At 43.1% G+C, this 242,433-nt stretch overlaps 1 protein-coding gene across 1 annotated transcript; it reads left to right on the forward strand.

The window, feature by feature from the left end:
- The first annotated feature begins 20,437 nt into the window (after positions 1-20,437).
- prdm16 (PR domain containing 16) lies at positions 20,438-241,671 on the forward strand. Its single transcript, XM_030055959.1, has 17 exons — positions 20,438-20,567; positions 96,181-96,659; positions 137,462-137,509; positions 213,411-213,551; positions 219,814-219,916; positions 223,727-223,928; positions 224,095-224,260; positions 224,519-224,672; positions 225,329-226,976; positions 227,122-227,209; positions 230,106-230,278; positions 230,497-230,574; positions 231,645-231,814; positions 233,715-233,886; positions 236,366-236,629; positions 237,558-237,738; positions 238,216-241,671. Exons 1-17 carry the CDS (start codon positions 20,531-20,533, stop codon positions 238,348-238,350), a joined length of 4,239 nt encoding a protein of 1,412 aa, XP_029911819.1. The 5' UTR covers positions 20,438-20,530; the 3' UTR covers positions 238,351-241,671.
- The last annotated feature ends 762 nt before the right edge of the window (positions 241,672-242,433 follow it).

Genomic DNA, 242,433 nt, shown 5'->3' on the forward strand with positions numbered 1-242,433 from the left:
AAAAAAGAAATATATTCTTTTGATGTGCTTTAATTTTGTTGACGTCAGCCACAGTTTATAAAGAGATGCACAGGAACTGAATAAAGTTCCATCTACATAGAAAAGTAATGAGGCCAAAACGCTAAACACGTCACCCCAAAATCCTCCTGATTGTACCTTTAATGGAGAGCAAGGCTGTGCACAACCTCCTGCCTCAAAACAGAATGTTTTCAACGAACAAGTCATGCTTTCAACAAATTTGACATGGTAACAAGTAGATGTTTGATTCTTGGACACAAGAACACGATATATTAAAAGAGAGAGAGCGTTTTTGCTTTTCCAGGAGTCTTACATCCACGTGTGGTAATTGAGTAAACATTTGTTCCAGATTCGGCACCACGGGTCACAGTGTGATGTATGGCCGCTGTCTCCTAATCAGCCCTGGGAAATGAGCACACATGCACGGGCGCGGATACACACACTGAACACACACACAGATACACACTCACTCAACTGTAGTTGCTGCAGGTTTTGCAGTAGATATGAGTAATATTTTTTGTGGTGCTGCCCATTTTTAAACCATATATTTTAAGTTGTCAGCAAATGTTTCTAACTGTAATAGTTTATTAAAAAATAACAAAGCAGATGAGTGACAATGAAGATAAAGCTGTAAACATTCGTCTTTTCTTGCACTGCAGAAGTTTTCTGTTCAAGTCAGACAGCAGTTCCTGCCTCAGCTTCACGTTGCCTTGCCTTCTTTCTCTCTCTCTCACACACACACACACACACACACACACACACACACACACACACACACACACACACACACACACACACACACACACACTGTTTCCAAATAAATACTAGCTTGCACACACGTACACACTCGGTCTCAGGCACATACACAGGCTCACACACCCCACAAGCTCCAGCCTAGGTAGCTAATTATAGAGGAAATGGCCCTCTACTCATTTGAAAAGTATCCAGGCAAGCTCTTACAACACCTACTCAATTAACTGGCATTTGTCCCCTCAAATGAATGACTCTCTCTCTCCTCCGTCACCCACAACATGAGCAGTTTGGCCTTTGATCTGCTCTACTTGAGTTAGATCAGATCTTCCACGAGTGAAGCCCTGAAACACGCTTCGACTCGGACGCATGTACACTGGTGTGTGGGCACTCACCTAAATGTGTATGTGTTGTACATGAGTGCCAGCATTTTAGCTCCATGCTCTGAAGTGTGTAAGAGAAATACATTTTCTGTGTGTGCGTGTGTGTGTACATGTACGTCTGACCGCCGAGAGGACCCTAGCAGGCATTTTATGGCTCCCTTTACCAATCGCTCCTTTCAGCTAATGAAAGGTAATGCAGTACTTAATAGTTTATAGGAAAAACTATATTGACTTTTTTTTTTTTTTTTTTTTTTTTTTACCAACAGGGTTATTGAAATATTAAACCAGTTTTATGTTTAGATAATTAAAAACATTTTTAATCGTTTACCCGCTTTCAACTGCTCCTTTAGTAGTGCATGTATTATTATCATTATATGCATTATATTCATTTTATTATAATAATTACAGTACTAGTGTATCTGTCATTATTGTCATTAATTTTGTCACATTATTGTTCAGTTTGTTTTATTCATATTAATTAGAACTGATTTATCCTGAAACATTCTTAAGTTACTAGTGTTTGTTCTCTTATGCTTCACTTTGTATTCACAAATTTACTTACATGGACACACACACACACACACACACACACACACACGTTTTCAAGTGCACAATCATCTGTTAACTTAGTATTGCAGACCACTAATGGGATCAAGCTGTTTGTTCTTTCCAGGACCCCCGAGCCCTCCTCAGCCCTCCGCTTAACAATTTACAGGATGTACGCACCGTTTTACTGTGGCTTTTGAATTAGTTTTTGTTTGTTTGTTTATTCATATTCATTTTTAAAAAATATATCAATGTAAATATATAACATATGTATACATTTACATTTATGCTATTGGCACATTTATGCTATCAGTAAATGCCTTCCTTTTCTAGGCCATTTTTGTATAAAATCATGTTTTCTAAAATACTGTGTTACAGCGTTGTTTGACACATGCCATATAAGTAAAGCTTGATTTGATCTGTGATTTTTAAACATAAACAGCAACAACAGTTCTTTCTTGTAAATGGATTTATTTAGTTATTTCAATTAACCTTTAAAATACTGTGAGGCAATAATTTCATCACAAATTATTAAGGAATTGGATGTATTAAAAAAAAAAAAGATAAGCTTCAAATAGGCAACCTTTCACAGAGCCCTTGTTAAAATGTGTATTAACTTCAAAAATACACAACAGTGCTGTGGTATTACTGAATTAATATGGCACGTTGTTGCTACAACCTCCAATTCACATTATGTGTAAGACGGGTTTTCATACGGTGTGTGCGGTGAATTGCTTTGTGCTTCCAAATTTTTTTCAGCTGGTTAACATGCAGGTTAATACACCTGACTTAGGTCACTGTGTGCAGAACAGTACTAGCTACCACAAACTGTCATTCCCGATGACATTTAGTTGACTGCAAAAATAAACTGTATGCTGAAAACGATGTTTATTTTGGTCTCTGCCCATGTTCTTTATGAGATCTGCTTGCAGCATCTTATCTGAGAGGACGTCAGGACCGGAGAGGACAGGTGACTGGCACTGACCTCCCTTCCTTCTTCTGGGGAAAAAAAACCCTATAAAAAACATACTTAACTAAAGTCCAAGTGAATGGAGAAAGGGAGAGAGGGAAGAGTGCATTGAGCGAGAGAGTCCATTAAAAAGAATGACGGCCACAAAAAAAAAAAGAGGCAAAAATCCCCACGGCAGCACACAATGCCATAGCTGGGGTTAAGTGCTAGGATTTCAGTCGATGGGGGATTTGGGGGTCCCTGCGTTTTTAAGCCTCTGTCCCCAAACCTCGCCTTCATCCTACCTCCCTCCCCAGTACACTCTCTCCCTTTCTCTCTCTCTCTTACTCACACACGCGCACGCACACACACACAGATATACGTCCCTCCCAGAGCTGCCCTCCAGCCCCCCACCCTCCAAGTCCCAGTCATCTGCCATAATCAGAACGATGATATACGGGCCCCATTAAAAGAGAGGGGCTGCTGACATGCGGGACAATAGTCCCTCACAGCGTGTCCAGGAAGCCTGCCCATCCAGGTGCACTCTCCCTTACAGCCAGAGGCCTGCCGCTCTCCCTCTCTCTCTCCTCTTTCTGTCTCTCTTCCTACCTCTCTCCCTCTCTCTTTCTCTTCCTCGCTCGCTCTCTCCCTCCTCCCCCGCCCTCCAAACTCAGTGTGAGCCCATTGAGAGGGAAGGTAGAGGAGGAGGTAGAAACAGGAGAGGAGTGAGCAGGGTGCGGAGGAGTTATGTGGGGGCAAGGGCAAGGAGGGAGGAGGAGGAGGACAGGGATTTGCAGCGCTGAGATTCAAGAGAGCGAGAGAGAGGAGGCGAAGGTGGCGGCGGTGCGGTGTCTGTGTGTGTTTTTGGGGGGTTAGGGAGAAAGAGGGAGAGCTCAGGTATGTTGAAAAGACAGGACATTTGAGCAGGCTGTGATGCGAGGGGGGGTTCGAGGAATCAGTGAGCTTGAAACAATGGTGATAATAAAAGTCTCCCCTTTCACCCCCTGTGCCTCTCTGCCTTTCTCCCTCTCTCTCCTCTGCTCGCTGTCTATACCTACCTGACCTACCGCAGCGCATCACGGGGCACAAAGTAGGGCCAGAGTGAGGGGGCGAGGAGGAGAAAGAGGAGGAAGGAGCGATGAAATTGGTGGATGCAGGGGGGGAAGGAGCGTCACCGGCTGCCCCATCAGCACATCCTCACTGACAGCCGTTGGCCTGTCTGTCAGCAGGTGATTTAGGCTTTAGGGGGTCTGGGGAGGTCTACACACACACACACACACACACACACACACACACACACCCCAGAGTGAACAGACACGGGCACCTGTCTATGTTGGTCAGAATATGTATTTGTGTCTGTCTGTTTCCCTGAGCACTAACATTATTAACATATTTGTTAAGATTTAAAATAGATAGAAATGAATGAATACAAGTAAATAACATGAGGTATTTCTTGTAGATAATATTTTACTTGAAATGAAATGAAAAAAAAAAAAAAAACTAAGCTTGGTACAAATGAGGTTGGCCTACTGTTCTAAAAACAGAGCAGCAGTTGCACATTGTATTGTACAGCCAAAAAAAAAAAAAAAAAAATGTTTTGATTAATTGTGTGCTGAACAATTAGTCAAAATATTATTGAAACTGCAATATGGCCAAGTGCAATATCCAAACTGACAGAGATGCAGTTTTTTGATAAAGGTAAAATGTGTGACAAAATACCATTATAAATGAAATATTGTGGTTCTGCACAGCTGCCCTGGCCTACAAATTGTATTCTCGAGACACAAGAAAAACCCAGCAAAACATTACATTGTCATCATTTTCATGCATTTTGTCAAAGAAAATGAAAATTAGTATTTAAAAAATGATCAGTCATACTAAATTTATGAAACACATAGCAAGCACAAGATCTGTCAAAACAACTGCAATACAATTTTTTTTGCCATATTATTGAGTCCTAGTAACTATAATGCACTCTGAGGTACTTTGAATAAACAGTTAAATAATAAAATAATAGTTTCTTTTTATGGTAAGTAACAAAGAAAAGTAAATATTACTTATACTATATGTTTTTTTGTTTTTTTTTTGTTTTTTTAATTTCTATACACTTTCAAAAGTATTTTTTTCCCAACACTCTTATTCATGTAAGTGAGTAGGTTAACAAACACGGTCTTAAATAACTACTAGATTTTAGTTTAGCATAATCCATTTTTATACAGTAGCTACAGGGTATTATATAATAAAAATGTGCTATATAATATAAATGGATTAATATCTACTACATATTTTGTAGTAATTCTCCAATGGTGCAGTGATTTATCTACTTACTGATTTTGATCTTCTACAAAAGCCAGTACTTTAGAACTAGCATGACACTGCACGGGGCTCTCACCCTTTTCATTCTGTTATCCGTTTCTGTGTGTGTGCATATCCCACCAGTCCTCAGTGGCCCGTGGAGGGACACGGGCCTTCCCTTTCCCCCAAGGAGCCGGTGGCCCCAGACAAAGTCACCAATACTTAGGGCCACCACCAAACCCCAAGAGCCTGCAAGGTCCACTGCACAAATCCCCCTCAGCGCCGACCAGTCCGTTAATACACACCGACTATCTGCCCCAGCTCCCTGTGTGGTCCTCCTCCACAGCCACTGCGAAGAGAAAGAGGAAACGGTAAAGAGAGACGACATCTCTGGAGCCGCTCTGCCTGCTGCCTGCAGTCTCCTCTCCTGTATCTTTGGGGGAGATCCAAAGAGACTGGCTTCTTCCTCGTGGCTGTTGTATCAGGAGAAGGGGTTGAAAGAAGGGTGTAATATGCACATCTGCCCAAAAGTCAAAGCTCTGTCCTCCTACTTGGACCAAGACATCAGCTTCTTTTTTGAACTTTAGGCTTGCTTCTTGTGATAGAAAAAAATGCCAGTAGTGTCTCAGAGTGTAGCAGAGCTGATCTAGCATCTCTGAGCAGGTTTTGCCATCCCCTTACTCAAGCTGATTCACAAAGTCAAACTGATCCGAGGTCAAGACTTCTCTACTGTCAGCATGCTTTCTCACCTAGTACTCCATTTGCCTGCTCTGAGTCATAGTGACATTGATACTTTTGGATCGTTTTCTGTTTGGCCAGATTTGGTCTCACACTGCATGAAATTAAGTGGACCAGAAAATAGAGAACAGGGCTCAAAATGTATTAGCAAAAGTCTTTTATTCGTTGGTCAGAAATATATACTGGCAGGAAATGTAAACAAACCTTTTGCAAGTGTCTGTAGAATTTACAGAAATCAACTGAGCACAGAGAATATGGGGCTGGTGTCGCAGTTATGTCTGATGATATTTGCTGTAATTCTGCTTTTGTGTTCCTACTGTTTGGATGAATACTTGTTAAGGCTTCAGGCTGGATGATCCACCCTCTCCAAAGAAGAAATGCTGCAATCTGATGTCAGTATCACTGGAGAATGCCAACAAGTGTGTTCTGCCATGACCTGTAGTAATAAAATGCAGTACATTCAGTTCACTTCCTGTAATTGGGTTGAGCCAGGGTTGGATTGAGTTCTCACTGCAATAGGACTGCACCAGGGCTCACTTAGAAGCGGCCTGATATCACTTCTTGCAAGCAGTCTCAGCCCAGGTGTTTTGGTGTGCACCTAAATGCAATGGCTGTTTTCTGCACAAATGCACAATACCACAGGGATAAACACATTGAAGTTTAATTCAAAGAGACTAAACAAGGCATATGTGAAAGCGCACTCGGATACATTTTGGTGTCTGGGGCTGTTTTCCATGGCTTTGCTTCCATGTCCAATGCTAGATTTGTCTTCCCTGCTTTGAGTTTGACTTTGGGGTCTCCACCATCCCACCATTCAAGCTCTGTTTACCCACCACTTGGCCAGGCTGCAATCCCCCACCATTCCATGCGTCCAAGCCCCGAGTGGGAAATGAAAGCTGGTCGGGGAGGTGCAGTCAACAAGGTGGTAGGAATTTTAATGACTGGCTTTCTGCTGCTTTTTCTTCTCCCGTCGTTTTGGCAGTCAAATAATGATCCGGCGGGCCTTGCCGTTTGGCACCCACTGGTTTTCCTCACTGGAAAAAAAAGGGGGTTGGACAGAATAAAGGGCAAGTCCACCACACCCCCCTGCCCACTTTCTGATAAAAGACAAAGTACATTTTAATTAAAGCCAAGGCGTGGCATGTCCAGGAAAAGAGCGTGAATAAATAGATGGGGCTTATTTTCTGAACAATTTGTTCTTTTGACTTGCATCCCTGCATCCCAGTCCTTTCTTGGATTCTTTGCATTCATTTTTTTTCCCCCAAAGTCTACATGCCTCAGATGAACATAACTTCCCTCAGTGTGCATGCTTATGCATATTCACTTATGTGTGTGCAGGTATGCGTGCATAAATACCACTAATGTGCTCACACACACATCCATAAATAAGGTCGATAAGCCATCAAACTCTTTGTGGCAGATGTTACCCACCAGGTCCATTGAGCAAAATGCATTAGTCACCAGAACCAATCAGAAGAGCCACTAGAGTTTGTTGTTGGAGCTCTGATTTTGGACCAGGTTTGCTCATATACTCAGCGGTAGGTATAGTTGATGAAGGCCTTGTGTGTGTGTGTGTGTGTGTGTGTGTGTGAGTGCGAGTGCAAGTGTGTGCCACACTCTGTTCCTATCAGACTTCTCTCTGCCTCTTATGAAGCAGAACAGATCCTCTGGATAAGCTCACCCAGTGGCAGAACACCACACACTCGCTCTCTCTCTTTGTCACACACACACACATACACACACAAATTGATGCCTATATTGCGTGCCTCGCTTCCTCCTTCCCACCATTTTGCCTGTCTTGATCTAGTGCTCGGTGCATAATGGAACAAAGACAAGTGTGACTTTACTCTTTTTCTCTGATTGCGCTTTTTCAGTTTGTATATATGAAGGTCCTGAGTTTCCCGGCGTAGGCAGCCAGCCAGGCAGGGCAGAGCTGAGCCGGGCTGTTGTGAATGTACGGAAACAGCTCGGTGTGCCTGGCTACAGCCGCCAAGTTATTTTGCTGTGTGGAAGATGACTGATGGTGCAGCATCGACACCCGTCTCTCAGGATTTGTACACGTGCACATAATCGTATGCACTTGCACACACACATTAGTGGGAATATCATAGGAATAGTCAAACAAAACATGCATACGCACTTTGGTACTTTTGAAGACATAGACATAGACAACTCTTTGAAACACTGCAAGCACATGTACAAACACCCACATGTGAACACGTGGGAAATCACAAAATGATGATGTAATTAGAGACTGGGTCATCTATATTTCAGATGTACTGAATGGTAAACTTCAAGTATTTTGTTTTGCAAATGGATTTGCAGCATTTTGGAATCAGCTCTTGAGTTCTTCTATCCCACTGACAATGCATCAGGATCTCAAACAGCATAAACAGATTGCTTTTTTTCTTTTTTCTTTCTTTTATTTTTAAGTTTGGCAGCAGATAGAATATGCTCTTTGACATTTGACATAGTTTGTTTTCTATGGTGCGTGCATCATGGAATAGTGAAGTGGATGAGTAACTGCATTGTTACTGAACTGATTTTGCTCCTTTGATTTTAAGATTAGTATGCACCATTAGGAAAGCAGCCAGATTCCAAGACAATCAGTATTTTGCATTTTCATAGCTTGCTGTGTCTGTTGGCCAAATCCTGTGCTCTCACTACTAGCAGCTCCAGACACCAGAAGTCCATTCATTTTTAACTACCAGAAAGACATCAGCCAGTGTTAACCATGGTCACCTCATTTCCTCTTTTGTTGGCACTGGAAAGCTGACTGCAGTTTAACTGTTGGATGACATCACCCAGCAGGACTAGCATTGCTTTATGTCCCACTAATCACTGCATGGTTGGCTAGCTCAAATTCACCATGGAAAACATAGCACAAAGGTTTGTGGTTGCTTGATGAAATTGTTCAGTTATACAGTGGGCAGAACCTTATGACAAGAATCCCATCCTTGCCATCCCAAATTGTAACAATAATCATCAAGTCTTGAGTCTGATCATGTCATTTTCAGCGGGTTGTGACATTCATAAGAGTCCCCCCTCAAAATAGTTTTGTTCTAATTCAGGTTTACATTCACACACGCACATACATACACACAAACAGAAGCAAGACCAGGCAAGGCCGTCCCACAGGACTGGGAAAGTTGAGAGGTGCCACCCTGACCCCCGGCCTGCAGAGGTGTCTATGAGCCTAGTCTTCCACACACACCAAAGTCCCAGCAGCTGACAGGCTATAAGTGTCCCACAGTAGTCCTGTTCCAACTGACAGCTTCAAAAGGTTACATCACATGGGTCACGACAAAACATTATTTTCAGCATATGTGTGGCGTGGAGGTGGGGGGAATAAAATCACGGAAATAGAGTGGCAAGTCATCCGATTTCACCACATGGCAAATGTCACTGGGTGACATATATTGGCTTATGAAAGTGGCAAGCGAGGACAGGGCGTATCGCGGATCCAATTGACTGTCACACTTTATTAGTCCAACCAGAGGAGACTGAATCTTACTGTATGACACATTTGGTGCACAGATGAGCCCCATTGTAAAACAAGCCTAAGGATGTTAACAAAAACCACACTGCTGAATAAAATCCTCCCAATGATGAGCAATCAACATTAGTGTGCTGGTTAGCATTTGCATGCCGGCCTCACACTGAGCAACTGTCACAAGGCACACTTCCCGAAACTCGTCTCAACAAACATCATTTAAATGTTTCCTTGGCGCTACACGCACCACACTTTGACATGCAGGTTTATTGTTATTCTGAGCAAAAAAAGGAGAGGAGAGGGCCCAAGTGGTAACAATTTGAAGTCAATAAACTCTTCTCCTCTAAAATGCTCTGGCTTCAAAAGAGTAGTGTGGGTGTTCTGCACGGCGGTAATGGAATTGTTAAGCATGCTCGGGGATTTGGCAGCCGACTCCCCTCGGAAAAGAGCAGGAGGGGAAGATGACAACCTGTTAAAATACAGTGTTCTCCCGCTCTCTTTCTTGCTCTCTCTAGCTCTCTTTCATCAAGGCTGCCTTCCATTAGGCAGAACAAGACACACAAACATGGAGAAACATATGAAACAGCAGTCATGATATTGGCATTTAAATAAAAGGAAGAGACAGATTTTCATGAACGTGTGCATAAACATAACAAGCATGCACATACGTAGACAAACACAATAAATTCACATGGTGAATGCACAGAGTCTCAGCTAATCAATGCGTATTTCCACACAGACAAAAACACACATGCAGGCACAAACAAAGACCCTCAAAAACAGGATCACAAACAGGACTTCATATACTGATCTTTAACCAAATGATACATGCTCTGCTCTGTCTGGCCTGTGTCTCCCAGCCCAGAAGCCATGTGTCCTGACGGAGGTAATGTGAAAATCAGAACAATGTCAATAACTGGAGATGGGGGGGAAAGAGAGAGAGAGAGAGAGAGAGAGCAAGAGAAAGAGAGAAAGAGAAAGGGGCCAAGCGCAGGCCTGTTGTGCAACATGTGTTTGTGCGACTGACACAGGAGGGCAGTCTTTCAACGCTCCCTTCCATCTGTAGTGGAGGACCAGCACAGGCGTTGGTTGCACTGCACTCTCCATCTCAAAACACAGGCTTTGGTTGTGATTTTGCTATTGTAAATGTACGCAAGTAATGATGGCAAGTGACCCGAGTGGTTAGTTTTCCTGTGCAGTAGAAATCACTGACTTGTTGAGGGACAAATGTCTCTCTCAGGTCTCATTTTTCTCACTTTGTCTTCCAAATGTAAAGAAAATGTGTCAGGAAAGAAACCTCATGTCAGATTTCCCGGTAGAGTCAGACTCTGCCTCGTGGTCTTGCCATACGCTTAGCTCAAGTTGCTATGTGGCGTCACTCCCATCCTCGGCCTCCTCCTTTCAGCACCACCTCATCACCTGTCCCTCCGTCACAGTTTTTTTTTTTTTTTTTTTTTGGCCAGGAACGCTTATAACCACTAATTGAGCCGTTGTAACTGAAACAGGTCCAGAGTCAATATTTATCCAGGTCGTGTGTAAAGCTATGTGCCATTTCAGCACTTGCTATGCTGCCTCACCAAACAACTTGCGGGTCAGATGCACATTGAAAACCCACTGCAGTGGTTTCTCATGTATTCGTCTTCCTCCTCCCCACCTTATTGCTTCTCTCCTCCTTTACTGTTCTTTTCTACAATGCCAGTAAGTAGGCTAATTATGCCGTTCATCTAGCCTGTCTCAGTGTGTATTTGCATGTATGTACGTGTGTGTAACTCAGAGAAATTTGTAGAACTTCATTAACTCGTTGACGTACCAGTTTCATTTGTGGAGGTGGGGTGGAGGGGTTTTGGGGAGCCTGGGCAGAGGGGGGGTCTTACAGAGGAAGCGGCGGTAAACCCCGGGAAGTGCTGTTGTTTTTGATGTGCTGCCGAGCCCCCCCACACCCCCCACACCCCACCCACCATCTCCATCGCCCCCGTGCACCCCCCCCCTCGGCCGGGAACCCCTATTAATCATCCTGTCAGTCCGGCAGCACACACACTCACACACTTGCTTTCTCTCCGCAGACACAGCACCAGCACCACCACGTATACACAGCGCAACAAAACAAACAGATAAATAATGTGGCTGGTCACTGCCAGGCTGCAGGAGTTTGAGGGCCGCCAAGAGAGAATGAGAAAATAATCTCTATGGAAATGGAAACGCTTCAGGAGAGCTGCCGGGATTGTTTGCCACTCGCAGTGTTTGCGCTTTAGTCACTGAAACCTTTATTGGTCTTTGTTGGGTTGTAGAGTATTTGATGTTTTATGGTTTGTTGCCTATATGATGTCAGGCTTATAGTTTAAGTGTGCAGTTTGGCCTAATTCTTTTTTTTGTATTTCATGTTGGGAAGTCATCCACTCCTATGGGGCAAGGAGGTTAATTTCAGTATGTTTGCCTAGGAGTACAATACACCACAGCAGTCTGTAGCACAGAATGGGTTTGGTGGTTGTCAGTACACGAGAATGTGTGTGTTGGAGTATGTGTGTGTGTGTTTTCAGACTGGGTTTCAGTAAGTCGAAGTGAGTTCCTGAAATCCTTAACAGTGCCCCTTTGGACTCCGGGTCTGCTTAACTTGGCAGCGGAAACATATTACTAAAATGCAAAACCATTTAGGCTGAGAATGTCAACAAGGGTTGAGGATATGGGTGAGAGATGATAACTCTGCTACATTGAGCAGCCTCTTTACATACCTACACATCCAGATGGAAATACTGGAGAGTGATACTCCGTGTAAATATAATCTCTCACAAAATGTTCCCTGTAACAAATCGTAGAAGAGTCTCACTGTAACCGACTAAACCTTTATTCAAACAAACAAAATTGTCTAAGTAAAATTAACCGGTTATAATCCTTGACAGGTACAGTATGTCTGAATTACACGTGATTTAGCACTGATTTTGCTTCAAGACTGGGCGGGGCGAAACCTTCAGCATCGAGCCCTTCCCTTCGCCCAGGCATTTCCACCACTGTATGTGTGTATGTAGGAGTGTGTGTTGTGTTGTGGGGCCCCACTATGGCTGCTCACAGTGACATCACTACCTACATATTAGAATACATCTCTGTGTGGAGCAGTGATCCACTGGTAAGAGGGAAACCAGAGGCAGTTTTGCAGTTAATCTGCTGCACTCCATAATGTAAGACAAGGGAATTTTAAATACATTGATAAATACTTTCAGAATATTATTTAAGAATTGACACCCAAAAAAAAGAGGAAAAGTTTAGGTTTAAAGTGAGTAACCGGTCAGGCTCCATCATGTCTTTCACTTTGTGCTCGTGTGTTAGGGTTTATGTGTGCCTTTTCCCCCTGTGTTCTTGAGACATGTTTAATAAGCTCTAAAGTCTAAGTTAGTATGACAAACTCTGAAAGTGCATAGCAGTCATTGGGACATTGAATCAATGATTGACACGGTTTATTACTGTAGTGCAGCTGTTTAGCTGATCATAATAAATAAACCACGCTCTGCTTCTTCAGTAACAGCGCATGAATGTATATTATCCTTGATACAGTAATTGATACCGCAGCATTCATCCATATAACCATAATATTAATATGCATTTCCCTGAACCCCACCACCCCCCTCTGTTACTTTTGCCCAGTGGCAGCGGAGTAAGGTAGCTTAAGCTTGTACGGTGAGAACAAAATCCCAGATCAGACCTTTAAGGGAGGTGAGAACACAAATCTTAGGTTGGACGTTCAAGGGAGTGTGTTTCAAAGATGAGAACCAGAAATCCCAGAAGCCGGTGTGGTGTGCTTCAAAGGCTCGGTGAGGGCTGGCAGACGGCTCTCTGGAGTCCTAACCCGCTGCTGTGCCAGCCTGGTGTGAAATGGACACTTGTGGGTTTGCCCCGTTCTATCTGTCCACAGTTGTTAATGATAACATGCATTGGCCTCAGCACTTGATGCTGCCCACATGAGCCAGCTGGAGCCTGCCAAGTTGTGTGTATGTTCTTGTCGCTAATACTTCCGCACTCATGTTTGATACCTGCTGGACTAATGCTGCTTAATAACTCTCATCAGGTGAATGTAGCAGGGGAAAGGCTGTGTTCACGTTAGCCTACTCCTACAAGGTAATTACAGCTTTATCCAGAGAGATATTAGGCTACATTCACTGACCAATTCATCTGTCATACATTTAATGTAAAAACTGGACACAAGACCTGCACAAAAAAATGTCTTTTATTTACATCAGATTTATCCAAACTTCCAAATGTACTTTATACTCTAGTGAAGCAGGGAAACAAATATTTTCTAAAAATATTTATCCTTTTGTTCATGTATTTACTTTTATGGATCTGAAGTAAATTGCGGTAGTTTTTTTCTATAAGCTTTCAATAAAAATGTGCAGGTATTTTGACAGTGTTAATCAATAAAAGGTTTCCATTGTCTCATTTGTTTAGGTGAGAAAATATTTTCCAATTTCTAGAATTAGTTTAGCAATTCCATTTTTTAACTGATATTAAAATAACCTGCTCAGCTTAATACAAAGTCCTAAAAAGCTACTTTGTATTCACGAATTAGTGTCTAGTAAGCCAGGCTGAGGTTTCAATGAGAAATATTTTCAAACGAATTGTAAAAATGTAGGCCTTTATTGGGCCTTTTAAAAATATACGAGTTAATTTGGACCTACCTGTAAATATCTCTGGTAAATACATTGTTGTCAGTGCTATGAAGTTAATTCCCCCGTTATTACAGTATCTATGTCATTGAACTAAAAAGAGCTTGCATAAACTGTGTGCTCTTTCACTGAGTTGTAAAATATGACAGGCTGTTTCCCCCCGCCGCTCCAAACTAAAAGATTAACATTGTGATTCCCAGTGTCCCAGCAGACAGCGTGATTGATTACATCATATTAAGGTCATTTCTACATTGGGGTAATTTTCACTCCAGCCTCCCGGCAATATTTTAATGTGCATTTGTTTGGCGGGGTTGTCGGCTCCTCGCTCCTCTGATCTGCGGGGAAATGGATGGCGACATTAACAAGCGATTAATTAAAAACAACAACATTAATGATGATGCCACTGGAGGCTGTCGGGATGCTTTGCGTAATTTAGAGGTAGGCCTAATTCCCAGTCAGTGACTTAGTATGCACCTTCTTTGTTTACATTTTGCAGATTGATCGTCAATTGTGATTATATTTTTGCTCAGGCGGAATAATTGTTTATTTTCATTATTTCATCAGTCGAAGCTGAAAGAAAGTTAACAACGGGTGTTTATTTAAAAACAAATACATATTCGCCTGTTTGGCAGTGGATAAGCCAGTGACGGACAGCCTGTGCGATTTGAATTGAGGCAATTAAAAACGATTTCTCATTATTTAACAAAACTGCTATCGCTGAATATTAATATCGTTCAAAATCTGAAAAAAACGCTGAAAGGGAATTCGTGCAGACTACAGGGCGAAACGAAAATGATTAGATACATTTATAGGCCTGTTGGTTTGGGTTTGGCTGCGGCCTGATCAATACCATACAGTCAACGTGAGCTGTGTGAGTGTGTGTGTGTGTGTGTGTGTGTGTGTGGGCGCACTGAATAAATGGGACAGCTGAGTGGAAACAATTATAAGAAACATCATTTCAGAGGATAAGCCTATAATGTAAGAATTTAGAGAAATAATTTTAATGAAGTTGTGAAACCGGTTTGTTGTGCAGATTTATAAATGTCAGTGTATGCGCACATCTTCAAAAAATCACATAAAGTGGTGCCAAAACGAAAATGTAAACTTCAATAAAACAACATAACAGTAGCACTTTGGCCTTGTCTGCTTTTTCTGTGCTTTCCCTGAAACGTTGTTTTAAGATATCATAAAGCATGTAGAACAGGCGTATACATATTGTAGGCTGACATGTTATTTCTTAATCCAGCCTGGCTGCCATAAACCTGATCTACAACCTGCCCACCCTACAAGACACACACACACACACACACACACACACACACACACACATACACACACACACCACAGTCTATGGGCGTGTTTCCTTGCCAAATCGTGTGACTCGTCCCTGATTGAAACTTCTAACACTATAGTGTTAGTACAGTGCAGCGGATCTGCCTCTATCTCCACCGGCCCTGCCCTCTAACCTCGTCCTATTCCTGTTATCAGTGTGGCGCAGCGCCCGTCTGTCTCTGACAGCATGTTAACAACACAGAAAAGGCCCCAAAGAAATGTCTTGGATTAGCGGTCAGATTTCCCATTTCCCATAGACGCCCAAGGTCCTGAACCCAATTAATGGCTAATAATTACCAAGGCAGCTTCACTATGACCGCTTCTGGGGACTTCATTAGAGAGACAGAGGGAGCGGTGTGCTTTGGAGTGGCACTTCAAACTAATAGGCTACTCTAGAAAATAAAATGGGAGAATTTTCTAATTGATTAGCTGTTCGGATTTTGGTGAATACTGCGTATTTATCGACCTCTTGTGAGAGAAATATACTGCCGCTTGGGGCGATTGTCACTTATCATTTCTTCGATTTGATTTTGTGTGCGCGTTGTGGTTTTTTTTTTTTGTTTGTTTGTTTTTTACCCTGAGTAAACTCAACTAAAGCCGTGCGTCGGTCATCTTTTCTTCCGTGTGCGGGCAGCCTAGGCAGTCAGGTAGGCCACTGTGCCAAAACGCACACAGGTGTGTGTGTGTGTGTGTGTGTGTGTGTGTCTACGTGTGTGTCTGTGTGTGGGAGTGAGAGCAAGTCCAGCCCAGCCTCCATGCACGCAGTCCCACCACCCTGCCGAAAGTTACCATGTTTACTCTCCCATTACATCGACTGTGGCAGAATTACAGTTAGCAAATTTACAATGCTCACCGCTCTCACAAAGGGCCCGCTGCGGCTTTTTGATGTTCCCCGGCCCGCCTCATCCGCAGGCCGGACCGCGCGGTGCTCCATTTCACATATCTAATGTGCGCTGATGTTATCTGTGCGTAACGTATAATCCAGGGACCAGGAGCCTTTCCACCGTGGATAAAGCTTGGGTTTCAGCAGCCTACGTGTGTGTGTATGCGCGCGTGTGTGTGTGTATGGGGAGTGGTGGGCAACTTTGTGACCACACCATTCCAGAGTAAACGTCCGTAGGCCGCCGTGCCACGCTACTACCCCCCCCCCCCCCCCCCCCCCCCCCCATCCCCCAATCCCCCTGCACACACACACACACACACACACACGCCATCCAACTGCACAGTGATGATGATGGTCGTGATGAGGTGAAGGGCAACCGTGACACCATGATCATGATGCAAGGATCGTCATGATGAATCTCGTCATATCATCATTATCGTCATCATCATCTTCATCATCATCATCACTTTAATCATATTGGTAGCCTATATGTGGCTTACACCGTTACTTATAAGAATGGTATTCCATGTAAAGCCTAAAGGTGGGTGTGACTGGAACACTTTCCCCCCCTACAAGAACCGATTTTTTCTAGCGCTCATGTTTTTGCGACTGGATACTGTGGCTCCTTTTCCGTTCGCAGGATGTTTATTATTATTTCATGATATAAAGCCAGTGAAACAGCCTAAATATCCTGCATGGATAAAATACTGGCGTGACGCGAAACATGACGGCGGCCTTGCCTGTGCAAGCATCAGGTTAATCCAAACCTATAGTGAGACAAATCTGCTGAGTCCAACTGATGTGAACTTCTACAGCGTCGGTTTATTAATTTAGGATGAGAATAAAGCCTGCCTAATTTAAGCACACAAACAACCAAACGATTTAAATAGATAGACAGATACCTAATTGAATTAATGAATGAATTAAGGATGAATCTATCCCCGACAAAAGGATCCAACTGTATCATTTAGGGTTTGTTTGCCCGGTTAACAAATGAAAATAAAAATAAAAATAATATAATTAGCCTAAATCATATAGGTGAATTTGTTTACATCGCTGCCATTATATCTCTAGTCAGTTTTGGTGTATTTGTTTGTTTTTTCCGTTGTCGCATTCAATTAAGTAGACTAATTATGATCATTCATCTGCCTCTGCTCTGTTTTGTCTAAGTTTAATTAGACATGAAAAAGCTCCTGACTGTGTTTTGAACCGATGTTGCAGCGACCGGCGCTGCGGCAGCACACCTCTCTTCCGGGGACAGAGCCAGCACTCCTGCCTTCCTGCCCTCCCTCTAGCCGCAGGAAAAAAAGCCGCATTTCTGGAAAGAAAACGCTCAAAAACTCCAGGTTTGCTGCGCAGCCGCTCCGTTTCCACAAACCCGTTTAAGGTCGACGTTTAAATGACGCAGAAAAGTATTCCCCAATGGGCAAGTGTCGGAGAGCAACACTTTTCTTTACAAGCGTAATCACAGTTAATTGCTCCTTTAAAAGGTGTTGCACCATGTGAAATCATTTGTCCAGCCCGATGTGCAAGAAATATTCAGAGGCCTGGCCTATATTGTGTCGGGCGGATGATGGAAATAATTTCGACAACCGGGAGAAAGTTCTGCTGAATGCCTTTTCTGTGACTGAACCTGGATGGAGGAAACGTTATCGATAGAGCTAATCGATTAAGACAATGGACTATTGATACTTGTCGCCACGCTCCCACGCCTCCTTCAGACACCAAGGAATAAACAAAACCTTTGCACACCACCGTTCTTCTCATAATTTGTGTTTATCGACCTGTTCTTTCATTTCCTCCCACTTACTTTTGCGCTGCCTGCTCCCCAGTAGAGCTCACTGCGGTCTGCTCTCCGGGCCATTTTCGTTTGCTGGTGCTCCTTTTGAATTACAGAGCTTTTTTATGCATAACTTTAAAGAGTCACAAAGGAAATGTTGTTTACAAGGCCTGTAATGTGGTTGCCTCCTGACACTTCCCACTCCCTACAGGTGTACCATATGGGCCTACTTCACAGTCTTTGCTGACTTCAGGAAAATGAACCTCTTCGCCTCATGATGCCAAGACAAACCCGCTAAAACATAATGTATGCAAATTACGACTGATTATTATTGATTCATAATCATACTATTCATTTCAACGGCACTCGTGGGAAAAACATCCCACGGCAATTTCTGTCCAATAGGCTAGAGACATGGTTAATGAAGTCAAGTTGCAGCCTTTATTCAAATCAATTGTTGCAGGTTTCATGTGCATTATAATGAGCAATAAGCTGCAGTCTCCAGAATGGACACCGTGTCATGTAGACCCCGACATCTCCTCTGTGCCAACGTAATGCCCAGCGAGCAGCATCTCAGAATAATAATAATAATAATAATGATACTACTACTACTACTACTACTACTACTAATAACAATATTAATAACAATAATTTTTTAGGCCTAATGCATGGATTTGATAGTATTCCAATAAAAGTGTAAACTGATTAGTGTGCAGAGAATTTCTCCTTGTCGCTGTCCCAGCAGGCTGCAGTCGCTCCATCACCACCGATCTTTAACAGGCTCCAAACACAGAGGCGCCTTTATGCAGCCCAACGAGACGGAAACCGTTCCCATATGACATGTGGGCTATAGGCCCAGGCTCCACGCAAATATGACGGGAAGCCTACATACATGGTCAGGCTAATTGGGGCTTGTTACTTTAAAATACAATAAAAAGGAAGGAAAATAACAACAACAACAACAACAACAATAGTGGTAATAATAACAATAACAACAACAATAATAACAATAGGCTAATAATAAAAACATATAAAAACCTTCTTTAAAGCTGCTGATTTTTGGTTCGTTTTCTAAATAGTTTCTCATGTCAGTCAATAATAACAAAAATCGTGTTAATATGCAACATCAATTTAATAAATACTTAAATAATATCAATTTAATAAATGATACAAAACAACAACAGCATAATAATAATAATAGCCTAATAATAATAATAGTCTAATAATAATAATAATACATTGTTTTTGGTTAAAATATGTAACTGACACTGAAACATAGCGCCATGTAAAATAGGTGCGATTCAAATAATGCATTTTATAGCCTAGTTAAAATTGTTTTGGCCTCATGAAGATAAATGGCCTGAATTGCATCCTCAAAATCAACATGCTGACTGAACACTGACGAATAATGCACAAAAATATTTTGGCTTTTTGGAAAAAATAAAATAAATAAAAAAAAAATTAAAACAATATCATTTAAAATTATCTATATTAATAACAATATCCTCACTAAAACTGCATCACAATGCTGGGTAGCCTACAAGCGACCCTCTTTTGCATGCAACAAGCAAACAAACAGGTGCAGGGCAAAAGTCATACTTACATGAGAAAGTCACAATCTTTCCATCCTCTTTCAGGTTACCTGCATGCGCCTAACTCAGCGCGGCACATGGGCGCTGACAGTGGCTGCAAGCACTGCTCCGAGAAATAAGTGAAATATGATTGTTAGAAATGGGAACATGCTACTGATGCAGCGGGAGAAGCCATGGACGTGTCCCTCGTACGGACTGTGGAGGCTCCATGCATGCGTCAACAGCTGCTGGCCGCTGCTTGTCCTGAGGGCAACAAGGTTCACACACACACACACACACACACACACACGTACCAGCCATATCATAAGTGCAACTCCAATTGAGCGGGCACGTATTTACGCCTGTGAATTAATGACGTTAAAATGACCTCTGCAATTCGAGTACATTCTGGCACAATACACGATGACACATCAGTTGCGTTAACAGTCTAAATACAAAGTTGCTCTTTCTGTGAAAGGACCTGCAAAGGGAAGAATCAGTGAGTTCAGAGAAAATAAACAATGTAAATATTTCATGCCAAAAATAAAGGAAAAATAGAGAAATACATTGCACAAAACAAGACCGAGCAGCAGTAGCAATAATAATAATAATAATAATAATAATGATAATAACAACAACAACACAGCTAATTTATCATAATGAATCAAATGCACTGTCTATGCATTGTCTAATAGCTGTAATACGACCTTGACCCCTACTATACCTCGCTGTGTCCACCGCAGGTTGCAGAAAACTAAGTTGTCGCTCTTAAAGGGGTAAAATCCAAAAAGAAGGTGCTGGCAGGGGCTGAATGGGGGAGGCAGTGGTGGTGGTGGTGGTGGTGGAGGGGGGGTTAAGGGGACGGGGGGAGAGATGGTGAGGAGAGAGCAGGAGGAGGAGGAGGAGGAGGAGGAGGAGGGGAAGAGATAAGTGATCTAAAGGGGAGACGATAGGACAAAAAAAGTGATGATGATGAATACATTGGAAAGTTTTTTGGCCCCGGCGAGGGTGTCAGATTGAATGGCCTGTGCGCATGTGCGAAGGTGTCCAAACTGACAATGCTGGTGAGATGAAGATAGTGTTGTTGCTGCTTCTGGGCTCACGGAGGACGACGAGAGGAATCTACAAGCCGACAAGATGAGATCCAAGGCGAGGGCGAGAAAACTGGCCAAAAGTAGGTCTTCTTTTTTCCCCTTGTTACGCTTTCAGCCGCCGGCTCAAACTCCCGGGTCTATAGATCACCAATGTGTCCTTGTCATTTGTCATATCCTTATAAGAGGGGAGGGGGTGCGATTCTTTGTCCTGAGAGATAACTTTTCTGCTAAAATGTGTCCCGGTCCGGCGGCTCAGTCTCTTTACTCTGCATGCTGCAAGTCTTGGCTTCGCTGGTTCCCAGTGTCAGAAAGTTTCATGTGTGATGAGAAACGCCGCTGGTGCTTTAGTTGAATAAGCTCCTATACTGAGGCACAGAGACACACTGAAATCCAAAACTCGACTCGATCTTGTAATTTGCTGTTTTCAGTTGTCGGAGTTTTTGTAGAGGCGCAGATTCGTTTCCCTAAAGTTACCCAAAAAAGTTGTCGAAAGGGATAGTAACTTTTTTTATAGAGCCGTTCCAAGTCTTGTGAAATAATATTCCTGGCTTTTGAAATAGTGGGCGCTGTGGCACTGCTCATGCTGAGGCAGGCGAGCTGCTGCAGAGCTCACACCGAGCTGAGCGCACTCGCTCATTCGCCCTCAAATGGAGACGACAAGATGTGAAATTTGAAAGAAATGGCAATATTTTCGTGCAGATTTTTTTTCCCCAATCCGATGCAGCTTTACCTGAGAAGAAATTGCACTCCGGCAAGTTTGTTTGTCCCTGGGCCCTCGGACTGTTGCGGGCTGGTTCCTCCTCCAGGGAATGCCAATCAATAATGCGTCTTGTGCAAGAAAGCGTCCATACTACTCAGTGCACTGCTGCTCGCGTCACACGGAAAATTCATGTATTCAGTTTTGTGAACATGAGCACTTTGTTGTTGGAAATGGACCGTGTTTATTGTTTGACATTTGTTTATTGTTGGTGGGTTGATTTATGATTTGCGTATATTTATAACGTCTGTTGTTTATGCCTGCTTGAATGCATTTAGTTTTCTTCGGCCAGTCATAGCCTGTATGGCTTAGTCTGCTTTTATACGCTCTTCACAAGTAGCCGGATTGTATAACAACATAATTATTTATGGAGCTACAAATAATTGCTTTTTGTTTGGCTGTATGTTAAATATGCTTTCTTCCTTCTTTTGTTTTGTTTCAAGGTGAGTTTCGATTTGCAGTTGCCCTAGGAAAACGCAGAGCTAAAACATTAGATACATTTTTAGCCCCAAATTTATATTTTAAGACAAGCTAATTTTAAAAATGAATATTTGAGAGATGCTTTTATTATTGTGTTTACGCTGAGCATGCTCGACTGCATGTTTTTTTTCCAGGCGTTTGAAAACTTTGTAACTTTGCCAAAACCTCTGACCTTGTTAATTCAACGTGAACCTCGATCCCCACTTCAGAAACAATGTTATGCATCTTTGTAAAAAAAAAAAAAAAAAAAGTTTTAATATTTAGATTATATGCATTAAGTGAAATAAATAGTTTGCATTTTTTTTTTAAATTTGAAAGGTTCTTTTAAACAGTGCACTATTTCAAAAGTAATAAACTATGTCACTGAAAATTATCATTAAACTGGCTATGAGCATTTATGCACACATGCACTGTTTTTGTATAATAATAATAATAATGATTATAATAATAATAACAACAATAACAATAACAGTAATAATAATAATAGTAAATGCAGACATTGTTTATAGCAGTCATATTGCATGTTTTTGTTAAGGTTGTCTTTTTATACTTGCATGCTCTTTATAATTGGTGCACAGGAATCAAATCCCCGTAAAAGGAAAAAAGAAAAAAGGAGAAGGGGAAAAAAAGTCCTAATTGGGCTACTTTGTGAAAATGCTTAAACATGTTGAGGATCCTGCTTCTTGCCAGTAATTGTACTTGGTCTTGATCTCTAAACAGCCTTGATAGCCTGTTGATCCCAGTGCTAATGAACACAAATACCTGGCTTTGTAGCCCTCTCACACCGGAATACTTGAAGCCTCTGAAACCCAAAGGCCACAAGATCTGCAGCGTAGCAGCGGCAGGAGGAGGACAGAGCAGACAGCAGGAATGAACAAAAACTCTTGTTCATCTTGATATTAAAAACATGCAGGCCCACTACTTTATAATGCAAATCGTAGGAGCATTTCTCGTTCCCCTTTTTAGTAGTATTATTATTATTGTTTTTGCCTTAGGTAAAATATGCCTTGCTGCAGAACCGAGCACTGTAGGCCCACAACAATATTCCCCGTCAGGATTTTTATTTCATTTTCAGCCCTCTTGCCTGTTTTCTTCTTCCCGGCAGACTACACATACAGACCCGGTTAGGCTTCATGCAGAGGGCCACGGCTCAGTTTATACACTCCACATTCCCACAGGAGTACACCCAGGGCCTCCGCGTGTTTTTTAATAGACAGGCTCGCATTGATCAGTAAATACAGTAGTGACCGCTTCGGTTTGTTGACATGTTGCATTTGGGTCAGGAGTTAGTGAGTGTTAGTGTGTTTGGGTTATGGTGGGATATCGCCCTCACAGGTAGGGCCAGTAGCCTACATAGGTGGGCTAGAACATGATATGTCATTACCGTCAGCAGCTTTTTTTCTCTTTTCTCTTAGAAAAAATGACAATCTGTTGGATACAAATTAATATTTCGCCTATTATCGACGTTAATACCATTTTATTTTTCATTTTCGATATGTTTGGAGTCATTAAAGGCTAGACAAACACATGGATATTTCAGTTTTACTTTTCCTGTCATAGCCTGTTGGTAATTATAACCTCAAATGGTTTTTATTGCAATTTTATGATCGTTGTTTTTTATTATTATTATTCATCTAAATCAAGATATCGTCCGAAACACACAGTCCTTATCTCTCTCATTTTGTTGAGGGCAACGCGTGACATTGTTTAATACTGAGACTTGGCCTTTTGTGATTTTACTAAACTAAAAATCAATACAGATGGTTGGGAGTGTTGCAGGAAATCCAGCCTCAAATTGACAATGTAATCGCGTTTATGCACTTATAATTTCAGTTTAGCTGGCCACATTGTGGCTGTACTCCCAAGGCCAGAGAATGCATGCTTAACGTGTGTATGCGCTCTGCAGAGGGCTGCCTTTGTGTTTGAACTTGAACACCTTGCGGCTGTTTTATTCTGTCCAGCTCCTTGTAAAAATTGTTGGCCAATGGCTTTGAATGATTTGGATTTGGATCAGTCGAATCTGTTCCGGTTTAGTGACTGTGGGGTTATTTTATTTTATTTTTTATTTTATTTTTCCGAGATTTTAGGCTACGTGTACAGGTGAGAGGTACAGGCCTACGGACGCACGCAAGCACGCACGTCCACACACACACACACACACACACACACACACACACACACACACACTGCACACACTGCTCTCGTGTGCAAGCTTAACGATCAATACCGTCTCCGCGACAATTCTGGGCCTATAGCTTAAATAAATATTGCAGACATGATGATAAACTGCACCGCCTATGTAAGTCGCTGTCAGTGCACGCATATGCAGATAGCGCCAGGGCCTTCAGTGCACACCATAGCTAATTGAAAACAACTTTCACACGTTATTGATTTTCAAACCCATGTTTTTTCGTCACCGTCAGCATTATCAAAAGTCAATAAAATAAAAGGGAGAGTCGCCCGATGTCTTCTGCCCTCTCTCTCTCTCTCTCTCTCTCTCTCTGTTTTTCTATGTTCGTGTGTCTGTCTCTTTCTCTTTACCTACCACTCATTTTCACCCCCCCCCCCTTTTTTTTTTTTTTTTTCTTTTTCTTTCTCCTCTGGCCTACTATACCAGATATAGTATTTAGCTTCAGTATAGATCTTTGTGTGGAGGCCCTGAGTAGATGGACTTCCAGTCATGAACTCGGCCTGGCTGCACAGCCTCTGATGTTTTGACAGAAGTAATAAAACCCAACCCATAACACTTTAAAACCAACAATGGTAGCTATGTTGAACTTCTGCTAAACGCTCTGGGTCCCATGCAAGCTCCCATGCACTGGTACTGTACAGCTGTGCTGTGTGTCAGCTAGCGCTCCTCTGTGTTCACAGATTAGAGCCTGAACCTAAAAAATGCTTGGGCCATCAAATGAAACATGCATGTAATGTAAATATAGTATGTTGTAGTGATTGCAACTGATGTTTTTGACTTTTTTGTGTACCTTTATGAATCTGTTCTTTCCACTCTGCAGTCACTTGAATGCAACATCCTTAATGTTGAAATTAAAGCATCAGTGAGCCATTATAGTCAAAGTTTTCTGGAAACTGGGTAAACATGACTCTTGATTTGTTAATATTAGTAGATCTCTTAACTGTACTACTCAGTACTAACATGCACATTTTAAATATGTTTTTTCTATGTTTTTCTCAAGCATCGGCTTATAGTGGCTATAATTAAAGTTATTTTTAAAATTTTGAATTTTAACAGTCAGTAATCAAATATCTGTTATATCTATTTTTTTTAATTATTTCAATATCTATCACAGATAGGATACAGCTGAAAACTTGAAACTCTTGTGTTTCCAAAGAGCTAATTTGCATTCATATGTGGTGATGATGATGACAGTCTTAGCCACACTTTGAATAGGACAGCACCAGTTTTACGGTTTTACTGTTCATCACTGCCTAAAATAACTATGACAGCTGGCATAATCAATCTCATGAAACTTTGCTTCCAGAAACTACAGACCTTGTGAATTCATAAGATGTAAAGTTTGTCAATATATGTTCAATCAGAAAGTCCTTTTTTGTGATTTACAGAAAACATGACAAATTTTTGCAGTTATTTCATCTCTCTCATGGTGATGGGGCTTTTGATTAAATCTTTTGATTTTTTTAACCATGTATCTCTTGAAAGATCAAAACATGATCAAAATTGTGTAAGTGATGTGTAAGCAGCTACTTATGCTGCACAAGCACTTGAATATGGACATTCATTGTATATGAATACATTATAGAGGATACACTTTAATGTGTTGAAAGCTGTTCTCAACACACTAAACTCTTCATTGCATATTGATTTTCACATGTTGTGGCTGACATACGTATGCATATAAGACTACATTAGGAAAACCTTCCTTCCATTAATATATTTTTATTACCCTGAATTGTGGAGGACCAGTATACACATGAGGTCTCAGGAGATTTAATTTCTGCTGACTGTTCCTAAATCTCTTGAGTTGGTAAAAGAAGCTTTTATGATCACTTCCTCGTCTGCTGGGAATGAGCTGCAGAACAAATTCAAACTTAAGGAAATGGTAGCTCCTAATGAATGAACTAGTTGTTGGATAGCAGATTCATCTATTGGAAACTGGCAATTTTTTGAGGTTGGCTGTTTTTTGAGATGTGACATTGCTTTTCCTTGTTTCTCTCTACTCATTCTTCTACTCTTCTCTCTCACTCTATATGAAACTGTCTTTTACTTTTGAGGAAATGTTTTTTATTGTGGCTCTGTCAGTCACTGCTGTAAATTTGCTGCTGCTGTCTTGGCCATGTTTCCCCTGGAAAACTGATCTGAATGGGACAGATCCAGTCAAATAAAGGTTACCAAAAATTTTGTGCCTACACCTCCTCATCCTCTATCATTCATTATCTGAACAAACAACAGTCATTTCACTATGATTACTAGGTTGTTTATGAATACAGGTAGATTTTATACATGGCCAAGCCATGTGTCACAGGAATCTTAAGTGTCCTGTCTTTCTGGTGAACTTCTGTTCATGGTATCTAGCTGACCTTGTGCTTCCCCCAAGAAATCTGACATCACCTTCCATCATAACACTGTTATAAATTCCGCCATAAATACAGAGCATATTCAATCTAACAATTTTATCGACTCAGAGAAACCTCAAATGACAAAACAGGGGAAACTTGGATGTTCATGAATGTGAGATTTATGCATGCACTTTAACAAGTCCTCATGCATGTGTATCATTTGGTTATGAAAGCATTATTTCTTTCACCCGTAAATCTTCCAAGAACATTATCTCATTGTGCATGTAAGCGCTGTGTCACACAGAAATAAAAATAGAGCATTAGCATGAGCTGTGGATGTAACAGTTTGGTTTTGGGTCTTTTGGAGTAAGCAGAACTCGCTCCAGTAGTAAATAGCAGAGCGCTACTTGTGACTCTTATTGTCAGCTCAACTCAAACCCAGTTGCCCCTCAATGCATTTGACTCATTTTCATACAGTTTGTGTTCTGCCCCACTGTCTTTATGTCAGCACATGGTTATTGTTCATTATTAGGATCCCCATTTGCTCGTGACCAGCTAGTTTTCTGTGGTCCATGTCAACATTACATGATACATGTATCCATTCAAATTGACAAAAAACATATTCAACAAAAACAAAAAAAGACAAAATGATTTGGGGTACAAAGTCAGTGGGATAAGACATGGTGGTTAAGGTACTGGCATGTCATATCATGCTGATTTTGTGTGCACAAATACATATCATGCATGCACAGAAATAGATTGTATATGGATGCACACACATACACACCCAGAGGCACACACACTTTAGTGGTGACAGATTTTTGGGCAATGGTTGGATTTAACCCCAATCAATCACAAACGAGAAAGGTTGAGTGTAAATGTCATCTAACCAGCAGGAGTTGGCACTGTTGGCTGGGCGAGCGTGTGTGTGAGTGTGTGTCAGAGAATGATTGTGTACACCATTTTGTACAGTTGTTGGAGGTCCTGTCAATGTTCCGAGCTTTGACCTTGGCCAAGTCTGGCACAGCAATGGGTGGGCACCTATTACACCTGGACACACACACACATATACACACACTCGCATTTCAGCCTCAGACCTTCTTGCCAGGTCTCATGCTGGCTAAGTCAAATTTTGACTTGACATACAAATGCCACTGCATTAAGCTCTTGCACATGGCTGTAAATCCCATTCATTCCATTGATACATTGACCTCACATCATCCAGTTGGCAAATATGCCTCTTTCCCGCCTTGCACCATGACCTCATCCGCCATATTTGTAAAAACACGGCAATCTCCCAGCCGTTTGGCAGTGGAGACTGGCATGCCTGAGAGACTTCAAGATATATCCCTGATGTTTTCTTTTCAGGCAACCCCCCCAACCCACCCATTTTTCGTCTCTCTTCATACTCGTCGTTTTCAGCCTGCAGATGGGGGCAGGGTCGTGTTTAAAAATAGGCAGGCAGCGTATGAAGAGCGGTATGCGTCGGTGAAAACAGGGCTCAAAAAAATCAAAATCCATTACGCTGCAGTTTAATGCATTTTGTCCTGACCTGTGGCTGCTTATCAAGTTACGTCCTGCCACTCCTGGACCGTGTCTGGAAGATTCCAGGGCTAAGAATACACCACGGCTGTTGTGGAGATGTCTTGCAGCAGATCCCTCTCCTTTATTTGTGTGGACACTGATTAACGCTAAATGATCATCTCTCTGTGCGCCTGGTGTGACTGCGCACCACCCGCTGTTAGACAGTGTGCGTTGTTTGCAAAACAAGGGGCAAATGTGTCGAGTCACTAATTAGTGTGTTTTAGCACCCCTCATGATTCCCCCTTGCATTGTAATATCCCAGGGATTGCTCTGCATTGTGACTAGTCTTATCTGGGTCTAATCCCGCTTTGTTTGGTATTAGCCTGCTCACTTTGCTCTCTCTTTCGTGCTCTTTCTCCCTCTTTTCTCTCCTTCCCCTGCTCTATCCATTTTTATCCCTTTCTGAACTTCCTGTCTTTCATGTTTTCCTTTCTCTCATTAACACCACGTTCTCTGACGAGAGGCCTATGTGCAGGGTGACTGCGTGTGTCTATGCACGGCATGTGAGAAGACAAGTTCCAATTACCTTGTATAAATTAACTAATAGAGTAATCTTCTTGCATTAGCTTGTTAGCTTATCGTCCTTTATGAAACTTAGAACAGCCCACTGTTGGTGTGATATACTTGTTTACCTACAACAGTACTAATAAGTGCCACCAATTAGCCTTACCAGCCCTGTTTATCCATCATTACAAACGCCTTTTTCAAGACTAAGCTTTGTTTCAAACCACTGAACTTTATTTTAAATAGTAATCAAAATCCAAGTGTTTCCAAAGATACCAAATATGTCACATTGAGTTACATGGAAATGTATAGAGAATGATTTATGAGACATCTAGATGTTTTTCGTTTTATGCAGCCACAGCCATTAAACATTACATTGTGGGTTTGCATATCATGTATCAGTGTGATATATCTTCATTTAAGTGTTGGAACCTGTAGATACAAAATATATTAACTATTTGTTCGAACTTAGTTTTTGCCTTACTTTTTAAAGATGGTTAATGTAAAGATGAAAAAAAGCCACCTGAAAGTACCTGAAACAAAAAGCCACCTGAAAGTAAAATCCATTTTTTCCAATAGAGAATGAACTTAAAAACAGAGAAGAGTTTTGTCTCTTGGCCTCAAGAGAGTTGCAAAAGCAGTTTGATTCTTGCCATATAGCATTCAGTTTCACAAACTTGTACCTCCCCCCCCTCCAGTCTCAGTCTCATTCTCTATCTGGCGCTGCTGATGATGGCTCATCCTGTCCAGATATGATAAGCAGACAAACTGCAGTGTCCCCAGGGCTGTTTGTCTGTCTGTCTGAGAAAGAGAAGAGAGAGATGTGGTGTGTAGAGGCGGCGTGGCTCTAAACTCCCTCTGTCTGCCTCCCTTTCATCTGACCGCCTGTTCAAAGCCTTGGCTCCATCCTCACTTCTATCTCTCCCACTCTGCCCCCCGCCTCCCTCGCTCCCCCACACCATCTCTCTCACTGTGTTTCGTCATTACCACAAAGATGGGCACGCAGTGTCTCATTAAAGCGGATTAGAGCCATCTCCACGTCTCGCAGGGGCCAAGCGGGACATTTCTCTTTTCTAGTCCCCTTCCCCTCCCCTTTTCTCTCAGAGATCAGGTTCTTTGATTTGGCCAGATAAAGACCTCTTTCATGTCGGTGGGGACGGTTAGCGATTACACTGTCAGACCCATCGTTTTGGTGAGTTTGACAAATTTGCTGTGCTGGGTGGGGTGGGTGGGGGGTTGTACTGGGAGGGCGGTGTACAAGGAGATTCACAGTAATTGAGCTGTCATTATCCAGTGACCCTGCCAGGCGCTAGTGCATAGGGCTCACCAGTTCTCTATTTGTTAAATACTTGGCTAACTTTCTTTGAGAGTATGATGGATAGAAAGAGAGGGAGGGAGAGGGAGAGAGAGGAAGTGGGGTACTGGTCCCCAGATGAATGCCCCTGCTTATTCGAGCGTCTCTCTCGAGCGTTGCTGTCCATGAAAATTGGCTCCATTATATCAGTGCTGTAAGTTTCTTTTCTCACCCTGCTCCTCCCTTGTGCAGTACAATTAAGCCCATATCACTGGCTGCCATTTATTTTCATAGAAAATGAAAACTGGTGGCATGTTGATTACTGACCTCCCCAGAGACAGAAGGCCACTATTGGTGTGGTTTAATTTCATTAAGTAGAGTGTGGTGCACTGGATAAATATATTAAAAGCTCTCTCTCAATCCAAGACCCCCATTTACCTCAGCCACTCTGTATGCTAAACAAATCCTTAGGTGTTACCGTTGTGGAATTGGAAATAATCTTCTGAAACAGTTTGGGTAAAATTAGACTTTTTTTCCCAGTGAAGTTCATTCTGATGCTTCTTGTTTCTTATCGTTCCCTGTGTGCACTAACAAACAGATTAACAACTTAACACAAGTATTTTCTTCTTGAGACTTGTTTTTTTTTTTTTTTTTTTTTTTTTTTTTTTAGTACTGGCCAAAACAAGCTTTCAAGAGTAACATCAGTCTGAAAAGTATTTTTTACTGCCAATATTTGGCAGATTGTGAAATTTGGTATTATGTCATTGTGATTGTGAAGTCTGGCATTATTTTATTCTAGAAGTGTGTTACTTACTACTGTCAAAGTAGCAGCAGAGACTAACATGATCTTTTTCTTTACTAAACAGCTTTTAGTCTGGAAAGCTGAGCCTGGCCTGCACCATTTGTGTTCAGAGTCTTGCAAAAACTAATATCAGCATTGGTATTGGTCATTAAGGGTGAGAAGATACCAGTATTGCCTTCAAAAAAAAAAAAAAAAAAAAATCAGTTCATCCTTATGTTTTTTTACTCACTGTTCAAATTACATCTAATTCTTCTTAATCAGCCTTAGAGGTTCTTATATATGCTGAAATTTGTTTCAGTTTAAATTGAGATAGATTTGTGGATGCCTTTTGTGGGTAAGATCCTGCTAATGCAGTTTTAAAAGCCAAAATGCATATTCTCATTCTCTGCTAGCTAACTGTGTCATGCATTTGGGCCATGGCCTAGACTGATGCTGTCTGGTGTGAGCAAGAGAGACAGACAGACAGACAGACAGACAGAGAAAGAGAGAGAGGCCTTTTCCTGGCAGGATAGTGTGACTGCATTAGCCCAGAGATTTTGATGAAGGAAATAAGAGCCCTCCTCGTTAACCTGGAGTCAGATTGGTTGTGAAACGATGAGTAGGGCGGAATGTGTGTGTGTGTGTGTGTGTGCAAGTGTGCATGAGTGTGCATGAGTGTGTGTAAGCGTGTTGTGTGTCCGTGCGTATGTGTGTGTAGGTGTTGGAGGGGTCTTGGCTAAAACATTTCAAGATGGCCCATTAGCCGGCGTGGGCCCGTCCCCTCCCGACACCATAGGATTCCTCTGCGCTGACCCCCTCTCTTCCACCCGCCGCCCCTCCACCTCTCAACCCCTCCGTCCCAGAGGCCCCCAGCCTCATCCTGCCAAGTGTACGGTTCCAAAGTAACGATGAGGCTGCCTGCGTGTGAAAATATTGAATTGCAAAAACATCCCTGGGTGAGAGGGTGTGTGAATGGAGCTTTCAGCGCCGGGCCCGACCCGGGCCCTCTGCTACTGACTGACGGACAACAAATGGCATTTTGTGCCCAGAGAGAGAAAGGGGACAGAGGAGGGGAAAAGGGGAAAAGAAAGGAAGAGGAGAGAGGCAGAGAGAGGGAGAGATATTGAGGGTTTTTCAGGCCTCTTCAGGCTGGGGCCCTATATGCAGGTCTGAAGTGCCTTATCACATGACCTGTCTGACCTTTGGCCCTCACCCAGCTCAGGCCGCCGGGCTGCTCTCCAGCGGGGTGCACAAAGAGACTCAAAGGCCACCATTCACCCCCCTCTGTTGCTGTGCTCCAAAGGTAATAGGTAAAAGTAATGTCAATGACCTCCACTTTCCCTTGCTCTACGGGAGGGCAAACCTCTTAAGATTGCCCGATTATGTCAAAGGTACACAGCCATTTTGGCTCCTTATCCACTAGTTCTGCTCAGGCCGCATAAGATGAAGTGAAGGGCAAAACGAACTACGTCCTGTACGGGAATAATTGTGCTACGGATTAAAAAGACATTTCAGTTTTCCATGTCACAAATCTGAAATGGAAAAAGTGGTGGAAATAAAAAAACAAAACAAAACATAGCACAGCATCATTGACAGTTGCCATTCCCTGGGAATATAGTTGTGTAATTCAGGTCTATGTATCATCAAAGTCACTGATGGGAGTGATAAAAGTCCTCTGTGTGTGTGGGAGGAGGAGACATAAGTGGATTCCTGATGTCTCAGTGGACTGAGTGGGTCACAGTATGACCGTAACCTCCTGTCTTGCTTTGCTACCCACACATTGGCATCTCTCTCTCTCTCTCTCTCTCTCTCTCTCTCTCTCTCTCTCTCTCTCTCTTCATCCAGTCCTCGGATTCTTTCTTCTTTCCTCTTTTTCTCCTTTTCCCCCTCCTTCTCTGGAACACTGGACTTTCTCTCTCTCTCTCTCCGGTCTCCTTTGAAAAGATGCGGCGTCTTTGTCCGGCCTGATAAAGGATGCCATAGTTCCCCTTTTCCCCTTCTTTGTGGCCCGGGGCTGGCGGCTCCTGTAGAAGTGCAAATGGTATCCTCTCAGAGGGGCTATCCCCGCGGGCCCTGGAGGGCCCTCTCTCTCCTCCAGGCTTGGCTAATTACCACCCTGCCCCCACACACACTCGCAGCGCCCCCCCCTCCCTGCCCCTCAGCAGCTCCCTGGTCCCTGGAACCATGGACGGCACATTCCCACAACCAGCACCTGGCCTTCTTTTCTCCTGGCCTGCTTTGATGGCTGACACCCCAGCCTACCCCTCCCTCCTTCCTCGTCCTCTTCTTCTCTCCACCCCTCAACCTCATATCTTTCTCTCTTTCTCTCTTCAACTTCTCTCTCTCTGACTCTCATTAATAGGGGTTTTAAATTGCTTTCTGACCCTGACAAACTGCTCTTGTTGAAAAGGGAGATGTTGAAGAGGGAGGGCGGTGGGATAGGAGCAAAGGATGGAAGAAGTAGGGAGACGTAGGGGAATGCTGGTCAGTGGAGAGTTGCTATAGTGTGTATGTATCTGAAGTCCATTATTATTTAGCTCTGTTAGTTCTCCCAAGGACCCCCCTCACCCCTCCATCCAGCTCCTCCCCATTGTGAGGAAAGAGTACACATGATGGTACTCCTCCGCCAGCTGCCATTTACTGTAAGTTAGACCCTTTCCCCCCTCTGGTCTTTGTCCATGTCCCCCTCTATTACTAGACGTAAGGTACACATCCAATCCAAAATCTCCACTCATATTTACTATTGATTTAACTATTTTTCCGACGTGCACGCGTGATGTGGGTTGGAATCCTGTTCAGACAAAAACTGAACAACAACTTGTGAAAGCCTTGTGAAACATCTGGGTTCAGCATACATTACACGTCATTGTCCGTTCTTCATCAGAATGTAGAGTTACCTTTCTTTCTTTCTTTCTTTTTTCTTTTTTAATCTTGCCACAGAGCTGTTCCTTTTTCCAAAGATCATCTATCATTTCTACTGCCTCTGGAACAAAGCTGCGTTTGTTTTCTTTTACGTTTTTAAAAATATTCTTACTACGTGACATGCTTTGTTCAAATGATAAGAATTTAATAAATAAAAATATATCATGTGCCATGGGCCCATGATCCTTGATCACTTTGTGGTTTCAAGTTTGACCACGTGGTTGATGTGGTTTCAATTGATTTTGCTGAAACAGTAGCCTCATGCTTAGTTGTCCTGCTGTTTTTATTATGGCATTTCCTCTGTGTATATGTAAACCTATGGCAGGTGGGTGTTACACATCCATGCTTAAATCAATGTGTGTTGAATTCCTTAAATTAGCTTACACACACAACACGTGCACACACACACACACACACACACACACACACACACACACACATACACACACACACACACAAATATCTAATTTAGTTGCATATTTGCGTTCTACTGCCCATAGGCCTAATCAATAGCTTCCCCCAGTGGATTTGACCAATTCATAGCTGGCCTTTGTGCAGCCTAGCGATCCCAGCGAGGGCATTTGGACAGCTTTCTGAGGAAAACAAATAGCTCTATTACAACCTGGCTTCTCCATGATGCTCAGTGTCCCAAAGGCAAAGCGCCAGGCCCGTATTAATTGTATGTTCTCCACACAGGAGGGGACAGTTTGTAGCATAACACAGGTTCACATGCCGAACAGTATAGTGCACACGGACAAAGTTTTCCTGAAAGCATACCTCTTACTTATGAATAAGTAACATCAAGATACATGTGCAGCTAATTCTACCCTACACCATGCTGCTTTGCAGGTTCTGAAGACGGGCAAATCTCTGGATCACTTACAAGCTGTGCAAAAACGCTGAAATTTGCATATTATGGTAGCAGCAGAACTGGTATAAGGCCGCTGTGGACACAAATTCAAAGTCAAGTGCAGCACATTTTTGTCAGCATGTTATTTTGCTAGCTTAATGGCCATGCAGTATGAATCTAGTTTCACATGTGCGTCTCACAAATATATTGTATGAGCGACAGAAGACAGTTTCTGTTTCATTTTGTATTCATCCAGGTTTTCAGAAAACCTTGCTATGCTTATTTTTTTATTTTTTATTTTTTGTAATAATTTATCAAATATAGATGCTAAGATAGGATCTGTAAAATTAAAGACATGTTGTCAGGTTAGGTGTGATTTTCCAATTGACTTGTGTTAAGATAGAGATTCATACTGATCACATTTTTTACTGAAACATTCTTGTTGATCTGTGTGCACTGAAGAGTGCCTGTGCATGGTGAACAATAAAAGTTATTTACAGTACTGTTTTTATTTTTATTCCCTGCAGCACCAAAAAAAAAAAAAAAAAAAAAAATCCCTGTTCAGCAAAGCAGTGGTTGCTTGTATTTTATTGACTCCACACCAGGCAGGCAGCAGCACGTTCTGGTTCTGGGTGCTGCACGTACCCAGACCTGTTACACTGGTGTCGCAGAGGGTGACTTTGGTTAGTAAGCACAGACTGAGCCTTACTAGTGTGTACGGACAATACTAATGCTTCCAGGACCTGCATGGGATTAAACAGACAATCCCAGTGATGTTATGGCTTTCTCAGCTGTTCAGGAAATAGTGGTGTGTAAGAAGGAGGGCTCTTTTAACCAGCTTCTTGAACTTGTTTAACAGTTCCTCGATCTGTAAAAGTTATTGCTGGAACATTTACGTGGCTCCTATCAAAACTATTAAAGATATATTTACTAGTTTTAGAACTCAATCGATTGAATTATTCTCTCTTGTCATGTAATTACATGCCTTGAACCAGTGACTGTCATCTGGTCCGGACATCTTTGTTACAAATCGGTTGCAGGGCTCGCCATTCCTTCAGCAGCCTGTAAATACAGTATCGTCCTTTCACTGCCATTTCCCAGCCACAGCTGCCCTTCCCTATGCAGTTCACACATCATCACTTATAGTACTTGGATGATGTCATGAACTGGGCTCCGTCTTTCTTGCCGGTCATTACCATAGCGACTATCGACTGGATGTTGCGTCTATGTTGGATCATTGGGACATTAAAGGAGAAATCCACCCTCGGCTCTTCTTACACTGTTAGATATCATCAAATTGTGATTTCAAATGCATTCCAGCATTTTGTTTTTTAACGTGGTGTCGGCTACTTTACTTTGTGCCCAATTAGTCTCAAGCTGATTTTTCTACTTCTTAATTTATTGCTTTTCTACATTTCCCATAATGTCTTTTAACAACCAAAAGAGAGTATGCATTAACTGTATGACTGTTTAATATTTGTGCTAAACAGTAATACTTGAAATAAGGCACTTGACAAAAATGTGTCACTGATCTTTTAAATATTTTTTTGTTTGTTTGTTTGTTTTGTTTTTTGCTGCTTTTGGGCTCATTTACCAATGAAAAAATAATCTTGTCACAATTTGATACTGTCAGCAGCAAGCCAGTTATCACAGGAATGAGACAAACACCATGAACGGCAAATAAATGTAAGGTACATCATCTGTAGCTGCTTTTAGGTTGTATTTTGGGATTTTATTGGGTGGATGTTCCCTGTAAACACGAGTCACAAAGTGTTTAGTGGGTATGCAGCGCATATCTGCAGTCAGAATATCCAAAAGGTATAGCACTGATTATTACCAGTAGGAAGAAGATTGTGGTTAACAGTTCAAGGAAAACTCACTTTACCCTGTGAAACAAGAGCTCATAGTCATTTGGACTTTGCAGCGTTGGAAGTGGAGATGTTACATTTAGAATTTCTTTAGTTTGTTATGAGGAGAGGCTTCCCAGGGTTCATGTCTGCTTTGCTATCCGCCTCTCTCCTCATCAAGTCTAGCCACATCCTCTCTTTCGAGTACAAAAAAGGAAAGAGGAAGATCCGGTTTCTGAATTGTGTTTTATGAGTGGTTGAAACGGCCACTTCTGTGGTTTTCTCCCAGTCCTGGTCCACGCTGACCGTTCAACTCAGAGTTCCTGAGGTTTTCGAGAGATGTCAATTAAGCAGTTTTAATTGGGAAGATGTTATTCGAAACAAATGTTTGCACTTGGGTGCCTGCAGGCCAGTGAAACGAGGGAAGGGAGTTCAAGACAAGTGGCTTGGCGTGAATTTTCTTACTTCAATTTTTGCTGAAGCGCCACGTTGTCCTTGCAATTCTGGTTCTCCTCATCCTCCAAGTTGAAGTAAAAACTCTCTTGGATGACCACACACACACGCACACACACACACTCTGACAGAGATGTCTTGTTTTTCACCAGCATATTGCAGAGCAATAAGTGTTTGAGAATTGCATGGTGAAGCAATGACAAAGAAAACAAAAGAGACAGGTGGGTGAGGCTGCCGCTGGCCTTGGCTCAGTTTTTAACCTCTTATTTTCTTTCTTTTTTTTTTTTGTCCTTTGTCTTTGTTATACCATTAAAAGCACGTTTATAACAGGTTGGTCTGAGAAATATCAACATTGTCGCAATAACTTTAATATATATTTTGGGTCATTAATCATCTTGACACATAAAAAGAAGCTTGTGACAGGAGGTGTGGGTGTTTTTTTATTTTGTTACATTTTTCACTGGCTATTTTATATCCTTCCTGCAGAATAATCTTTAATGCCGAGTCCAAAAAAAATGCTTTCTAAATTTTCCTTCAAAAGTGTATGTAGATGGAAATTAAAATGAAATGACATGCAATTGTTAGTGTCAGTAGGTGAACCCAGGTGAACCCTTTGCTTTTACCCTTCAGCTATTAAGAGCATCTCAGAAAACACCGCGCGTTCCCTCATACAAGACACTGATTCATAAAACTCCCTGACTCGGGCTCTCTTTCGCCATCTTTCCATTCATCACCATTGCTCTCACCCATTTTAATTAAAACTAGGTGTGAGGATTGCTGTCCTCTCTTTTGACACCTCACTATTTATCTACCGGACACGAGCTCAGGGCAGGACCCGCGGAAAAGAAGGGCAGATTTTTGTTTTCAGAGAACTGCGGGGAACTTTGATGCCAAGTTCCTCCGCGGCAAAAGGCGAGGCCCAGACCCAGCACATCTGAGAGTGCTTTGGTGAAATAACAGCAAATGTTTGTCTTGTATTGTATGGCACGCTGCTGGAGGAGCGCTAAAGCCCCTTCTTCCAGCGCCTAAAGCACCTCTTAATAAAATAGTCAAGAATAACTCCTTTACCTTAATCTTCCCCTCAGATTACTGCACTCAGGGCGGGAAATTAGCAGCAGGCCCACGCGCTTCCCTCTTCCCTTCTCTTCTTTCTCAGACGCCGTTATGTCTTTATTTGCAAGTGTCTTTTCTCTCTCTCCTGCTGTTTTTTCTCTGTCCATCATTGTATCCCTCCCTTTCCTCTTTTTTTTTTTTTTTTTTTTTTTGCATTTTTCTTCTCTCTTACTCCCCATCCCTTCCTCTGTGTGGTAGATGAACTCTCCATGGCTGCTTTACGCCTTGCGGGGGGAAATGGCATTTTATTGGGTCAATATTAGAAGCAACATGTGGCTAATGGGCGGCTGAATTTTCCATGGTCTGGTCCTCATCAGTGTAGAGAAGGGGCCTAAACAACTAAACATGGTCGTTGACAATTGATACGAGCCCTTTTAAGTGGATCTGCTTGGTTGAAGAGGGGATGGAGGTGGGGTGAGAGTGTATGTGTGTGTGCGTGCATGTGTATGTGCACTTACGCCTTTTGCCTGTGCATGTTAATTAGGATACTACCAGACACACACGCGCACACACTCACACAATACCCCTTGGGGAACATATATACAAGAATGCCTGTGTGTGTGTGTATGTGTGTGTGTGTATCCCATGTGTCCAAAGTGTAACCCACACCTTGAGTACGGTAGCGGCGGTAGCTTTGAGCGTGGCGCGTCCCGCCGTCTGATCCTCGTAACCAGAACTCTCCCTTTACTGCTTCCTGTCCGTTTGGCCAACCTTCCCGCTCGCCTGCCCGCCTGCCATCTGGGTCTGCCAAGACACACACACACACACACACACACACACACACACAGCATAGTTGGGACAGGGGTCCTCATGCTCTAACCTGTCTCATCCACTTACAACTACACCTTTGAAACCAATATCACTCAGAGGAGAAGCGAAAAATAGACGACTTCATCTATGTTCTCAGCCTTTCAGTCTTTCTTTCTCTCTTTGGTCTGACTTAAAGGATAAGAATCTGATTTTTTCTCTCAAATGTGCTCTTGCACATGTGTGTTTGTGTGTGCATGATTCCACTTTGCCAACTGTAATGCCCTCTTACCGTGTCTCAGTTGATCCTGCAGCATATCCTGCTGCCAGGTTATGGATGAAGACTAAATGCATATTCAGGGCTTTGTTTCTTTAACTCATTTTAATGTTGCTCAGCGAAGTGCAAACAGCAACATGTGGGTGGCCAAGTTGAACATCAATACCCCAAAAAGACAAAAATTTCATCATTCATTATTACAGCATTGAAAAAAAATAGTGAAACAGCTTTGGAAACTTTTTTAAAGTGATATCAGTTAGATTTTTAGCTCCTGATCACAGAATGATGCAGTTAGCAGCTACTGATGACGATGTCATCTCAGCTTTCAGTTTGGTGCAACATTCACAGAGGATTTCAGCGTGGGTTGCAGGGTTTCTTATCAACCTCTATTCACTGTCAAAGTCATCCTGTATATGTTTCAGGCTCAGGTGTATCAGTCTCTTAACTACATCTCAGTGCTCCTCAGGAGCCAGAGTGCAGCCCGAGATCCTGCAGCAGGGCTCCTTTTCCCTTGAAAAGTCCAGGTACCGTAAAAGAGATGACTAGACCAGAGATGACTCAATCTTTTTTCTTTAATCCTTAAGCTGTGCAGTTCACTGTTACACAGTTCAGACATCTTTTAAAATCATCTCTTAAACAGCTTTTTCAGAATCTAGCTTTCAATCGTGCTAACTGCATGTTGCTGGTATTATTATGATTAGTTGCTGAAGCTGTAGTTGCTCTAGTTGTATGGCTAAACCTTTTAGCCCCTGGAATATCAACATCAAAGCCTTGTTACACTCCTAGCGGGTATCTAAATTACGTACTGTGTTCTGTGTGTAGTTAGCGTTTCTGAGGGCATTGTGGGTTTTCGGTATCAGTGGTCTTGGTTGGCACTTTGATCACTTCCTCTTCGCTCCTCATACATTCATTGTGTTCAAGATCAGATCACGCACGGACACACACACATGCACATGCGCATGCACACAGACACACACACACAGACACACGCACACAGGTGATAGCAGCAGTGTCAGGTGTAGCGGGGACAGTGTAGGGATGCCTGGCGGGAGGCCAGCAGGGTGTCTGTGACAGTGACAGTGGCTGTGCGCTCCTCAAAGCCACTTTTTCTCCTCTTTCATCACCTGTAGTCATAGAGTGTGTAAGAGCCACTTCTGGCCAAAACCAAGACAACAAAGGGAAAAGTGACTTATTGACAGTAACCATTGTGAATAAGTTTGGCACTTTCCCGAGCGATTATTTGCTTGAGCTGAATTTATGAGGAAAGAAATGTTTTCACTGGAAGAGGCAAAGAGGCAATTTCAGTTTTGTCACTCAAATTAAATTAATGAATAAAAAAACAAAACAAAACAAACAACAAAAAAACAGTTTTTATAAATGCCTCATTTCAAGTCTAATGACCTGTTCATGTTCCATAAGATGAGGCAAAAGCAACGTGACTGTATATTGAACAACATAAATTACTTGAATTAGCAAAAATTCATAGAAATTGAGATGAAACATTAAACACACATTAAAAATATAGGTGCAATGGAAGTCACATCTATGTATCGTCTAACTCGCTGTTAGACGATACATAGACTGATTAAAAACTATGATCTCTCTCTCTCTCTCCTCTCTCTCTCTCTCTGTGTGTGTGTGTGTGTGTGTGTGTGTGTGTGTGTGTGTGTGTGTGTGTGTGTGTGTGTGTGTGTGTGTGTGTGTGTGTGTGTGTGTGTGTGTGGACATGGTTGTCCCTGTGTGAGGACAGGGGTCAAATGTGTCTCTCGGTTATGCAGCTGGCACAGCGAGCCAAGTTTGAAGCAAAAGCTTGTTGAGGGAATACCTGATGAAAGTGAATAAATAGAATTGTTTTCACAGGTTGCCTATGAGGCGTTGAGGGTATAAGTAGAGTGGGAAGGAAAAAAAGACAAATACAACTTATTTATTTTTCAGCGCCGCAGGTGCCCCGCTCACAGCTTATTGGTTTTTTGGATGACTCTTTCACTCTAAAGAGGGCGATTTACGTCCCTCTCTCCTTCAGAGGCGAAGGGTGAAGTGGCTGGCTTATTTTAGCGGGGTCCCGCGGTCATGACTTGCGGTGACATATTAATTGAGGAGTTCCTCTAAAGAAAAGAAAGGCCAGTGTCGTGATTCGTCGAGCCATGTTTGCGGAGCTTTGAAAATTGGTTTTGTTTGGCTGGGAAAGTCTTAGGTGTTTATTTACCCATCAGAGTGTTTCAAATGGCAGCTTGGACTCTCGCTCTCTCTTCGTGTGTGTGTGTGTGTGTGTGTGTGTGTATGTTTCTGCATGTCTGTATGCTTGTGTGTATATACGCGTACATGGTTTAATGAACTGGAGTGAAAGTTTTGAATTGAATTACTATGACTCATTTTGTCACCTGATTTATCTTATATTTTGTTCGATCTTATAATATTTTGTTAGTCTACCCAGATGTTATGCAGTAGGTCGTATTTGAAGCTTTATTGATACATTTTCAGTCAGTTCTGTAGAACTTTGCAGGGTTTTGTCTTTGAAATCATATTTTGACACAAGCATTGTGATACATCTTTGCCAGTCTGCATATGTGCTTGTGTACTCATGTGCATACTCTGCAGTTGACTTGTGATGTGCAGGGTGCAACCGTAACCTTACCCCTGACAGATTATGTGTGTGTGTGTGTGTGTGTGTGCGAGCGTGTGTGTGTGTAAGAGAGAATGGATCGAGATAGAGAGAGACAAAACTGACAGAGATAGGCCGTTTCTCCAGCTCGGATGCCTCTTGAGTTTCGCCATAGCCAGTCGTCCTTGCTGTCTTCTTCATCCATTATTGACCACATTCATTCACACCAGTCTCTTGAACTCATTAGCGGCCCATCAGAAACAGTCCCGGGGTGATGGGCTGCTCAAAATGGCTACTAGTTCTACTCTGCACTCAAAACTTAGAAAAAAAAAAAAGGCCCAGCACATTAAAGTCCCCCTCCCACCATTGATTAAACCACTACAAATGATCTCATCAATATTGCATATTTAGAGATGTTGTCCATGAAGAAACATCCATTCATACCTTAAAATGGTTCTATCAATATGCAAATAGTCCCCACCCACCCTGATATTTGATAATGATGATGATCTGCCCATGTAAAAAGTTATTCATTTTTTTCAGTAAATCTGTTAGTTACACTGCTATTTTTCATTAGACGCAGCCATTTCGAGTTAGTCTTGTTGTTTGGAGAATAAAACACTTAAGCGACCGACGGAGCTGGTACTTATGATATGCAAAGCACCAACCCGTCAGGTGATGGGATTGGCTGTCGGATTTGTGAGGTAGCAAATCCAGCTCCAATCCAACGGGGTACGTCTGATCTCAGATTTTAGGGAAGTGCACAGTCACCTCCACCTTCACCAGAGGGATGTGAAAACATTTCTCTAGTGACAGATTTGCACAGATACAAGTCAGCGTAGTCGAGGACATTTTAGGGCACATAAACAGAAGAAAAACACAATTTTGAGTGGACGGGGCGTTTAAAGAGACACATTGTCCTCCCTGGTTTTCCTCTGTTGGGTCTAAGGCTTAAGACTTGCCAATATTTTATTACGTCCTCCTTTGAAATACATGCATAAGGGTAGTTTGTGTCTTTAATCAAGCAATGGGGTGGTGAAGAAAAACAAGATGCACTGGCCAGCTAAGTCATGGACAGAGTTAGTCTCTCTAATGTGCATAGGAGTGCACATAAATCATCCAGTCCAATATTATTGTAGCCAGCACCTGCATGGTCTTTGACACTTCATACCTTTGACACTTCATGTGTGGTTTTCTAAGGAGAAGAAGAACATATTTCTTTTCCCAACTTTCCTCCAAGGGGTGATATAATTGAACCACTGCTGTGTGTGTGTGCGTGTGTGCGCGTGTCTTTGTGTGTGTGTGTGTGTGTGTGTGTGTGGTGTGTGGGTATGAGCTCATCACTGTGGCAGAGATGACCACTGGAGAGTATAAACTGTCATCAGCATAATTTACGGATTTGCAAGTTGTTTCCTTAGCACTGCTGTGAGGTTGAATTCCGGGTGCTCAACTCTGACACACACGCACACACACACACACACACACACTTTTATGTACACGTGCACACACACACACACACACACAACTTCAAATGCATCTACTATTTGTAGTTCATTCCCTAAAGCTAAGGCTGGAGAGCTCAGCAGCTCAGCCAAACTAAATGTTCTGCCTCCTATCTTAATACCGTTACCAAGACAACAATTGTTTTAGCTGGCATTTGACGTGCAGAGGAACATTGAGCTTACAACATGACACGTCAAAACAGCCATTTGGAGAGCGGGAAAAATGACACATTCATGCTATATGGATGTCTTGGAGAAAATGTCTTGTTTCCAGAAAAATAAAAAGGGAGTTTTGCCTTTCACTTTTGATTTCTATCTCTTATTTCTGTACACACACACACACACACACACACACACACACGCACACACACACACATATAGGAGTAAAAAGATGGCAACAACAAACACAACAGTATACAGTAAATAAGGATTGCTAAAAAAAAATCTCGTATGCATAAATTTAAGGAGATGCACAAGTATGCATGCATACCCATACCCGAACCACACACACACACACACACACACATGCACATGCACACCATGACCACACTGTTGCCACACTTCAGCAGGCATCAGCCTCCTGCAGCTAAATAATCTCAATATATTAGCTGTCTTTTAATGGAGTGAGCCAGATCTCTCTCTTTTGTTCTGCCTCTCTCCATCCCTCTGCTCAACTGAAGTATCAATAATAAGATTTATCTGTCCTCCCCCACAGCCTTGATTCAATTATCTCCACCTCTCCCTCTCTCTCTCTCTTTCTCTTCCTCTCTCTCCCTCCCTCTTTGCCCCTCCATTGTGGATCCGTTTCCAATTGAAGGCAGGTCATGCTTTGTGTTTCTCTTTGTCATGACAGGGTTCCTTAACGAGTGGAGACTCCCTTCCACTGCGACTTAATCAGATCTGGAAAAGGAGGGATGGAGGGGAGGGGAGGGGATGCAGGCATGAGAGGAGAGATGGGGGTAACCAGGTAAAAGTGGGGTCAGGAGTTTAGCTCCAACTCTTCATTGTCTGCATTTCCCCTTTTTAGGAAAATTAGATTTGTGTGTGGCCCCTCCTCCTCTCCCCTGCCTCATAACGTGTGTTTCGTGACCAATCTCAAGCCTTTGAAGTTTGAAGGGTCTCCCGCCCCCCGCATATGTCCACCACAACCACCCCTCCACCCCCCTGTACCTCCACTTTATCTTGCCCCCCCCCCCTCACCTCCAGACATTGCTCATTACCTGAGGCTGTGATGGAAGAAAGAGTGGCGGCTAATCGAATTGACTTCCCTGGTTTTCTGCCATCGGAGGAAGTGCCGGCCATGGAGGGGTCACCGGTTCAGTGCTAGGCTTCAGCAAAATGTCATGCAGCGGAAAAATCCTCCAAAACAACGTCAAGTGATTCCAAAAGTGAGGGGAACCCCTGTGATTTAGAGCAGCACCGAGATACAGTGCTGACAGGAAGACAAGCATGTTAAGAAGATGGATGAGTGCATTAGGAGGGATCCCATTTAAAAAAAAAAAAAAAAAAAAAAAAAAAAAAAAACATAAAGAGAGAGTTATAGCTTTTTTAAATCCTAATACCAGATGGAACATGTGCAACATTCCCAGGTAATTATCGGCTTTGGATCCAGTGGGCAGAGATGTAAATAGGTTGCTCGCTCTTTTTTTGACCTGCTAAGGCACAATGACACAGGAGATGTTGTACGTTTTTAGGTCAGTGTAACTTAAACATATGTAATACAGTAAAATACCAATAAATCGTCATCTCTTGGATTTGATTCCAACTTATGTTCGTAGAGTCGGTTCAGTGAGAGCCCATCGGCGTGAAAACGTCGGAGAGAACACTGAATTTCAGTTTGGTTGGGAGATTGTGACTAGCGAGTTCGTTGGTGAATCAAGTGGACAAAGCTTGTTCTGCAACGAGAGTAAATCTGGGCTTGGCTTTCACCTGTTAGCGAGCACCGAAGGAGGGAAGAGCAACACGGTGCTGGCCTGTTTTCTGTTGGACAGGTAGGTGTTGCCGGGCCAAATTTTTTTTCCTAAGACGGCGACCTCGCATTTTGCTGACGTTTCGTTGTATTGCCATCCTAGTAAATGAAAACACACTGCCTGCGTTTAGCTTAGCCAGGGAGGAGGAGCCAAATTTGAATGTTGCATTTACAAATCAACAAGGCCTACTACGATCAACCTGGAAGTGAAATATGCAGGCCAGAGCTTCTGCAAATGTACAGGGTGTCAATTGCTCCTCTTTTTGTGGGTAGTCCCCGGTTTAAAAAAAAAAAAAAAAAAGACCAAATGGGAAACCCACTTGTTTGGTGTAAACGTGGTAAAAGAGAGTGAGAGGAGGAAGAGCGCAGCGAACTCGTGCAGACAGAACACAGTCTGTTTGCAATTGGCAGGTCGGGAGTGTGAACATCTTGAGGTGAGCCCCTGGCTAACTTAACAGGAGCTGTGAATGAAGCCTTTCTCATGGCCTGGGCAATGCAAATGTATGCATAAACACACACAGGGACGCACACAAGTACACACAAAGCACCTCCTCCACCCACCCATACAAACACACACACACACACACACACACACACACATCACTTGTTAGTGCACATCAGGCCAGGCAGGGCAATGCAGCTGTTGAAGTGGCCAAAGACATTAGCTGGTCTGGTTCAGCAGCTTTCATTGGCCCAGTGTGTGTGTGTGTGTGTGTGTGTGTGTGTGTGTGTGTGTGTGTGTGGTGGAGCGGCTGGCCTTGTCTTTATGGTTTCTAGCTGTTTGCGCTGCCCTCGGACACCCACAGGGAATAAGGGTATGTGATAGATACCAAGCATCTGTCCTTCTGCTCAGCACTGGGTGTGAATCACATTGTTTTACACCACTTTGAAGGAGACTGGCTGTGCATTTTTGTCGGGTAGATTACTTCTCAGCAAAAAATTCCTCACTCTTCCAAGAATTTAAAAGGAAATGAATTGGGAAACCATATAATGCAAAACGGGAGGGGAAAAAAATGCTATCACTAGCACCACACGTAACTTCAAAGTAGCTACAAGCTAATTTGCATCGTGGTTATATACAGTTTCCTACCTGTTCTCTTTCATTTTCTTGTTTTCATGCACAGCTCTCTAAGATATCGTTTGACATTTGCATTTTTAGCATGCCACGCTAAATGAAAATACACACCAAGAGGCAACATATCTAATATAAGAATCTTAGGGTCTTGCCACTGCATCATGAAAAAATGCAGCCTTCAAAAACACCTCTTTTGCATCATTTATATGCTTTCCAGATACAATTATCACTATTGTTGATGCTTAAGGAAGAGTTCATACACAAAACACACTGCATGTGTTCTAGATAGATAGATAGATAGATAGATAGATAGATATACTTTATTGATCCCAACCAGGGAAATTCTGGTGTTCCAACAGTAGAAACATATAATAAAGTTAAATAAAATAGAATAAAGGCTAAATATTTACAATAAAGACTATAAAGACTGAAAACTAAAAATATACAATAAGGGCTAACCTAAGAAAAAGAGATATGAGATGTGTTCTATATGAGTATTTGCCGTTTGATATCTGTGTCTGCAAAGCCTATAGATATAGCCATTTCCTCAGTGAGCTGCTGACAGCGAGGAGGCATATATAGAGTGCAGTGTCTTGCTCAAGGACACTAAAACAAGACACTTGGCTGTTGATGGACATCCTGTGGCTGTTGCAGGAATGAAACATGCGGCTTCTCAGTGATTGGATGTTGTCTTTCACCACAAGGCCACCACTGATGGCACTTTTTTTTACCGTGTATTGCCTGCTGTAACATATTTGCATGCTCTGATAATATGCCCTCTGTCAGAGATGGACACAGTCTGGAGTCTTTGTGTGGCAGCCATCAACAGCCTGATTTACAAATGGCCTTGTCTCATACACAACCGCTGGCATATTTATGATCTGTGTTGGGATGGCTATAAATTCATGAATTGTTCCCTTCCACAGCTCAGTTGTAAAGTCAGGCAGCTTGGAGAGCTCCAAAAAGCAACATTCACAGGCCGGAGGAGTAATAATTTTTATGGTGTATTGTTTAACTGGCTATTCTCATCTTGCAAATCACCGGTCAGTGTTTTGATTTATTATTTATTTTTTCCTTTTTATTTTTGAGTTGCTGTGTCTGTTGAGAAGAAAGTGTGACTTAATTTTTTTTTTTTTTTTTTCCCCATGAATCGACTTTTTTTTTTTTGCAACATGTGAATGATTCAGTACTGACATTTTTCCTCCCTGTGTTTGCGCGATGATGGTGTGTGTGACAGGAAAGCAGCTCTCTTGACCTTTCCACAAGCATACAAACTGGCCTGCCTTTCTCTGGCTCCTCCCTTGGGGCTGCAAACTCACAGGAGAGGGACACAAAGCAATGATGGAGACCCGCAAGGTGTGCGTGCGCCTCTGTGTGTGTGCGCGTGTCTTCATTCAAAGGAGAGATAGGCAGCATTAATGTGTTTTATGCATGTGTGTTTTAGAGAAGGGCAACAGAAAGACATGTCATCTTTGGTGAGCCGCCTCTGGCTTGGTGCTGACCTCTCACCCAAATTAAACTTCCACAGCTCTCTCTCTCTCTCTCTCTCTCTCTCTCTTACCCTCTCTCTCTCCCTCTTTCTCTCCCTCTCTCTCTCTTTTACTCTCTCTCTCTCCTGCCCACTGCCAGGCACTTTTGTTTTCACATGGCCGACTTCTCAGGGAACACGCTCATATTTGTGGCTTTCGGGGTTGGCAGCTGAGTGTGCTGCGCCTGTCAAGTTTTTTCACTCAGACTTACCCCAGCACCCAAATTGAACTGTTCAGTCATTTCCTGCCACCCCCTCACCACCCCCCCCAGCCCCCCCCAACCGCCTCCCCTCCCTGTATTTGCCAATAATGTCAATTTTCAGTGTTGAGTCTGCCTGTGCAAAACATCATGTCCTGTATCGGGTCTTTGCCTCTCTGTAGTGGTCACCCACTGCTGTGACTCTGGAAGCGTACGGAAAGCAGCTTTCCACAAACACGATTGCTCCATGCAGACAACCGATCAAATCCAGATAAGAAATTGATGGATGGCTAAAGGAGGAGGGAGTTTAGGGCTATTCGGGGCCTCTAAGAAATACATAAGTTTGTGTACAACATCCAAACAAACACTTTGGTCTTTTTGAGTGCCCACAAAACCGTTGGCACAAGCGCACGGTCGAAGGAATCCTCCACGAATAGGCCAGGCTTGTCCCAAAGTATAACCCAGAATGTGAGAGAGTGAGACAGAAAGATAGAAAGACAGAGAGAGAGAGAGACATGCACATAGAGAAAAAGAGAGAGAGAGAGAGCAAGATGGTTATCTGAAGTGAGGTCAGAAATGAAACATGTCATAGCAAATTAGAACCATGTTGTTTGAATTACACCGGCCTGCTCCTTAAAGAACGGTCTACCCATGGAAAAAAAAAAAAAAATGGGCAGAGAGTGTGTATTGAGTAAGAAAGCAGAAAGACAGAAGGGAGAGAGTGAAATGGAAGAGGGAGAGACACGAGAGGCAATTTGCGGTGGGAGCAGAAGAGATAAAGACATGGGAAGATATGAAAAGAAAGAATAACAGTACAAGAGCAAGTTAGCAAGAGAGAAAATAGAGAGACAGAGTGGGACGAGAGAGAGGGCCTGACAGAAAAAAAAGAGTGTTTTCTCTGGAACAAATAATGTGACTAGGGCTGAGTCATGGGCCTGCCGAGGAATGATGATGATGATGATGATGATGATGATGATGATGATGAGAAGAAACCTTGGAGTCATTCCTGCTTCGAGCTAAGTTTGGGGCATCATTTACCCAACTACTGGCATGGGGCCCCCATGAGTGTGTGTGTGTGTGTGTGTGTGTGTGTGTGTGCAATAATAACCACATTCTCCAAGCATCTTCGGCCACCGGGGCCTGTTTTTATAGCTGGGAACAGGGATGGGCCAGCGCTCGTTAAGGCAGAAAAAGACTATTTCAGAAGACAGGGAGAAAAAAGACGGAGGGCTAGAGGGGAGAAGGATGACCAGAAAGGGTGCATGTGCACGCGGAGGGACCGGCAGCCCACAGGCTCACACTGATCGACCCGTCCAAATGCAACGTGTTGCAGCAGAGGCGAGCCAAATATCTGGCCTTCCCGGGAAAAAAACAGCCTCCCGGGTGCTGGGATCCACGCAGACTTCCCGAATGGGATTTCACAATTTTTCAGGGAGCGAGAAAACACTGAGAAAGCATTTTGAACAATGGCAGGAATAAAAAAAGACTTGATGGGTTGTTGTTCTGGAGGATGAAAATCACCAGATACGTATCGAGTAGGAATTATTCTCTCATCATTCTCCCCTTGCACCGTGACCCGGTCACTCTCAAAGTTGTTCTGTTCTATTCTTTTCTATTCTACTCTATGTTGTCCTTTTATTTTGTTTTATCTGTTTTGTTTTACAGTGTCAGGTTTCATCACAATGCATTTTCATTTTCATATTTCATTTTTCGTATTTTGAATTTTTCCCTCTCCTGCCAAACTCCTAGTCAAGACACAGAAATCACACATTGGCTTTGGTTGTATGCTGATTAATGAAAACAAGACAATGTAATATGAACACTGGCAGCTAAACAAGGGCTCAGAGGTCCTCATGACTGAATGAGCCAGAGCGAATTAATATTAGAAAGAAAGAAAGAAAGAAAGGAGGAAAGAAAGAAAAGATAAAGGTCTATTTCGACATTAATTTGGATGGAGTGAGAAGAATAGGGAGACAAAGGAGGTTATAGGGCAGAGTGTGTGTTTGAGAGAGAGAGAGAGAGAACTCAGTCAGTATATGAAGGTGCAAAAGCAGGTAGCAGTGGATGCCCAGGATACACACACACACACACACACACACACACACACACACACACACACACACACAAACACAGAGAAAGGGAAAGAGAGCAAGGTTGCAAAACAAGCAGGGATAAGCTGAGCTGGTAATCTTCCCTTCAACAAAGGAACACATTTACCAGACACGTGTGCATTTGTCTGTGTGTGTGTGTGTGTGTGTGTGTGTGTGTGTGTGTGTGTGTGTGTGTCTGTGTGTGTGTGTGTGTCTGTGTTTGTGTGTGTCTCTGTGTGTGTGTGTGGCTGTGATTGCATATGCCCACACTCCACAGTCTAAGTGTCTCTTCTTTGGGTTTGTATTGTGTAGCAGTCTGCTGCAGTGCAGGCCATGCCATCACAAACAGCAGAGGGACAGCAGTCTCTGAATAGCAGCAGTGTGTGTTTGGAAGACATCAGGCGGAGAATCCATCACTTTACCACTGACAGGCCCAGCGATGGGAAATAAATATTTACTCTACGCTTCCCCAAATCACAACCAGAGACGTCTCCCTGCTCTTTTTCTCTTGTTCTCTGCTTCTGTCTTCCTTCTTCTCGGTCATTCTATCCCTCCTTCCCACTTTCTTCTTTCTTCCCACTGTCTCTTCTTCTTTCTCTCTTCTCTCTTGTTCCTTTTTTCTTTACCTCTTTACCTATGTATTCTCTCTCTCTCTCTCTCTCTCTCTCTCTTTCTTTCTATCTCACTCTGTCTCTCCATCAGCGTCCCCTACAAAACACACACAGCAGAGCAGGGGCCTGTGTAGACGTGGAACACAGGTCATGTTTCCACTCAAACACACACACACGTAGACACGCAAAAAAGAGGCACAAACATATACACAAACATGCCCACCACACACACACACACACACACACACACACACACACACACACACACACACACACACACACACACACACACACACACACACACACACAGGGGCAGTCTGAGATATCCATCTGGGGTTTGTCATGTTAGACATGGCCCATGTCTCTCTCTTCTGTAATTATGGCAGTATTTATTTTTTCAGAGCGTCCCGCTGGGTTAGGAGCGTCCCGTGGTGTGGTTTGGATGTGGAAATGCACTCCGTTCAAGACATCCAGCTTAGCAGAAAAAAGGCGCACAGTACATTGACTAGAAATTCATAACCCATAATTCGGAGATTTAAAGTAATGCGAGTGCGGCCTGTATTTTCGAGGAAGTGAGTGCATGTACGTTTGCGCTGGTGTGTGTGTGTCGCTGGCGGCATGTATAGGAGAAAGAGAAAGACGCTGAAGCTTGGAAAGAAGCAAGTGCACGACGGACTCAGTCTTGCCCAGCGTGGGTTTGATATCATGACCTCCCCGTCACACCATGTGACACTGGACATGTGCTGTGTACTTTCTAAACAGTCTGACACTTGCTTTGTAACTACTGCACAGGAAGCATTCATAACTACTGACTCAAACCTGTTGGCATCTTTCATCCTACTTACATCATTTGTGGCTCAGAGAGTGGGAGAGAGGCATCGTGTTTCAAAATTAAAGCCCTCCTTGCCTTTCATAAATGGAAAACATGCATTAATGTTTAGCAAAGTGAATTTGAGGTAGTTTACTGTTTTCCAGACACTGTAACTTGTTTATAACTTTGCAGTAGATCTCATCACTTTTTTTATTATTATTATCAACCAAGAGCATTGAATATGTAGAAGTGTAATGCATTCACTTAAGAAAACAAATTCTGGATTAATGAGATAATTATCGAGAGTTCTGCGATAATTATCTCATTAAGTCATGAAAATGAGGCTGCTTTTTTTTCTCTCAGGTGAATGCATTGCACTTCTGTAGATATCAGTTGTTTTTTTTCTGGTCATTACTTTAGAGGCAATTTTGTTTTCCCATTCTGAAGGTAACAGAGGATGAGTAATGGAAAAGTAATATAGGTCTACTGTATATATAATAGTGTAACCGGAATAATAAGTAGACTAATTGCTTTCACTTGAGATGAGTAATGCATTTATAAAGTAATGAATATTACATTTTATTTAGTCATGAACCCACTACTGCCCACTCCTGACTGGTGTGTGACTAAATGTAGTGGCTACAACAAACCTACAGAAATTCTGGCTTGCACCTCGAGGAAGATCGTAGCGCAGGGTCAGCTGTGATCTGCAAGGGCTAGAAGGGATTCCACTGCCTTGCTCAAGGAATCTTGTGTAGAGTGGATGCCAACATGGGTGCTTAGAGATTGTCTGGCTCGCTAACATGTGTACATGAAAGCTTGAAAGCTTGTCTGAACTGGATCAGTGTTCAGAGTATGAATGTGTATGTACAGCAGCACTACACTGGTGTTGCACGTTTAATCCCTCATGGTATTTTTTTCTGTATTGAGGCTGTAGAAAGGTGAAGAAAGAAAGGTGAAGCGAGAACCGGGCAGGAATGGGCACTACACACCGAAAGTGCTCTTCTCTCTTTTCCTCTTGTGATTGTTGCCCTTTCAAATCAGGCATTGTACATCATTTATACCTGCCACCCTTCACGTCCATCCATCCTTCATCCACCCGTCCATCCATCTCCCCGTTCCCCCTTCTTCCCTAATTAATACAACTCAATATCTGACATCATTTTTAATATTCTCTCCATCATCAAATTGACTCACGCTTACTGCCATGTAGCTGTGGGTTCTTGCCTCAGCTGATGATGATCGATGTGTGCAGGGGCTAGACGAACAGGATAAATCACCAATTTCATTAGTAGGGAATGAAATATATTGGACTTCCTCTGTTTGGCAAAGTATGGTGTATGGCTGCGGGTGATTCACGAGCATGGGGTGTGTTTGTGTATCTTTTCATATCATCTGTACACAAATCATACACACAAAGGTATGACTACACTTATTTTATACTCAGTGTTGTGAATGGCTTCTACCTTGCTTGATATATGTTTACCAAAATCCAACCCCCCTGCTTTTCCCTTCAACCCAAACTCTGTTTTCCCCCCGTGCAACCTCAGCTCACTGTCTCTCTCTTACCCCTCCCTCTCTCCCTCCGGGTTGCTGGTCTCATTATGACAAGTGTGTGTGTGTATATGTGTGTGTGTCTGCCGAGCAGAGAGGCATTGCCCTCTGCCTCGGGCACACTCAGTGAACTTGGCACTCGGTCCACCTTTTTCACTGCTCCTCTCCGTCTCCTTGTGCTCTCTCTGTCTCACTGTCTGTCTATTTCTTCTCGCTCGTTTCTCTTCGTCGCCCCACAAAACCTTTACCCCCCTTTACTGTCTTTCTGGCCCTTTCGATTCCCCAACACCAACAAGATAGAGATAATGGCCTATGTCCAATCGGCCCGTGGTGCTAATCAGCGACCATCGTGGGAAAAGCGCGGGGGATGGAGGGGGCGGTGATGGGGTTGGTGGTAGGAGGAAAACCAGGCCCATTGTCCCGGGGAGATTAAAGTCCCCGAAAAGGCGGCATTGTCCACCGACGGGGATAAATCTTCCTCCTCCCGTCACTCAGAGCCTGAATTCAATTCTCCTCAACCCCTCCTAAAAGAGAGGCTTATCTCCTGCTCAATAGCTTGTTGCGCTACAAGCCAAGCAGGAATGCACCAAGTTGTATCCCTGACACCCGCTCACTGAGTTAAAAAGGAATTAGGAGGGGAGAAAGAGAGAGTGAGAGAGAGAGAGCGTCTGAATCGCGACCTCTATTTTGCCAGAGGATGTGCGTTGGGAGGCAGATTGAGGTGCCGATAGAGGCTGACAGAAGGAGCAGGGACGAGAGTTGGGGATTGATTGACTGCTGCCGGGGGATTGAGGCCAGGGGAGAAGAATAGTGGCCCACTCAGTCTGCTCTCTCCGGGGCTGCGAGCAGCATGGTAAACTGCCGTCCCATTGGAGGACAGACAGAGGAGCACAGCGGAAGAAACAGCCCGGGAGCTCCTGGCTTGCGCTCTGGATGCCACCTAACAAACTCACCCCTTTTCTTCCCTCGCTATTGCTCCAGCAGCATCTCTCTAGCTCCTGTCCAGGGGGCATCACCAGTTGCTAAGACCCACTACTTCACAACACTTGGATGCCCCCCGTCCCCCCCTTGTCCCCTCCAAACACATTCAATTCAGACCCCCCTGGTCCCACGAAAAGAGACAGAGAAACAGAGACAGAGAAAGGAGGGTTGGCAAATAAAAGGAACTTGTGCAGACTCAGACCCATAGTCCCACTCTGTTTGGCTGCGGACAAAAACAAGCCCCGCGTCCCCATTTTTCACCCCTTTCTCCCCTTCTCTTTCACTCTTTCACTCTACGCCCATTGGAGCTATCTCCGGGAAGAGGCACAAAACGAGAGAAGGGAGAAATAGAGAGAGTGAGCCAGAGAGAGAGAGAGAGATATCGATATAACATTCATTGAATGTCCCCCCCTTCACTTCACCACTCCTCTTCTTAGAAACAGTGAAAACAAGATTTTCTCACCCCCCCCCTCCACACTCTCCTCGCGTTGCCCCACATATAAAAAAAAAAAACAGGATTTTTCCGCTTTGCCCCTGATTTCCCCATTTGTTGTTTATGCCCACTCTTTCCTCTCTTTCACAATGCACCCCTCCTTCCATTCACTACAGCCCCCCTCCCCTATCTACTGTGACTTGGCTCCACTTAACGACGAGGCTTACACCTGCTTACAGGATTAAATTAATTAGCACGAAACAGGGATCAGTGGAGGAAGGGAGGAGGACGAAGAGTGTGGGGGGGTGACGGAGGGTGGACGATGACGGGGGTCAGGAGGAAAGTACAGCAGGAAGAGGGCACAATAAAGAACGGGCCGCTCGGTGGCTGGTGCAGGGCCTCATGCTCTGCCGGATGCTGGGGGGGGGGGAGGTGTTGGGTGGGATGGGGGTGATGGCTCGTTTTCAGCAGAGGAAGCAAGGCTGGCCAAAGGGAAGGGGAGAGTTTTGGGGTGGGGGTGTGTGGGCAAACGGTCTCCTCGACGATGTTTGGGTGTGCGGGGTCAGAGGTGACAGCCGCCATTGTGGCAACTCGTCTGAGCCACAGCGGCTGTGTTGCTACTTCCTGGTTGTTTATCCAGTCTGCTGCCGCTGTGGCTGGAGAAGGAAGAGCAGAGATGAACTGCGCAGGACAAAATGCCTTTCACTACAAGCAGACACAACACTCATAATGATATCAAGTCTCAGCACCAGTGGACGTAACTTACTGCATGTACATGTACACATCTCTGTAACTGAAAAGTTTTTTTGTGTAGTGGTACTTTTTTTACTTTTTTGTACTTTTATATCAGAATCTCATTATTCCCACTTAATGAAAAACAGGGTATCTTCAAAGGTGACTTCATAAGGAGCTAGTAGGCTAGGCTAGGTATGGACAAAAGTTTCAACCCAAAAACAAAAAAAAAAATCATAAAACTGTGACATAGCCTCTATGGGTGTGTGTGTCACTTGATATCTTGTTCCTAAAGAAACCTGGAGTTTTACAAAGATTAGTTTGATCAGGGAATATGGGCAGACTTTGTTGCTTTTCAATTATCCCATCACTCCAAATGAAGGCAGAAACATGAAACCATGGTGTGGATGCATTGGAGACAAGTGAAGACATTTTGGAAGAATCAAAGACATGACCATTAAGATATGAATAAAAGTATGTGGCTGGGTCAGATATGAGCTGAGTTGGTCAAAAAGGCTCTCAAAATATCATTTCATTGTGACTTTAACTCAGCAATTTTAGTTAAGAATGTTTTTTTTTTTTTTTTTTTTTATGTTAAGTATTGTACTTCATTGCATTTTAAATCACATTACAGAGTATAAATATTTCATGTTCTCCAGAGAGTGGAACTTCAGAAATTGGTCAATCATGGAAGGCTTCACAGTGAACTGTGAGTCAGCAGAGACGGGCAGAGTAATTTGGTTTTGTTGTGGTTCTGCGCTCTGTTTTGTAATGTTCAAATTTTCCACTTACAAGAGTTGAGTTGGAACTTTCTCTGCCCTCTCATCCTGTGGCACGGGAAACATCACATCTAATGATCTTGTCTTTCCAAAAAAGAGACTCAGAAACTTTTACTTTGAGCCAATTTTAAAATGAGTTACTTTTTTTTTACTTCAAGTAAAATTCAAAAGTGGATTTTTACACCAGTACTTCTACTCTTACCTAAGTAAAACATCAAAATAACAGTACTTCTACTTCAGTATTTCCACCACTGTAAATTGATAACAGTTTACCCACTATGAAGCTTATACAGTGTTAAGTGTGATTTAAATATAGTGAATTCACAATTTTGGAGAGTATGCCATACCATCATCTCTGAAAATTAGGAATTCACTGTTCATAATTACAAAAGTTATAGTGAGTTTGAAAGCATGTAACTGTTTACTCTGAACCCTGAGGTGAAGTGTTCCTTTAGGCCTCTGCAGTACATATATGAGTAGGCATCAAAATCGAGGAATGGAATAGGGTTTAACAGAGGAAACCAGAAGAGAAAACACGGGGAGATTCAGCTGTCACATCAGCATCGGGAGTCTTTATTGCTATTTTCTTTGCATCTCCACACATCTGAAACCAATATCTGGACAGTGATATATTTCAGTCAATCAACTGTGCATTTTCACTTTGGGTGGATTGTAAATGTTGTTGTTTTAGAAGGGCTTTATAAAAAAATGTACAAGCCATGGCTCTGCCCAACTTCTCCTCCTTGGGCTGGGCTGTCCTCTGTCATCTGTCTCTTTTCTCATGACCTCAGCCTTCTCTCTGTCCCTCTATCTGTGTCCCTCTCTAGCAGCTCGATGTGCGGTTAGAGGGTTGGATCCATCATGTTAAGCACTTACAGATGGGCCTCTAGCCCTGCCATGCTAGCACACTCGTTGACCCGTTGTCTTTCAGTCGTGCAGATGCTCCACTGTTCCGCTAGTGTGTCGGTAGATGGAGAGACAAAGTTAAATTTGCAGGCGTACGTATACACGCGTACATACATACATACACACACGTGCAAACTGACCTGTGTTATCAGGAACAAAGGTGGCCACATGATTGACAGGACCCCTTTGGTGTCTCTGGGGGTGGGGTTGGGGTTTGCTTTGTGTGTGTGTGTATGTGTGTGTGTGAGGAAATAGTCCTGGTATCTGTCATCAAGGTGGTTTAGGTACTGAGCTGTGAGCAACATTTTATGATAAAAATAGGAGGCATTAACCCCTCAAACACACACACACACACACACACGCAAATGCAAAAAACACATACTGCCCTCTCTCTATCTCTCTCTCTCTCACACACACACACATACACACACACACAGTTGCCCTTACATCTAGGTTAGAGAGACTGTCACATGTTTGGAAGGTTACAGATTTGACACTCATGCCCATTAGCAGCCACGTGTCCCGTCAGCGACCTTGACACCGAACCCCTACCTGCTCTCTCATCCTTCATCGATCTGGTTAGAGTGTTAGCTAAATGCCTAAAATGTAATTCAAATGTTTCTCTGGCTCCCTGTCTCTCTCTCTCTCTCTCTTACACACACACACACACACACACACACACACACACACAGGACCTAGCTGGTGACAGATGTGGTGTGGTGTGGTGCGACCCATTGCGTGGCAGCAGTCACTCCAATCCCTTCCATATGACAGTGATTAGGCAGGACGCACACAATGCCTGTAGATCCCTGCTCTCAGATCTAATACACGCACGTACACACACACACACACACACACACACATTCACACACACACGCACACTTCCCACCGCCCCAACCCACTAGACCCCCAGCTTAGCACATTCCGTACTTGCATTAGCAAACAGCTAAGCTAAGCTAATTGCTTTCTTTTATTAGTGTGCAGTACAGTACACTTACTTAATGTTTCAGCTGTACAGTAGGAGCAACACTCAGCCTGCTGGGTGTGCAGCTAAGGCACGAGAATGTTTTTAGCATGACTGTGCTCCTGCTTTGATGTGTAGATATTTGATAATGAAGTGTCTCTCTTTTGGACCAGGGAGAGTGTGTCTGTGTCCACCCTGTGAAAATGGTATTTTTTATGTTTTTGTTCTTCACACGTTTTTCAAAACTTTTTATTTTTTCGGTGAAGAACTTTGGAACTGTGGGTTTTTGAGAGTGCTATATAATAAAGCTTTTATTTATTTATTTATTTATTTATGCATTGTTTGCTTTCACTCAGCCATTTTTGAGAGGTTTCTTGTCCACACTGATACACTCAACAAGACACAAAACCAGTGAAATCCACTCTACTGGCATGCGTACCACCCTGACCCATGTTGACCTGTATGTTTCTGCTGTTTATGAAGTGTGGTCATTGGTGTGTTAGCCCATGAGTATGAAGCTCCCGTGGGATATCGAAATCAAGAAACAAATTTGACAAGAGCAAGCTACACAAATGGAGCTGAACTGCTTTTAAAAATGACTAACAAGCACAAGTCATTTTGCATGCTGGCTATGATCCTAATACTATCACCTGACAGTCATACATGCATAAGCACTACAGTCTAGACTGACATTTAAGATTAATTCACTTTGGTGGGCATTTTCAAAAATACCAGTGTTCAGTGGTTGAATACGTTATGTTAGTCTGAACAGAAGGTCAAAATGAAGGAAAAAGATCAAATTTACCTGGCATATTGTGGACATATCCTGTGATTGTGATGGGATGTGAGGGTGGAGGGCTCGTGTTTGCACACAGGAGAGCGTGCATGTGTGTGTGTGTGCATGAGACAGTGTGTGTGAGAATGTGCAGCTGTGACAGCCGATGGCCTTGCTCTGTGGTGATAAGGCACTGAAAGACAAGATACTGGCAGACAGTGCTGTTGGATGGACAGAGCAGCTTTACACCACCAACATGTGGAGGAGACCGGTGGGGGAACAAAGTGAAGCACGGTGACCAAACACACCGTTTATCGATGTAGATGCAGTGGATATAGATACTGTGGATGCATTTAAGATCATATAATTTGTAGTGGGACCAAAAGATAACTGAAACAAGTCAAGTCAAATGTATTTGTACAGCCTGTATTGCTTCATAATGTGGGCTTCACAAAGCCCGCAATATGAGGCAACACATGAAAACAACACTGCCTTAACCCAAGACACTTAACGAGAGCAAAGAAAAAGTGAGAGTGAGCATCAGTGTGTTGAAAAAGACAGGCTTTGGTGCTTGTTGTTGTGTGTCTTTAACATAAGGCACTAAATTTGAGAGTGAGGCATCAAGATTTGCAAGAAAAGTAGTCGTATTGTTTAGCCACTGACAGGATTTTGGTCAGAATCCGTCAGTAAGGAAGATGATCGTCCAGGTCGATAAAATATTTGCAGAGAGGTCAGCAGAGGTACTGGCTTGGTGTGATTTTATCAGCTGTTTATGGAGTTGGGAGGTGGGCAGTGGCCAGGGTGGTAAAATCTCATTCTTTTTTCAAATTCTGCTGCCCACGTCGGTAACACTCGTGACCTTTGCAGCTTTTAGCAGACTTTATACATGCATTCTTCAGTAGCTATGGCACAGTGATGTTCTTGATTGCAACAATTGCATTCTATCGCTGTCTTTCTTCATACTTGGTGTAACAGATGAAGAAGCTTTCAGTTTCTCAGCTCTAGTTGGCATCTCAACAACAATCGATGAGGCTCATGGGCAGTGTAGTGTTTAGTGCCGCATCAAACTGAGAGAACAGACTGAACGTGATTTCCCAGAAATGAAGTTTAAACATTTATAACCAACGACCATAACATAGCCTTGTACTGGTGTGTATTTATCCAGAAGATTCCTGTGATTGCGTTGAGTAATATAGCCATTTTTGTTAAAAGTGCAGTTCCAAATACGGGAAAAAAATGGGGAAAATACTCCAGAACCTGTGACTCTGTCCACTTCAAAAGTGATTTCTTGCTGTTGCCAGGCCTGTAGATGACGTATTGGCCTCGCTATGGTCTTCATCTTTGCCCCTGACTAAACTGTGTTTCTTAACCCAGTTATCCATCTGTCTGATTCTCACAGACACCCCCTCTCCCCTTCTCTCTCTGTCTTCCTCTCTCTCTCTCAAATCTTTTTCTCTCCATCAGTGGGATCTCATAGCACAGAGTTTAGATGGCTCGTTGGCTGCCCATTCCCTGTCCCCTGCCGAATGCAATCAGCAGACACCCCTGGTAATAACTTTCTCTCCTTCACTCTTTCCTTCTCTATCTTGCTGTCCCCCTTTTTTTGCCTCTCTCTGTTCCACCTCCCCTCCCTCCCTCTCTTTCCTCTCATTATATCCTACCTACTCCGTTGAACAAAGGTGGTCGGCTGAATGGCTGTTCGCCCTGGCGAGATAAATCACACGCTCAAAATTAACTTTCATTCAGCGAACGGATGGAACAAGCAGAGAAAGGGGAGGAGGAGGAGGAGAGGGAGAAGGAGAGGGAGGCCCCTGCGTCTTCAAGCTTTGCTGGAAGCCTTGATGACAGATGCAGAATACCGAGGTGGATCATTGGAGGAATTGTGATTAAGATCTAGTGGAGGTGCGACACATACGGAGAAGATTTAAGCAGACATGAATTTGAGTGCCTCCCAACATCTTCTTCTTCTCCTCCCCTTTTTCTCTTTAAACATCCATAATTGCAAAGTCTTCAGTTTGTCTGTTGTCTCCCTTTCCTTTTCCATCTCCCACAGTGACATCTGTCTTTTCTCTTTTTCTGTCTACACTTGACTGCCCGTCTCTCTCTTGCATGGTCTGACCCATGATTATCCTTAAAACAACAAAAAGTAAAGGTGGCTGCCTCCACAACAGCCATTTGCCCCGGCCACAGGGATAAATCGCATGCTCAAATTTAGCAGCCATACAGGGGGCAAATAAGACAAAAGTCTCCCAGTGCCCAATGGCATCAAAGTGATTAGGGGCTTCCCAGGTGACACCCTCCCCCCCCTCCCTGCCCTGCCTTCCTCCTCTCTGCTCTTATCAGGCTAATTGAAGACAAGCTCTTTGAGATGAATGCACAATAGCACCAACGGGAGAGTGGCGTTTGGGACTCAACGGGTGGACTCGAGAAAGGGAGATGCTGGGGATTTCTATAAGCGCTCCCACCCACCTCCTCGTCTAAATCCCTTTCTCTCTCCCGCTTTTATCCCATGAACACTATGGCGTCTCATTCAGCAGCCTACTTGACATAGCGCGACCTCTGAACCCAGAGTTTATGAACTGAAGCGGCTGTTATTTATTTGGTGTGGAATTGATGTGCGGACACGCCATTGTGTGGAGATTTGAGGCGATGTTTGCATTGTGTTTGAGTTGGTGTGTGTGCTTGGATAAGCTGGTGGTCAGCAGAACTGAATGGTAATACCATTTGAAAACCATTAAAAACACATCTGGGCTTGACTCAACTGTCATCCACCAGAAAACCAATAAAGTTATGGCAACCTACCCAAAGGTCCAGGCAGGCCAAGCCACCACTGAAAATAAAATTACACCTTTCAATTGTGGCAAACATGGTCGGTTGTGTTTTTATCCTGGACTTAAGACTTTTTTTTTTTTTTTTTGCTTCCTCATTTTCTTTATCTCCTTTTGTCATATTTCAAATCAGAACAAGAGTAGGTCTGTTTCTATTTTGAGGTAGATGTCAGCAGAGTGTATGTGAGGACAAACCTTTTTAACCAGCATTGCACCATTCTGTCATGCCTGAAGAGAAATGCAAGCCACCGCCCCGTGAGTAAACAGTGGTAATCTTCATAAAAAGAGCATTCATAGTTCATAGGTGAGACTGTCACATCGTCTTTGTTGTTACTATTCATCAAATCCTCCTACGCTGTGCTTGAATGCATGGAGTATAGTTTATTTTTTCCTCCTGACATTTTCATTTTCAAGAAAATTCTTAAAAACTCCTGATCACAGTGAAATACTTCAACAACTTGTGTGGGATTTTCTCTGCATCTATCTATCTATCTTCTCACAGCTAACTTGAGCTTACAAATGATGAAAAAAAAAAAAAAATCAGCACACACTATAATTAATTTTCCACAGCCCACTCAGCTATTTAACCTGTATATGTAAGGCTTGAGCATTTAAGCCTCTCTTATTGAGGTCTTTGAGGGTCTCTCGTGCCATTGTGGTATTAGGAAATTGGCAGCAGCATCTTGTTAGCATTTGTTAGCAACTCCAGTGCGAGTTCAAAATCAAACCCTGTCGTTCCAAAAATAAAAACCACTACCAATCTTTAGTGGTTTATACTTATCGCCGACACTAACACGTGGCTCTGTTTCCATTCGACTTGAATTCAGAGGCTAACAGGACGCTGTTGCCAATATTTTGGAACCTAAATCACCTCTTGCTGTTTGGGATATGATGAGAAAAACTCTGACTGTCAGTAAGATGGGTGCCTTAAAATGGCAAAGTCACCATTTTAACAAGCCATGGCCTGTCCCAGTGCTACCTGTGTGTGTGTGTGGGTGTGTGTGTGCGCGCGCACGTGTGAGTGTGACTGTGAAGGGAACAGGGTAGGAGGCTAGGTTAGGTTTTGAAGTGGTTGTGTTGTAGCAGTCTCTTTGGAGGACATGCAGCTCCAAGCAAACACAGAGCTCTGCTTAAACAAACAGGGGAGGACAGGGGAGCAAGACTGATGATGGGATCCACACAGCTTACACACACATGTATAGACACACACAGTCTCTCACACACACACACACACACACATACACTCACACACTCATTAGAGCATGAGGGAGAGGAATTTGTCCCCGGAAGAGGAGAGGTTCGTAGAGAGATAGATGGGTGATTTGTACAAACCAGATGAAAAGGAGGAAGTTGTTGTCTCTCTCTCTTTGTTGACTACATGTCCCACCTCTCTGTTTTCAGCGTTTGATTAATTGGTCAAGAGTCAAAAGGGTAATACCTTCTCCATCCCTTTTTGTGGATACATGCAAGAAAAATGCATGTATTACCCTGCAATACTTCCCTATTTACCCAGGGATTCTTCCAATCATCAAATCTTACTGAACATTATTATCAGTGGTTTCTCTGTGCAAGTTTGATGCTATGTGGTTGATGTCAAGTGGTCAATGTAGCCTGTGTGTGTGTGTGTGTGTGTGTATGCATGTGTGCGTGTGTGAGTGAGTGTGTGTGTGTGAGTGCGTGTGTGTGCATGTGCATGAGTGCACTCCTGCCTGAGCGCCCTGATGGCATTGTGCAGCGGAGTCCTTGACAGAAGTGAATTAATCAGACCCCTCTGGCCCATTTGTCTCTATTTGGGGGGCTAATTGGAAAAGAAGCAGGTGTTAATAGAGAGAGGAGAGAGCCACGGTAAGAGTGTGTATGTGTGTGTGTGTGTGTGTCTGTGTATATGTGTGTGTGCACGCGTGTAATAGAAGTCTCAGAGCTAAGTTAACCAGACTTAATTAGGCTTGTTCAGGCTCCAGCCAACCTTATGTCTCTCTCTCTCTCTCTTTCTTTCTTTGCTCTCCTCTGAGGTGGAGGGAACAGAAAGAGAGAGAGAGAGTCAGAGAGGAAATGAAGGTTGCAGTCAGGCCTTTTGTGCGTTGGCTTGTCGTGCACTCAAACAAAGGCATAAAACACACAGACTACAGGATGAACCTATGTGCACAGATGCCTGCAATAAACCTACGCAACCAAGATGAATCTGGCGTGCCCGGCTCTGTTTAGAGTGGGCAGAATGTGATCGAGTGTGTTTGCATGTGTCGAGCATGGGAAGCGTCACTCCCCTCCTCTCGGACGTTTACCTCCAGCGCTCAAAGCCGCGTGCGTCTCCCGTTGTTTGTTTGAGATGCTCAATTGCGAGTGTGTGACAGGCCTGTGTCCTGTCCCGCAAGCAGCTGGCGATAAAGTTTGAACCTGTTTGGAAGGCGAATCAAAGGCCCGGCTCGTTAGCTCCCTGCATACTTAGCCGTCTAAGTGATGTCAGCAAGTTTTAATGGACAGCAGCTTTTCTCAATTATGCGGGAGGGGAGGCAAACTGTACTTGTGTGTGTGTGTATATGTGTATGTGTGTGTGTGTGTATTTGATGTGGTGTTTACTCAGTTGAAAGCTGTCTCCTGTGTGGTCTCACCACAGAGTTATCCCCCTCTAGATCACACACACGCTCACCTGAGGCTCTGTGTGTGTGTGTGGGTGTGTGTGTGTGTTGATGGGAGTAGGTGTGGGTTCAACATGTAACTTCTTCTTCTGTGTTATTGGGATGCATCGCTCTTCCCACCTATGTCCGGTATATACATACACAGTTGTATGCTCACACATGGACTAACAGATCTGAACGAGTCACATAAACAAACATACAACACAATCCTCCATAATATTTATGTCTTTCCATATGCACAAAACTACACACATGTGCATGCCTGCGTGCGCGCACACACACACACACACACACACACACACACACACACCCACACACACGTTTTTCTTGCTTTTGGCTTCCTATCTTTTTGTTCCTCTTACACACACTCCAGCAGTAGCACATTGTCAGCAGTCAGTTGTTTTCTTTTGTTTTTTTGTTTTTTTTGGGTGTGGGGGGCAGGGTTATTTAAAAAACAATATTAGCCAAATTTTGCCGCTATATATTAAAGAAAGAAAAAAATGTAGGTAATATTCATCCACTGTCCCTGGACTGAGTGTTAAAACATAGTCGCTGCAAAAGTGTTTGTTAAAATGTCAAAGAATTGTAAGAGCCACTGTGAGTCAGTGATGAAGACATGACATCAAAATCATCATAAAAGGCTATCAAATGGCTATATGTTACATTCATTCATTCATTCATTCATTCATTCATTCATCTGTTCATTGCTTTCACGTTTACTTGTTTCTTTCAGTCAGTCACTCCAGTCCATCATCCCAAACTCCGTGTCCATGTCCCTCTGTCCATCCCTTCCTTCCATCTTGAACAATGAACACAGAGTTCAACATCTGTGACTCGGGCAGAGACATTAAATGGCTGCCTCTCTTGCAAAAGCTTTGAAAGAGCAATTTTATGTGTCTTTGTGCATGTTATTACATAGTTATTACATGTTTATTTGTTTGAGGGGTGTTTTATCTGAAAGTGATCTGTTTGAGAGCTCACGTTTGTGTGTGTGTGTGTGTGTGTGTGTGTGTTTTAAAGGGTGTGTTAATGTGCCAAAATATGCGTCTATGTGAACAGGCTGCCCTCCTGAACCTGGAATACCCCCTGACATACACACACACACACACACATATGTACACACACCAGTCAGAGGTGGGATGGCTGCAGGCGAGGAGGCAGGTCGGCAACGATTAGAGGGGCTGTGTGTGTAATGGTTGCCATGTGCAGACCCATCTCATCCACCATTGCACACACACACTGCGCCCGCCTCCCGAATCCCTCCAAGATACCGTATGCTTTTAAAAACATTAGCCCCTAATGCTTTAATGCTCCTTGTGTCGGCGTGGGGTTTGACTGGAGCTAAAATGGCAGACAGAGAGGAATGCTGGCTTGTGTTTGCTTAGTGTATAAGGAAGGGTCGGGCTTACCTTTGATTCAAACATGATGGAGCTCTAGCCCAGCTGCATGTTTCTATGGATGGGCAAAACACATAGCAACACACAGATACACACAAAAATAGATACCCTCTTTTTTTCCCCCCTCAACTTGTTGAAGAAACATTATAAGTTCCAAAGCTTCAGTTTCTTTGGATTAGATCATTAATCACTGACTTCCATGCAAAACGCCAACCGGTGTGGATATTTACATGATAATGGCGGGTCCGAGCTGCAGGGCCAGTAATGACTAACGAACACTGGGCACGGCTAGTGGCCTCTCTCTGGAGCGTGCCAGGTGTTTGTTCCAAGCCAGGCTGCATGAAAAGCAGCATCTGACCTTGGAACGGGTGGCTGAAACCCGAGTTGCCTCCACCACATCTAAATGTTCGGCACCTGAAAACGTCTGAGGCTCCTCCCTTCCACTCTCTCCTGTTTGTTCGCTCTCTCTCTCTCTCTCTCTTTCTCTCTCTCTCTCTCTCCTCTGTACCTGTCCTTGTCCTTCCACCTTCCATGATGTCAGCGACTTGGAAAGCTCCAGGGCCCTCCTCCTGCTTCTCTTGCATCTACTCCTTTTCCTCCTCCCGCCTCCTGCACATACGCACAGGCAGAACTTTTGGCTCATTGGACAAGAGAACAGCTTCGTTGTCCGCGAGCTTAGTGAGTGTAAACACGACCAGAGAGGGCACAAAAACAAAAGTGTTATTGCGAGGGATTCATTGTGTCAACATCTTAGCCGGTGATCCCGAGAAGCGGAAAAGGGGCACAGTGTAGACCATTTACTGACAAAGGGAGCGGCGTACAAGGCAGTTATTAAATGTACAGTTCACCTTTAAATGCACCCGTTAAACTAATCAGTAAGAGCAACAGTTTTGTCACGGAAGGGCGCTGAGATCCTCCTCTTGGGTTTCTTACAGCCTTGTCGCTGTGCAGGCGGATCGTATTCGGGGGACATCTATGAAAAAACACATTGTTCCCTTTGAGTTTAGGAGGGCAGGAAATTGATGTCGAAAACAAGGTCTTAATGTTGGCCCCTGTGAATATTGGCATTGATGAGTTAAAGACCGAGCCTTTCAGGTATGACAGACTTAGGTTGCTAAATTGGCAGAAAATTAACGTCTCTGTTTGGCCGAAACCAGTATTCCTTTGAAAAGTGAAGGCTGTTCTTGAGCTTGGGTGGCAGGGCAGTGAGACCCCATCTCAACACATACACCCACACCCACACACACACACACTTGAATGAGCAAAGTGAGGACATTCAAGATTCAAGACCTTTATTGTCACATGCACTGACTGCTAGTTGTCATGTACAGTGAAGTTCTTGGTTTACATTTTTCTCAGATGCTGCACATAAAAAAACAAAAAAACAAAAAAACAATTAAAATACTAAAACAAACCAAAACAAACAGAAAAACTTCAGTACTCCTAGAACCATAATATCTGAAAATGTAAAATAAAGATAACAGATAAATGTACAGGTGACTAAATAAGCTAAATAAAAGCACAAGTGAAATGAAAAATAAAATAAGCAGACACTAGGTTGATTTCTGTATGGAAATGTTCAACAAGAAAACAGTCTATGAACTTGGCTTCTGTTTTTATAAAAGAAGAAGAAGAAAAAAAAACATTTCTTTTGCCATATTATTGCTCCCATTGTGGCTGCAGCTGTCTGAGCTCACTGCAGCTTAACTAAGAATTGTTTCTCGAGCCTGGTAATTTGGGGAAAAGGCCGATAATGAGACTGCAGGTAACTTAGCACTTAAACACAATTAGCGAAATCAGATGAGGGTCGATATAGATGTAGCATGTTGTTAATGGCTTCGTCAGTTCATCAATAGAATAGACCTTGTCCACCTATAGCTTCTGTAGCTGACCACAGCAGTGTGTTTACATGTAAGACTAACCAGCTAGTCCCCAGTTGCTTAGGAAACCTGCCTGTTAGAATTAACATTACTTCTAACACAGATTGCTCCTGTGGAAAACAAACAAGGGGAGAAAGAAAGAGAGGGGGGATTTTCCAAATTATTGGATGAACATAAAATAATGAAACAGTTGCTGGTATTTTTCTGTAATTTCACTTACTGTGAAATTGCAGCATCAAGTGTAAGAGTTGCATTTGTGTATCATTTCTTATTTGATCCAAGTGGCAGTAGTTTAGTTTTAGCAAATGGCCGGGCCACCTCAACCTATTTCTCTCCTTAGTTTCCTCTAATCTATCACTGTGGACTTGATCGCTCAACAGTTGCCAAATAGGAATCAAACCTGATCAATATAGAAAGAGCTCTCTCTCTCTCTCTCTCTCTCTCCCTCTATCTCTCTCTCCCTCTCTCTCTCAAATCTCCTTCACACTTGACTTGTCTCCTGGGCAGAGCGGATCATTAATGCTAGTGCTTTCTTCGTTCAGTGGAATGAGGAAGGAGAAATGTATAGAGGTCCTTAATGAACTGGGTGGCCAGTGTTGGGTTCAACACCAATTAACACAGCTTTTAATTACGGCTCTAATCAGAACAGCTGATGGCTACAGACTCTGCTGCCCTGAACACAGGCCAAGTGCCCTGCTGATACATGCAGATGCATATGCGCAAACACAACACACACTACATACTGCAGGCACACACACACACACACACACGCACACACACACACACAAACTGCAAAACTCCTAAATGCCATGGCTTTAGGAGGAAGCACGTGTTAATTTTAATTTCTAGAGAAACTCATTCCTTAGTTAACTATGCTAGAAGCACAAAGTGCATCACAATTTTTTTTACCTCCTTTTTTGTTTGGGAGGAGTTTTTTTTTTTTTTTTTTAACAATTTTTAAGACAGCTGACAATGTAGAGAGAAATAAGTTTCATTTATGGGTGCAAATCTTAATTTCACTTCCCTCTGTTTTATTTACAGTGATATATTTGAAGGGAAGCAGTGGTGCTTTGGTTCTATTTGACCTCCAGCCTTGAGACTTGGACTTTGTGAATTTGCTTCTATGGACAGCACCTTGGGTTGTGGTGTGCCACAAGAACTGTGTATATCATAATGCAGAGAGACATGAAAGATTGCAAGAAAGATGGAAATGACATGCAACAAACATGCTAAGCTGGATTTAAAAGGTTGTGGTTATATGGTTACATGGTGTATGTGGTAGCCAACTGAGCCAATTACACAATGACCCCCCTGGGGCGTTGTGTTAAATCCCAATTGCAAATTACAGGTCTTGAAGAAGTACTCACTGTGAGCAGGAAATTCATTGTGCCTTTTGCCCATTCACTAAATCAACCTTGATATAACAGCTGTGGAGTCTGTCTTGGGTTTTGTAATAAGACTAGTGACTAGTCTAGTGACTAGACTAGTAATAAGTGCTAATGAGTGCTTCACACTCAGCAGAGTTAGCTTCATATTTGTGATGCCTTCTGCCGGAATGGAAGCGCAACAAAAGTCAGAAGCCACAGAGGAGCAATGCTTCAGTGCTGTTGTTAACTCTGCTCTTTTCAACCCAGCTAAACAGGGTTAAAGACATATCTGGACCCAAAATAGCCCAAATGCTCCACATTTAGCATCTCCAAGGCAGCGTGTCGAGGGTACATGCTGCCCTCATCCAAAAACATGAAGCAACAGGAAGAGAATGTCTGCTTGTGTAGTCTGCCAACTTCCCAAGCTGAGGGAAAAATTGGTATTTTTATTATGAGGAGAGGACTCTGGATGTTTCAGAGCTCAAAAGAAAGTTAATTTCTGTTACTGGGGGAAAACTAAAGAGACAGATGGGACAGACAGAGGTAATATAGAGGTCAGTTGGTGGTATGAATCCCCAAATATGAAGTACTATTTTCTGCTTAATTTGTGTTTTCATCTTTTGGTAGACTCAACAGCTGTCTAACAAACAGAATATATAGGGGCTTGGCTGCCAGCTACTGAAGTCAGTTCTGGTAATAGTGAAGGGCTGATCTGGACTCAGTTTGACTTTTGGGGTTAGAGTCTGATCCACAGACACTAGGGGGCCTGGAAAGGGACTCCAGATGAACGCTTCTTCTGACATGCAAAGTCTCCTAGTTTTCCATTTCTTCTCTTAGCCCCCCTGAACTTTATAATAAAGAATGTATCTATAGAAGACCAACAGGGGGAAAAGTGTCTTGCAAGATACTTGTCACCACAGTTAATTTTTTACCTCTTAACATGGTATAAAAACACATGCTGAAGCGGCACTTTTGCCCATCATTGTGACTTCAAGCACTTCAGTCAGTGATGTCAATGAAGTTTTTCAGCCATCCAGTCAGTACCAAGACAAAAGCAGCTACTCATGCAAGAAACTTGAGGAAGCTACACAGGAAGTCCAGTTGCTTTTGACTACTTACAGACATTCAGACAGAAATATTCCTTCGATTGTCATTTCTTTACATACAGTTGGCTACATGGCATGCATGCATACTTTGCATATTTTGGAGCCTGTTAAAATGCTATGTTATATGAATGAACAAGTGATATAGTCAGTGATGACAAGCTTATGTCATCATTTATCATGCTTGCATATTATACGATCAACTTCTCGGACAAAAGTGCTGTTTCAGTTGTTGTTTTAAGAGATAATAAATGGCTGTGTTGACAAGTAAGTTTGTCTCAACAGCCTTACATATGGAAATATGTATCCTTCTGAACTGGAATATTATGGGAAAATAGTTAACATTTGGCAAAAACAAGACCAGTTTCAGTTTCACCACTTTCCTGTATTTATTTAGTTCACTATTTACACAATAGCTGTTGCAGAATTTATGAAATCTATTTTGATATGAATTTGTGAACATATTATTAGACAATAATTACAAATGCAGTAACTAAGAGACAGCTGATTTTGTGACTCCTGATGCACCAAAGAACAAGGCAAATGTATACCTGGGCAGAGGGGCTTGTTCTGCACAGCAGGCCGTTGATGTGGATTGACCCACAAAACTTTTACTGAAAGTTGATGTCAGTGTGCTCCCTTTCAGGTGTGATGTGAAAACAACATGATCAGCCCCCTGTTACTACCCACGATGCCTCAGGGCACCATGGGGTGAGGGTCAGGATCAATAGCCAAGGTCATGTGGCTGAGAGGCAAAGGGCTCTACCACTGCCAAATGTCAGGCCTAAAATATGGGCATTGCCATGGCAACCTAGTCCTCTATTGCGTATGGGTGTTTGCGTATTCACACATATGTTGTGTTTCCATCTGATATGTGGTTTGTGTCTCTGTGTGTCTTTTGTTAGATAACGCCAGATAAGGACTTGTGAACTTGCTGTTGTGAAATTTCAGGATGACGGCATCAGAGGAAGCAAAGTGTTTTGTTCAGAGCTGTGCAGAAGGGAAACCGAGCTGAACGATTTTCCTTACCTTTCTATCTCTCCTCATGATGTCTGTCTTGCTCTTTACCATCTGGCTGAGATCTCTTTTATCTATCCCAGCTACTTTTTTTTTTTTTTTTTTTCCAATTTTCCCCCTACGCCGTGTCTGTTCTCACTGTTTTTGTCTCTCTCGGTCATTTTCTATTTTCTCTCCTTCTTTTTTGTCCGTCTCTTTTTGCATATTTGCGGGGACTTGTTAAGGGTGCTCACCTACTGTTTCCAATCAGTTGCCTTTGTAGAGCGCTGTTCAGTGCCCCCAATACCAGAACATGTCTCACTCTGACACACACTCACACACACACACACACACACACACACACATACACCGAAAACTTTTGTAACATTTGTATGCATGCCTTCTCTCTCTATCTCACTCAAGTCAACACAAGACAGAGATATAGGCCTATGTGCGTATAAAACACACACCAACACGCAGTCTTGTGCACATGCAGACACAGAGATAGCGCAGCAGACAGAATGGTATTAAGAGTGACAAATAGAGATAAATAGCGAGAAAGGTAGACAGACATGGAAGCAGAGCCCTGCAGTAAAGCAGCCTCTTTTAAAGCCTGGTAGAAATCACAGCCGTCAGCACACTTAAAGCTGGCATTGCAAACTGCAGGAGGAAAACAGGCTGTCTGTTTTCTCAAAAGGAGCCCGGCTCTTTCTCCCGCTTTCTCTCTTCCATTCTCTGTCTCTTTGTCACTCTCTGACTTAGCCTTACTTCCTGTAACCCTGGTAGCTTTTATTCCTTTCACCGAGAGAATTAGTTTGTACTTGCACCCTAGCTCCCAGTGCAATGTCTGGCCTTCGCGTCTGGTGTCTATGGTCCCTTTCATAGGTGGGGAAGGAGACTAAACTGCTGTTCTTGGCTCTGATGCATCTCTACCCTTCATCCTCTTCCTCTTCTTCTCCTTCGGAGTTACGTTTTACAATGCGCATAGTGTGCTAGGGGTGTCACAGTTCATTCAGTGCATCAATGCATCAATTAGAAATTCTGCTGATTCAGCTAAATCGATCTGCTAAAAGAAATAAATAGAATGAATTGCCCTGTTTGACCTCAATATACACGAAGTACTTTGAATCCTTTCTTTCATAATTCTTAAAAAAGGCGATGTTGTGATGATGTGACAATAACATGAACTGCAACTTTGTTTCACCAATAAAGCTTTTATTAGAATAAATCATCATTTAAGTATTTACAGTCTTCCGTTACAGCACATGTTCACTGAATGGATGTAAAATTTTGGCTAAAACTATTGAATTGAATCATGGACCCAAGTTGAGATTTACAAATTGAATCGAATCGGCCCTTTTCCAAAAAGAAAAAAAAAAAAAAATCCTAGATCAAATAGTCAACTAGTGAACTGTGAATCAAATCTGTGATCATATATTCAGCTTTGTGAGGATATTGTGTGTGTGTGTGTGTGTGTGTGTGTGTGTGTGTGTGTGGTGTGTTGTCATCATCAGTATCCATCAGTATGTCTGTGATAACAAGATGGACGACAAATAAAACTTAAAAAGATGGGTTTTGACAAAGTTTCTACACAAGTTTACTTCAAAGTGGCCCTCATCTTTTGACCTCCTGCTGTGTTTCATTATATCAGCTTGTCTGTCCACGGTGCCCCAGTGCTGACACAACATGCACACACACACACACACACACACACACACACACTTCTAACCTAATTAAAATGGCCTGGTTAAGCACCATGCGTCAGGGCCTAGCAGGGGTAGGTGTTAGGCATGTGGGGGGGTGGAAGGGGGGCTGAAGCCACTCACATAAATCTCAACTTAAACGCAAAGAGATTAGACAACTTTTGCAAGACATTAGCTGTTCAAAAATGAGAAAAATGTCCCTAAGCCTCTTGTACAAGCGCAGGACCTGGTCAAACAAGGCCTGCTTTTGTTTCATAGGCAGAGAGACACTGTGTGATTAGTGTGGATGTGTGTTTACGTGTGTGTGTGTGTGCGTGTGTGTGTGTGCGTGTGTGTGAGATGGTGGAGAGTCATTGGACTCGGTGTGCTGGACGAGGGGACACCACTGATCTGGGGCAATGTGTGTGTGTGTGTGTGTTTCAGTGTACGTGTGTGTGTGTGTGTGAGAGAGAGAGAGAGACTTTGTGTGTGGGTGGTGGGGCAACATAGCGATCAGGCCGTTGGTATTAGCAGTCAGATTATTGTCTTCCCCACCTTTTATTGTCACCACCACTCTGTACTATGACAGACAGACAGACAGACAGACAGAGAGAGAGAGAGAGAGAGAGAGTGAGAGAGAGAGAGAGAGAGAGAGAGAGAGAGAGAGAGATGATGTGACAGAGTGAAACAGAGGAAGACGTGGGAGGAGCAAAGAGAGCAATAGAGATTGAGAGAGAGATAAACAGAGAGATCATGACAGTGAAGAAAGAAAGGAAAGGAAGAGACAGAAGAAAATGGACGCAAGGAAAGACAGTAAAGGGAAGATGGAGTGAGCAGACGTTACATTTTAATAATATGACAATTACCCAGGGCTGGGTGATGTATCAATATTAATTTGATATCTTGATATGAGATAAGATATCTGGTGTAAGTATCGTGTTTCCTGGTTTTAAAGGCTGCATTACAGTAAAAGGGATGGAGTTTTCTGAACTTATTAGAGTTAATAGCATTTTTGTTATTTGCCTTTGCCTTCTTGCTCATCATATCCCAATGGGTAATGATTACTGAGCCAAAAACCTCTTGTTTGTAAATATCTTATGAGAGCGCCATCTCTATTATAATATTATCACAATATCATGAGACTGAGGTATTCAAGTTATTTCCAATTACCAATAGTCCACATAAAGTAATTGTGCATATAAGCTGTTCACATGATTATGTGACAGCTCCACTGTATCTGGTTTACATGTGACATGTGAGTGTTGCCATACAGAACAACATCAAATCTGTCACCATCTGAATGCTCAACTTTATCAAACTTAAAGAAATGTTATTAAGGTGTACATGTTGTTTGGTATTAGAGTCAGACTAAGAGCAGGACTGTATTAGTACGGTATAGTCAGATTATGGTGTCTATGTGGGTCCTGTGCTGTCACATTACTGACTTTTTTTGTGTTCACTGACTGGGGACAAGGTCCGGCATCCGGGACATTGCAAATCAGCTGCTAACCAGCCTTGAAGTTACATCAGGAAATCAAACCAGATAGACAAACATCGATGTCCTGAAAAGGATTATGTGGATTTAATGAGCTTCAATGTACACAAATGTTAGTTTTGATGGTTAGTTTGGCTAACTTCAAACATGCAATAAAGGTGCATGTGTATGTTAGTGCTTTCTTATAGCTGACTGACACAAAAGTAGTTGTTTTTTTTTTTCTCTGCCATGTTGAGAAGGTTATTATAGCTCCATCATCTTACAAACTCAAGTTGCAAAAACTTCCTAACTTTGAGGTAACACTTTGACAAGTTCAACTTTGAATGGCATTCATGTGCAGTTTCCAATTTGGAACTTGATTTTTCAGATATATCCGATGTGAATGCGTGTGAATGCAGGGTTAATCACATTACAGTTTCATTGTTTGCGTGAAGGTAAATGTGGTCAGAGAGAGAAAAGGGGCTGAAAGAACGGCCACCCACCCGGCTGGCTCTGTCCCTGTCTCCGATGGACGTGAAAGGTATGCAGCAGAAGCTCAGCAGTGAAACAAAACAAGCTCCCCCTCCTCCCCATCTGAATTACTGAACCTGCAACGCTGACATACCAAGCATGGAGTCTTCATATGCATATTTTGGATACACCATATGCATGGGCATATTATCTCAGCAAGTGCTTGTTTTAGAGATAAACAGAGAAAGAGAGAGGGAGAGAGAGAGAGAGAGAGAGAGAGAGAGAGAAGGAGGGGTGAGTAATGAAGCCCTCTCTGTGCGATAAGGACAGCCACCAGAGTCCCTGGTGTGTGACATGGCCTGGCCCCTGTCATCACAGAGCTCCTGTTGTGGCTGAGAAATACATCCCCCCCGACCCCTCAGCACCCACCCACCCACCCAGAGAGAGAGAGAGAGAGAACGAACAAGAGAGAGAGATGGGAGACAGACAGACAGACTGAGAGAGAGAGAGTCCAGACAGAGGCCATGTGAGTCTGTGTCATATGGAACAGATTTAGTGCTAAAGAGCCCCCGCCCCACCCTGTGCCCACCCTCCGACACCCATTCCTTTATCCCACCCCACCCTACATCGCTCCATCCTGGCCAGTATCATCCCTTCATAAGGAATGCTGCTCGGTTCCAGCTCCCATGTCCCGTGGCCTCACCCGCCGAGGCACCCAGCCCCCCTCCCTCCCTCCCTCCCTCCCTCCCTCCCTCCCTCTGCCCCTCCTGGTCATCTCCAGTCACCACCAGGGATAGAGATCACCCGGAGCGGTGGGAGAGGACAGGCTGCCAGCCAGGACAACATTGGGGTGAGGAAAAGTGGGAAGGCCGATCAGCAGGAGAGAAAGCAATGATGAGAGGGAAGTGGGAACATTTAAGGGGAAAGCTTAAGAAAATGGGACAAAGCGTTGACAGAGGGTGGATTTCACCTGTCACTGAGGCTGACCAATTCCAGAAATTTCAGAATTTGTTCCAATTTTGATTCCAAGTCTTTGGAATCAATGAAGTTCATTCTATACAATTGTTTTGACTCTCTAAAACATAGCGACTACAACAAGTTATTGTAAAATAAATAGTGCAACCATAATTAATAATCTGCATAATAATAAACTATTATGACTGATTTTATGAATGACAGGGGATATTGACAGTTTTTATTAGGCATACAATTACTAAGTGTATTAATATATTTCTTCATTCCTCGCTGTTTGCCCTGACACATGGCAGAAAAAAAAAATCACAAGAGCAAGAAGTGCATGGTGGCTCATATTTGCCTAGCAACGATCAGAGCTGGAGAGAGATTAGGCAAATTTGAGCCACAAACTCAGATTCAATTCACTCAGGGGGAATTATTTGATTTTTTTCATATTTTCAAATTTTGGCTCATTTCTCCCCAATCACTTGTATGTGAGGAACAGAGAAGGAGGTCCACCCTAGCTTCAAATTTGCTTGCAGGGAATATATGTTTCTGTAATGGATTGTATTGTGTGGAATAGACCTGCTTCGGCTTTGGAGTCGACTCTTGATTCCCAGTTCCTGGAATTGTTAAAATCCAATCTTTCTGGGATCGACTCCCAGGCCTAGCTGTCACAGTGCTCTTCTCGCTCACAGCTCACAGCTGCGGCCACATGACTCACACATTTCACAGAAAGTAGCTAAAACTCACGTCTTCCCCTGGTTTATCATCAAATAATATCAACCAGTAGTTTTCAAGACTTACCTCAAGGGTTGTTGTCCCCCCTCTAAAAGCGTGGCGGTTGTCGGCGTGCGCCACTTTAGGACTTGACCTCATCGCCGACCTTCAGCCAGCCCATCAACCCCGCGCACTTCCCGTATCTCTGTCACATTGACACTGGCATTCTTTCACGTTAGCGCATCGCAGCGCCACAGATAGGCCTGCCAGACACCTCCTGCACTCTCTTAGTATCTTTCAGTCACACACACACACACACACACTCATACACACACATATATGGTTAATTGGTAACCAGACTTTATGGGCAGCGGCAACTTCTAGTTCGGCCACTCAGTAGCGAGAAGACGCGTGAGATAATATGTCAGCATTTGGTGAGTTATGATCGCACGTGTTTGAATGTTTGAGCTGTATGTTTGCAAAATGGAGATTTGAGGTTAGGATCGGAGATTTAGCGCTATAATTTCAGATTGTGTTGTGAACAGTACAGTTTTTTCATGATGCCTGTCATGGCATGACTCAGTTGTCTTATGTTGATGTGTAGTCAGCTTCGAATAGCACTGTATGTTTGTGTCTGTGTGTGTTTAAGTCTGCGTTCAGTTTAATCCAGAGGCGAGTCGCACGGATTTTGGTCCTGTAGCCGAGTTTACGTTTTACACTTCCCAAAAGACAAAGCTGTCTGTTATTTTATTTTTCCACATTTGACAATGATCCGCTTTTATTGGACAATAATGCAGCAATGTTTTCTAGATGGAAGGTTTTCACTCCTCCGACTTCTCAATCAATATCAATAAAGCAGTCTAGTTATCTATTTTGCCTTCCTTCAACAACCGAGAGATCAATACTCATCTGTCATGGTTTCACACGCTGAATGTTATCGCTGTGTGCTGGAGATTAGCCCACTCTAGCATCTTATCCTGACATGCTCTGCTGTCCTGAGTTATGTAGGTTAGAAGCAGAGGTCTGTCGGTTCAGTTTTCTGGGCCAGACTTGCTCAGTGGATCCATGTAGAGCAAATCATAAGAGAGCCGGTGATGTTTGAGCTGCTGAGCTGTTTGATGCTCTGTGCGTTAATGGTGACATGTTTTTACTGCCATGTAACTGTGATCACACCCTTATCTGTTCTTATCTAAGAAGTTTATAGCATATCTAACACATTTTTTGTAATATAGTGTTCATTATGGCATTTATAAATTTAATGTCTTTTTGGTGTTGGGTTTCTTCTTTTTGTTCTCAGGGAATTTCTTCTTCTTCTTCTTCTTCTTCTTCTTCTTCTTGTGACTTTATTTACATCCTATTTTACATCCACTGTCTCCAATTAGACTGTGAAAAAACAACAACAAAAACCAAAACCAAAGTAAGACTGGGCTGTTTCTGCTTGTTTATTTTTGCTCAAACACCTGCAGATGTTTCACACTTCACCAGGCTACCCTGTTGGTGGCTGCTACGATTTTAACAGCCACATTAATAGAACAAGGGATAGTTACATCAGATCATGTGTGCTCATTGAATGCTCCTTTGTTTGTTGTGCTTCTTGGTGGTTTTTTTTCTTCATACCATCCGTGGATTTTGTCTTGGTGTTTTTCTTTCCAAGCCCATTTATCTGTCAAATTAGTGCTTTAGAATTTATTTTATTCTTCTTATTGCTATTTTCTCCTGATCCTCCTTTATCAGGTCACTGTTGCCAATAAATAAAATAATTGACCTTATATAAGACATAGGTCTCAGTAACAAATAAAGGTGTTTGCTGTTTTAAACACTGGACTCTCTCTCTCTGTCACATTGGTGTGGAGGGTCATCGATACTCCCAGCTGTCACTGCAGCCTAACCAGCTCCATCCTTCATTCCCTTCTCATCCTTCAGGTCCTGACCAGTCTCCTCCATCTGTCTGACAGGTCAGGACTTGACCTTTGACCCCTAGAGGCCCACCCCTCTCGTTACCCCCAACCCTTGGCTGATTGTGTCGCTGGCCGGCAGTGGTTGATGTTTCTTTTTTCTGTGTTTTATTTCCCCTATAAGAAACACAAAATTTATTGTGGTTTTATGAAGCCTCTTTGAAAATGATAAATCACAAAGGTTGACAACCAATAATCAAAAACAGAGGCAAAATAGTCTGTGTGGATGTTCGTACCACATATCGACCAAGTTTCAGTCATATGTAGAATGTAATAACCCTTCGAAACGGATCATAGAGCCAGCTTGAAATTCCCATTTTTCTGAAACATCCCTCTCTTGACGGGAACACACAACAGTCCTGAGGAATGACACCATTAGAGAGAGGGGCGTAAAAGTAAAACAGTGTAGATTTTCATTCATTTTGCCCTCTGTTTCCCTCCCCCCTTCTCCCTCACTCCCTCCCTGTCCTTGTACCTTGATTCCTGCTTAATGCCCAGACTGATGAGCCCAATTTGGACTGGTTCTGCAGCCAGCGCCGTTTGATTAATGGCTCCAGGCGAGGTAGCATCAGTGCTGCCTCGTCCTGGTTTCGACACATGCACGCACACACAGACACACACGCACGCACACATGCACACACACACACATACACACACACACACGTATGCACACACGAAGCACGTTCTCTTACAGCCACCCATTGCCACCAGACCAGCCTTGTAATTGATGACAGAGGGCCAGCCATTTGCAAACCAAATGTGGTGGAGGGAGAGCTAGCTCTGCTTCTCACACCTCTCCACTTTCTCTCTCTCTCTCTCCCTGTCTCTCTTTCTCTCCCCCTCTCTCTCTATCTGTCTATCTCTCCCCATCTTCTCTCTGTCTGTATTCCCCCCTCTTTCATTAGGCGTTTGTCATGTTGATATGAGGGCCGGGGCAGCATTGTGACATGCTCAGAAAGCAGTATAAATATTTGATTAGCCCTAATGGAAATCGTCACAGCGCGCTAATTGTGCCACACATTATCTGAGGTGCGGTATCAGCGGCGGACATCCCCTTTGATCCTCCCTCCATCTCCCCCTCCCCTGCCTCTCTTCTCCTCCCTCTGCCCTTCTCTGTCTCTCTTTCTTGTGTTTGTGCAGCTTATTTTGGCCATTATATCATCATCTGTTTCCTCTCTTGGTGTCTCTTGTCTGCTAAGTCCCGTGATTCAAAGTGGTGCCTCTCTTCCTTGTGCGTATGCGTGTGATCTCGTCGTGTATTATTCTCCGGTGCCTTGTTTGTTGGTGTTTCCTGCTTGAGTACAGTAAATGCAGTTGCTGAGGCTCAGTATCTGCAACAGCCACACATGCACCATTTTTTTTACACCAAGCAAGCGTTTTGTTTTTTGTTTTTTTCTAAATGAAAAAAAAAAAAAAAAAATTGACACCATTTACATTAGTAGAGGTCCTGGACCACATAACCCAGCTTAATTAGTGTCACAAAATCTTCAAACCTGACTGAAATGCGGTGGACAAAATTAATAGTCCACTACAGGAAACGGTGGTTTATTGGTTATTTTATCATTTTTCACAGGTTAAAATGACACTGAGGTTAGGAGTGCCCACCTAAAATGTAGAACATGTCCTGTATCATCATGTTTACAGAGGTCACAAATTAGCAGGTGCCATGTTTACACCTCTGCTGATCAGAGCCAAAGCTGGTAATGACCGGTGCAAGAACGCAGAACTAAATGGGCGTCCCCTGTAACCTGTTAACACTGACCTCCACTCCCCGATGGTAGTGGGATTTTTGGTCGGTGCAAAAAGAGGTAATAGACAGACACTCACTCCTACGTCTTGCCTGTCCACAGCTGGTGATGCAGCACTATTACATGTGATTCAAACATCTGCCCTAAAAATGTTATTTGTTATTAGACATGAATGAAAAAAAAAAAAATCATTAAATTAACGACTTGACATCGCGAGCCAATACTCTGCAGAAGTGCTGAATAGACTTACTTGACTGGACATTGAATCAAAGGGGATGGTGATTTGACATGTGCTCATATTTCAGCCATTAAGTCAACAAACATCTGTATGAAATCAGATGACCATAAAAAAAGCAAGCCCCTTTGATCTCCTTTCCAGCTCTTCCATGAGGGGAAATGTGTTAATAATCGCCAGTTGCAAGCCAGACTCTGCAGAATGAAGATCAATTTTAAAAAGAGGATGCTTACTACATCTAATTATGTTTTGGAGAGCTTTGGAGTCACCAGTCTGTTTTTAATGCAGTTAAAAACTTTAACTGTGTAGATGCGCACCTACATCTCCAAAACATGTAGCTTTGTCCATATTTAAGTTTGAATTTACTTTGTTTTTGGGCTTTTCTTTTTACTTGGGGTTTTAGTGGCGCAAAAAAAAAAAAAAAAAAAAAAATCATACCCCTTTATGTATGATAAATGCTGTTCTCAGTGATTCTGTTTCTTTTGATGTGTACACAATGACATTTTTTTTCTCATGATGTCCTTCCCTAACACCGACTCCCCTCCCAGCTCCCCCATCCTGTTTGTATTTACTTGTTGTTATTTACGGCGTGTCTCCTGCAAAGATCTGTGACATTGTTTGGTGTCTCTCCTCTTTTCCCTCTCTCTCACCCTCCCTCGGACGTTTCCATTTAGCCGAAGACAAAACAAGCTAATTAGATCGGAAGTGCGGGCCTATCAATGGGGAATCAGTATTCAAATCAAGGCCTTGTCTGGACACAAACAGCAGGAAGCCAAACAAGACCCGGGCTCTGCTGAATGGAAGGACGAGAGAGAGAGAGAGAGACAGAGAGAGAAAAAGAGAGAGAGAGAGGAAAGGAGAGAAGTAAAAGAAACACACACATAGGAACAGATACAACACTGTTAGGGGCCTGTCAAGCGTGTGTCTATGTGTTCCCTTTGCTGTGTGTGTGTGTGTGTGTGTGTGTAATACCTGGAATGAATTTCAGTGTATTGCATCTCTCATTTCGCTTAAAGGGGAACTCAGTGTTGTTGTAAATGAGGGCCCTCCACCCTCGACATGTTCAGTGAGATTTAAATAAAGGTTAAATAAAACTCTGGGGCCCATAAACTGGGACAGCTCTGCTCCAGAATGAGGGAACATGCTGCCACGTTCATATGCATGTTTAAGAAACGGGGATTTTGAGCCACACGCACTGATCCGTACAAAAACTGGATTGGTGATGATGTAATTACATGTGAAGCCTCCGCAACTAATTTGTAACACCTTATCACAGTAAAATCATTAAATCTATCAGTCTGACTTGAAGTTTAAATGATTTCCTGTCTATGATGTAATCTGTAGGTATTAAGCTTATTGGAAGAAAATAAGCACAAGTTGGATTTTTAATTGACCCTTATTATTAACAGAGAATTAATATTTGTCATACATAGAAACAACAAGGGAAAACCATATTTGCAAAATGATGACTAAATCACTCCGTTTTAACTTGTATCGTAATCATATCTAATATTAATGAATGAGCTCAGTGACTGTTGACAAAACATCCAAACATTCACCAGATAATGACCTCAATATCAACAACCTTTCTAAAACTTTTAAAACGTGAAAGGTTTGATGTTTCAGGAAATCTGTTCTGTTGCTTTACAGCACAAAAGAGAGAAGACGGCGCTGTTTTCGCCGTGAAGACGTACCTAAAGCTCACAGAGGTTGTGGCGGTGGCAGATGGAAAAAATAACCTCCAACTCATTTACTCTCTTCAGTAGAACCAAATAGGAAACAAAAGCAAACAACTGTGTTTTGATTTTTGAGAAACACTCGCAGTAACAGCACCACTTTTAGGCAAGAGAGGCTACCGGTCTCTTCCACGGTGATCTCTTTTATTTACAGTCATTATACCAGTGTATCACAGTCAATCTGACAGTGATGTATGGATGTTTAAAAACGTGATGCGCATCACCTTTAATCAGCTGTAGCGCGTAGGCTTTGTACCTCCACGCAGGTGCAACACACAACCACTAACCTCTGCTGTTTGTTGTTATTTGGAGAATGTGTTGCACGTGTGTCTTGTGTCTCCGTTTGGCTGTGTGTGTCCACATGTGCACGCGGGGACTGATCTCCTCTCCTCGTGCTGTAGTTTTGTGCGCCTCTCTCATTTTTCTTTTGCCACCCCTCCCCTGCTCGATCTCATGCCCTTAAGCCACGGCGCAGAGGATGTGAATACAGCGCATCCATTAGAATAGCATCAGGTCAGTGCACTCCACCTATGAGGCACACAGGCCTGGGAGGTGTGTGTGTGTGTGTGTGTGTTTAGGTGGTAGCCTAGCTAATAGAAAAAAAAAAAAAAACATTTATTAGTGCACACTTTTAGGCCTTAAGACACTGCTAGAATGACTTTATTGGATTTGTCGACCTTATTATTAACCCTAACCCTAACCCTAACCCCCCTATTTTCACTGTTGTTTTTATATTTGTGGTTGCTGGATGTCATAGCAAAGATATTAGCTGGCATGGATGAATAAAAACTGTCAAAAAAAAAAAGAAAAAGAAAAACAGGAACAGGAGAAGAGAAAAGGGGAAAGAAGTAAGGAAAAGAAGGGAAAGGGGATGGCAGGAGAGGAAAGGAAATGAAAGTGGGAGAGGAGAGGAGGAGATGAGTGAGGAAAGGAGAGAAGGGAAGAGACGAGACGAGAGGAGAGGAGAGGAGAGAGAGAGGTCCCATTATTTTGTATAGAGGGCCACCTGAGCTAAAGACGACCATTTGTTCCCAAATTGACCTGTCGACCCCCACTTAATTACCAGCCAATTATCTCCAAATGGATGGCGCTCACCCCACACCCTGCACGGCAGACAGGAGAGGGCAAAATTGCTTCCCTCTCCCTCTGTCTCTCTCTCTCTCTCTCTCTCTCTCTCTCCTTCTCTTGTTTCAGCGTGCTTTATCTGGTGAGAAATACTGACGCACACATTGTTGCAGGCTTTTGTGGTCAGTCGCTCACCCACCCACACAACCACACACAAACACACACACAAACACACACACACACACACACGGTCACAAACACTCCATATTTATTTCCAGTTCACTGTGTGGTTATTCGGGTGTCAATTAAGTGGCCCAATTAAGGGCGAGTTACAAAACTCTAGGAGGGACTGACACCGAACCTTTGTGTGTGTGCGTGCGTGCGTGCGTGTGTGTGTGTGTGTGTGTGTGTGTGTGTGTGTGTGTTTGTGTGTGCGTGCGTGTGTGCATGTGTGTGTGTGTTTGTGTGTGTGTGTGTATGTGTGTGTGTGTGTGTATCTGTCAGTAGATGTATGACACAGCTTATTCATTCCATTATTCTGTTTATATTGTGTGCTGCTGTATAGTTGGTGGGTGTGTGTGTGTGTGTGTGTGTGTGTGTGTGTGTGTGTGAGTGTGAGTGTGTGTGCACACGATGCATTGTAGGAAACAGGAAACATTCTGACTATTGCCATTTTCACACACATACTGTACACATACACACTCACTCACACTTGTACCACACACACACACACACACACACACACACACACACTGTTCTCATTCAACAGATTTAATTTGCTTTTTTAAATTTCCGTAAGAATTTATTCCTCCTCTCTCTCTCTCTCTCTCTCTGCCTCTCTCTCTCTGCATCTCTCTCTCTTTCTCTCCCTCTGCCTCTCTCTCTCTCTGCATCTCTCTCTCTCTGCATCTCTCTCTCTCTCTCTCTCTCTCTCTCTCTCTCTCTCTCTCTCTCTCTCTCTCTCTCTCTCTCTCTCTCTCTCTCTCTCTCTCTCTCTCTCTCTCTCTCTGGCACCGTTCAGTCTCAGCAGGCTGATGTGTATCGATGGGTCCGGCATGCAGGAGCCACCCGAAGGAGAAGAAGGCTGTGCCCCTGTTCCCAGAATTCTTTGTGGTCGGCCTCCATTGTTCGCCGCCACTTGTATACAGTATTGTCAGGCGACTGATTGTGAGCCTACGCTCTCTCTCTCGCTCTGCGGACGGCGAGAGAACGAGCGAGGCAGAGGAGGGAGAAGGAGAGGAGGAGGAGGAGGAAGGGAGCAGTACGCATTGTGTCCCTCGCTGCCCATTCTCCTGCCTTCCCATCTGTTTCCCTCTCTTCCTTCCTGTTTCTGTGGGATGGCTAACAGATTAGTAATAGCACCGGTGCAGCTCCTAATAGGGGAAGTCACAGAGGGGAAAATACGATGGATTGGTCTGAGATATCATCTGGCTGAGTGGCGCAATAGTTTTGAACTCTGACACCTAGCTGCTCATTGGCCGGCTTTGATCTCCATGGTGCTGAGTGTGTGCGCGTATTTCTGTGTGTGCGTATTGAAATACATCTTTATAATCCCTCGCCTTTTTCAAAATGCACAGATCTCACAAAGAATTCATTACTTTATATTTTTTTGTAACAAGTTGTGTGCATAAAGTGTTGAAAACAAGTATCAGAAACTGGACTGTTTCATCATAAAGATGCACGTTCCTAGTATTATTGTATTTATTTATTTATTTACTCATTTATTATTTATTTATTTATTCATACATTGAACTATATTTCAGATTTTATGATTTGTGAAATTCAAGGCTCTCTGTTGTATTGAAACAGGCCAAAAAAAAAAAAAAAGATTATTTTTTTCCCCCAAAAAAACGGTGCTAAAAGTCGAATGGTTATAGATTTTGACATCATTTTATAGAGCACTCATGAACTTAGATAGGTGTAATTTTCTCAGTACTTACTGCAGCAAAAAAATGTGAACTTAATCCTTTATTACATTTTTATACATTTTATCCACATGAACTGTTGGGCTATCAGAAGCTAGACTTTTATTGAAAATAAAAGTAATTGAAAATAAAACTAGTTTAAAAAAAAAGCCTTGAACCACATTTCTGGCCTTTATAGTTTTGGAGATATGGAGCTTTTTGTTACATGTGGGAATTTTGCCCGTTTGGCTTTTGGGTGTAAGACGTTCTGTTGACATGGAAACTGCTGCCTGTTAATGCTTGAATCAGTGCTTATTTTGAACATTTTCATTCATGCAAAGCTACTAAATTTGTCAGATGGAGCAGGAGCTGACACTTGAGCATGTTTATATAACCTCAATTTGCTGTATTCTTATTTATATCCTGTTCCTTTTCGATGTTTCTAAGTTGACTACTTGGCACTGATGTGGTCCAGCTTCCTCACACGGATCATTAAAATTTCATCTAATATAACCTAAATTAAGTATTTTGGAATTTGTAATATGTGCTAATGTATCTACTCTATGTGTGAGTGTGTGCGCATGTGTGTGTGTGTGTGTGTGTGAGCGTGTGTGTTCTTGAGCCACGTAGCAGGCTACACAGGGCCGTAGTCGTCTCATGGCTGAGTTGAAGCTAAGTGGATTAGCATATCTCCCATGTCAGCTCCATTCACAGTGACAGCCTGATGACATGGGACTGTGTGACGGCCGCGACCCACCTGACGCCCACAGCTCAGGCCTCCCAGCAGGTGGTCTAACTCTGGGAGAGTGAGAGAGGGAGAGCGAGAGAAACAGAGCAGACGAGAGAGAGAGAGAGAGAGAGAGAGTCAGAGATGGCTTTATGGGAGGCAAAGCCTGTTTTCAGTAGCGGCAGTAGCAGTTCAGGGTCGACAGAAAAAATGCCTCTCTGTCTCTTCCTCTGCCTCCTTCTCTTTCTGAGCCTCTAACTGAGGAGCGAAAGTTCATTTTTTTTATAGTCACTGAGGAACACGTTTTCTATTAAGACTTTATGACATCCCTCCCCTCTCTGCAGGCTGTGGGTTAGACGAAATATTTTGTTGGCAATCTGGTGTCAACTTCTGACTGGAGCTAGTCTCACACAGCCAGACCTATCATAAAGAAAGGTCTGGATTAACCCACTATCATTCTGCTGTGGGGGAAAAAAAATGCTCTGGCCTGTTTGCATTTCTCTAAACCAATCATAGTTGTCTTGGCCGGTACAGAGCCCAGGATGCAGCGATAGTGCCCTTGCAAAATGGTGTCGGTGGAGCTTTTTTTTTTTGGTTGCATACATACCAGCTCAGAGGTTGTTGTTTCATGCAGCGATGGTGATTTTGAAAGCGATAACACACAGATCTCAAAAGGAGAGGACACAGCGGCTGAAATAGACTAGGCTGTAGGTAGTTTCTTTCTTGTTTTTTTACACGTTGAATCAAAAAAGCTGTGACGGTACATCCAGTGGAATACAGAAGCTATCTGGCACCCTGCTTAATGGGAGCCATCTTCACAAATTTTAAAATTATTCCAGATGTTAGTCGACCATTTAGCCACTGGCAACGGTAAGCCTGTGACATGTAGTTTAAAACTGCCGTGCGGATGCTGGTGACGTAAGAGAGAGATGTTCTGAAAGTTTAAATATACTTGTCTGAGAAGAACTCATTCATGTCAGTGCAGAAGCTAATGACTAATATTCTTGGGGTATAAAAAAAGCGACGAAAAAAGCATTCCATCTTTTCACATCTTCGCTCCTCACAGCAACCTCTTATTCTCTTATTTGCAGTTCGTTCTGCACCCTCCACTCTTGCCCTCATCTCCTCCTCCACACCCCCCTTCCATCCTCTCCTCTCCTCTCCTCTCTCCCTTCCCATCAACCCCTCCTTCTCCCCTCACCACTTCTCCTCCCCAGTCTCGTGCCGGCCAAGCCAGGCAATGCTAACACTTTTGTCAGGGTGATTAATAGCACGCTGGATTGTCGTTAATTCACTGGCTAATGACTGGAGGGAGCAGGCGAGGAGAGGAGAGGAGCAGAGCGGAGCGAGGCTGCAGAGTAATAGGCTGATGTATGGGGGTAGGCTGCTCCCGGTGGCAGAGGTGAATATCATCACCCCCCCCCCCATCCCACACATACAAACACACACACACACACCCACACACACACACACACACACCCTTCCCAGTAGCCGTCCTCTACTCATGCAGCTACTGTATAGTGGCCAGGCTGAGCTGGTCGTTACACACACACACACACACACACACACACACACACACACACACACACAAACGCATGAAACTCACACACATGCACACAAAAACATGCAGGTGAATGTGGATGTACAATGAAAGCACGGACTCATACACATATAGTAACAAACAGTCAAACAAACACACCCATTCAAGCATTTGAAAGTGCTCATGCTTACACAAATGTGAGACCTAGAGACACACACACACACACACACACACACACACACAAGTGATCACTATGTCAATGGAAAGTGACTCAAAATACATACCTGAGGCCAGACAGAAACTAGACAGCATGAAAACGGAATAACAACTAGAAAAGAAGCGCTGCAGTTTGGCCAAAAAATGTGTCGAGCGAAATTAATAAGAGACTCTCACTGTTAGGAAGCTGTTGTTTTACTTGAAACAATATTTGGTCTTTTATTTCTTGCCTCAGAGACACAGCATAATGCACATTGTTTGCCTGTCACCATGACCTCTGCTTCCTTATTTGCAAAGCTATACTCAGACTTTTTTTTTTTATTCAAAGTTGGACAAAAGAGATGAAAAACACAGCTGGAATGGTTGAAAAGTCAAGTAAAATGCTCTTTATAAGATTTTGCTAACTAACCCAAAACAAAATCTGAAATGGATTAAACAACTGAAGCATGACTGCTGCATATTTTAGAGGAGAAGACTACAGTAATAATAAACCAAAATCTGCAGCAAAAATCCACATGTTCTGTCTCTCATAAACACACACACAGTCACACATACACACACGCACACACAGAAATAGACACACAAGCTAACCTTCTCTCCTCTCCTGGTTAATAAGAATGGATGGGTTTGTTCTGCACGCTGTCTGCCTGTGTGCTCCCCTAGCTCGCTGTCTGGCCTCCCCAATGGTTTGCTAAATGAAGCTGCACCAGCAGGCAGTGGGTGTAGGGACACACACACACACACACACACACACACACACACACACACACACACACACACACACACAGACTGCAGAGTAGTGTGATAGCTTGTTCCTACACAGTATAAGGTGTTCTGCTCACCCAGACTTCTGTTACGTTATCTGGGACAGCTGTATCAGCTCGCCTGACACTCCGTTAATGTAACTCCGTTTTGTGCGTGGCATCTTTGTTAAACATTTAATTTATTGCAATTATGACCTTATTGTGGCGTCACAGCGCTGTTAACTGAGAAATGATCTTGAATTATATGTTGCCTCATACATCCAGACTGTTGTCTTATTTAAAAAGTTGCAGTGTGACACCATTAAATGGGAACAAAAGCTTTTTACACATTTATCATTCTATATGTTTACATAAAATGAGGATCTGATTGCAGTGGTTAACATTCAAACTTGCAACACTTTTTTTTTTTTTAATGCTTGAATGTGTTCCGAATTTTTTCAAGGGATGACGCTCTAACCGGATCGCTGACATTTCTCTGAATTTATAAAGGCTCCACTTCGGTACCACAGTCCCATAAATGTGCCCCATGTTTGGAGGGCTTGCAGAAAGGAAAAGGGTATAAAACATTTACTAGTTATGCACATTTAGAACAGTGGGTGGAATGTGGCACTATAATCACAGCGGTTGTTATGACATCTTATGTAGCATTGCCTTGGTTTAAAGGCTGAAATCCATAATGTTTTTTTTTGTTTGTTTTTTTTTAATTAATTAGTTGTAATGATATCTGTGTGTATGATGGATTATGGTAAAACTGTGAAACAGGCACATCTGCTTATGGCCCGCTCCATTATCTTACCTGACAACCTGAGTCAAACACTCATTTAAATTACAGTGAACCTTCTGTACATCAACATTTTTATCCCATGCTATCTTAATTTGAAATTTCATCACTTCAGCAAATAATATATTCAGCTTTGCATGATGTGGTCGGTCGATGGCCTTTTCGCTCTGTTAGACGTGTTTTTACTGCGCTGTTTTTACTGTATTTCGCTGTCATGGAGTGATGGCGTGCACAGTGAGAGATTTCTTTTTTAAAAACCAGAAACTGTAGCAGGTTGATTGGTTTTGTGTTGCCAGGACAGGTTTGTCACTGTAGTTTGTCACACTGACCCCCCTTTTGGATGGTCTGTTATCCACAAATTGAGGCACAAATGTTTTGTGGAGGTGCCGAGTGAAAGGACACCAATAAAGAGATGCATGGATGTGAAACAGATGACAAGCAGCTGCTGTGAGGGTTACATCCTCTCCACTTTTTCATCTGTTTGAACCACATTTCCCTGCTGCTCTACAATATATCTCCCCTCATATCTTATTTCCCTGAGTTTCCCCCCTCTTTCTTTCTCTTCCTATTAATTTTTTTCCTTCTCTCTGTTCTTCATCCTCTCTCTCTCCAGCAGCTCTCCCCCTCCCTCCCTCCCCCTGCCCCCTTCCCCCTGGGTGATGTTTGCAACTCAATTTGGCAAATGTAACTTGCTATTGATTATTATTAATATTTATCATGTTTGTGAACATGTTTCCTCCTAGCGCTATTAATCTGCCCTGTTAATAAATGTCTGCTGCAGCCTGAGCTCTGGGGCCCCAAGGGTGCTAGCTCGGGACCAGAGGGCCACCACACACACACACACACACAAACATGCATACACACACCTGCTCTCCCCGCTGCAGGAGGTTGCCTGCTGTCTTCTATTTGCCTGGAGGCTGGAAAGGGTCTCAGTCAGTGTACTCACACACACACACACACACACACACACACACACACGCTATTGGAGGACAGAATGCCTCTAGGCTGCTCACCACAAATAACACGTCAATACATCAACTTTGTTGTAACACTGCTATGCACACAAACACCAACACACACAAATAAATGCACGCACACACATGCATACATGAACACACACTCTGTTCCTGTTTGAACTGCATCATCCAGTGCAGTCCAGTTGTCTGTTGTTTGCATGTGGAAATGAAAAAGAAGTGAAAGTGAAAAGCTCACCTGTTTTTTTTTTTTTTTTTTGCTTCTCACTACTGAAAGGAATGAAAAAGTGAAAGAAAACATAATGAAAATGGGATAGCTCCCCCTAGCAGGTTTTATAGACTTTATACTTTTAAATTATTTTTATTTGTTTATTTGACAGGGGAAATGTACAATAAGTATATTACATCAGAGATAGCTAGATAGATAGAAGACATGCTCATTTTCATTTGTGGTCTCTGTGTGGGAGGCCATGCAAATAGCTCACAGATTTAAAAAAAAAAAAAAAAAAATGAATACAGTATAATACATTACAAAGCATTAAAAGCAGCATTGTGATATCACACAGTACAAATTTGTTTGTGCTTTCCTCCATGCTTTTATATCTTTCAATCAGTATACAAGTACACATGGATGGCACTGCTGTTTCTTTTCATGCACTTAGTACATATGCTTGCTTTTCAAATTGAAATGAATAATTTTATGGGGCATTTTATCCATGTGTGAAAACAGATATTTACATAGGCATGCAGATTTTGGAAAAAAAAAAAAAAAAAAGCACATACATACATACACATACATATAATTTTTCAATTCAGTGGCATGTTGTGGTTGGCACTTGAAAGTTTGAGGTATTCTTTTGTGACAGAGCGTCTTTCTTTCTTTCTTTCTTTCTTTCTTTCTTTCTTTCTTTCTCTCTCTCTTTGTTTGTCCCTCCCTCCCTCCCTCTGTCCCTGCGCCCTGCGCTGAAGAAGCCATGTTGCAACTTTAAGTGTTGCTTGGAAATGTTCCCCGGTGCTTTTACAAGGGGAAATAGTGTGGCTTTCTTGCTCGGAGAAGCTTGCTGCTATTGTAGCTGACCGTCCCCCCAGTGCTCACTCACTCCTTCCGAACCACACACACACACACACACACACACACACACACCTAAAACATACCTTCTCCTCTGAACTCCCTCCTTTGGCTGCCTCGTCACATGCTTCCATTTATACGTCATTTCAACTATATGGTACCCCCGTGCCACCATGGAAAAACACACCGTTGTACAGTTATTCACCTCTCACTCTCCTCTCTCTTTCTCTCTCTCTCTCGCTACCTTTCATTTGCACTCGTTTGATTTTTACAGCTGCCTCGCTTCTTTTTCCCCGAATTCCCCCCCACCTCCTCCCGTCCTGTCGAAAAGCAGTGGGTGATTAAGCTTTTTTGTGTGGAGACAGAATCATCAAAGGCCTGCTTACTAAAGAGGAACAGGTACCAATATCGCTCTATAGCCCTAAACACAGCCAATAACGCAGCTAAGTGGGACCATATTAACACAATACTGGGGGTGCAAACACCAGATTATGCCTTTGTTTGCACCCCCACCGCGCACACACAAATACCCGTACATCATGTACACAAGCACAAAGCTTCGACATCAAAATGTTTGGTCATTTCTTGCACAACCAGCCTTTCATTTTTCATATCTGTCATGATCCACACATTCTCCCTCTCCCTTCGATTTTTTTTTTTCACCAGACAAACTTTTCTCCCCATATTTGGAGCCGGTGCAGAAAGTTGCATAGTTTTGCCTTTTCCCTGGACACTAGCTTTTCATCAGTGGTCGGCTTTCCTTTTGAATTGAACCAGATCAACTTACTGCCAGACAATGATACAGTCTCCGTGTGCATTGGAGAGGGAAGGGAGCAACATGGCCATCATTGGCCATCATAAGGCACACACACGTCCTATTTCCAGCTCTCTTTTATTGTTATTAGAGCCGTAGCCAAGGCTCCACTGAGCTGCTTTCTCTCTCTTGTGGGTGCTCTTAGCCCAATAGTGGAGTGCAGAGTGAAGGGTACACCTGGCCCTGAATACCTGAGCCATGGTTGGCGACCAGTGCAGCATACACTCTCACTGCAGGACCATGCCGAGCATTACAATATGTGTTTTTTTGCATCAGCGGATGAAAAATTATGGCTTTTTAAAGGTATTGCAAGTAGTGTTATGTTACAAAAAGGAAGATTAGAGCATTGGCATTACTTTTTGGTGGGGTAACGAGTAATGTAGCACATTAGTTTGTTAGTTTTTCAATTCAAAGAGTCTTTTACTTAGTTACTTTTTTCAATTAAGCAAGCTGTTACTGTACATTTTTTATTTATTCTGATATATTTGTTCGTGAGAAAAAACAGATCAAATTAAAGCTCCAGACCATTGTTTCTGCATGTCACCTGTATATGTTCTGCCTGTGTTTTGCTCAGCCAGCAAACACCAAAGGCAAAGAAAAAGACAGTGTTAACATCATGAAAGCATTCCCATAATATTAAACTGTGGGTGAAAGGAACAAGACTATCATTCCTGTTTTTACCCTGCAGAGTTAATTACAGGAGCAGACCCCTGTACAACACTTTGACTATAGTGCTAAGACACTGGCAGCAATGAATTACTTTTAATGGCAGTAACTTTGTAGTATAACAGGTTGCCTTTAAAAGTAACATTCCCCAGCACTGCTCTTTGATTGCTATTTCAGTCCTCATGTGACGCATGTTTTTAGGTTTATTCTCAGAATGCTAAATGTCCAAGTGTGCACTCTAGCATGCAGCCGGAGCTGCTGCTCTCTGCCCAGACCAAATCGACTGTACAGCTCAATATGTATGCCACAAGGCACATGTGTTTGTGTGCGTTCAGGCAGACGGCAGAAAATGACTCCAGATCTCTATCTTTCTGCATTTAAGTCTAGAGTGGTCTGATTAAACACAACCACAGAACAATTTGCCTGTTGTAAGGCCCTCCGATCACACCGCTGATTTTCAGCACCATGTCAAGTCATTTTGCCATGGCAACGCTGATTACAATGTTATCACCATTTCATATTTCCATTTTTTATTTATATATTTTTCTCACTAGCCACATCCTCCATAGAAATTATACTCACAGCTTTCTCTGTTGGTTTCAGCTATTGTAATAATCTAGAGAGAAAAGTTATTTTGAAATATGTAACATTGTTATATACGTCTTTAAGCGGATAGTTTCCATGAGTGGCATATCTGTGTCACATCTTGTACTTTCACTGTAACATTCAGCAATTACATGCAATCTCATCTTTACTCACAACATCATCTGATCTCTCTCATGTGTTTACAGTAGAGTAACAGCTCCTGCACTTGTGTGTGTGTGTGTGTAAGTGTATGTTTGTGTGTATGATAGCGGGCATGTGTGTTCATACGTGCCCCAAAATCTTTGTTATTGCAAGCCATGCTAGAAAACAAAGAGCTCCGTTTATGGCACGCATTTACAATTTATCAAATAAATGGGATGCCTTCATGTGGCCTGGGCCCGGCTCTCGAGCTGAGCACCGTAGTTTTCCACTGGAATAACAGGCGCTGAACAAGCAGCCCATTGTAGCTGCAGCCAGCACCGGGACCCCCAAGGTGCGAATTAATGATTGACCCCTGATGTAATCAGGATAAATAGCTCCCCGTAAAAGAGAAAGAGATGGCGAGAGGAACAGAGAGAGAAAGAACAACATGAGGAGCCAGGGAGAGGAAGGCACTATCTGGCCGGACTGTTTTTTAAGAAGCCCTCAGGGAGACGAACCTAACATCTCTTTCTGGGTCTTTTGAGACCCAGAGCAAACACACAGCCATTTAAAAGGAGCGCAGTCGTCAGTTTTTAGATTCTTTGCCCCCTCCTCCTCATCCTCTTCTTGGCCCCTTTCTTTATTTTCCTGCTTTCTTTTCTCATATACAACTTTTTTTTGTGGCACTGAACTTCATGGTTGAACATGGTCAAGCTCACAGCTTGTCATGGAGAGGGGAGGAGAGAGAGCGCCTGTCTCTGGTGGCGAGTAATCTAAGACTTTGCTGTTTTTTTTTTTTGTTTTGTTTTGTTTTTTTGTCTCCAGGCAAGTTTTTTACGAATAAGAGAACGTAGACTGTAAGACTTTAACTTGTTTAAAATTACATTGTATTTGCCGTTTCAGCCTTGCTCTGCTGCTTCATGTCTCTCACAAAAGATGTTTTGTTCATTAAAATCAAGGGTAGGGGGGGTTGGTTTTTTCCCCCTTTCTCCCCTTGTTACTCAATTACTCAGTGTAGTGATCTGTGCATTTTTTTGCTACACAGAGGCTCTTAAAGCCAAATAGTATTTAATAGATTTTCCAAGGCTGTCTTTCTGCTTGTCCAAATTACACTGGATGGGTTGGGTGCCAATGAGAGAGGGGGAATGAAGAGAGAGAGTGAAAAAAAGTTTTTAACAGCCTGAAAACACTTTTGATTGTGCAGAGGGAGCAGCAGATAGGGCTGGGTTATAAAACTTTAATTGATCTGTGAAAAGTGGAAGCTACTGCTGGCTCACATGTTCCATGCTTAATTGCACGCCTGGTCTGAGCCCCCATGAAACAGTGATCATTAAAAAAATTGGTTCTTTTCCCCTCAAAATCACTGGATGACGCAAAATCAGTCATAAAAGGCTGGATTTTACTGCTCCAGCTTTATATGATAAGTTTCCCGGATCTCTACGGACAGGCTATAGGTTTGCCAGGCGCTGAAATGCCCCTGTCACATGCTTTCATAGTTTCACATTTCACATTTAAAACTTACATGTCAGTTAATTTCACAACTTTCAGATTGTCCGGGTGAAAACCCAGGGATTCATCAAAGAGCTAGAATCTGATGCACTGCATATTTTATTATGCTTTCAAATTATTCCAGAGACATTTGACAAATTAATAAGCGAATAAAACATAAATAACAAAACATTAAAAAAAAAAGATAACGCTGACTATCATGCACATCTCTTATCGAAATATTAGTGAAACAGTCTGCACGGTCAAAGTTAAAGCAGTAACTCTGTGCAGACAAACATAATAGATTCATCATTACCAGCTAAGCTTTCATGTACTAACAAGCAGTGTTTGTGGATGCTGGTGCGTAATGCAGCTCCAGCTAAAGCCTGGGAAGCTGTGGCAGGCTTGGCAGCAGGCTGCACTGAGGCTAGTAGAGGGAGAAGGCTTGATTGGAACCACTCCTGCTGTAATTTTGGGCCTAGTTAGCCCCCTGATTGCCAGTCCCTGTGTTTAGATAGTAAAACTGCAGTGGTGCTCTCACTAAAGACACCAGGATCTGTCCAGACAGGGAAAGAAAGAGAGAGAGACGCACACAAACAAACAAACAAACAAACACACACTAATACACTTTTATTGTACATAGACACACACAAGACTGCTATTAACTCTATTAGACTTTTTTTTTTTTTTTTGCTCCTCTCCCCCTCCCTCTCTGTCTTTCTGTCTCTCTCTCTCCTTACTTTGTCAACTTAGGTAGTTTCAGAGAGGGATAGAGAGAAGGAGACGCACATGCACACTTGTAATATGCATACACACACATATACGCATACACATACACACAAAATACACTTCACACATACCTCAAGTAACATATACACACATGAATGTGCACATGGACTGATGCAAAAACACGCTGACAATGGATGACTAGTTAGGAACACACTTAAATAAAAGGGATAAAGCTTAGAAAATGTTATCAAACATAATCAGTCAATCAAGAATATTCTCACTGATATTGGATGGATAGTGAAATCTTACAGGACAGCGACAGTTATGAGTCTCAACTCCTGATCGTGATAATAATTACAGGTGACTAGGTTAACCAGGTCACAGCCAGGCGCTGCTGCCCATTATCTGTAAGATGAGCCCCTGCAAAAAAACTGTGACTGCAGTGGAATAGGGAACTTTTCCCATCAGGGACTTGGCTAACCTAAAGCTTCTTCTCCTCTTCTTCTGGCGATAGCCTCTGTGAAATCTGCAAACTAAGCATTTCCTAGCTAAGGATCCTCAGTTGGACCCCCAAAATTCTCTCATTGTGCAATGTGGTTTCCAAGTGGTTTAGAGGTTTGGAGATTGAAGTGGGGTGTTTTTGAATGATGAGGGTCAAGAAGTCGCTTGGTAGGAAGTGTATTGCTTAAGTTTGAGCTGTGACTTATGGGGGTTTCTAGAGGGTTTTGAGGACAAGTCTGCAATGTGAAGTTATCTTGTTGAAATATTTGAGCCTGTGTTTGGTCAAGGTGACAAGGTACCTTTCTGTCCTCGTCGCTATTAACTGTTGCAGAGCTGGAACTGATTGTTTTGGATGCTCAGGCCAAAATACATGACCTGTAAAGCTAATTTTATAGTCACACATAATGTAAGGAACACGGCGGTGCTTACAACAAAGCTTTTACACTTTGGCGTTGATGTGCATATCACTGAATTCCTGACACAGATATCTTTTCAACCCCAAATTTGTGTTAAATATCCATTTCCATCCATAGATACTGTTTTTGACGTCTGGGCACTCTTGCATTCAAACTATTTGCAATTAAATCCATTGCAGGGGACTGGATCATTGATTCTGTTTTTAAATTCTGTGTATCGCTCCTGTTAGCTGTCACCATCATCTAAAGCATGGCCGTAGATCCTCAAAGGATGCTGATTGTTTCCAACGGAAGTGAACTTATGAGATCAGCTGGCTTTGTGACGTTTTAATCTCTCAGCAAATACAACAAACAGATAAAGTAACCATTCCAAAGTATGCAATCCATCCATTGACATCCATTTGCGCCCTTGCAATCGCATGTTGTGCCTCCTCTACCCCAATATAAACAATCCTCTCTTTCTTCTGTTTCTTTCAGATGACAGTGAGCCAGTGGACAGCATGTACGAGACAGAGAGCGACCTCCCGGGTTTACCAGCTAGTGGGGGCGGGGGTGGAGGGGATGGCGATAGCCCAGAGGACGACGCAGAAGATGGCGTAATCAACATGTCCCCCATGCCCTCACCGACTCCCTCCCACCCGAACAACCACCACCACCACCTGCTGCACCCCCACATCTACACCTCCCACCACCACCACCTCCACAACAACAACAACAACAACAGCAGCAATGACGAGGACTTCACCACACCCAAGGAGGGCTCGCCCTATGAGGCGCCTGTCTACATTCCCGACGACATTCCCATTCCCAGCGAACTGGAGCTGCGGGAGTCCTCTGTGCCCGGCGCCGGCCTTGGCGTATGGGCCAAGACCCGCATTGGTGCGGGCGAGAGATTTGGCCCACACAGCGCACTACACCATGGGGCCACAGGCAAAGACAGCTCCTTTGGATGGGAGGTAGGAACCAGCCTGATCTCTTTGTGCTTGGTTTTGTTTTTAGTTTCCCTTGTCCACTGGGATTCTTTTCCCCCCTTTTTCTCCTGCTCTAACTTTATGTAAAACTAGATAATTTGATACATTTCGGTCACTTTTGCCCACTTGCACATCTAATGGCAAAAACACTAACGTACGCTATGAAATGTAAGAGTGATGGAGGCAATGCAGTAACGCTGAGCAAGGTAAGTGACTGAGTGAGCCTCTTTTTCCAACCATCACTCTTCATTCGCAGGAGGCCATCTCCATCAATGAGCAAAAGATGCTCATTCCATTTACGTTCATATGTGATTGGGCCTCATCTTTGAACCCTCATACACACACACAAAACACACTCCTGCAGAATTCCACTAGCATGCCAATGTCAGACGGAAAAATCTGGCTGATTAGTGGAGGTATCAGCTTTTCTGGGCGTCGGTCCGAGCAAGCGAGCGCACTCATTTGGTCACGCCACCCGATATGGAAATGGAAGAAGCGTGGCCCAATGCGGTGGCGGCGTATTGAACTATTAATTTTCATTTCAACATGACATTAGAGGATATTGAAGTTGCTTCAGTAAGCTCATTAGGAAAAAAAGGAACTCCTGATCTCTGTCTCTCTCTCTCTCTCTCTCTCTCTCACTCCCTCACTCTCTCGCTCTTTCTCTCCTCACTCACTTTCTCTTTCTTGTATGCCTAATCAGAGATGAAATATACTGGCCTGCTTTTCATTTCACTGACTCCTTGACTCTTCTTTTTAAGGGCTGGTCATTCACATGGTCTCATATTACATTCATATGCAATTAGGAGTAGGGACTTGGACAAGTTAATCACTGGAGGACCATGTTGGAAAGGGCACGCTGTGTGTGCAGTTGTGAGGTTCAGACAGTATTTTAGTTGTGGAAAACCATTTGAAATCAACTGCCTTCAGTGATTTGAAAGGCTTTTTCTCTTTCGTTGTAGTGTTTTTGGTAACTACATATTTAGAAAAAGAGAATAATGGGAGCCATTGTTAGTACTTACTCCATACTTAATATTGTATGCACCTGCAAGATTTTAATGAGATAAAAAAATATGAAAAAATCATTGCACAGCAGTAGGGATTTGTCCTTCAACTTACAACGGCAGCCTGACCAGAATACCCAAGTGATAACTTTGCCATTACCAAGAATGTAAAACAACATTTATTATTTGAAACTGGAGAAATCGAAACAATCAGGCGACAGACTCTGCGATATGCACACGCTGCTGCCAGTGTAGTTTCTGAAGTGAACTTTTATGCAAACACAATATTAGTTAAGCATAAACATGTAGCTGTGGCTTCATAGGAATAGATCTGCACTGATGTTGTTTTGTGTGGTTGCATATCACAATTTTTTAATAAGTTATGTAATCATTAAGTTAATTAGCATATGCATTCTAAGAGCAGACAGTAAGCAAAACACTGTTTAGGGATTCCTCATAGGTCAGGTTCTCATGAGAGGACTGTCCACGTGCATGAACCCTTTCTGAATGGCTTCTTGCAGGAATCTCACAGGTTTCTCCTACAGATGCAGTCACAAAAGCTCCTGGTGGCTCCAGATGTTGAGCGTTTTACAGTGAGAGCGTTTTAGTATTTAAAAAATAATTCTCCAGAAGTATTTCCTCCACCTTATGCCATTTTCTATTTCTTTTTCTCTCTGTTTTCTTCTTAACAGTTGTGGGAGCATGCAGGCGATTAGAGCACAAAGGCACACGCTACATGGCAGTGTGCCACGCCAAACGTTTTCCTTTTTTAAGTTCATATTATGGCTAGCCGTTTTGGGTGCAAAGGGCACCTCTCCAAAAGCTACACACTCCCCCCTCCTGCTCTCATGCACTCCCTTGCCTTCTCCCCGCTTCTCCCCAGACACCATACTAATGCATATTCATCAGCCAAGATTCAGCTCTTTGGACTACAGGAAAAAAAGCCAGATACAGCCCTAAAGATGCTCTCAGTCACAAACATACACACGTGAACACACCCAGAAATACCCTAACATACACTCTGATTACGATACGATTCTGATAAGTCCCATTCCTCCTGCCAAAAAACACATTTACATCTACACAGCATATTGTTGGACTTTTGTCTAAGGTGCTTAGTTTTCTGGGCTTCCCGTGATGAATGGACTGATGTGGGAAGATAGCCAGTTAGCTCCTTAAATTAGGACCACGGCAGTAATCAGATCACCATGTCACTTCTTCTGGGATCTCTGTTTATGTGTTATATCAGCCATCTTAGATCAATAAACCATTCATGAAGGTATGGAGACGAAATGGGGAGCACATTCCAAATCCCACGTCACTTTGTGGCACATGATTTTGGAGCGCCATTGGTTGTTTTTGGGGTGCCATGTTTGCTGTTTTGTATTTTTCTGCTCTGTGCGTACTTTGCTGTTAGCCCCAGGTCAGCCTCTCTTTGTCCTTCAACTTAAAACAGCTTTGGTCCTTGTCTGTATTACCCGGGTCTTTCCTGTCTTCTCCTCTGAATCGTCCCCCTGCATGGTTGGTAAAAGACTGACTTCAGCTCAGGCTATATTATTTTTTAAGACATCCTGTCTGCGTTTGCGGCTAGGAGCCTTCAGGGGCTCTTCTCTCCCAGACTCTTATCACAAATAGTCATAACAGTCAGCCTGTTGATAGTCATCAACAGACTCCCTGAGGAGTCCCGAACACCCCCAACTCCTTTTACCATCTAGCCCTCTACTCATCTACTGCCTCTGGTCTAAGACAAATAGACAGGCAAGAGAGAGTGAAAGAGAGAAAGGCAGCATAGAAAGTGATTGGGAGATAGACAGAGAGAGGGGGGGAGTAGGGCTGAGTGAAGAAAGACTGAAAGTGATGTAGTGCATTATGAGAAATGAGGGTGTGAAACAAGGATGAGAGGAGTCAGATAGTAAGAAATAAATTTAAAAGCAAAAATGAGGTATCTTAAAGCCTCAGATACACAGGAGAAGTTTAAAGCTGTTAATGGGAACCCAGTGTGTGTGTATGTGTGTGTGTGTATGTCCTCCACCAGTCCCCAGCCAGAACAGGGAGATGTGTTATGAAAGATAATAAGTGATGTGATCTGGGATTCCCATGGTGTAAATACGATCTTATCTAACCAAGACCTCATACGTTACAGCCGAGCACTTTTTGGTAGGACAGAGAACTGGATTGTGCTGAGTGTGATTATTACTGTGATTATAGTTTGATTATGCTTCCATCTTATAATAAAACGTACTGTTGTTGTCGGATGAAAACCTTGTATCTCCAAAATTTCATCAACCAAGAAAAACAACCTTGTTTTTTAGCTGTACCACCGTGCATTTTTGTGTTTATCAAATTGGCTTTGGAAAGGTTTCTCAAAAGTAAAAGTTGTAAAATTTGCTCCGCCTGTAGACCTGCATGTACTCCAAAACTGGAGTTACAAGGTTTTCACCCGACGGCGATGATATACAACATCTGCAACGTTACACACTATCCAAAACAGTTTTAACGACATTGACTGTGTTTTTGTGGATTTTTTTTTTTACTAACACTGGCAAGAACTCATTACAGAGGCTTTGCAAGCACCACAGTCTACCAACTGAGCGATACAACTCTAACAATCACATGCTGTATGCTGTGGTGCCTTTTTTTGATATCTGAGTGGATGGCTTGTGAAGTCTAGATTGGTGGAGAGAGATGCACAGAGACAGAATCAGAGAGAGAGAGAGAGAAAGAGGGAAAGATGTGAGGGAGAGAGAGAGAAGAAAGAGAATGGCGGAGAGGAAGCCTAGTGTTGTCTGTCCCGGGGCGTCGGGGACTAGAAGAGGTGTTAACTCAGACTCATTTCAGCGAGACGGACAGCTCAATCTAAGAGCTGCTTTGCTGCAGGCCATGGCCATTCTCCTCTGTCTCAGACACCCTCCCTGGGCCAGCACCGAGTCATCCATTTAAAAACCATTATGCTCCCCCTTTAGCACAACATGATAGAACACTAGGGCCCCAGGTTGAGCATATATGTGTGTGTGAGAGTGTGTGTGAGTGTGTGAGGCTGCCAACCCCCTCCTGGATAGGAAGGCCTGAGCGGGCGAAGTGAGGAGAGGCCCTCAGAGAGTCCAGTGTGGGGATCTGCTGTCAGAGTGACTGCTGCTATTATCTGGCTGGTAGATTGGTCTGACTCGCCTATTGATAGAGGCATGTCACTTTACAATGGCTGGAGGTATTGTGCTGTTCACTGACTGGCATTGAATGGACTGCCTGATCTCACTCCCTTGTGTGTGCAGATGGCAGGAGAGGGCAAGTGTGTGCGTTTGGAGGAGGTGTGTGCACGTTAACAGGTGCATTAACTGCGACTCTACAGTCTGAGAGATCACAAAACCTTAAAACTGGCCGGTTAGAAGATGAAAAAACAGTGATGCCAAGAGAAAAAACTAAGAGAAAATCAAATCTCTTCATTCTGGTTTTATAGAGAACATTTGCGTGGCTTAACAAACAGCACGGCCAAGCCCTCCCAAAGCAATATTAATGGTGTTTGCTCTCCGTTCTCCTTACCCCGTGACCGCGAGGTGTGTCCTCACACCTCTGAATCATGGCTTTTGTCACGCCTCCAACACCTTTTACCTTTGTCATCTCTCGCTATCTTTTGTTCCTCCAGCTTGAGTGTTTGCTATCTCATGAAGCACTCGCTGGAAGGTCAACACATGTATCAGATGTTCGCTGAGAAATCTTGCCCAGCGTGTGAAGATGGAGTCACCTGGCTGTCGTTTTTTTTTTTTTTTTTTTTTTACGATTTACTGGCTTCTTCCTCAAACTGTAATTATCTCTCTTGTAATTGATTTGGTATCACTCCACAGAAAGTAAACGGTACACAATCCAGCACTGAATGTCCAAACGCTGATCGATTGCTGGAGCAGAGTTATCTTTTATTGTAAGGCATGAAGAGAAGGATACACCAAGGACACATTGTGCATTTTGATGTTAGGGATGTGCTTTGATGTTGAACCTTTGAACAAGGTCAGCACATATGCTTGCACACACAAAAAACATATATCATGGCGTCCATGTCACCCCCGGAGCCATGTTTGTCTCCGAGTGACTTGTTTGCAGCAGTGGACCTTGGGATGACTTTGTTGCCAGGCAAACTTTTTTTTTTCTCTCTCCGTCCCTCATTCTTTTTCTGTTTACTTTGTGTGGTGTGGGGTGATTTTCCATATCAGTATCATTCATCCAGTGATGTGTGGAAAGAGGGGAAAACTATGCTAGCTCTTCTGTTTACCCTGTTATTGACATAGTGATAGGCTAAGACGTCTGGCGGGCACTCTCATGCCGCCAAGGGCCTACGTGACAGATACCCATCCAGCCATGGCATCATGCATCTCCCTCACCCTTCGTCAGGCATTAAATCTCCGGCCTGACAAGTAGCTTTTCATGCTGACGCTTTGCTCCTTTTGTCCTCCACCTAATCACAAAGCTAAGCTAACGTCCTTGTCTCCAAATGCTGGGGAGAAGAAGTCCTGGCGCGCCCTGACACTTATCTGTCCTGACCCCACCTCTCGCCTCCTAAACTGTTTGCTCACCTTTTGTGTTTTTGTCAGGAGGGCGGATGGCTAAGTCCTTATGCAGCAAGATATCCCTATAGGGCATTCAAGGTGCAGTTTGCAACTTGTCTGATCTGTTTGTCCTCCATCTTTATCTCGATGCTTGGCCCAGAGGGTGACTGGTACCAAACTGATAGGGCAGAAACTGCCAGGGACTGCCAGGAGATAGTAGTCACACCAAGGGTATGGATAGTATGAGACAGAGAGAGAGAAAGAGAGTGAGCGAGATAACGTGAGAGTGGTTTCCTGCTCAATTTGACTAATATGCTCTGTAATGTTCCCACAGTGACAGCCGTGTCCTGCTGTTGTGATTATGGGTGTCAGTCAATGTTAGGGAAAGAAAGTCTTCACTGTCCTTAACACATCAAACCTTAAACCTATATGAGCCCATTTGTTACATCACCCATTTCTATTTCCAGTCTTGGCCTCAACATTATTTCCAGTTGACTTGAACCCCTACTGTGTAGACCATTGTATAAGGCTACCCTGCATGAGTGAAGCTCTTTAGGTAAATGGGGTGATTATCATGTCTTTTAGTAATCAAATCAAGGCCGTGCTCTGATGAGCTCCGGAGAGAGCCTCTCCTTAAGCCACTTAACATGAAAAATGGCAAGTCCATTTAGTTTTGCCTACCAGGATCTAGTTTAAATGGAAACTGTAGGATAATTTCTCATCGATGTTTTACACAAAATGACCAATTTGGTTTTATCTTGTACTGACACAATTCACAGTATATTGTAGGTTGAATACAAGAACAAACATCAAGGAAACATACATGAAACATCTTGATTTTGCGTTTTCCCCATTCTACTCACTATCACTGTTATTTGAATGTGAAGTTCTTCAAAAATTTAATTTTCTATCCGTCTATACATGGCTGCAAATTATTCAGGGTTGGTAATGTGAAATTTTGTCTTAATGTAAGGAGTGTTTTTAGCACGTGTGCTTCCATTCCCACATTGTAATGAAAGGGATATCAATCCTGTGGTTTCTAATAACAGTATTGACCAACAGTGTGTGGTTTTCTGTCATCATTACTCGACTTTGAAAGAAACCCCAAGTTTACACACAGAGCAAAAACACCGGAGAGAGAGCGTAACACCACAAGTCCCGGGCCTGGGCGCTGTAATATCTTCCATTCACGTTCATTTTATGTAGGTTTTAAACATACCATTAGCCAATTTAATCCAATTTTCCCAGCTTTCGGAGTACTCCAGTGGAACAGATTCCATCTAATATTAAACATATGGTCGTCGTTGCCCCTAGAAACACCACAGCAGCACAGGGCTTTTTTAAGGAACTGTAAAGGACGTGTCTCTTGTGTCCCAGTGCAAACCGTTGTCAATTATCTTCACTGAACACAGTAATTGATAACGAGGAAGCAGGGCAGCAAATTAAACGTCAGGTTTAATTAGGGGCCTGATGCCTTATCATTTGTTCATAACTCGTTACCAACATCTGTTAATTAGTTAATAAATTAATCCACAGGGCCCAGATGAAAGGTGCGCGGGCTCTCAAGGAACTGGATGGGGCAAAGTCATCCATCTTTGAGGAGAGGGGAACTTGACAAATATTGTCCCTGGGATTTGGGCTGTTATTACTTGGTCATTGGTTTCAGACCTCAGCCAGTCCAGCCAAGCCATCTCAATGGAACCTCTTGTCTGCCTGAAACCCCCCTCCAAGTCTCCTCACGCATCTCCTCCACAATGCTATCCTTTATTGCATGAAGTTTCTGTGTGCAGACATGCTTTAAACATTAATTTAAAAATCTCCACATTGGTCCATCAGTCCTCTGTGGCCAAGCACAGGTAACTCCTGCCCAGTTTCCTCCTCTCCCCCCTCCTTTTCCTTCATGTATCTGGTGAAACCCCATCGTTCATCGTTGACCTGATGAATAGTCCCATCAGTTCAGCCCTAAGGGCAAGAGCAGACAATGACACCGCTCTGTGCCGCAATGGGAAATGATGACATTTGTCAAATGCTGTTTATGGTGTTGATTAGATTCATGCTTTCTCTAGGAAATGCGGACTCAGAGGCCACTTATTACCCTCTGCCGCTTTCCCAGCTCTTCCTGCGAATATGTAAATTAGCCATGAAACCAGGCTCATCTTGACAGAGACTTGATTCTGAGTGTTCAAAGGTTGCATTGCCTCGTGTGTATTTGTGATTGTGTGAGTATGTACGTGTCTGTATGTGTTTAGACGTCATAGAAGCTGACAATCTTAGGAGAAACCAAAAACATGTATACCTCCTTCATCATACTCTCACATAGATTTGCCACAGCCCTGCAATGTTAAACTCACATTGGTCATCACCTCACATCTTCTCTCTCTTTCTTGCTCTCTCTCAGTTGCTCCCTCGCTTTCTCTTGCACATTCTCTCTCTCTCTCTCTCTCTCCCTCAGCGGCAAAAAAGACTTTCAATCTCCTAGTGTTTCCTAACATTTTTATGAATCAGGCGGGAGGTGGCGACGTATTAATCAGGTTCCTGTGGCTCTTGTGATTACCATTTTCCATAATCAGATACTGTGCACTGCACAGCCAAAAAAACAGGGGTGTAGGATTTGGGGTGGAGAAATAATGTACTTTGGCTAACACTTTCCTCTCCTTTTTCTTGGTTATAATTAAAACAGCAGCTCCAAGTGCCCCTGTATGGATTTTCATGTGCATGGTACAAAAAGACCCATGCGCATGTACATGAGCACACGTACGTGCACACACATGTACGTGGTGTGCATAAACATACAGACACACTGGCAGGCGGGAAAAAGACATTCTCCCATGTTATTCTTTCCTGGACTTGGCCATTTAGAATAACAGAGCAGAGTGAAAGGCTGAGCACGATGACGACATTAGATGTAAAAACAGTGTTGAATTGTTGAAGTGTCGAACACGCCGTGCCGTCTTTACTTTGGAAGGACTCCGGAGTCGCTCGAGTGATTTTTGCTCATTTTCTCCACCACTGTCACTGGGAGTGAGACCTGGAGTCTTGTCTGTGTGAGACGGCAAGGAGCTCTTGACAGAGTCAAGATTTGCTGAGGTGTTATTACGTGTGTGTGTGTGTGTGTGTGTGTGTGTGTGCTTACAGCATATACATGGGTGCACTGCTGTCTGTTAATCATCTTGGGCACCATCCCACCCTCCACATAATCCTAAATCTGTCAGATCTCCTTCAAACAAAGCAGTACCTCACCAGTTTTGGTGTAATATCTCATTTTTAGTATGAGGTCTTGTGTCAGGATGACTAATAACAGTTCAAACAGATGTATCCCAGACATTTCATTATGGGCGATATCCTTGACTCATTTTATTTTTATTACATGCTTCTGCACACAAGTCACTGTGACAGTGCTTTTTGTTGCTAATGGCTATCGTCAAGCACTGGTGAAGTGGTGTATTGTCAATTTAGATGATGTATGCACTTTTTATCTTCAGATGAAACGGGGAGGTCAACATTTTTAGAGGGCTATAATACTAATCTCTAATCAGTGGGAATAAGGCTATTTCAATCATTGCACAAAATCATTCTGTTTTTCTCCATAAACTGCAGAAATAGTGAGAATAAGTATTAGAAATGTTTGAAAAAACTTCAACTTATAATCAGTGGGACAGACATCTAAAAAACACAGATCTTTACAGCGTGCCTGCAAGATGACAGTTGCTTTATTTCTGAATGTCAAGAACTGAGAAGCAGGCACCTCTAGGTTGCATGCAATGTGAGAGACTTCTGCAATGGCTTCTGCTATACTTCAGCAATAACAAAACAGAAACATATAAAGACAGGATGAATGATGTCACGTCCCTCACGGGCAGTAAGTGACATACATATCACTTTCTTTTGACCTGTAGTTTTATAGTTTTAGCGTCTCTGTCTCTTTGAGCAGCCAGTGTATTGCTTTGTCTTGAATGAAATGGTGAGATTTGTCAAAAAACATTCCACATGTGACAAACGAACAAACAAACTCGTCGACAAAAAGGAAGACTGATTCATAATTCATTATGAGCAGCATTCATCCTGGAATCAAATGAGATGTCAAAGAAGAGACAGGAGGTCAGAGAGGTTGACTTAATATCTGCAAATCTTTTTTTTTTTTTTTTTTATTTCTTTTTTTATGGCCAGAGTCCTTCAAGACCCACAGTCCTCCTGTCCACTAAATGTATCATATGATTGTGCTCTGTGTCAGTCTTTCTGGAAGGGAGGTGAGTTGATGTCTGTGCAGCTGGTACGCAGCGGCACCCAGCATGCCACCCGGTACCACAGGAGGAGGACGATAAAAGCAGAAAAACAGTCTAGATCTCTGAGGCGCTTAGGACCAAGCCATGTGATACGGAAGCTATGCCAACTGACAGAACAAAAGCATTGTCGTAGTTAGTGTGTGTGTGTGTGTGTGTGTGTGTGTGTGAGAGAGAGAGAGAGAGAGAGAGAGAAAGAGCGTATTAGTGTTGGGAAAAATGGCCCCCACCCTTACCTGCAGGTAACAATAGTGCCTATTGTATCTATTTCAAAATATGATGCTGATTTCAGTGCTGTCTGTATCATGATGTGGACAGGGTAATAATATAAGAATAATAACTTATTTCCATAAAATCAGCATGCACTGTATGCAAAGGTGTTATTGATCTACCAACCAGAGGCTAAAGTCACCTACAGATTTTTAAAATTACAGGAATTACCTTTCTTACATTGTATATATCGATTTTTTTTAAAAAACATAGATATATTTTTGGATATCAGTTTTCAAATGTTGGATTGAAACTGCTTTTATTTATTGAGCTGGAATGTTTCTGGTGACAAAGCCTGCTCCCCTCTGCTGGCCGAGAGCTTACAATGCTACTTTGTGAGTGAGGCCGCTGGTAAGTGCCTTAAGTGTAGAGTGGATGGCTGAGAGAGACAAACAGACAGAGAGAGAGAGAGACAGAGAGAGAGAGAGAGAAAGAGAGAGAGAGAATAAACACACATACACACTGCGCAAAAATGTGAAAATATACAACACACCAAGAGATATATGAACACACAGACTTACAGAAACAGATATGAGCCCCTTTTACAGAGATCCCACAGACTTGCTGGAATGAGGACTTTTTTTTACCACTTTACATTCCCAGTGTGTGATTTTAGACAGTATGCCGGTGTTTCAGAAGCAGAGGTGTGACATGGAAATGCCACAGCGAGCGTCTGTGGCTCGTGCCGTACTCTTCTCTTTAAACAGATTCAGACCGGCTACCTCTGCTGCCAGCTGCCACGCCATTCTGTTTGTACGTCTTACACAGAACGGCGAGTCAGAATAACAGCTCAACAGTCACGCCTTGAATAGGCCGTGTAAAAGGGCCTATGGATACACTCTTTCTCTCTCTCTCTCTCTCTCTCTCTCTCTCTCCCTCTTTCTCTCTTCTCTATGTCTCTCTCCCTCACACACACATGCCACACTGGGAGCAAGATATCTACTAAAATTACCCCAAGCAGAACGAAGTCAGCTCTTTTCCAACCTTTCAGCCCTCTCACTTCTTCCTCTCCTGTGGAGTGTGTGTGTGTGTGTGTGTGTGATACAGATGACTCACCATCACCTTCTGTTTTTCCACCTCTCTTTCCCCTTCTGTACTCTGTCTTTCTTTCTTTGTATCTCTTTGCCACCCTCCTGTTTTCTCAAACATGAATACATGTGTAAACACAAAGACAAGTCACAATTCCCTCTCTCTCTCTCTCTCTCTCTCTCTCTCACACTCACACACACACACACACACACACACACACACATAGTACATTGTCTTTTGTACTATACACACCCATACACACACACACAGTGGTAGTGCCCTCTATCTTCACATGATGGATCACCACAGGGCCCTCTGAGCATCTCTCACTGAGTGTTCAGTCCAGTTGCACTCTTACACACGTAAACACACACAGACACACACATGTAAATATTTCCATCATGTCCTAATATAAGGCTTGCGGACAGAAGAGTATTGTGACTGCAATATCGAATACAGATTTGTTTGCTTTTGTGATGAGATTTTGAACATATGTTTTAATTATCGCCAGCTTGCAGAGTCAAATCTCTTTTTTTCAGATTCATTGATTTTCATCCCCTTTCCCTAACCTTCTGTGGCCTCCTTCTATTCCTCCTTCTCCGCTTCCTTTGTTTTCGCTCCCTCCTCCTCTTTTCCTGGCCTCCGGGGTCCCAGTGCTTCTAATTCGGCCTTATCAGTGAAGTAATTTAGCTGCCACAGCTTGGGTTTCTGTCGCGCGGCGAGCGGCCCCATTGTCCTGCGCTGCTGTTGCCGAGATAAACCCTCAGATTGAACAAAGTCCGCGCTGACCTTTACAAACTCCCAAATCTCACTCTGTACACCCCTCCGACAGAGATTCTCTCTGCCTCGAGCTCTTTTCTAAGGGGGGGCTTGGGGCACATCAAGTGGCCGGCCTAGGGGAGGGAGTGGGTGAAAGATTGTGTGTGTATGTGTGTGTGGATGAGTGTGTGAAAGACTGAGAGTGTGTGTGGGGTCAGGGTGGATTGAGTGAGCGTGAGATGGACAGGGGAGAGGGATTAAGATGGCTGACTGAGCCTGTCTATATTTCCAATGGCACTTTGCTCCAAGAGAGAGGCCGAGAAAAAAGTGCAATGCAAGCAAAGCATTCAAGTGTGGAGTCCCCTCTCTCTCTCTCTCTCTCTCTCTCTCTCCCTCTCTCTCTCTCCCTCTCTCTCTCTCCCTCTCCCTCAGTTTGTTCGAGAAGCCACTTTCAATGACCTTCCCGCCTTCCCGTAAATATGATTTCTGTGCACTGCAAAAAATCTCCCTCCTAACAAGTCATTTAATGTCATATTCAATCTTAAAGTTTTGTTTTTCTTAAAATGAGTGGAAAAAATCCTGCAGTAGGATGTGATAATGGCTTTTTTCTGAAAGCTAATCAACTTGTTAAATAATTGTTCTTGAATATACATGTGATTATAATAGCAGGCTGATCTGCCTTGTCCTGCCTTGTTTCAACATATTTAAAATTCCTGAAACAAGTGAAACTGCACTGGCACCAAGTGGGATTATCTCATCCCACTGGCAGTGTTTTTTTTGTCTTTTTCTATGAAAAACAAGATAAGAAAAAAAAAAAACATGAGATTAAATGACTTGTTAAGCTGGGCATTCCATGCCATGTGAGGTAAAAGTGTCAGTTTGTGTCTGTGCTCCTTGTCGTTGCTGCTGAAGATGTCTTTCCCTGAAACAGCTCCTTGAGAGATTCCTGACAAAAGCACCGTTGAACCCCTCGTCTTCCCTCCATTGTTATCTATCATGTCCTTCATTCCTTGGCAGAAGGCCCAAGAGGAGTCTGTGGGGATTGTTGCTTTGACACACAACGAAACGGCTGGAGGGGAACGGTTGAAGCCAAGTGGCTGGGGGATGGGGTGGGCGGTGTGCCGGGGAGGTTCGGGGCACAATGCAACAGGAGTACCCTCTCCATTGTGAACCACTGTCATCCTTCAGAAGCCACTCGACTAGCTCTCCAAGCTGCAAATCCTCTCTGCTCTCTATTCCAGCCGTCTGTCGGTCAGGCAGGGAACCTCATCAAAAGGTCTTGCAGTTGGGGATTGAGAGGGAGCGGGGTGGGGGTGGTGGACGAGAGGGGAGGAATGAAGTGTTGTTGGTGTGTGTGTGGTGGTGTTGGGGGGGGTCGATGTGGAGGACAGGGGCATAGCAGGGCCATAAATCCAGACATGGGCCTTAGAGTCAGGGATGGAGGATTGGAGAGGGTCGGCACCGCTCTATCCCTTGGTCAAAGGTGGCCCTCTGTTTGTCCCTCCCTCTATCCCTCCATCCATCCCTCTTCCTCTCCACCTCCCCCGCCTCTGCCCACCACCACCACCACCTGCCCGCCCGCCACCACCAGTGTTCCCAGGGAGATGAGCGCCACGGAGAAGAAGGCCCACAAGGGATTAACTTTTCACATGGCTGGGAGTCCTCGTCTCAAAAGACCTGACAACCCCAGACGGCTTGATTAAAAAAGAAAAGAAGAGAAGAGGAAAGGAGGGAGGGAGGGAGGGCACAGGAGGAGGAGAAGAGGGGGAATTCTTCACATGATGGCCCTGAGAGAGGGATTTTGGATATTGGGTGTCTTTTTTTCCCTTCGTCCAAAGCCCCCATGTCTTGGTTGAGAATGAGCAAATTGTTCCCCCTGTTCTCTCGGCAGTCCCTGTGTTGCCCAGCCTAAAGATGTGGGTGGGCACCAGTGCGCATTGTTGACTCCTCGCAGGAAACTCAGAGATGTCATCTGGGAAAAAAAATTACATGGTGGAAGTGGTGGCCTGTGATTCAGCAATATGCACGGGCAGCTTTGCCCTCCTCCCCTAAGCTGTTCAGTTGATTTTAAGCATCAGAACACACTTTGATGTGGCAATTACACAACGGTGCAATCCCAATTTTCTATTCCGATTTGTGATATCGCGATGTATTATTTATTCATCTGTCATTAATGCATTATCAAAAGCCCTCTGTTGTTTCTGTGTATGTCAGCATTGCATTACAGTCAAGGAAGACATTGGCAGAGAGAGTCGGCGAACCGTTGCCGGCTTAAAGTTCTAGTGTTCAAGTGGCAAGGCGCCCTATTTCCCCTCACTCTATCCCAGATAAATTGGGCCTCTCAGGTTTGTCTGTGAGAAAGAGAGGACAAAAATCAAAACAAACGCTCCCACTGAAGTGAAGATGGGAGTAGGGGTTGGCTTTCCTCTCTGGCTAGCGGATCAGCAACTCAACCTAGCGGGACAGCGGGCCACTTAATACCCCCCATCTTGTCCAGGTAAGAGAGTGGCCCGACAGGGGGGTCAGGGAAGGTAGCAGGGTATTGTCTTACAGATCACCACTCACCCTCTGGCTTCCTCCACATGGCTCACTTACCCCCTTCTCATCTCCGCTGCTGGGACACACACACCCTCTCTTCCCACACCCCTCAGCTAGGATACACACATCCATTGAGAAAGTCCCCGAGGAAGTTTACACCCAATTTCTATCTAAATGTTCACTGAGGTGACCCAAAAGCTTTATAGGTGCTAACAAACTTCCCACGGATTCTGTGTTTTGACGCGGTGTTAAGTTTTGTTTGAATAGAGGAACAGGTGAATGTGGGATTGAATCATGTGTCTCTTCAATCTAATCTGGCAGCAGACATAAGGTACATGTTTGTTAAATACCGTTAAGTAAATACCTCACAAACTTGAAGTTTTCACACTTTCGCACTTTTCCAGTTGAAATGAATCCATATAAATTTTTGAGGCTCTTTGCCCCCATTTTTTGTTCAGGAACAAGTTTGACTTTCCAGTTTTACCCTACCTGTGCACCAGAGATATATCAGATTTGTGCAGGCACAGTATCCCATTGTATGTTTAGGACATACCACAGCCATCACTAGCAGTGTAAGGCCAAGTGTGTTTTAAGAAACACAAGGGCTGAGACGATTCCTCAAGGAACTCAAATAATTTGATTTCTAAAAATCCCTCAAATTCTCTGCCTCAACAATTTGCTCCAGGTGGAGAACCCTATACTTCAGGTTTTGGGACACACAGACTGTCCTCTGACTCCTCTGACACAAACACACGATTTGAGTGCACAAATTGCAAACTATGGTAGTGAGATTGAAAAAAGGAGAGAAAACACAAGTGAAGAGCGATAAGAGGCGGGCTCATGTAGAATACGGCAGAGCTGAACTATTGCAGCTACAGCCAGTGTTTTCCACTACCGGGTGCTGATTTCTCCTGGTGTTACTGTTCGTAATCACTGGCTGACCCCTTCGTTAAACGGCTCCAAGTTGGAAAAGTGACCCAGGTCTCACTGAGCTGCTGTCGGCTCCTCTTCATCATTGCAGGTTGCACTGAGTTACATTATGATGTGTTCAAGCTCTACTCAGTAAAAATGTGTATTGGGCAAAGGTAAATTATTATCAATGTGATAATTGTTATCAATATGATGTGTTCAAATGTAATCATGTAAAATTTTGTTTTTGGTGAGAAACTTGTATAATACAGTTGTTTGAAGGGGAAATTTGTTTGGGAATTATGACCTGATTAACTTAATACTAATTCTAACCAGTAGCTTATAATAAATGAATGTAATATGACTCATAATGCCTTAAACCAGATTTGTCTGGATGGTGGGCACCATCATACTTGATGAGCTTCTGGAGAGCTGGACTGTGATTTAGATCCTGAGAAGAGAGGGATGAGAACCATTTCATCTAAATATTACACAAGATGGTGGTTGGAATGGCTGCTCCCAGTAATTGTTATCGAGTAATTAAAGGAGGGAGATGAAGTCCATAGGAAAAAAAAAAAGTAGTTTCCTGCATAAACAGAATCACTTCTGCATTCATTTACTAATGCAGTCTTTAGGGGTTGTATTGTCTTATGACTGAAACGCTGAGTGAAATAAATCAGTTCAAAGGTGATAATGTGTGTGCGGGATTTAATCTTTTTTTGTGAATTTGGATATCTGTCATCGTGCTGTCGATCTAATCAATACAGTCAGGCGGTGGTCAAAAGTGCGTGAAGTTTCCAGAAATGCATGGCAAGAATCCTGGTGGTACATGCACACAAGAACTTAGTAAGAGTATTTAAAGTAAGTGTCTGATCTGTAATAATATCCACTCTGAGCTTGGAGCCCCGCTGTTTCCTAACTGACATTAAGTGAAAGAATTGATATGATACAGTGACTCATATTCTTCTGCCCTCGTGCCAAATCAGTATCCAATCAGTATTTCTTTGTCTGAGCACTCCTTCCCTGCAGCACGGCTATCATTAAGTGACTCATTTAGGCCATCACAGGTAGGCCCACATTATAGCCTGCTGGTGGCTTTTGATGGGGAATGGAGTTCTTTCTACTGTAATGCATGCTGAAGTAGCTGCGGCTAATGTGACTCCTATAGTTTGGCGCTACATTAGTGCCAGACGACCCAGCAGTGAGCCTTTAACCTGAAGACGACAGGGCCGTGATTATGTTCACCGCAGGGAAGGGTTGGCTGGAGGACGCTCTGCCATACACACAAAGGGGCGCACGCACAATGACATATGTGTATGCCAGGGTGATTATCGGCTTATAGTTTCCATGGGTTAGTTATTTTTATGGTGATTTTCTGTTTCGGGGTAGTTTCAGTTAGCTGTCAGAGTGGGATTCCTGTTTTCATTTTTTTTTTTCGTTTGGTTTTATTTTATTTAACTTTATTTTATGTAGTTTTATTTAGAAATTGGTGGTTGTGAGGAACAAATTTGTATCTGTTTGTTAGGTTGCCATAGATTTAATAGGGTAAGAGCTGCTATGGGCTCCTTCATTAATAGGGAATCTAATTTGACTCTTTGTACAGTGCTGATGAAACCATAAAAGTGATTGTAATTCTTCAAAATGTATGGCCCAACAAATGAGCTTACACATGCACTCACACACACACAGTGCAAAAAAAAAAAAAAAAAAAAAAAAAATCACCTTAATAAGCCATTTAGTCTTTTGTTTAGTGATAATATCTTGCCAGTGGGATGATATAATCCCACTTGCTTCCAATGCAATCAACTTGTTTCCAGAATTTTCTTCAATTAAATGTAATTTTCTTGAGAGAAGTGGTTTGATCTGCCTTATCCTGCCTTGTTTCGATATACTTATGCTTGTTCCCAAAATAAAAATTCCTGAAACTGAAACTGTTTTCTAAACGGCATCGGAAACAAATGAGATTTTCTCATCCTCGCTGACATTTTTTCCCACTTGTTTTAAGAGCAAACACGAGTTGAAGGCTGAAAATGAGACTAAATGAGTTAAGATTGATATTTTTTGCAGTGCATACACACACCTGCACACACACCTGCACGCATCCATAATGTCTGCTCCTCACAAAAACACACACACGTACATCCCCTGGCCCATTCCACTCCTCATGACTGTATCAGCTCTACAGTTACCATGTTTACTGTCTCACTCACTTATTCGGTCTCTCTCTGTCTCCCTCTCTCACTCTCACACATACGCACACACACCACGCGCGCGCACACACACACACACACACACACACACACACACAGAGCTACCAAGGATCCAATCGTATTTCAAGATAATTCTCTCTCCTCTCGTTCCTCTTGTCTCAATATCCTGAGCTGCTAGACACTGAATGGACCACAGGGAAAGCTGATCTCAGAGACAGGCATGTGCACACACACACACACACACACACTGCGTGTGGTCCCACCATTTCGGTCTTCACTGTGTTTTCTAATGCTTCATCAGGTCCCAAGGTCAGGTCCTCGCACTTAAAACGAAGCTTTCAGATTCTCCACTCTTTCAGTCCTTCCTTTCTTATCAGAAGTCACCAGCTTACCTTTATCACCTTCTCTCCTACTATTTCGTTTGTTTGTAGTATTTCACTGTTGCGTGACTACAAAAGGTTTGGTTGTTTTCTTTCCCATCTCTCTCTTTCTCTCTCTCTCTCTCTCTGTCGCTCTTCTTTCTATTTTTCTCCTTCTGCTCTTTTTTCCCCCATAATTTAAATCAGAATCCCCATGCGAGCACCTTGCTCTTGACCTAGCTTAGAAAGCTACTGATTGCTTTAATAGCAGTCCTTGGACCTGGAAGGTAGGCGTCTTTAAGGAACTCTGGTGAGGATGGTGTGTGTGTGTGTGTGTATATATATGTGTGTGTGTGTGTGTGTGTGTAGAAGGCACAGCAGCTAAAGGGATGTTGATTAGGACTGACCTCAAGAGTGTCAGGAGAAAAAGAAATACAAATATGCAAAGTGGACATGTGCGCTTGCATAATTGGGTTGGAGAGGAGTGCAGCAAGGTCGAGTAGAACGAATGGTCAAGCAAATGAAGTTAAACGGCATCAAAAACACACACGAACACACACCAGACACATACTGTACACATGTTTAGGGGGGCAGTGGTCACTTTGAGGTTAGAGAAGTGAGGTTGGGATGGAAAAATTGCCAGTTTCAATCCCCAGTCTGGGATGGCCAACAGTAGAGGACTGTGGTTTGTAGTGGGCAGCTCCAAAATGGAAATGAGTGTAACTGTATGAAGCAGGGCGTTGCTGTGAAAAGAGCTACTGTGCTCTGTTGTCTTGCCCTTGCTAAGTAAAGGTCTAAAATATCAGCTGGCATCCATAAAAGTATAAAAGCAAGCCGGCGTGTTTTGCAGCAGAGGCACAAACATGCAGAAGTCTAAGCCCTCCAGTAGTGGGATTGCCCAGGCATTAGCCAAAGTCAGGAGCCCCTAAGTAAGGCCAGCTAGGGTCAGGGTGAGGCCTGGCAGACCCAAAGATTGAGTCTGAATTAGGCCCACTATTCAAAGCTACTGAAAGGAGTTCCTGAGCCTTCTTTTCTCCACCAGCAAATTGGGAGGAAATCTGGCTATTGTGCAGAGTTTTGAAGAGGCTGGTGGTGGGGAGGGGGCTGCGCACTGTGCTTACCTATAGATGAGAGTCCAGACAAAGGGTCCTGGGACATCCAGGAGAGTCTTTGAAATCCCTCTTGGCTGGAGACAGCGGCAGCCTGGAGTAGCTCCTGGTGTAGAAAGGTCAACAGTGGTCAGTCTGCATATAAGAAGAATGACAGGGGACTTAACCTGTGAGAGTCCATGTTCTGAGATCAGAAAAGATATGAAAACTTTTGTTCTTAAACAATATAGCCACCATTTGAAGAAAGTGACTGGTACTCCTACAAAACAATATCATCAAATTCAATTCAGTTCAATTCAATTTTATTTGTATAGTTTCAAATCATGACGGAAGTTATCTCCGTGGATCTCTCTGCATTTTTACTGACACATCAGGGTATGCCCCCCCACTCCTTAAAATGATGGCACAGCCTTACAGTGATGAACTTATTTTGCTTAAAAGAATCAAATTTACAGCTCATCTTTAATACAATAATGTCACCAGGAAATAATAAATAATAAGGTATTTTGCTTAGCTGAGTTCCAGTACATGCTGTATGTGACATTTAGGGTGTTATGAATGAAAACTTAAATGATTCAAATTAAGCGAACACCTTGCAATATGCTTTTTCTGGAAACCTTTGCTTTTGGTCAGTAAATAGAGGACACAGATGTAGTTGTTTATCATGTCGATGATGATGCCGTATTGAGGTTAGTGACTAAACTGCAGAGAGGAAATGTGTGACAGGTCTGGTTAATTGGAATAGCTTAGCTGCCCTTGAAGTCTCCATTACTCCTCGCTGCCCCATCTGAGCCGCTCTGTGGACAGGACGAGTATCTTGTGGTTGCACTGGTCATCTCCTAAGTATAACTGTATGATTGGGAAGCAGGGTGTTGCTGACCAAAAGCATGCACGCTCAGGAAACATTCCCTGGTTCAAACAAAACAAAACAAAACAAAACAAAAAAAGGTTAAAAATATCAGCTGTGACAAAAGTACTCTGCACTTCTTTTCAATCTTAAAATGCATCTTAGCCGCTCATACTGTATTCTGTAAACTTGTTTGAAGTTGCTTTTAAAACGCCTGTCCTATGAGATAACAGAAAAGATGCACTTTATATTCATCAGGTCTCAGTTAAGTTTACCACCGTTTTTTTTAATTGTCTCTGGACTTTTTGTTTTCTGTAGGTAATTCCTTATTTGTTTCTGTTACATTTTTTACTTGAACCACTTAGATGATGCTTTACTCCAGAGCAACTTACAAGTTTTTTTAATTTTTTTTTATTTTACCATGTAGAATGATGAAAAACCCGTCTTCAGCAGCCATGGAATCAGCCAAGGGAACTGGTCATTCCTGTGCCTGTCCAGATAGTGAGCACCCTAGATTAAATGTCCTCCCCTAAGATGTTTCTGCAAAGATCCAGGCTCATGATAGAGTCAAAATTAATGGATCCTGTTGAAATCTGTGTCTCTGAATTACTGCCATGCCTGCTCATCTTCTATCTTTGCTGCATTTGGTGTTGATACTTGCGTTTGCCTGCATCTCATCCCTCGGTTGAAAATGGGAAGGAAAGACGCGTTTCTGCTTTATGCAGTTTCATTATAATGTCTTGCTTTTGCACACTTTTGGTTTTTCGTATCGTAAATGTTTGAAATCATCTGAAACAGAGACTGAAGTGATAATGTCGGCTTGTTACTTACACTGGCGTATTACTTTTACTCTGAATTACACTTCTCTGGAGCTGTATTAACCATATATCAGGAATATCTGTTAGCGACCACATTGTGATGCCTAGTAAACTATTTAAGCCATTTGGCCTCTGAATGAATGTTCACACTGAATCACGAAACATTGTTGGACACAAACATCCAAAACGAATCAGTGTCAATGTAATACTTTACACACTGCTATGCTCGTAATGCACATTTGCTCATCAGAAATGTGATGCTTCAGCTGATATACCTTAACTTGCCTGTAACCCCAGAGGTGGCAAACATCTAACTAGCTTTCACCCCGTTTTCATTTGTTATGGACAGAAAAACTAAAATGTCTAAATTATTATCCCAGTTGCTACTCTTTTCCTCGCCAGGCAGCTGAGCTGCGTAAGTGTGGGCGGCAAAGCTGACAACAAAGCAACCTCTAATGATGATGATGATGACAGTCTTTTAGGGCGACTTTGATGGATGAGGATTGATGTGGCCCATGTTGAATTGTGTGCGCCTACATGCGTTTGTGTGTATGTGTGCCGACGGACAATCCCTCGCGCTAAATGGACAGGGAATCGCCAAACACACACATATACACTTTTTGATGGGCCACCCCTTCCTGATCAGTAGTGCAGCCCTAGGCTCTTCCGGAGTCTCTCACCCCTTAGAAAGTCTAACTCCCCCCTTCTGGCCTACTATACCAACGCCACCCCTCTTACTTTCTATCTTACTTTCTCCCTCTCTCTCTCTCTCTCTCTCTCATTAATCAATGTCAAGCCGTCCGACAACAAGGCCAGCATTCTTCCCCTGCCTGCCCCCTCAGTTCCTCGTATGTGTCATTGTGCCCTGCCCCTCCCCCTCCACCAACTCAGCGGCCACCGCCATCCATTCACATGGCCGCAGAGCCGAGCCCAGGCCCACACTGCCGACATGAAAGGGTGTTCAGAGGGAGCAAAATGAAGAGGGGAAAAAAAAAGTGAGGAGGAGGCATTTCTCTCTTTTCTTCCCTTTCATTTATTTTCTGTGTCTCTCACTCTTTCATTCTCAACATCAGGCTGGGGGAAGAAAGGGATGCATCGTCGTTTACATAATTCATGGGAGAGACAGGAGAAAAAGGGCCATTGAGGGGGAAAAAAAAGTTTGGACGGAGCAGGCATAGTGGGGTAGAAGTGAAGTTGTATGCCAGTCTTTGTGCCCCCCGAACCATCTTCCCCTCTTTTCTCCATTCATCCCCCCTCACACACATACATGCTCATTGTCCCTTGTTTAGTCATTAACCTTTGGTGTAACACGGCTGTTTCTCTTCCTACCGAGACAGCACTTTCCTCCCTCCCTCCCTCCTCCTCCAGTCCTCTTCTCCTTGTCTCCATGGGAAAGAAATCATTTCATCATGTCCTGGCAAAGCAGGGAAATCGACGATGTTTAATGTCACTGTTTTTTGCTGACTTGGAAATCTTGATGGACAACGCCAAGCCAAAAGTCATTAACCTGAATGTACCTATCAAGGCGGAGAACGGAAAAGGCTGGGTTTTGCGTGGATGAAATTAAACTTGATTAGGCTGAGGGGATGCTGACGTCCGCCGTACGGGCACATTTCTCAAGCGCAGACATGTTCACACGTGAAAGACACACATATACACACGCTGAGCCTCAAAATCAGCACCTGCAGCATTTTGCACATGTCCCATGGGCGCTTGTCAGTTTCCAATTACTCCCGGGTGTCTGTCTCATTGTCACATGCCGTATTCGCTATGTTTTTCCATACTTCCACTCTCAACCTGAAAACACGTAAGACGAACCACAGACCATCATATCGCTAATACTCTGTTTAAACACTTAACTGTCCGCGTTTACATTGAATAATGAGGCTACTTCTCGCATGGGCTCCTCGGCATGTCATTTGTTTACAAAAAAGCAGATTGTCTCCGAATCAGCAGTCATTTTGAGGAGCGTGGAAGGCGGGCCGGGGGGGGGGGGGCAGAAATCCTCTTCCTCCCTGTCCCGCTTCCCAGAGCATCTGTATGTATTTGTTGTACTAATGAAAGGAACAAAAGTTTCCGGGGGCCTGGTGGAAGGGGAGACGTTTTGTGAGTCAGAGCAGCCGCGGTGAAGCTGAAGTGGACTGCGCTCAAGTGGTTGGTTTGCCGTTGGGCTGACAGCGAGAGAGGAGAAGAGAGGGAGTGTGATGGAGACTTGACCCCTCAACCCCTTTCCTCCAACCCCCTCCTAGCCCTTCTCTCCAGATGATAGATGACCCTCCCTCTCATTCATGTCAAAAGCTCTTGCCCCCCAGACCTCCGAAGTCACTCGCCTATTGTCTGCGCATGTGCACATACGCACATGCACGAGCACCCACATACACACACCACCGGAGCCGTCTATGCCCATAGTCTATCTCTCCGTTAAAACCAAAGACAATCAGTCTTTTTCATCTGTGCCGGTGGTTACCGAGACTCCAACCTTTCAACCTTACATGCCGACCTCCAGACCCTGTCATAGACACACACACACTCACACACACACCATCACCCCCTACCTCCAGGCACCAGGTATGGATTTGTAAGGAGGTTGAGACGGATGAATAGGTGGATAGACAGATTGAGAGAAGGGCAGAGAGAGAGGCGAAGAACGAGGAGAGGAGAACGGACACTGGGCAGTAAATTACTTTGCCAATCAATCTTCCCCCTGGGTAGCCTTGATGAAAGCTGTCCAAACTTTCCCCCGCTACTTTAAGTAACCCTCCTCCAGTTTGTCAGCGGAGAGCTGGGAAATAGGGGGGACAAACAAGTCGCAAGATTAAACACTACTGGGAGGAGAGAGGAAGGGAGAGAAAAAGACAGAGTGCAGGGTGGAGGGAAGGCGAGAGAAAGTGAAATGGAGAGGTCAAGTTCGAGTGAAAGTGTGTGTGGTGGGGTGAGTCAGGAGAAAGGAGCAGAGAGAGAGATGTGCTGCAGGAATGGAAAGAGGAATTTATATCAAGAAAAGGAGAGCCGTTAAGGAAGGTTTGCACTGAGGAATGCATCCTTTTTTCTTTTCAATTCAGGTTGAGTAGCTTCTGATACACACACGCACGCACACGCACACACACACACACACACACACACACACACACGCACACACACATGCAAGCAGGCTCATGGGTCTTCATGGGTGGCACGGCTGGGTGACATGCTGTGACTTAAAACATGTGACACCTCCCAATTACAGCACGGCACCGGGCTCAGGCCGCAGGGATCTTAGCCTTCCTGAGACACACACACACACACTTTTTTACTCCTTCCTGTTCCTTTCTTTTTTAGCCCGAGTAGACAACAGTATAGATTTTCCAGACCGCACACTCACACAAAACACACTTGGTACACACAAACATGCACATAGCCACATGCACCCGCAGAAAGTTTTCTCCTTTACACTTGTCTGCTGGCAGGTTTGAGGGTGTCTCTGTCCAGGACTCTGAAGGGAGAGTGAGGGCTGTTGAGAATGTTAATTTGCTAATTTGTTGTTTTATATAAGACGGGGGAGGAATGGTGGTGTTGGTGCAGTGGGGGCAGCACACACAGTCTGTGTGTTTGGGTCTGAGTAGAGGAGGGGGGGTCGGTGGGGGAGGCAGAGGGTAATGCCGGGTGACAAGGTCCAGCTCAGTGATGCAGATGACTCCCAACCAAGTTATTTTTCTCCGAGAGAATCGGGCAAAAATACCATGACGGTCGGAGAGCAAGAAGCGCCCCATGCCCATAGAAGGTATTAAGATGTCTCTGATACATATCCGCCCTCCTCCTCCTCCTCCTGTCCCCCATGTCTCTCATTCTCAGTCACTTTCTCGCTCTCTCCCAAATCTGGGATGGTGGCCAAATGCCACCAAGGACACCAGGGCTAATAAATCATCCTCGTTTCAACATCTGCCCAGCCCCAAAGGGCTGCCCACAGCCACTACCACCACCCCACCCCTTGTGAAGATGGGACCTTGGCTTTATTCCTCTTCCAGCATCCCTCTATACTCCCCCACCGACACCCCCTCCCTGACTGACAAAACGTCTATTGTCCCATGCCCAAGTGAAGAAGAGACCCTCTTTTCCCCTCTTTGACAAAAGCCGTCTGAAGCCAAGATGGGGACTGCCAGCCGAGATGCCTGGGACCCGGCAGGGGTGCCCCCTCTCCCCCTTCTGCTTTTCTCCCGCCTTCTGGTCCATCCATCCCTCGCTCTCGCTCTCTTTTTTACTTTTAATACTCCCCTCCTGTGGGGGTCACTCACTCAGCTCGCCCCCCGCCCTTTTCATAGTGGTGAACTCTCAGCCTCACATAAAGACATCAAGTGACAGCAGCGAGAGAAAACAGCCAGATTTGGCAGAAAGAGATATTCGACATGCCTGTCAGTGGCCATTCTGCATGCCTTTTGTTCCCTTGGGTGTAGTTGAAATAGATAAATAAACAGTCATAGGCTGAAAAGCCGGGATCAGAAGCTTGTCGCATTTATTCATATTGAACAGAGAAGAAAAAGAGGCAAAAACCTGCTGCTGCCAATTAAGAAGAATAAGACAAAATTCAATTCACAGTGTTTAGATTTGTTTTCACAGCCGAGGTAAAAACTAAGCTATTCAGCAGCTTTCTGCGGCTTGTTCTAAAGATGGCAGTGGGTCTTTAGCATTGTGAGTGTCTCCATGTGGCAGAGAAGATCTGGGAAGTTGTCTCTGGACTCATCAGTTAAGAAACACTCTCTCCACGGTTACTCACAAGGCTTCATTTACCGTGAATGCATGCCGCTTTTTCCCAGCACCTCCAACTCACCCCCAACAACGGGGAGTACCGCCCAGAACTGTGCACGGGCCAGCCTCCGGCCACTTTCACAAAACTGTCTGCTCACAAAGAACTAAGTCACACCACTTTTATTTGTTAAGGGACTTTGAAGATGATGCCTGCTGGGAAATTTAGTATTGTAAAGATGTACCATTTGCATTATTCTGAAAGATGGAAATGAAATTTCAAAGCTGAAATTATAAGCAAAGACCCTCTTTGCAAGTTCTCCTTTGTGTATTTTTTCATGTGAAAAAAACAAGACCCATTTTTTATAACCCGCATTATAGAGTATTTACATCTGACTTGCTTTGTGCCATATTGTGGCGGTCCAGATGTGGCAACGGTCACCAATTCCTAGAAAACAAGTCTTTGACAGTACAGGCAAGGCAACCACTCATTTTCTCCACAGAAGTGCCACTGCATTTTCAGCTCAATACAGCCCAATATTCAAGGATTTAGAAAGTGATAATCATGCTTCCTGCAGCTAGAAATGCTGCAGTGTTTAACAGTTTTTTCTCTCGATTTCCCCCTTTTTAGTGGGAGGCCTCAAACCCCAACTCTATGCAAATGTTTTCATTTGGCTGAAACTACTCAAGCAGGGAGGAACATTTACCAACAAGGTCCCGTGATGAATTAGTCAATTAGCGTTAGTGGCATTTTTTGTTTCATATTTTATTCTGAATTATGTAGATTTAGGCACTGTAATTAATGTTTTTCTTTTTTTTTGTGGTTGGTTCATTATGCGTGGAAATGTATTTGCCTCTGATGCAGAGCTTTGAGTGTTTGTTCATTAGAAGTGGCAGGGCCTCCAAGATGGGAATACTCTATTAAGTTTAGAGCTCCACAAAGCTTGTAGAAAATGTTGGGGTTTTTTGCCTCCTGGTTTGCCCTTCATAGAATTTGCTCTATACTTTGCATTTGCTTTCAACATGGTGATAAGTTCTATCAAATATGCCTGAAGGAAAATTTGAAAAATCTGATCTTTCACTGCTATTCTTTCCCTGCAGACTGCATTCCTTCACAGCTCTTCTCTCCCCCAGCAAAACATTTAGATTTCCAATTAGCCCCTGAGAAGAATGGCTAATTTACCACAGCCAGAGCAGGCGCCTGATGTCTCAATCTGCCGGGTGTCAGCACTGTGAAAAGGAGTGCTTCATGTAGGCACACAGACACACACACACGCGCGCACACACAGACGGCACACACATGCACACACACACACACACACAGGCCCATAAAAGAAAGCACAAAGAATGAGAAAAGTTGGAATAGATAAAATTTAGGAAAGGGAGTGGAAGAAAAAGTAACGAACTTTGAAGACAGGAAAAGATGAAGACGTTAAGAAAAATAAAACCAAGACAAGTAAGGGAAGCACGCTTAAAAAAAAAAAAAAAAAAAAATCCAGTCTGTGAAGAGGGGTCTTATTGAGGCAGTAGACCGGCAGGACAGGCAGCAGTTCAGCAGTGGCCCCAGATTGACTTGTCTGAGAGTGGACAGCCAGCCAGCTTCTCCGCACAACACCCACATTGTCCGCTGTGCCAACGCGCCAGAGCAGCGCTCCTCTCCTCAGGGGGCTGCCTGAGACGAACACATTATAGATACATGTTAGCCTTGGCCCGGCCCTCTGTATACAGTGTGGAGCACTCAGCGGAAAAGAGAAAGAGAAGGAGGGAGGAGATGAGAAATGAAACGCACATGGAAGTTATTGAAGGCTACAGAGCATGGACAGGATAGGATAAAAAAAAAAAAAGTCATATGAAGAGACCACACCTATCAGCCTTATATTTACTGAATTTAAAATGCTGTGGAACAAGATATTCCCAGAGAGAGTGTGCGAGAGAGACGGAGACCAAAAAAAGAGAGATGCTATTTTATGAGACAAGATGCTTGTAGGAATCCACTGGCTTCATCAGCCAGTGGTTTTGGCTTTGGATATCAGTCAGAGTCAGCTCACTAGATCTTCCGTCTTTTTCTTTGTGCCTTTTGAGGCCCCCTGCTCATCTTAATGGGAAACCTCGTCACTGCAGCCATATCATGCTGTGTAATGGTCACTAGCAAGCGGCCAGCTACCTCCCTAGGCCCTGATAGGGAAAGAGAGGGAGAGCGAGGGAGAGAGAGATTCCTGTCTGGCTCCCAAAACCCAAACAACATTAGCGGCGCTGTTCTACTTCTCCTGTGCTCCCTTTCCCAGCCTGCACACACATACACACAAGTGACCCACACACAGTTCCCCTTAACGTCTTGTTATTTCAGCCTCTATCTCTCCATTGTCATTAACCAGAAGCAGGCTGGCTGACTGACACTCCCCTGTCTGTCTGCATGTCTGCAGCCAGCCCCTCTGTCACTCAAAGCTCGTCAGCGGCCGTGGTCTTTATCTTGCCCAGGGCGGCCCTGTGATAACACTGTTAACAACGCTAATGTGTGGCGTGAGGGGGGCCGCCGGAGCCGCCACTGTCAGGGCAAGTGAGTGAGGTCAAGGGCTTTTAACATCTGGTAAAACTGCACCTCCTCTTCTCCACCTCCACTTCACAGTCCTCATACACCCCTGGTGTGTGCGCTGTTTCTTTTATTTCTCTTCAAAATGCTGTCTATCTTTTTCTGTTTTCTACCCCTCCTTCCCCCTCCTCCTCTTCTGCTTTCCAACGTTAACAGTGTGGGGAAAGAGGAAAAAAAACCTCTCTGACTGCAGGACTGAACGGGGCCTTCTCTCTCCACACGCCTTGGGGAAAACACTGGTGTTATTTTAGAAATCACACTGTTAAAGATTAATGTGGGCCTGGAGGAGTGTGTCATCGTTCCTTAACGACAGGGCCGAGACGCTGAATAAAGCCTGCACTGTGTTCTCTCCCACAGCCCAAGGACGGATGAGTTTCCTCTCACCAAGCTCACCCCTCACCCTCCCTTCCTCCTTTGTCCAATAACTCTCTCCCCAAGTCATCCGTTACAACCGCAGGGACCGAAAATGAGAATGAGAGAAATTAAATGAGCGAACTACTCCAAAATCTGCTTCTTCCCCACTCTCAGTTTGCTCACTCAATTTTTTTTTTTTTTTTTTTTTGTTATTAAAATAGACTTTGGCGTGGGCAAAGAATAGCCGACGTACTGGCCTCACAGATACAAAAACAACAAAAAAAAAAAAACAGGGTCAGGAGGGTGTACGCAAACATTTTCCATGCTGATTGCTCTAGTTAGATGACTAATGGAAAGTCCCTGCTCCAATTTGTGACCATGCAACTCCCCCCATAAAGTCATCTGTCATCATCACAAAGAATAGCCAGGCAGACAGACAGCTATAAACCCAGGGTTCAGAGACCATGCCAGCGCATCCTATCTCCGCCTATCACACCTTTGTTATTACAAGAAACAGCCATGATGATGATGATGGTGATAGCTCTACATCAAAAAATAGATATATATATATCATAGACACCAATCAGGATAATAATGATAAAAGCTTTTAATGGCTGAGGATAACGGTGATCATGACCTCTGAGTTTGGAGGAGTGTCAGGTTTTGAGCACCACAAATAGAAATTAGTATCCCTCGCTGAAAGTTTTTTTTTCCTGATAAAGGAAGCTCTCGATAAGCCAGGGAACATCAATCTCTGTGACAGAGATAGTCTTGACTTCTGGTTAATACGGTTGTAAAGGGCCTTCACTTTATATGGCCCAGCTAATAAACTCATTTGTGATGAGCCCGAAGGTCAACTGAGTGGACTCACAAATGCAACCTGTGCATCAGGAGAGTTTTGTCAGTGACATTAAATAGATGTGGCATCACAACATGCCTGTGACAGAGCCCTTTTAATGCGGACATCCTAGGTTTTCAGTTTTTGGTCCATGTGTTGTAACATGGATGCAGAATGACCTTTGGAATCACATAAACTGTCATATATTAAAATTCCTTTAACTCCACTTGGCAGAGTGTCTGACACCACAAAGTCCAATGTTATCCACTTTTTTCCATTTGATGCTTGCCCTCGTGTAGCCAGTGGCATCATATCATTGCTTTTGCAACATCATTGCCACGCAGTCTTTTGAAGTTTGAGACCATCCCCTACTTTATCAAAGTTAGTGACAGTTGAACTCATCTTGGGTTTTGGAGAAAAAAAAAACATCAGACAATGGCCTTTGTCCACAGGAGTGGGATTGCTCCACTATCTCCACTCAGTAATATCTTCTTCGAGGAGTCCTCAAGGCCAAATCATAAAGCGTGATGAGAGAGGCTCCAAATATGTGTATGTTACATTGTCTAGGGGTTGGCAAGATGTTTCACCGCCTGTTTTCACCACCCAGTGTCATTTCATCCCCACAACCCTGCCACTGCTCCTCCAGGCAAGTTGGATAAACAGGACAGCAGTGAATCATGGGGTTACAATGTTCTGGGACATTGTAGCCGTCTAATCAATTTCATTAGCCGCATAAATCATTGCAGCTTGACATTTATTGTGGAGGTGATGGGTTGATCCTGTGGACTTGGAGACAGCTCTCGTGGTGATAAATATTGCTATCTCTCAAGCGAGGATAAATGGAGTGTTGTTCAGAAAGACAGGGGGAATGTAAAGAAGAAACACTGAACATGAGGAGCATGAGGCCCAAAGAGGTTGTCAAGCAGCAATAAGCGACTGCAGAGTGCTGGACGATTCGGCTGCACATTGAGGTTGAGCTATCATTTGTGAATGTTATGTAAACGTTGCCTTGGTTATTTGAAATGGTCTGTGACTGCCCTTCGAGTTAGTGTACTTTGTGTTGCAGGATGTGCAGTGTAATCTTGGTCATTCTTAGGTCGTGTGAGTGGGCTTTTGTTTTAGCTTTTGGAGCGCAAAGATAAAAGTGCTGTCAGTAAATACTTGGCAATTTAAATAGTAATTGGGATGTTTATTATTCAGGTACTAGTCTGAAAGACTCTGGAAGCCGTATGCCATTATTTGGAATGTAGTTAATTGTTCATGTACTTAATGGTTAGTGGATGCATTGAATCTGAAAACACCCAGTCATCATGCGTCTCGGCCCATTATCTGCATTCGGCGATCAAGGTTCCCTATGGCCCCTGTGTTCCTCATCGGCCACCACAGTGGAAGAAACCATTTAGAGTCAGTATCTCCAGACAGTATCTTTTGGCAGTAGCAGCTGCTTTAACTGCGCTGGTCTTTATACTGTTCCACCATGTAAATAATTTGATTGGCCACTGAAAGAAATCAAAAGGGTAAACAGTGCACCAGCTACAGTCCATTTGCCGTACACAAACACTTTTTGTCTTTTATCTGCAAATCGCATTCGAAATGATACAAATTCTAATGGCCGCTATTAGAACTATTAAGCCGTCGTTATTATTGTTGGTATTTTTATCGTGTACGTGCCTCAATTACCATCAGTGGTAATTGCGATTGCATTGAACTTAAAATGATAGGGGCGAATGAGGGATTTTCAAGTTTGATTAGAAGCGATTGCAGTTTTTCAAAAGTTGACTTAACTCACTGGTGGTAGAATGCTGACTGAACATAAAATGGTCCAACTCCATCAAGATCAAGGGGTATTCACACACACACACACACACACACACACACACACACACACAGAAATGCACACATGCTGGAGAGGCCTGTAGATATGTGGTAAATAGAGACCAGCCAGTAGCTTTTTGTACTCTGCCATAAACATGACAACTGCATAAATCTGCCAATATGATGGAAAAGAGCAGTCTGGATACACAGGAACACACACAGACACACTCTCTCTCTCTCTCACACACACACACACACACACACACACTTCATGTTCCTTCAGCTTTATGTCAGAAAAAACAAAACAAAACATTTGACAAGGTCAGGTTTGTCAGATACCAAGTGCTCCTTATATCTTTTGCATTTAATTAGGTGATAAAAAGTAAGAAAAGGTGTGTGTGTGTGTGTGCATGTGTGTGTGTGTGTGTGTGTGTGTGTGTGTGTGTGTGTGGAGGCAACAGAAAAGAAACTAAACGCACAGACACACTCTTAAACAAAGAGAGTCCTATGAACACTAGCAGCTGTTTACTCTTTCCCTCAGCACACGCCACACCATTCACCTCTGTCCTACTGATGACCTAACTTTGTAAAACATCTAAGCTCCACATCTTCCCTGTAAACACAGGGGCCAAGCTGGCACAAAAAGACCATTGAGAGAGCGAAGGAAGTCTGCGAAACTAAATGGATAGTTCGAGTCTACAGAGGACAGAGAAGGCACCTATTGGGATGTACTTGATAGTTGATCTGCGGGTTAAAAAATGACTATAATCTTGTAATGGTCATAGCACCAACATGCAGTAGGTGCTACATGCTGCATGGGCTGAATAAGCTGATGGGGAATCCACTTTGAAAGCATTGTTTTACAAGCTACCAACTGCTTCACAATGGGAATAGTTGTAGAATTATTTGTCAGGAGAAATATAGTTTACTAAAGCTTCTTAGAAAAAGTAGTTCAAATTACTTTGTTAAAAAAATGATCAAATCGACAATGTAATGCAACATCGTAACAAAGTATCATACAAAATTAAGTCACATCCTAGAAAAAATGCCACTTATTTGAGTTTACTGAAAAAAAACTGCCCTTTTGTTGACTTGAATATTCTGCCTGTAGGTCAAAATTAAAAAAAAAAAAAAAAAAAAGTAAATAAACATATACAAACATAGGCCAGTATTCATAGAAAGGTGTAAGGAATGCCTCCTTTGCTTTTGTATGCAGTGTCTGTTATTCAGATGCCTGCCTTCAAGAAATTAGGGTCCTTACTGAATAACAAGGACCTTACTGAGTTAGCCAAGTTCAAAAATAGCATGCAACAACTTCTCTGAATATTTAATGAATTTATTGATGATTATGACTAATTGATATCTTGCAAATTCAAGATTATCTACGGCAAAATGTAGTTAAACTACTAGTTTAATTGCATGTTGTGAAACTGTTCCCCAACAGTCACTGTATGTATACAAGTTGTCTCTGTTTAGCAGAGAATGTTTGGTGCAACAGAGTTTTAACCAATACGCAGTGCCCAAACCACCCCCACTGCACACAAACAAAAACACACTCATACACCTTCCCGTCAGAGCACCGTCTTGCCTGTGTGCATGAGCAGGAAATCCATGGTCAGGGCCTGTTTATTTATCTGCTGGAGAAATCTCATCAGCAAGTCATTCGGCGTGGCTTTGGCCTTCTCAAGCACCATCATCATCATCATGTGTAGGGCTTGACCTCGGTGTAAACCCTCTGAGCCCCTGAAGAAAGCCCCTGCTTGTCCCAGGCCCCGACCCACATATACATGCACTTAGCCTCCAAATCACTGGAGACCTTTCACTTCAGTATTTGGGCCCGCGCCCAAGCTCCTCAGTTGTGTGTGAGTGTGTGATGCCAATATGTAGAAAAGCCACAGGCTGGGGGATGCCTGACCGACTAACACACACAAGTACAGATACATATAAATACACCCTTTCCTCTTGAGTGTCTAAATGTAAAAAAAAAAATCAGTGTACAACTTCCTTTTTCCTTTCCACCCATTTCTGTCTGTTTCTCTCTCTCTTTCTGTCTCGTCTGTCTGTGTTCAGCCGCCTTGTTCCAGCAGGCATGTCCTTCCTGTGCAAAAATGGGAAGTGAAGAGAGAGAGGAGAAATGAAAAGCCCCTAAAATCCCTCTGTTTATGTGGAAATATGCAAACGGTGTAAATATTTGGCCGGACCCCGATAAACGATATGCAATTTACTCGCCCGGTTATCCATCGTCACGTGACAATATCTCGATGGCTGCCATCCAGAAAAACCCCTGATGCGATGAGAGATCCCTTCTGCAGAGTGTGTTTCCATGTCCTTCTCTGCCTGCTAAAAGGGATTCCTGGTTTGAATTAGGGATTCATATTGGCACTAGACAGAGGGACAGACAGTGTGGTCTGGTGTACATTTCTAAATACACACATTGAGCTTGCAGGGGGAAATGGAGATATGAAACATATGAGACCGTTGGACTGAAAAGCCAATATCAGATTTATGTAGTGCATAAATGTAAACATTCATATATGCATAGGCCGCATAAGCATCTTGCTCAGTTGAGGAATGTGAAATGAAAAGTATCCGTGACATGACCTCTGATTCAATCTATATGCCCTGAAGTCAAGACCCTAAATCTTACTCCCATAACCCCCTGCTTGCTAAGAGGCAATATGTGTCATGGGAAGAATAGGTGATCATTAGAAATAAGGCAATATTATTTCTCTCCCCACTACCACATATCGATAAACTGCAACCTTTATCAAAATGAAGAGGGGGGGTAGGTGATATATTATCGTCTGAAAGGCAAGCCACAGTGGCTGCCGATGCTGTGTAGGCAATCCTCTTAGACCACAAGGTAGGGTTATTTATTGGGCCTCAACCCAGCAGCTGTCACAGCATCTGCTAGGGGAAGATCTATCGGCACACCCTTATTCACTTATGATTATTACTGATCATCTGCCCAAATGACTTATCAATAAAGTGGAGGCCAAGCAGATAATTTATCTGTATAGCTCTGTCGATATCAAGTTCAGAGTCAACGGCCTTAAAAGGATAAGGGGCCTTGGACATCAGGTGATGGATGGTCTTACAAGGCCCCCATGAAAATATGACCCTTTTAATAAATTTGCAGGATCTTATTCTGTTTTTCCTCCCTTCATCATTCTATCCAATGCTCTCACTCTCTCCTTTCACTTGCCAAGGTGTGTTTGTTGATTAAAACCTCACCTTCAACTCAACCAACTCTGCTGGTCCCATCGGTGGGTTTGTCATTTCAAAGGCATGCTGTGTGGCCAAGCTCTGTTCCAACTCGCAGAACTTTATTTTAAACTCTAGTTAAGATCCCAAGGTTTCCAAAGACACCAAATATGTCCTGCTGAATAACAGGGAAATGTGTATAAAACCAACAATGATATCGTGGGTTTGAGTATTTCACTCAATATATGCTGATGATGATATAGCTTCAGTGCACATATATCTATATCTATATATCTATAGCTATATAATACTGATACTAATTTACTGAACATGAAGCATGTCTGTGTGTGTGTAGAAAAAATTAGACACTACTTATATATATATTAGGGTGACATCAAATGGAAAATAAGACTTCAAGTGGTTAAGTTCACACCCTGGCATTGTAACATCGCTTTCCTGCAGAGAATCTACTTCAAACGCACAGCCCTAAGATGTAGGAATACAAATATTTGATCCACTTATTTGTACAAACTGTATAATGTGCGGCACGTACACAGACCACACATGCCTATGCAAGACTTTGTGAATCATCCAGGACATTGAAATGATGAGACAAGCCTGTCCGGGGTCAGCATTAACCCTCCCAAGATATTTCACCGTGGCATTTTCTTCATAAATCATGCAAAGACTCTTAGGACATACAGGGTCACTGCATGTTCTGTAAACATCAGGCGTTTTGTATTTGACAAGTGGCCGTGACTTTCCAGAGTCGCACAATAGCTCCAAGTGTTTGCCTTCCAAATCTAACCTTTGTGCGCTAAGCTCTATCTCTCCAACAGCTTTCAGTTCCGTCACAGGCCACACCCTGCGTAGCCCCATCTTGGATATGGGGTTGGGTAACAGTGTTAGCTTTAGCACTGTGTGATAAGTGTCAAGCTAATCTGATCTCTCCTCTTTTACTCTCTCTCCACGGCTTTTTGTGCGCCAGACAATGGGAACTCATGCATTCCACTGGCATCCATATTTTTTTTCTTTTCACCAGTGCACTGTATGATTTTCTCACATTCAGCTTGACAGCAAAGTGAAGGGACGGCGATAAGGAATCAAACAATACCGAGCCCAGGAGCGATTATGTTCATAATGACCTTCCCTATCAACCGAGAGAGAGAGAGTCTGCTATCAGCACTCCCCTTGATGTTTGCCTTGGCAAAAGGACTTCAAGTCTTCCGCTTATTAAAGTCATCATAAATATATTCTATCTGATTGACGCCCTGCTTCCTGCTATTTAGCAGGGAGGATTTCTACTCCACTTCCCTCTCTCTTGCCTCTTTCTTCCCACCTCCCTGCTTAAGTCCTGCGAGCAACCTCATTGTTGAGGCATGTTTTTAAGTAGTCATAGCTCTGGTCTTGTTTTGGGTCAGCTGTCACGGCCCCTATCTCTGGGAAGTCCCGAAATAGCCACATTTTACACCCTTTTAAAGGACAAGTCAGAGGAGAGACTTGGAGCTACAGTCAGGCACCATCTGAGTCTACGTTAAAAAGCAGATTGAGTCAGACATGTATCCTTAGTCAAACAATCTCTAACAGATTCTGGCAGGAAAGTGTAAAGGTTTGTTATCAGGCAGTTCAAATGATAGCGAGAGACCTCAGAGGAAAACACTGGAGACTTGATATCCTCTCCTCTTTTTCTTCCTTTTTGGGGCAGAAACGCGTCGTTTCATTGATTGTAAAGTGCTCCGATCAGATTTGCCAGTATCGGGGAGTCAGAGGAGTCAGATCCATTTGTTGAGATCATGTTTGACATGATGGTTAGCTCCTATTTTAGAGGCTCCAGCAATGAGAAACAGAACCTCCCCTTTCTTTTTTTCCCTCTTTTTTCGTTCAAGCTCTCTCCCTCACTGACACAAATACACTCTTTCTGCAGTTTATTATTCAACACGGCCCACAGTGAAAGACCGCTTCCTCTCTCATCTATACGTCAAAAAGATCAATAGCCCGTCCAGGACATTGCCACCACAATGAAATCTTGTCAGCCAGCCAAGAAGCTGCAAAAGTTCCCAATAAATGCGTAGCAAAACTTTCAATTTGTGGCTTTCTTGGTGTGGCTCTTGCAGCCAATGGCTTGTCAGTCAGGGCCTTGGTTCAAAAAGCCCTGAGGTTTGTTTGCTGCTGGTTCTTTTTGGAAACTTGTGGCTTTGTGACATCCGCAGCCATCCATTGGGCCGTGTTGCTGTATTGCCTCATATTATCCAGACTTGAGGAGAATTGTTTTTGGCAATGGGACACTAACATTTTCCTACGGCACAAACCTCCAAGTGGGGCCCTCTTCTCGATGCCTCTCCTCACGTCTGAGGATGATGATGAGCAAGCTTTGCAAGGTCCTCTTCTAGTTACTATGGCTACTTACTCTGACATCTCATTGGTGAGCAGCTATATGAATAGAAAATTAGACTACGGGTCCTTCTATCAGGGTGTGACTTGAGTTGTACTTCTAAAACCGCCACATGTGCTTTATAGGCTACATACAGAAATCCCCCTCAAGGCATTTCTGCTATTTTTTCGCTTTAAATGAGCTCTGGAAATAAACAGAGCAGAATTTTGCGCCGTCATGTGTTTTAGGGCTGTGACAGGTCTTGTAAAAACAACGACTCGGTCCTCTTGCTGAGTGTCTTTCCCCACGCCGTGTTTTCTTTTGTCTGCTTGGTCATCATGGCATGTCAATACGAATGGTGCTAAAGTGGTGTTGAAAAACTCCTGACTCTGTCCAATAACAAAACCTGCGCTATGAAACACTAATAATGGTGGGTTTTTCCCTCCCGCCTTGTGTGAAAACACACTCCGCAGACATACAGACATGTTAAGATACACACACACACACACACTCTCATACACAAACACACACAGTTACGCATACCCCTAATGAGGGTCTGGACAGCTCTTGGTGGAAGGATTCTGCAGGTGGCTGCACTTTCATCAAGCCACGACTGGATTTGTTTATGTTTGAGGTCATATGGGCCAGAGAGAGAGGTTTCTGTGCCCAGACACACACACACACACACACACACACACACACACACACACACACACACACACTTGCTCACACATACACACATTCTAATTACCCTCGCTTCAGTGTTTTCTCTTTTCCCTAAGACATATTGACATGTCAGCATTCAGCAGGCTAGATACAGAACAAATGGACAATTTACCTCTCTCTGTGTAAAGGAAAATCTATCCCTCTCTCTATATAGGCCAGTCTGTATTTGGACCTGTCTCACCAACCAAGAGTAAAAGTCACTTTGAGACGACGGTGACACGTGCAATAAATCATAGGGCCGCCAGTCAGGGGCCAATCACATTTTCCTTCCCTAATTAATAATTTATTTATTTGCTTGGCGGGGTTCTCCTGCAGTTTTATGTGTGGGCTTTATGTGTGTGTATGCATTTGTTTGTATGTGTGTATGTGTGTGTGCATGTGTGAGAGCTGAAAAAAGGGCCCCACCTGTCCTTGTATCATGATTTTTATCATCATTGCACTAACCTCTGCTTTCGACCACAGATTTTGCCTTTGGTCAACCCCCCCCCCCCCCCCCCCCCCCCCCCCCCAAAAAAAAAAAAAAACGGTGACTTGAAAAAAAAACAAAAAACTATTTGAATTCAAATTGGATTGGATTCAAAACAAGGAAGCTTTGTAATTACAGTTTTTGCCCCATGGTCGATGTACAGTAGATACAAAGTCCTGGGCCCAAAGCAGAGGTTTGGACGATAGCAGGCCTCCCTCCCGTCCAGACCCCCCACCTGAGGCTGAAAGACATTAAGGCATCAGTAAAACCACTCATGTCTGCTCGCATGTCTCCTATAGTTTTAGGTTACTCTCGCACAATTTGATACACACACATATTTACGCTTGGCATGTAGCTGAACAGAGCGGGGGGGGGGAGCCCAGAAACGCTCCTATAGTTGTTGAACGCCTGGTAGCATTTTAGACGACCCGGCCAAGCTGTTGGTTTTGTAAACTGTTGCAGCTGGTCCTGTGCATTACAAGGAAGGGGAAAGCCTCCCACTTTCGCCCTATCTGTCTCTCTCTCTGTCTCTCTCTCTCTCGCTCTCTCTCTCTCTCACACACATACAAGCCTATTTTTAGTCATTGCTTTTGTGAGGCATTTTTTGAGCTCATACAAATAAAGGCCTAATTAATACGTTTCGTCATCTAACACAGATGTACTGTTCGACCACGACTCCCTTCCCTTTTTCAAAAAACATTGTTGCATTGAGGCACCATGAACACACTCCACAATCTCAAGGAAAAACATATGAAAAATAGGACCGCATAATGACAATGAGAGGACGAAGGTATCACAGATTTAGATTTATTGCTGTTTTGTTTCAATCCGTGTATTTTGCAGTTGTACATCAGCTTTATAGCATCTGGTATAGCCATTTCTGTGTCACTGTGTTGCGGTTTTACTCAGATTTTACAGTAAATTGCAAATTAGAGAGCTCACACCTCATCAAATATGATGCACCTTTGCTTTCATAGGAAGGATCAAACAGGTACCAAAAGGAAAAAATCCAACCTCTTAATAAAAAAAAATAAATAAATGATAAATAAATAAATAAATCACCTCTCCCCATGTTCGAAAGGCAACAAAAAACGGTATTTGCCCTTAACTGTGTTTACTGCACCAAACAAACAACCCCAGTAAACGCTGCGTACAAGACAGACCACTCATCCATTTCTAAGTTTAAAACTGTGCAGCATAATAGCTGGAACAAAACACCCTCAACATAAAACGCAGCAAAGTCCTGACAGACTGCTTCAGTTCTGTTTGTTTGTTTGTTCCTCGATCTGTCACAGGAAATTTCTCAAATAACCTTTGGAAACAATGCATCTCACCACTCTTCCCTGGTGTGTCTGTTTTTTTTTTTTTTTTTTTTTTTTTTTAAATACACTGACTGGCCCATGGGGGGAGCTACACATAAAGGTCAAAAAACAAGGTGACTAATTAGTTTCGCATTGGCTGTGAGGAGCTGCATCATCTGCGGGGGGATGACATGTTTACTGTTGCCTTGTTTAAAACCGAGCAGCAACGTGACTGCGATTTCACCAACGGGATGCCTCTGTGAAGGCTTTAATGATATGTGTAAGTAGGCTGAGAGCGCTGTTGTAAGTATCTGTGGTGTAATTGCTCCCATTCGGTGAGGCTGCGAAAGAGATCCCTTGACAGCTTAATGCAGAGAGAGAGAGAAGTGCGGCGTTCGGTGCGTTGGTGCACATATGGCCCATCTGGTTCACTGTAGAGAGAGAGGCAGAGAGAGAGAGAGAGAGGCACTGAAAGTGAACTTCTGTGTGCTACTATGTTCGCAGATGAATGGTTCTCTCCGTCACTGAAAAGTCGAAATTCTTACCGCACCTTTATCTAGAACTGCATGTGAGTGTAGGCACACACATTCATACTTAATAATCTCCTACTATGAAATGAGGCCATGTATTTCGCCGGCTGTATAAAAGAAGTCGCTGTATGCCGGAATGCAGAGAATAGCCTTACAGTCTCCGCGGCAGATTTCATAGCAGATAAATGTCTCTAAATCCAGACCTATATGTTCCTCCGGTCCACAATCACGGTGGGCCACACAGAGGTTTAGGAAATACAAACTTTAATATGTCAGTTCTAATATAGTCCCAGCCTCTCTTGTCACAACAGCCCAACAACACACCCACTGTTAAAGAGCAGATTGGGAGGATGGGGGGCAGGAAAAAGGAGATCGAAATATGTTGCTCGTGTGTATTTCTGTGTGAGTTTGTGCGTGTTTTATAGGCGCAAACTGGCTTCAGCTCAGTAATGTACCATGTCAGTCCCGCACCCCACCTATAAACTGCTTTGAAAACAGTCTGCATCCTTTACTTTGATCCTCAGGTGCTATCAATGGGCTTCAGAAAGAGAGAGGGAGAGACAGACGGAGAGTCAGGGTTACCATTATAACTGAAATGCCCCCTCAGAGCATCAGAGCAGCCCTGTCTCTTCATCATTCCCCCACTTCCTTCATTTCCTCCAGCAGACACTGGGAGCATTCTACCACCCATCTGCCCCCAGTAAATATTGCTTGAAGGCTTAATTACACACACACACATACGCACACTCGCACACAGAGAGACATACACACTGTCTCAGCGAAATTTCCTGCAACGCTGAAGCGGAGAATTAACGTCAAATCTGTGGGGCATTCATTCATCAGTGTGCGAGTGCGTGTGCGCTGTTATATCTGCTTGTGTGTGTGTGTGTGTGTGTGTGTGTGTGTGTGTGTGTGTGTGTGTTTGTGTGACCTCTCAGCCCATTATTATATCCCCCTGGTCACATTTGTAGCCCAGAGGGTCTGTGTGATGAACTATGAACACCCGCTGCTCGTGTCATCAAGCCGCGACGGTCACAAAGAGCCGAAGCCTTGTGAAGCATTTGACATTTTAGACACAGGAATCAATATTCTCTTTTAATGCTAAAATTGCCATTTTTTTTATCAGGCTTAAAAATGTTACGTTGTTGGCACAGTGTCGAAATGTTAAAATAATACATGTATTTTTGTTTTTGTTTCTTTTAGCAGATGATGAACGACCATGAAGCAGCCTCCCCTGACAGCTGCATCAAAAAGGTAAGATGTGCTGATTCGGCTTGTTGTACCAATCTGTGTCCACACACACATACACTCGCAACCGAGGGGTTTTAATTAAAAACAGTTTGGTTTCGTGTCTTGGCGCTCGACTTTTCTGCACCCATGTTTCGCTGGAAAAGCCAAAGTGTGTTGAGTGGTGGAGAGGAGCTACTGATGGAAACACCGAATCCACAGTGAAACGATCCTCCGCACATTTACATCAATACGTTTTACATGGGCTTGAAAAGCTGAAACTGGAATGGGTGCCAACTGCCAAAACATTAAAATTACAAAAAAAATGTCTCCACTCACATAATACAATATGTAAACTTTTTTTTTTTTTTTTTTAATTTTGTCTTGAGGATTGAGCCTTCCTTACTGGAGCTGAGGAAGGCCAAGAGCTGAAATGCGTATGTTTTTTTCTGCTGCTGTGTAAATTAACAAAGGTCATACATTGTATTATGTGGGTGTAGAAAATCTTTTATTAAATTTATGAGGCCAAGTATATCTTTTTTTTTTTTTTTTTAAACTTTGGATTCACTGGAAAACCTCACAGTGACCGAAATCCATCCCTGCTTTCTCGGAGGAGGCTGACAGACAATGAATTGCAATCACAGGGAGGATCCCCCTCTTCAACCTCCCACCTCTCTTCTCTCCTTACCCCATGACCGATACGTCCCATTGACCAGCCACTGACCACTTTATGAGGTGATAAATTTATTGAAGAGGCTGGGCAGTTTGCTTTTTACGGCCAGTGTCGCCGGGTCAAGGCGGGACAGGGAGAGAGTTCATGTCCATCTAATGGTCCATGAAAGAACAATGGCTGCAGCCGAGCAAACACTTGTCCCGAGAATCACTGAAGCTGCATGCAGCACATTTAGCCCCACTGCAAGTCAATGGTCGGCTAAAACAAAATCAATCGTTGAAAACGTAAGAGCAGTAAATTATACGGGGCTCTATCTGGTTTGAGTTTCAGAAGCCTGATTCATATTTGGTGTATGGCAAGCCTGTTTCAAATGTTTTGATCAATCAGATTGAAGACATTTTTTTAATGTCTAAAACTGATTGACAGAGCTCTTGGTGCATTAGCAGTATGTGATGGCTAAATATGAGTTTTTTACGTGTGAAATGTTGGTTTACTGTCCTTGTGGATTTGAAAGAATGTTAGTTGAAGAAAAAAAAAGGCAAAAATCTTGACTTTTCTTTGCCAGGTGAATGGTGTGGTGTGGATGTTGCCAGCTTGTTTTCACCTGATCTCAAAATTTAGCGAGAAGTGCCACAGGGGGATATTAGACCTGACTTAACTTACCTGACAGGACAGGTCAAAACAACAGGGGGAGAACTAATGGCGGACTACTTTCCACACCAAATTCAGCAAATGTGAATCTATTCCGTAAAATTTCAAGCATCGTGAGCCAGGCGAGGAGATGTTTACTGAGAACGCCTCGTTGTGATACAGCGCACTGTATATCCTTAGCTGGAAGTGCTACACTTAAACGTTGCCACATCCTATTTTATAATTCTGACCAGTTTGACCATTGGAAAAACAAAATCATATCATTTTCCTTCATTTGCATTTCAGGTCAAGGGTCTTGCTGCTGCACCCTCTATAAACAGGCAGGCTGACTGCTCGGTTGATTTTAAATCCTACATTAGTCTCAATGAGCTTATTTTAAGAGTTGACCGCAGGTGGTTTGGGCCGTTTCACTGTTGCCCACATGTTCGTACAATGTGGAAAAACCTAGATGGTTTTATAAACTACCTAACCACCTTTCCAGTAGGAGTGGCCCGTGCCCTCCATGCATACCCACACACACACACACACACGTGCATTCATACAACTGTACACACACAGTCACACAGACATGCATACATGTACAGATAGGCATTTAAAGTCAGTCTCACAGTGATGATGGAACACATACAATACACTCACCTGCAGTAGACTCAGAACACACACACGCACCTACACACACATACACACATACACACACACACACACACACACACACGCGGAGGCCTCGTCTCATTATGCAGCGTGTGAGCTGTGGTGGGCCCTCGTCAGGCGGCGGTGGACCACATGCCTGTTATGAATATGAATGAAATTATGCATGAGCCATTCCTTATGACATGACTCATTCATCCACATTGTGCAAGCGCACGCACACACAAACACTGGCACGCATACACAGACACTGGCACGCACACACACACACACACACACACACACACACACACACACATAAAACACACACAAACACATGCATGCGTTCACCATTACTGCCTCCACCATGTCATTACCATCGCTATGCTTGATTAAGGCAGACTGTTAATTGAGTTGTAGCTCGTGAACACACTGGCTCACTACTGAAAGGTGGGTGTGTGTGAGTGGGTGCATGTGTGTGTGTGTGTTATTTCCTATATGCAGCTGTGCATTACATTTCAGTAAAACAGATGTCTTAAGCTGTGTTCATAAGACTGACAAAATTGCATGTGTTGGTGCGTGTCTGCATGTGAGTGCGTCTGCATGCATAAAGTACACACACCCGTTACACACAGTGAGCCAAGGTAAAAGGTCCTCAGCAGAATGTATATTAGCTGCTATGGTAACAAATTAATCTTCTTTAGGCAGGGTACCAACTCCTGTATATGGATGGATGGATGGATGCATGCATGCACATTTCACAAGGTAACACACACGTCGAAGTAGGCAGGCACTGGAAAAGAGAAACAGACCGCACTTTCCCCCTCTCTTTTAAAAACTTAGACACTGATATTTGACAAATGTATGTGCATACCGACACCAATACACCTCAACTTTGATTAAACCAACGTAAGCCAATTTCTACACTAATCTGAGTAAATTTTTTAAATTGTGTATTTATGTCTTTTGCTTTCTCTCCACATTAGGCTGTTTTTGAGAAGTTCCCTGAGCACAGTGATAAGCAACACACAAAAACCATGACATCTACTAAACTGGGCATGTATAAGCTCCTGAGCCATGACCTATATGACATTAAGCCACTTAAGCAGAGGTCTTGGATAGCAGCAGTAACTTAAGCCCATTTTATAGTTGAATGAAGCATAAATATAATGTAAAAACACAAAAAAATAGCATGTGAGAGTCTTACATTGAAGCTTTCCCCCTCTGCATGGTTGTGTGTTTTGTTGGGTTTCTGTACATAAACATCCCTCAGTGATCAACCAATCAGAGCGTGTGACTTTTTGTAGACTTGACAAGAAGCTGAGATTCTTAGATAGGCCTGCAACACCTCTGTGGAGACCCTTTCGACCTCAAATACACGTCAAATAGTGTCTTTTATCTGCTGTAGCTAAATGCATGAAGTGCCAATCAAGAAACAAATGCAAGCATGAGTTGTAAGTAACTCATGAGCACAAGCCATTTTGGATGTTGACTACCACAAGCACTTTTCTAAATTCTCTGTTTTCTCCAGCCACACTACAACACCTGACTGTCACTCAGGGCATTTTCAAAAATATCAGCTGGCAGATGCATGCATTTTCAAATTTACCCAGTTTAGTGTAGACAAGGCAAACTTTACTCTCTCTCTCCCTCTCTCTCTCTCTCTCTCTCTCTCTCTCTCTCTCTGCCTCTTGGTGGGAGGTATCGGGAGAGACAGGGTTAAGGCGAGGGATAAAACATGAGAGAAGATGTTATTGTATCTCCTGGAGCTCACTTACTGAAAGCTGCCTGGGGCTTAGCCACAGCTGCACATGTGTGTCCGGAGGTTTAAGGCCTTGTGTGTATATCCTTAGAGATGTAGTCTTGGCTTATACACGCACATGCATCTTCACACCTCCCACACAGATCGAGAAAGAAAAAAGAAAATCAGTTATCTCATCTGCTTCTACTCCTTTTCTCCTGCTCCCTGTCTCTCGCTGATCAGACGCCGGTGGTGTTGTTGCAGCTATAGATTACTATCAGTGGCTGCTGGCGATAAGATCAGGGATCGTTTGGTTTGGTCTGGTTCAGCTACACACAACAGGACTATCTGTCTGTTTGGCTGTCTGGGCTGCACAAGCCCCGCTTATATTCACACACTGCACATACACTTAAGTCTGTGTGTGTGTTTGAATGTGTGTGTGTGTGTGCTAAAGTTATTAGGGTTTCAGGGTGTGTGTTGCTTTTTGGATTGCTTGGATTTAAGAGTGGTAGCCAGATAGGGAGAGTGGGTGAAAGACAGTCTATGCTCTGTGTATTTGTGTGTGTGTGTGTGTGTACGTGCATGCATGTGTGTTAATCCTCATCTTCAGAAGAGCGCCGCTGTCCATCCCAACGTGTGTAAACACTCTAGCAGATCAGATGGCAGATAATGACTTCCAGATAGACACCCTCCATTCAACCAGCAGAGAAAATCAATGAGCACTGATTGCTTTTTTCCCAAGACGATCTTCTCCCCCTCAAGGCCACTATCTCTCTCTCTCTCTCTCTCTCTGCTCAATTCATTCACCTCTCAATAGCACTGAGATTGAATCAATTGATGTTGCTTTTCACAGGGGATTTACCGCTGAAAGATACAGAGGAATATCTCTTTAAGACGATCAAGTCTCTCTTACGCTCTCCGTGTCACTCTTTCTCTCCTATTTGTCCTCTCTAAAGGGGGGCATGATTTTTTTCTTAAGCACTGACGCTCGCTAGATAGTGATTAATGTCTTACTTTAGATGACTGACATAGACGTGCATGTGCATTTTCACATTCTTCATGTTTCCTTTAAGCTATCTAGCCTCCCGCACCGTGAGTGGTGCGGAGTTGAGCTTTTTTTTTTTTTGGGTGGCTTCCACGTCTTTAGTGCAGATTCTGTGATCTTAATGTTAAGTTCAAACTATTTTGGGAAGTGGGTGCAAAATTTTTCAGAAAATTTTTCCAAAAATCGGGGCCCTTTTTTAACCGATCTGTGGTGCGGACCAGCTGTCCTGTGAAAGCATTTCATTAATGTTCAAATCAAAGCAAGGAAATTATGACACCGATGTAGTGCATTTTGGGGTTTACCGCGGGATGTTTTGTTTTTAGCATGATATCGGTTAGTGGTGTTTTGCTCTCAACAAGTTCCTCTTATTTCCAAATGCGTAACGGCACATCCCCAGTGGCATTTAATGTTTATTTGCCACATAGCACATGTGACCGCACTGCATGGGTAGAGGCTTACATTTTTATGAATGTAAAAATTTTTCTACTGGCCTTGTAGTCTCCACCAAAGCAGAATCAGTGACAACAGAGCCCATATTTCCATTTTTGGCAGATTAAAATGTAAACAGTAGAACGTAAAACAGGCTACTCACTGACATTTCAAACTCCTTTACATTTATTTACTTTTACCTATTAGCTATTTTTTTGTGACTTAGAGTCTATTTTAGAGTGTCTAGTGTCCAAATGGACTCTGGAATGGTTTTTTTTTTAATAGCACACCCCTTAGTTTTAAATGGGAAAATGACAATGGTTGTTGTCAAGGGGTTGATATGAACTCTGACCTATAAGTAGATCTTTCCCATTCCACATTGAAAGACTGGGGAGCCAAATGGGGGTCAGCTGCTGGTGTGTGTGTCTGTGTGTCTGTGTGTGTGTGTGTATGTGTATGTGTGTGTGTGTGAACATCTTTTTTTCCCATATCAAGCCAGGGAATTGAGTCTCTAAATATGCTAGCTAAATGACCCTAAATGTATGAGGGCTATTATGTGGACAGAGGGAGGCTCGTGGGTCACAGAAGTGATCTAGCACTCCAGGCCGTAGTTTACCCCCCATCAGCAGCACCACACTCCCATCCCCCCACCCCCACCCCACCCGCTTAAATAGGCCCGTGATTGATTGATAATTATGATAATTTGTTTGAAATGATTATCTGGATATTATAATCACTGCCACCCCAGTGCACCATGGGGGCAAGTCATTTTTCATAATGCAGCACATCACAGATGCCCTCTGGTTACAGGGGTGGCTGTGTGTGTGTGTGTGTGTGTGTGTGTGTGTGTGTCTGTGTGTGTGTGTGTGTGTTTGTCTAGTATGGGGGTGTGTGAATGCCAGAGGCCAGGCAGTGGGCTCCCCTGGGCCATGGCTTGACTGAGGAGTGATGAGCCCAAGGAGCAGGAAATGGCCTACACACACACACACACACACACACACACATAAAGTCACAAGCGCACACTCATGCACTGAATAGACCTTTGACTAGCGCAGACCAGATAGTTTCATTTTGACAAGTCATCTCTGTTACATTTAGACGTAGTTAAGTATAGATAGCTACATAGATCGCACACACATTCTTTTAGTCACATCTGTTTTTTAACTGCATTAAGAGACATTTGTCAGTCTTTTAATATTCTTCTTCTTCCTCTTCTTCTTCATCAAAACATGGTAACGTCCCAAGTTCCCAAACGTCTCCTCGTCACCCTCAGACAGTGAGCAAACACACCGTACCTCCAATCATCCTGTCTGCTCTGTCATCTTAAGGAAAAGAAGGGGAGATGTGTGTGTGTGTGTGTGTGTGTGCAAGTAAATGTGCACGTGTGTGTATTGGGAGGGGGTCTAGAAATAATATTTGCGGTTTTCGCTTCACCCTGAGATGACTTAATGATGATATGGCTCTCTTTCTTCTTCAGGGCAGGGTTACATTTTAATGGGCCCTGAGTGACATGTTTTCATTTGGCTCCGTACACCCCACCACACACACACACACACACACACACACACACACACACACACACACACACACACTATCATCTTCATCCCATCCCCTCTTAAAAATATACACCACCTGCCCTGTGTCAGGTCCGGCAAAGCAAAAGAAAAAAACAAAAGAAACTTCGAAAGTGTGTGTGTGTGTGCGTGTGTGCTGGGTTTGGTGCCATGCTGACAGTCAGACAAATGTGTGGAGTTTAAGCACACAGGTTGAAAATTAATGCATTTGAGGAACATCTGACTTCAGGCGTAAGGCAGGATAATCTTTCGTGGCACAAATTTGAACAGAAACATTCAAAAAGTAAAATAAAACATAAGCAAACATAATGTCATCAGTATCGGGTGTAACACATGACAAAGAAACAAGTTAGAACTTTTGTTTTACTAACTCTAAAATACTACAATGTGTTACTTTTCTCAATAATAAAAAACAACGTAACACAACAAGTCACTCTTCATGGCAGTTATATATTGCACGGCAGGTTATTTTAAAAGGTGATTTTCCCAAGATCGAATGTATTTGCATCAATTTAATGTACTACATTTTACTTATTGTTATTGTTTACTCAGTTTGCCACCAAAACTACTTGGTTAAGGTTAAGAAAAGGTTTGTCTATTTGGTTAAGGTTAGGAAAAAGGTCATGGTTTATGTTACTTTTGCTACTATCATCTAGTGAACGTTAAAAACAAACGCAGCTCCTGTGATCTTCCACCTCACCGACCTCCTAAGGCAGTTTTTCATACTACGTAACGAAATTTGAAAATGTTACAGGAAAACATATGAAACGCACCCTTGGTTTGCAGAAACATAAGATGGCAGCGTTTTGTTTTTTTTTTCCTGGCGGCTGGGCTGACACCGATCATCCCAGGCCCAGAGGTAGCAGGTAGGCTAATTACCGGACTTTGAACTTGATTTGTCTATGAATACTGAATAAATCAGAAAAGCTCTTCTGGCCAGAGCTCGTTAGCCAATAGCTTCCTCCCGTGACGGGTCACATGGTCCGGACAAAGTATGGGTTGTTGGGAAGGAGGCGGAGAGTAGGAGGAGAGGTGAAGAAAGAAAGAAATGCTCTTTCTTTCTCCCTCTATCTTTCTCTCTCCCTCTGTCTTGTCTGTGGGAACCGTCCCAGCTATGGCTACTGTAGAATGCTGTCATTATGCCTGGGACCTTGTGAGGAACATTCACTCAAAGGCCACTGCTGTGTGTGTGTGTGTGTGTGTGTGTGTGTGTGTGTGTGTGTGAGTGTCTGAGTGGCACTTTTAACTTGCAGTTAGCGTTCATTGTGTGTGTGTCTAGTGTGTGTGTGGGCCCGGACTGACGCATCTCTGTTGTTATCGCTGATCAAACCCCAGCGTCACAGTGGAGTGAAGCGCTGGGAGTGGAATTCAAGTGGGAACGAAAGAAAGAAAGACTGAAACAGATAGAGAGACGGAGCGCGGGGGCGGAAGAGAAGCACGAGGTGATCGAAGGCACTCTCACGTCAGCTGGCCGTCTGACCTCTCTCTCTCTCTCCCTCTCTCCCTTTCTCTCTCTCTCTCGTTCCCTCACTCACTCTCTTTCTCTCGATAATCTCTCTCCCAGTGACCATTCCCACCACATTCTCCAGGGTCACCCAACAAAAGGAAGAGGGCGACAGACTGACAGTTGTGGGGTCCGTCATATGAGTTTCCTCACACACTCACACACACACACCAACATTTGTGTTGCTATCTTTGTGAGGACATTCTGTCGACTACATTAACCACAAATCATAACCGTCTGCACTACATGTCTGAGACAAAAGCCACCCTAAAACACTTTGGCATCATATTTCTGGGCATATTTTGTTGTTTGCGGTGGTGTATTTTGCTTATTCCTGTAGAGAATTTGATTTGACAGCAGGAACATTTTCAACTACCCAAAGCATTAACTGTAAACTTCAGGTTTTAGTGTCATTACATCAGTAAGGCAGATTGTTTCTTTCTAGACTTTGCACCAACGATCACACATCGCGGAGGAGGCAGAGATAATAAGGCTTAATGCAACGCAGCCACAGTTTGTATCTTTGTGGATCCATTATCTGAAGCATGTGAAAGGTTTCGTGTTCGGTTTTAAAATCTTGTTTTTCTTAAAACAAGTGAAAAAATCTGCCAGTGGGATGAGATAATCCCACTTGTTTCCAATGCAGTTTCTCTTGTTTCAAGAACTTTCCTGGGAAGTATAAATATGTTGAAACAAGGCTGAATAAGGCAGATCAGTCCACTAGGATCAAGAAAATGACACTTAATTCAACAAAATTCTGGAAACAAGTTGATTAGACTTGGAAACAAGAGGGCTTATTTCATCCCTCTAGTAGATTTTTTTTTTTTTTTTACCTTGTTTGAAAAAAGAAATGATTTAAGATTGGTGTGAGACTCAGTGACTTAAGATGGAGATTTTTTGCAGTGTGCGTATGCAATACACAGAATCAGTAACTTCAGTGGCAGTCTGAGGAAAAGTTGATACACCGAAAGAATAAATTGCACCGCTTTACCACAAAATCACTCCTGGAATTCAGTGAGCATCATAAATTGATGATATCTAGCAATGAAAGAATGTCTGAGGGTGGATTTTTTTTTGGCTTTAACCTTTGTTAACCTAAAAACCTAAATCTGAATTCTTATCTGAGCACTCAATATTTTGAAAAACCCTCAAGATTGTGAAAAAAAAAAAAAAAAAACGGCTTGGCACAGAAATGGTAAAATGAAAGATGAGATGTTTCAATTACAGCATCCAAATCAGCAGCCAATGCATTACACAGCCGCTGCCTTTCACGTTTACGTCGAAAATGCCTTCAGTGTGGAGGATTTTCCTTTCTAGGCTTGCGAGGACATTTGGTAAACAAGGAAACACACAAACGCGCACATGCACACACACACACACACACACACACACACACACACACACACACACACACACACACTCGTCATTGTCTGTCAAGAAAGCAGCGAGTCCATTAAGGCGGACAGAGTGAATGCAGAGGGCCGGCTGGTCAAGCAGTGGTGATAATAACATGACGACCCGCGTGGCGTTGCCACGGAGACCAAGAAGCAAGGGGGAGAAGGAGAGCAGAGAGTTGTGTGGTCCTGCTCGTCAAAAATATTTTCACGTGTCAGACGGAGAGATAAAGGTTCATCTGCGCGCACACACACACACACACACACACACACACACACAGCGACGAGGGCTGGTTGTACTTGAAGCTTCACATCACAAGGGGGAGTATTTTTGGAGTCCGAAATGCATATACATCACACTCTTCCATTTAATACCTTTTACACAGTTGCATTATTTGCGGCACACAATATGTTACTGAGCATTTTAGGGTAATTTTTCAACACAATACTAAACAGAGCAAAAGCATTTAAAGCATGCAACACACACCGCATGTTACGACTTTGTGTCTTCTTCAAGCAGTTTAAAGAGGGAAAGAAAAGTTATAACCCTGAAGGAGCTGAAACACGGTTTTATCAATAAATAACTCAAAATTTTTTACCCGTCTTCAGGCAAGCAGCTTTTCAACACAGCGTAACAGACATTTTAGAGTTTGTTTTGCACTTTGCTATGACGACGTGGTTATTTTTGTGTCCATAAACAGTTCCAAAATGAAGATTCAACCTGAGAAACTTAGAAAGGGAGCGCATGAGAGACAGGGGGGTTAGTGACACAACACGGACACTAAAGATAGACAAGTGAAAGTTCAAGCATGAAAGTTAGTGACAAAAAAGATGGAAACCCTCTGAGATTGAGACACAACCAGGGGTTACAGGGCTGTGCGTGTGTGTGTCTGTGTGTGTGTTTGTGTGTGCATGTGTGTGAGATGGGAGGAGGCGACTCCAACTGCTCCTGTGTGCATGATGGGGAGGAATGCCAGAATGCCCAAGAGAGGCTAGCTGCCAGCCCAGTCACAGACATACATAGCCCGTCTGGAGAAAGAGAGAGACTGAGTGAGAGACACAGACAGAGAGTGGGGGAGAGAGACTGGCCCCGCCAACCCAAGGTCATGTGAAAAAAGATCCCCCCCGTCTTCACCCGCCCATCCATCCATCCATCCATCCTTCCTTCCCTCTGGCCGCCCATCACTCTGCCCCCTTGAATATTTAAGGCAGACAAAACATTTGAACGCAAAAAAAAAAGTGGAGTGAGGAGAAAAGGGAGGGAGAGAGATAGAGGGATGAGGAGATGGCGGGACGCTGGAAGTGTGTCTGGGCGTAAAAGGTCTTAGGGGAGCTTTTAGCCGCAGAGTGGTAAGTGAAGCGTGCTGCGTGTTGGGGCCTGCGCTCTCTGTGACTCAGACTAACGCCGCTCTGGTTAACGGTCTATATTTAGGACAAGGCCTTAGATTTAGGCACAAGTGTGCATCAGAGTTTCTGTATGTCTGGGAAACTTTTGTGTCTTCTGAATAGAGTTGATGATAATTTACAAAAGTCACCAGTTACTTTCACCGACTAGATTATTAGAACAGGAAACTCTTGAAACTGTTGTCTGCCGAAGTGACTGGGGTTAGGGGGCACACAGGAAAAAAACATTTATCAGCATGCGGCTGACACGTAGAGCTAATTCCCCGTCCTGATATGACTGGTCATAAAGTTCAGGTGGCATGACCTTACGTGGCACTGTGAGCAGCACACACAGCCACTGACTCAGGTCCATTATTACCTGCTATATAACTGTCATTAAGACACATGAATGATGATATGTGCCTATGCAAACATCCACTGAAGTCATGTTTATTTTTAGTCAGGGTTTGACTTTGGCTGTTTTTGTTTTCAGTTCTGTCACATTAGCGTGAGCTTTCTTAGATGAGCATTTGTTTTGTCAAGTTACTATTTTCACTGTTACACTATTTTCAGCTCCAAAAATTCCCACAGTGTATCATGATACAAGTGATTTTTATGGAAAGTATTAAAATGAATGCATCCCACACACACATAGACCATTTGTTTTTATTTCTTTTCCCCATTTGTGCTCCCTTTACTGTTATTTAGACAGAAAAACAGGCACACAGGCAGATAGAGGTCTGTAAATGTGACAAACCAGGAGAAGAAAAAAAAAAACTCAACCAGGAGATGCAGAGCAAAAAACAAAAAACAAAACAAAACAAAAACTCATGTTGTGTGATACTTATGCACAGTGTCTGTAGTATTGTTATGGTACAAAAACTGTATTTTAAAACTTACCAATTTAAGTCCATTCCCACATGAAAGCCGATTTTGCACAATTACCTCTTTGTCATAAAGTACACAAAAGTGTTTATTATTCAGGCTGTTTATCCATAATCCAAAGCGGAATCATCGGCTAATTTTCCATATGCTGTTGCCCTCATTGATTTTCCTGACTTTTCCATAATGGCATGATGTAAATTACCAAGGCTACACCTAACTTACTGTTGACATGTAACATTAAACTTCAGGTTGAGTCAATTAAATTAAATTAAATTTTCTTGGTTGTGCCAAGATTTTAATTCTACTAATTTTTCATAGTTTTATAGATATTATGAACCCATATGCCTTTTTGCCTTTCTTCTTTTCTTTTTTTTCTTTTGCAAATGTGATTTTGAAACATAGCAAACAATATCAACATGCAAACTATATTTCACCGTCCTTCTGAAGACCTACTGAAGGCCTACCACGTGTAGCTGTTCAAAGTAACTGCCTTATACACTCATAAGGCCTTTAAGCCAAGTGCTCAACTGTGGAGTTAAAAGGCTCAAAAAGAATAAACTGGCATAATAGCTTAAAGAGGTTTTATGGGTGCCTATTTTTAATTTTGTGGCTGTATGATTTTGTGCATTTCTTAGCATACACTTGCTGCATATATTGGATAGTGTAACCTTAAATAATCCTTCTCCAGAATAGACAGCATTTAGAACAGCACAAGGTTCAAGATGCTGGAGTCAGTAAAAAAAAAATGTGCAGAAAAAGAAACGGAACATCTTAGTTCACACTTAAATCCATGCAGAATTTCATTTCATTTCAAGGTTTCAGTTTCAGTGACCTTGTTTAAGGCCTTCATGTGCACAGATGTTCCATTTCTTTTCTGAGAGATATCCAGCATGCAATCAGGCCCTGCAGTCTGTGCTCAAAGCATATTCTTTACTTCAATTTCTCATGCTCATCGGCTAATGAATCGCAAAACCAGACATTGCGTGACCCGGTAAGAACAGTCACAATGGTAACCTGCATTTACAGTATACAATTTAACCAGAATGCTGATGTTTATACTGATTTTGGTGCCACTGAGATTTCTTCATAATGAGGCCGTCAATGTCTATAGCTCATAATGTGGTCAATAAAGTGCATTGTTGATTTTTTTTTTCTTAACTGGTTAAGGAATGTTTATTTGGGACTGCAACAGAAGAGCAGAGACATTAAAAATGTCTGTTTTTGTTCAGCATTGAAACTTCCTGTTTCCCTGCTGTTTGGAGTGTGGACTGTGTTTGTCAAACCATGGACATTGACTTGACATTGTGGATATGTTTTAATCTTTATTCCACTGATTGTTGCATTTAAGGTATTTATTTTTCAGTAGTTGACAACATCTCCACCTGTTGTCATCTCGCAGCTTTGACAAATAACACCAGAACCCAAACACATTGTGAAAAGCAGGGTTTTTGCCTCCTTTCACCCCGACTCTCTCTCTCTCTCTCTCTTGCTCTCTCTCCCTTTATCTTTTCTTCCTTCCCTCTCCCCCTCCCTCCTTCTCTCCAATCTCGGGTGAACAGTATGGTCTTTGAGTGAGTCTTAATCTTCATTACAGGGCATTAGTCCACTGGGGAGGCCCTGTCTCGTCTCCCCGCGGCGCAGCCTGGCACTGTCCCGCACGGGACGTCCCGCCACAGCACAGCACAGACACCCTGCCAACACCCCCCGCCCCCCCACCCACACACACACCCACCCCACACTGCCTTCACCTTGCTCGCCCCTTTGCTCAAATGAACTGTTAAATAAGCCGCTGGTCTTAATCCACATGTAAGGGGGGGAGGGTGGCCAGGGGTGGGGATTGGAGGTGGTGGTGGAGTAGATGGCAAGGCTGGTCCGCAGAAACAATAGAGCCGGCCCTGGACGCCTCCATTAAAAGCAACCATCAATCATACTCACCATGAGATTTAATTCTTTCTTTATTTCTTTTTCTTTTTTGACATAAATTTTATCATTAATGACTAAATCCCAAAGTATGAGCAGGACAACAATCTGAGGCATGTGGCTCAGCACCCATATACAGTCCTTCAGCATGTCTTGATCTGTGTTCGTGTGTGTGTGTGTGTGTGTGTGTGTGTGTGTGTGTGTGTGTTCTCAAGTGGCAAGTGACAGTAGTGTTTACATAGCTCTATTTTCCCTCTTCTGCATTTAGCCTTTAACTGTTACATGGACTGCAATCTTATTTAATACATGTCAAAACACTCCTGTGTCACACACATACACACACACACACACACACACAAATAGCTTCTATGTGTCAGGATACATGGTTACACACACAAACACACACTCAGAGCAATATCAGGGTATCATCCCCTTCACTGAGCTCGCTAACAAGGACAGTTAACTTGTTGTGAATTAGATAATTAAAGAGGATGGCTAATTGAGTAAACAAGCATCGGGGCCGTCACCCCTAATTAAGCCATTACAAGGAAGAGCACCCTCAGCCAGCACAGCGCTAATTAACACACACACACAAACACACTCACACAGACACGTGTGAGGACATGGAGAATTATCTGTTACAGAAACAATGATTAGGCCAAGTGGGGGATCCCAAGAGAGGAAGGCAACGAGGGGGGATCTCTCTCTCTCTCTCTCTCTCTCTCTCTCTCTCACACACACACACACACACACACACACATACACACAGAGCATCATCCCAAGAGAGGGGTTTTCTGTGTCTTAGTACTAATTCATAGCGGATAATCCTTTTATTCAGCGAGCAACATTGACACTGATGGGAACAAACCACTGCAGTTACAGAGAGTGACCTGCACACCTCTGATACAAACCCTCACAAACAGAGGCTGAGGCCAGGACACAAAAGGAGTGGGCGACCTAAGACAATAAAATAGCTGGCTATTAGACAAAGGCTCAATTTAAATGCAAGTGCACCTCCCTTCTTTTCCAGGGACGATTATTGACTCAGCCAATGGGTTTTCACTGAAAACCTCAATGCCCAAATGTAAAAATCCAATCAAATTCCTGTATATATTTACATATTTTGTTGTGCTTTTTCACTCATCCAGGTTAATGTGGAAAGCCATTTTGTTTTTCCACACTCTTGGGTATAGTCTATATGTTGGGAGCTAACCCTGCTCTAATCTTAGCTGTGACATTTCAGATGAGATGCTCATATGAGGATATTATCATAAAGAGCACTTTCCCTGGGGAGAGTGATCCAGAACATTAACCAGGAAGTCAAAGTGATTATTTTGCCCTGATTCACCTTGGGGAATACAGAAAGCACAGCCATGACATGATTTATTCTAATGCAAACCATATCTAGTCAAATATTTATTTGGATATTAATAGCATTGCTCAGTGAAAAGGGATTCTGTCATAAAAATGCAAAAAAGGGTTATGTGTAATGCGAAATTGTGACAAATTCGCAATTCACAGTTTTGTTCCAAAAGCGAGATGTAGCTCCACACAAAAAGATATCACATAAAAACATTACATGTTTTCATAACTCAATTTCAGTCAGCTGTTTTTCCTTAATATACCAGGTCAGATGTATTATTTTTTTCTTGAGTGTACAGGATTTTCACAGCAGAACACAAAAGCAGATCAGCTCAGCTTAAAATCCACTTATAATAAAAAAAATAAAAAAAAAACTGCATTAATTAAGAATCGCTCCAGGGATGAAGTCTAATTATTTTTGGAGTAGAAAAGATTTTCCGTGTTGGTCAGGATAACTCTATGTGGTGTTATCTGCTAACAACAAGGCCAGCCTTTCTTCTCCCCTACCGGCACCATTGTGAGGCTGATTTAAGATCCCCAGCTAATGGGCATACCTGCCTGACAAACATGACTTCTTAGCGGGTGACTCCTGTCAAGTATGTCTGAAATAACAGGTAAATGAATTAGCAATAAAATGGACTTAGGGGCAACAGGCAGGGGTGCCCATTATTACCGCTCCTAATCACTAAAGAGATGCCATTCACTTGCCTTAAGAAGGCAGCATTTTTCACCGCTTGCTGGCCACCGGCCCCCTCAGAGCAGCTACACATTTCTAATGGAAGGCTCTCTGCTTGAGCTCCAACCTCCCGAAAGCCCCCAACCATTTCTTTCTTTCGCTCTCTTTTCTCTCCCCTCCCCACACCCTTTTCCCCCCGCTCCCCCTTTTCTCTCCTGTAAGATTATCAGTTTTGATTACCGCCGGCAACAGGCTCTTAGCAGCGGTCGGAAGCGGCGTCTCACAGACCTGAAAGGCCCTCAGCAGGCTGCAAGAAGCTTTTGAAATTATGGGGCTGGGCTCGGAGGGAAAGTGCTCTGCGCGCCGCTTCGGGGCCATTTAATCAACTCCTGACTTTTGATAGTCAAATAATGGCTAATTACAGTAGCACCTGCCCACGGGGTTAAGGGGTGGAACAGACTTAATGAGAGAGAGGGAGAAAAGAGACAGCGAGAAAGACAGAAAGACAGCAACGGAAAGAGAAAGAGAGACAGGACATTTTTTTTTTTTTATTATTGCCTTCACATCTTTCAGTGAAGTGGGAAACCCAGGGATGCTTCTGTGTATCACCACTGATTTCCCTGCAATTACGGGTTGTTTTTTTTCCACATACATCATTGACAAGGGTTAAGCAGTTCAAGGAGGGAAAAAAGTAGGATTGAAAGGAATTAGATTGAGTTTGATTAGCTGTTTTGTATTCATGTCAATACAGTCAAATCTGAAAAATGGTAAAGGATACGTTGCTGGCCTTCTTTTTTTTTTTTTTTACTGAAACCTAAGTGCTGTGTTTCAGGGTCTTTAACGAAGAGATAATCTGTAATTGAGTAACAAGGAATGGTAACTTATATAACCTACAGAGATTATCATTTCATATGTGCTCAATTTGCTCATAAACAAAAAGCTTTAGTGTCTAAATAACGGAATAAAATTCCTCCGTGACTCCGCTCTCGCGCTGCGTTTAAATTCCCGGTCCATCTCTGCCTCGTCTACATCTCTACGGAGGCAGCTAGGGAGATAATAAGAGAAGAAGAATGAGGCTATTAACAGGACAATTTGATAGTTCACACACCGTGTCCGGCGTCCTAAAACAAGATGTGCTTGGCGGAGCACACCCAAACACCCCCCTAAACACACACACACACACACACACACACACATGCACACACTCGCTCACAGCCCAGCTGGGGTGACAGATCAAAGCATATTAAAAATGACCTGTGTGTCAGTGCATTGATCTAAGACCAGGTGGCACCCATACATGCAGGCCGAGGCGCTTGTTCTCTTTTTTACCCCCTCCCTCCCTCTCCCCCTCTCGCTCTCTTCCTCCCTCCTTCCCTCCTTGTGACCAGCGACAACTTCGTCCCGGCTCTCTATTGTTCAGGCACAAAGGCTATGTAAAGACACGTCAGCGATTACAAAGCTGCAATGGCACAGCTCAATTACTCAAACGTTGCCTGTGCACTGCGTCGGGATACATGTTTGTAGGTGATTGTGTGTTGTGTGAGTGTGTGTGTGTGTGAGTGTGTGTGTGCAGCTTAGTGAGCCGGTGCGTAGCCTGTGTGAGATATTAACAGGGCTGCGGCTGTGTCAGCAGCGCCGTGCCGCGTTTTCATTCTTTCATGTTCCGTTTATTCGACCCCTGACCCCTTAAACACGCAGCACCTTTTACTTCAGCTCCCTTTCATACACACCTCTGCACCTTTACGAACACACCGGCATCTGCGCACCCCCTCACGCACACACACACTCATCCACACACAAATGCTCTCACACATACAGCTAAGTAATCTCTTTCTCTCTCTTTCTGTCTCTCTCTCTATCACAAACCATATTTGCCCCATCCAATCAGTTTGATTAATCATGCGCCAGACCACAGGTTTGCAATCAGATGACCAGAGACTTGCCCCCCCCACCTCACACACACACACACACACACACACACACACAAACGCTCGTGGGGAAGTATTTCCCCATAGACACCCTCAGTGTGACAGCACCATAAACTGGCCATTTATCAAAGTGTCCCCCCAGTACACACACATACAAAAGCTCACACGCACACACACACAAACACACGCACAGCTCACACACATATATTTGGGGCATTGTCCCAGAGCATTGTGGAAATGGAGGAAAACAAAAGGTGTTTGGAGAGCAGTGAATTGTCATGTGGTTGCACAACAGTACGCGTCTAGTCCATCATTACATTTCCAAGATGAGTCCACAGCTTTAGGAAGCAGTTTTAGGTGGTGCATTGACACTCATGGCAGAAAAATGACACTAAAGGGACAAATGCAGCTCACACTGACACACATGTACAAGCCACATTTAGAAATATACAGACTCATTTGTAAATACTGCTTATCTGAAAATGTTACGATTACATATTCCATTGGAAAGCAGTGAAAAAGCAATGCAATTTTAATGGTAACACTTTATTTGCATTCTCCAGTGTTGACAGTCAACAAACTTTAAGATGGCAAAATGTAGATGTTCAGTTGTGACTAATTTGATGCATCTCAAACAATTATGCAAACGAACCCGACCCCCAAAATTAGCCCTTGCCTTTGCACTGAGCAGCTATAGAATAATTTTAATGCAGTTGGGAGTATGACTTGAAACTCAGTAGTGCTTTCTAGTGACACATTACAGTGACGTGACAGGAGGTCAAGTAGCAACAATAGACTTTCAAATTAAAGTGTGACCATTTAGGAAATAAATCCGTTCTCAGTTCGGAAGGGCCAGAATGTTTTGCACAATATATAAATGTGATGTTCATGAGTGTGTGTGTGTGTGTGTGTGTGTGTTTGTTCAGCAGTCTATTGCCCTATCGCTTCATCCTTGTGATCCTGAGGGTTGAGTAATGTGTGGCCTCTGTCATGCTTTATGGCACATGGGTCAGCAGTAATAATAAAAGAGATATTCATCGACATGTGGGGGGGCTCTCACTCTGCTGTATCAGCTAAAGATCTAAAGATTTAAAATCTCCGTGTTTTCTTTTCCTATATACAGTATGTTCTTTCATACTCTTGGTATCTCTCTCTCTCCCTCTCTCTCTCTCTCCTCTCTCTCTGGTCCCATCAATCTTTCAGCCTGGTTAGATGAAGCAGTGGAAACAAAGACCACGGACACAAGACCTAGTCATACTCATATGCATACACACACTCACAGACATTATTTATTATGTTTTCAGGGGTCCTTAAGGGAGATCCGGGGGGCCTCGGCAAAAAGAGGAGTAGTTTAATTTCACTATACTTCACTGGAAATTGTAAAGATACAAAAATCTTTGAGTGATTATTTCAGCATGATGTTTTAATCTCACCACTTTGAATCGATATGTCAGTGTTCACATGTGGCATTATTTCAGGGTCCCTACAGCAAAATCACTTCAAATGCGGTTGTGCAGCTTAATGAAAATTACCTTGGAGGTATGGAATGTGAAAAAGTTTGAAAACCTCTGAACTAGCCTACTTGTTAATAATGGCAAGGTTTTTTTTTGTTTGTTTTTTTTTTACTCATAATTAGCTCTCAGAATCCAAACACACAGCATCATTAACACATTGAGAAAACACATCACAGCATCACACTCCTACAGCAGCTTGGCGTCACCCTGCAGCATTTCAGCCTCGGTCCCAGTTAGCCACACCAGCCCTGCAGTCTGGTTCGCAGCAGCTCACTGAAGCCTTTTTTATTGCTGGCCTGTGTTCCAGAGGGCACTCTGTGTCAGTAATCAGGATATGGGGGTTATCCTGGCTGACCTACGTATTGAGCCCGCTAGCACAGCCATTTCCAGTTGCTAACAAAAGTTAAAAGGACCAACTTTCGCTGAGAGGGAGGGAGAAACTGGAAACTGATGCTTTTACACCGTATGACAGCCCTAGAATGAGCTGGCAACCTGCACAGCATGGCATCTTCTTCTTTAAGCTGCAATATCCCAAGAAAAGAAAAGCAATCAGATGTTTCTCGGGTCCAAAAACTTACCCAGACTTACAGCTAATAATTATTGTTTCCTGGCAAAGAGCAACCACCAGTATAATGAAACGCACAAGGTTTACAAAACTTGATTTTGAGATCATCATACCCCTATCTAGAGCTGAATAAAAAAAATCATACTGCAGTTATTTTACCAATATTGCAATTGACATACAATTCACAGTTTTACTGGGAATGCTAGTATGTGCATCATAATTTTAGTATTCACTGAAAAACTATTCAAAACATGATGATTTTTTTTGCAGAGGTCTGTACCATACAGACCTGTCTGGCGAATATGATTTGTAGGCCAGGACATCTCTGTAGCACCACAAAACTTCATTTATGCTGGTATTTTGCCACACATTTTACCTTTATCAAAAAATTGCAGCTCTTGTGATTCAGGTATTGGGCTCGGCTATCTTGCGATTTTGATAATATGTTGACTAATTGACTAATAGCCCTACACTTCCACTTACACACACAAACTCACACATACATACACACACACAGCTTAAGCATTAGTTTCTCTCTGCTCTTCTACTCACATGTAACTTCTCTCTCGTCTAACCCCTTGACCTTGGTGCCAGTAGCAGGGAGTTTTCCAAAATGGCTGTCAGTGTTATCAAAGCAAAAACACAAGACAGCTGCTGAGGCAGAAAACAAGATGGCAGTTGATTGTTTTCCAAAGGAATTAGCTTGGCCTGACCCTCTCGAGCCGAGTCATCTTTTGAATGGGCGAAACTTTATTTGTTTTGTCCCTATAACAACAGAATCTCCAGAGCGGCACAGCGCCCGTTCGCCCTGGAATTGTCACAAACAACCAGACTCACTCTTCCTCTCCTTGTCTCTCTGCCCGGGAAAAAAAGCACCAGGCGCTTAACACAATCACAGGAGGCAACGCTGAGGTGTGTGTGTGCTGTGATAAGACAGGGCGATGCGAGACAGATATGGGGAGGGCAGCAGTGGTCACGCACTCATACACACACACACACACACACACACACACACACACACACACACACACACACACAAACACACATGCACACAGACAAACACTCAGCTAGTGCCCAGAAACAAGTGCCAGGAGATATTTTTCAAAAGTTATTAATGTTAAAATAAATTTGACTTACTATTCATTTGTCAGTATGTTTACAGAGAACCTAAACAGCCATATTGCATCATTATTCACATTATTATTCATTATTCACACATATTATTTGCCATATTACATTATTATTACATTAAAGTTACATTAAAGTTATGCAAGATTCAAATAACATATTAGTACAAATACAGATGAACAGAATGACAAGGTTCACTTGGTGTTTGTTTGTATGTGCATGTGTGTGTGTTTGTGCGTGCATATGGGTGTGGGTGTGGGTGTGTGTATGTGTATTGTATGTGTGTGTGCATGCATGAGCCCTATACTGGATGCTATGCCATTACTTGCATGTCCTGCTGTGTGCAGGCGCCCCCTATTGCTTATTACCCTTCAGTTCTCACTCACAAGGAAGGAAAATATGAGAAAAGTTACACATACACACACATACACACACACACATACACACAAACACACGCAGGTTGACCTAAAGGCTAATAGTAACAGTCATGTTATCACAGCCTTGTCTCAGATTTGGCCTCTGATCATATATCGATCAAATCTACCTCGTGGATCGCCTCGTCAAAAGGGAAAAAAAACGTCAGACATTACATTCAAACAAAGGTAGTGCTTAGTTAGCTTGATCTCATAATAGTTCTCCACCTCACTTCTCTTTCATACAACACACACACACACACACACACACGCACACGTACTGTACACACAAACACACACATAATTCTCGCCCATCAATCCCGGCGTGACCCCGTTTCAAATTCATTAACAAGGCTTCAAAACTTGCAGACACAGCAATCACCCCAAGCAAAATAAATTCCTCTGCCGGAGGAAAGAGAAAGCCTGTGTGTTTGTGTGCATGTCTGTGTGTATGTGTGTGTGTGTATGCCTGCATGTGCGTTTGTGTGTGTGTGGAAATAATAGCAGTGCCGTGTCGTCCACTGCGGAGTGGAGCGAGGAATCTGTTTGGACAACTGCTGAATGTTTTGGTTCCCCCACAGTGCCTTGGAAAGCCAGGCAGCCGCTGTATCTTTTACAAATTAGCCCGCGTCGTCTACCAAGCACTTTCTCTTATCCCCGGCCTAAGCCTTGTCTGCCCACCGCGGGACAACCCTGGGTGTGTGTGTGTGTGTGTATGTGTGTGTGTGTGTGCGTGTGTCTGTGTGTTTAGCGTGGGTGGGGAGAGGAGAGCATGGGAGAAGAGAGGAAGGATAGCTTCAAGACAGGAAGGTGAACAGCACATCAGACTGGAATACAGAAAATGAAGGAAGAGAAGGAAATTTAATGGTGCGATAGTGATGAAACAACTGCAGCACTTTGCAATAACAGCAGCTAATGTTGCTAATAATGCATTTTTTCCTGTATCAATTAAAAACAGTTAAAAATACTATAGAGGCATCATAACCATGTGATAAGACAGCATAAACTTTTCAAGAATTAAAAAAAAAACAGTCTGCAGTTTGGAGCATTTTTGAATTCATCTAATTTTTCTCATGCACTGTAGTTGAAATTAAAACATGAAAATCACAGTAGCCGTATGGAAAGTCCTGGATATTATGAGGCTGTTGTATTGAACTCTCTGATGACTAGAGAGATAGAAATGGACAATCCATTTACCTTGAATGGCAACCTGCTGAGTTCTCACATTTAACAAGAACCCTCCAAGGGTAACCCTAACTTTTTAATCTTATCTTTCAGTTTGCAGTTTCTATTGTTTTTGTTTTTTTTCATCCAAAAAAAAAAAAAAAAAAGTCAATCCTTCATCTTAGATACTGTAACTGTAGATCCCCACTGCAGTGCACACACAGATAACTGCTGGAAATGTGAAGTGAGTCATTTGATTACCAGCTGAATTCTGGGAAGTGTAGTTTGTTCAAGCTCTGCAGGTGTTAAGCAGGAAAGATAGGATGAGAGTCACACAGATTCTCGGAAAGACAACATGGAATTCATCATTTTATAGCTCCGATCCTGTAAAAAATTAAAATTTATTCAACAGGCATGAGTCAAAATAATGAGTTGATAATGACGTATTTTCATTTTCAGTGTATAATGTTGAATATATGGTGTTGTATAATACAATCATACCTGTTACCAAAGTATTTGTGATATTGATGTGTTAGTGCTTTAAGGGTGGTGTCGTTGTGTCATTATGCCACCAAAAAGATTCTTCCATATCCGCTTTATCTTTCCATGCCTTGTTGTTACACACGCTGACAAATCTCAGCTGAAGTTGAGAGTACTTATTTTACACAGAGGAAAATGAAAAAAGGTGTAGATACCCCAGGACAGATAAAAAAAAAAGGGGTTTATGAAAACATCTCACCTCAAAGACAGCAGTGGCGTCCAGGATTGACGCGGTGTGTGAAGTGCTCTCCATCTGCTGTCAGTTGTGCATGTGCATCTGTGTCTGGTTAGCAGGGCTGCTAAAGGCTACAGCGGGCCGTGGTGGGAGATGTTTGATGGAGAGGGGAAGCGAGCTACCTGGCTCTCAAAGCGAGCGAGTGCTGTGACAAGTAGAGCTGCTGTGCATAGAGATGCTTTTACTGCTGATTTATGGCATGAAAGCATCGTGGCCGGGGAAGCGATCGTGTGGGTCAAATTGAATTTGATGGTGATGTCTGTGGAAGGTGAATGTGTGTATATAGTGTCTGTCTTTCCGTTGAGCTATCCGCCCCCTCAAACACACACACACACACACACACACACACACACACACACACACACACACACACACACACACACACACACACACACACACACACACACACACACTCACATTTTCTCTCCCAACAACTGCTACCAATCTGCAAGCCCCCAGTTTTATTTGAGGGAAATAAAAACTAAGCGGGGATTTCGGTGACGATGGAGACCGGGTGCGCTTCTTTCATCGCCACTAGCATACCATCTGCCTGCAGCTATTAATGTCCCTCTTAAACAAGTCCAGTTTCTCATATGTTACAAGACGGGCAAAGGCCCCTTTTTGTGAGCCCATACAAAACTGCACAGAATTCACCTCAATATCTCTTTTTTTTTCCCCTATTTTTTTGTGTTCATGCGTGTCTTCTCTCCTCGTGATGTAGCTTGTCATATAGTATTAGGTGGTCCGAGGTTGAGGAGGAAATCCTCTGGGCTGAGCTGAGTCGCTGCTCAACAGTTTGGCCATTGTTCACTGTCTCAGACATCGGTGCTCCCCCCCCACCTTACCCAGACCCCCACCACCCACCCTACAAGTCAACCCACCAGGCAGTCACTCTCTCACACTCACAGCACCCCTCACAGGGAGAGAGAGGGTCACTACAGAGTTTGTGTGTTTGGGTTTGGGTTTGTGTGTGTATAGATACTTGTGTTGCTGATCTTTCTACCATGTATTTCTTGTATGTCAAGCAGATATGGTACATCAGATTGTCACAGCTTATGGTTGTCCAGCATAGGTTTTAACATGTAGTGAACAGGGGACCAAATCATGAAGTTAATGAATCCAGAGTCGCTTTGCCACATGAACTCTTTGAGCCAACAGTCATGAATTTCACTGTTAAAATCACAGATAAGACTCATCGCATGCATCAGCATCATAAAAAAAACTCTGGATAGGCGGTGTGGGCTTCCTAAGTGTGGACTAAAAAGGTTAAAAAAATGAAATATGTGTTGTTTGTTGTTGATGTAATGGAAGTGAAAATGTGATTTGCTTAACAGCTTTGGGGGTGGCTGTCCATAAAACCTGCAGTGAAGCCTGTCTTGCCCTGCTGTATGAACATGCCAGCATCCCAGCTTTAGTGTCCTTAAGTCAAATGTTGATTCAGAGGCTTTTCCACCCTGTAAACTGCAGAGGGAAACACTTAACATTTTGAGTTTTTGGAGGATTCTTTGGCATGAAAATCGTCAGTTTCAAACGTGTCGCGGAAAATATCAGCTGTTGTCTGCTGCAGCCCAAAGATATCATCAGAACATCAAGCTGCATCTCCGTCATCATGTAAGTGTATTCTCCGAACAAGAAAGAGCAGCATAGCATAGGGCGGTATGTCAGTCCCACCCCGTATTCTCCTAACCTTCGCTCCTTATCAGTATGACATTATTAAAATGGAAATGTCACATAGTGTAAGGAGGAGGAGGAGGGGAAATGATGAAAAATCCAATTATAGCACTCTCTCTTTTCGTCAAGTGATGAAGTCAGCACAGTTTATGTAAATCTATACGTTACGTGAACACACATGTGGACCAAGGTTCAATATTAAAATTTTCTTCTACTTGCCCACATAGGACAGTAGAAAGTAGACAGAGGATAGCTCCGTTTTCATAATTAAGTACCTTATCACTATAGAATGTATAACACAGACCATTCTTAATATACACTAATTAGTTCTTTATATTATAGTTTAAGGTGCTATTCAGAAATTATTCCTGTTGTCTTTAGTTGGATTGAAAACTTGCAGACGCTTGGCTGTCAGCAGAATATGGTTACCTTACATACATCATTAACGTTCCTGAATAATAAGCATCAAAAGTAACTAACTGACTAATTGTGAAGACATTTGAAATGCAAGATAGTTCATAACTCTAGCACAATAAAGTACAAACTCAGTCTCGTTGTATTAGCATTTGCAGATAAACTTTCATACCTAACTGAAGCTGTTCTGTAATTGTAACCAGCACTTAAGTGAAAATAACATAAACCAGAGGGGAAATGATGTCTGGTCTCTGTTCATCCATTTTGTATTAATGGGACCTGATGATGGGTTGTCAGCTACCAGCTTTGCCAATACACAGTCTGTGCGCTGCTGGCTCTTGTCGTGGGCACTGAGTGAGTGTTTGCGGTAATTGTTGGTGCCTTCAGAAATTTCTGCCAGCTTGTATCCGCTGTTCTCGGAAAAAATCTGACAAATGTTACAAACAGTATGGGATTGATCCATTATTTTCAACCCCAAGGAATCAGCTGTATCCACTACGAAAGAAACAGTCTTTTTTTCTTATAGTAACTACCTCTGAGATGGCGTCTGATGCAATTGGTCACAGCAGAGAGGACAAAGAGTGCCAGAGCAGACACACAGAGATAACAGGAGTATCCACCAGGAGAGAAGTAGTGAGATCCGAAACTTTTTTTTTTTTTTTTTCAGGTCCAAGTGAGCCGGTGACTGACCTGTGGTGTTAGGGGTAACATGCTATGTAACTTAACGAGTTGTGTAATGAGATACTGTTTAAAATGGTTATGTGATAATACGTAATATCATCACAGTTACTGTTCTAACTAACCTGCATTACTGGTTGCAATTATGTATGTCACAAGCATTTTAAAAAACTTCTTTTTATGAAATACAGCTAAAACTTAATTATTTCTGTGCAAGGCAGCCCGTTCCTTTTGTAGTTGAAGCACGGACTGCAAGATGTTTTGCCTTAAGTGATGGTCAGTATTTAATTTATTTATGAAGCATTACACAGCCTACTTACGTTTTGTGTTGTTTTTCCACTGTAAGCAGGTAGGCAATAGGCTACCTGAGTTACTTTGTGATCTTAGTGATTGCTGCTATTTTGAAATCATGAAAGGGATTTTTGTAAAAGTTTTGAAGGAGAGTTAAGAGATTATTTTGTGTCTTTAAAAGCAAGTTAATGGACGTTACTTTGTGTCTGTATCTATGATTTTCAACAGCCAACCACCTAATGGACTTCTTAACATAATGTGCCACTAGTGAAAGTAATGTTATAGAAAATAAAACAAGTTACTATGTATAGTAAGTAATAATGTGACATTACTTTTAATAAAGAAGAGTCATAAGTAATAGATTTCATTTTGAAAGTAATTTTACCAACACTGCTGACCAGTCAGCATCTTACTGACCCCGGGCCAACAGGCAATTCTTGTTGTCAGACCCAACACACACACACACACACACACACACACACACACACACACACTAAAACCAAAGCAAAATCAGGGGCAGTGATGGGTCCTTGCTGCACACACACTCACACACACACACACACACACTCACACACATGTGCACACACACACACTCAGACGCCCGAGGGGGAATGTTCTCTCACGGTGGTGCTAGTAATTGAATCAAGCCAAAACTGAGCACTGCCCCCCTCGCCTGCCCTCGCCTCCGCTTTAAAAAGGTAAGCCTTGTGGCTGATGGGAAGCAGATGTGGACTGAGCCCTGCATGGTAAAGGTGCAGAGTCAGAGCCCCACATCCACCCCTGGCCAGGAATATATCTTCATTGAGCAGAATGGGGGTGTCCGCTTACATCTGCTACAGCACATCAAATCACACTCATCTGTGTGTGTGAGAGCGTGTGCAGGAGAGAGTGAGAGGGTGAGAGATAACGGTGTGTGTGTGTGTGTGTGTGTGTGTGTGTGTGTGTGTGTGGACCCCTGGGACGTGACTGACACCCATCCCTATCACTAGCCTCTGTCAGCTCCACACGTCTGGCTCCAATATCCCCCACTGTTACTACGGAAACACCATCCCATTCAACCATCCGTCCCGTAATAATACTCGTTAGCGCTTATATATGTGAGTGTGAGTGAGTGAGTGTGTGTGTGCATGTGTGTGTGTGCGTGTGCGTGTGTGTGTGTGTGTGTGTGTGTGTGTGTTACTACCTGTGGCCTTGGTTTAAGCAGTAAGATTGAGTTGCAAGAAACGTATGTCAAGCTCAGGCTTCATGACAGAAACAGGAAGTTGGGAGTTGAAGATAGGGGTGATATATTTATATATATTATTGAAATATTAAGATAAAACCTGGAGTCTAGTATAGCTGTAAATTAGTGTAAAATTCCTGCTAAAACATTTTAAAAGCTGAAAGCTGCTAGGCAGGGTTTAATTTATAATAATAGTGAATAATCATGAACAAAACCTTTAAAAGAATAATAATAATAATGACTTTATTCTGACTCATTTTCACCCATTCACATTCAGTGACATGCATCTTCAAAAGAGGATTTATAGATTACTTAAAAACCACTTGAGGGTAGAAAAAAAATCCCCTCTTTGCACCACAAGTTCCAGTATGTGGCACCAGTGGCACTTCTTCCCAATTACGCTTTTTTACCAGGCATCTTCTATTTTGGTGCACAGCCTATACGTATGTAATTATGGTCTAAAACACTATATGTTAGACCTAAATCTGGCTTGTCTCTTCAAAAACCTCTGGGTCTCTTTCCAAGACCTTACATAGCTGTAATTCCCTCCAGCTGTTCTGCACAACATATGGAGATGGGCGGCGTTATGGAAGGATGGCAGCATTTTAAACCAACAGGACCAAGATTGGCCTCATAAATGCAAGGCTAATGCTATTAATACTAAAATGATTGTTTTTTTACTGTTTTCAACATTGTACTGTAAAGCCCTGCTCATATGACTCCAGTATTACCTTGAGACCTCATGAAATTGAGAATTACAAGCCGGTCTGCATTTTTCAAAGGCACGTTCATGTGGTATAAATGAAGAGAATGCTATATATTCCGTTTTTGAGTGAAAACACATTACCTGAACTTCATCATGCCGTATTTATATAAAATAAGGGGGTCTGTGATTGATTGTGCTATCAATCTTTTTTCTTTTTTTCTTTCTTTCTTTCTTTTTTTTTTTTTTTGGTCATTTTATTTTTCAAATGGTGGATATCTCCTTTAAGGAAAGTCTTCAAGTTCCCATCCAGGTGTGTGGCGATGGAATTTGGCATGACCTAAACTTCATGAAATATCCCTCTGTCTCGTTCTCGCTTTTCCGTCTAGCCAGTCTTCTTCTTTTCCCATCTACAGCCTTATTAGATCCAGCAGACACAACACAAACTCTGGGACTCTCTTCTCTCTCCCTTCCTCTCCTCCCCTAAGCACTCCCTCCCTCGCTCCGCTTCTCCCCCTCAGAGGATTTGGAAGTTGCCGTAAGCGAACAGAGGAGAGGAGTGCAAAATACACCGCAGCCTGTCAATCTCATCATTTTTCAGAAAGTGAGAGAGCAGGAAAAAAAAGAGAGAGGTGGGGAGGAGAAAGGAAGGAAAAGAGGTATTTGCTTTCACTGCGTTGTTGTAAATCCCTGGTTAGATCACAAAGGAATTCTCAGAGACTCTCGCTGCTGTCACAGAAAGAGGCTTTTAATTCACATTTTCATGTTTTTATTCAAATCGGAGGGGCATGCATTTCATAGGTGGAGCATGTTCAGGCCAGGGAAACTGCTAGAATTCATCCAAAAAAAGAGAGAGAGAGAGAAACCCAACAAACATGATCCTGTTGCTATAAAGTTGTGAAAAGTCAACTTTTTAACCAGAGGTTTTCCTGAAACAGAAGCACCATTCTCCGTTAGTCAGGAGTGATAAAAGAGAGATAAAAGTGGGACAAGAAGGTGACAAGAAGACAGCCAGAGAGAGAAAATGTAGGAGAAGCGACAAATGAAGACTAGAAAGAGGATGAGGATTTTGATGGCTCAGTGAAGGAGAGAAAGGGAGGGAAAAACAGACAGAGCAAGCCAAGGGAGAGAAAGAAAGCCAAACACAAAGAGGGAAAAGGAGAGGGAGATGCAGAGACAGCGCAAGAAGAGAAGGCCCGAGAGAGTGAGAGAGAGAGAGAGAGAGACTTAGTGAATGAGTAACTTACTGACAGACAGACAGAACAGGAGATGAGTGGGGAAATCCCCTTTGCGCACGCATTCAATAAAGGTGTCCAGGTGCAGTGTGTGTGTGTGTGTGTGTGTGTGTGTGTGTGTGGGTGGGTGTGTGTTTGCGCTGTAATTGAGACAGTAAGATGAGTGTCTTTGGTTTATCCAATGTATTCGACCCCGAGGACTCCCTGTCTCTATTATGTCATCCACAAGCACTTAGACAGACCTTCAGCTGGAACACACACACACACACACACACACACACACACACACACACACACACACGCTCAAGCCCAATGATGAATACCATCTCATAGGACGTCCAGGCCTCCCAGTCCGTCCGATCGCTGGAGGCTGTTCTGTTAGTTTGGAGGCTTTCTGGCTGCATCTATAGGTTCGATTTTTCATTGGTTGCACACCAATGATGGCCTCTGATGGCCTACACACACTATTTTCTCATCTCACACACATACACGCATGCATGTGCACCATCCACATGTACACACCTATCATCCCGGGGTTGCCTTACAGATGTATGCAGCCACTGGGTTTATATAACACCCATACAAAAGTGCACCGTGTGTGTCTGTCTTACTCTTCTGATGCTCCACACCAAGGCTTTATATGGGCACACCTTCTTTGTTTACAGTTTGCTGGTGGGAAATTGTCTCTTAAAATTGTCATTTTCATATATCTGAGCCAGCACTCACATGTTCAGTGTTTTTGTTTATGTGCGACCCTGATTTGAAAAGATACTTTGGTGTGTGTTACGTGTTCAGTTATTTAGATATACTTGGACACTGACAAACAGATGCAAGGTGGTGAGATTAAAACAATGTTGGAATCATCATTCATTTTTTGAAATCATAACATTTTCTAGTGAATCAAGTTATAGGGATATCAAACTGTTCCTCACTTTGCTGAGGACTCCATGGAAGCCCCTTAAAGACCTGCCTTTGTAAGCCGCTGCTATAGAGCATAGGGAAGCAGTCAGAGTGGCATAGCCTGTAATGTCATACTGTATTTGAGCCTCTTTGTGGCAAACCTTAAGCACTCATAACTAACAATTTCTACAGACTAGACTTTTGATCTCTTTACAGCTATGCGACTTTGAGTGTCAGCTGAGACTTAGTAACCACTAGACTCATCAGAGTCAAGTGCAAGGAGTGGGTGAAGAAGGTTGAAAAGAAAATGCCAAAAACAGCAGGAGATGGAGAGGGGAGCTCCAGACGGCCAAATGAAGAAGAGATGGAGCAGGCAGGCGAGACAACAAGGAAACGAGACTAACCGTGATCTTTATGTGAACAATCTGAACAACAATAATTTGATCTATGCCTTTTTTGAGTGGATGTGAATGTGAAAATTTCCACTAAATGTTATTTGTAATGTGCCTCCCATCCTGATGATGTCGTCTGCTGAAGCGATAGCCTGCAGAAACTCAGCTGACCAAATTACATGTTGTCAATGAATGAACGAACAATAGCGAGAGCCCCCTCTCTGCAGCCAGTGCTCTCAAGCCTGATGGCAGATAACTTGGTGCATTTTGGATTTAAAACTATGATGGCAAAGAAAAGTTGTGCAAAAGTAGCGCTTTATGTAAGCTGCAAACCTGGAGTTGTAATTGAAATATCCCTAACTGAATCAGTATTGAATCAAAATTGACATCAAATCAAATTGGGATATCCACAGAACAATAAAAACAATAATAATAATAAAAAAACAGACAGTAGACTAATAGAAACACAGAGGAGCACAGGGAGAAAGAATCTCCAGCTTATTGTGTCTGCCTCCCACGGTGTAGCAAAGGGCTAAATATGACACCTCTTCACCCTGACCCTGTCTTACAAGAGACGAGTAAGAGAGAGCGAAGGGGAGAAAGGGAGAGAATGCTTGGTAGTGACCCGCCTCGACCCTGCCAGCTCTTCCTGACCTCCCCCGTAGCCCCATGCCGCTTAATTCTCCCTAATTACATTCCTCACTGACAGAAAGTTGGCCCCCAACCACCCCCGCAAAAAGGCCCAGGTAGCAAAACCCGCTGTAGCACGGCTGGAGCGCAAGGAGGATCCACTGTAGAGGTGAAGGCGGGGGGGATAACCGGTGATGACAAATTAATTAATCCAAGTGGAAGAGAAGACACACACACACACACACACATAATTACACACACACACACACATGTCACAGATCTGTGCATATGGTCTGACCCATAGGTAGACTCATATCCAGTGAGCTCTGCAGCATGTTGATATGACAGGCAGTGATGGATGGTGTTTAGGGTTGGACTCAGCAGTAAGTGGTGGAGCAGGGGCAAAATTGTTCCACGCTCACTTCTTCGAGACACTTAAGATCGCTGCCTGAAAACCTGTAGAAGAAAAGGAACAACTGGATCCTGACAAGAGTGTAAATGACCTGAATTAAAGGTCTCTTAAAGGGCAAGCGCAAGCAGCCATGTAGCGTTACCCCAAGTGCAAGTGAAGTCATTTTATTATATGATATGCAAGGTGAAGGAACAGGTCACCCAAATTATGTATAAGGAAAGATACTTTCCCACCTACCTGTAGTGCAGTGCATCCATCCAGACAGTTTCTGTGTGATTTGGTGAGGGTTCCAGTCTGCTGTTGAGAGCTGCTTCCATACAGCATGCTGTATCTATCTGCCCAGTATGAATCAGGTGCACAGATACAGTTTTCCATGGTTTTTGGTTGGAAATAGTTCCTAATAAAGACTTTCCTTGCCCAAGAACTGTGGATTATACCCGGTGTCCATGTCACAAACTTATGACAGTTTGACTTCCACAAATGAATCTCCATTGTATTTGGGTGAAGAGACTTGGAAGGTCATGGCACCCCGGAAATCTCACCAAATCTCTCAGAAACCTATCTATTTTGTACGCTGGGTGAACTGTTCCTTTAAGAGTGCTGCCCTCTTGCTCATTGTGTATATCAGGCAATGCCAGTTTCAGGCCGGTGTTGGACTCAGCTGCTTAGGATAAGGTTACAGGAGTTCGTCTGCATTTGTCTTTACAATGTAATTAAGGGATTTTTGGGGCCTACGGCCTCAGAATGACAAACTCCTCTTGCTTGGAGAGCTGGATGCCTGATAGGAAATCTATTAGCAAATCAATGGGAGAAAGTTAATACATTTTGTAGCCACCATACTGTTTGCCATTTTTGAAAGAACTAGGATCCAAATTGTATGTTTTTTTGTTTTTTTTTGTATTTATCAGAGTGACACTGGGGCAGCCATAAATTTGCTAGCAGCTGATACATTTAACTGTAACAGTAGTAAGCTATTGGACTTGCTGCTCAGCAGGCCACACAAATCTATCTCAAACTATTAACCAAAGTTCAAATGTCACCTCTGAAAGAGCGGATTGTGGCAGAAAAACTGTGCATCCCCCTGGTAATTACCAGGCCTCAACCCAATACAACAGTGCAGCACTGCATTTGATATTCCATAAACATAATGGTCTCATGTGACTGTGTGTAGATAAATATCACTGGACTTAGCCTGAGGGAGAGAAAAGGGGGGACGTTACATTTTTTTATATCACATAATACAGCTCTTGTGTTCCCATGGAATACAAGGGGGCCTTCTCCTGGCCCCTTCTGCTAAATCCCCCAGCTATCTTTCAAACAGTGATAGTTACGGAAATTAGCGGCGCAGAAATCCATAAGCGTCCATCATCGGGGGGCTTATTAGCGTCTTTGTGAGGTTATGAGGGGAGGACAGAAGGCCCGGAGCACTGCAGGGGCTCGGCTGAGATGCTTCCCTCACATAACACACACACATACACACACACAAATACACACATACACATGCACATACACAAACGTGCACTCTCTTTTATGCACTTGTACAGATATACACACACATACACACATGCAAGTGCACATTGATATGCAGGTAGGGCTCTTAAAAATGTCCCATTTTTTCACTTTTAAGTGTATGAAATACAGACTTTTCTGCCACCAGGAGGCGCAATTATTTATCTCCAGATGTGACAAAAGCAATCAGACAGTATCACTATTGAGATTCACACTTGGCTTTAATGTTGAGACAGCCTATTAAATGCCTGAGGTGTGCTGCATGTCCACTGCATCACAGTCGCAGTGAAGAGCACAACTGCTGAACATAAGTAACATAAATAAAAAGGGAAATAAACATCAGAAAACAAACAAACAAAAAAAGATAACTAACTAGTAAGAGTTGGCATTGCATCCAGTGAAGCACTATTAGCCATGCTCAAAGCGAATTATCAGTACCACTGACACATGCTTGTATGTCAGCAGAAATTTGACTTTCCTGCTTGCATTGATGAGTAGATTTTGTGTCAGCCTTGTTGAACAAGTTATCGTGAAATAAAATTTGTTTTCATATAACCACAGTTTCATTTATTTTATTTTAGTTTTATTATTAGCTCCTCCCAGTTGTTGCTTTGACGTATGAGCTTTTGGGGGTAAAATGGTTTGGGTGTTATTGCCTCAGTGCATCCATTATAAATTTTGCCAATTCAACTGCATTGATCTGCTAGGGAAAAGAAAAAAAAATGAATCGCTCTGATTTACATCTGAATCAATACAAAATGCCTGGGATCAAATCATTGATGATTCTTAAAGACCTTTACTGATCTAAAAGAGAGCTTTGAATCACAACTTTCTTTGTTAATAGTGTTTTAAAGCTACATTAAGCAATATTACACACAGTCAATGTGACTGCAATCAGTGTGGTGGCCATAGAAAAAGTTCATGCAAAGCAGCTTACCTTGCAGCTGAACATGTGCAGCTTCACCGTACTTTCAAAGTGGAGGTCAGAGACCAAATAATCCAAATGATCCAACAGGGGCCTCGTGAGAGTGAAATGTATCCCTCATTTCCATCCCCAAAACACACTTTTTCACTTTTTCACCTTTCGCTTTTGTACAAGCAATCTACTGTGAACCAAGAAGCAGGACTGTTTTTCATTTTCAAGAGGAGCTTGAGCTCTCAACACCCTCTAGTGGTCAGAAATCGCATAGTGTAAGTAATGTGTGTAAGTAATTCTGCTGGCTGATTTTTTTTCCCCATGTTTTCCGAGAAAAAAGTTTTTTTTTTTTTTTTTTTTAATTTAGTCTTGCTTTTTAGTGTAGTTTTTCCTGTTTTAGATTATCACATGTTTCTTCAACAGATTAAAAAAAAAAAGTAAATGCTAAATACTAAATACCAGAATTGTTAAAGAAATTGATTGTTGACTTGAATTGAGGTTTACAATCTCAAATTGAATTGAATTGTTCTAAACACAGGAAAATTCTTCCTGAATTGGACGGAATCACCAACTAGTGAATCGTTAATCAAATTAAATCTCTGTCAAAGATCCACACCCCTTCGAGTTTGCGTTATGATCAACACACATATGCAAATTACCGACTGCTAAACACACAGAGCAAATACGAGTTGGAGCAAGAAAGCAGCCGTCATGAGAAATATAACACAACTAAACTCGCGTCACTAAATCAACAAACTATTGCTCTTCTAGCGGCAGAAGTGTACTCTCAAACACACACACACACACACACATGCTCAGAGATTCACAACCCCAGCAGAATTTCCATGCTATAGAACTTACCGATGCCGCCCCCCCCCTTTCCCTTCATCTCATTTCAGTTTATGTTGTGTGTGTGTGTGTGTGTGTGTGGGTGTGTGCGGTTGTTTGTTGGGGTGGTGGAGGGGGATAATAAATGGCGGCAGACATGGACATCGATTTCGGTAATAACACGGAGAGCAGAGCAGAGGCAGAGGCAGTGGCAGACGTCAGCCTGAGGTCCATCCATCTATGAAACAGGACATGCCAGTAATAGGAAAACACCACACACCGTTATGGCCAGGGGCAAAGCACACAGGCAACTTATCACAGCACTGAACTTTGATGCTTCGCCGCGCGCAGGGGAGAAAATATATATAATTCCATTATTTCTTCACAGATGACGAGACACAAGCTCTGTGTGTGTGTGTGTGTGTGTGTGTGTTAGAGAGAGAGAGAGTTTGTTTAGTGTGGGGGGATGTTGCACCCTTGTGAACTGAAGAAAGTACGCGCTCACATGTATGCACACACACACACACACATAGACACACACAGAAATAGGCTGTTCTTGCTGACTTGGGAAATATTGTTGTTTATTTATCGAATTATTAGTATTTTTTTCCCCCCGCAAGAAAGGTGTGCTCTCAAGAGGCATGGCCAATTGTATGTCTCTGAGTGTTTGAGTATCTGTGAACTGACATATATCTTATACCTTTTTGCAATATCACCTTAATGCACACGCCATCTGGCTAGATTGTGCATTCAGTTTCAGGTTTGTTAAATGAATCTGAGCAAAACCTCCAGCCAAAGAATGTTATGGCGCCCTTTGAAAATACTAAGCACGGCTCTTTAGAGTGCTGGATCACAAGAAGGCTGTAGAAATCGCCCTCTTCCATAAAGCAGAACTTGGTTGAGCTTCAAACGCAGAGCTTCAGTGTGCCTGGTTACTAAGCAGAAGTTGGAAGCTCTTCCCTCCCAAACAGTCCTCCTGCTACTAAAAGTCGGTTAAAGCCTGGATTTCTGTGATGAGACTTTATGAAGACACATTCCTCCGCTGTGCAGTTCAAAGAGAAGCCATTTATTCACAAAAATATAAAGTAACTGAACACAGTGGAAGAATCAGGGTGTCAGTAATTGGGCTTGAGATAGCTGAGTCAGGTGCAAACAAGACAAAAGGACAGACAGGGTTTTTTTAGTGTTGAGTTTCAGGTTTTACATTTTCCTATGTATTTTAATTTTTAATGCATATTAGATGTTTTTGGTCCACATTAAAGAAAGAAAAAAAATCGCAAAAAAAAAAAAAATCAGTCCATTCTTTAAATTTTGCTCATCACCATTCATTGAACGTTCTCCTGTTCTCCATTAACGGTGAACTGAAGTCTCACTAGAGTTAACAACACTCATGTACTGGTCACAATTCAAAAATGTGAACTAATTCATTGTGATGTGTGTGAGCTGAACTTGGAGCGAGCTCCCGTGAAGCCTGAACTTGTACAACCCCCTTTTACAATAATACTGTAGATAGTTCAACAGTTTTCAGTGAACATAAACACACCCATGTTTATGCATGTATATCTGTATCAAAACACTGGAGAACTTGCATAATGGATTTTATACTCCCAGCTAACATGCACACACCTATTCTCCCACCTGCTGTTGCATTCACTCACATATTGATGTGCATATTTGCAAATCTTTTCTCTTACTTCATATGCAGAGCACGTGTGTGTGTGTGTGTGTATTTCCTGCATAGTGTAAAGTCCATCATGCAAGTTCTCAAGTGTTTCCTCACAAAACTGCTTTTATACACACATACTATATGCACACACACACACACACACACACACTCCTATGGCAGCTAACATGAGTGAGGGTTCATCTAATGTTTTCCCTGATAGCCTTCCATCTCCACTTTTCCAGCTGAGCCATGCACACACACACACACACACACACACACACGTCTCTGTAATGAAAAGCAGATCAGCGCTGAAACAATCCCAGTTCTGTTACAGCCTGTCACTCACACTCTTCCCAGAGTCTCTACCTCTGCCGTTTCTTTCTTTACCTCCTCCTCTCTCTCTCTCTCTCTCTCTCTCTCCTTTTCCCTCCTGGTCGAGTCTGCACATCGTTCTGTTTTCCAGTCTGTTTGGTAGCTCTGCAATAGTAATTCTCGTTGTTTGTGTGTGTGTGTATGTGTGCAATATTTTTTACTCTCTGCCATTCCTTTTAAGGATAGATGAGGGATGGTGTTTGTTGAGGGAAAGGCATAAAGTGATTTTTTCCCCCTTCTTTTCTTACCAAAGTGTCTCTTCAGTGAAAGTGTGTTTGTAACAAGGCTTTGGACAGCGCTCTGCCATTCCTGGCTAAACTGCCCTCTGAGCGAGCTAACAGGCTATTAGCCCCATCGAACTGTCAGGCTGTGTGGGTGCGGGTGTATGAGTGTATGTGATACATTTCCCTAAATGTAGCTCCTTCAAGATTTGTGCTTCAGTGTAAAAAGGGCTAAATCATTTCCTTTTTTCTTATTCACAATCTTTTTCCTCCCCCCCCCCACCCTCCCTCCCTCCGTAACCCTGCGCTCCTAAACCAATAAAATGTGCTGATTCCAGCCAAAAGCTGCAGACGCGACAAGAGAGAGAGAAATACAGAGACACACAGAGAAAGAGAGAGAGAGAGTGAGAGAGTGTGTGTGTGTGTGTGTGTGTGTGTGTGAGACTGGGGGTTGGCGGGGTAAGGGGATCCGTGAATGGTGTGAAAAGTATTAAGTGCCAGTAATAATTGGAAGTGGGCCTAGAGAATCCAAATATAATCTTACAGCGGGAACACTTGTAATACATTGGTTCTGGAGATGGGCCCAGAACACACACACACACACACACACACACACACACACACACACACACACACACACACACACATTCACACACACACACAGGCATAGACACAAAAGCCCAGGGTGGTTTCTCCTGGCCTTCTAAAACAAGGAGAGACGTTATGCCAGACGCTGACAGTGCTCGCAGACTTTGGGACCGGACTGAAACGGGATGCACCGGCTGTTGCCCCCCGTTAAAGCTCCAAATCCCCCCTTTAGCCTCCATTTGGCCAAGGGAAACACGGCTCATATTTTACCTGGCGTCTTCCCTCCACCTCATTCTCCCTGTCTGTGGCCGTACACTTCCCGCTCAGACTGGCGAGGAAAAGTGACAGCTCGCCTCCCGCCATGCTGTATTAATTCCTGAGAAAATCCTCATTCATTTTCCCACTGACAAATTTCTCATGAAAAAATCAGCCGAAATGCCTTTTCAGTGGGGTCTTGCTTTCATAATTTGACGTATTTCTTGGATATCAGACGGCGATGTAATGTGGGGTATTAAAGTTCAAAAATGCTTTGCGCATAATCCTGAGGTTTGCTCATTTCAGATGATTAAAAATGAATACATGTAAGACATTGGGAGGTAAGTATGGTGACTCAGGAAAAAGAAACTCCACTGCTCCACATTGATACTTTAGAAGTTGTCACGTTGCAAGTTTTGCGTGATGGGAGGATGGAGGAGAGGTTACAAAATCCGGGATGGTATTATTGTTTGGAAATTTTATGTAGGTCTAACAATATGACATGAACTAACCACAAAAAAAAAAAATTGCTGGGTAGTAAAAAATAGTAAGATTTAATGTGAAAATATGGAAAATGTCAATAATTTTTCATTTTATCATGTTGTTTTTTGTTTGTTATTCAGTTTTATGCATTTTCAGTTGCATGCATGATAAGAGTAACTACATATGTAGAGAACTGTGGTCCTCAACCTGTGGCCCAGGGACTTCAAAGGGGTCCTTGAGGAGGTTCCAGGGCGTCCCCAGAAAATTTTCCAAAAAGAAAAAGAAAAAAGAAAGTTTGAGGAAAACCACGGATACAGATTAACTAGAGTCAGTTTATGTTTCATGGAATTTAGGGCATAGCGCATAAGGCAGACAAGTACAAACAATAAAAAAAATACAGAAATACAGGAGGACCTTCAATTTCATAACACAGACAAAGACATGATAGCAGCTTCACACACACCTGTTATCAGTGCACAGAAATGCAGATAAATCAAGATTAATCGGATTAAGGATGAGGTTAACTGAGGAATTCAACAGAAAAAATGCATAAAGAATAAAAGAATTCTAATACTTTTAATTTTGCAATAAACTTCCCTGTAAATTCCAGCCGTTTCTCACTGAGCAGCTCTAAAGCACACACACACACACACACACACACACACACACACACACACACAGGGGTGGGCCAGCATGGAAATGTTTAGGTGTTGCGAGGGCATATACAGTGACAACGGGGTAGGTTCTCCACTACCCATAATCCCCTGTGAGCTCCGCACACAAGAGACAGATTGTTTCCCAAATACTGTCTGCTGCTTCATCCTGAAAAGAATACACACACTGACGTTCTTTCTGAGAACACACACACACACACACACACGTATATTGAATCTCTTTCTGGGAATACGCACATACATGCACGCTGACTCTGCAAACACACACACACACACACACACACACACACACACACACACACATCCTTGCATGGGGGGCACAGAGAGGGCAGCAGATCTGTTGCATCTTTTGAGTCCTTTTCTCCGTTTTATAGATCATTCAGTGGGAAATGTAAAAAGCTTCTACATTCACAAATAGTATGTATTGGTCTTTGAAAACAAAACGCTTCGCCTGCAGGGATCAAGACCTTCTGATGAGCCAACCAGATCCAGTAATACTCACTTGACTAAGCATTTATTTTGTCCTGGACATCTGGGGTCAAAGAAGTTTGAAAAATAAGGTGTTTTTTGGATTTCACAATTCCTTCCTCAAAAAAAAAAAAAAAAAAAAAATTACCATTTTTAGGCAAATGCTTTTGCCAAAGAATAAATGACCTGAAACGCATTCCAGTATGCTTTTTTATAGATTTTTTTCCTACTATGTCAGTAATCATTTTTTAAAACCAGCTGTTCCTTTTTTCAGATGGCCCATATCTCATTTTGGAAGGCAGCTCTTCATTTTAGCGTTGCAAAAGAAGGATATCTGTCATTAAAATGTACCGTGGCGCATAATAGCAACAAAAATGCTGCTTTTGCATGATCGCTAAAATTTATTGGACGTTTTCTGCATATATCATCTCGGACGCGAGGAGTGTGAAATAGAAACCACGCCGTCTTTTTCAGTCGCGTAAAACGGCAGCTTGACGCAGTTAAGTATAGTTTTGTTTCATGTCGTTGCGTAATAACATGATTTATACAGTTACCAGTGCAGAACAGATCAACCACGCTTAAAATAGGCGATTCACTTGTTGTCGTCCAACTTGTGGGATGGAGGAGAGGGGCGTGTTGAGGGGGTCCTCGCTGTCCCACGGGCGTCCCTCGCAGGTGCCAGCGGTGACTTGTCAATAACTGTTAAGAGGAAGCCGGTGGTTGGCCCAGGCATTCCAGCGGCTAGCCTGCCTCGGGTCCTTTGGCTCCCGCTCGACGGCCACAGAAATGCCAGCCCCTCTCTCTCTCTCTCTCTCTCTCTGTCTCTCTCTCCCTCCCTCCCTCACTCTCTCTCTTTCCCTTTTACACGCACACATACACACAGCTGCTGGACCTCACACTCCACCAATATTGTATTTTTAGCTGTTGCTGTTTTGAAAACCCCATTTAGTGTCCATTTTTGCCTGGTGGCAAGAGTTAAAGGTTTATTTTGGGAGCGCTCGTATTTCCAGGCCTGGGAAGCAGGTACTGCCGTCGCTCTGCGGGTTTCTGCCATGGCGGCTGGGAAGAACTTCTCAGGCACGGCAAACTTTTTTTTTTTTTCCTCTCTCTCTCTCTCTCTCTCTCTCTCTCTCTCTTCTCTCCCCACATTGCCATGTTTTTTCCCCCCCTCTTTGGGAATTTCTGGGAATTTCTCTCCTCCAAAGCAAGTCTGTGGTTTGCGAGGTGTTCCTATTCTAATCTGTGGTCTCGCTCGGAAAGAACCACAGAGTTTTATTGAAACAAAGGAACTTCAATGGCGAGTGCATTTGGCGTCGCTGTGTTGCTGGATGGTACTTTTTGAATGGAGGCTGAATGTTGAAGGGGATTCTTGCGTGCATACCTGCAGGGGTGTGTGTGCATGTGCATGTGTGTGTGTGTGTGTGTGTGTGCATCACAGGATGCTGCTGGTCTGGCCAGGCCTGCTCTTTGTCACCGTAATTCCCCCAAATGAGGCGGTGGAATGACTCTCCCTCCTTTACTGCTCCCATTCACAGACCCCATATCAGATGCCTGGCTCTCTCCATCAGCTGCAAGCACTTCATTTTAATACCGGCCCATGGAGGAAAAAGCCAGCCGCCCTCCAGCCAGCTTCCATTCGGGCACACTCCGTCCTCCCCGAGTCTGTAGACGGCAGTAGAAGCAAGCTCCCGGTTGTTCAAGCAGTAAATGTTTATTGAATTACCTCGTGTTTTTCCAAGCAAGGGGGGGGGGCGTAGCATAACAATAGAGAAAGGTTTACGTTTAGTCTTCCCGCCCCTGACGCTAGTCCTACCCAAGAATGTGGAATTCCTCCTCCTCGTCCTCCTCGGCTTGAACCCGCTTCCCGTTTTTTTTTTTTTTTCCCAAGCGCCGCGCTAAATCTGCTCAAACACCTGCCGTTTATTTTTCTCCGATGTTGTTTTGTGCGCTCTCCTCTTCTCTTCTCCTCGCTTTTCTTTCCTCCCGCTCTGAACTGAGGCGATTATTTTCTCTCTATCTCCCATGACACCTTGTTCCTCCTTTGGAGAATCTTGTCGGTGCTTGTATGTTTATCTGAGGGACGGAGGCTTTTGATAAACCTGGCCCCAGAACGCTGCGCACACGCACATGCACACACACACACACACACAGACATACACACACACACAGATATATGTGCAATCACACCCATAACCACACACTCCCTTCTGCATACAGGCGCACAGACCCAGGTTATTAATCTAAGATAAACACACACATACACACATGCACATATGCGAGGCAGAAGTGCCCTGTAAGAAAATAATCGTGCCCCTTGAGTATGCGTGTTTTGAGCGAGGTAGAATTTGGCCCGTCGTGTATTTTGGATGGGAACGGGGGAAATGTATTGAAGCGATTTGGAGGGCAAACAGTGGTGTCTATTCTATAGGCGGACATGGCTGTAACCAGATAGTAGCCGCCACGTATCCTGTTACCTCACACAAAATCCATGTGCGTGTGTGTGTACGGTCGATCCCGAAGCGTGTACAGGGAGGGAGAAGAGTTAAAAGGCGCCGAATGACATAAATGGTGAGGCACCTCAAGATAAAACAGCTGTGGAATATTGGTTTTAGCATCAATTTGGGATTTTGCCCGAGTGTAATTAATTAATTAGTGCCAGTAAGATGTTTGTTGGACAGGTCCCACACATGACTGGAGGGATGGAGGAGAGGGGGGGGCATCTCAAGGGAGGAGATCAGACTTCACACGCACATACACACACACACACCTGAACAGAAAACAGGCTGCATCTGTGAACGGTGAAGGAGTGAGGCATAGAGAGAGAGAGAGATGTAGAGAGAGAGAGAGAGAGAAAGCTGAGCTGGCAGACCACACAGATAAAAGAGTGTGCTCTGTTCTTTTTCCTCCTGAAGGAACCTGAAGGAGGAAACTCCACCTCTGGGATTAAGGCTTGTGTTTCTCCAACTTCCAACCGCTGTGGCTTCGAATACCTGGCGGCTTAGGACAAAATATTTCTCCTCTCTTCTCTTTTTGTCTTTTCTTATTTTCTTCATTTGTGCTCCTTACATTGATCTACTAAAAAAAAAAAAAAAAAAAAAATTCTGCAAGACCTGCTTCCCATTCTATCCTCTTTTGTTGCATTTAAACCAAGATGTCAGTGTATTTACTCCACAATGTGCTTTCCTCTTCCGGTATTTTTCTTTTCACTGTTTTATGACACCATATTTTATATTGTTCTCATCTCTTTGCGTCAGTTTGTCATCAGTGTTTTCTAGTGTTTTGTTCATAGGAAAATAATAAAGCAAAATAAAGAGGTTTTATTCATTTATTTTTTTTTTTTATTACTTGTCCATGTATCTATTTTTATCTCCAATGTATTCAAAAGTTGAACACTGAAATCTCTATCAGATAATAAAAAAAGTGGGTGTCCAAGCAGTTACACTACATGGGGTAATCCAAATCTCATCTAAAGTTTAGTTGGTTAATTAATATTATTTTAAAATTAATTTCATACATTGTAGGTTACAATACAACATAATCTGCAAACCATGTTACTCCTTACTTTATTTGCATTTTATAGCCGGTATAGAAAACATAATGCATTGTAATGCTGTGTAGGACAGAAGAGACACCAGGGCACGCTCTGGCCCATTTGGTGGTGGAATTATCGAATTTGCTGTGCACTGCCCCTGAACCACCCAACCCAACCACAAGAAAGACTGAGAGGAGGGGACGAAAGGTCTACACAAACATGGACAGACACGCACACACACACAGGGGCACACACACACCAAGCCTCCCCCTGCACACGGGGATGCTCTGCACATTCCCCCTAATTACTTGTTTCAAGCGGAGGCTGATTGTGGAAAATTATACCCTGTGCATTTTCTTCTCTGCTCCCCCTCTTTTCTTTCTGCAGGCGTGCATGTGCACATATGTGCAGAGAGGGTTAATTGTGTGTACCTTTTTATGTATATTTCAGGATGGTGGGATGTGGACATTTGTGTGTGTATGTGTCCATTATGAAGGTGTGTGTGTGTAAGTGTACCATCCATGTGATATATGCTTGTATGTGTCTGACATATACTATATCTGTGCATGAGCATACAGTACTATACGTGTGTGTGTGTGTGTGTGTGTGTGTGTGTGTGTGTTGTGTGTGCCCATTGCTCTGTCCATGCCTGCTCTAAAGGTTGCAGTGAGATCAGTATCTTTCCACTGTGCCCCAGCTATCAGGTTTACATGAGCTCATAGTCTCCTCACACCAAAGGCCTGTAAATGATGGTGTGTGTGTGTGTGTGTGTGTGTGTGTGTGTGTGTGTGTGTGCGTGTGTGTGTGCGTGTGTGCGTGCGTGTGTGTGTGTGTGTGTGTGAGAGAGGCATGCATTCATGTTTGAGCATAGTGAGAACTGGACCTTATCAGAAGAGGTTATGGTGCAGTCATTTTAATGTCAGAGTTACAGTGTGGCACTGATTACTCAGCAACTTTTTTTCATATAAAACCTACTCTCTGTTTCCAGTTGGCGTGTCATGATTTTTATTTTATAATTACTTTTTTAAATAGAAGAATTGTGCCGTAGCCACCATGGCTGCGCCGATGTGTTGATGTGACAAATAAATAAATAAATATGTGGACCTCTTAATTTTTTTTTTGAAGGTTAAAATAGGTATGGCAGTAAGTGAATCAATGCATAAATGAGAAATATAAATAAATAAGTAAACTGTTATATAAAATAGGAAAAATCTGATTAAACCAGAGCTGTGTCACAAAGACGTCACAGTGTTTGACTGCCAAGTGATCTCGGGGAAGTGCAAAAACACCACAGCAGCAACCGCTTAGCACCAAAGATGTCAACAACATTACGAAAAAAAAAAAGAAAAAAGAAAAAAGGAACAGTCTCGCAGCTTGCCACTTTAAGTTGTGCTGTAACTTGAACAGCGGATCGGGTTCAGACTCCTCTCCCTAATAACCAGCGCTGCCTGATACATCGGCCCAGCTCAGTGTAAAAGAACCACTAATCTCCTCCACCTTTTCTTCCTCCTCCTCTCCTCCCACCTCTCCTCCTCTAAATGTGTGGCTTCCTTTACAGTAAGTGCTGCCAACCTCACTCATACAGTATACGCTTTGGTGGAGCACTGGCCAAGAGCAACGTATAGGTCTGAGAAGCCCACTTAGAGTGTGTGTGTGAGTGTGTGTGTGTGTGTGTTTGCATGTTTGTGTGAGGCTGTGAACTAGCTGCCTCTGGCCGCAAGGTGAGCTTTGCAGGAGAGGTTGTGGTGGTCCCACTACTGTAACTACATAAGTGAGGAAATGAACTAAGTGGACTTGGGAGAAAGGGTGTGTGTGGACAGCGTATGTGTTGAAGCAACTATATTTAGCTTAAATACACATGCATACACACACACACGCACACACACATTCAAACAAATCAGCAGTCAAAGTGGCAGAATATAGTCGTGTTGCGTGTTTCACATAATGACGCATAATGACGACGTGCCGAAACAGAAAGTGACGAAGAGAGAATCAACAAATAATCTTAAAAAGTGACTTAAAAATGTGATACACACGTCGTAGACATGCACACATACACACACACACACACACACACACACATCCACTAACCCAACACACACAGTCTGGTCTGAGGGGCCTCCTCTTCTTCTAACAAGGCCTCTCTTACAGTATGTGCAGCTTGGCTTGTCTGGTGTGTTTAAGGGGCCAAGTAAATCTGTCATTTTAGCCCCTGAACGTTCATCGACACACACGCGCACACACACACACACACACACACACTCACACACTCACACACACACACAGAGGGCCCTTGCCTTGCAGCTGGAAGGAATTAGGCTGTCTCTCCCTCTCTCCCCTACACCAGGGATGATAACCTCCACCACTCGCCCTCCATGATTGGAGAACCATTTATTTCACCCATTAACAGCATATCTGTTGGCCTCTGGGCTAATAGTGGAAAAGACAGAGAACCTTTAGTCTTTAGGTGAAAGGCAAGACTTGTCTTCTGTCTGTGAGTTAGCTACTGTAACCTTCAGCTGGGTGTGTTAAGTGTGTGTGTGTGTTTTGCTTTTCACCTTACTGCGAGTCATTCCCTCAAACTTTTGGCGTTCTAGCTTATGATGTCACTCGCCAATATGTGCGTGCGTGTGTGTGTGTGTGTGTGTAAGTGGACTCAGGGTGCCCCTCTGCAAACACGTCAGCCTAATCTGTGCTGGCGTCTCGGCTGTTTCACAGATCCCCAGGTCTGAGTAAGAGACCGACCAGTCAGATTGGTTGTTATCGCGCCCTGAGCCTCGCCTATTAGTCTTCATTCAGCTCAGAGACGCTTCCTGCTCAGAGGAACTCTTACCCACACAAACACAGAGTGTGCAGTGCAGACAAAGCAATACAGAAGTGCAGACACAACAGAGGTAGGTGTGTGCATGTGCAGCAGGTGGTACATTTGCACTGTGTGATGAGCAGCATGCCGTGGATGCCAGTTCAGTCGGTTTAATCTGACAGTGGGTAGGAAAGACAAAACACTGTTCATCAGCTTGGCTGCATTCTTCAAAGCCCAACAATTTCCTTTGCAGATTAAAAAAAAAAATAGACTAGTCTTTCTTCTGATGGATAACCCATTATCAACAAGAAAAACATGAAGCTGTAGACATCTTCGCCTGATCCCTTCCAGTAAAAATTCTTTTAACAACTGAGGAAAAATAACATTACAGAACAGTGCCTACAGTGTGATTTACTGCTTTCTGATAAAAGGAAAACAGACTTGGAAGATGCAAAGGGCTCCACCTCCTCTGACCTGCAAGTGCACAAACAAAACTCACCTGTTACATGCCGGCGTTTGTGTGGATGCTGTTGGCCTGGCAACAGTTCCCGCATCCTGCTGGGACACAGGAAGGATCGTCACTTTGCATCTTAACCAGGGCTGGGATTGTTATTCAAAAAAACAGAAATCTTTTACTTGTTACTACTGTATTTTTTTCCCTTTATTGGGTTTTTTGCATATAGAAACCTCAAATACAAGACATCACAATACATCACAAACATCCAACATGTATCCTCCCACACACCCACCCATGCCCACATACAGTACATACCCTATGCCCAGGGGTATCTAGTACTAAAAAAAAAAAAAAAAAAACATCCTTAGGAGTTCCAGAGACCCATGAATTTCACTTGTTACTACTGTAATGCTTTGCTTTAGTTACTTACTGCCCGTGGGAATAATTTTTTACACAGCTTGTTACTTTACTTTTGCGTTACATTGCCTGAGGTGCAGTCACAAAATTTCACTTAATTATTGTACTGCAGAAATCAGTCATTTCCTTTACAGTGTATGATGCTACAAGCCTGCTCATCTCTGCTTTTGTTACCTGTTGAAAGTTTTGGCTGCTTGGTTAGGGGTTGGCATACACTTGAACATCCCTCTGGCCTTTGCAGGTGCTTGGAGAGCTTTGATGTCGTAACGTGTTCACAGTATTGAAAAGCTGTCTCTGGCCTGGGCACAGTTTACACTTTACCGTCACGTTCTTCTGCTTTTGTGCAACAAATGGGAAGTAATGTGCAGAGATCCTTTACCTTTTAAAAGTTATAGACTGCCCTGCCATTTTGGTCCTATCTCTCACACAAACTCTAGCCAAAGTCACAAGAGGCCAGGCAATTGCTGTGAAGGCAAGTGTGCATGAAAGGCACGTTTGATGATTTTTCTATCCTCCAATTATTCATATATTTAAGAACTTGCCGTAATACAAGTAACAACATAATTGTTTGATTAGTAACTGTAATGTGATTTCTGAATTTAGCAGCGCTGATCTTGACCACGCTGTTCCCGTGACATGAATATCAACAGCCAGCAGGGAGGAGAGGGAGGATGGGAAAGGCGAGTGAAAGATGGCAGAGCAAAACAAAAGAAAGATGACTAACTGGTCATTTGCCTTTTCATTAGCTTCCTACATTCCCTTTTTCTTTAAATATTTAAAAGTTTTATTTCACCTTGCTTGCAAGCTTTATGGTTAAATAATGATTAAATAACTATGGAACAGGATTATCATGGAGAAAAGGGGAGAAAGAGGTGAAGATATAAAAAGAATAGATCAAAGTGAGTTTGATGATTTGCAGAAGTACTGGCAGCTGAGTGTGTACATGTACATGTGCGCATACATGCATGTGTGTATTTAGGTGAGCGTGCATGTGTGTGTGTGTGTCTGATCTTGTGAAAGGCTGCAATGTGACAAGCTGCAAACACTCAGATATGTACACACAGAAACACACACAGGCCTCAACACATGCAACACAAATGAATAAACAGGAAGCCGCCTCAAGTCTTCGCCACACACACACACACACACACACACACACACAGAGAAACCAAAGAAACAAGCTTTCCTTGTGCACATGTATTCAAACGCTAGTTTCCATTATGACAATCCAGCCATACGCATATACAGTATACATACACACACACACACACACACCAAACACACACACACACACCTACAGTACTTCAATACACACTTCTCTTCCACATTCATATGCCCTTTCCTCTCTGTCGATGTATCCCACCATCACCTTGTCTCTTCATGGTTTGAAATATCAGCTCCTCTACCTAAAGGCACCCTTCCACCCACTCATAACATTTCAATTTTTCCCACAAATTTAGATGTTCCCTGTTCACAGTCAATTAAAAGATGAAAATGTAAAGATGAAAATGCAAATCCATGTGCTGTTAAAGTGGTAATTTGGATTTCTACCCATACCCGTTTTACCCATTTGTTGGTCTAAGCGAAGTCCACATCCACCGTGTCACAAAAATTTCTCAGCTGAGTCTGAACAGTCCTCACTTAAATCAGCTCTCTGCAGTTTTGATGACTGTGGCTTTAACAAGGTTAAGTTCCCAAACAGAATCAACGAGAGAGACAAAGCTCTGTCCAGCGCCATGCAAAATCTTTTTTTGTATTTATTGCTTTTACTCTAATTGTTCTCCGTGTTACACTTCTGGCTGCACCTCAGTCATTTTGTCAAATTATGTATTTTGCCGTTGGCGGTGTCGCATGCTGTGCCTCCAAATTGAGATGGGGGGATCCATTATCACAGACACACACTCCACTTTTTGCTCTCGCTTCCCACCCCAGGTTTGTATTTGTCAAAACTCGTGAGACCGGGTGAAAAAAGTGTATTTATGCACTTTTTATACAGCTTAAGACATAATCTGAAGGAACAAAAAAGCTACAGCAAGCCTGGTTTGTCGTATCTGTATTTTAAAAAAAATGAAAGTTTATAGCTGTATCCTGAATCCAGCTCACAAAGTTTGCTCAAGTACCTGGCATCAGAGCTGAACCGAGGACTCTTTCGCTCAAAAACGGGCGATTAGAGGGAAAAAGTGAGTAACTGCAGCATCTTGATCATCTGTCCCCCTCGTGTTGTTGTGATGTCATTCTCTCAGTGTAACCTGATAGCTCGCCTTCAGCGTAGATCACCAGTGGTGCAGGCTAGATGATAATGCCTATAAATACACCGGGCAGCACCAGCCAGGCTCTGTCTGTCTATCTGTACCCATCTCACCATTTTGGAATGTATGACCTTAAATAGTCATATATGAAGACATGTCGAGCGCAGACCATTTTAGTTCAAAACTCCCTCAGAGTTTACATGATGAGTTGAACAATATGGCTTTTTGTGGAGAGTTGGGATTCTTTTTTTTTTTTTTTAAATATATAATTTTATCAACAGCTACTGTGGATTTATAGTTAGTGTTCTTGTTTCTCTGCATTCATTTGATCTTTATGTGGTAGATGATCAGGTCTTCATTTGTTTAGAGGTTTTTATTGTTGAGCCTGGAGGTTCATTGTGTTTTCAGCACCTTTTTATATCATTCCAGTTCCTATATATTCCCTCTGGCGTGGGTTTCTTTCCTGCTCTTCCGTGTGTGTTTTCTCCATTGTTCTCTCCATTAATGACCATCTGTGTACGTGTGTGTGTGTGTGTGTGTGTGTGTGTGTGTGTGGGGTATGTGTGAGTGACGAGGAAAGACAGAGGGCTAAGTCATAGCTGTCATTTACTCTACAGATGCCACAAAGAAGAGAATGGAGAGAGCATGAGGAAATGCAATGGTTCAACAACATTGTGTGTGTGTGTGTGTGTGTGTGTGTGTGTGTGTGTGTCTGTGCGCGCACATTTGTGGCAGGTGCTCTCCTTGGGGAGTTATCTTGGCCAGAATAGAATAAGGATATGAATATAGGATATGTGCACTCTGGTGCACCTGGAGAGACTGTGACAAAGACCACACACACAAAAGCGCACGTATACACACACACACACACACACACACACACAAAAGGGCATAGGGAGGAAATGAGAGATTCCATTACGCCTTATCACTTCATTTTACCGGCTCTCTGACAATAAAACACACTTGACCTAAAAGCAACGTGAGAGTCCTGGTCACTGTCTCGCTCTCTTGCACTTGCTCTTAACTACAGCTGAGGAGCAAAACTGTTGTAGGTTCTAACAGATGCTGAATTCCCACAGAGGCAGGAGCTAGACGAGTCCTGGTGGTTTCAGTGATTTGTGATTTGTAGTTTTTATCTCCGGACCACAAGATTTATATCCTGATTGTAAATGAGGGCATATCACCTTGACAGCTTGTGTTATGTCAAGTGTGTTTTCCTGTTAGTTCCATTTTAACAAGTTAGTTTTAGTCTCATATTTAGTTTTAAAATATTTCTCAAAACGTGAAAAAAAATCTGCCAGTGGGATGACATAATTCCACTTGTTCCCAATTCAGTTTCACATGTTTCAGGATTTTTTTCTGGAAAAAAAGTATAAATGTGTTGAAACAAGGCAGAATAAGGCAGATCCACCCACTATCGCTCAAGAAAATCTCAGAAAAAAAGGAAACCAGTTTAATTAGCATTGGAAACAAGTGGGATTATCCCATTGCACTTGCAGTGTTTTTTACGTGATAAAATGAGTTGCTAAGATGGAGATTGTTGCAGGGAAACCCTACAGTGACCTCCCAACACTCTGCATTCGGCTCAACACTGAGCAGCATCAGCCAGTGTTGCTTTTCCTTGTCGGCGGTCTCCTCACTGCCTTGCCTCCCTTCCCTCTTCCCTGGAGTACTGTAAGGTGCTGCTGCTCCACTGTATGTTATCACAAGTGTTTAGACAGTTGACTAGTAAATAGACAGCTCTAATGGCACTGCACACAAACACACACACACACACACTTTAAAACACACTCATGGCACACACTCACACACAGCATGGTCCCCTTGTCGCCCTCCCGAGGGAGCTGTGGTCTCCATTCTCTCCTGCTGGCCGCTGCAATGACTGCGGGGTCGCGGGGTCTCCCAGATAAGACCGCAGGGGTTTTGTAAAGGGAAGCTTGACTTTCAGAGCACAGGAAGAAGGGATGAATAACCCGGAGGAAAGGAGGAGAGTAGGGAGGGAGGTTGAAAGAAACTCCAAACCACCTGCGCATCTGATAAGGCAGCGCACATTAAGGGGAGCGTAAAAGAGAAGGTTAGCGGGGAAATGTCAATAAGCACCTAGAGAGAAGAGAGAGGGAGAGGGGCTGGATGGCGAGAAAGAAAGGGAGAAAAGTAGAGGCGAACGGGAGAAAAATTGAACATATCAAAGAAAGGGATCATGCAAACAAAATGAGAGAGAGAGAAGAAAAGAGAATGAATGCATTATCAATGAAAGAAAGAGTACAGCAGCAGACATTGAATAGGTGATCTTTGGCACAATACAATACTGCTTTGAAATGGAGAAGCTCACAATCATCTGAAAAGATGGAAGAAAAAAAATCACACCAAACCGAGCCAGCCAACAGGCTCCTGACTGAAACGTGCTGTTGTTTCTGCTCATTGACGTATCGAGCGGTTATGACAAATGAAGTGTGGTGGACCTCAGGTAGCTCTGTGTGCCACCATTGATTTTCACTGTCCACGCAAGCCCATTGATTGATAGGGCCGCAGTGGAGTCATTAGATACATTCTCAAACAGCATCTGAATACACACACCCAGACAAGCACAAGTGTGTGTGTGTGTGTGTGTGTGTGTGTGTGTGTGTGTGTGTGTGTGTGCATGGATAGACAGAGGAGAGTGGGAATGGAAAGAGAAGAAAGAAATAATGAGATGCATTCCAAAATCAAGTCAGCAGCAACCATAACATCCCCCATGATTGGTGCAAGTTGCCCTGGGTGTAAACGATGGATTTTTTTTTTTTTTTTTTGCATGAGTGGTGTTTGAGACAATGCTGCTTAAAAATGAGTTTTTTTTTGTTTGTTTGTTTTTTGATAAGTTGTACTGTAAAAACTGATCGTCATTTCCCAAAGGCTCATGACATTTGACCCAGCAGTGTCCAAAATACTGAGTGTGAAGGCTTAGGGTGCTGTTGGCCTGGTGGTGGGCCAATCAGATTTGTATTTAAAAATGCCACACCTGAGAGTCAAAATCCGTTACTACCCCCCAAGTTTTGTCCAAAATAGGCTGCAGAGACTCAGTAATTGCATTTGACAAATAGATGAAAAAACAAGCGGCGACCAAGCCATTGTCCCCTCCCTGATTATTGATCATGTGGGACAACTAGACGTCTGCCAAGTGAAAAATGTAACACTTAACAGTAATAAACTGATTTTTATTTAGGTGCTATGTTGCCTTAAGATCTCCGCTTTCAAATAGTAATATTTCTTGAAGCATAATGGCTTGTATTTTTGAGTATTGAGAGGTGAACACTGGGATTAAAGAATGGCCGCACTATAATGAGGAAGTACAGAAGCCACAGAATACAATGGCACCGAGATGAGAGAAAGAAGGCAGGAACTAAATGGAGAGAGAGACGAAATCTAAAAAAAAAAAAAAAAAATGGTCCTTGAATTCGTGAAGATGTTTCCCAGCCTTTCTGACAACAGCCACCTCTTTCTCTTCGATGTGGCTCGGCCCTCGTGCTCCATTGTCACACTCCCAGTATTTATGGAGGTTGCGTGAACCCGAGGCCGAGGTGCAGGGTTTATTTTACAGATCTTGCCGTAAAACGGTCAGCTTGAAAATATGAGAGACTCGGCAGGAGCACTGTTGCCTACTTCTGGGATCCTGTTGCGAACTGGCCCCCCTTCACGTGTAACCAGAGATGGACAGGATGCGCTCCCAGGAGACACACGGACACACACAGAAAAGAGACACATTCAAACACACACACACACATACATGGACATACCAACATCGCCGCACAAAAGAGACAGTAAGATGTTTCTGAGGTTTTGTGGAAGATGTTCTTTGTTCCTGGGTTTGTTTATATGTGTGTAACTATACTATTCAGCAAAATGGGCTCACAAATAAACACACACACATGCACACACACACACACAGACAGCAGACACAAACCAAGATCACAGACACCTGAGTTGATTGAGTGTAACCACCCTGATTAACTGCCCCGAGCGTCAAGTTGCGCCTAAATGCGTGGCCAAATTAGCAGCCTGTCTACTAAGACCCAGTTTGAAAGTAACAGCCGCAAATTTCCTCGTTAACATGTGACGGGCACATTCTAAAGACCTGTTTGGCGTGTGCATCTTTGTGTCAGCATGGTGTTGCCAAAAAATAGAACAGCAGAGAAATGAGTCACGTACAGCAGCAAAATTTGAGGTTTTAGCTGAAAAAACTGACAAACACATTCATATACTGCAAAATCAAAACATAGGCCTATTACCCTCGTGTGAAAATGCTGTTTGGAAGATCATTTCAGACTGAGTTTAACACAGTAGGGGGATGAAACGTTCAGCACTGACGGCACGACAGACGCTGACATGTTAGCGCTGGGATTTAGACAGGCATTAGAACATGCAGTCACTAAGTCGGTAATTATTATCAGCCTCGATTATTGGGAATAGGTTGTTCATCACAATAATGCTGTTCCTGCATTCTGCATTTTGGAAAGGAAGCTCTCAGAAATGCATATCCACAAGGCAAAAGTACAAAAAGTAGCCCCAACTTCTTTGGCCTATTCATTGGTGCTAAATGTTCGTTTTGGCAGTATATTAAATAGTGAGTCTATTAAATTGTCACTTTTTTTAGCACTGAAAGAGGTTGTTGAACCATAGTTTCATGAGGCTATCATGGAGTTCCCCAGGGGTCCGACATAGGTCCACAGCAATTTCACCTTCAAAAGGAGACAGATAGATGTCCTCGTCCTCCGTTTGGCATAGAATCTGTGTCTCATCTCAATGAGCTCATCTCAGGAAAAAAATTGTCAGGGGAAAAAAAAAAAGTGAATATGGGGTGTAGACTTGTCAAGGTGAAAATCTTAAGTTTTCTATGGTTTAATTACCTCAACTTTGCCTCTGCATTATGTTTAAATGCTCACAATGAAAAAAGTGAGATGGAAAGTAGTTTTTTACTAACCCCCAAGCTCCACACAGCTGCTGGGCATCAGGCATTGCCATCAGCAATCAAGAAAACCTTCCCTCCAGTGAAAGCTGCTCCCCTGCCTGCGCTGCATTAGCAATGCAATTTAGTAGTGCCAAAAAATTTCCGAGATTAAATTTTTAATGGGACATACTGCATCATACTGCTGTGAAATAATGAGAGATAAAGTCGATATTGGTTGTTTTGTGGCGCATTAAACTCACATAAAATCATAAAATGAAAAGCAATCCAGTTTATAATGTTCAATTTTAAAGGCCCAAAACATTTTTTAAAATGAGGAATGTGCTCCAAAAAGCAGATAGGTGTAGCCTATTATCCAAATGTGTGACTGTAATTTGTGAATTTATTGTACTTTACGCGTAGCAAAAACGCATTAAAGCATTAAAATCTAAACTGATGATACAGAAGATTTTACCCTATTCCTCTCTTTCAAAACATGTGCCACAGTGCGGCACTGACAGCCACACAACACAGTGACTGAAGTGGACTTTATTTAATCATGGTGTGTGTCTTGGTGTCTTGGCCTGGGTGTGTTAGATGAGATCATGATATTATGCCCTTGCATGAGAACAATAACACACACTTCAGTCTGTCAGTCGTCCCTGAACATTTGTGCCACAAACACACCTCTCTGGCAAAAGGAACAGATTCTGCTGGACGCAGTGGTTTAAAAAAAGAAGACATCAGAATAATGCTAGAGCCAAAAAGACATCTTGGCCCCAGTGTGGGGAAAACATTACCTGTGAGAGGGATTAGTTGGAAGTTAAGATTTTCCTCTTGGAGAAACCAACTGTTTACTTATGAAGACGATGTGCGTTGGAAATGAGCAGAATTAGTGGAAAGTGTTGAAAAGCGCTGCAAAGTTGGAATGTTTGCTTTGTGAATGAGATGAGATTTCTGACTCCAACATGAAGCCCAGAATCTCTCCAGAGCCTTCAAACCTCTGACTGTGTCTTTGTGAATGGATGCAAACACACACGCGCACACACACACACACGCACACATACACACACACATACTCAGGCCAGCTGTCCATTTGGCCTGGCAAATTATCTCTGATTTCACACAATTTCTGAATATCTCTCTCTTTGGGACTGCAGCCAGCAGCCATGGGACGTCTCACTGTTCTCACTATATCCAAAACACACACACAGCCTGTCTGTCTGTCTTCTGTGTATGTCCATCTGTCTGTCTGGTTGTATTTCTATCTATCACGTTATGCTGTACAGATTATGTTGTTTTCAATGAATAGGAGAAGACTCCTTTGGCGTTCTGTAGAGCTACCGCTTCCACAATAACTTACGTTTTCAATGTAACAAACTATAAAAGTTTTACTTACTATCTGTGTGTAACAATTAAATTTTTCATATTCAGTCTGATTGTCAATGTTGAGGCCATGACTCGATTGGACACTTGATTCTTTATATGTATTCACACAGAGCTCTAACAATACACTCTACACACACACTGTTAGACAGCTTGACTGGACTCAAAATGATAAGTAATGAAAATTATTTAGCCTAGTCGACACGTTTTGGATTGTTACCCCTAAGTATGGTTTGGGTATTTTCAAAATTGTCTATCAAGTCAGAATAACAACATTCGCATGGGGTAAAAAAAGAAGTTTTATAAAATAAAAAAAGGTGTGGAAATATAAGATTAATGTGTTTCAGTGTGTTAGCATGTAGTGTTACCAGATGAGTAAAGCAAAAAGGCTTGACTCAAACGGCACACCGTTGACCTCTGTGTTTCTTTACTGCTTCACGCCGTTTTTTTTCCCCCTAAATGTTGATTCTGTATTGATGTTATTTACCCTCTTTAGTAATGACAAACAGAATTAAGTTTTGAATCGAAGTTTTACGTCTGTTTATCTGGGCTACTGCTTTCGGACTCTTGCTCTGTCTGTGCATGTATGTATATCACAGTTATCACTTGCCTCCCCTCTGATTAAAGCTTGACCCGCGGGGAAATAAAGCATGCATGCTTTAAGGCCTCTGTGAATTTCACAGCGAGGGCCTTTCCAAAACGTCTGACCTGATAGGTGAAACATCCAGAGTCCACACAGAGGCCAACATCAGAACCTATTACATCTGACAAGGCCGTTACTTTGACGCCTTGTTTTGGGATTCTGAAACACGGGCCGCTGACGTGAGTGTGTGTATGTGTGTGTCTAAAAACCAAGGTTTAAAAGTTAACAATGATTGAGTTTTGAGGCTAAGAGATCTCACTCCGCCTTAATATTACACACACACACACACACACACACACACACACACATGCACACACACCCGAGGTCACAATCCAAATTCTGTGACTCGTTGGCCTTTCTCCTCAACGAAGCATTCCACGGATCAGCGAGCACACCAGCCCACCCTCTCCTCTTCGCTCAAATCTCAGCAATTATATTTGACGTGTAACATCAATAATCTCATTTATTTTCTTGCCCCCCTCTTTCTATCACCCAACCACCCACAGACACACACACACACACACACACAAGCACACACAGAAGGGCACGCTTACTCTCATATTCTCTTATCTGTGTCTGCAGGAAATGTGAGCCACGCAGCATTCGATAAAACCAATTTTTTGCACCATTGATCCCGGAGCACTCGTTTCTGCCTCCTGTTTTTCCCTCTTCCACCTGGTCCTCCTCTATGGAAATGGTATTTCTGGAGGTTTTGTTGTTAAGCGATGAAGTAAATGTTAGGAGATGGCTGTGTTTTGTAAAGAGCAGCAGGGGAAAGAGCGTAGCGGCTCACACTGAGATGAAATGAATCGCCAGAGGAGGAAGGAAGGCACACACGGGCACAGACACCGGTGAAGAGCGGTCACTCACAACATACATACGTACACACACACACACACACACACACACACACACACACACACACACACACAGACATGGGTATACATACACTCAAAGCATTCACACACAACTACAAATGCATGGGAGTGTGCGCTTGTGTGGGAAAGAGAGAGGGCGTCTGTGCACATCTGTTTGTGCGTGTGTTTTTCTGTGGACACCTTTGGCATTGTGGCCTCTGACCAGAGAAGCCATGCGAGCTCAGTGGGCGCCGCTTTCAGCTCTCTCCACCGCAGAGCCGCAGATCAATATAGCGAAAGTCATCCACCTCCACACACTCGGCCTCTCTAATCTTTTTCCACACTGTGTTCCACTTTATTCCCCCCATTGGCTGGCTTGTTGTTTATCCTATTATGGCTCTAATTGCCAAGCTCATGGTAACCTTTCGTCAGCCTGCTACCCCAGCACTAAGCTAATGGGCAATGGCGCAGGAGGGCTAATGCAACTAAGCTAATTTGGCAGGGCTTATATGCCCACATGGACACCTCGGCCTAGCACAATGCCCACGTCTATCACTCTCCTTGTGTGTGTGTGTGTGTGTGTGTGTTTTCTACCCCCTCCCTCTCTGAGTGGCTTTCCCTCTCCCACAGCTAGCTAGCATTAGCACACCTCGCGCGGCGCGGCTCCGTAGCAGGTTGCGGCTAATGAGTTACCTCAGCGCTATGACTTTTTAATTAGCGTCGCAGAGCTAAGTGTCCCACATGGACCTTTCCCAAGTCCCCCTTTTTTGCCATCCATCACCCATTCCTTTTGTTTGCCTTTCATTTACATATATGCGCCGACCCCAAATTAGCTGGTGGTTCATTAATTGTGCATGCTGGGAAATAAATGGTTGGCGGTAGGGTGGGGTGGAGGTGCAGGCAGCATGTTTACCTCCTAAACACCCTCCAGGACCACCGCGCTCCGTCACACGGGGAGGTCATAGTGAATACGCCCCTCAGGCTAAAAAGATCCATTGTGTTGTTTGGAGTAATTAGTGAAACTCACAAGACCAAACCCACATGAAGGAAGATATACATATGGAAAAAAAAATACATTTGTACAGTTGTTTGCATAAATATTTCACCACTTTGTTCTTTTTGGTATAATTTTTAAATGCAGGCAAATATTTAGGTTTAAGATCTCCTGAAGCATTAAGCTGAGAACAGGCAGTGTGCACTGTAATAAATACACAAGGCCAATTTTTTGTCACTTGCAATTTGTCTCAGCAAAATTTAAGCAGAAAAAAAATATGTTCAGGGTTGAAGTTGGGTAATGGTCACATTAGCTAAGTTACGCTAGAAAAATGCCACTGTAAAAAGAATTCATCCTTTTATTTCATGCATTTTTTTTTTTTTTACTGAGTTTATCAAATGGAGTCTCAAACATTTATATTGACTCCCACCACATTCATTTAGCCTGCTTTTCACTGAGCTGATCAATAATCAGTCAATAATAAATAGTGATGTCTCAGTGCTGAGCGATGACCCACTGCAACTTGAGTGTCGTCAGCGTTATTGATCATATTCATACAGTCTCACACGCAGATCGACCTCAGCTCTCTGGCATTAAAAGGCCTCAGTGATGTTTTTTACGTCTCTGCCGTCAGGTAAAAACACTGGATCTCCACTGTGTCTCTGCACTTGGTTTTACAAGGGTTTCATCAGCCCAAGAATTTATCTTATTTTGTAGAAGACCATGTGATGTTTTAATTTAAACTGGAACATGAAAATCCCCCAAACTGGAATTTTGAGTTTGCCAGACCACAAGAATCTGTTCCAAATGATATCCTCTCCTCATGTGATTATATAGTAACACCACTGGTTTTTGACAGCTGTTGGCTGAGAGGATGAGTTACTGTGCTCATATTCAAGAGGTTTTATTGAAATGGCATATTTACTGTGCACCAATAGGCACATTTTAACTTAACTTACATTGATGGTTGAACGCAGAACCAGATGGACCCCCTCATGTGGACAGCAATGTAAAATTGGTGCCACTTCTTTCTGGGCTAAAATCCCTCTGCTGTATGTCTGTCTCTCCGTGACCCCTCCCTTTTTGCAGGCAAGTAGAAAATACAGTGTAAAAATCATATTTTTAATCAGGCAACCTTCAAGTAGTACTATGCATTTTCTCAAGTGCATAACAATGCTACTGTGTTGTTGCCCATATCTTTTTATTTTTGTTTTTTTCAAGCCAGGCTGCATGACTGTATCCAACAGGCTCACTGTGTGTGGTACATTGTTGTGTTTGTTCCCAATGTTGATTGGCCAATTATGCCTGATTGTGTTCCTTGAGGGAAGCATTCTCCAAGAGTTGTTAGTGAATGGTCAAATTATGCTCCAGCTTTAATGTGACCGTGGGGAACCCAGGACTACTCCAAAAAAGTTGCATGGTCTCTGCAAAGCTACAGGTAACTTGTAATGACAGGGTTATTAGTCACTGGCTAGTTTGAAAGTCATTGTTGTTTGCTGGTGTGACTTTAATGGTGGCTTGGACGCCGTGGGCCGTTTGGGCGTTAATGAGAGCTTTCCAGGTGGGAGTTTAAGTTGGGACTGTGCCCTTTCTCTCTCCTTTCATGACCTCTCTGTGCCCGGCACCAGGACTTTGTGTTTTGGAGCTGCGACTGTGCTCTGTAGTTGATGACCATGTTTTTGAATGATCATAATACTACTAAGCGTTGAACTAATCGGAAATCTTGCAATTATATTTGTCTAAAGCCTAAGCAACCACTTCTTCATTTTATATTATGCTTTTCTGCATTCATGACTATTGGAAAAAGGCAAAAATTATATACACTGTGTTATAATATAAATACATACGTACAAACCATTGAATCAGTTAGAGCTGTCATAGGCCATTGGTTCACAGCAAACCAAGTATTTTCGGGAGGTTCATCTCGCCAAGGCAGCACTGATGTCACCTCATAGGCAGACAGGTTTATGTTAGGTGAGCTAACTTAGGCCTCATAGTTTAATGGAAACACGTTCTGTTTTCACAACATGAATAAAAGAATTATGAAAATAGCCCTGTGTCTCTTGATGTTGGTTCAAATAATGGTTTTCGGAGTAGATGAGCTTTACCCGAACATTAATCTATAATTTTGTATACAACAACAATGCAGCTAATTAAGATTTACTTAACTGACATCTAATTAGCGAATATAAATGTTTGCCTGAGATAGGCTATGAATTAGCTTCCAAGCATTTTAAATAAGATTAGCTGCACACCAGTGATTTTAATTAATTTCATTCGTTAACTTCAACTTACCGCTTTTTTGTTGCTGTGAGCTGCTCACAACGTGGCAGGGAGACAGCCACCTAACGGCCAGGTGCTTGTCTCGTCACGATGGAAGTGCCAACTCACTTATTCAATTCCTAAAAAAAGATGGCTGCCAGAAGGCTCACTGGCAACACTTGAATTCCCAATACAATGCCAGTTTACCCAATTCAATGTCTATGGTTCATGCATCTCCACACAGAGACACACACAATGTCTTAATAGTAGTGGCCCTCAGGACTTAACTTTGTAATATAAGAGCACATCAAGGAGAATTATCCCTGAAAAAAATGAACCCCATCTCCTCCTGTCTTTCTCCCAGTTTGATGATAGACTGCCGCCTGTGTTCTTATGCCACAGTCGTATTAGAAATTTAAAGCACTACGTCATCTGTTCAGCTCTGTATTGTGAGGTAGATGGAACGTAATGATCACCAGCAGGTACAGGGAAGGTGTGTGTGTGTGTGTGTGTGTGTGTGCATGCATGATGAGGTGTAAAGAAAAGGATGCAGTTCAACATGCTTGAAGCACTAATAGAGCAATCTGCTGTGACACCCCCAGTTATCCTCCTCCATGTCCTGCATGTGTGTGTGTGTGTGTGTGTGTGTGTGTGTGCGTGTGTGCGTGATTGATGACACTACTGATGATGTGTCTAAACACTGGCTGCCCTGTTATCTCTTATCTGACAGAGAGGAGAAGGCTCATGTCAACAGCTGCTCCTCCCCCTCATTTATCTCTCTGTCCTTTGCCCCCCTCCTTCCCTCCTCGTCTCCTGCAACACGTTCGTCCCCTCCAACCAAACTATTACCGTTTGGTTATTGTCATGCATGACTGTTTGTGTGTTTTGAGTCTGGTTTCTTTTCCGCACCGTCTCCGCTCCTCTCCTGTTTCCGTCCATCCCTCCTCTTAGCGGCTCTCCTGCTGTCTCTAAGAGCTCTGGTGTGGTAGGCGAGAGGAAGGCCCCCCAGGCCACCTCGTGCAGCTCCGCCATGGGCCTCAATCACCTTAATGTAGCCGTTTAGCCATTAGCTCCTTGGAAGGGGGGCCCATAAGTATCCATCCCTCCATATATCCCTTCGTACATTAAAGGGCAGATTGATAGCCATCAGCCAGACCTCGGCCACTGACACACTCTTAATATTGTATCTAACACAAACCAGATGGCTCCGGGGCTGCCCTAAAACACACACACACACAATGCTTCCCCCATCCTCTTCTACGCTTCTCTCCGTGTCGCTCTCAGGAGAGGGGATGAGCGTTCTTAATTAAAAGTTGGTGGGGATATATGGCCCCTGGGCGGAGGTGGCCAAGCAGGATCCATTACCTGCACATCGGGGCCCTCCGGAGCCAGAGTCAGGGTGAAGGTTAAGATGAGGGGGCACGTGACTGGGGAGAGGGTTTTCATGGCAGAGACTGTGAGAGAGAGTCAGAGCAGAAATTAAAGAGAGGAAAACGAGAGGAAAGAAACAGAAGAAGAAGCTGGGAGGCCTTGAGTGCGAGGTGCTAGCTGAAGGCGCTAAAGCTAGCGCTTATAGGCCAGCTCGGGCCAGGAGGTGCTAGTCATGATCTCAATAGCTGTATTGTGTTCACACTTGAATCGGGGCCAAAACCCTGTGAAACGTCAGAACAGAGAGAGAGAGAGAGAGAGAAGTGTGGAAATGAAACAATGGTTTACACAACAGTGAAATAGGTCTTTTCCTCTGGTTTTCGCCGGCAGGCCCAACACTCAGAGAGAGAGCGTTTTATAGACCCTCATGGCCTGGCTAGTCTCAGCCCCGCTGAGGCAGAGGAGGGGTGGGCCAGGCCTGCATGTGTGGAGACAGAGACTAGCGTCAAACTGCACACACACATAGATACACACACACACACATATACACACAGATAGACGGACATGAGTTGAGTAGCTACATGCAGAGTGTAGAGTACAGATGAGCGCACACACACACACACACACACACGCACACGTATCCTATGCCAGATGTGAGAATAGCCAGATATTCTCCTAATCCTATTCGTAGGGAGTAACACGTCCCTTAGCATCATGCATGCCTTTGTAGCTACAACTAATCCTACTGGACAGAGCGTCTCCTTCCATAACCACCAGTTCTTCACACAGCAAATAGAGAAGAGTTTAGATATACAAGGTGTTTTATTTTTCTCTTTTTTCTGCCTTTTTTTCCCCCTGGCAGCTGTTAGTTATAGCTCATCAGTAACTGATGAGGCTGCCTCTTGTCAGTAGTCCACATACTCATTTTTTTTTTAAAATCTTGTTTTAGTGCATTTATGCAAATTGTTACTATTACCCCTTTTAAAATCCCACTGCCCTGCAACAGTCCAGGATGATTATCAGTTTCAGCTCTAATCAGCAGAAGTTTAAACGGGTGACCTGTTAATCTGCAACCCACGTGGATTCGGTGATACAGGATAGCTCTATATTTTAGGAGGGGAATCCTAATCTCAGCGTTATCCTATGTAGTATGATAAATTACTTACAAATCACCATCTGTTGGATTGCAATTTGACTTCTGTTCATAGTGTCATAGTAATGAGAGACTACTGGGTGGAACATTGGAGAAAACTTTCCATTTTAGTCAGGTTGGAAGATTCCATATCACTTTTTTTGTTTGTTTTTTAGCTTGTAGTCCCAGGTAAGGGAAAATTAGTGTGGTATTTTACACTTAAATTCTAAAATGTTATGCATCATTTTGGAAAAAGAAAATTTACTTGAAGTTCATCATTTAGTATCTGTAAAATTTCTAGCATTAAAGTTAACACGTATCGTCTTAGTGTTTTAATTTTGCATGAGCAGTGTAACTGTATGTATATATATATTTTTTTTCTTTCTTTTTTTTAAACTGGTGGATATCTCATTTTGGAGCAAAACTCTTGTCATGGGTGGCCACAACGAGGAGCGAGGCCTGACTGCTATCAACAGGTGAGGAAGAGGAGGAGGTGCTGAGAGGAGAAAGCGGAGCCCGGCTGTTGCAGTAAATGAAGAGTGCTGCTCACATGGTTCCAATAAGTCCCAGGCTTAGAGCCACGCAGGGATTCAGCGCAGCGCTATCGTAGCCCACTGCTGTGAAATGCAAATTCATTTTATATGGGGCTCCAATTCACTGCACAACGCACCTTTGTCGGTTTGGGCCCTCAAATTCAAACCTCCTGCAAAAACCCGGGACAGGAGTACGGCTGGGGAGCTTTCAAAACATGACAGATTAGGAGGAGACGATGGGAGGGGAAGGAAGGAGGGAGGAGATGTACAAGAAAGTCTGCGTGAATGTGCGTGTATCATTTTCTCTCCCTTCCTCATTCTCTGTCGACCTTCTTTATCTCTGTCTGCTGTCTTTTACTCCCACACACACACATTTAAACACCCGCACTCACTTTCACAGAGTAAGAGGTTCTGTACCTCACCCAGTTCGTCCTTTCATCCCGTCCCAGCCCGCTGCTGTCCTGCCAACCCATTGATCTCATAATCCACAGCGACTCTCTGCAAACCAAGACCCAGTGACATTTCACTGAAAACTGAAATCCAGAGATGTTTGGAGACAGATATGACGTCCTCTGCTTTGTGTCAGTGCTCTCTGCCGAGATTCAAGGAATGAGACAGGCGACTGGATAAATGTTGAGGCCGACGCTGATTTGACACTGACCAGGGACTGACATAAAAAAGGGAAAATTTCCCTTCGGTTCAGACTGGAAGTCCTTGTTGTCTGGTTTGGATCACTGGAGATATGAATGATGAACGTTGATGAGATTTGAACATTATTTTTTATATCTCTTTGTACGTCTGTCTGTCTCTCTTTCTTGTTCTCTGTTTCTGTCTCCTCTCGTTTGACCCCATTGTGCTGCAAAAACAAATTTTGTTGTAGGAAGTACTCTTTTATTCGGGTGTTAATAAATAATTGATAGTGTTGCGTGCCCTACAAATTTGTACCCAGCACCACTTCCCTATTTGTATTCACACAGTTCCAGGAATTGTCCCGGTTTGTGTTTCACTTCCGATGTCAGTCGATAGAGTGGAGGTCAAGTTGTTTCAGTGTTGAATGCACACTTCCTTGCCTCGTTTTTATTTGCCATTAGTCTTGGCACGGATTCATTGGTTTTGATTGATTTAGTGTGTTTGGCTCGAGTTCAGTTTATTTTCATGTTACATCCTCACTTACATTTTGGGAACTTAGAAAACAGCAAGCTGCTATTGCCTTTGCACATTTTCTACTTTTACTCGGCGATCTAAAATCCCTGTTCTGTTTCATTCATTCCGTTTGATGCTTCATTAAGAAATTATTTCATGTTTTTACATCGCAAGCTCTTCCAGGTTGGCTGGTTGAAATTTATAGATTCCTGGCTTGGAGCCCGCTGGCGAGAGCGGGCTTAGTGAATGCATGCGAGCACACAAGCAAGGACACACTCACATGTATGACTGCAAACTCAAACAATGTTCAGTGCAAATGACATAAAAACACACCCACACACATTCCTTTTCTTGCTCTAGTGAATGCTTAAATTTATACAGAATTATTCAGTATTGTGTCTTTAATTGTGTGTGTGTGTGTGTGTGTGTGTTCGTGTAGTCGTCAGTGAGTAAATCTCCCTGAGACAAGCCTAGCGGCGCCTTCAAACACTCCTAACAGTAGCCAGTAAACAACTGGGTTACTCACTGTGAGTACGCTCCAACATCCAATAAACACACAGCTCGCTAAAGTCTACTTCCCTCGCCGTTAATATTCAACCCATTCAGTCACTTTGCTCCCCTTGATTTTGAAATGTGATGAATTATCTTCATTACTTGTACATTTTCCGTGACAGAGGCCAATGTGAGAAAATGTTTCCTCAATCTGGCTTTGACTGAGTTCAGAGCGTGTGTGTGTGTGTGTGTGAGAGAGTGTGATTGTGTGTGCAAACCCCTGACTGTTTAGTGTTCAAACACCACAGACAGAGAGTGTGTGACCCCGATGTAGTGTTCATATATATAGCCATTTACACTGCACCTGCTCCACCGTAATGAGCCAATATATCTGCTCACTAATTGCCCTAAATACATATCATAAAGTCTGGCCTGTAAAAAGCTGTTCAACAGTAAAACAGACATGCATAGCACGACAGTAACCTTTGTACACACGCACACATACAGGTACACAACACACACACGGCACACATACATATACATAAAACACACACACACACACACACATAAAAGACACATGCACACAGGCGCAGAACTCACTCACAGACATCCACACACTCACTCATCCAGCCTTTTAACAAGGGGCTGTAAATAACGCACAGCCATTTCATTAACGAGGTCCAGCCTGAAAGCTCGCTGCCTCTCTCTCTGAAGCACACACACTTCCTGCTCAAAGGTGCCCTAACCTGGCAACCTGCTCCTTCAGATGGCCTGCACGGTGTTTTGGAAGAGGACGACCCAAAAAAAAAAAAAAAAAAAGTCAGCGTGAGGAAAGGGTGTGGACGTGGTTTTGTGATGCTAAAAATATCACCTGGTGGCAGAGTCATGGTTGAGTGTGGCAGCAGATAGGCATTCAGAGGCTACTTGCATAAATAGGCCCTCTAATGCATCAATTTAATTAAAAAAAAAAAAAAAAAAAAAAAAAAAAACTATTCTAACATATAATTTAATCTCATCTTAAAATTGTATTTGTCTCAAAACAAGTGAGAAGATAATAATAAACAACTTGTTAAGATGGAGATTTTTTTTTTTTTTTTTTTTTTTTACAGTGTTGATATAGATTAAGCTACCAATTCTGTGCATGTTTTCTTTTTAGATATTTAAAGCAGAAATGCAAACCTGGCCTCCTGTCACCGAGAAAGATAACAGTGAACACATATTTGATAACATAATAGCTGCATCTAAATGGGTCAAAAATGTATTAAATAATAATACTAGTTCATAAGATGCGTAGTAGACCTAGTAATATATTGAGTAATAGTGTAATACTTTTTAATAGGGACACTGTACTCTAATTTTGACATGTTACATTATCTGTCATTTAGAACATTATCAGTTGCTACAAAAAGACTTTTTTTTATTTTTTTCAAAATATGGTTACAGTATATCTAACAAACACTGAAATTAATTCCCTCCACATTTTGCTGGGAACTCCCTGCCGGGACACACACACGGGCCCCTGGGTGTCCCCGACGCCCAGCACTGGGACCCTGTGTTCGTTAAAAACTTTCTCAGTTAAACTCAAATGCAGTGGGATTTGATTTAAATGTGTTTTTTTTTTTTTTTTTTTTTTTTTTGAGTGTGTGAGGTACCCTGAAATATTTCACATGCACCTATGTGTTTTTAGTGATGCTCATGCACATATGCCCAGGTTTACACACACACATACACACACACCGACGTGTATATGCACAGGAACTAACATATACTGTACAAGTGATAGCGGTGTGGCAGCGATTATAGAAAAGATGATTTAAGACAAGAAAGTGGGGTCATTACTGAACCTTGCCACATTCTGACACTCATAATGCACGTACACACACATCATAAACATGCGCACACATACAACCACACACACTGCACACACACACACATGCACACTACAACCCAGATGGCTTTTACAAGGCCCCAGGCCCTCCCTGGCCTGCCTGCCTGGTTTTTAATTATGTCGATGGCTGCCCGGCCCAGATAAAATGGGTCAGACTTAACACGCCTTCACTCACCTTCACACACACACACACACACACACACACACACACACACACACACACACACCCTAACACCTTGCATACACATTACATATTGTGCTCACATTTAAAACACACTCTCACATTGGTATTCACTCCTGCCTGCAACACACACATAGGTGATGTGTGGCATGTGTAGCTTGATAGAAGGAAACGTTTGTGTGTGTGTGTGTACATGTGTGTGTGTGTGTGTGTGTGTGTGTGTGTGTGGATTTACAGCCTGTTTCCTCCTTAGCTGTCATTAGGCTGCCAGACATGGCTACACAGGTGTACTATTACCAGCATCGGTAATAGGGCTCTCACACACACACACACACACACACACACATACTCGTCTTTAAAGGCCCAATCTATTCTCACAGTATGGCTCCTCCTGCTGAAACACTCTAGCCCTACTGCTGACTTTGATTAGAGAGTGATTTATTGCATCGAGGATATATTTAGTATTTCACTGAAAATAATTGTCATGTGAAATGTTGATTCGAGGCCGTGTATGTGACAGCTAAACCTGGGTTTCATTCAACTCCCATTTGATTACATTCACAATGTTTGTACGCATGCTTGTAAATCAAAGCTGCATTTTCATTCGGGTTTGATGAGTGAACAAAGGCAGGGAACATTTTAAAAGGGAGAAAGTCTCTCAAAAAAGTATCTGGCTGTATCCAAAATTTATGTTCAAATATACTCGGGACTGTACATTTAGAAACATTAAAAAAAAAAAAAAGGAGAGGGAGAGGGAGAGATACTTGTCATACAGGAGGGATGTTTTGTATTAATTTAAAGTCATTCCTTTCCATTGTTTTCAAATCTGTGGACAAGCAGGGAAAATGTGGGTGGGAAACGCGAGGGAGTGTGAGTCCCCTTCTTCAACATTTTCTGTCCTGGTGCCCTCGAGCATGGCACCTCACTGTCAGGGCACTGCTGAGAAACACAAAGCATGCTCAGTCAGCTTTCCTCGGATAAATTAACAGTTCCACTAAATGCAAAAAAGAAAACAAACAGCTGATTGTGGCTGGACATCGGGTTATTTTAGTGAATTGAATTAGGGCTTGGAGATAATTCATATCATCAATCACTTTTGTTTTCTCCTGGTTTTAAAGGCTGCATTACAGTAAAGGGACACAATCTTGTGTTCTTTTTATCAGAAATTTACTGCATGTCAGCGTCTTATGAAAGCAGCAGCACATCTCTTCGCTATAATCACAGTACTGATATGCAGATATTCATAGAAAGATATTGTGATAACTGATTTTGTCCATATCACCATCCTGAAACTGAAGGATTATCATGGAAGGTAAACACTCTTCCTTGTCTTTCCTGCAACTGTGGACAAACTAATAAAATGTCCAGATATGTGTGAGGTTTAATGAGGAAATAGGTCGTGCTGCACTGGGTCGAGAACAGTAGCATTAATAATGTTTGAAGAAAAAATCAGATGCTCTGCAAGGATTGGGCAAGTGGTCAAGAAAGAGCAAGAGTGTGTGTGTGTGTGTGTGTGTGTGTGCTTATTTGCAATAGCACTAGAGAGAATCTGAGTTACACTGATTGGAAGTTTAAAAATGCTTTATTAAACCGTGGATAAACCAACATGTTTAATGGCTGCAGGTGGGCAATTTCTTCAAACTCTCCAAGTGTTCACACAACAAGTTCACATGGAGTGTGTGTGTGTGTGTGTGTGTGTGTGTGTATGTGTGTGTGTGTGTGTGTGTGTGTGTGTGTGTGTGTGTGTGGGATTTGATGGAGAAAATGAGTGTGTGGTCTCTCCTGATAGCCGTTGGTATGTAAGTAAGTAGTAAGTAAATAGTTTTCCTTTAAGTGTGTTTCTCTCTTTTTAAAAGTTGTGTGTGTGTGTGTGTGTGTGTGTGTGTGTGTGTGTGTGTGTGTGTGTGTGTGTGTCCTCCTTTCCTCTCTTTTTAACACTTTTGTTCCCTCACCGTCTGCTCTGTCCTCCCACATCATCCTCACACAGAGCCACAGACCACTGAAGTTAATAAAAGGTGATTAATCTCTCTCTCTCTCGCCCTCTCAGCCTCTCTCCCTCTCTCTCTTTCTCTCTCTCTCTCTTTCTCTTTCTCTGTCTCTCTCTCTCTCCCTCTGTCTCTTTCCTTCCTGCTTCAAGCAAAGGTTTATTGACAGGACCCCCTGTGTGCCTGTCCACCTCTCACCTCCACACACACACGCACACAGACACACACTCAATTTAGACTGTTGAGCGATGTGGCAGGGTAGGGTCATCTCTGCAGGCCCCCATCCATCACATGCACATGCACATGCACGTATGCATGCACGCACGCACACACACACACACACACACACACTTGCATACGAACATGCACAAGCACATCGGAGGCTATGGGGATCTGTACTCTGTCAGCCACTTTAATAGTCCACCAGTGTGTGTGCATGCATGTGTGTGTCTGTATGTGTGTGTGCGTGTGTGTGCGCATGTTAAGGGGCCTCCCTGCTGGAAACAGACCCTTTTCCAGAAAAGATACACACACTCACACACACTTCTTTATTTCTTGTTAGTCGTCCTGCGCCTTAATTTGCAACACCTCAAACAAGCAGCTCCACAGCCCACTTCTCAGCCACTCAATCTGTCACTGTCACCTCACCGTTTCCATAACCGGCTGTCTTGTTAGTGCAAAATAGGGTGTGTGTGTGTGTGTGTGTGTGTGTGTGTGTGTGTGTGTGTGTGTGTGTGCGTGCGTGCGCAATTCTTAGTTTGTCTACAACCATCCCAGCCTTGTCTATGTGTGTCTGTTTGTGTGTGTACAGCTGCAGAGACAGAGGGAAGTTTCATTTCCACCTCTGCGCCTCTATCCAAAGAGCCCTCATGCCACGCTGCCCCCTAGCTGCTGCAAGGAGAATTACACACATTCCTCTCTCCCGCTCTTTCCCCTCTCTATTGCTGTTTCCCTTCAGCTTCCCTCTCTCCCTTTTAATGCCTGCCCTTTTGCCTAATGTCACACACCAGTCACACTCTTTTTCCAACAAATAGACTGACAGGAAAGTTGCAAAGAACGATGATTTAGACAAATTAGAATGAATGATGGCCTTAAAATGGTTTAGAAAAATCTGAGACTAATAAACTGACACATAAAACAGATATCAAAGGGCTGTCTGTCATTCTTCCCACTCTTCCCTCCCTCTTCTTTGTCTCTCTATCATTTGCTCTTCTCCTTGGAATGAAACAGCCTCTCCAAGATGTGAGCTCAAACTGTCTCCTTACTTACATGTCGACCACTTTCCTGTTTTCTGCAGGTTGAAAAACCTGAGAGCGAGGATGCTGACAGCTGATGCAGATTCGGATGTGAATTTTTGTAACAACTGTAATTCAAATGCAGGTGCAAAACAGCCTCAAGGTTTCAGATAGGCCTCTGGAAATTGCTTTGGAAACAAAAATGTTAGTTTTGTTTTGTGGCTAATTTTACAGTTGTATTAATTACACACTCACAAATATTCAGAATTTCACAATTAGCCAAATATCAACATAGTTTGCTTTTTAATAGTCCTCCAGTATCCCTTCATGAAATCTTTGATTTTGGAGGGAAGAAGTGATTTGTTGAAAGTTTGCTTCCTGAGTCCATGAGGTGCATTTCTGAGATATTCACACACATGGTGCCATTGCATTCACACACAAGCATGTTCACACACACACACACACACACACACACACACACACACACACACACTACAGCTACAGCTACAGCTACTGTAAGTTGCACCCTACACAGGAAGCATCTCTCTACCAGTTAGAATGGAGTTTCCACACTGTAAGGCTTTTGAAATGTTAATGGATACAGACATGAATACACATTTGTCTCGCATGCGAACACGTATATATAAATTAGGGTGTGTTCACACATTGAAACCAGGGCAATACAGCGAAGCACTACGATCACACTTGACGAAAATATTCCTGTAGAGACACCCTAACATTTATGTCTGACATGCTGTAAGCCGGCTTCTATCTTCATCTCACATCAAAATCACAATCACCACTGTGCAGAAAGCTGCCGTTTCCATTTTCTCCCCTCCGTCAAACAGAAAATAATATGTACCTTGTCTCCAAGCTCTACCCGCACAAGCAACTTTTCTCTGCTAATTCAGCCCTGTACACCACACACATCCGTCAGATATAACTGGCAGTGGAGAGGGCATGCCGAGACATCCATTAAAGGTTCCTAGCTGTCAAAGGTTCCCCTTTGTATTGTGAGGAGCAGTATAAGTGTCGTGCTCTTATCAGAGCTTCCTGTGGAGTTGGCTCTGTATCCTGTCCACTCAGAGCTGCTTCTCTTTCACTGAATTCCAGTGAAGTCTCATTGTGTGTATGTGTGTGTGTGTGTGTGTACATCCTGGTAGGTACATGTGCATGAAGTGCATGTATGTCTGTTTCAGATTTTCTGAAGGTGTTTGATTAAAAAAAAAACTAACAGGTCAAGCTATGTAAAAGCATTTATCTGTTTTTATGTAATATATAGAAATGAACAAATGTATGACTGATGGCCTCCATGTTTACTCTGAACCTTTGGTGTCCTGTTCTCCTCTCTCTGTTAGTCTGATACAAGTCATTCAGTATTAAGTATCTGCCAAGTGCTGATCCAGTCTACATATAATAAAGCTTCACTTTATGAATGCACTAAAGTGATTAAAACCAACCACAGCCAGCTTAAGCTTATTAAGCAGTTGCTTATTAAGCAAAAATGTCTTACATCACACCTCTTTCCTTTAATGGTCTTCACTGAAACACCACTGTAAACCTAAGTTATTTAAAATTTGTTATTAAAAACATGAACTCTCATTTTGTTGCATGTGGCTCTGCCCTCGCTGCCTCTGGTCGTGTTGCAAACTTGGCTGTTGGGCTGCTTTCAGTTTTCTAAGTGAAACTCTGTAATTCCAACACGGCCGACATTTCAACAGCGTTCTTCTCTCTTCATTCATGCCGTTTTTTTGCCGCGAGCAGTGGAAAGTGATGATGTGCAGCACTATGCCTTTCGATAGCTGACGTAAATTGGGCCGAAGAGGGAAATTATATTAATCGGAATTTGATTTGGCATTTTATGTCCAATCCTGTGTCACTTTAAAATGTCTGGATTGGGCCTTAATATCATTGCTGAGCTCAGAACATTCCTAATAGCTGATTTTCGTTGTTGTTTGTTTGTTTGTTTGTTTGTTTATTAATCCAGCATTCTCATTTGTGCATGGTTGTACTGAACAATGCGCTGTTACACACTTGTTACACATTATTTACTCACTCACACCGTACGAGTGCCCACTATATCCGCTCTTCTTTCTACTGATGGTAACGAGAGCAGTTAAGGGTTAACTATGTTGCTTAAGATTTGTTTGTTGGTTGCAATGATGCAGCGCTGACCAGCCAAGGTTTTCCTTTGTTTGCCCGTCCAGAGATTCAAACAGGCAAATGTTAATGGTGAAATAACTTTGGTGGGAGAACGGGAAGGCAATGGGATGCAAGAGGCCGGCGAACTGAAGCGGAGAGGTGCATGTTTTTAGAAAAAGGGAGTACAGTGTTTGTACAGATGGGGGGAAAACACAATCAGTTTCACCACTGAGGAAGGGGTCAGTGACAAGAAGGAAAAACTCTTTTTGAACTTAACTAATTGAAATTAATTGTTAGAAAACATTTCCTGATACTGTGATTGAGTCAAATGTACTGTATCTGGCACTGTGGCTGCTAGATGCTGGGAGGCGAGGTGAGTTGGAACGTGTTTCCATGAAGACAGACAGAAATTGTCAGCATGTTCATGTGCAACCCAGGAGTAGCAGGGTTTGCTTCTTTTTGTTCAAACCAACCCCCCGCCTGCCTCTCCTGTTGTGACGTAGGGAGTGGGAAAAATGAAAAAAGAAAGGTAAATAAACAAACAATCAGCCGTGGGCTTGTTCTGGCTCTCCCTCTCTGTTGCACCTCATTTGAAGCCTTATAAATCAGGCTTCCACCCGGAGACAGGGTGTTAGCAGGCCTCCCAGCCAACACGCACGCACACACACACACACACACACACACACACACACACACACACACATATTTACAAAGGTCTGCTGCTCATTAGGTCCATGATCAGACCCTTGCCCTAGGTTGTGTGCATAGGTGAGGAGAGACACATTGTGTGAGTGTGTGTGTGTGTGTGTGTGTGTGTGTCTCCATGAATACTTCCATGCTTCATGCTCGTGTGCATGTTACCACACCCATATGTGTGTGTGTGTGTGAGAGAGAGAATCTGTGTCGAGTGCCCCCACCAACCCAGATCTAAGCTTTTCTCCATCTGTTCATAAAACATGTACTATACCTGTTGGAGCTCCACGGCAACGCTGCGACAAGTGCACTCTGACTCCCCTGCCTGCAGAAGAGATATACTGTGTGGACATGGTGTGTGTGTGTGTGTGTGTGTGTGTGTGTGTGTGTGTGTGTGTGTGTGTGTGCATGCGTGTGGTTGAAGGGGTATGCCTGGTTAGTTTTCAGTGACTGTTTTCACACATAAAATAAAGGCCTGGACTCGATCAAGGTGGAGTGTTTAAGTATAAACTGGAAGCAGAGGAGGCAGTAGCTGTGGGTGTGGAGTTGCCGCTTTTACTACATCGTCGAGAAGGGAAAGAAAAAGCTTAGATTCGTCTGTAAGCTCTTCAAATGGTCAAAAGACCATACAAAAAGAAACCGCACACTGCTCAACAATAGGAAAAACGATCAGTCTCACTGAGGCGCTGGGGGAAAAAAAATAATATAATTTTTTTTTTTTCAATGAGCCATGATGCTGCAAAACATCAAGGGCAAAGTGCTCCAGCAACGAGAGCTGTGCAAAGTCTGATTCAGATATTTTGATCCCATCTTCCTCATCTCTTTTTAATTGAGATCACGTTACATTATTTGCCTTTGAGCCTTTGTCTGAAAATTACAGATAATCATTTCTTGAATACTACCAAGTGATTCAAGACAGAATTTTACAACAGCCTGGATTTACACCAACTCATTTGCATGAACAGGCAGCCTAGCAGTTTCTTTCCCACTCTCACAATCACCAAGTGCATTTACATAAGCAGCAGCGGCAGTTTTTTTTTTTTCCTGCCTAGTAGGGGTTTTGAATACAGGCCGAGGTCTAGATAAATTATTTTTAGCCCAGGCACTAACATGCAATGTTATCATGGTGTAGGCGCAGCTAGCGAAGAGGGTAACCTCATGCCTTGGCCCAGTTGTGGTGAGCTGAACACTTGTTACCTCAAGCTGTTACCTCAACCATGCTTACAAGCATTAGCCCACAACGATTGCCGTATTCGCAGAAACACAAGGCAGTCTCTCCTCACCACATATTTAGTCACCAAACTTGGCACTTGCACCCCCTCCCACTCACAGCAACACACCTTCCATGTGCTCTGACAGCAAGAACACGGCCATTCACACTTTATGAGCTGAAAAACACGAACATGCCTGTAGAGAAAACAGCCAGTTAGAGAAGTTCGTGAACTTTGCACATCTAAAAATGTCAGTCGGTTTGTTGGTTCTTCTCCATCACACCTCGATTTCCTCCAACAGACATTTGACTGTGATTAGGAGTGCAGAAAGTCGAGCTAGAGGTCAAAGTTGAGCGCGGCCCAGTCTGATTGGGAGATGTAATTAGAGGACTTGCTCTGTCTCGGGCCGGCTTCCCCCAGAGGATTCACACAGGCTCAGTATCACTTCCATCGCTGCTGGGAAATCGGAGCTTCTACCCAAAGCCGTGCTGTGGGGTTTCAGCTGAGATGCCCCCAGATTCCCCACCACCCACCCACACTCACACACAAACACATACTCACAAACAACATACATGCATACAAGAGCCAAGAGTAGCAGGCAAACACTCTGGCTTTTAATAAATCCAGAGACCAATGTTTGCTGTTTCAGTACAGCACTAATACTTTTGTCAACTTTGTCTATATCAAATGCCTCTTCTTTTGCAAATTTGAGGACTTGTACTGTGTTTATTTCCCAAACTCTTTCATCCAAGCCAGTATGTCTTGTAGACATACTTAAAAATTCAGGACTAACAAGGGATCAGCAAGTAGTTTTATATTAATATTACCATTAAAAAGAGTTTTATCGCAGCAACAGTTTTGAAGTGTGTCACAGGTTACAATATTGTTGAGAACGAGGTTCTACTTTTCTCTGCAGCTGCACACTGTAAGATCGGGCAGCCGTATAACTCCCTTAGGCGCTACACTGGTTATTTCCTCACTTTTTGCCCCACAATAAGCCCCTCTTCTCTCTTCTCCTCATCCTCCTCCACCTCCTTCACCTCTTCCTCCATCCTCCTTCATTCTCTGTGAGAGCGAGTAACATGAAACCTGCTCTCGCAGTCCCGGGGGGGCGTAGGGGTTACAAAGGGTGATCAATATGTGCCAGAGAAAGTCTTTAGACAAGTGAAAGAAGCCACAGTTTCTCTGCTCCCTCCTCCTTCCCCTTCTTTTCACCTCCTTTCCCCGTTTCCTCTCCATGTTCTCAGGAGTGACGAGGCTAGGGGGCTCTAATGCACATAAGCATGTTTCCTCTTTGAGTCTCATGGTTGAGTGACATCGAACTCCTAGCAGAATCTCCTACTTGCACCTTCAAAATGTTGCATTTCAAACTCTACAGTACTAACATGGAAAATGCCTTATTTTTATGAATGTTTCAGGAAATTGTCTTGATTTGGTAGCCGTAGAAGTCCTGCTTGTTCTTTGATGAATTCAATTTTCCTGTCTGTGCTCCCATCTAACCTGTTGCTCTCTCCACCTCCAACAGGTGGTGGACGACATGGGCAACGTCAAGTTCGCACTGGACACCAGCCCGGACGCCACCAGCAGCAGCTGGCTCAAATATGTCCGCTCCGCCCCCTCCTTCGAGGAGCAAAACCTCGCCGCCTGTCACCTCACTGGAGATCAGGTGAGTGACGGGACAGCGATGTCCTGGCTGGACATTGAGACTTGGACTAGACTGACTCTGCAAGTCAGTCAAGAATTTTGATTTGCACCAGTAAAGTTTTGCAGGCCTGTATCCATGTGCTCCATATATCATCTCTTCAGCAAGAGGATGATGATGTCAGCAAGAGGGGAAGACTTGGGGGGGAGTAGCTGCTATTGTCTCCTGCTGAAAGAGATCTGAGTGTGTATGTGCGACAGTGTGCGTGTATGTGCACGCTCATGGCTGTGTATTTACCATTGTGGTGGCAAAATGTGTGTGCTGGTAATGACTAAGGAATGGCTCTATTGTGTGTCCGTGGCTGGGCCAATTGCCAGTGCTGTTAGGAAATGACCCATGTAAAGAGGCTGAAGAATGGCCTGACACTCCTGAGTCCTATAATAACCATTATTCCAGGCACAGTCTTCTTTTGTGGAAGCAGCAGTCCCCCCCCACCACCACCACCACCATCACCACCACCCCCACACTCCCACCACCGCAGCTCTCTCCCTTGCTCTCTCTGTCTAAGGAAACCTGGGTACTGTGTGGAATACCTCTGGAAGGATGCCGAGCCAGTGCCCATAAAACCCCAACTGCTTAACCAGGCCCCCTAACCTCATGCTCTGTGTGTGCAACAATTTACTGCAGCGACATATTAACATCATTCCCCCTTTTCATTCAGACATGTTGCTGTGGCTGCTTTTTGTTTGTTTGTCTGTCTGTCTGTTTGTTTGTTTGTTTGTTTGTTTTAGTGGACTGTTGTTCCAGCCTCTGTAAATGACATGCAGGTGGCGTTCCTCGTTAATTGCATGCAACACATTTCGGTTTAGTTTATTTGCAGAAATCAAACTTAGGAAAACAGCAATTAAAAATGCAAAGTGACCAGCTATGACAAAAGAGACCATTTCACATTTGTGCAGCAGCAGTTAGAAAAAATCCATCGAAATGAAAACATCTCACCTTAAAACAAAGGAAACAACATTGCAAACATCTCCCCTTTTGCACTTTATGTCTTATATTTGGTAATTGTTGCTGTTTGCCCCTTCTCCCCTGCCCTTTCACTCTATCCATGTTTCTCTTTAACTCTATGCCATTTTATGCCGTGTTTTGCAAGATCACAAATCCACTTTCTGTTGTGGGCAGTACGACTATACAGTTGAACCAAACAGGCTTGAAAACTGAATGCGGTAACAGAATCTAAATGACGACAGACTGCAAAACACGGAACATGAAGACGGCAGAGAGCAGCAGCCACATGCACACATGTGACCGGCCTGTGTGTTTCCACGTTCCTGTCACTCTGCTCTTATTTGTCTCCTAATCCCTGCCTACATGGCTCTTTCCCCCTCCTGTCTCGCTCCCTAGCCGCCTGTTCCTCCCTGTCTTTGTCTCCTTTCTCTGTCCCCGTGTCTTGATCTGCCACCTGTCACTCTGCCACACCGAGGGGACAGGCTAGTGTGTCCATTTATGCCTCAGACATTAAGCCCGACCGATGGAGAGAGAAAGGGGGCTCGGACCAAGCAAGAGGGAACACACAGGGGCCTCCGAGATTGACAAGCACCAATTGGCTGGCAACACCAACCCGCCTAATCCTTTTAAGATTTTCACATCAGTGCCCCCTGCCACTGCCACACAATGTCAAAGAAAGAATCAGGGTACCGGTGAAAATTGTGGAGAATTATCGGACCCAGGAAAGGCCGCGTGCACAGTTGCTTTTTGATGTGTTTTGGGGTTGTTTGTACTTAGTGAACGGCTTTGCTTTTGTTTGCTTGACCATGTTGTTTAGTGTGGCGGCTCGCAGGCATGACCCTATCATTTATTTACAAACGCCACACACACACACACACACACACACACACACACACACACACACACACACACACACAAGGCCACTCAGTGCTAAAATGCATAATTTAACAGACCGTGCTCTGTTCGGTTATTTTTTTGTATCGGCATGCACAATGCATGAGTTTATGGAAATACGTGCACACGGGGCAAATTCAAATGCGGGCAGTAACCTTTTAAAGGCAAGTGGATAATTTATTTGTTTATTTCTTTTGTCATTAATGTTGTAAGGCACGAGCAAATGTATGGATGATCATGCATAATTTAGACCATTTATTATCATGTGATATTTTGATATCATTATGTACATATTTGCATATATCACATTTATATTTGTGCCCAAGACACACTTTTGTTGTCAGTCCTATTAAACTGATAGTGGGATATAATGAGTTTGGTTGAGAACTGTGTGTGTGTGTGTGTGTGTGTGTGTGTGTCAGATAGTATTGTTTTGTGTAGGCGTCCTGAGACAGCTGTGTTTTTCCCACTCAGTCCTCAGCACTCCTGATGCTCCTATAGCCTTTGGCAGAAAAATCCACTGATGCCCTGCTACACACACACACACACACACACACTCCTGCACTCATTTCCACCAGCCTTTCTCACTTCATCTGGTTTGCAACTTCATTCTAATACAATATTTAGCTGCTTTTAACTGATGATTTCACAAACAAGGCAAATCAACAGTTTTCCCCGGCCGTGTGCATGCATGAGAGAGAGTGTGTGTGCTTGCCTTTCCTAAGAAAGTAGCTCCCATTTATTTTGAACAACAGAAAACACAACCTCCTAAAAAAAAAACTGACTCTGAAAGTAAAAGTAAGACAGGCCAAGTGGTGACCACAAGGGCCGAGTTGCATCTAGCAAATCCACAGGGGCTGGGACAGCGAGCCATGGGGGTGAGGGGTGTATGTGTGTATGTGTGTATGGTGGATAGGGGGGGTGGTCTTGGAGTCGATGAGAGGATGAACCTTGTCCACCTTCTTGTCACACTAGTCCCTCATCCTTTGTGTTTGGGAGCGGAGCCCCATCCAGCCCTGTTTGATCTGGCCTTATAGCCCCAGTTCCATCACACACTGCCACAATAAATAGGCACTGTTGTGTGTGTGAGAGAAAGAGAGAGAGTGTGTCTTTGTTGAGAGTATGTGACTGTGGACCCAAGTGTGTATGTGTGTGTATGTGTGTGTGTATGTTTGTGTGAGGCGACAGTGGGGGATTATTGCGGGCCCTGTGGCTGGCATTGATGGATGAGGCGTCTGTCCACTGAACACTGGACAGAGATGGGAGGAGGTCAAGACAGGTCCGACTGTTAGGACTGTACTGTAGCCAGGGTGGCAGCGCACACACACACACACACACACACACACACACACACAAAGAGAGAGAGAGAGAAGCATGAAAACACAGCTTCAGTATACAGCTCAGATCTAAATATGAGAAGTGTTAAAATAATCTTTGACAACTCAGTGTTGTGTGAACTTGAATTACTCAATTGAAGTGTTTTTCTTCTTCATCTTCATTTTCTGTTTTTTTTTTCTCCCTCCTGTAAAGATGTTTAGGCGTCTTACTAAACTGTTAAAGTGCATTTTTTCTTCTTGCACATGCTGTCTATTTCAATTGGAATTTTAATCGAATGGTTCAATTAATTGGTTTAATTGAATCTCATCACTGTAGTAATGTTATGTACAATCTGCTGTTTGTGTTGTCAATCTAACCTTTCAAAATGAAGCTGATCTAAATGACAGTATTTTTATAATTAAGCCGTCAGAAATATCGAAAATGTTTGATAAATTAGGTATATTTAATAACTGTTTTAATGAATCTGTAGTTATGAATAATAAATACAAAATAAATTAGACTGAAATTATCTAAACAGATCACTGAGGCGTTCATATTTTATAAAGCACCTTGAAATAATTTTGATTTGTTGTTAGTGTTTTGTGTCATTTTTATTTGATTTGATTTGATTTTCTTAGACGATTTATGCCATTAAATTCCGCCTGCAAATAAAAATCTAGGCGACTCGAGGAAGAATAAAAAAAAAAAAAAATAAAATATGGTGGTATTCGTTTGAAAAATAACAGCACAGATGATATTGATATTTCACAAATAGCGTTACATTATTAGCGTCAGAACTTCATATAGGCCTAAACTTGATCCCGGTATTAAGCAGGTCTGTTATTGTTTACATCTTTGGCACAGCGCTGTTTAGGCCACACCTGCGCTAACTGCGAACAAAATCCGTGCGGCTTTTGTGCTTTGGCACTGCGGTATAATTGATTAGAAATTATGGGAAAAAAAAAAAAAAAAAAAAAAAAAAAAAAAAAAAAAGGAACTGCAGCGACCCTACATCGATGCTCTTTTTTTTATTATCACAGAAGTGTGTGTGTGTGTGTGTGTGTGTGTGTGTGTGTGTGTGTGTGTGTGTGTGTGTGTGTGTGTGTGTGTGCGCGCGGGAGTGAGTGAGTGAGTGAGTGAGTGAGTGTGAGTGGGTGCAAGTCTCTCAGGCCGTTATTTCCATCAATAATAGATTTATCTAGCGGCCAAAGCGGCGGCGGGGATCGGAGATGCGGGGAGGGGTCTGCTCGGTAGATCCTTCAATCCTTTTGGCTGGAGATAAGAAGAGGAGGAGTGGCCGACGGGTAACCGAGAGAGCTCCAAGGGGGCAACAGGGAATCACTAATGAGAGAGAGAGAGAGAGAGAGAGAGAGAGAGAGAGAGAGAGAGAGAGAGACTCATCATCAGGGACGCGCTCACTGACTAGACTAGAGAGTAGAGTTTAGTAGAGGAGCGTCGGGCTCCGTCCAGCTGGAAGACACGATCACCGTCAGTCCGCCGCCTGCCGTGGCCGCTCTGCGACCTCTTCTACCCGGCCCTGCCCGCTCCAGCGCCCCGCTCCCTCTCCGGTAGCCTACTATGGGTTGTGTCGCCAACTCCACCGGGACAGAAGTGCTACTGCAGCTGGAGGCTCTCCGCAGCGCCGCGCAACTTTCTCAACTCTTCCGCCTCACGGAGAAAAGAAAGGTCAGGTCGGAGAAATATTGCGGGGCTGCTGCAAGCACCAGCCGAATTAAGCTATTGTTATTATTAGCCTAACGATAATAACAACAATGATAATTATTATAATGATAATAGTAATAATAAATAAGACTGTCAGTGATTTAGGCCTTAGCTCCATTTTGTCTCATCATAAGGCCAGTGTTGGAGTTAGTTTCACACACCTTTCTATGTGTGTGTGTGTGTAACTGTGGATGTGTTTATAAATGAGTGTGTTTTACCTTTCTTGCTGTGGTGAGAGAATACACTCTTACAAGCACTTGGCTTGGTGCAGAGCGCCCCCATGCGTCCAGAGATCTCACCTGTGTCTGTGTATTTCATAGAAGCCGAGCCGGTTAAATGTTTGCTGTGTTGTTTATTGGGACGTGTTCGGTTGTAACTTTGGATTAGAAAATAACACGCGTGGCTGTGGCCCAATTTAATTAATTTTCCTTCGGTTATATGTGTTCTGTCAAGTTTTATAGTGTGCATGTAGTCTGTATGTTGGCCCAGTGGCTGCATCAGGCTGTGTATGGCCTCATACAGCCTGCCACGATTATATATCTCACTTTTCTTTGTCTTGGCTTGAGCAGAAAAAAACAGATTTAGGTCAACAATAATTTCTGGTCGATCCACACGAGTTAAATTGTCTGCCTCAAACGAACTGTCCCGTGTAGACGGAGATCCAAGATTTCCCTGTTTGCTGGCTGCTGTAAATAAAAACGCAGACCAGATGAGTAGTTTGCTGATGTTTTTCGTTTCATTGGCCGGTTTTCCTTCAGACTGTAGTCTTACCGGAGCGGCACTCAGTCACGCCGTCTGCATTTTTGTTCGTTTTCTCTTTGTGAGGGTTTGGGCCAGGTTGATCTTGGCAGACATCTAAAATCAACGTGTTCCTTTGTGTGTGTGTGTGTGTGTGTGTGTGTGTGTGTGTGTATGTGATTTTTAGATTAATTCATATATATAGCTATGAATATTCAAAGCATTATATTTATTTGCTTGTTTCTATTTTTACTTTTACTATTCGATATTGTGAAATCATTATGAAGAGTCTATGATCGCAATCTGCCCAAATTAGCTTCCATAAACTACTGTAAGATCAAACGCAAAGTAACCCGAATCACCAGGAATATTTTTTTTTTATTTGCTTATAGTTTTCAAAAAATACATATTCATATGTTTATATTATTGGCCTACTTTCAACACTGCACAAGGCCCGTAACTCCTAAACATGAATGTGTCAGGTTGCAGGTTTATTAGTAATTCCATCATGACCTTCCTTAACTTGAATTCTCTCTCTCTCTCTCTCTCTCTCTCTCTCTCTCTCTCTCTCTCTCTCTCTCTCTCTCTCTCTCTCTCTCTCTCGTAGATTTATTATAAAGCTGTCCGGGATATTGAAGCAGGGGAGGAGCTTTTAGTGTATATGAAGGACGGTATTTTCCCCGAGGGATCCATGGCACCCAACCTAGAAGGTAAGATTAATGCGCGTCATTAGCGCACATTTTAAACAAACTCCAACCAGCATCCTGTGTTGCTTTCTCGGCCAATACACTCTATAACCCGCTAATGTGGTGGGGAAAAAAGACACCACCTCTCTCTCCAATAAATAATCTTCGGGAAATGGGAATTATTCAAATCATAAAGATCCAGAAAGGAATGAAATGTTGCATTAAAGTGTGTGCTTCGGCGCCGTTTTGGACCTGTCGTTTAAAATTGGCTCGCCTGTAATAAAACTGCCCATAAGAGACTTTTCTGAATTTTCGTACAAATCTTGCAGTGTAACAGGCCTGGTCTTAGAAGTAATCGCTGCCACTCGCATTTGCCACCTTAAGCGAATCGACAGTGTATACTGGACTTTTTTATAATCATTGTGGAAAACAAAATTCAAGCAAGAATTTCCACAAATTAAGAAACCTCAAATTACATCATTTAAGACCAGTGCTCCTTCTCAGCTCATGGACTGGCGCTTATTATCTCGATGAAATAACAATATCTTGTCAGCCACTCGTCTTTGTTCCACTTGATCCCGGAAATCTGGTAGATATGAGCGGTTTTGGAAGTTTGGTGGCCATGAAACTACTAATAGATTCAAGGATTCTGCCAAACTTTGGGGCTGAACGAACTCACGCCCCTGACTTAAACCTGATTTTCTAGATACTCTTACACTATAATGCGTCTCCTTTATTTTGAAATTATATTGATAATAATAAAAAAAGACAGTATAGCCTATTGGAACAAATATGTGAAGGCCAATGTCCAAAATAACTTTAAGAAACAAGGTAAGGCTATGTTGTCTAAAATAATTCCCCCAGTCGCCTTTTGACCTGGTGATACTCAGAAAAGCGTTTATCCCACTGTAGTTTATATTATATATAGTTTATAGTTTTTATATTATATATGTTATTATAGCTAAAAAGAAAAGCTTTCAGTATCTTGGCTTTTTGTGATGGGCATCACTTCAATATATAGTCCTTATACGATTTCTATGATAAATTCAAGCCATTTGCACCAAAACTTTAAACCTGCTCTTATCCATTAATATGTGATGACTGACAAGACATTGTTATCATCACCCTGTTATTGCTAAATAACACGAGTAGCCTAATACAACACGTTTGATGGGTTTTATACGAGGCCTATGGATTCCAAATACATTTCGAGGGTGTTTGTTTGATGTTTGCTCTGCATCACAATAATTTCCAACGATGATTAAAAATAATAAGAATATTTGCCGTACCCAGTCGACTCCCACTGGTGTTGACGGCCGATTGCCTCACGTTTCAAAACGCGCCACATTTTTGAGGCGCTCTCGTCTAGCCCCGTCCCCTTTGAGCCGGTAAGCTGATACTGGGTGCACACTACCTTTCAGCCATGCCTCTGCGTCAAATTGAATATGTCCAATATTTTATCTCGTCATCTAACTTTGAAAGCTATTCAGTTTCGATCTGGGCTTTTCTTTCAAAGTTCACTTAAGCGGAAAAGGGGCCGTAGTTCCGCTGCAGTTCTTGAAACATCTTGGACTTATTGCGGTGAAGTGGGGTTGTCAGGTAACATTGTTTTGTTGTGTTTCCAGCATTTCTGGAACCACGGAAGGAGAAGGGGGAAAAAAACCTTGATTACTTTTACTTGTCATGGATTATAAAACGGTGGGGAGAGAACAAGATGTTCGTGAGATGTTCAGTTATACACCAAACACACCCGCAGCCCCACCCCGCCCCCCAATGACAGTTGTGCTCAGATCTCTCTGCCAAAAGAGCAGGAGCGAGAATGAAGAGTGAAAAAGGGAGTGGACAGCATGCTAGATTAATGAAAGGAACCAGACTGGCATGTTGGAAGAGCGTGTCAAAGATGGAGAGGGCTTGTAAATGATTTGGGCTATTCTGCCTGTGTCAGTCTATTCAGGTGTGTATGTGTGTGTGTGTGTGTGTGAGAGAGAGAGAGAGAGAGAGAGATGTGGAGACAAAGAGGGAAGAGTCAGTCCACCTTCGACGATGTGTGTGCATGTTTTGTGATTCAGTCTCGGAGCATTTGTGTGTGTGTGTGTGTGTGTGTGTGTGTGAGAGAGAAAGGTAGACGGGTTGAGTGGGAGCTTGGCAGTGCAGCCCTCCTCTCTCTGTCTGGCTTATCGGAGAAGGAATTTGAAGTAGAGGACTTGAGGAGTCCCCTGAGACCTCACCCATGCTCCCAGATTAGCCGCTAAACTGCACATAATTGTGCTTCCCTTCGTCTCTCAGAGAGCTATTAGTCTCCCCTTTATAAGCACCCCCCCCTCCCGAACCAGACTCACTGAAAAAACACAGGCCTCCTCATGCGCATATACACATGTACATACGTACACACACACCCACACCCCTTTATTGACGTGCACTTTCAGTGAGACACACATGCCTGAGTGTGTTAGTCCGCAGCTGACATCTCATGAAGAACGTAGGATGAGCAACTTTCAGATGGCTTCACAACTGCATGAAACTGTTTGGAAAGAGACTACACAAATCTGAGAAGAGTTTGCAACTTGTTACCGGCCTGCATGTTGCCTACGTGCGATTTATAACCCCTATTCTTGAAATACTGTCCCCCTCCTTAAAGGTGACACAGAAAAGTGTGTGAGTGTTGAGATGTTTTAGCTCCAGAGTGAATCATAACCAACTCCCTCACAGTAAAACACTCACTCTCCATGAAATATGTGCACACTGGTGTCAAAGTGGGCTAGTTAGCTTAGCATTTGAGTTCAGTGGAATGGCCCATTGACCAGAAGGTCATTTATCCATATCCCCAAGGTTAGACACATTGATGTTGCTACACTAATGCCCTTTTAATGCGTCCAAGAAGTTCCAGCTGGATAAACGGTCACGTGCAGTAGAAAACAGGTGAGCCGTGCACTTTAAGTCATTTTGGGTAAACTCATTTAGCTTAGCTTGAAATGATGGATGGGAGTGCAGGGTGTGCTGGATACCTGGGGGGGCCAAATCATGCCATGCGTACTTGGGTCATGGCAGAGCAGGTATGGCGGGTTGGCGCTGAAATCACCATGGGGTTGGCGCCACTTTGCCCCTGCTTATTTCTGTTCCTCATGGCTCATTCTTTCTGGAAAATGTTCACATAAATACATGCACAAACACATGCTCACACACTCACACTTGTACACACATACACAAACACACTTCTTTGGGCTTTCCCCCTGAGCTGTTGAACTTGGCGTTGGACTCAGGAACTTGCCATTGAAAAATCTGGCCCGAGTTTTATGCATTTGACCTTGGTGGTGAGAAGTATTGTAAAGGTTATCAACATGGAAAGGGAAGACCAGCCCCTACTGTTTCCCCCTGCGTGCTATTATACCTACAGTCCCAGCAACTGCAGGTCTTAACAAGCAATTAACTGTGTTAATGAAGGCTACATTTCACTGCTAATTGATTTCCATTTTATGTGAATGCCAATTGGAGGATTGTTGCTTTTACCATTTAAACAGGAGGCTGATTAGCTCTAACTAACAGAGAGAGTTAAATACACAGATAGATTTTTGTTCTTGTTTAGTGTCGGAGCTCAATAGTTTTTATTTGCAAAGGGTTACTTTGATCTGCATCTTGGGGCAGATGCACGCTACAAGAGTTAGTTAACACCTGTGTGCTGCTAGATCACCCAGCCAACACTTTCCTGCCTCTTCATCCTTTGTTTTTCCTTTGCTTCAGGCCTTCAATGATTTAGTTGTGTAGGGATATTTAATGCAGTATTCATCTGAATTGTCTAATGATTTTCTGTATTCTGTATGTAACATCTGTACGCAGACGAGCAGATGTACCGCTGCGAAGACTGTGACGAGCTGTTCTCCTCAGCGCTTGAGCTACGGCGGCACCAGAAGTACTCATGCTCCAGTGCTGGCTCTATCTTTGACACACTGAGCGAGGATTTCAAACAGGAGCGCGAGGACAGCGATGAGCCTATCCACGAGTGTAAAGACTGTGAGAAGATCTTCCCAAATGAGTACAGGTACACAGGAATGTAAAAAAAAAAAAAAAAAACACTTTCAGGTACACTTTGGTGCCTACACACATATGCACACACTCAGCATTTCACCTTTTAAAATGCAAAACGACATACACAGTATACATTTCCTGTATGTATTCACTCATGAACCTGCCCTCTCTTTACCAAGTCTGGGCCAACACATGATAGTCCACACAGAGGAGAGGGAGTACAAGTGTGACCAGTGCCCCAAAGCCTTCAACTGGAAGTCCAACCTCATCCGCCACCAGATGTCACACGACAGTGGCAAGCGCTTTGAGTGTGAAAATTGTGATAAGGTACAGCACACCCAGCACGTAAGTTGTACACAGAGGACACACAGGCTTTATCTGCTCCCAAAATACTGATGGACTTATTAATTTAAGCTTTATACATTGTGATACTAGGCCTACAGTAGGTGTTACAGCAATGAAAATGCACCTTCACTACCAACACTAAAGAAGCCAACACAAATACTAAGAGGGGAGAAATACTGATTTCTGTCATTATCAAATATAAACTATATTTTTGCATGCTCATTCCTGATGTTTGCGATAATTTCTTTCCCTCTGCAGGTGTTCACAGATCCCAGCAATCTTCAGCGCCACATCCGTTCACAGCACGTGGGGGCGCGTGCTCACACATGTCCTGAGTGTGGCAAGACCTTTGCCACCTCCTCAGGGCTCAAGCAGCATAAGCACATCCACAGCAGTGTCAAACCCTTTATCTGTAAGTGAGAGCCTTGGTCATTAAGGCCCCACATTATCCCCAGCAGTGCTTTTCTTCTATCACTCTTTCCCTCTTCATCTACTTCTTGTATTTCTCCACCACCTATCTCTCTTTTCCCATTTTACCTCATCTCAACCAACCACCCTGATCCAGTGGGTCCTATAATGTGTATAACAATGCATGTAACAGTTAATTAAATATTACTATAGTTTAACTAACTACTTGATGTGTTCACCTTCACTTTCACTCATCATATTTGCAAAGGTGTTTCTATCCATATGCAAAACTATATTACATATGGGTTAAAGTAGTTTATGATTCTAAAAACAGAAGAAAATATATATTTTTAAAAATGGCAGTCTTCACTATGACAGTGCATAAATAGATTCTTTAATGATCTGCCTTGCATGTGTTCTTTATTTAGTTTGCAGTTAAAAGTGAAAATGAATAAATAAGCGGTGGTTGTTAGTTAGTATGAACTTCCTGTGCAGAATTAACAATAGATTTCCTGTAATTGAAACAGTCAGTTCCTGATCTGAAGCAATTTCATCTCAGTTGACATCCTGTATATCTTTTTGATTTGGTACATGGAATTAGAGACAGTGTTTAATGGGTTTAACCAGGCCCTTATGGGCTTTGTCCTCTTGCTCCCCCAGGCGAGGTGTGCCACAAATCTTACACCCAGTTCTCCAACCTCTGCCGCCACAAGCGTATGCATGCTGACTGCCGTACCCAGATCAAGTGCAAGGACTGTGGGCAGATGTTCAGCACTACCTCCTCCCTCAACAAGCATCGACGCTTTTGTGAGGGCAAGAACCATTATGGTTCTCCAGCAGGGATGTTCACCCCTGGCATCCCCATGAGCTCTAGCCCCATCATGGCCAAGGCCAAGACCCATCATCCCCACCATCCAGGCCTAAACCACTCAGGTTTAGGGTTCACTGACTACTTTCCATCCCGACCTCACCCTCACCCTGGGTTACCCTTCTCCCCAGGACCCCATGGCTTCCCATCCCTCTCACATGGTTTCCCAGGCATCTTCCCACCATCACTGTACCCCCGACCACCCTTACTGCCTCCCAGTCCTCTGCTGAAGAGCCCCCTGGGCACCAGCAGTCAGGAAGGGAAGCTGACTCGGAGCCCCCTAGATGCCCCTCCACTCTCCTTGGTCAGCTCTGTGAACAACAATGGAGGTAACAGTTTGAGTCAGGTGGAAGACAAAGAGAAAGAGAACAAACTGGATCTGTCTTCCATTGGAGAAGCTAAGCCAAAATCCAAGATCACGGACATGTCTGACGGTAGTGACCTCGAAGACGTTAATACAACAAGTGGGACAGATTTGGACACCACCACTGGTACTGCCTCAGGTGATGGTTCTGACTTGGAGAGCGAAGGAGAGAGTGAACGTGAGCGAAGTGGCAAAAGGAGAAAACCCTCTGGGGCAGCATCAGGTCAGGAAGTTAACCGGCAAGAAGACATGAACAGTGCATTGGTATCTGCTGTGTCTAACTCGGGAAGCCTTACCATCGATCGTCCCTTCTTCTCCTCTGCATCAACCCAGCACTCCTTCTTCCCTCCACCTGATGAGCAAGCACTCCCGCCCAGCACAACAAATGCCAATGCAGCCACCACTGATTCCATCAAAGCCATTGCCTCCATTGCTGAGAAATATTTTGGTCCAGGTTTGATGGGTCTTCATCAGGAAAAGAAGATGGGTCCTTTGCCATACCATTCCATGTTCCCCTTCCAGTTCCTGCCCAACTTCCCCCACTCCCTTTATCCTTTCAGCACTGACCGAGGCACCCTCAACCCTAGCATGTTTTTTAAGGCTGAACCCAAGTCACCTCGTGAGCAACTGCACAAAATGGTTCCTGGTGCTCCAGGAGCTCCTGCTCCCACCACAGAGTCACCATTTGATCTCACCACCAAGCCCAAGGAGACCAAACTCACTCCTCCTACCCCAACCAAGCCCTCCAACCCCACCAGTAGTAGTGGGAGCAGTAGTGGACCCTTAGTGATATCTAGCGGTGAGGAACAGCCACTGGACCTCAGCATTGGCAGTCGGAGCCGAGGTGGTCACAATGGTGTGGCCTCTGAGCCCCAAAATCGAAAGAACCACATCTATGGAGTTGGAAAGGGGGTTCCCACAAAAGAGGAACCCCCAACTGGGCCCCCACACCCACATTCCCAGTCCTTGCACCAGTCATCTTTGTCCCAGCACCAGCAACCCCTGGCACAGCCACCCCAGCAGCCACCTCTGCACTACGCCAAGCCCTCTGCCTTCTTCATGGACCCCATATACAGGTAATTCAGCCCCGATTAGACCATCAAAGGTCAGTCCTACATAAGCAAGGTTGAGATTTTTTTTTCTAATCTAAGAAGGAATCTTCTTGCACAGTGTTACTTTTCTGACCTTGGTACGTAACCCTTTGCCTTGCTGTCGGTCCAGCAGGGTGGAGAAGAGGAAGCTACTCGACCCCGTGGGAGCTCTGAAGGAGAAGTTCTTCAGGCCCTCACCGCTGCTCTTCCACCCACAGGTAGGACTGCTGCACATGCACACACACATGCACGCGCGCGCACACACACACACACACACACACACACATACAGATACGGACACAATTCTAGGGAGGGAACTTGGTGTTGCCTTAAGGCTGAATTATGCTTCAGCGTTAGAAGAGCGTAAGGGGGTTGTGCGAAGCACGAATTTCCTACGCAGCGCGTGTGTGTCCAACATACCTCTGCGAAACACACCGAGCAATTCTCCGCCCACCAACGTAGACCCTAACGTATGGTCGCTGCTCTTCTGTACGTCTTTGTAATGGCGAGAGGACGAGTCGTATAGGTGTGGGTACTTGCGCACCTCCTCGGCCAGGCGTTCTTCCGCGAGATCCAGCATTCTCCAAAGTTTTCAAACACAACCGACGAGTCGAGACACAACAGTAGTTTTAAAAACGGCACTGCCGGCCGGCACAACAACAGGATGTGATTCCGGTTGCAACGAAATGCCGGAAATGATGTACTTCGGCGGACCAATCACAGCTCTTGTGGGGCTGCGTAGGGTCCGTGTAGTTACAATTTTTGGGAGGCGCGCGGCAAGGCTCTGCGGCGGTCGCACAACCCCCGTAAGCTTCGCACAACCTCCGTACGCTCTTCCTACGCGGAAGCATAATTCAGCCTTTAGAAACTGCAAATGCTATATGCAGTTTGAACAAAAAGCTACAGCAAGGGAATCCCAGGCTGGGCGATTGGCCTCCAGGTATTACATATTGGCTGATTATTCCCAGATACTATCAGCTATTATTTTCATAACATGTATTATGTGAAAATACCTCACTCCTGCCTCCCACGCTGCTGCAACCTGAATTGATAGGGCCCTGTGCGCCATCATTGCACAGTGTTGATGTTATTTTCTCAAGGGTTCTGTATGATTTCTTCCTTTGTTTACTGAATGGCGCCTCTGTACCTCGTCACTTCTACCTTTTTCAGAAGACACAGTCCGTTATCGCAGCCCCTTTGATAATCAGTCACATTGTTCAACTGTCCCCAGACCCACCCCACCTCTACAAATCTTGATTACAGGGCATGATAGTATTAATAACAAGAATAATAAGCGTTTGAATCATAGCGAGCTGCCTCACTTGTCCACGCTAATCTTAGTTGTGGCATTGTTACATGTACTGGGAGCACACAGGCCACCTAATAACTTCCCTTTCAAGTTTTTTTCTCTTTCTGGCTGGCTGGCTGGCTAGATAATAGCACCATGTCCATCAAGGACATCCTGTGTTTGTGTCCAGGAGAATGGGGGGCTCTTGTTGGGGAAACGGTTTAATCTGACCTGGAAATCTGGGTCCTCTATCAATTGTAAGTTTGAAATACACACATTGCTGGTGAATATGCAGACAGATACACTTGTATATGCACATACACTTAAATTCTTATGCTGCACATGTATGTAGATACTTATGGCTATACATATAGGCACAGTAAGAAAAATAAGCATAGGAAGTTAGGGTTTTTTTTGTGTGTGTGTGCTGTAATAAGCAAGAAAACAAACTACATTTGTCAGCCATGCTCATTGAATGCTTATAATACATATGACACTAAATCTGTGTTGTTTTCTAATTTTTGAAGAGGTGTGGCTTGGAAGTTGATGTTCACAATGTGTGTGATGTTGTTGCAGCTCTGAAGGACTGAATCTCCTCCTTGATGTTTTCTATACACTCTCACCTGCATACTATCTAATAAGATAAAATACTTGACATATTTCCCCTCATGTCCTCTTGGGCAGAGTAGAGTGTTGTATAATGTGCAGTAGCTTCATTAATCATTGAAATATAAGACATGGAATATATGTGCTCCCGTTATTTTAGTCACACCACCTTCCAGTGTTCAGCAATCAAATGCATAATTGATCCAAGTCTTCAGAATGAAAACTCTTCATAGGCTGCCGTGTTAAATACTTCTCATATCAGACCGTCTCAGCTGTGATCCTCCCAGTGATCCAAACACAATGCCACCTCTAATTCAGTCTCATGACAGAATCACCCTACCGCCCCTCCACCCGTTCTCAGACCTCGAATAAACACATCGAGACACAGTGTCTGTCTCTGTGTCTCTCCCGTCCCATATTCACTAAACAAGGAAGGATGTAAGCTGTTTTGGCAAATAAACTCCTACATAGCTGGTCCCCTTTGTTCACAAGCTTCTCAGGGAGGGGAAGTGGCTATCAGTCAGGGGTATCTTAAACTATATTGTACAGCTCCCATCAGGGCTCTTGAATGCCTCATTGAGCCAGCTAGCTGGCTTGCAACAGCGGCTTCTGCAGAAAAGGGGAAAGGGTTGAGAACAAAGTGGCCTGTGCTGGAGATGAGGGTCCCTGGAGCCGGAGTTGTTGGTGGTGGGGTGCTGGAGGAATGGTGCTTTAGTGTTTGTGAATGTGCAATAGGTCAGGGAGGTGCCTCGCCTATAGCACAATCAACAAGGCTAACCTCTGATATACTGCTTCCTCAAGGCTTCCGCTCCCGCTCTCCTTCTCCCTCTTTCTTGCTCTCTCTCTTGGTCTTTGTTTTTTTTTTTTTTTTTCTGACATTGTGTCTTTGTTTGCAGCTCTCTTCCTTTCTCTGTTAATACGTACGTACAACTTGGCTTCTCTCAAGGCATTAGCAGAGATATAACAGATTCCCAGCTGATTGAAAAGAGAGCAGCTCCACTAATGTTTTTGCTGCAAGATTGCTAGTTTAAATCCTTAATTCACTGAGAAAACCAGGATTATTTTATGTGTTAAAAAATAAACTTTATTATTTCTCCTCTTAACATCTAAAAAATCATTCTACCACGGTGCCCTCTCTTGCCACTTTCCTTATTCTTCTTCCGTCACCCCATTCCTTACCCAACTCACTTATTTGCCTTCCCCATGCTCCTGCTTGTCAGATGTCAGCCATGGAGAACATGACAGAGAAACTGGAGAGCTTTGGCACTCTGAAACTGGACGCGCCGCCCAATTCGCTGCAACACTCAGCCCGTCAACTGTTCAACTTCAGCTCACCACCACCCTCCCTCTCAGACGCCATCCTCCGCAAGGGCAAGGAGCGCTATACCTGCAGGTATTATTCAGTGTCACATGCTATTTCCAATATTGACCGGGGTGCTCAAAGTACAGGAGCACAATAAGTGCTTTGTTATATTACAGAGTATTATAAATATTTGCAATACCGTGATTACCAAAAATGTTAACAATGACTCATCCCTCACCCATCCTTAATTTCACTCACTCCCTCCATTCGTTTTTCTCCTTTCTTGCCTTTCTGGTTATGCTCTCCAGGTACTGTGGGAAAATCTTCCCTCGTTCAGCAAACCTCACCAGACACTTGCGAACGCACACAGGGGAACAACCGTACAGGTACGTTCTATTCTATTCCATTATGTTCTTATTGTCTTGGTGACAGACTAATTGCTGCCATTAATGTAAACACAGCCTTAATACATTTGGCACACATATGCAACAGTATATGGCAACTGTGTGATATCAGTCAGTGTCTTTCCTCACCTCTTTTATCCCTCAGGATGAGCAACACGCTTGCTGCTTGTGCTCATGGTTACATGTGAGACTAAAGATGTATGTGTGAACTGATATGTACTCACATGACTTTACACCAGTTTATCTCCTACTCATTTTAATTCCACCGCACAGAACAAAGTAGACAACAAAAAAGCTCTATATGTGAACACTGAGCCTGTCGAAGTTGGGAAAAGGCAGGGTTCAGGACTTTGGTCAGGTGATCAGAGATTTATTACAGGGGTAAGGAGGGTCGGCCTGCCTTGCACCAGGTCTGATGACACACTCAACAATTATCCAGTGTTTGGGACCAGGGCTTTCCCACAAAATATGGCTGCTATTTGTTAACAAGCAGGTTAAATGGAGCCCTCTTGGATTAAGCAAGGTGGTGTTTGTGTGTGTGTGTGTGTGTGTGTGTGTGTGTGCGCGTGTGTGCGTCTGTTATGAAACCACTGGTCTGAGCCCTGCTAGATGAACAGATTTAGTTTGGCCCACTAGAGGCATTGTAGTTCTGGTGATTACTGTTTATACAAAATGAAACATGGAGCTCATTTAGGAGGCCCTCACCGCACTTCCACTCCTTTCTGTTGCAGTCACAAATTTATTGCCACCTTTACTTACTTTCTGCTTGTCTCACTCCCTTTCTGCACATTTTCTCTTGTTCTGCCCAGTATCCTTTTTCTTTGTGATAGATTTGATCCCCTGAATGATAAGTTCTGTTTGTTTGCTCCCTTCCACAGGGAGCTCAGAAGTCCGTGTCAGTGTCAGAAAAGCACCGCTGAAGCATGTAGATAATCAGTGTCCTACTCTGGGGCATACCTTGGCTTGACCCCATCTTTTTTCCTCTGGTTGAAGGACAGCCCCTACTCACCATGCTCATTCTCACTCTTACCCTTCTTCCCTCTCTTGTGCAGGTGTAAATACTGTGACCGCTCATTCAGCATCTCATCCAACCTTCAACGTCACGTTCGCAACATCCACAACAAGGAAAAGCCCTTCAAGTGTCACCTGTGCAACCGCTGCTTTGGTCAGCAGACCAACCTGGACCGCCATCTGAAGAAGCACGAGCACGAGAACATTCCTGGTCAGTGTACTACATCCACAACTCTTGCACTAGTTAAGAGTTTAGCTCTATTTTGTCTGAGAAAAGCAATTTTGTTATTAAAACAGCAATTCAGTATTTAGCCTTTTGTCAGTAGACTGAATAATGAATGGTTCATATTACCCATTTGGAAAATTTGTACAGACCTTTTTAAAACTTCACCTCTGTAAATGTTTAGCTTGGTGAAGCAAATGATTTAAAAGTGGAAAACCACTTAATTGAAGAAATCACACTTGGTATTCCTACTGTATATCCAAGAAAAGTCTGAGAATGTTTAACATGGAATTATGCCATTAAATTTGGACTACAAGATGGTGTGTTTGAGGTTTTACATCCAACTGTGAACTTTATTTCACAGTAGAGTAACAGTACTGTGTTTCCGCCTTAACCAACTAATTCTCACTGAAGCAGCATATTGGTGTGACATGGTTTCATGGAAGTCACACACAAACTGAATTACCCAGAAGTTAAGGAATGACACTATTCATGGATAAATAATGGAATTCAAAACTCCCAAATGTCTATATTTCACGTGTATTTGATTATTACACTGAATCCTTTTCTGCTAACACATTGTAAGTAACGCTAAATTAGATGATTTGCTAAATAAACAAAGCTGTACTCATGTTGCATATCACCAAGAAAGCACTGACTGGTTGCTTCTTGAAAAAAAAGTAACTGCCTAACTTTGGAGGTCAACAGGGATATTTGAGAGAAGAAGCACCCTGTATTTGTGAGGGCAAAGTGCACCCTATATTTTTTTTTACATATATGCAAGCAGAAGGGTGATCATTTTATGCCTTTCTTCAAAATATAAAGTGCTTGAGTCCTATGCCAGCCCTTAGCGAACCACACATGAAGCTATTCTCATTATTCTTATTCTTACTTTTCTTATTCATACTATTATTATTTTCTGTATTGCTCTGTGCTATGCTCTAAAATACCACTGAGATGTATCCAAGAGCCATAATATAACCTCCATTGGAAAAAAATGTCCAAATTAGAGCAATTTGGAATGAAAAAATATTTTTCTACACCTATAAATATAACCTAAATATGAAGTCTGAAATAAGGTATTTAACCCCTAAGTGTTTTAGTATAGCTGCATTTTGGCCAACAATAGAAGACTGTGGTTGTACTGGGCACCTCCCTTATGTGAGTGTGTGTAACTGAGTGTGTAGCGTGTAGTGAAAAACAGACCCAAGTGTACTAAAACCTTCCCAGGATAAAGATTTTTTTTTAAAAAAAGCCCAGTTGACAAAAGAGTTGTGCATACATTAACCTACTAGACACTTTTGTTTGAATTTCAGTCTCCTACACACTAAGTGTTGCCTGTTCACCTCAGACAAAATAACAAATTTGCTGGATTTTTCAGATATTTAATATATCAAATCTTGTATTCCCTTATTACATTTATTTTACAAGAGAGTTACCTAAACACAATCCAGCAAATGCAACAAGAGTAACATAAACTACATAAAACTCTTTCTGTAGAAATGTGCTGGTTCTTAGCCCAGACTTTCAAATGGCTGAAAAGCTCACTGTGAACATATTACATAAACATTAACAAGATTGTCAGAATATATTCATCATTGCTTCTTTTAAAATAGCAAATTTAACCCAAGAACATCCATAATTTAAATTGTGGAGATTAAATATTGAAATCGGACTACTCTGTAGCTTGTGATAGTCCTCGTGTGTGAAAGATGTTTTGCATTTCTCTTTATGCTCATCAATTATATATGTCTGACGATCATCAAGCTAATCATCTGTGCAATGTTCATTTGCGTGCGTGTGGGTGCGCCTGTTCTTGTGTGTGTATGTGCACGCGTCTGTGTGTGTGTGTGTGTGTGTGTGTGTGTCCGCACGCTTTTCCCAACAGTGAGCCAACAGTCCGGGATGCTTTCCAACCTAGGAACCACCATCTCCTCGCCAAACTCCGAGCCAGACAATCATGCACTTTTAGATGAGAAGGAGGACTCATACTTCTCAGAAATCCGCAACTTCATTTCCAACAGTGAGATGAACCAGGCCTCTAGCTCCACGGATAAGAGGTAGGCAGTAATGTTCAAGAAACACACACACACACACACACACACACACACACTCATGTTTATATTAAACTACTTTGAAAAAAAAACTTCATATTTGTATCTTTATAAGGACATTTAGGCCTCATACTTATTGAAAAACAAGAACACTTCACAAGGAAGCAACAGTTGTTTAGCCACCTCCTTCTCCTTGTACACAGAGATGGTAATACTTGGTGCACAGTGCTCTCTAGTGGTTTGATGTAGGTTTTGTCACCAGAAAAAAAAAAAAAAAAAAAATCAGGGTTTTCATGGTACCCCAGTATGAGTTCTTCATAACCGTCGGGCTCATCTGCATTCCCGTTTGGTCCGTGGAGGACTCAGCTTTGCACCAGCTGATTTGCCATAGCCGAAGTCATAGTGTGTTTGTGAAAATGGCTTGTCTGCCCTGGAATCCATCAGCCATTCTGGTTAGTCTGGATGAAGAGGTCATTTTCCTACCTTAAATCCACAAGTCAGTGCCACAAATCTCCATGAAAGCCTATTACTATTTGTACATCGTGTTGCAGTGTATCTCAGTTTGTTGTGTTGAAGGTTTCAGACTTAGAGAAGGCAAGGAAGGATGTGTCATAAAGGCAAAGGAGGATGAGAGAGTTTTTCTCCCTTTCAGCAGTGTTTGGCCCTCTTTCTGTTTTTTCTCGAGTGTGTTTCTCTCCCTCCTCTCTCTCCCCTCCTCTCTCTCTGTCTCACTCACTCCCAATGTGAATTCCTTTCTGGTAGTCTCACTTTCTGTCTGTCTCTTCCTCCATCATCCCCTCCTCCCTCTTGTCAACACACATTAAAGCCAGCAGGCCCAGTGGCAATTTAGCCCCTCTGCCATCTGGGATCAATACTGAGTCTCATCCACAACAAGCTGGCCTGACATTTTAATATCTGTAATTCAGACTAAGTGTTATGCTTTCTGTCCTCCCACCAGACAACCCCATGTTTATTCTCCCTCTGAGTGACTGAAGTCAAATGTGGAACGCAGACACACATTCATGGACGTCTATCTGCAGTAATTCCGTGTAAAGCTTCCCCTCTTTTTCAGCATCATAGCCAGTCAAAATAAAAGTCACTGGAAACCCTTGTTTTCACATACAAGAGCTTTGTTGATCGGTTTCCAGGCAGGATATGGTTGATCCTGAGGTAGAGATGGTGCTCTCGGGGTGGGAAGGTCCAAACAAAAGAGCTAAGGAGTTTAGATGTAGACGTTCCCGGCGCTGCAGCATTGGGAGATTGCAATGTATCTGTCTCCTCAGGACCATAATCCAGGTTCTAGTTAGGGCTAAAACTAGGAGCTGGGCCGTGGCTTAAGTTCAAGTAGACTTGGAACTGGCTCCTTGTCTGGGACTGGGTTGCATTGGCTGGCAGTTTGGACCCTGAGGGGGACTCAGGTTGAGGCATTTATCTAAGAGATCCACTGATGATGGAGATCTTCCCCCATCCACCCCCTTTACCCATACCCCCAGACCGCTAACACAAACACCCCACTGACGTGTTTAGACTAAATGACAAAACCCAGGGCCCCCCATGTCAGAGCTACGCTTCTTTCTCCATACGCAGGCATGGACTTTTTCCCCGCCAACCATCTTGGCAATTTGATTATGGGGATATTTAATCTAGATTGAAAGAGGAGAACAGAGTTTTTTTCGGTTATTTTTTTTTCAAGTCCCCCTACCCATGTCTACCCACCCACTGTGTGTGACCCAATCATGTCCCTGTGCACCTCGTCCCAGAGGTAATCCTGTCTGATTTGATAAATGTCCACTGTGTGGCAAAAAATGGAAGGGGTAAATTTGCCCTCCCAGAGGAAATGATATCATGAGCCATGACATCGTGGTCTGGGGGAGATGTAGATGGGGGGATCTGGGTAGGGGGGTTGGCTGGAAAATGTACAGATGGCAGGTCATAATGGTTGTGTGTTGATAGCCTGTTTGCAGATCAGCCATCTTCTTCCTTCACTCACACAAAGTGTGTTCCACCATTACAGAAGACCCCTTCTGAAACAGGCCGTCTCTTACTCTGTTTCTGAAGAATTGGCCAATTAATCATTTCTGGGCCGTTTGAAAAGCTCTCCAGGCTGACCTGTCAGCACCCATGTTGTTTGTTTAGACAGTGGAGTTGGACCATGCATGTTGTCAACAGATTATTTATGTCTCGCTCCCCTCCCATGATGAGTCATGTCTTGAGATGGTCAAGCAATGACAGTGATAATCATGCAGCTCCACACTGGGCGTTGTGCCTGGAGCAGAACGAAGAAGGGCCTCTTACTTTTCCGTCAGTGTAGGGTAAACATAAATGCCTAATTAACACTAATGCTTCTTTCCTGTTCTCAAGTATTACCAATACGGGAGAAAATATAGCCAGCAGGACTTGATGCTGCCTTAATGATGATGTTGGACGCTGTTTAACCAACATTACTAATCCTTCTTCCTCACTCTGACCTTTATCACCCACACAGATCAGACCAAGCTGAGGAGGAGCACCCACCCAGCCACAGTCTGTCCAACTCCAAGCTAGGGCTTCAAGGGCTGGAGGAGGAGGAAGAGGAAGTGGAGGGTGACGATGAGGAGGAGGAGGAAGGCAGCCTAACAGAGAAGTCTCACGATGAGGCACCCGAGTCCCCATCTCCTGTCACAATGACAACAGGAGTGTATGAAGAGGATGAGGAAGAGGAAGAGGCAGAGGCGGCTCCATTAGCAATGAGCTATGAACACACTCGCAGGTACGCATCTTGTTATAGGCATGGCCCAAGGCTCTGTTACTTAGCTACAGAGAACACACACCTATCGAAAGTGTAATAGGTTTCTGGACACAATTCACACCAGAATTGAAATACACATCTGTATTTCACAACCACCACCGAAATACACCACATATTTCTGAATAAATCCACTCACAACAATTTTTAGCTTCCACTTATATCATTTTTCCCGTTCCAACTAACGCCACTAATAAACTCTTCACAATAAACTCTTTTTTTGAGACAGAAAGAGCTAAAGAATGGATTGAAGATGTTGATGCCCCCACATCAGCACCCAGATATTATTAGTTCTATTGTATTTTCTTCTTGATGTGTTGTTGACTTTCTGTAGGTTTTTGTCTGTCATTCCAAATTCCTGTTTTGCTATCATTTGACTTTGCCCTCACAACAGTCATTTTGAAGACTTGGTGTGGGAAGTCACACACTCACACACGTGTAATAAAAGCAAACCACCTTATTTCTTTTTGCATCCCATTCCGGTTTTTATCATTTTTCTGTGGATTCGTGAGTATATTTGCCACAAATTTACACCCATAGTTTGTCTGTTCGTCTGGCCACCATGAGAACGGGACGAGTCTTTCACCTAAGTTAACATGAGGCCAACACCTACTGCTACCCCCTGCACCCCTTTTTTTCCTCTTTCAATTCATTCCTTCCTCCTATCTACCTCTTTAACTCCCCATGTCTGTCTCTTGTTCTGAATTTCATTCGTGAGCTATGTATTCCCTCTGACCTAAACATCCTTCTGTCCTTTTTCCTGCAATCATGCCGGATATTAACTCTACTCTCATTCCTCCCCTTCATCTGTTTTTTCCATCCACCTATCAATTTGTCTGCCCACCGATCCATCCTTCCCCATTTCTACCCCCATCCGTCCCTTGGTGTGCAGGTGTATAGAGGAGGAGGGCTCTCTCCTGGACCTGGAGGGTCTGCCCAGCTTTCCCAAGAGCCTGGATGGGCTACGTAAAGCAACCAGTGATGAGCAACCCTTTGACGTTAAAGACATATTTAACACTTCGCTAGAGTCGGAGGCACTGAAAGAGACATTGTACAGGCAGGCTAAAACCCAGGTACGTTACTGCCTTTGGATGTCCATTAAAAGAGAGAGGGACAGGAAAGGCAGAGATTTGATCAGAACAAGGATAGGAGAGGCAAAATGTCTCCTGAAAAGAGAGGAATAAGGCATAAGATGGTTCCTTTATCACAGCGAAGCATTTTTTAATGCTTGATCATAAAGAAGGTTGGCATTCCGGTACATATCAAGCATAACTGTCACTAAATAGCGTTTCTTGTCCTGCCCACTCACATGCTCTCCTCCCTCTTAACCTACTAACATATTAACTCTAAACTTCTCTTGCCATTTCTTGGAACCTCTGTGAAATCAACGTGGTGAAAAATTTCTATCAGGTGTGTCTTGCGCTGTATAATGCTAATTTCTTGGCAGGTCGGTGGACAAATACTGAAATGTCACTCAAACGAGTTTAGTTGAAATGAGCGGTGCGTCATGTGATGCTCTCCTGTTGATGGTCATCTGTCTTCTCCTGCAGGCTTATGCAATGATGCTGTCTCTCTCAGAGAACAACCCTTTGCACGCGCCCTCCCAGAACTCTCTGGACGCTTGGCTGAGCATGGGAGGAGGACCGTCTGAGACGAGCAGCTTTCACCCACTCAACCACATCTAGACGAGAGACGAAGAGGGAGGAAGAGGAGGAGGAACAATAGTACCACAATGGATAGAAATGAGACTGAGAGGACAAGAGTAATAAGAAGATGAGCGGAGAGCAGGGGAGAATTCAGTGTCACATACATTCAAGATTGAAAGGCTGAAAGTGTGTGTGTTTGTGTGTGTGTGTGTGTGTGTGTGAGTGAGTGAGAGATAGGGAGGGAAGACTCCAGCGAAAAGAAAGCACTGCTCAGCCCCTGTTGATGTGAAGGACATGATGAATGCTTCTCAACAGCATTGAGACTCTGCATTACTCTGATCCTCCGTAAGGCTCACTCCAGCCCCACAGAGACCCTGTGTAAGGTTCTCATAAAGACACTTATCGACTAGTATGTCACTAAAGTCTATGTACACCGCCTACCACAGCACTGCAGCATCAGCACTGCATTAGCACTGTATGTCCATAAGGTGGTGCTGTTTCACCAGGAGCAACAATAGGATCATAGTGGGCGCGTGCACTATTGTATCCAGGTTTCCCCACCTGTCATGGCTGAGTCACGTACTCTGTTCTTGTTTCAACTATAACTACAGAATCAACAATCGCACCATACTAAATGTTACTTGAGGAAATCACACTCTGTGTTTGGTTTAGAAACACATTCCAGTAGATGCTTTGAGCTGATTTTTGAATAATTACATGAAGAATGGCATCAATGTTCAAATGTGCATAGCAACTGATGATTTTGTTTAAGTTATCTGGGACACTAGCCATTTTAATTGGTTACCCAATTTGATCATGCTGAAAATGACGTGAAATCATACTCAAAAAAAAAAAAAAAAAAAAAAAAAGAGGAAAGATTTTCTCTCCTTGTTCACTTCTCTTCATTTGTTAATTTTATTACTTTCTTTCCTCTTAGATACAACAGTATTGTTTCTTTGTAGGCACCACAGTGCTAAAATTTTAATATAATTATTTTAGAGAAGGACCAAAATTGTATGATATTGTCATATGATGTACAAAATAACCTAGATGTTCATAGCAAGAGTGGTATGTGCCAAATAACCCATAGAAAATGTTTTGTTCTCTGACAATCATTCATTTCATTTCCAAGGGGCTTGCATTTGCTGTCGTAGTTTTTTTTTTTTTTTTTTTTTTTTCTTATTACACTCTTATATATTTGATTTCAAAAAATATGTGTATCTATTTATTTTTGGTTGTTTTGTCTCATTTGGAGGAGTGGAAATGAAGAAGAGTCATTTTATCCCTCTTTTTTTTGTTGCTGAAGGAATGAACGCCTATCAGAACCCAAGAGAGATTCTGAATCTCTGGTTTTGATGCGTTAGTGTGCCAAAATGGAAAGAACCCATGAAATCATCTGTTTTTATTTATAGTGAAAGATAGCTGGTAGCTAGTTTAAAATCCTATTTGGCATTTTAATGTCCTGCAGTGTTTGGTTTGTCTTGTTTAAGTTGAACCATTTTACCCAGTATGCTGAATGTGTCTCATTGAAATTAGTCCAAGTATTATGGTGGCAATTTTGGGCAGCCTTCGTTATGAATGTCAAAAAAAAAAAGGGCATTACACTGTCATGCTCCCTTTTCCAATGTTCCTTCATAAGAAAACCTTTAATGTAACCCATGAATATTCTTTTAATAATTAGTTTGCATACCTGTTCCTATTTCACATGGTTGAAAAGTCCAAATTGGTGTCACATCTGCATGAACAACTGGTCTTTTCTACAACGGAGAGAAAAAATTGCTGGTCATCTAGGAAGGGAGGCAAGGACCCGTGTAGCCAAAAAGAAATGGTAAACAAAACCACAGAAAGCACTAAAACTGACATAATATTTTTGCTGATTGTTGCGGTGATCCATTGAGACTGTAGTTCAAAGTCCGTCCAACACATGTAAAAGATTTCTGATAATAACATGATACAGGACTGGAAAAACATAAACACTTGATTATGATTTTAACTTCATATTCCTTGTTCTTCTTTACAGAGAACCCATTCCGTATGATCTGCAAGGTAGCTATGCCATTTGGGGCATGAGGCATTTACTGTAGATAACTGTAGATAGCTGTAGGCAGCAGGGGGTCGAGCGTTGTTGATCATTGTTGCCTTGGTCCTCCTGGCATACTGGGACTTTCAGAACTAGGCCTGATGCTGTACTTTTCAAACGAGCACTTAAACCATATGGGTCCAAGCCATAAACTGATTAGGCTTAGGTCTGTAGAACTTAGCACGCAGATACGTTTTCAAACTAGTTTCACTTTCAATAGGTGAGCAACCCCATGCTCAAAACGGAAAGGAAAGCAAAATCTGAAACTGAAGCACTGTAATTTTTCTTTCATGACAGCAGGTGGTGGTGCGATGCTGGGACTGCTGCATCATCTCACTTTTCTAAGGACAGAGGTCTGTTTTTAATTCTACTGAATGAGATTTCATTCATGGTAAATACATTGTTTTCCAACACCTGGTTATAAAATGCAAAGACTTGGGTTGATAAGTTTTTAGGTTGACTATATGTAGTAATTCATGTCATGTACTACTGTAATAAGTACGCGCTGTGTAAAGCAAAGGATTCACATTGAAGTATTCCGTTTTGCCAACTTTGGAAAGTATTCTGGCAAATGGTCACTGAAATATATTTCAGCATAATAGAACATGGTTGCTGTTTTTCCCCCCACTGTTACAGGATAAAATAAAATATACATATTGTTTCTTTTTAACTGTATAGTATTTTAAAGAATAAAAAAAAAAAAACAATGGTGCATTTGTCTGAAGAAAAAAATCATTGAAAAATATGGGTTTAAATGGATGGTGCTTGTTTTGTTTGAATCTGAGTTGTATATCGCCTCTGTTATGTTTATTGAAAACAAAACAAAAAAAGATATTGTGCATGACGTGTTTAGCAGTCATAATGATGTCCATTTGTGAAATGTGTATCAAATTGAAAAAAAAGAAAAAAAAAAGAAAAAATAAATCCGTAGATGCACTTATTGTACATGTGGTTAGGTTAGTAGGTTTGACTTCAGTTTCTTGACTGCCTTACAACTGTATCGGGCAGATGGTTCAGAAAGACATAGAAGAGACTTGTGGGAGAAGACATAATGAAAAAAAAATTAAAGGATTGTAGAATAATATTGAACAATTCTGAAATTGCAGTTCTTTTGATGCTTGTGATTATTGAAGATGTACTTTAGAGAAATTTCATTGAAAAAGATATGACTCTGATGTTAATTCTGTAGAATAGCAATGTATACCAAATGTAATCTTTCCAATGCTATGAAGAATTTATACATGAAATTGATATGCAATAAAACCTGTGTGCTTTTTAAATCCCATGTCCACAGTGTCTTTGTGAAGCTAAGAGCATGTTACTAGCAGGAATAGTAAGAGGGCAAACCTTGGAACACACTGACTCTCTCACTCTCTGTGTGTGTGTGTCTCTCTCTCTCTTTCTCACAACACACGCACACACACATTTTTAAAGGACCACAATGGAAATAAAACTTGTAGACTTATTGTGTCTTTCTATTCTTTTTGTCTTGATATTCTGTGTTTTACATGCTGTTCATTACGTATAATTTAAATTGTTGAATAAATTCATTCTCTAACTCATTCATTTATTCAAGGATCAGTGAATATTAAACCCTCTTAAATAGGCCTTCAGCATAAAGCGTTTCACCTCTGAATTCATTACTTACAGTACCAATGCTTCTTTATGGCTGATCATGTCGTATTCTGTGGTATGAGGCATGTCGAATATTAGATTCTAATAATTTCCTTTTTTTCTGTGATTTCAATAAGGCTTAAAAAAATCTCCAACACCTCATCCCAGTTCCATGTAATACAGATGACTGCAGTGAAATAATACAGAATATAAAACACTGCAAATCAGAGATGCTAGTAAGCAGGCAGTGGAGTAGGTTGTGATTTTGTTCAGCTCCTAAACCTTTGCCAGATTTAAATAAGAGACGCTCAATTTTTGCCCTCTATGAACCTTCAATGATGGTTAAAAACAAGAAAAAAACACTGAAAGGATGTGTCCTTGGCTCTTCAATTGGCAAGAATGTTCAGATTCAATTAAAAACAAAAAAT

This window comes from Myripristis murdjan, chromosome 7 (genome assembly GCF_902150065.1).
Source record: "Myripristis murdjan chromosome 7, fMyrMur1.1, whole genome shotgun sequence".
In the NCBI taxonomy this organism is placed as follows: Eukaryota; Metazoa; Chordata; class Actinopteri; order Holocentriformes; family Holocentridae; genus Myripristis; species Myripristis murdjan.

What these genes read in the sequence shown, in the direction of transcription:
- prdm16 (XM_030055959.1), top strand. Translation starts at nt 20,531, where the DNA reads ATGAGATCCAAGGCGAGGGCGAGAAAACTGGCCAAAA. An exon ending in AGGTACAGCACACCCAGCAC is followed by an intron (nt 224,261 to 224,518) that starts GTAAGTTGTACA and finishes TTCCCTCTGCAG; the next exon opens with GTGTTCACAGATCCCAGCAA. An exon ending in TTCATGGACCCCATATACAG is followed by an intron (nt 226,977 to 227,121) that starts GTAATTCAGCCC and finishes CTGTCGGTCCAG; the next exon opens with CAGGGTGGAGAAGAGGAAGC.